We start from the raw sequence: 288,358 nt of genomic DNA on the forward strand, positions 1-288,358 counted from the left end.
CTGTAGAGATAATTCGGATGTCAGAAGCAATGGCCATTAATTTGAGAGGAGGAGGGCAATGATTATTCAGAAACAAGTCTCCTCTCATCATGCAAATACCCCTAATTAAGAAATCCAGAGTCAGATTCTGTGTCATGGAAACATAATTTCCTTTGACTCAGAGAGTTCCAGGAATTGCTGCAGGCTATGAACCTTTCTTAGCTTCCTGGGTTAAATGACTTCACCCTCTGCCCTGAGTTTTCTTGGACAAAAGTGAATTCAATGTGACATGGATGAAGCATCTTCCACGTGCCAGTCACTATTATTTAAAACATGGGAGTGAACAACAACAGAGTTCCTGCCCTCAAGGAACTGAGTAAAGGAATCTTTAAGTGACAAACCCTGAATAATCTGTGGATCGTGATAGAAAGGTGAAAACTTTGTTTGGATACTGTTATGGGTTTAATTATGCCCCTCCAAAAATTAGTATGTTGATGTCTTAATCCCCAGTACCTCAGAACGTGACTTCACTTGGAGACAGGGTCTTTACAGAGATAATCAAGTTAAAGTAGGTCATTAGTGTGGTTCTGTATTAGTCCATTCTCACACTGCTATAAACAATACCCCAAACTGGGTAATTTATAAACAAAGGAGGTTTAATTGATTCACAGTTCTGCATGGCTGGGGAGCCCTCAGGAAACTTGGGCTGAGGCAGTTTCATGGCAGAAGGGGAAACAGGCATGTCTTACATGGCAGCAGGCAAGAGAGAGAGACAGAGAGAGAGAGAGAGAGAGAGAGAGAATCTAAAGGAGAAACTGTCAAACACTTATAAAACAACCAGATCCCTTGAGAACTCACTCACTATCACAAGAACGGCACAGGGTAAACAGCCCCCATGATCCAATCACCTCCTACCAGGTCCCTACCTCAACACATGGGGATTATGGGGATTACAACTCAAGATGAGGTTTGGGTGGGGACACAGGTGGGGACACAGAGCCAAACCATATCATTCTGCCCCTGGTCCCTCCCAAATCTCATGTCCTTTTTACATTTCAAAACCAATCATGTCTTCCCAACAGTCCCCCAGAGTCTTAACTCATTCTGGCATTAACCCAAAAGTCCAAGTCCAAAGTCTCATCTGAGACAAGGCAAGTCCCTTCTGCCTATGAGCCTGTAAAATCAAAAGCAAGTTAGTTACTGCCTAGATACAATGGGAGTACAGGTGTTGAATAAATGCTCCCATCCCCAATGGGAGAAATGGGCTAAAAACAAAGGGGCTACAGGCCCCGTGCAAGTCCAAAACCCAGTGGGGCAGCCATTAAATCTTAAAGCTTCAAAATGATCCCCTTTAATTCCATGTCTCACATCTGGGATTTGCTAATGCAAGGAGTGGGCTTCCATGGTCTTGGGCAGCTCCTTCATGGGCTAGCTTTGCAGAGTACAGCCCCCCAGCCTGGCTGCTTTCATGGCTGGTATTGAGTGCCTGTAGCTTTTCCAGGCACATGATGCGAGCTGTTGGTAGACCTCCCATTCTGGGATCTGGAGGACCATGTCCCTCTTCTCACATTCCACCAGGCAATGCCCCAGTGGGGACTGTGTGGGGGCTCCAACCCCACATTTCTCTTTTGCACTGCCCTAGCAGAGGTTCTCCATGAGGGCTCTGCCCCTGCAGCAAACTTCTGCCTGGACATCCAGGCATTTCCCTAAATCCTCTGAAATCTAAGCAGAGGTTCCCAAGCCTTAATTCTTGACTTCTGTGCACCCACAGACCCAACACTATGTGGAAGCCAAGGCTTGAGGCTTGCACCCTCTGAAGCCACAGCCTGAGCTGTACCTTGGCCCTTTTTAGCCACAGCTGGAGCTGGAGTGGCTGGGATGCAGGGCACCAAGTCCCAAGGCTCCACAAAGCAGCAGGGCCCTGGGCCAGGCCCATAAAACCATTTCTTCCTCCTAGGCCTCTGGGCCTGTGATGAGAGCGGCTGGTGCAGAGGCCTCTGGCATGCCCTGGAGACATTCTCCCCATTGTCTTGGTAATTAATATTTGCTTCCTCATTATATATGCAAATTTCTGCAGCTGGCTTGAACTTCTCAGAAAATGGGTTTTTTTCTATCTCATCGTCAGGCTGCAAAATTTCCAAACTTTCATGCTCTGGTTCTCTTTTAAACATACGTTCCAATTTCAGATCATCTCACTTAAATTCAAAGTTCCACAGATCTCTAGCACAGGGGCAAAATGCTGCCAGTCTCTTTGCTAAAGCATAGCAAGAGTGACATTTGCTCCAGTTCCCAAGAAGTTTCTCATAACCATCTGAGACCACCTCAGCCTGGACTTCATTGTCCACATCGTTATCAGCATTTTGGTCAAAGTCATTCAACAAATCTCTAGGAAGTTCCAAACTTCCCCACATCTTTCTGCCTTCTTCTGAGTCCTCCAAACTGTTCCAACTTCTGCCTGTTACCCAGTTCCAAAGTTGCTTCTACATTTTCAGGTTATCTTTATAGCAGTGCCCCACTCCTGGTACCAATTTACTGTATTAGTCCAGTCTCACACTACTATAAAGAAATACCTGAGACTAGGCAATTTTTAAACAAAGGAGGTTTAATTGACTCACAGTTCTATGTGGTTGGGGAGGTCTCAGGAAACTTACAGTCATGGCAGAAGAGGAAGCAGGCATGTCTTACATGGCAGCAGGTGTGTGTGTGAGAGAGAAAGCGAATCTGAAGGAGGAACTGTCAAACACTTACAAAATCATCGATCTCATGAGAACTCACTCACTATCATGAGAACAGCATGGGGGAAACCACCCCCATGATCCAATCACCTCCCACCAGGTCCCTCTCTCAACACATGGGGATTATGGGGATTACAATTGGGGATGAGATTTAAGTGGGGACACAGAGCCAAGGCATATCAGAGCCCTAATCCAATATGACTGGTATCCTTAAAAAAAAGGGGAAATTTGAATACAGAGACACAAATAGAGGGGAGACAATGTAAAAAGACAGGGAAGAGGCCAGGCACGGTGGCTCATGCCTGTAATCCCAGCACTTTGGGAGGCTGAGGCAGGTGGATCACGAGGTCAGGATATCGAGACCATCCTGGCTAACATGGTGAAACCCCGTCTCTACTAAAAATACAAAAAATTAGCCAGGTGTGGTGGCGGGTGCCTGTAGTCCCAGCTACTTGGGAGGCTGAGGCAGGAGAATGGCATGAACCCGGGAGGTGGAGCTTGCAGTGAGCTGAGATTGCACCACTGCACTCCAGCCTGGGAGACAGAGCGAGACTCCATCTCAAAAAAATAAAAGACAGGGAAGAGATGGACATCTACAAGCCAAGAAGAGAGATCTGGAACAAATACTTCCCTCAATCCTTGGAAGGAAGCAACACTGCTGACAGTTTGATATCAGAATTCTAGCCTCCTGAACTGTAAGACAGCAAATTTCTGTTGTTTAAACCACCCAGTCTGTGGTATTTTGTTATGACAGCCCTCACAAACTAATTTAAACATTTAGTGGCTCCCTCTAGCTCTATACATCTGGTGGGAAAAATCCTGGGTGGGCATAACTTAAATATTTGTGTTGTTTGCATTTACCAGAAATTTGGTAAGTTCATACATTCATTTATTTATTCATCCATTGCCCATCTCCTTATGCTGATTTATTAATTTTTAAATTACACATACCACTCTCTGGAAACTATTTTATCTTTTACTTACTTGTTCATTGTTTCACCACAAGCTTCATGAGAGATGCTGAATAAGAATTTATCCTTCCTTGTTTCCTTCCCTCTCTTCCTCCCGTCAATATTTAAGCGCCTCTTATGTCTATTGTGTGCATAGCATTCCATGCTCGTCACCGTTAAAGCATAAAGAGGTACAAGGAATGTTTCTTGTCCCCAAGGAGTCTGTGATTTCTGGGAGGAGACAAAGCATGACCATGTGAGTCGCTGTATTCCACCACCAGGTAGTGGGTGAGTATGTGCTGGCCAGGTGCTAGATCATAACTGTTGCCAAGAGGGAAGGTGCAGGGGACTGAGGGTGTGCAGGAAAAGGCTCCTGGAGAGGAGGGGCCCACACTTCAGATAAAAGAGGGGAACAGGAAAGAGTATAGTGGAGCAGAATGTTAGTAATCCATTGCCTTCCTTGGTGCCTGGGGGCTATGTTTAGGGAGGAGTGGGGTTGCCTCAGGCCAGGGTTGATCAAGGCTTGGGGATAGGGTGATGCACAGAACCCAGAATCTTCATTCTGGCATCCCAGGAGGTCAGAAACAAAGCTCAGAGGCAAAAACTCTGGCCACACATTAAAATCATCTTGGGAACTTAAAAAAGGCTAATGTTAAAACCCTACCTTGACCGGGTACATCCCGGGATCTGCAGGCAAGACCTGAGAGAGAAGAAATCCTTTTAGGATGTGGATTGACAGCAGTGGCTCCTGACCGCAAGGCCCAGGCCACCCTGGCCCAGTCATGGGACACCCGCAGTTCTGGAGTGATGAGGGTAACTGCTGGAAGGAAATAAGGCACCAGGCTGCATTCCATTGGTATGGCCTCCTTGTCCTGAGCGTAAAAGTGCCTACTTGTGACATCAGAAGAATGTGTTGACAGATCTGTATCCCACTTCCAATTTTTACTATATTTTATGGTGGGAGCAGCAGCAACAGCAGCAGGATTAATTAAGCTGGTTTCCCTCTTTTTTTTGGTCCCCATCAGCTTTCTGCAGCTGTTCATGGATAGAAACCATCCAGAAAGGTGTTTTGTTATTTTTGTTTTTTGAGGATATTGGAGACATTGGGTCCAGGGTTTTAGGGATTGTTATGGTTTGAATGTGACCGCCCCAAAATTCAGGTGATAGTATTAAGAGGTGATTTAGGTCACCTAAATTTAGGTGATTTAGGCCTTTAAGAGGTGATTAGGTCATGAGGGCTTCTCCCAGCTGAATGGGACTAAGACCCTTACAAAAGAGGCTTCATATAGCATTTGTCTGATTGACCCTTCTGCCTTCCACCATGTGAAGACTCTATGTTCCTCCTCTCTGGAGGACGCAGCCCTCACCAGGCAACTGAACCAGCCAGTGCCTTGATCTTGGAGTTCCCAGCCTCTGGAACTGTGAGAAATACATTTCTGTTCTTTGTAAATTTCCCAGTCTGTGGTATTGTGTTACAGCAGCAGAAAATGGGCTGAGACAGGAACCTTCCTCCTCAGGTCTTGTTGGCTCAATTTCTTCTAGCTGTATATGTAAGCTCCTATCACAGTGCCTGGCACATAGTGGGCCCTCAGCAAATGTTTGTTTCCTTCATTTCCAATGAGACAGCAGAGATTCTCAGAAATGTTAAATTTCAAATATGTTCTGACAGAAAATTGCTACCAAATTACTTTTTGTCTGTTCAGGACACTCTTGGTAAAAACAGAAAGATGGGAGCATAGAGAGAGTTGGCCCATCTTCAAAATAAACCTAGAAATGTTGGTTGACACCTAGGTGTCAGGCACTGCAGAGGCTAACATGAAAATGCAGTGATAGATTATACAGGGCACTTGCCCTCCAGTATCTGATAATCTATTTGAACAGGTAAGATGTGAGCATGTGAAACCTTAACAATAAAGGATTTATAGAACAGCCCAAGACAACAGTAGAATTGCTGTCAGGGGGCATATCAGGAGTATGCGATTTATTGCCTAATAAATCTGAGGACAGCTGGAACTGGTCAGAAAGAGGAAAAGCTACTTCAGGTTGGGGTAGTTAGAATGAAGGAGAAAGCAGCTGGTGTGAACAAAAGTGTTGAGCCTGATCTGGGCCTAGGTATGCCCCAGATACAGACAGCAAACCCAGCTGGCAGGAACAAGGAGAGTTTTAGGTAACTTTAGTGGGAGGGTGAGCTGTGCCTCACTGGGGTCCCCCTTAAGACAGTTCTGGTGAGACCAGTCTTCCTCCCTTGATTAATTCTTCTTTGACAAGCATTTGCTGGGCACTGATCATGTGCCAGGCACAGTGCTAGGTGTGGGGGATTCCAAGATATTTATAACAAGTTCTAGGCTCAAAGAGCTCACAGTCTAGTGGGGAAAATGAGATTTCAAGCCCCAAACCAAGGTGAGATTTCATCCTGCAGGAAGTAGGGAGGAATGAAGATTTTTCTAGCAAAGTGGGTTTGAATTGAAAAGGGATTGTGGGCCGGGCTCAGTGGCTCACGCCTGTAATCCCAGCACTTTGGGAGGCCAAGGCGGGTGGATCACCTGAGTTAAAGAGTTCAAGACCAGTCTGGCCAACATGGCAAAACCCCATCTCTACTAAAAATGCAAAAATTAGCCAGGCGTGGTGGTGGGCACCTGTAATCCCAGCTACTCGGGAGGCTGAGGCAGGAGAATCACTTGAACCTAAGAGGCAGAGGTTGCAGTGAGCCAAGATTGCGCCACTGCACTCCAGCCTAGGTGACATAGTGAGACTCCATCTCCAAAATAAAAAATAAAAAAGAAAAAGAAAAAGAAAAAAAAGAGATATTGTGGTTCTTCCCTCAGCTCAGTAGAAGATCTGAGAGTGGCACTGTTTCCATTTGCCACAGGGTCTTCTGGGTCTCTTGCGCAGAATCATCTTTTTGTGCCACTTACAAAGCACAATCCTTGAGAAAAGTTTTTCAGTTTGCAGGACTGACCGTGGTCTTTTTAAACAGGGAGACTGCTTGCTGTCAGTATCACCTGTATTTTGCATTGAGCTTTCTGAAACTGAGGAGGACCAGGTAGCTTTAGGGAGCTCCCTTCCAGCCTCCAGGACGCTGATGCAATGACTCAGCAATGGAGAGTTTTGCAATATGCTTACAGAACCAGACCAGCTTGCTTTTCCTAAGGAAACCTTGGTGTCCTAAGAAAACCTCAGGCTGGGTCCCTGCCCTGCCGGGTTGAAATTCCTTCTGTCTTCTGGTAGCATGCCTGTAGCACATGCTCTGTAACCAGCTTTAGGGAGTCCACAAAACGCTTTGGAATGAAGCCAAATTTCAGTGCAAACTCAGTCTCTGCCTCTAACCAGTTGTGTGATTTTTGGCAAGTGACCTAACCTCTCCCAGTTAAAGTTTCCTCATCTGTGAAACAGAGTCAATAACTACTTTGCTAGGTGGTTATAAATATTAAATAAGATGAGTATTAAGTGGTGCATAGCAGATATCTTACATATATTTTCTTCTATTACAAAGTGCATAATATTTCTTTTTCTTTCTGTTTTTGTTTTTTTGAGACAGAGTCTTGCTCTGTCGCCTAGGCTGGAGTGCAGTGGTGCGATCTCAGCTCTCTGCGAACTCCACCTCCTGGGTTCAAGTGATTCTTCTGCCTCAGCCTCCTGAATAGCTGGGATTACAGGCACAAGCCACCACGCCTGGCTAATTTTTGTATTTTTAGTAGAGACGGGGTTTCACCATATTGGCCAGGCTGGTCTCAAACTCCTGACCTGAGGTGATGCACCCTCTTCGGACTCTCACATTGCTGGGATAACAGGCATGAGCCACTGCACCCAGCCAAAGTGCATAATATTTCTACTAACGAAATTAGTGTCTCTTGGCTCCATCTTAAAAAAAAAAATCGAATTTCCTGGCTTTCCAACTACACCTTTCCTTCTGGCCTCACCCTGATATTTGAGTTCTGCAGATGGATATGCTCCCTATAGTAAATGCACCTGGCTCAGATGGGTTCACGCAGAAAATTCTATTTCCCCAAAAGTGGGCTGAGCCAAAAGGCTATCCTTGCTTTTCCACATCTCTTCCCTCAGGAACAAATTGAAGACCAAGATGAGGAATTTTGGTGTAACACAAGAAAACATAAAGAGGATTTCTGCATATAAATCTGTGTTTTCCTTTCTAAGATTTTTTATCTACTTATTTTTATTCAACAAACATATGAAACTTGCTGCGTGCCAGGCACAGTTCAAACCATTTTACAAATATTAATTCATTTAGCCCTCATAACCTCATGAGGTAGGTGTTGTTACCCCAGGTGGCAGTTGGGAGCCTTTGAGCCATAAAGAGGTTCTGAACTTGCTGAAAGCAACATGGTCATGCAGGTGACTTAAAGCCCAGGCATTGCAGTGGGGATAGAAAATTATTGTACAAAAATTAATGAAGAGAGCCCATCTAAAATGCCTTCTTTCCACAAAGGGTTCAAGATATTATCACGGGGGATTTAAATTTAGGTGAAGCAGCAACACTGCCATCCATCACATAAGTTGAAGAGATACCTAAGCCTGGCTTCCCACTTGAACTTTTGTGAGCTGTGCTTCCCTGGGGTGCCCCTTAAGACAGTTCTGGTGAGGTCATTCTTCCTCCCTTGATTGATTTTTCTTTTGACAAGCATTTGCTGGGCATTGACCATGTGCCAGGCACAGTGCTAGGTACTGGATTCCAAGATAATTATAACAAGTTCTAAGCTCAAAGACCTCACAGTCTTAACGGGAAAAGTGGAGAAATGTAGAAATGTAGAAATTCCAAGATTTTCAACAGCAGAGGACATATGCTGGGGTTAGAATCAGGCCTGGCTCCATGCTATGCCTTAGGACCAACAGAGACATGTATAGCTCAGATGACAGCAGCAGAGGCAATGTTTACTTCTCCAGGATTCCTTTGCACAATTTACTGCCCTTTCTTCAAGAGCAGAACAACCAAGAGCATGCCAAAAGTCATGGCACATTCAGCCCTTTAAGGATTTCATCACTGGATTAGCTGATCTTAGGTAAAAGATTTAGGAAAGCAGGTGGGGAAGGGTAGGGGTGATGCACAGAGTAAATGATACATTTGGTGGCAACATTTTGTTGAGCACAGTTATGGTGTTTGCACATTGCTTTTGAAGAAAATGATAAATTTCAATCAGGTCTGGCAAGCGTTACAAAGTCATTCTAGGTCAAATGGATAACAGAAGCCTCTATATAGTTGAGTCCAAAATACAGACCCTAAGACAGCCTTCCTTCTTTCTTTTTTTCTCTCTCTCTTTCTTCTTTCTTTCTTTCTTCTCGAAACGGAGTCTTGCTCTGTCACCCAGGCTTGAGTACAGTGGCACCATCTAGGCTTAGTACAACCTCTGTCTCCCGGTTCAAGCAATTTTCCTGCCTCAGGCTCCTGAGTAGCTGGGATTACAGGCATGTGCCACCACGCCCGGCTAATTTTTGTATTTTTAGTAGAGACGGGGTTTCACCATGTTGGCCAGGCTGGTCTTGAAATCCTGACCTCGTCATCCGGCCGCCTCGGCCTCCCAAAGTGCTGGGATTACAGACGTGAGCCACTGCGTCCAGCCCATCCTTCCTTATTTAATTAGGGAATCAATCAACTTTCTTTGGGGATGGCTGGAAAAGGTTGAAGAAAGAATGTATGCTCCACCTGAGCCTTGAAGGATGAATAATTCACAAGGGCACAAAGTGGGAAAAAAAATTCTAAACAGAAGGATGGAGATGTAGAAGGGCGGGGATGCTGGGACTAAGGTTCTAGAAGCAGACAGAGTGAGAAGGCTAGAAGGATTGCCAGATTTAGAGTCCACATGAATGAATGGTGGGCTGCTAGTGGTGGCATGCTGGGAGGAAGGGAGCTGCAGGAGGGGGAGCCCAGCCACAGGACCCCCAGGGGCAGGAAGAGTCCAGGGTCTTCAGGGTTTCCTATGTCCATTGAGGGAGTGTTTCTGGGATAAGAGACTTCTTAGGGAGAACACAGAAGAATCTATTCAAATGGAACTTTGGTAGAAGGTACCCTGGGACCCAGGGTAGCCCGGCAGCAGCTCTGATGGCTTCTCTGGTTCCCCTTCTTTGGGTGGGTCAGCCTTCTCCGGGCCCCTCCTGGCCAGCCCCAGATTACAATTTCTGAAAAGACTCCTCTTGGGAGTCATTTCTTTTATTATGGTACCACTTGGACAGCACACACACAGCACAAGAAGAAACTGCAAACCCATGCACAGAATAAATTAGGAAATTCCTATTTAAAAGTAGATGATAGAAGAAGCTGTGCTTCCAAGAGGGCCTCATGGTTCAGTGCCTGGAGAGTCCAGGGGTGTCAGCAGCCCCCAAGATTCCATGATAAATTGATGATACATTTAGAGCCAGATGCCCCCCTCTGAGCATATTTAATAAGGCCTGAACTCCTTCATGCAAACATGTGCACACCCACAGATGTATACACAGGACTCGGGGCAGGGGACAGCCTGGACATGACAGCCAGCTCAGCAATAAGCACAGTGGACCCAGGTGTGCTCTCCCTGTGGCTCTGGTGGTGGCTGAGTTCCTCGCACTCATCCTTCACCAGCTCCCCAGCTCCCTTGGGAGGTGCCAGTGTGGCCTTTGGCAGTGAGGAAGTGGAGGCCCGTTTCCCGAGGTGAGGAACCAGGTCTATTATTCTGGACTATAGGGGAGCACATCCCAGCTTTCTTACATGAGCCTTGCTTTGTTGTCTCGTCTGCCAAGCGTCACCTGCCATTCCCAGAAGAACACATGAAGCCATGTTTCCCCGGGAAAACCCACCTACTTGAGTCCCAGGAGCTGTGCGTACATCTCTGTCCAGCAGTGTGATGTTGGGGGAAACTACCTCATTTCTCTAAGCCTCATAATCCCTGTCCGTAAAAATGAAAGTGTCTACTTCACAGGGTTATCAAAAGGAATCACAAAAATATGATATTGCCAAGTACTATGCTGGACTCAAGTGAAATATTCAAATCCTGTTTTCTTTCCTGTCTTCGTGTCCCTCATGTCTTCCTTTTTATTTCTCCATTTGGCTTCCAGGTTTATGTGTCTGTTGGTAGTCATGTAACCCCAATGGAACCAAAAGCACTCTTGACCAACAGGTTCTCCCATACCCCAACAGAAATTGCTGGTGTGTGCCTCCCCGCAGTACAAAACTGCATCACTGGGTGAATCAAGAGGATGAGCCACAGGACAAGGGGACAGTGGGGATAGTCAGGACCTCAGGTACATCTGATCCCAGGGGAGAGATCTGGGAAGCCTGTGGGCACATGGAGATCTGTCTCAGAGAGGAGGGTAAAGTGCCATAATGGTGGAAAGATACAAACAAGAAATAGTGGTGTAGGGGTGGCTCTGAGCTGGGTCTGGCCAGAAGCTGGAATCTAGGGAGGTGCTGTTCACAACATTCAGAAGAAATAAAACCACTGCCTTCCAGGAGTGGGAGGCCCAAGGATGTAGGAGACTTATCTTCCTGGTAGGTCTGTCCACCAAAAGGCCAGTTTGATGGGTCACAATCCACACCTCAAGTTCTACAGAAATTTCCCATGCATCTCTCCATCTGTCTGTCCATTCAGCCATCCATCTGAATATATTAAGAGTTTTACAGAATGTAGGCTGACCTGGACAGAAAATCCTATGTGTTCATTCAACCTTTTATCCAAGGAGTCAGTGTCTTTCATAGTCACTCAACTGGAGTCTTTTATAGTAAGGCTGCGAGGTAGTAACAGGACAGGCAATGCCCCTCTTTTTATAGATCAAGAAGTGCTCAAAGTAACACAGTGAGCCTAGCTGAAACATGGTATGGGCTGGTCAAATGCAGGGCACTAATCCATTCCCCAAAGACCAGAAATTGGCTCTTCTCCTGTGGGCCTTGGTACAGCTTCTCTTGGACTGACCTCTGTGTCTAGACCAGCTCTGTTGCTTTTCACACCAGCGTGGGTTTCAAGTCATCTTTGAAGTTCACAATAGGCTTGGAGCAGGCCCACAGCTTTTCCCAGGAAGCCAGCCCCCCAGTAGGCTCAGGGTCAGTGTCTGATGTGCCACTGTCACTAGAGTCAGAAGAGCTCTGGAAGCAGATTTCACAGTAGGGCCGGTGGCAGCGGCAGAAGAACTCATCTGAGCTGCTGGACTCAGTATCAAAATAGCTGTGTTCAGAAGACAGGGAGGGACAGCCTGAGGGCACTGGGGGCCACAGCTGCCACTGTTCAGGCAAGTCAGGTGAGGCTTTGGAGAGGCATGGGGCAGCAGGACTTGGGGCCCGGCCAGAACCAGAAGGCTGGGGAAGAAAGGCTGCTTTGCTCCCTCTAGCCCCCTCGGGCTCTGTCTGGCTTTGTTTGCTGCCCTCCAGGGTACCTGGTCTGTCTTGAGGATCTGAAGGTAGTGAAGGCTTCCTGGAAGAAGGGCTTCGTACTCTGGAATCAGTAGTTTGTGGGGCCAGGCTGGGGCTGTCCCCATTCTGCACATGTAGCCTGCTGTGTGCCCCAGGAACAGTCCTGTTTGCCCGATGCCCCACAGATGAGGATGCAGAGCCAGGAAAGTGTGAGCGGGCCCGCTGAGCTGCCCTCCTTCTCACCATGTAAGGGCTAAAGCCCAGCTCCTTGGAGAGGGGCATCTTTTGGGGGCTGAAGGCAGCACTGTTCTTCCAGGTTTGCTGATGACAAGAGGGGGCGGTGGAGAGGGAAGCCTCAGGGCCCAGGCCCAGATCTTGTAAGACCTCCTGAAGTTTCTCCCTGATTACTGAACTAACCTGTGACCGCCGCTCTGGGGGCTCCTCTGAGTTCTCCAGATGCCTCTGTCTCTGGGGATCTGAGCCTCCTCTATCTGGTAGAAGACTCTGGCTGGGATCCATGGGGACTTGGTCTCCTCTTTCTGCACCCAGGCTTTGCTCAGTCCATGGCTTCTGGCTACAACCTGAGTCTAAATGATCAGAAAAGTCTTTTGAGTCAGATATCTTCTCCTCCTTCCCTGGGGAGAAGCTGGAGTCCTTCCCAGGCCCCTCAAGGCTTTGTGCATATGAGGAGGGCCCTGAAGTGCACTGGGAATCCCGGGCAGCCATGCCAGGATCATTCTGAAAGTCAGAGAGGTGACCCGAAGGCCCCTGAGCAGCGGCCAGGGTGTGGACCGAGGCTACCGCCTGGACGTCCTTGCTCAGGGAAGAGGCAGGTGGGGCAGCCCCCTCTGGGAGGTCATAGGTGCACTCAGCTGACATCAGCCTCACAATCTTCTCTTTGGCGTTGTTTACTTGTTCCTGCAGGCTTTCAATCACAGCATTTTTCTGTAAAATAAAAGCAAAACCATCAACAAAAGACGCCGCCAAGGGTTCCATAGTGCCCACCATGGTGGAGAAGGTGTGGCTTTCAAAGAACCTTGGCTGAAATCTCAGTTCTTCCAATGTATTGGCTGGTGACCTCAGGTTCTAAGGAGGTGCCTCCCTCCAGTGAAATGAGTTGATGCATGTAAAGTGCTAGCACAATAACTGACATAAACGGTGCTCAATAAAGGCCAACCATGATTTATTGTCATTATCTTGGTCTTCTCCTTACATCCCCACACTGTGCGGCATTGCTTATGAAGAGCAAGGAGGCCCAGTCTGAGTGCCTGCTGGCCACTGCAGCACCCTCTCACCTTTCCCAGAACTGAGAGGGTCAGGCCACTCCGCAGGTATGAGCTGAATAATGTTTGGAATGGTCCCACTTGGAGTTTATCACACTTTTGCAAAAATTTAGATAAATGTGAAGCATATCTCCAGGGGATGAAGAAGTAGGAGAACAAGTATTTTGCCTCTTACTAAACAGCCTAGAAAATGGGAAGAACAAGGAGAAGGGTGGAGATTCCTGTGACAATCAAATAAGATTGGAGCTGAGAGGGGCCAAAGAGAATCTCAGGTTGGTGTTATCACCTCCCTAGGCTGGACTTCTGGGAGTGAGTGGCCAAAGCTACCATGTGGCAATATCAGCTGTTGATTTCACCTAAAGTAGGGGTCCCCAACTCCTGGGCCATGGACCGGTACTAGTCCATGGACTGTTAGGAACCAGGCAGCACAGCAGGAGGTGAGCGGTGGGTGAGGAAGCATTACCACCTGAGCTTCCATCAGATCAGCTGAGACATTAGATTCTCACAGAAGCGCAAACCCTATTGTGAACTGCACATGTGAGGGGTCTAGGCTGCACACTCCTTATGAGAAGCTAATGTCGGATGATCTGAGGTGGAACAGTTTCATCCTGAAACCATCCCCCCACCACTATCTGTGGAAAAACTGTCTTCCACGGAACTGGTCCCTGGTGCCAAAAATGTTGGGAACCACTCACCCAAAGGAGTGCAAGCATCAGAACTATTGAAGAAGCACAAAGAAATGAAAGGACTGTTGGGCTTAAGCCCCTGCTAGCTTGATTCAGCAGCCCTAGAATGGAGCCCAGGAGACGAAGGAGCCTGGGGCAGTTCTGCTACTGACCTGCCTACTCGCTGGATGTTAGCTGGTAAACAAGTTGTGCTGGAGAGGGCTGGCAGGTGAGAGCTGCAGAGGTGTGCCTGTCCTAACTGCGAGATTGTGGGGCATGAAGTAGGAGTAGGAGTGTTGGCAGTGGGTTGCAGGGAGCGACTACAGCCCAGACATCTTTCTGTGGTGCAGCAGCTGATTCTCTAGTTCAGACTGTGTGTCCATCTCTGGAAACTTCTGATCCTCAAAGGCAGAGCAGGGAGGAGACATTCACAGGGAACGTCTGGACTTGGGGCAGATGACATGGGGTCGAGGGTTCTGGGAAGGCAATAATGTAAGCAAATGTTCTAGAAAGTGCTTGTCTGAACACCAAAATGCTACCTCTTTGTTACTATCATCTTTAGGAGCTGGGCATGAGCATTTGGACCTCCATTTATTATGCCCTAGAAACAAAAGGATGTTCCCCGTGTTAGGATAACCAATACAAATTGCCTAGTTATACCAGTCCGTAACAGCTAACTAGGACTACTAGTTATAGAGTGAACCTGTGGTTTCATCTCAGGTTTACATGGGAGAGTTGCCTAGAAATGATCCTTTAAGGGAGCAGTAGCTTAAGCAAAATAGTCCAATATTCTGACTAGCAACTCTCCAAGCAGATGCACTGCTCCCCTTGTAGAATTGGGAAGGTGATTTTTCTGATAGTTGGTATTGCTAGTTTCACCCTGGTTGAGTATATTTCTTTTACCATCAGAAGAGAGTCCAGGGCCAGTGAAGGACTGGTGAGTAAGGTAGAAGAGACTTTCAGCTGAGCACATGCGTGCCTGTCCTCCCTCCCTTCCCTCTGCCCGCAGAGTGGTGAGGTCTGGGTGTTGCTGGGTGAGTGCAGATGACTCAAGGACTTGTCAGGGGCAGAATGGATGAGCAACAGGGAAACACTCAGGTGTTTGTGATCCTGGGCTGTGCCAGGCATCTCTCTGAGGATCTCATGGGGGGACCTCAACTCTCTTCCTCCTCCACCAGCCTCTCCTCCCGAAGCCCATCGTGCACATTCTCATGTGGGCTTCTGGAGGCCTCTATAGCCTCACAGAGTTAGGAAGGACCCATCGGCAGATGGCAACTACTCCCGTGGGTGAAATCTGAGTGCTGTCTTTTTGTGCCTTATCCATAAACTCCTTTGAGTATAGAAAGATACTATAAACATGGAGTTGGGAAGAAGCTGGCTGGTGACAGATTTAGAAACATCAACCTAAACAGAAAATTTCCTTCTTCCAGAAAAAGAAGTGGGACTCTGTTTTTACCATGGCTGCATACTAATTAGAGGTGTGGTGTGAGGCACTGCCATTATGAGACTGAAATCTGACCTACCACGGCAGCTGCACTTCAATAAGCTTATTAATTATTATTTTTGGCACATTGAGGGAAGCAAAACATCCACCTGCATGTTTCACAGGGGGCAGGCCATAAGGAGACATGGAATCAGCCTCTTGTTTCTATGGTTCAGGTAAGAAAAGTAATAGGTTTGTTTACTTGGCTGCAGAGTGTATGAGGAAAGCACTTCAGCCTTGTGGAAGGTTCTGTCTGCTGGCCTTCTCTTAGACAGGGAAGTCAGTGATAGATGTGATAGATGCTGTCCGAAACAGCTTCTGGGGGGACCCCTGGCTATAGAGGCAAGAGGGGAAAGTGTGAGAAGATGGGGCTGCCCAGATCACGGGAAAGTAAGAGGAAGGCCTGAGTGGGGGAGTGGGGCCTGCACAGGAAGGCACTGCACACCGTGGGCCAGAGTCAAGGTCTGTGTATATGTTGAGCCAGGAGAGATACTCATGTTTCTCTAACGGGCAATGCTGGAGCTGGGGATGCAGATGCTGGAACCTCTTGACACCTGCCACCGGGCCCTAGGACTGGCTGCTTGTTCTCTGGCCTGTTCTGGGAAAGAGATTCCAGGTGTAGCGTGCGCTGGGGAGGCCAGCTTACCACTTGTGCACCTGTGCCCATTGAAGGGCTTCCTCTGCAGACTCAAAGCATCTTTTTGGATATAGCAGATTGAGTCCCTGCGTGGGAAACAGGGTAGCATGGCAGAAGTACAAACAGCACGTTGCAAATTACCATAAGGCTAAAGAGTCAGTCCACTTGGCTGTTCCAGCATCAGCTGACTGTGAATGAAAACTATCCTGGCTGTTCTAGCCAAGTTTCTGGCCTTCTGTGTAGCCAGGAAAAAAAAAATGCTTATTTGAAGACTTCACAGAGTATCAAAGGCAATATTACTCCCTTGCCAGGTGGAAAGAAATCTGGCTTTGAAATACTTAATAGTAAAGAAATGGAGAGGTGTTACTCTGATGGACAAAAATGGTCCAGAACCATAGAGGGGCATGAACGGTGGGTGCCCGGGTGTGCTGAGTCCCTTCATCTGTTGTGTTTTTTAGGTCCCCACCACACTATCCTCTCATCAGGGACTATTAATACCTAGGCAGCAGTCCTAAAAAAAGAGCCCAGTTTCCCAAATAACACCTCCTGAGATAGGTTCTAAACTGAAAAAAATATGGAATGTAATTCAGTTAGTGTCAAAATACTGACTAATTCCCCTGGGCCCTGTGCCTTCTTCCTGAGTCAACGAAGCCTTCAAACCTTTCCACGTGCTTTCTTCATGCCTGCACCACACTGCCCAAGTCTGGGAGAGGGGCCAACTCTGGCTCAAATACAGAAGAAAGAAGCCCAGGGGAGCTGCCTCATTCTCCCTTGGTGCTACAATCACATTCAGAAGCCCTTGTTTAGTCCCCTTCTCCATCTGTAGACATGCCTGGACTTTCTGGGATGATGGGCTGATTGAGATCTGTAGCCAGTACCTGGGAAAGACAGTAAGGACCCCAGGAGATCTTGGACATGAAGACACTACTCTATGTAAAAAGAGAAAATGAGGCCAGGCGCAGCGGCTCACACCTGTGATCCCAGCACCCTGGGAGGCCAGGGCAGGTGGATCACTTGAGGTCAGGAGTTTGAGACTAACCTGGGTAACATGGTGAAACCCCATCTCTACTAAAAATACAAAAGTTAGCTGAGCATGGTGGTGGATGCCTGTAGTCCCAGCTACTTGGGAGGCTGAGGCAGGAGAATTGCTTGAACCTAGGAGGTGGAGGTTTCAGTGAGCCACGATGGTACCAGTGCACTCCAGCCTGGGAAACAGAGTGAGGCCTCATCTCAAACAAAAAAAAAAAAAAAAAAAAAAAAGAGAGAGAAAATGTATCACAGGGAAGCTAGTGTCCACCACATTTCAGGGCCTTTACAATGCTGTTCCCGCAGCTTGGAATACTTTTCCCTGTACTCTTTGCCTGGCTAATTTGTAGTTAACCTTCAGCCCTCAGCTCAATGAGTCTTTTCTGACTGGTCTAAGTTATGTTTTCTTGCCCTTACCACACATTATTCTGTCTTACCACTCTGATTTTTCTTTCATAATTCTTATGACAATGTATAATTACATGTTTGCTTGATGAATGAATCTCTATTTCTTCCACTAGACTGTGAGCTCTGTGAGGGTAGGAACCATGCTTTTGTTCATTGGCACAATGCCTGGCACATAGGAGTGACTCGTTATACATCTGTCCACTGAATGAATGAAGTAGATGCGTGTCACGGTGGAAATGGTGAGGTTTTGCTTGCTGTTAAGAGAAGTGGGAGAATGAGAGGGAAAGAGAACATCAGCAATAAGAGCCTTGGGGGCCACCGATGCATGATTGGATCCTTTACAGGGAATCTTCCAGGCAGGGGCAGAGCTTACTTCTGTGAGGAGCCTCTCCATGGAGCTTTTCTCTCCCCTCGGGTGGCAGTTCTCCTCCTCACCATACTGGGTATGGAAGCTTTTGCTGGGAGTGCTGAAATATTTGGCCATGCGTCTGATTGTTTGGTTTTCCTCTTCAAATGCCTTCCATTGCTTCAGCTGTTAGATAAAAGAACACATGTTATTTATTTAATTACACATCCAGAAACACATTCTCTCACTCTTTCTCATAAACACCAAGGAATGACACTATCATAGATACACACATGCGCGAGCTATTCTCTCCTTAAAATGTACTTTGCTCTGGAGGGCTCAAAGATGGTAATGACAAAAGGTATAGAGAATGTTAAGGTTATATAATTTTTAAAATGCCAAAGGGCTGGGTGCAATGGCTCACTCCTGTACTCCCAGCTACTCAGGAGGCTGAAGTGGGAGGATCACTTGAGCTCAAGAGTTTCAGGCTACTGTGAGCTATTGTTGTGATACTGTACTCTAGCCTGGGTGGCAGAGTGAGACCCAATCTTAAAAAAAAAAACAAACAAACCCAAAACACCCTAAAAACAAACACAAATTTCCAAAGGAAGAATAGGACAGGTAGATAAAATAGAACAGCCTTAGCCCATCTGCCTACCCATTGCCAAACTGGTCAAAGAAAACCAGAGCTGAAGTATCTTCTACTGCCACATTCTAAAGCCAGAGTTAGGAGCTATCCTGGGGTTAAGCAACCTGAACACTATAAGTTTCAAATGACACTTTCTCGTTGCATGCAGCTATTTAATTATTTTTCATTTGTTCAGTAACAATGTGCTTGCTGCTATTGAAAATTCAGTTCCTTTGGGTGAACTTCTAACCCAAGTCAATAATCAAGGCTCAGAGAGCCTTTGAGGGCAGCCCCCTAGCCACATCAGGATGCTCTAGCTCATCACCCAGTTTCTTTGACAAACTAGGAAAGGCTCAGGAGTGTTGTGTCTAAGCTTACACAGCCACTTAGCAGCAGAACAACAGCTGTAAGCAGGACACTGTGCCATGTCTGTGTCCTCACTCAGTTGATGAAGAGAGAGACTGTTAACGGTGGCAGTCCAGGGAAAGCTCTTCAGGAGAAACTGGTCTTGAGGAACACTCTGCAGAAGCATGGGCTGGTTTAGTTTAACAGGAATGAAGCTGAACATAGAAACAGGAGCCTCTGCCTGAGTCTGTGGGGTACTGCTGACCCACCGAATGACAGTAATGTGAGTGACGCAGGAAGCCACAGTGGGGAAGGCCTCTGTTTTCCTCTCAGGAATCCCCATAACTAAGTGTCCTAGTGATGGACACTGGGGACCCTGGGACCTTGATTCTAGAAATGATGCTGCAGTGTCTATGGGTAGCCTCAAAGGGAACCTGGGATTTCTTTACTCATCCATCAAACATCTGTTAAGCTCCGACCATGGAGTGTAAACCAAACTTTGGAAATCTTAGATAGGATTCTGAATCCTGCCATCAATTTCAATGCCATTGAAATTGATATTATCACCCAAGTCCTCTTGGGTCCTCTGCTGACTCATCATGAGTCCATCATGGCACCAGGAGTCTGTGTGACCTGTGTTGGGTCAGGCCTGGTACCTCCCCTCTCAGATGCCCTTCTTGAAGGCCCCCTCCCCACGAAAGGATGCTCTCAGCTCACCATCCTACTTGGGAGCTACTGGAGCCAACACCACAAGGTCATCTGTGGCCTTGGGTGGATGAATCAGACCTCCTAGGGTTATTCTCCTCACACTGACCCTGGCCGTGCTGCAGTACAGCTTTTCCTTCATCTCCCCCAGCACTCCTAGACTGAGGCCTCTCTGCAGGGCTCGCAGAGGAGCAGCTCAGCACTGGTGTAAGGGCCCTCCCAGGGCTTTTGGTCTTCCTGTCTCTAAATTGGCCAAGTGGAGCCAAGATACCCCTTGATTACTCTAGCCCTTCATTCCTCATTTGTGAAGATACTCCTTAAGGCTCAACCCTTCAGGGTTTCTGGAATCCAGCTATGAATTTCACAATTCAGGGCCTCTCCTCTGCCTTCCTCCAGAAGGACAGGCAGATTCTGGTTTTCTGAGCCTCTGGGCTATGGGGGTGTGGCAGACTGAACAGTGGCTTCTCAAAGATGTTCTCTCTCATCCTAATTCCTGGAGCCTGTGAATATGCGACCTTATGTGGCAAAAGGGACTTTGCAAATGTAATTAAGGATTTCAAGAGGGGTGATTATTCTGGATTATCCAAGTGGGCCCAATGTAATCACAAGAATCCTTATAGGAGGGAGGGAGGAGAGCCAGAGTTGGAGAAGGAGATGTGACAATGGAAACAGGGGCGAGAGAGAGAAAGATTTGAATCTCTTCTGGCAGATTTGAACCTGGCTGGCTCAGAAGGTGGAGGAGGGGACAATAAGCACAAGAATGCAGACGGCCTCTAGAAGCTGAAAAAGACAAGGAAACAGATTCTCCCCTTGCATCTCTGGAAGGAATACAGACTTCCTGACACCTTAAGTTTAGCCAAATAAGACCTATTTCAGATTTCTGACCTCCAAAATTTTAAGATAATAAATTTGTATTATTTTAAGCCACTAAGCTTGTGGGAATTTGTTATAGCAGCAGTGGGAAACTAATATGGTGGGACTAAATGTCAACTCTTTAACAGGGTCCAGCAGGGCCTCAGAAGCTCCCCAGGTGTGTCTCTCCCCAGTCCTGTCATTCTCCCCCTGGTTTCCATTTGTGCTTCAAAAATAACAAAGACCGTGGTGCTCCAAACATACCCTACTCTCTTTCTAGCCTCCCTGCCTCTGGTCATGATGTTATTCCATCAGAAATGCCACCTACTTTCCCCCACCTCTTTTTTTTTTTTTTTTTAATTATACTTTAAGTTTTAGGGTACATGTGCACATTGCGCAGGTTAGTTACATATGTATACATGTGCCATGCTGGTGCGCTGCACCCACTAACTCATCATCTAGCATTAGGTATATCTCCCGATGCTATCCCTCCCCCCTCCCCCCACCCCACAACAGTCCCCAGAGTGCGATATTCCCCTTCCTGTGTCCATGTGATCTCATTGTTCAATTCCCACCTATAAGTGAGAATATGTGGTGTTTGGTTTTTTGTTCTTGTGATAGTTTACTGAGAATGATGATTTCCAATTTCATCCATGTCCCTACAAAGGACATGAACTCATCATTTTTTATGGCTGCATAGTATTCCATGGTGTATATGTGCCACATTTTCTTAATCCAGTCTATCATTGATGGACATTTGGGTTGGTTCCAAGTCTTTGCTATTATGAATAATGCCGCAATAAACATACGTGTGCATGTGCCTTTATAGCAGCATGATTTATAGTCATTTGGGTATATACCCAGTAATGGGATGGCTGGGTCAAATGGTATTTCTAGTTCTAGATCCCTGAGGAATCGCCACACTGACTTCCACAATGGTTGAACTAGTTTACAGTCCCACCAACAGTGTAAAAGTGTTCCTATTTCTCCACATCCTCTCCAGCACCTGTTGTTTCCTGACTTTTTAATGATTGCCATTCTAACTGGTGTGAGATGGTATCTCATAGTGGTTTTGATTTGCATTTCTCTGATGGCCAGTGATGATGAGCATTTTTTCATGTGTTTTTTGGCTGCATAAATGTCTTCTTTTGGGAAGTGTCTGTTCATGTCCTTCGCCCACTTTTTGATGGGGTTGTTTGTTTTTTTCTTGTAAATTTGTTTGAGTTCATTGTAGATTCTGGATATTAGCCCTTTGTCAGATGAGTAGGTTGCAAAAATTTTCTCCCATGTTGTAGGTTGCCTGTTCACTCTGATGGTAGTTTCTTTTGCTGTGCAGAAGCTCTTTAGTTTAATTAGATCCCATTTGTCAATTTTGTCTTTTGTTGCCATTGCTTTTGGTGTTTTGGACATGAAGTCCTTGCCCATGCCTATGTCCTGGATGGTAATCCCTAGGTTTTCTTCTAGGGTTTTTATGGTTTTAGGTCTAACGTTTAAATCTTTAATCCATCTTGAATTGATTTTTGTATAAGGTGTAAGGAAGGGATCCAGTTTCAGCTTTCTACATATGGCTAGCCAGTTTTCCCAGCACCATTTATTAAATAGGGAATCCTTTCCCCATTGCTTGTTTTTCTCAGGTTTGTCAAAGATCAGATAGTTGTAGGTATGCGGCGTTATTTCTGAGGGCTCTGTTCTGTTCCATTGATCTATATCTCTGTTTTGGTACCAGTACCATGCTGTTTTGGTTACTGTAGCCTTGTAGTATAGTTTGAAGTCAGGTAGTGTGATGCCTCCAGCTTTGTTCTTTTGGCTTAGGATTGACTTGGCGATGCGGGCTCTTTTTTGGTTCCATATAAACTTTAAAGTAGTTTTTTCCAATTCTGTGAAGAAAGTCATTGGTAGCTTGATGGGGATGGCATTGAATCTGTAAATTACCTTGGGCAGTATGGCTATTTTCACGATATTGATTCTTCCTACCCATGAGCATGGAATGTTCTTCCATTTGTTTGTATCCTCTTTTATTTCCTTGAGCAGTGGTTTGTAGTTCTGCTTGAAGAGGTCCTTTACATCCCTTGTAAGTTGGATTCCTAGGTATTTTATTCTCTTTGAAGCAATTGTGAATGGGAGTTCACTCATGATTTGGCTCTCTGTTTGTCTGTTGTTGGTGTATAAGAATGCTTGTGATTTTTGTACATTGATTTTGTATCCTGAGACTTTGCTGAAGTTGCTTATCAGCTTAAGGAGATTTTGGGCTGAGACAATGGGGTTTTCTAGATATACAATCATGTCGTCTGCAAACAGGGACAATTTGACTTCCTCTTTTCCTAATTGAATACCCTTTATTTCCTTCTCCTGCCTAATTGCCCTGGCTAGAACTTCCAACACTATGTTGAATAGGAGTGGTGAGAGAGGGCATCCCTGTCTTGTGCCAGTTTTCAAAGGGAATGCTTCCAGTTTTTGCCCATTCAGTATGATATTGGCTGTGGGTTTGTCATAGATAGCTCTTATTATTTTGAAATATGTCCCATCAATACCTAATTTATTGAGAGTTTTTAGCATGAAGGGTTGTTGAATTTTGTCAAAGGCTTTTTCTGCATCTATTGAGATAATCATGTGGTTTTTGTCTTTGGCTCTGTTTATATGCTGGATTACATTTATTGATTTGCGTATATTGAACCAGCCTTGCATCCCAGGGATGAAGCCCACTTGATCATGGTGGATAAGCTTTTTGATGTGCTGCTGGATTCGGTTTGCCAGTATTTTATTGAGGATTTTTGCATCAATGTTCATCAAGGATATTGGTCTAAAATTCTCTTTTTTGGTTGTGTCTCTGCCTGGCTTTGGTATCAGAATGATGCTGGCCTCATAAAATGAGTTAGGGAGGATTCCCTCTTTTTCTATTGATTGGAATAGTTTCAGAAGGAATGGTACCAGTTCCTCCTTGTAACTCTGGTAGAATTCGGCTGTGAATCCATCTGGTCCTGGACTCTTTTTGGTTGGTAAACTATTGATTATTGCCACAATTTCAGCTCCTGTTATTGGTCTATTCAGAGATTCAACTTCTTCCTGGTTTAGTCTTGGGAGAGTGTATGTGTCGAGGAATTTATCCATTTCTTCTAGATTTTCTAGTTTATTTGCGTAGAGGTGTTTGTAGTATTCTCTGATGGTAGTTTGTATTTCTGTGGGATCGGTGGTGATATCCCCTTTATCATTTTTTATTGTGTCTATTTGATTCTTCTCTCTTTTTTCTTTATTAGTCTTGCTAGCGGTCTATCAATTTTGTTGATCCTTTCAAAAAACCAGCTCCTGGATTCACTAATTTTTTGAAGGGTTTTTTGTGTCTCTATTTCCTTCAGTTCTGCTCTGATTTTAGTTATTTCTTGCCTTCTGCTAGCTTTTGAATGTGTTTGCTCTTGCTTTTCTAGTTCTTTTAATTGTGATGTTAGGGTGTCAATTTTGGATCTTTCCTGCTTTCTCTTGTGGGCATTTAGTGCTATAAATTTCCCTCTACACACTGCTTTGAATGCGTCCCAGAGATTCTGGTATGTTGTGTCTTTGTTCTCATTGGTTTCAAAGAACATCTTTACTTCTGCCTTCATTTCGTTATGTACCCAGTAGTCGTTCAGGAGCAGGTTGTTCAGTTTCCATGTAGTTGAGCGGCTTTGAGTGAGATTCTTAATCCTGAGTTCTAGTTTGATTGCACTGTGGTCTAAGAGATAGTTTGTTTTAATTTCTGTTCTTTTACATTTGCTGAGGAGAGCTTTACTTCCAACTATGTGGTCAATTTTGGAATAGGTGTGGTGTGGTGCTGAAAAAAATGTATATTCTGTTGATTTGGGGTGGAGAGTTCTGTAGATGTCTATTAGGTCCGCTTGGTGCAGAGCTGAGTTCAATTCCTGGGTATCCTTGTTGACTTTCTGTCTCGTTGATCTGTCTAATGTTGACAGTGGGGTGTTAAAGTCTCCCATTATTAATGTGTGGGAGTCTAAGTCTCTTTGCAGGTCACTCAGGACTTGCTTTATGAATCTGGGTGCTCCTGTATTGGGTGCATATATATTTAGGATAGTTAGCTCTTCTTGTTGAATTGATCCCTTTACCATTATGTAATGGCCTTCTTTGTCTCTTTTGATCTTTGTTGGTTTAAAGTCTGTTTTATCAGAGACTAGGATTGCAACCCCTGCCTTTTTTTGTTTTCCATTTGCTTGGTAGATCTTCCTCCATCCTTTTATTTTGAGCCTATGTGTGTCTCTGCACATGAGATGGGTTTCCTGAATACAGCACACTGATGGGTGTTGACTCTTTATCCAACTTGCCAGTCTGTGTCTTTTAATTGGAGAATTTAGTCCATTTACATTTAAAGTTAATATTGTTATGTGTGAATTTGATCCTGTCATTATGATGTTAGCTGGTGATTTTGCTCGTTAGTTGATGCAGTTTCTTCCTAGTCTCGACGGTCTTTACATTTCGGCATGATTTTGCAGCGGCTGGTACTGGTTGTTCCTTTCCATGTTTAGTGCTTCCTTCAGGAGCTCTTTTAGGGCAGGCCTGGTGGTGACAAAATCTCTCAGCATTTGCTTGTCTGTAAAGGATTTTATTTCTCCTTCACTTATGAAGCTTAGTTTGGCTGGATATGAAATTCTGGGTTGAAAATTGTTTTCTTTAAGAATGTTGAATATCGGCCCCCACTCTCTTCTGACTTGTAGGGTTTCTGCCGAGAGATCCGCTGTTAGTCTGATGGGCTTCCCTTTGAGGGTAACCCGACCTTTCTCTCTGGCTGCCCTTAACATTTTTTCCTTCATTTCAACTTTGGTGAATCTGACAATTATGTGTCTTGGAGTTGCTCTTCTCGAGGAGTATCTTTGTGGCGTTCTCTGTATTTCCTGAATCTGAACGTTGGCCTGCCTTGCTAGATTGGGGAAGTTCTCCTGGATAATATCCTGCAGAGTGTTTTCCAACTTGGTCCCATTCTCCCCGTCACTTTCACGTACACCAATCAGACGTAGATTTGGTCTTTTCACATAGTCCCATATTTCTTGGAGGCTTTGCTCATTTCTTTTTATTCTTTTTTCTCTAAACTTCCCTTCTCGCTTCATTTCATTCATTTCATCTTCCATTGCTGATACCCTTTCTTCCAGTTGATCACATCGGCTCCTGAGGCTTCTGCATTCTTCACATAGTTCTCAAGCCTTGGTTTTCAGCTCCATCAGCTCCTTTAAGCACTTCTCTGTATTGGTTATTCTAGTTATACATTCTTCTAAATTTTTTTCAAAGTTTTCAACTTCTTTGCCTTTGGTTTGAATGTCTTCCCGTAGCTCAGAGTAATTTGATCATCTGAAGCCTTCTTCTCTCAGCTCGTCAAAGTCATTCTCCATCCAGCTTTGTTCCGTTGCTGGTGAGGAACTGCGTTCCTTTGGAGGAGGAGAGACGCTCTGCATTTTAGAGTTTCCAGTTTTTCTGTTCTGTTTTTTCCCCCATCTTTGTGGTTTTATCTACTTTTGGTCTTTGATGATGGTGATGTACAGATGGGTTTTCGGTGTGGATGTCCTTTCTGTTTGTTAGTTTTCCTTCTAACAGACAGGACCCTCAGCTGCAGGTCTGTTGGAATACCCTGCCGTGTGAGGTGTCAGTGTGCCCCTGCTGGGGGTTGCCTCCCAGTTAGGCTGCTCGGGGGTCAGGGGTCAGGGACCCACTTGAGGAGGCAGTCTGCCCCTTCTCAGATCTCCAGCTGCGTGCTGGGAGAACCACTGCTCTCTTCAAAGCTGTCAGGCAGGGACATTTAAGTCTGCAGAGGTTACTGCTGTCTTTTTGTTTGTCTGTGCCCTGCCCCCAGAGGTGGAGCCTACAGTGGCAGGCAGGCGTCGTGGAGCTGTGGTGGGCTCCACCCAGTTCGAGCTTCCCGGCTGCTTTGTTTACCTAAGCAAGCCTGGGCAATGGCGGGCGCCCCTCCCCCAGCCTTGCTGCCGCCTTGCAGTTTGATCTCAGACTGCTGTGCTAGCAATCAGCGAGACTCCGTGGGCGTAGGACCCTCTGAGCCATGTGTGGGATATAATCTCATGGTGCGCCGTTTTTTAAGCCGGTCAGAAAAGTGCAATATTCGGGTGGGAGTCACCCGATTTTCCAGGTGCGTCCGTCATCCCTTTCTTTGACTCGGAAAGGGAACTCCCTGACCCCTTGCGCTTCCCAGGTGAGGCAATGCCTCGCCCTGCTTCGGCTCACGCACGGTGCGTGCACCCACTGGCCTGCGCCCACTGTCTGGCACTCCCTAGTGAGATGAACCCGGTACCTCAGATGGAAATGCAGAAATCACCCGTCTTCTGCGTCGCTCACGCTGGGAGCTGTAGACCGGAGCTGTTCCTATTCGGCCATCTTGGCTCCTCCCCCCTTCCCCCGTCTCTACAATGAACTCTTATGTTTCCTTCAAGACTGAGCTCGAACACCTCATCTTCCTTCCTTCCTTCCTTCCTTCCTCCCTCCTTCCCTCCCTCCCTCTCTCCCTCTCTCCCTTCCTTCCTTCTTTTTTTTTTTTTTTTTTGAGACAGGGTCTTACTCTGTCTGGAGTGCAGTGACACAATCACAGCTCACTGCAGCCTCAACCTCCTGGGCTCAGGTGATCCTCCTACTTCAGCCTCCTGGGTAGCTGGGACCAGAGGCATGCACCACCATGCCTGACTAATTTTTGCTTTATATTTTTTGAGACAGTCTCACTCTGTCTCTGGCTGGAGTGCAATGGCACAATCTCGGCTCACTGCAACCCTTGTCTCCCGGTTTAAGCAACTCTCCTGCCTCAGCCTCCCAAGTAGCTGGATCACAGGCGCCCGCCACCACACCCAGCTAATTTTTTGTATTTTTAGTAGAGACGGGGTTTTACCATGTTGGCCAGGCTGGTCTCAAACTCCTGACTTCAGGTGATCTACCCGCCTTGGCCTCCCAAACTGCTGGAATTACAGGCGTGAGCCACCACGTCTAGCCAATTTTTGCATTTTTTGCAGAGACCAGGTTTCACCATGTTGACCAGGTTGCTCTCGAACTCTTGGGCTCAAGCGATCCACCCGCCTCAGCCTTGAAAAGTGCTGGGATTATAAGCATGAGCCACCATGCCCAGCCTCATTTTCTGAGAAGGTGCCACCGAGTTCTCAGATGGGCTGGGGAAGGCCTTTCTCAAAGCTCTTAACACATGTATGATAATTCCTTTCATGTTTGCTCCCCACTAGACCTAGAGGCGGACCCTGTGTTTAAGTGCATGTACCCAGCAGTTAATAAGTGGATGGATGGATGCATGCATGAACAAATGAAGGAAGCTTTCTTTAAAATGCTCACTGGTCTAGCAGGGGTGCTGGGACATACACGTATAATTATAAGGCAGATTAGAAAGGCCTGCACATCTTCAGGGAGGAGCAGATGAAATGCTTTCGGGGTTAGAGGAGAGAGAAAACAATGTCCTACCTTAGGACCTGCCCGCCTCTCTGAGGGAGCAGAGGGCTGGGGGATGGGTCATATTCAGGTCAGAACAGCAGCGGCTGGCTGACTTCTAGTGATGACCTCAGTGCTTGGCATAAACACTCAGGCATTTCCTGAGTGCCTGTGTAAAGAAGGCTTCTTGGGCCCCTTGTCTCCTTAGTAATGTCATCCATTTCACCGGCTCTCTGGCGCTGCCTCGCTGCCCTGGGGGTATCTGTGCCTTTGCTTTCACAAACCCCTCCCATCACAGTCATGTCTGAAAGCTCACTGGCAAGAAGGAACCCCGTTTTGCTGCAACCCCCAACCCCTACCCAGATAGTTCCCCTCACGCACTTTCCCAAATTTACTCAAATTACTTTCCCAAATTCTCTTCTAGGAATACACAGTGCAAGTATCACAGGGAGAATCGTTCTTCTACCAAAGACCTCTAAGCCAGAGGGGAACACACAGAAACCTAACAAACCTCAGTTTCTTTTATATTTTGAAAAAGAACTACTTACCATCTAAACCTAAAATACAACAGACTACAAAATATATTTTTTAGTTTCACATCATGGTCAGTTAGTTCCAGAGGAGAAAAAAAAAAAACACAAGGGAGAAAATGGAAGAGGAAAGACAGAGTAAGAGAAAGGAAGCTTAAGAAAGCTAGGAGGGAAAGAGGGAGTGAGACAGAAGGAAAGCAAGGCCAGTGCAGTCCATCCACCCAATTCCTGTACCTCATAATCATTCCATTTCCATTCCCAATTCAACAAATCAGTGTTTGTTGCTTAGTGAAAACCTGGAAGGCAGATTTCCAGCAGCACTTCATCCTGCATTTTTGTGTGTAGAGTACCCAGATGTCACAATTGTCCTAGCTGCTGAGGACTCAAACACCAGGCAAAGGGGAAGTGATGTGGCTGAGGCTTACGATGCAAGGGGGCAGTGGTGAGAGGTGAGGATGGAGAGAGGAGCAGTAAGCAGGGCGCCATCATGGAGATTGCCAATTCATTCAGTTTTCTGACCAAGGCTTTGTTTGTTCAGAAATGCTTTCCTCTGATAGCTCTTTGATAATGACTTCTGTCCCAAATTATTTTGTTCTCTTTCAGAGACTCCTATCAGCTCTCAATTGTATTCCTAGATGTTTTCCATATTTTATTTTTTTCTTTTTCTTTTATTTTTTGAGACAGATTTTCGCTCTTGTTGCCCAGGCTGGAGTGCAATGGCGTGATCTTGGCTCACTGCAACCTCTGCCTCCTGGGTTCAGGCGATTCTCCTGCCTCAGTCTCCCAAGTAGCTGGGATTACAGACGGATGCCACAACGCCCAGCTAATTTTTGTATTTTTAGTAGAGATGGGGTTTCACCATGTTGGTCAGGCTGGTTTCAAACTCCTGACCTCAGGTGATCCGCCCACATCGGCCTCCCAAAATGCTGGGATTACAGGCATGAGGTACTGCATCTGGCCATTTTCCATATTTTCTTATCTAGTCTCTCATTTGTTTCCTTATTTTCTGTTTCCTTAAAGTAATTCACTAATTCAATATTTTGTAGTGTCTAATTGCCCAGTCAATGCTTCTATTGGGATTTTAAATTTAATACCATATTTCTAATCCTTATTCAATATTTTATTAAGATTAGCTTTTTTTCATGATAGTTTGCTTTAGTTGAAAAGAGACAATATCCTTTGAATTCTATTGACAAGTCCGGTATCTTCTAAACACTTCTACTTCAGAGGAAGGTAGCTTCTCTAAATCTTTAGACATTTGTAGTCCTCTTCTTGTGAACTGCAGATTCCCTTCATAGATCATTTCCTCCAGAATTTATAGTCTTACATGGAAAGAGCTGTAACTTCCTAGTATTATAACTATATTCTCTTAGTCTTTTCCTCATGTTCACAAGAGAACTGCCATAGCTCTAGGAATCACATACATTCAAGGTAGGAAGTGGGTAAAAAGGGTGATGTTAGCCATGCTTATAACCTTTTTCAGGAAAGCAAAAGCTTTCTCAAAAGCTTCTCAGAAAACCTCTAGTGTTCAAAATGGTGTCATATAGGCACTCCTATCTCTATGGGAAGCTGGCAAAAGAAGAGTCTAGCTGTTGCTGTCTCTATAGTGCAGGCAAGCAAGGAAGAAAGGGGTTAGCAGCTCTGTTGCCCAGGCTGGAGGGCAGTGGCGCAATCTCGGCTCACTGCAACCTCTGCCTCCCGGGTTCCAGTGATTCTCCTGCCTCAGCCTCCCGAGTAGCTGGGATTATAGGTGTGCACCACCATGCCCAGCTAATTTTCATATTTTTAGTAGAGACAGAGTTTCACCATGTTGGCCAGGCTGGTCTCGAACTCCTAACCTCAAGTGATACGCCTACCTCAGCCTCACCAAGTGCTGGGATTACAGGTGTGAGCCACTGTGCCTGGTCAGAGTGTACCCTTAAAGGGTACTTATTTCTACAAAAACTCCTCCTTTTCCTCTGCCAGTAATCAGTCAACCAGGCCTCTCCGCCCTGACAGTCAACAGGTAGGCTGCTGTCAGGCAGGGCTTGCTTGTTTATGGAATCAGGACTGCCTTGTACCCTTCAGCACCAGTTCTCTGCATTGTTGATCGCTACCAATCCAACAATGTTGGCTGCAGGGCCTAAGGGGTGGGCTTCCCAAAAGGCACCTGCCTACCCTTCCCTCCGCCCCCTCCCCCGGTCTCCCAGGGAGAAACAGTCCTTGCTTCTCAGAGCCCATTTCTGCCTCATCCCAGACAAACAAGCCTCAGCTCTAAATGGCTTCCTTCATTCCAGTTTTTACAGCATTAAGATTTGGCAAAAATTCCTCCCGTTTCTGGCACAGAGGCAATAGCCATCCATCGTTTCTAGTGCTGCTGCTGCAGATTTTTCCATATTTATGTATTCTGTTGAGTACTGTAATGAGGATTTGTGATAGAGAAGAATCATAACAGGGCTATGCCCATGTCATACCATCATGACCCAAAGTGCACTCTTCCCTTTCACAAATACACTGTAACATGCCATCAGCCAACACTTACATTATCAGTTAGCTCCATCATGAGGAATTAGTTTACAGTCAACTGGAAGCTGCAATGGGAATCAGGACAGGGTCTTGAAGGAGGAGTGGGATGAGGGAGGCCTCAGAGGGAAGAAAAGGAGAACTAGGAGGGAAACAAGAAAGTACCTAGTGCCAAGTTCATTAACCTAGATATATGTGGCTCGATGGTCCCCAGGGTGTAGCATGAACAATCCCACATCCCTTTGCTTTCTGAGCCTAGGATTCCTTCTCTGTTCCCTCTGACTCCCTTTCTTCTTTGCTATCTGGCTATTTCTGCTTCTGTCTTCCTCCCTCATTTGATTTTTTAAAATCCCCATAATATGAAACATATTTTTATTTAGTTTCTACCTCTCCTTATTGTAAAAAGCAGAGAAATGTTCTGTATTTTCCTCCAATAAAAAGAAAGGAAAAGCATTTTAAATCATAAAGTTCCATCCAAATGGATTTTTTCCTGTGGGTCTGCAATCCCCAATTGGAAAAATATAAAGGTTCCTTGCTCCCAGGCTAGTGAAAGAAATATTAATAACATGATGGAAATGAGGGGAGGATGGGGAACGAGTGCAGCAGACCAGAGGGTGGATGGAAAAGCAGGACTGCGAGGCAGCCCCCGCAAGGGACAGGCACCACAGGTGTGAAGAGTGCAAACAGGGGCTGCCACCACTGCTTGGACCACTCTGGCTTGTCCCCCTTGCTGACCAGGACAGTGAGAAAGGACAAAGGCAACCAGCTCACTAGGATCCCCTGTCTGCTTTCTGACTCTCCAATAAGTGGCATGGAAAGGTATCAGTAGAAAACAAAATGAGCAATTTGTCAGTGAAAAACTCTAGAGTGACTAAGAGGACCAGCCCTGCAAAATCCATACCTGGGGAATGAAGATGAAGCAGTTGATTGTAGTTGTACAAACAAAGATCCCTCCAGATGTGAGTCCAAAGACCAGGTTGGGCCAGGAATGCAAGTATCTGGTGACTACAAAAAGCAGCCCAGCAGCCAGTACAAGGAGGTTGACCCCCACCATGATGGTTAAGGACTGATTCACAGGAGGGGAGCTGACATGGCCAGTCAGGCCAGCCAGGTAGGCACCATACAGCAGGAGCAGGCCCTGGCGGGTGAAGAGGTGACGGAGGCTCAGAGAAGTGTAACAAGAGGTCAACGAGCAGTAGGTTTGCAACCAATTTCCTCATCTGTAAAATTAGGACACTAATACCTACCTTAAGGACTACTATGAGGATTTGCTAAGATATCACATAAGAAAACCCTCAGGGCAGCCCCTTATACCTACTAGGTACTTAATAAATGTTATTTTCCTCTCCTTTGCTGAGAATTAGTTTATCAGAAGTCAGCAAGTCAGCCATTAAATAAGACTCTTCTGAGACAAGGCATAGGACAGGATCATGTGGGTGGGTTAGTATCCCTACAGAAAGAGCTGTTGGGCACTTGGAGGACAGTGGGCCCACAGAACCTCTGATAGTGAGTGCTACCACAGCCATTGTCTGGTGTTGCCCTGCTCAAAGCTGAAGGTGCACAGGGAAGCTGAAAGTGACCTCTGATCTGCTTGTCAAGTCACGTGCCACAGCCGGGGCAGCCCAGAGGAAGGGGCTCTTTTCTCTAATTTGCCCAAAGGCACCATCTGCTTGCCAAGCCTTGCACCTGCAAGACTGCATCTCACTAGAAGGGATGGGCCTTTAAAAAATTTACACAAAGGATCTCTACAGGCTAGCAGCGGCTCCATGCCAGCGAGTGTTTATGGGAGATGAAGAGTTAAAAAAGGGGAGAACAAAGGCAGGCTGGGACCCAGGCAAGACTGTGGGGCAGGCACACACAGCAAAAGCTCCATCTATAGTTCTCACCCTTTTTGTGACATTTCTTGCTCCCCTACAAGGAACCCAGGGCCCTATTCTGTTCTCTTTCCTATGAATATAAACCTGCTCTCAGAGTTGTCATTTGTACTAAGGAGAAAATAACTCATAGCACCTTAAAGTGCTGCCCCCTCCATAGGAGCTGCATTCATACAGAAATCAAAGCTTTAGTCAATAATACATAATACATAGATTCAATTAGGTTCACCTTTCTGACTATGTGCGCAGTGCCATAGTACGTGTAGGGCAGAAAATAGTGACACAAAGAAGTCAGGGTCCTGGCTTTTAACACTTGGTCTGGTAGGTAGATTTAAGGTAAGCACAAAAATCTTCTTCTTCTTTTTTTTTTTTTTTTTTTGAGATGGAGTTTCGCTCTTGTTGCCCAGGCTGACGTGCAATGGCATGATCTCTGCTCACTGCAACCTCCGTCTCCCGGGTTCAAGCGATTCTCCTGTCTCAGCCCCCGAGTAGCTGGGATTACAGGCTTGTGCCACCATGCTGGGCTAATTTTGTATTTTTAGTAGAGATGGGGTTTCACCATGTTGGTCAGGCTGGTCTCAAACTCCTGACCTCAGGTGATCCAACCGCCTTAGCCTCCCAAAGTGCTGGGATTACCGGCGTGAGCCACTGCGCCCAGCCTAAAAATGTTCATGTTGATGACTCAGAACGTGAAGATGCCATGGGAGACGAGGTGGGGGTGGGACTGTGGGATTCAGAGGGAGAACTAATAATGAAAATAAAGTCAGGTATCAGCAGGACACCTGCTGGTGACCCTCAAATCATATGACGTGGTCAACTCCACCTTCATGGGTGACACTAAAGAACGTATTTTGGAGAACTGGCTGTGCCAGAAGGGAAGGAGTCAGCATGGAAGAGATACCTTCCAGGTTCCCCTAATGTCCAGTGTCCCAAATGGGGCCTGAGGGCCAAATGTGGCCACTCTGAGATCTTCAATGACTAGAAGACACATAAGTCAGGAGACCAGGGAAGCCCAACTTTTGGGTAACTGACGCCATCAGGTGGTATTCAGCAGAGTTGGATCATTGCTAATTTAATAAAAGGCAAATGAAATTAATTCTGTGATTTTGAAATGTTCAGATATGATTCCACTAAAAGATTTTAATTCCATTAAAATTCTTGTTAAAGGGGAAATGGGTGTGAATCAAGTGTCTATACATTCCTGGCTGGTGTCTGAGTGAGTCATATTTGATCCTTGCATATCACTGGCCTTAACTGCTGAGAAGTGTGGGGTAGGGGGCAGTTGACAGACAGCGGGGGTCCTAGAACTCAATGTGGAGATTGGGGTCCTCCTGAGGAGCTTCTCACTGACCAGGGAGTCTATGGGGTCTGGCTCAGTAAGTTTCCTGATGCTCCATCCTTTTCCTTGTTTTTCCTACAGAAAGATATTACAGTAAAATAAAATGGAAATGAGAGTATATAAAAGGCAATGGAGAAAATAAATCAAATTGAGTCACAAAGTAAGTAGCTATGGGGGAAGTGCTGGCTTTCTGGGCTAGGGAGGACACACTCTTCTACAGGGACTCAAGGAACCAACAGAGGCAATGTATTTTCCAGAAGTGTCTAGGGGGCAGTGGAAGAATAGTAATAATAATATCTAACATTTATTGAGCTCTTGCTATGGACCAGGAGCGGCTGAAAACTCTTAACATGCATTAACTCTTTAGAGACAGAACAGTTATGAGGGGATATTATCATCATCCACATTTTAAAATTTGGAAACTGAGGCTCAGAGAGGTTAAATGAGGCTCAGGGTCGGCTAGCCAGGGGCGGAGTCAGATTCAAACCCTGATCTGTCACAACTGAAGCTCATTTTTTAACCATTAGCAAGATTCTGGAGATCAAGAGCTGTTCACTTCCTAGAGTCTTCTTTTAAAAAATATTTCTGTCAAAGTAATATTTGCACATAGTTAAAAAGGAATGTTTCCCTGCCCTAGTCTGGCCCACCCCTAAACCTGTTCCTCACAAGCAACAACTTCTAATACTTTCTTAGTGGTGGAGTGGGTAAAGTTTACCCCCCCCTTTTTTTTTATTGAGATAGAGTCTCGCTCTGTTGCCCAGGATGGAGTGCAGTGGCACAATCTTGGCTCACTGTAACCTCTGCCTCCCAGGTTCAAGTGATTCTCCTGCCTCAGCCTCCCGAGTAGCTGGGATTATAGGTGCATACCACCACACCCAGCTAATTTCTGTATTTTTAGTAGAGGCAGAGTTTCACCATGTTTGGCCAGGCTGGTCTCGAACTCCTGACCTTAAGTGATCCACCCACCTCAGCCTCCCAAAGTGCTGGGATTACAGGTGTGAGCCACTGTGCCCGGCCAGAGTTTACCCTTAAAGGGTACTTATTTCTACAAAAACTCCTCCTTTTCCTCTGCCAGTAATCAGTCAACCAGACCTCTCTGCCCTGATAGTCAACAGGTAGTCTGCTGTCAGGCAGGACTTGCTTGTTTATGGAATCAGGACTGCCCTGTACCCCTCAGCACCAGTTCTCTGTCTCCCTAAGCTGAAAACCAGCTGTCCTGTTCTGAGGACCATCCTCAGTGCTCCATGCAGGTATCCTCTACCTTCTGGAAATAATATTCTACTTTTGCCCATCTAACAGAGACAAATGAGTCTAATGGTGAGAGATTTGGGGCAGTATGGGAGACACTGTGAGACAGGTGGAACCCCTCAAAGGGCCCTGTGAATGCTGCCATCTGTCTCAGAGCCAGTCTTGCTTCCAACCAGAGGGACAAAGTCAGGTGGGTGAAAGGCACCAGGACACCTTGGCCCAAATCTTGAAAAAACACACAAGAGACATAATAAGGGCACTTAGGAGAACAAATAAAGCTGGGTCAAATTTCTCCTCATAATTCCTCTTTCAGGGAAGATGAAGGGAAAACTGGTATTGTCAAATCAATTAAGAAACCAGACCAATAAATAGGAGAAACAGTGGGTGAATTCCAGATGATTTGGGGGAGGACTGAATGAGGGAGTCTAAAGAGTTGGAGGGTCTCCCCCAAACAAATACAAATAGAAAAGTAAAAACAGTCATGGCTTTGAAGTTTATGCATCAACAGAGGTCTCCTCTGAGTTCAAGATTCTTTGCAGACATCACCTCGTTAATTCCTGTAATTCCCTCTTCATATCCATTTTCTTGGTGACAGAGACCATATCAGATGTGGTTACCAACCTTGCATCCCCAAACGAGAGCAATCCAAACATCGGAATACCGGGAAGCACAGAAGTGGGTGCTGGTCGAAGTGCAGGACACATCTTTCCCTGTCACCTAGAAGGGACACAGAGTCAGAACTGGAGGTGCCCACAATTACCAGGAACACAAAGCAGATCTTTGTGAACATCCTGGAGCATGAATTCTTCTACAGTACATGATACCCCCTCAGTATGTAAAAACTGCAGCATTTAGGTGACTCCACTAGAACCTAAATGAGAGTGACTACGTGTTAGGAGAAGAGATGATAAAGTTGGGCTAACAGCTGTGTGCTTGGTGACACTAGGGCTTACCCCTCATTTATGTGCTTTGCTACCCCAATCAAATTAGTGCCTCAACAAAACTATAAACTATTTCATTATGCACCTGCTTTTTGCAAATCATCGAATCCTTAAACATTAATCTTGCAATGTCACGATTCCATGATTCCACTGTATTCCTCAGCCCCTCGTGAGGCTGGAGATACATAATAATTTTTTTTTTTTTTTTTTTTTGTGGCAGGGTCTCACTCTGTCACCCAGGCTGGAGTGCAGTGGTGCAATCTCAGCTCACTGCAACCTCTGCTTCCTGGGTTCAAGAGATTCTCCTGCCTCAGCTTCCCAAGTAGCTGGGATTACAGGCATGTGCCACCACGCCTGGCTAATTTTTGTATTTTTGGTAGAGACATGGTTTCATCATGTTGGCCAGGCTGGTCTCAAACTCCTCACCTCAAGTGAGCTGCCTGCCTCAGCCTCCCAAAATGCTGGGATTACAGGCGTGAGCCACCGTGCCCGGCCATACTTCTTGTTAGTTGAATAGTATGTACTGGACATGGTTAAGTCTTTTACCTACATTGTTTCATTTAATCTTTGCCACAACCCTATGAGATAGGTAGTATTATTATCTCAATTTTACCAATTAGGAAACAGACTTAGAGAGGTTACATAACTTTCCCAAGGTCACACTACTGGTGAGCTTGGTAGGGCTGGGATTTGAACCAGGGTTGACTGACTCCAAAGGCCACCTTAAACTACTACCTCCACCTCTACAATTAGGGAAAGGTAACTGCCGATAGCTGAAAGTTTTAATTATTGATAATGTGGAAGTGGCAGAACTGCCAGGCAGATTCCAGCATGCTGATATCTCATTGTATGCCCACAAAGAGACACTCGGGCAGGAGGAGCAGTGGGAGTGGCAGCAGACTAGGGCAAGAATTACATGGAAGCCACAACTCCTGACTCTCCCTCCTCTTGGAGTCCTTTATCTTCTTGTTGCAAGGATGACTCCTGTGTATCCACAGAGGTCAGTCCAGTTTGGGGATGAGATTCCCTAGGGATTTGGCCCCTCACCGTCATACTGACACTGAGAATCTGGAGGCACTGGATGGGATCAGTCAGCACCCATGTCATGAGCAGGATCACATCAGCCATCAACAGGGCTGCCACCAACCCCAGCAACTGCAGGTCTTTGATAATCTGCAAAAGAGTCAAGGTCAAAACTTCTCCTTGTTGACTGGCTAAATGACACAGGGGCTAGAGTATCCCATGTGCTCTCAGCTATATGCTCCAAGGTCAGCCGTCCCAAGGAGCTTCAAATGTAGCTATCAAAAATGAAACAGACACCAAACATTTACAATGACTTCTATGCTGATATCATTATTAGCATTACACATTTCCATTTGTTTAACTTCTTCATATCCTACCTTTTCCCACAAAGGACTCAAGGTGTTTTATAAAATAAATAAACTATTATTTCTATATGTTTATATAAGCACATAGATATGAATGTCACACCACAATGTTAATAACTATTAACTGAGAGGGTGGGAATCAGAGATGCAGGAAGAATCATTAGCATTTTCATTATATACATATGAATTACAGATTGACTTATGATCTTGACTTATGATGGGGTTATGTCTGGATAAACCCATCATAAGTTGAAAATATCATAAGTCAAAAATGCATTTAATACACCTAGGCTACCAAACATTGCAGCTTAACCTAGCCTACCTTTAATGTGCTCAGAACACTTATATTAGCCTACACCTGGGCAAAATCATCTAAAACAAAGCTTAATTTAATTTATAATGAAGTGTTGAATATCTCATAAAATGTATTGACTACTGTGCTGAAAGTGAAAAACAGAGTGGTTGTATGGGTATTTTAAGTATGGTTTCTACTGAATGTGGATTGCTTTCACACCATTGTAAAATAGAAAAACTGTAAGTTGAACTGTTTTATGTCAGGGACCATCCGTATTTGACTTAGGATGAAGAGAATGTGTTAGTTTGTGACTACAAAAATAAAATTGAGAAAAATATATACTGTGATAGGATTAAAATATTTAACAACAGGGAAGAGAGAAAATAAAGGGAATTATGATGAAGGCTCAGATGAAGAGTGTATATATAATAGCATTTACTAATTGGAGCAGAAGAAATGTGGATCTGAGCTTTTGACAACCAGTGAAAAGAAGCACAACCAGTTACATGATTCAAGGTGTCTGTAAAATTAAAAACAAACCAATTGCCTAATCAAACTGTTCAAAACCAGTGATAAAGGGAAACTACTCAAAGCAAGCAGTGAAGAAAGACACATTTTGTGTAGACATAAAATAAACATGACACTTCTCATCAGATACAAGGCCAAGTGAGAAGACAGTGCAGGAACATCTTGAAAGTACTAGAAGAAGAAAAGGAAATTTCAGTCTAGAATTCTATACTCAGTAATATATCTTTCAGAAATGAAGGCAAAATAAAGACTTTTTCAGATAATCAAAAGCTGAAAGAATTCAGTAGTAGCACACCCACACTGGAATGTTAGATATCCTTCAGGCAAAGGAAAATAATATGAGATAAAAATGTGGATCTATACAGGAAATTAAGAACACTGGAAATGGTAACTAAACAGAAAAATACATGATTAGTTTTCATTACTTAAATATCATTAAAGAAAATAACAAAATTCAGCATGTTGTCCTGGGTCTTAAAAATAAAAAAATAAAATATTTTTAAAGATAATTGATTTATTAAACAAAAGAATTGTATGGGGCCTATAACATGTAACAGCAAAGATAGGAATGGGGATAAAAGGAAGCATACTATTGTAAGGTACTTATACATGAGTGCCAATTATGCTATTCTATAGAAATTCTTCCTGAAATTGAAAAGAAGGGAATAGTTCCCAACTCATTTTATAAAGCCAACATTACCCTGATACCAAAACTAGAAAAATATATTACAAGGCAACCACAGAGCAATATGTATTAAAAACGTGAATGTACAAATTCTAAACAAAGTTTTTATAAAACTGAGTCCAACAATATATGAAGAGGATAATGTATCATGACCAAGTGAAGCTAATCCCAGGGATGGAAGGTTGGTTTGACACCCTAAATCATTTAACATATGGGGAGAGAAAGAGATAATGAGCAGAAGCATAGAGGATTTTTAGGGCAGTAAAACTACTCTGTATGATACTGTAATGGTAGATACATGTCATTGCACATTTGTCCAGACCCATAAAATGTACAACACCAAAAGTGAACCCTAATGTCAAGTACAGACTCTGGGTGATAATGATGTATTAATGTAGTTCCATCAATTGTAATAAGTATATACTCTGATGGGGAATATTGATAATGGGAGAGGCTATGCATGTGTGGGGAAAGACTGTATATGTAAAACCTCTGTACCTTCTGCTCAATTTTTATGTTTACTTAAAACTACTGTAAAAAATAAAGTCTATTGTGTAAGGGTTTAAAAAAAAACCATTTAACATAATCCACCACGTGAATAAACTAAGAAAAGAAAAACTGTATGATCATCTCAATAGACCCAGAAAAAGCTTTTGACAAAACCCAACATCAGTTCTTGATTAAAACTCTCAGCAAAATAAGAATAGAATAGTACTGCCCCAACTGGATAAATGGGATTTACAATAAAACTACTACTAATATCATTCTTAGTTTTGACTGTTTTCCCTATAGGATAAAGAATAACAAATATATCTGCTCTCACCACTTCTATTCAGATTGTACTATTGTATCTAGCCAGTGCAATCAGACAAGAGATTGGAAATAAATTATCTTTATTCACTGCTGATATGATCATCTTTGTAGAAAATCTGATAGACTCTATAAAAAAGCTGCTAGAACTAACATGTAGTTTAGCAAGGTTGCAGTATACAAGCTAAGCATATAAAAATTAATTATATTTCTGTGGCCAGGCATGGTGGCTAATGCCTGTAATCCCAGAACTTCGGGAGGCCGAGGAAGGCGGATCATCTGAGGTTGCGAGTTTGAGACCAACCCGGCCAAAATGGTAAAACCTCATCTCTACTAAAAATACAAAAACTAACCAGGTGTGGTAGCAGGCACCTGTAATCCTAGCTACTTGGGAGGCTGAGGTAGGAGAATTGCTTGAACCCGGGAGGCGGAGGTTGCGGTAAGCCGAGATCGCACCACTGCACTCCAGCCTAAGCGACAGAGTGAGACTCCATCTCAAAAAAAAAAAAAAAATTATATTTCTATATATTAGCAACAAACAACTGGAAAGTGAAATTTAAAAAAATAGTAACATATAAAATAGCATAAAAATATAAAATCCCTAGAAATAAGTTTGATGAAAGATGTGAAAGAGCAATATTGAAAAGTACAAAAAAATGATGGGAAAAATTAAAGACCTAAATAAATGGGTTCATGGGTCAAAGGACACAACATTAGTAAGAAGCCAATTCTCCATAATTTGATCTATTAGATTCAACATAATCCCAAAAGAATTTTTGTAGAAATCAGTAAACTGATTCAAAAATTCACATGGGCATTCAAAAGACCCAGATTAGCCAAAACAGCATTGAAAGAGAAGAAGAAAGTCAAAGAACTAATACTACCTGATTTCAAGATTTAGTATAAAGCTACAGTAATCAGGGTAATATGGCATTGCTGTTGAGATAGACACATCAGTGAGACAGAATGGAGGGTCCAGAAATAGATCTACACACTTATGGACAACTGATTTAACGAAGGCACAAAGGTAATTCAGTGAAGAAAGGACAATCTTTTCAACAAATGGTGTTGGAATAATCAAATGTCTATATGTAAAAAACTAAAATTCAATCAATACATCATACCATATACCAAAATTAACTCAAAATGGATCATAGGCCTAAATGTCAAAGCTAAAACTCTAAAATTTCTGGAAGTAAACACATGAGAAAACCTTTTGGGGCCTTAAGTTAGGCAAAAATTTCTTAAATATAATACCAAAAACATGATCCATAAAAGAACACAATGGGGCCGGGTGTGGTGGCTCATGCCTGTAATCCTGGAACTTTGGGAGGCTGAGGCTGGTGAATCACTTGAGGCCAGGAGTTTGAGACCAGCCTGGCCAACATGGTAAAGCCCCGTCTCTACTAAAAATACAAAAACAAACAAACAAATAAACAAGAAACCTAAAAACAAAGAACACATTGGTAAATTCAACTTCATCAGAATGAGAAATGTCTTATCTTTGAAAGACATTCTGAAGTAAATGAAAGTAAAAGGAACAAAATAACAAACTGGAAGAAAATATTTGCAAATCATACATCTGATAAAGGGTTTGTATCCAGAATATAAAAAGAACTCACAAAACTCAATAATAAGACAACAAAAAATCCAATTTAAAAATGAGTGAGGCTGGGCGTGGTGGCTCACACCTGTAATCCCAGCACTTTGGGAGGCCAAGGCAGGCGGATCACAAGGTCAGAAGTTCGAGACCAGCCTGGTCAACATGATGAAACCCCATCTCTACTAAAAATACAAAAATTAGCCGGGTGTGCTGGTGGGTGCCTGTAATCCCAGCTACTTAGGAGGCTGAGGCAGGAGAATTGCTGGAAACCAGAAGGCAGAGGTTGCAGTGAGCCAAGATCACACCACTGCACTCCGGCCTGGGCGAAAGAATGAAACTCTGTCTCAGAAAAAAAAAAAATGGGTGGAAAATTTGAACAGACAGTTTGCCAAAGAAGGTGTATGGGTGGCAAATAAGCAAGTGAAGAAATGCTCAATACTGCATTAGAGAAATGCAAATTTGAAAGCATAATGAGATACTACCACACATACCTATTAGAATGCCTAAAATGAAAAAGACTGATCAAATCAAATGTTGCCAAGAATGTGGAGGAAATGGACTCTCATACATTGCTGGTGGAAATGCAGAATGGTACAACCACTTCGAAAAACAGTCTGACCATTACTCAAAAAGTTAAATATACACTTACCATATGATCCAACCATACTCTTAGGTTTTCACCCAAGAGAAATAAAAGCCTATGTCTAAACAAAGACTTTGTACATGAATGTTCATAGCAGCTTTAATTTTAATTGCCACAACTGGCGATAACCCAAACATCCATCTACAGATAAGCAAATTGTGTCTATGCATTGTAATACTACTCAGCAATAACAAAGAAATAACTATTGATGCACACAACATAGATAAATAACTATAATATTCATAAAAACAATTATGTGAGTAAAATAAGCCAGAGAAAACAGAGTCCATACTGCATGGTTCCATTTATGTAAAACTCTGGAAAATGCAAACTCATCTACAGTGACAGAAAGCAAATCAATGATTTCCTGAGGATAGGAACAAGGGATATAAGGATTGGACAGGGGAGGGAGATAACAAAGGGTTGCAAGGAAGCTTTTGAAGATGAGGGATATGTTCATTATGCACCATGTTTCTTGGTTGTATATCCATGTCACAATTTATCAAATCATATGCTTTAAATATGTGCAGTTCACTGCATGTCAGTTATACTTCAGTAAAGCTGTTTAAAAAAGAAATTGGTGTTCTTGAGGGATGAATGCAGTTTTTGTCCTTTTAGGCAATCTTCTTCATAGGTATGGTTGCTCACAGCTGAGCTTTTGGTAAGTATGCACCCTGATTCAATAACATTTGCTAAAATAAATTCCCATCATTCCAGAGAAGTAAACACCAACTGAATGATATATTGGGTCTGGGCAGGGCCTATACCCAATGAGGATAATGGTCAGGAATTGAGGTTTGAGCAGTGTCATCAGACAACCTGATAAAATGGGGAAATGTGGTTAAGTTGATGACTGATATCAGGGACATGTCGGTGATCTGGCTGCTACATAACTTAGAGTTGATTCTATCTGCTCTTCCTTGCTCACTGCTCTGGGCACATCCTTCTCAGTACAGAGAACTGCCTTCTACATAGAAAAGAACTGGACTCCAGGGAAGGAAATAACTACTTACTTGCTATAGTTTCTCTGTAATCACTCTTCCTCCCTTCACTTCCAGCTCGCACCTGTGCCAAACAACAGTCTCTGGGTATCTTGTTCTGCCTCACACTGGTGCCAGGTATTGGCCAGCTCACATGTCCCCACAGGGCCTGGGGTACATAGGAACCAGAGCCCACGTTTGAAGCCCTATCTTCAACAGCACTGATCCACAGCCTTCCAGGCCTGAGGCCTTATGAGGTTTCATGATTCCAGGGTTTGGAATGAGAAACAAGAACTTTGGATGTCCTGAAAGGGGCTAGGCTCAGTAATGTGCATGAGCTTCTCTAGCTGTTAACCAATGCTGAAGCTGCCATCTACAGTCAAGCATTGTGTACTTGCTGCCTACTCACCACTCTCTTGTCCGGGACCCTTTGGGTAAACACCTTGTAGAGTCGCCAGCTCTTTCCCAGAATGGGGCCAAACACAAGGGAGGTCCCAATGCACAGCATGGACAGTCTTGTCTATGGGTGGAAGGGGACAGAAGAGTCACAAGAGGAACCTTTATCAGTTCTCCACACACTCTGATCTGGGTCTGGGTCCCACAGAGGGCACGAGGTACAGAGTGAACCTCACCAAGTGTTCTGGGATTCCCTCGAAAAGTGCCCACTCCAAGGATAAAGGAAACCACCACCCACGGGAGCAGCTGGTTTAAAAAAATAATCAAAACATTATAGTCAAAACCAAATTTTAAAACTTCACCTACCTGAATGAGAGTTTCCATTGAGCTCCCCACTAAAACATCCTGAATCCCAAAGAGGTAAGCGCTACTGTAAGTGAGACAACTGCCCAGTAAGGTCACAATGTTCAGATTGGGACTGGACATCTTCACAATCCTAGAGGGGATCAGGAAGAAAGACACTTATAGCCATGACCTTTTGCCTTGGGGCCAAAGACCTACGAGACCAAAGCTTCCTCACCAGCATAATCTCCAATGCAGCCTTGGAGTGAAGGACCACTGGGAAGAAACCTCTTTACAGCCCTGTGAAAACTTATGATTTCTTTAAATTTATTTTCAAAAAGAACTAAACTCTGGCACTTATTCCTTGTATAACTCCCAAATCTTTTAAAAGAAGGATGACTACCTACAAACAGGTGGTATTGGAGAAGAGTTGGGATTTTATCCATGAAGTTTATGGTTGCTAGGGTATTGCCATGTGCAGCTTAGTGAATAAATAACCAGCAGGTAGATATCCACAGAGTTTGGAGCCCTTAGAAAGAGGTTTTTTTTTTTCACATACTATTTACTTTATTTGATATGTAAACCATTTTCCTCTACTTTTCCAAGAAAGAAAGAGGATAAAGGGATTAGAAGCAGGAAATTGGGGAAAGGCCTTTTCTCAAGTATTAATAGTTTTAGATGAGATTGGAGACAAATTTGAAAGTTAGAGGGAGATGTAAATAATCAGGGTTTCAGACAAATACCCTGGGCACCAACAGAAGTTCAGGATGTGAACTGGTTAACCTAAGGGCAATGCCAGGCTCACACTGGACAGTGACTGATACTAATTAATTACAAGTAACAAGAAGGAAAGACATTGTATTTAAGAATTGTAATCTAAATAGTGTATATAAATGCAACATTTCTACTAATAGTCATTTGATAATTATACTGTTATACTTTTATTTTTAAATCATAACTAAGGAGGAGAGCATTCTTACCTATGTCTCTTGATGACATGGCAGACTGCCTTAAAGGCAGGGCCAAGGCAAAACTATCCACTTAGTGAAGCTTGTTCTAACCACAGGCAAAGCACCTAGGAGGCACTAAACAGTTTGGCAGTGCTGGATTTGCAAGCGTCATAACTGCCAGGAGCACGGCTTAGTTACTTTGTGTCTGACATTGTAATACATCCATACACACAAGAACACCAAACCACTGTCCCAGGCCCCAGGTACTGTCAGCATAGGCCAGTGAGTCCAGTTGAGCTTAGCCTTGTTTTGGAGGGAAGATTTTTTTCTTTTTCTAAAAGTGAGAGCAACTTTCATGCACACCCTTTTCTAAAATGAGAATAATAATTATACGATCTACCTTCAAAGAGTTGTAAGGATTTAATAAGGCAATATGGCAAAATGCTTGGCACACGGCCTGGCACATAGTAGGCATGTTGCCAACATCAGCTGCTTATATTATAATCTCACTGTCCTCCTCTTCCAGGTTTTAGAAACCTAGGAATCACCTTTTCCTTCTTCTGTTTCTTTATCAGAAACACCCAATCAATTGCCAAGTTTCTTTCATTTCTTCTTCTTTTTTTAATTTTTTTGAGACAGAGTCTTGCTCTGTTGCCCAGGCTGAAGTGCAATGGCATGATCTTGGCTCACCACAACCTCTGCCTCTCTGGTTCAAGTGATTCTCCTGCCTCCCGAGTAGCTGGGATTACAGGTGCCCGCCACCATGCCCAGCTAATTTTTGTATTTTTAGTAGAGACAGGTTTCACCATGTTGGCCAGGCTGGTCTCGCACTCCTGACCTCAAATGATCTGCCTGCCCCGGTCTCCCAAGGTGCTGGGATTACAGGTGTGAGCCACTGTGCCCGGCCTCTTTCACTTCTTATTTCAAAGTCTGAGTTTTCTCTCACTCTCCATCCTTTTTTTTTTTTTTTTTTTTTTTTTGAGACAGAGTCTCTCTCTGTTGCTCAGGTTGGAGTGTAGTGGTATGATCTTGGCTCACTGCAACCTCTGCCTCCTAGGTTCAAGCAATTCTTCTGCTTCAGCCCCCTGAGCAGCTGGGATTACAGGTGCCCACCACCACGCCAGGCTGATTTTTGTATTTTTAGTAGAGAGAGGCTTTTGCCATGATGGCCAGGCTGGTCTCAAACTCCTGACCTCAAGTGATCTGCCTGCCTCAGCCTCCCAAATTTCACTCTCCATTTTTTTTTTTTTTTTGAGACAGTGTCTTGTTCTGTTGTGCAGGATGGAGTGCAGTGGGGCAATCTCGGCTCACTGCAACCTCCACCTCCTAGGTTCAAGTGATTCTCACACCTCAGTCTCCCCAGTAGCTGGGTTTACAGGCACGCACCACCACACCCATCTAATTTTTGCATTTTTAGTAGAGATGGGGTTTCACCATGTTGGCCAGGCTGGTCTCGAACTCCTGACCTCAGGTGATCCGCCCACCTCGGCCTCCCACAGTGTTGGGATAAAGGTGTGAGCCACCGCGCTTGGCCTCTCCATTCTTGGTACCATGTTTATCCATGATACAATCATGTTAGGAGCAATGGAACTGGGGTTGAGGGTAACAGGTGGGAATACCAGCTCTGCCACTCACAGCTGACTAAGCCCGTCTGACCGGGAAACAGGCTCCTATTTCCTCATCTGGAAAATGAAAATAACATCATCTTCTGTATCTACCCCACAGTTTATTGCAAAGATGAGATGATGTATGTGCCAAAACTGTTTGCAAACTTTAAGATGATGCAAAAATATTACTTTTTAGATTTTTGATGTAACCTTCAGCTCTCAGTAAACACCAAATTTTTCCTGTTCTAGTACATTCTGTACATTACATTCAGATTTATTAATCTTAACATGCCACATTTATATTTGGCAAAAGAGCTACATGTATAAACAACAATCTTCTATGGTTTACCTTAAGTCTCCTGTATCCAAATTTAAGATCTAGCCCTATCGTATGATCCACTTATTCATTCAGGTCTGCCTCCTCAGCCTCCATGTCTTCAGATTGTGGACTTATGGAGAGTGATTTTCCTTAATTTCTTTATCTCTCCACAAAAGAAGGGGACTATGTGGTGAATATTAACTACAGAAGTAAGAACAGTGCTAACCAGCAGCTTCACAAAGCATTTTTTAAAGAAAGGTACTACATTAGAGAGACCAGTGCTGACACTGATTCAGAGCAGAGAGTACTGCTGACCTGGCACCGGCTGCACAGGGCAGTCAGAAGTTTGAGCAATGGCACAAGCAGTGGGTGGACTCCTGCAAGACCCATAACCCAGGCCATTCCTCCCCATGGCCATTCTCACATTCCTGCACATAAGCCATGACTATCTGATGGTGACCTCGTCACCAAGCAACTGCCTGGATTTCACAGCCACATGTCTGTTTGGTCCAGATCACTGATCGGTACGTTTCTCTCATAATTTTTCTTTGGACCCATTTTATTTGAGTATCACTATACAATCAGTTTTCCTTTGAGTGATACAGTACTACATGAAATCCTGATTGAGGATTCCTTCTCTTTCTGATTTAGTTAAGAGGAACTCAATTTAGTTATTTTCCAGAAAATATACATTGAATAGTTTTCACCTGTCAGACAGTGGTGCTAATTCATTATTCAAATAGACATACTATGGACTTATATATGTATATTGTGATATTTTTCCTGAGCAATCTTACTGAAAACTTGCCTCAGGGAACAAAAGATGAATACAAGATGATTTCCCTTTTTTGTTTGGCCAAGTTAACACCTGTGAAGTCACTGAAAGGTGAATCATCTCCAATTCAGCAGGTGAATTATGTATGTCTGGGGAATGTCTTTGCCACGTTGGTAGGAATTCAGCCACCAATGTCATTTATATTTTTCTATTGAGCTAAAAGATGAAGCCTACATAGCTGAATATTTTAATCAGCCACAAACACATAATTTCCACAAAGCAAATAGATTTCAATATTGTATATTTAATTATAGATAGCCAGTACTATCTAGATTACTTGTCTTCCATTTATGAAGAGTAAAAAGCCTGAATTGGGTTACTGTCAGTCAGAAACAAGGTGAATTTTTTTTTTAAAGGATTATATAGCTTTCTCATTATCTCTTCCTCTTCATTTATTGAGTGGAAATGTAAGACAAAAACTTGCTTGATTTTTCTATCCTCAAGTGAGGTTTCAATACATATAGATAAATATTGAACTACATCTGCAAAACCTGTATAATTCTGCATTATCATTTCAATAGTCTCTAATGAATTCAGATGCTTAAGTGACATCCACCAGCTCAATGGTATGATGTTGCAAAAACTTTATCAAATGTTAATTTCTGAACTTGGCAGTTTATTTTATTTGGAGTTACTGAGTCTGAAAACATGGCCAGAGAATGGAGCACAAGGTACTTGTTGGCATGCTGTGACTAACAGAAAACTTTCCTAAGATGTCACAAGACCATGCTCTCTAAAATGCTATAAAAATTGATGTAAATGGTATCACTGAGCTTTAACCTATCCAAAACCAAATATGAATGTCTTTCCAAAATGCTTTTTAATAAAACAATTAAAATTTAAATTGTGAAAATGTATCTGATTTCTTTATCAACTTACTGTTTTTGATCCATGCTACAATGGGATTGTAAATCTATCTCAAATAAAACTCCAAACACTTTTATCATAATGTTATCTGATGTGTTTCAGCAAATTTGATCTTTTAATATCTTGCTTATTTCTAATGTATACACTAATCTGCACCCAATTAAAATTCTGCACACCTCAAGCTAATATTAGTGTGACCTCTAACCATTTGTATTTAAAGTATCCATCATAAGGCCTGACCCCGTTCCTTACTCTCGTGCCTGGGCCACCATCCTCGTAGAACATCCTAGGAGATTTCATTAGCTTTTCAGCCTCCAGAGTTCTAAATTATTCAATCATAATGATTTCACTTTATTCCTCTTCAGACACCCATCCCCAGGTTACACTCTGGGTCTTAGGGTCACTCAGAATGGTTCCCCTTCAGGAATTGTAAACACCAATATCCCAACACCAATTTGACTACAATCTGTTCAAAATTTAACTCCAAGTCTCCCTCTCAATTGCTCACCTTCTTCCCCATTTCAGATAATGGCAACTCCACCTTTCAATTTGCCTGGACCAAAAACCTTGGAGTCATCCTGACTCTTGCTCACCACCCACATCCAATCTGTCATAAATCTTCTTGGCTCTATCCTCGAAATATATCCAGAATCTAACTCCTTCTCATCACCTCTGCTGCCACCACCTGATCAAAGTCTTACTTTGCATTTCTTATTTGGATTATTGCAATAGCCTCCTAACTGGTCTCCCTGCTTCTACCCCGGCACTTCCCTCAAGTCTATTTTCAACATAGCAGCTAGAGTAATCCATTAAAGAGAAATAAGATGACATCACTTCTCTGCTCAAAACCCCACAATGACTCTCTATTTCCCAGAGGGAAAGCCAGTCTTTACCAGAGTCTACAAAGCCTACACACTTGATCCCTGTTGTTTCTTGACCTCATTTCTTACATCTTCTCCAGGCCCACTCCACTCCAGCCACACAGCCTCCTTGCTTTTCCTTGAAAACACCAGGCACTCACACACTGTGAGGCTTTGAATTGGCTGTTCTCTCTGCCTGGAATATTTCAATACATGTATCTGCATAGCTCATCCTCTTTCTCTCCTGATTGCGTGTTCATATGTTACCTTCTCAACCAGAGCTATGATGACAACCCTATTTAAAATTATACCTTATCCTCGGAATTCTGAATCCTTATTCTGCTCTATTCTCTTCCCCTGCCCCCATCCAACCATAGTACTTATTACCTTTTAACATATTACATAATTTACTTGTTTATTATTATGATTTTATTTATTGTTTTCTCCTCCCAATAGCATTGTGCATGATGTACTCTCAGAACTAGAATACTACCTGGACATTGAAGGCACTCAATAAACATTTGAGGAATAAATGAGTGAGCATCCTATCCTCCAGCCCTCTCATGTGCTTACTCCTACCACATTTGTACATTGACAGCGTAGGCTGTCACTTGGAGGTCACAAGACCTCCAGTCACTTGGTTCTTTTGCTTCCTCATAGTTTATCAGTCTCTCTTCCTATCTCTACCTAATTTCAGATCCCCGGTTGGTCATCTGAACTGTTCTCTCAATAACATCCGATTCCCTTTTCAAACAAGCCCTTCTGCAGCATCTGCCCAATAAAACTCCGATCAGAGCCACAATCCATTGTCTGCTTTTGCATCCGGGCAGCTGAGTGGTGCAGGAGAAAATTAGACAACCTTGCAGATTGTTGCCACCAAAACTGACGTTCTCCAACATCAATCTGCCAAGCTTACTGTGCCATCTATCTTTTTATTTATTCTGAGTTATTTCTTTACATTTTCTTTGTGAGTGACTCACCTCACAGGACTCACAGAAACAAGAGCATGTATCTGTCTGGATGATGCCCTCAGTCTAGGTTTGGTGCCATCCTCTATGTCCCTAAAACACCCCAGGGTCTATGTGCATCAGTACAATTGTCATGTTATATTACCACCTTTTAATGTTAGTTCCACCAGACAGTTTCTACTCCTCAAAAGCCAGGCTGTTTCTTATTCTATAACCCACACCATAGTACGGTCTTTGGAAAATGGTAAGTGTTCCATAACCATCTGTTGAATGAATTCATTAATGGATATGGAAACTCCTTCTCTTCTTCTTTGTCCTCTTCCCTAATCTTATTTTTCCCTGGCAAAGCACTCCCCTATTAGGAAGAAGGCTGAGGGCTAAGCATGTGTGCCATATGGCTCTTAAAGTACTACAGATCTGTGAGAGTTGGGGGAGAGTTAGGAACTGGTTCAATGCCTATGTGTTAGGAGGGGCACATTCTGGGTAATTGTGGTGGTTTCAGGGGGATCCCCACAGTCCCCTGGAATGGCTGAGAATTCCTTGGAATCAGTGAACACAAGGGCCAGAGATATTTGGGGGGCTCTGAGTGCTGTGGATGCTGTGAACTTCCATAGACACTGGGTTTTCACCACTTTAACAAATTTGCACACCCCAAACCCTCACTAAAAAGCTTTGCATTCTGGGTAAGCCCTTCCTTTGCTTCCCCTCTTAGCACAGAGCTGAAAAGAGCCTAAAAATAAACGAGAGAAAGCATCCTAACAGGATGCCTGTAAAGCTTTTTCCTCTCATTCTTTTTGTTTCTAGGAAAGTGCAGCACCTTGAAGGAGTGTATATTCACATATGCACTGCGTATATGTTTACTTGTCTCCAGTGAGATAGGGCCACTTGAAAGATTCTTTGCCAATGGCTGAATTCTTGCTGGAGAATTCTCCCAGGAAATGCTTTTGTCCAATATGTTTCTTACATCGTGTGTTGAGAGCCACGCAGGCCCAGAGATACGATGATAGCCCTTGTCAAGCAATTGATGGATGAAATCTCATCTTCACGACCACACAGATTACAGACTCTCAGCAGACATCTGCATTAGAGGTTAACAACATGCATCCCACACCCAGGCTTCAGAAAATCTGCTGATCATGGACTGAGTTGCTGCTTGCAGCTAGGCTAGGAAGCAGGCCTTTTTACACCCTTGAAGCCAGTAAATTATAACTTTTTACATCCTTGAAGCCAGTAAATTTGTAAATTATGTTTTGTCATGAGCCAAACACTCAGCACTGCCTCTTGTCCTGGGTGGGCTTGGCCTTTCCAAATCAGCCTGCTTTCCTGTAGTCCTGCTTTGTTTCACATGGAGAGAGTGAGCTCCTTACCCCGCACTGTCAGTTCAGGCCCACAGCTGCTGAAGTTGCACCTGGAAGAACAAAGACATTCTGCCCACAGAATAGCTGAATGGTTAGCAGTGCTTGGACCTGATGAAACCAAAGGTCTCTTCTAGCTTCTCCCTTCTCAAGTTATGCCAGAGACAGTTTTGTTTTTTTTTTTTTTTTAGACAAAGTCTCACTCTGTTGCCCAGGCTAGAGTGCAGCCAGGCTGGAGTGCAGTGAGGCGATCTCAGCTCACTGCAACCTCCACCTCCCGGGTTCAAGCGATTCTCATGTCTCAGCCACCCCAAGTAGCTGGGATTACAGGCACATGCCACTATCCCTGCCTAATATTTGTAATTTTAGTAGAGATGGGGTTTCACCATGTTGGCCAGGCTGATCTCAAACTCCTGGGCTCAAGTGACCCGCCTGCCTCGGCCTCACAAAGTGCTAGGATTACAGGCATGAGCCACTGCTCCCAGCCCAGAGACAAATTTCTTTTCTCTATCCTTGGCTTATTAATAAGCTGGTTACACTTTGCATTTCTGTCTCTCTTTCTTAACCAGGAAGGGCAGGCTGACTTGGTTTACCAGAGGTGCAATAGAATTTACACCCAAATCAATCAAATAATCAAATAAATAAAATATTTAGCTATAAGTGTGAAAGAAGACTTGCTAAATATCGTGCCCCCAAATTCCCCTTTGGCAAATGACCTTGTTTTCCCCATGCTTTATGAGTTATTGCTTTAATGATCTTCATGTGCCAAACATTAATTCAACAATTCCTAAATACTAACTTGCCAAGGTATTAAGAACCAGTGATAGGAAGGCAAAGGAGATATAATCTCTGCTATCAGCATATTAGGACACCATATCCTTGGTTTCTGACCTTTTCATTGCAAAGACGATTTTGTTATTTGTTCTATTTATTTATTTATTTATTTATTTATTTATTTATTTATTTTGTAAGTAGACAGTTTATTTGGGTGAAGTTTAAGGATTATAACCTGGGAGCAAAGACTCAAGTTGCCTAGAATCTACACTTTCATTAACAGCAGTTGCAAGAGGAGTTGTGAAGACAAAAACAAAGGGACAGAGAGTGGGCTGATAGAGTTGTCAGAAATTTTTATTTAAAGAGGTAACATTGGTTATTGATTAGACATATATCATTATGGTTTAGGGTATGAGATATAGTGTCCAATGAGGTATTATCAGTTTAATATACATCTACTTGTGGCAATAGTGAACAGTTTCAAGAGATGAATACATATTTCAAAGGAGGAGAAAGGCATAACTGCACTTTCATTTCAATGTCTGAGTTTGATAACCAAAAGGACTTTTATTTCCCAAATCTCAAGACCTGGATACAAAATGTAGAGCTGCAGATTTAGGGCCCGAATGGCTGGAGTAGCAGCAGGTGTTACCTGCACATTTGTGAACATTTTACCAAGAGAAAAAAGGGGAAAGTGAAGATTCCCATGTCTGAATGTGTACTCAATGAACACGTTACTGTGATTAGGTTTGTGGGCCCCATGGTCTCTGAATCAGTTTCAGGTCTGAAGATACAAGAGTCATTGAGATAAAACGATTGATTGTTGCCCTGTGAAGTTGGTAGAAATTTGGTTTAGTCTCTCTAGAAGTGACTGTAGAGGACTATAGATACCAAGTAGGCAGAAACACAGTTCTGCCTGCATATTTAGGGGACAGCAGGCACTTTGTTGCACAAGTGTGAGTTGACTGGAAGTCTGAGAGGGAAAGTCCCCTCTAGAGTAAATTCCAGTTGGCACCTTATGTGTTTATATCATGTCTTTTTCTTTAAAATAGAATAAAATTTTAATTTAATATTAGAAGTTGTTTTATCAGTATCCACTAGGCCATTTGACAAAAATCTACATTCCTGAATCTATGTGTACTATAGATATTAATATGTGAATATACATATAAATTGACAGTGTACAAATTTCAGCATTCACAGCTCCCTTGGACTATAAACAGACCTAAGGATCAACTTTTTTTTTTTCTTTCTTTTTTAATTTTTCTTTAAGTTCTGGGATACATAGGCAGAATGTCCAGGTTTGTTACATAGTTATACATGTGCCAGGGCGGTTTGCTGCACCTATCAACCCGTCATCTAGGTTTTAAGCCCCACATGCATTAAGTATTTGTCCTAATGCTCTCCCTCCCCTTGCCCCCCAACCCCCAACAGGCCTCGGTGTGTGATGTTCCCCTCTCTGTGACCATGTGTTCTCATTGTTCAACTCCCACTTAGGAGTGAGAACATGCGGTGTTGGGTTTTCTGTTCCGGTGTTAGTTTGCTAGGATCAACTTTTTAATTTAATTTAATTTTTGAGACAGAGTTTCACTCTCTCATCTAGGCTGGAGTGTACTGGCATGATCTTGGCTTACTGCAACATTTATCTACTGGGCTCAAGCGATCCTCCCACCTCAGCTTCCCAAGTAGCTGGCACTACAAGTGCATGCCATCACACCCAGTTAATTTTTATTTTTTTGCAGAGACCTGGTCTCATTGTTACCCAGGCTGGTCTCAAACTCCTGGACTCAAGCAATCCTCCCATCTTGGCCTCCCAAAGAGTTGGGATTACAGGAGTGAGCCACCTCTCCTGGCCAGGATCAACTTTAAAAGCATCCTTGCAACTATTTTAAAAGCTGAAATATGGAAATTTGGATATAAGACTAAATGCCCACTATCTCATTATATAACGGCTGAAGTTTAGGAACAGTAGTGAAAAAGCAGTGATAAATTCAACATAAGTTGGTGACGAGGAGGGGGAAAAAGCCCCAAAGGATACCCTTACTGGAAAGGAAGTTTGTGTGGCTTTACTTAGGAATATTATGGGCACATTCTGCTTTGTTTGTTTATCTTCAAAAAATTAGTTTCTGAATGTATTTTTGCCATATCTCATGCAATTATAATATATTTTAGATGAGCTTTTAAATGCTGTGGGGAAAACACTAGACACACACACAAAATCCTCTTTTCGCCTAGAACCTCAGACTCTAGGTTACAACCCCGGCATGTGTTGTAATTTATGAGGCAATGATTTCAACTTCCTTTCTCCGTTTAGCTGCAGGAAAAGGCCTTGAGCAATTCCCGGCAGGAAACTTGTAGCTCTTCCAAAAGGGCAGAGCAGATGTCCTGATTTTAAGTAGGGCATGAAGCACAAGCACAATTGGCCATAGGAAACATCCAATCACAAGGAGTCACTGCTAAAGCAGAATATTATGGGCTTCCAGGTGACATGTAAATTGATCTCTTTGAGGCAGGAAAGATTGCCTGCCATACTGGGGAAGATTCCTCTTTCCTCTTTTTTTTTTTTTTTTTTTTTTGAGACGGAGTTTCGCTCTTGTTGCCCAGGCTGGAGTGCAGTGGCGCGATCTCGGCTCGCCGCAACCTCCACCTCCCAGGTTCAAGCGATTCTCCTGCCTCAGTCTCCCGAGTAGCTGAGATTACAGGTGTGCACCACTATGCCCAATTTATTTTGTATTTTTAGTAGAGATAGGGTTTCTCCATGTTGGTCAGGCTGGTCTCAAACTCCTGACCCCAGGTGATCCGCCTGCCTCGGCCTCCGAAAGTGGTGAGATTACAGGCATGAGCCACTGCACTCGGCCACTTTCCTCTCTTTCCTATCTTCAATTCTGTGGCAGAACTCCGGGCCTTGGTGTATCTTGGAATCTGAGAGGAATCCTGAACAGTGACAGCTGCTGGAATGGTTCCCCATTAAGCCAGAATCTAGGAATTCATGATGTTGGGACTGGGTTTTACTCAGCTTTGTCCCCATCAGCACCTTCTACAAGGCCCCGAGCCTAGTAGAAACTTATTAAATGCCTGTTACACTGCATAAATCATTAGAATTGGAAGGTTCAGTACTTGGAAGAGATGAAAGGAAGCGTGCTGTACAGGAAGGCCTTGCTTGCTCCCACCTATCTCTCCACAGCAGGACTGGAGTCCTTGGGTTCTGAGGAACACAGTTTGAAAATCAGTGATCTGACCTGATTCCTTCATTTTTAGATGAAGAAATTTGCATGCTGTTTTATCGCCAGATAGGGACCATGTTGGGACAGCAAATCCAGATGTCCTGACTCCTGGTTTCCTTCAGTGTTCTTTCACTTCCCACTAGTGGACCCAACTGCCTGGGGCCTGTTTTCATCACACTGATTAATGAAGACCCAGGGTCTTCCTGCCCTAGTTTCTAACGTCCTGTAGTAGTGCTGGTAGGCCAAGAATTTTCACCTGCCTCCTCAACTGAGGATCCACAAAGCCCCCATTTATAGCCGGCAGTGTCAACAAGAGGAGACAGAGAGGAAGCCATGAATCTCCCGGGGGGCACAGAGCCTGCAGAGCCTCCTGCTGGGTTTTGCCTGCCCCTTTAGATTCTGACTGCTGGCTTGGACCTTGGACCTTGGCACAATTTCCATGATGCCTCTCGGATTTATCTACTCACTGAACTCCAGACTGAATTCTTGCTACAATCAGCTTTGGGTTCTTGGTTTCTGTCATCGTCTGGTGTCTCCACTGGCTTCAGCAATGGCCTGGAAGTGTCTGCGCCAGGCTGTGGCAGGAGTTGTAGAGTCTGCCCATGTAATGTGATGTAAAAAGAACAACTAATAGACAATATGTATGTGTTTAAGCATCTTTTATGGATTACTACTGAGGTAACAGTGTAGTGGAAAGAGCTTGGGCTTTGCCATCAGATTGCCTAGGTTTACTGTGTTGTTTATAGATGTTGGAGATTTGCCTAACCACTCTGAAGCAGTTTCCTCATCTGAAAATGGGGAAAATAGTATTTATCCTGCATGCTATAAAGGTTAGAAATAGTGTATTTAAAGTGCAAAGCACATAAAAGACATGTAATAGAAAGTAACAACTATTTTAATTTAAATTGTATTTACATATATAGGGACTGAGGGCTGATATAATTTATGAGTTGGAAGCATTGAAGGATCCTGAAGAAACTTTAATCCAAAATTACATTATGGTCAGAATCATCTGAGTGTATTATTGTTACGTCTTAGAAAATTGGTAATGGCATAGAATAGTATTAAAAAGAGTAGCCAACACTGATTATCTATGTGCTAGGTGGTTGCTAAGCCCTCTACATAGACAATCTAATGTAATCAGCTTTCAGAGTTAAGTAGTATCATTACCCCTGTTTTTAAATAGAGAAACAGGGTATAGCAAAGTTCAATAGAACAATCAAGCCACTGGATTTGAGGCTGGGTTTGATTCCAGAGCCTGAGTTCTTATGCCATTTAATCTTTCACTGCACACATAACCTTTTGTGACCATTGTTAAAGAGGAACCCTTTTCCCCTTCTCTCCGTTTTCCCTATTGAGAAAATGGAGGCCTATTGAGGAGAGATTCCGGCCCCCTTCCCCATATGGGAAGCTGATGAGAAGGAAGCTTTCATTTCCCTTTCCACCTTAGTATTAGCTCCTCCCCAAGCCAGGAGTGACCTGTTTGAGAGGCCTGGCCCACGTTCTACCAAATGTTCTTCAAGGCAAGAATCTCCACTTCCCTTTACCCCTTTCCCACCTCCACCAGGCAGTGAGCTCTCCACTTCCTGGGTCCTGTTTTAGCATTATGTCAAGCAGTGCTTTCTAATTTAGCTTTCGTCAGAAATCCCTGTGCTTTATTTTTCTCAAAAGCTTTTCATTTTGAAATTATTTAAGACTCACAAGAGGTTGCAAAAACAGTACAGAGAGTTCCTGTGTATCCTTCGCCCAGCTTTCCCCAATAACATCGTACATAACCAGAGTTCATGATCAAAATCAGGAAATTGACATTAGTGCAATACTATTATATAAACTACAGGCTCTATTTAAATTTCACCAGTTTTTATGTGCACTGTGTGTGTGTGTGTGTGTATGTAGTCCTATGAAATTTATCACATATATAGATTTCTATGAAATTCACCACACGAAACCACCATCATAATCAGGATAGTGAACTGTTCCATCACACATACACACTTAATAAACACAACTCTCTCACGCTATCCTTTATAGTGACACGCTTCCCCAGCCTAACTCCTAGGAACCACTAACCCATTCTCCATCACTATAAATTTGTCTTTTAAGAATGTTGTATAGAACTGGACTCTTAGAGTGTGTAAGCTTGTGAGACTGACATCTGTCACGCAGCATATGCCCTTGAGCTCCATCCAAGTTGTTGCATGTATCAATACTTTGTCCCATGTTTATTGCTAGATAGTATTCCATTGTATGGATGTCCCACAGTTTATCCATTCACCTGTTGAAGGATATTTGGGTTTCCAGTTTTTTTCTCCCAGCTTTATTAAGGCAGAATTGACAAATATTATATATTTATGGTATACAACATGGTATTTTGATATTTGTATACATTGTGAAATAATTAAAATTATGAAATCAATTTAATCAACATCCATCACTGCACGTACTTATCTTTTTTTATGGTGAGAACATTTAAGACATACTCTCTTGGAATTCTTCAAGTATACAACACGTTATTACTAATTATAGACACTATACTGTATAGCTCTCCACAACTTATCTGTCCTACCTGGAACTTTGTGCTCTTTGATCTGACCAACATCTCTCTATTCCTGTCAACCACCTCCACCCTAGTCTGTGGCAACTACCATTCTACTCTCTGCTTCTACTGAGTTCAACTTTTTTAGATTCCACATGTAAGTGAGATCATGTAGTATTTGTTTTTCTATGTCTTGCTTATTTCACTTAGCATAATGTCTTCCAGGTTCATCCATGTTTTTGCAAATGCCAGGATTTCCTTCTTTAAGACTAAATAGTACTCCATCGTGTGTGTGTATGTGTATATATATATCTCATATTTTCTTTATCCATTCATTAGTAAATGAACACTTAGGTTGGTTCCATATCTTGGCTATTGGGAATAATGTTGCAGTGAACATGGGAGTGCAGGTATCTCTTTCATACACTGATTTCATTTCCTTTAGATATACACCCAGAAGTAGAATTGCTTGATTATATGATAGTTCTATTTTTAATTTTTTGAGGAACCTCCATACCGTTTTCCATAATAGTTGTACTAATTTACATCCTCACAAATAGTGTATAGGGTTCCCTTTTCTCCAAATCCTCCCCAACTCTTGCTATCTCTCTTTTTCATAAGAGCCATTCTAACAGGTATGAGCTAATAACTCATGGTTTTAATTTGCATTTCTTGATGATCAGTGATGTGAGAATTTTTTCATATACCTGCTGGACATTTGTATGTTTTCTTTTGAGAAGTGTCTATTCAGGTCCTTTGTCCACTTTTTACTGGATTATTTGTTTTCTTGCTATTGATTTGAGTTCCTTATAGTCTTTGAATATTTACCCCTTACCAGATGTATGGTTTGCAAATATTTTCTCCCATTCTGTAGGTTGTCTCTTCACTCTGTTTATTGTTTCCATTGCTGTGCAAAAACTTTTTAGTTTAATCCCATTTGTCTATTTTTTGTTTTGTTGCCCGTGCTTTTGGGGCCATAACCAAAAAATCATTGCCCGGACCAATGGCAGGAGCTTTTCTCCTATGTTTTCTTCTGATAGTTTTTACAGCATCAGGTCATACATTTAAGCTTTTAATTCATTTTCGAGTGGATTTTTTGTATATGGTATAAGGGTCCAATGTCCAATTTCTTTTTTTTTTTTTTTAAGACTGGGTCTTGCTCTGTTGCCCAGGCTGGAGTGCAGTGGTGCGATCTCAGCTCACTGCAACCTCTGCTTCCTGGGTCCAAGTGATTCTCCTGCCTCAGCCTCCCAAGTAGCTGGAATTACAGGTGCATGCCACCATACCTGGCTAATTTTTGTATTTTTAATAGAGACAGGGTTTCACCATGTTGGCCAGGCTGGTCTCCACTCTTGACCTCAAGTGATCGGCCCACCTTGGCCTTCCAAAGTGCTGGGGTTACAGGTGTAATTTCATTCTTTTGCATGTGGATACATAGTTGTCCCAACACCATTTATTGAAGAGGCTGTCCTTTCTCTTTTGTGTTTTCTTGGTACTTTTGTCAAAAATCAACTGACTGTAAGTGGATGGATTTATTTTTGGGCTCTCTATTCTGTTCCATTGGTTTGTCTGTTTTTATGCCAGCATCATGCTGTTTTGATTACTATAGCTTTGTAGTAGATTTTGAAATTAAATAGGCTAGGGTGATACCTCCAGCTTTGTTCTTATTGGTGAAGATTGTTTTGGCTATTTGGGGTCTTTTGTGGTTCCATAAGAATTTTAGTTTTTTTCATATTTCTGTGAAAAACACCATCAGAATTTTGGTAAGATTGCATTGCATTTGTAGATTGCTTTGGTAGTATGGCTGTTTTAAAAATATAAATTTTTTCAATCCATGAATATGGGATATCTTTCCATTGATTTGTGCCTTCCTCATTTATTTCATCAGTGTTTTATAGTTTTCAGTGTATAGATCTTTCATCTTTTAGGTAAAATTTTTCCCAAGTTTTCATTTTTTGATGCGATTACAAATGGAATTGTTTTCTTGATTTCTTTTTTGATTGTTAATGTTTCCAGTTTTTGACTATTACAAACAAAGCTGCTAAAAACATTTGCATACAGCTTTTTTGTGTGAACATACATAGTTACTTCTCTAGGGTAAATACACAGGAGTGAAACTGCTGAATCGCACAGTGATGGAATAATTTTATAAGAAACTTCTAAAGTGTTTTCCAGAGTAGGTACATCAGCAATGTATGAGAGATTCAGCTTCTCTGCATCCTTGCTGACATTTGCTTTATTTGTTTTTTTTAAAAACTTTTATTTTAAGCTCAGGGGTACAAGTGTATATTTGTTACATAGGTAAATTAGTATCATTGGAGTTTACTGTACAGATTATTTTATCACCCAGGTAGTAAGCCTAGTACCCGTTGGTTATTACTTTGCTGACATTTGTTATTGTCAGTGTGTAAGCTGTTGGTTTGTGTGGTGTATATCGACCTTTAAGAGTAGATGCCTTGGACACCATTTGATCTTAGCCCTCTCTATTTACTCTAGCTAGACTGAATCCTGGAGGGAAGGGGGTATATTTTAGTATGCTGAATTCTTATCAAGCACCTGTTATGTGCTAGACACTATGGCAGGTGTCAGAACACAGCACCATTGTATTTGACTCTGGGGACTCACAACTTAGCAGACCAGATAAATAAGTGAATAAGTAAACATGGTTATTAAATAATGCAGTAAGTAATACAGGTATGTGTAAAGTGCTATGGCCATTGATAAAAAAATTGTTCCCTAGAACAGTGGTTCTTAAATTTTAGAATGCATCAGAATCACCTGGTGAGCTTGCTAAAATTCACATTGCTGGTCCTTATCACACAAAGTTTTGGATTAAACAGAGTCTAAAGTGGGGCCCCAAGAAATTGTATTCTAACAAGTTCCCAGGTGATACTGCTGCTCTGGCCCAGTGCCCACATTTTGAGAGATAGAAATTTGTCTTAAAGGATAGATAGGAGTTTGTCAGGTGATAAATGAGAAGAGTTATGAAACAAGGAAGAGCATGAACAAAGACATGGTGAGGAATGTGCATGGTGTGCTCAAGGAATGGCCATTCTCATGTATGACCAGGGCACAACTTAATTTCAAGGGGAAAAGTGGATATTTTATGTTAGAGCCAGACTACAAAAGACCTTAAATACTTACCTAAGGAGTTATGTAGGCAGTAGAAGTCTGTATTTTAAAACTAGATTGTGTTTGGGGAAAAAAAAATGCTGGCAAGAGATCAGTAGCTGAAAATGTCGGCAAGATGAGTTAGGGGACTATTGCAATAGTCCAGATGAAAAACAAATGAAGACTATGGTTGGGCAATGGAGATGGACAATAGAAAGATTTGAAAGACATTTCAGAGGTTAAATATCTAAAACCTGGTAACTAGCTGGATGTGTAGGGAGACAAAGGAATCCAGAATGAGAACGGGTGGATGGTAGTGCTATTAACCACGACAGGAATTACACAAAGGAAGAGCAAGTTTGCTGGTAAGATAGTAATCTGGTTTTGGTTACTGGATCAGAATAAACTGTGAAACATCTATATGACTATATCAACCATGAAGTTAGAAAATGGGAAGAGAGGCAGCACTCGGATATGTCACAGGAGAGGTTAAAACAAGGTGAAGGATATAGTGTAAGAAGTGAATCGAGACTGGAACCCAGAGTGTTACCAAAATTAAATAGGTAAGGCTTGTCTGAAGTCAGTAGTGTCTACAATTAATTGATCACAACCAGTTACAGATTTCTGTGTTCCTTCTCCATTCCCACTGCTTCACTTCACTAGCCTTAAAAAAAAACAAAAAAGAGAAATACCTAAGTAATTCTGGAGCCAGTGAAGGTAGATAGTAAGAAGTAGACAGGTAAAACCAGGACATTCACATATAATAAATGTTAAGAAAAGAGGTTTCAGAAAGGAAGAACAGAAGAGACAGTTAACGGTGTTATATATCAAAAGGCTAGAAAGAATTTAGTCTAAAAAGAGATCTGTTGATTTAATGACTTTGGCAATGAGTCAGATTTAATGACCTTTCAATGGAGTTAGAAGAATGGGTTGAAGAATGAATTGGAGATGAGAAAGTGAGGTGACTAGGGTAGACTATACACTTAGGAGCCTTGGTGGTAATAGGAGAGGGAGGACAAGGGCAGTGGCTTTAGGGAGAGGCAAGACGAGAAAAATTTCTTCTGGAGGCCTTCAGAAATCTCAAGATAAACACCAAGAGTTTCCAGTGATTAATCAGTATTTATTCTGCCTACCTGACTTGAAATATGCAAAACACAGAAAACCATTTAATTAACTACTACTGATCCATTCGTAGTAGGCAATTTGAATGTGCTATCACTCTGGTATCTTTCTCAATACATTCAGAGGCATATAATTAGTTTGTCTATCGTCTTTTGGTGCCTCAGCACTCCCTGTGCCCCCTTATTCTCAGCAAAAGATCCCACTGTTATTCTAGCTTCTTCCTTTTAATAGATTTTAAATAATCCCTTTATGTGTTTTGGACTCTCTTCGAAAGTGTTTCTTAAAGTCTTTTTTCCTATTTTGTACTTAACCTAATACACTCTGTGGGCTCCCTGCTCTCCCTTGGGTAGCTTTTTACATTCTTTGAGAGATGTCATTTTCCCTCCACAATAACCACTGTGACTGTCACATTTTTATGTGATTGGATTTTTAAAAATTCTCAGATACTCTTTTTCTATGCTTCCAATAAAGTCTCTTAAAATAGCCTCCAATCTTTTTATGCCTTTCAAAAGCCTCCCTTTCCATTTTCTACTAGCTAATACTCATTTTTTTTCACTTTCCTTAATGAACATTGAATAATTGACATAAACTATCTGGGCTTAAAGATTTAATTGTCATGATCACTCACATTTATTGGCTCTCCCATGGTTACCTCATAAAACCAATTCCTGCTCACTAGGCAAGAACCACAGCCAGACATTTTCTGTAGCTATAGGTGGTTTGAAACTTCCTATTATAGGGAAGTTCATCAATCTTTATTACAAATCTCAACTCTATCTTTTGACCTGATTAGGCATTTTACGATTCACATTTGAGTTAAGTCTCCCATTTTTAATACCTGGCATAATTTCTAAATTATCAAATCTTTAACATTTTTATATTGGTATCATCAGTTTAGTCATGTAATCTATAGCAATGGCTCTCAAACATTAGAATCAACTGGAGATTTGTTTCTAAAACTGTTGCCTGGGTCCTACCCCAAGATATTATCATTTAACTGGCCTAGGGTAAAGCCTGAGCATCAGGATTTTAGGAAACTTTAATGTGAACCAAGTTTGAGAACTATTGATTTAAGAGCATTTCTTCTTCTCCTTCTCCTCCTCCTCTTTTTCCTCCTCCTCCTTCTTCTTTCTCCTCCTCCTTCTCTCCTTCTCCTCCTCTTCCTTCTTCTTCTTCCTCCTCCCTCCTCCTCCCTCCTCCTCCTCTTCTTCCTCTTCCTCTTTCTTCCTTTTTTTTTTTTTTTCAGAGATGGGGGCTCACTCTGTCACCCAGGCTGGAGAGCAGTGACATAATCATAGCTCACTGAAACATCAAATTCCTGGGCTCAGGCAATCCTCCCACCTCAGCCTCCTGAGTAGCTGGGACTATAGGCCAATTAATTTAAGTATATTTCCAAGACAATATTTATTTATTTATTTATTTATTTATTTATTATTTTTCTGAGACAGAGTCTCAATCTGTCGCCCAGGCTGGAGTGCAGTGGCACAATCTCGGCTGACTGAAACCTCCGTCTTCTGGGTTCAAGTGATTCTCCTGCCTCAGCCTCCAGAGTAGCTGGGATTACAGGCATGTGCCACCAATACCCAGCTAATTTTTGTATTTTTAGTAGAGATGGGGTTTCGGCATGTGGCCAGGCTGGTCTCAAACTCCTGACCTCAGGTGATCTGCCTGCCTCAGCCTCCCAAAGTGCTGGGATGACAGGCATGAGCCACCGGACCCGGCCCCAAGACAATCTAATTTTTTTAAATGTCAAAGGATTTGAATAGACAGTTCTCCAGGGAAGATAAGCAAATGGATAATAAGTACATAAAAAGACACTCAGCATCATTGGTCACAAGGGAAATACGACTCAAAACCACAATGAGATACCCACTAGGATGGCTAGAATTAAAAAGGCAGATAATAAAACAAGTGTTAGTGATGATGTAGGGAAACTAGAACCCTCATACATTGTTGGTGGGATTGTGAAATGGTATAGTCACTTTGAAAAACAGTTCTACACTTACGTTACACAGTCACCATATAACCCAGGAACTCCACTCCTAGGTATATACCCAGATAAGTAAAAACATATGTTCATGAAAAAACTTGTACACAAATGTTCACAGCAGCATATTATTCTTAAGAGCCTCAAAGTGGAAACAACAGATAGCATCAACTGATGAATGGATAAACAAAATGTGGAATATCCATATAATGGGATGTTCAGCCATGAAAAGGAATGAAGTAACGCTTTATGCTACAACACAGGGAAACCTTATAAATATTATGCTAAGATTATGCTAAATGAGAAAAGCCAGACACAAAGGGCCCCATGTTCAATAATTCCATTTATATGAAATGTCCAGAATAGGCAAATCTATAGAGATAGAAAGTAGACTAGTGGTTTCCAGGTGTGGGAGGAAGAGAGAAATGAGGAGAGACTGCTAACAGGTACAAGGTTTTGTTTGCAGGTGATAAAAATGTTCTGGAATTAGATAGTGATGGTGGTTACCCAAGCTTGTGAATATACTAAAAACTATTAAATTGCAAACTTTAGAAAGGAAAACTTCATGGTATGTAAAGAATATCTCAAAAGGAAAACAGAGTAAGTATATTCCTCTTGTTATCTTATGTGTCCAAGGAATTCTTACTCATGGATATTGGAGAAAAACTCCTCTTGCCAATAACATTTCTATTTTACTATTGTTCATTGTATATCTCATACAAAACTATGAGATTTTCTCTTTTGAGAGCTTAAAGCCCACGTCTCACAAAGTGCCAGAATGAAACATTTGGCTTTAGTCACCTTTGCTCAAGAAGGATATGGGAAAACAAATTCCAGCGATAAAACTAGAATGGCAGGGTCTCTACTGAATGAAGACAGATCGTTCTGTGGCTTGGAAAGAAGGCTAGTGAGGATATGATCAAAACCTATCAAATCACAAAGAGATCCCAACCATGGCAAATGAAATCCTAGAACACTTGAAAGAGAAGCTACAATTTAAAGATTCAGATACGCATATTTAGGACACAAAAAGTAAAGCACCAACTTCACAAAACACATAGTAATTTAAGGATGATTATTATCCTCCAGGAAATAGTTACAGGCAATAAAATATAGTTTTAAGAAAATGGTCCAAAAATTGATTATTTGATCAAAATGAATCATTACTAATTAGGAGTTTTCATTTCTCTTTCTTGGGAGATAGGCCTAACTGTTAAGTTGACATTCAGAGGATTAATCTGCCTTCTTACACTAAGGTATGTGGCTTTTAGAGACAAAAGTGTTCACAGAATTGAGGCTCAAATGGTGGTGGAAGAGTTTAGACCAGAAGAGTTTAAATTCATGAGTCTGGGTGGACCCATGGGATTAAGACACATATGCCAGATGTTGGGAACATGAAAGTAATAACAAGCAGTGGTGATTTAGGGACTGAACATGCAAAGATGTCTAAAAGCAGCAGCAGAAGAGAAATTCTGAAGAAGAGAAATACAGAAAGAGTCAATGAAAGAGTAAGCTGTGAGTCACTCTATCAAGCAGCGTCGGGAAGTGCAGAAAATTCTCAGAGCTCCTAGAGAGTGAAGGGTGGTACCAGAAAGGCCCAGGCTAGCCAAGATATCTAAGGCCAAGGTCTTGGATTTCGGGGAGGGGATGGGCCATCAGAAAGGAATAAGCCAACTCTGAATAGGCACTGGCGGCTCTTTAGTCTCTGCCCCAGGGCATGCTGACTGATTTGGGGGTGGGGTGGAATGAAAATACACAGCCCAGGCCCAGGAAATTTATACTGAATTGTTTGGCAGATTTCCAACATTGAAAGGGGTGTGGCTACTCTGATTTCCATCCAGGACGGTATCAATATCCCCACGGGTTGGATTTGATGAGGCTGCAGGGATATCTCCGTAGTGGGGTTGCTTGGAGCCTAGAAAGTGTTAGTTACAGTCTCAAGGTTGTAGTGACGCCTACTATAAAATAAATTTAGCACTAAGTAACCGAGACCACTTATTTTCTTGTGCCTAGAGCCAAAGTATGCCAAAATTCTGGCTGATAGTTGGCAGTTAAGTGGGGGAGGGGGTGGGCAGTTGCAAAAAGAAATACAGAGGTTAGAAAACAATTGGTTCTCTGCAATCCTAAGGTGGATGGCCATGACACTGTTCCAGTATGAACATTCTCAGCTGGGAAATAATCGTTCTGATGTTACAGAAACAATATTACCTGTTTGTTTTCCTTTTCTTTCTTTGCTCTCTTCCTCCTTTTTTTTAAAGAGCTCAGAGTATATAGGTACAGATGTGTAGAAAAAACCGTGTTTCCAAAAAATTATACTCACAGATAAGCTTCTCTAATTTGCCAGTTCTTCTGTGCTGAGGCATGCTTTTCAGCAAACAAAACACACTAATAAATCTATCAGGGGCAGAAAGGCAGTGGGGGACAGCTGCAGCAGCACCATCCAGGAGTGACAATGATTAATTCCTACATCTGCTCAGCCAGATAGAAACAAAGGTCACTGTGCATAGATTAGCATCCCGATCACCACCCCCTCCTAATACACACACACACACACACACACACACACACACAGAGAGAGAGAGAGAGAGAGAGAGAGAGAGAGAGAATCTTTCACCATTTACAATGGCAAAATTCAAAATGCCTGAAAAATGTTTACTATCTGGCTAAAAGAAACAAAAAATGCAAGCTCTTTAGTGGGATGGTGATGGAAGAAGACACAGAATAGAATCAGGCACTGATTACTGTCAGATAACTGTCTAATCTTGTTAGCATCCAAACTGAGTGAAATTTGGATGCTCAGCTACATTTACAAAAGCAAAGGAAACATGAAATTTAAGATCAAATCCTGATGCAGTAATTTGATCAAAATAAGAAAGGCTATTATGGTGAAACAGTTGGATACAGTGAATGTCTGGTGTATCAGTCTGCTTGGGCTGCCATAACAAAACACCACAGGCTGGGTGGCTTAAACAACAGAAATTTATTTTCTCACAGTTGTGGAGGCAAAAAGTCCAAGATCCAGGTTTTATCAAGGGCTGATTTCTGGCGAGGCCTCTTCCTGGTTTGTAGACAGCTGTCCTTTTGCTGTATCCTCACATAGTCTCTTTGTGCATGCAGGGAGAGCAAACTTCAATGCCTCTTCCTCTTATAGGGACACCAGCCCTATTGAATTAGGGCCCCATCATTATGACCTATTTTTTGTTAACATTTTAGGCAAATTTAATATTGTTTTTTGACAAAATTATAGGTTTAGGATATAGAAAACAAGAATGCCTTCCTCCCTCCCTTCCTCCTTTCCTTTCTTTCTTCCTTCACCTTCCTCTTTATTGAGAGACAAAAATGTGCCAGGAAATATTCAAAGAATAGTCCCTGCCCAAATGATCATATAATCTAAGGACTAAAGCAAACAAATAAGCAATTTCTTTAAAGTAAGTTGTCTTAGATGTAAATTGAAGTTGTGTATGTGTCCAAAAGAGGGCCTTAATAGCTCCTCATAGAAAGAAGTCTCTCTTGATGTAACTTGAATGATAACAGTCATCAATATGCCAAAAAGAATTTCTAAGATCATGTAACTGCAACAGTTGAGTAGGAGAAATGAAATACCACAGGCACTAATCTTGATCCAGAGCAGTTTAAAACTTTTCCCATGACATTCAGGATAGACCAAAAAAAAAAAAAAACGCTCAGTAACACTGTAGCCATCTATGTAGAAAGTTCTTTCAAGGTAGGGGCTGACTTCTGCCTTAAAAAACACACAAACTTTTATTTGAAGTTCATGGGTACATGTGCAGGTTTGTTATACAGGTAAACTCGTGTCGGGGGGTTTGTTGTTCAGAATACTTTGTCACCCAGGTTCTAAGCCTAGGACTTAACAGTTATTTTTTCTAATTATCTCCCTCCTCCCATCTTCCACCCTCAGGTAGTGTGTAGTGTGTGTTTTTCCTCTCTTTGTGTCCATGTGTTCTCATCATTTAGTTCCTACTTATAAGTGAGAACATGCAGTATTTGGTTTTCTGTTCCTGTGTTGGTTTGCTAAGGATAATGGCCGCTAGCTCCAACCATGTTCAAACAAAAGACATCATCTCATTCTTTTTTATGGCTGCATAGTATTCCGTGGTGTAAATGTACCAAATTTTCTTTATCCAATCTGCCATTGATGGGCATTTAGGTTGATTCCATGCCTTTACTATTGTGAATAGTGCTGCAATGAACATTCATGTGCCTGTGTCTTTATGGTAGAATGATTTATACTCCTTTGGGTATACAACCACAAATGGAATTGCTGGTGAATGGTAGTTCTGTTTTTAGCTCTTTGAGGAGTTGCCACACTGCTTTCCACAATGTTGAACTAATTTACACTCCTACCAACAGTGTATAAGTGTTCATTTTTCTCTGCAATCTTGCCAGCATGTTATTTTTTGACTTTTTAATAGTAGCCATTCCAATTGGTGTGGTATCTCATTGTGGTTTTGATTTGCATTTCTCTAATGATCAGTGATACTAAGCTTTTTTTCATATGCCTGTTGGCTGCATGTATGTCTTCTTCTGAAAAGTGTCTGTTCATGTTCTTTGCCTGCTTTCAGACTTTTTAATTTTTTTCCATTGCTGATGAAAAAATTAACTCTGCCCACTTTTTCATAGGGTTGTTAGTTTTTTCTTGTAAATTTAAGTTCCTTATAGATGCTGGGTATTAGACCATTGTCAGATGCACAGTTTGCAAATATTTTCTCCAATTCTGTAGGTTGTATGACCTAATTTAACTTTAATTACTTCCCCAAAGACCCTATCTCCAAATACAGACACACTGGGAGTTAGAGCTTCAACATATGAATTTGGGGGGAACACATTCATTCCATAATGTCTGGTTGTATGTAAAGAAGGTATTTGCAGTCGACCCTTGGTTTTTATGTTCAAGAGTTCACTGAAGATATTGTCACTCCTTATTTATAACTCATACAATTGTAGACCCCTCACAGACTGCCTTAAAAAAAACTATAATCTTGGGCCAGAATACACACACACACACACACACACATATATATATATATATATTTTTTTTTTTTTTTTTTTTTTTTTGAAAGAGTCTTGCTCTGTCACCCAGGCTGAAGTGCAGTGGTGCAATCTCGGCTCACTGCAAGCTCCGCCTCCTAGGTTCACGCCATTCTCCTGCCTCAGCCTCCTGAGTAGCTGGGACTACTGGTGCCCGCCACCACGCCTGGCTAATTTTTGTTTTGTATTTTTAGTAGAGACAGGGTTTCACTGTGTTAGCCAGGATGGTCTCAATCTCCTGATCTGCCTGCCTCAGCCTCCCAAAGTGCTGGGATTACAGGCACGAGCCACCACGCCTGGCCAGAAAATATATTTTTAAGTGTACAAATTAAAAATGTATAGCTCAGTAAATTGTAACAAAGAAAACATCATATAGAAAACTATAACCCAAGTCAAGAAAGAGAACATTACAATACCTCAAAATTCTACCTCATATTATACTTTTTACTCTTTCCCTTCTCCCTTAAGGTGAACTACTATATTGACTTTTAATACTATAGTTGAGTTATGCCTGTTTTTTAACTTTATAAATGGGAATCATAGTGGATGCTACTTTGTGGTTGGCTTTTTTGTTTGATGTTGTTTGTGAGATTTATACATGTTGCTGGGTGTAACTGTAGCTGCTATATAATATCCCATTGCAGGAATATACCACAATTTATTTATTCCTTCTACTTCTGATGAACATTTGGGTGATTACAATAATGCTACTATGAATATTTTTATACACCTATTGATATAAATATGCACATAGTTCTACTGAGTAGAATTTAGAAATGGATTTGCTGGCTCTCAAGGTATATGTGTTGTTAATCTTAAAAGATACGCCAATTTCTTTTCTAATGTGGTTGTACTAATTTATACCCTCCCAGTGAGTAAATGAGAGTTTCATAGTTTCACATCTTCATCTTATTATCTTAAAAAATTTAAAGATAATTTAAAGATAAGCATACATACCATTGGTATGTATCTCCTAGTAGTTTTAATTTGCATTTCCCCAGCCACATATAACCACGAATCTCCTTTCTGTCCCTATAGATTTGTCTATTTTGGTCATTTCATATAAACGGAATCAAATGTGATCTTTTGCGACTAGCTTCTTTCACCTAACATCATGTTTTCAAGTTTCATCCATGTCCTAGCATGAGTCAGTGTGTCACTTTAATTGCTGAATAATATTTCACTGTATGGATATAACACATTTCACTTATCCATTCAACAGTTGATACATGTTTGGGTTGTTTCCTTTTAGGGATATTATAAACAATGCTGCTATCAACATTCATGTACAAGTTTTTACATGGACATATGTTTTGATTTTCTTGAGTATATACCTAGGAGCTTAATCACTGAGTCATATGGTAACCCTATGTTTAACATTTTGGGAAATTGCCAAACTATTTCCCTAGCTCAGGCACTGTTTTACATCCCTAGGAGGAGTGGATGAGGGTTCTAATCTCTCCACAGCCTCACAAACACTTGTTAATTTTTATATTATAGCCATCTTAGGGGATGCAAAGTGGTAACTCATTGTGATTTTGATTTCCCTTAGGGGTAATGATGTGCCTATTGGCCATTCATATATCTTTTTTGAGATACTTCTATTCAGATTCTTTGCCCACTTAAAAACTGTTTGATTTGTCTTTGTATTATTGAGTTGTAAGCATTCTTTATATATCTAGATGTGAGTCCCTTATCAGGTCTATTATATAATTTGAAAACATTTTCTTCATTCTGTAGGTTCTTTTTACTTTCTTAATGGTGTTATCTGAAGCACAGAATTTTTTTTTTTTTTTTTGAGGTGGAGTCTTGCTCTGTCACCCAGGCTGGAGTGCAGTGGCGAGATCTCGCTCACTACAACCTCCACCTCCTGGGTTCGAGCGATTCTCTTGCCTCAGCCTCCCAAGTAGCTGGGATTACAGGTGCGCACCACAATGCCTGGCTAATTTGTTGTATTTTTAGTAGAGACGGGGTTTCACCGTGTTGGTCAGGCTGGTCTCAAACTCCTGACCTCGTGATCTGCCTGCCTCGGCCTCCCGAAGTACTGGGATTACAGGCGTGAGCCACGGTGCCTGGCCAGAAATTTTTAATTTTGATGATATTAAACACATTTTTCTTTTGTTACTTGTGCTTTTGGTGTCATTTAATAGTGTCTTTTGATAAACACAAGTTCTGATTTTTAAAAACTATTCCTAATGGTGCCATAAACAAGTCTTATAAAATTTACTTCTGCATTTACAGTAAAACTATTCATTATATCCTTCAATATTAATAATAAATATAAAGCTGTGAGGGAGAATTTTTTTCAGAAAATAGTATTTAAAAATTTTGTCTCTGCTAAAAAATTGACATGTATCCTTTAAATGTTTCCTTTTTGTCTTTTCAGGAAGCCCAAAGATTATTTTTTAAACTTTTGCTGAAGAAAAATATGCATAAACAAAAATGCATATATATAAATGTATAATTCACTGAATTTTCAAAAACTGACACACCTGGGCAACCAGCATGCAAGTCAAAAAACATATATTATTAGTGCTTCAGAAGTCTTCCTCTTGCTCTATTCTCCCTTTTCTCCACCCACCCAATCTGACTTCTAACATCTTAGATTAGCTCTGCCTGTTTTTGTGCATCATGTAAAAAGAGTAACATAGGGTATAATCTCTTTTTCTGGCTTCCTTTGCTCAACACTATTTATTATTTTTGTGAGAGCCATCTATATTGTGGCATGGAGTATACTGTGATATATTAGACATTATAAATAGATATAACTGTTGATGGACATTCAAACAGTTTACAATTTGGGCCTATTACAAATAGTTTTGCTATGAATATTCTAGTGCATTATTTTGGTGAATATATGTATGCAATTTTGCTGGAATTGCTAGGACACAGGGTATGAATATGTTCAAGTTTAGTAGATACTGCTAAACAGTTTTCAAAAGTGATTGTATCAATGCACACTTCCACACTATGCATGAGAATTCCAGTTGTTCTACATCCTTCTCAACACTTGGTTTTGTCAGTCTTTTTTTTTTTAATTGCAGACATTCAAGTGAGTATGTAGTATTATCACACTGTGGCTTTAATTTGCATTTCTCTGATGACTAATGAAGTTGAGCCCTTTTTCATTTGTTTATTGGCTATCTGGATATGTTCTTTTGTGATGTACCTGTTCATATCTTTTGAACATTTTTTATTTTTTGAAATTAAATTTTTTTATTTTTATGGATTTAGGGATACAAATGCAGTTCTGTTACATGGATATATTACACAGTGGTGAAATCTGGGCTTTAAGTGTACCAATCACCTGAACTGTACTTGAAAGGTGGTATTTCATCCCTCACCCACTCCCATCCTCCCACCATTTGGAGTCTCCAGTGTCTATTATGCCCCTTGTATGTCCGTGTATACCCACTGTTTAGCTCCCACTTATCAATCAGAACATGTGGTTTTTGATTTTCTGTTTCTGAGTCATTTCAGTAAGCATAATGGCTTCCAGTTCCATCCACATTGCTGCAAAAGACATAATTTCATTTACTTTTATAGGTGTATAGTATTCCATGGCAAAATATACCACATTTTAATCCAATCATCTGTTGATGGACACTTAGATGGATTCTATGACTTTACTACTGTGAACAGTGCTGTGATAAACATAAGACTGCACATTTTTTAAAAAGTGGATTTTCTACGTTTTCATATAGATTCCCACTTTTTTATTCTGAATAAAGATTCTTTGATGATATATGCATTGTGAATACACTGTCCCAGTCTATGGCTTGCCTTTTTCCTTAGTGATGTCCTTAATGAACACAAGTTCTCAATTTCTAATGTAGAGCTTTTTTTTTTTTTTTTTTTTTTCAATTTAGACAGGGTGTTCCTCTGTCACCCAGGCTGGAGTGCAATGGCGTGATCTCAGCTCACTGTGACCTCTGCCTCCCGGGCTCCAGTGATCCTCCCACCTCAGCCTCTAGAGTAGCTGGGACCACAGGCATGCACCACCATGCCTGGCTGTGTTTTTGTATTTTTAGCAGAGACGGCATTTTGCCATGTTGCCCAGGCTGGTCCTAAACGAATGTAGAGCAATTTAACAATATTTTCCCTTACGAATAATACTTGTTGTGTTCTGTTTAACATGTTTTCATGTCCCTAGTTCATAAAGATACTCTATTCTATGACCTTCCTGAAGTTTTTTTGTTTTCCATTTCAGTAGTTCACCTGGAAGTAATTTTGTTGAGGTGGATTCAGGTTGCACTTTTTTCTCCATGTGGATAGCCAACTGACCCTGCACCATTTATTGAAAAGCATCTATATATCCTTGACTCTTTCTGGATTCTCTCTATTCCATTCTATTGATCTATTTGTCTCTCCTTGCTCCAATACCATATTTAGCAGGTTTTAATTACTAGCTTTATAGTAAATATTGAGATCCAGAAGAATAAATCCTCTCACTTTGTCCTATTTTTTTTAGACAGAGTTTCACTCTTATCATCCAGGCTGGAGTGCAATGGTGCCATCTCGGCTTACTGCAACCTCTGCCTCCTGGGTTCAAGTGATTCTCCTGCCTCAGCCTCCTAAGTAGCTAGGATTACAAGCGCCCCCCACCATGCCCGGCAAATTTTTATATTTTTAGTAGAGAGGGTGTTTTGCCATGTTGGCCAGGCTGGTCTCGAACTCCCGACCTCATGTGATCTGCCCGCCTTGGCCTCCAAAAGTGCTGGGATTACAGGCGTGAGCCGCCGCGCCCAGCTTGTCCTTTTCTTTCCAGCCTATTTTTAGCCCTTTGAATTTCCATATAAATTTGAGATTTAGCTTGTCAAGTTTCACACACACATATGCAAGTTGTTGGAATTTCTATTGCATTGAACCTATATATCAATCTGGGGAGAAATGATATTTTTACAATATTAAGTCTTCTGATCAATGAATATAGAATTTAATTCCTCTCAAAATATTTTATAATTTTCTATATAGAGATAATGCATATCTTTTCCTACTGTATTAGCCAGGATTCAAAAAGAGATATATGGATGTGTCACAGGCAGTTGAGTTATGCAATTTTGGGAGCTGTTTAAGCAGTCTCTGTAAGGCTGTTGTCTCCACATCTGATGCTAGAGCTTGAAGTCTACAAGGCAGGCAGTCAGGAGGGAAAATCAAGAGATTACAGCATGCTCACACCCCTGTGAAGAGACTGAAACCCATGTCAGTTATTGTTGCCTCTGATCTAGGTAATGAGAATATCCTGCAGAAGCTGTGGCCCTTTGTCGTGGAGCTAATCACACACACCTGGCCCAGGGGCCTGACAAGTTAATGGAGGGTCCAGGGGAAGGTAGAGCAATTACATGTCCAGCTCTGCTTCACCCCAGTAGGTGGATCAGCAGGTTCGCAACAATGTGTGTGCTATAAGATGGCTGGAACTTCCCTTAGCTTTCCAAATCTAGAAAGAATCTCCTTTGTGGTCAGAAAACATACAAGAAAGAGAATTCTAGGAAATGTAGTTTGGCCTAGTCAAGTTGACACACTAGAAAGCCGTCACAAATAGGATTTTATATTTTTTATGCTGTTTTAAATGAAGTAAAAAATTTGTTTAAATGTTACATAAAATGGTGTTTACACATAGACCTTTCATCCAACAACTCTGCTGAACTTAGTCATTATGATATACTCAAGTACACAGTGTGTTCTTTCCATACGTAGTTTCAAATGTTCAGTTTTCTTAAATTAGAGGGTTTTGTTTGTTTGATACTTGTTTTCTTTCCTTGCTTTTATTTTCTTTTTCAGGAACTCATTATTGATAAATTGATCTTCTTTGCCTATTTTCAATATTTGTTGTTTTCTTTCAAAACTTTTTAAAAATCTTTTTTCATTCCATTTAAAAAATTTTCTTCCTTTCTACCTTTTATTTATGTTAAAGAATTATGTTGTATTCATTTGTTGTTGAGTTCCTTCTAGATCAGCCTTCATTTTTAGATGTTTATTTCTAATTTTTTCTTGAATTGTCTCATTTCTGAGCTTCCTAATTTGATTTACGTTGCTTTCTATGTCTTATATGACTTCTTCAATGTCTTTGAATGCACCTGAAATAGTACATTAGGGTTTCAATCTATTTTCAATCATATCTTTTTGGCATGCTTTCATTGTCTGCAGATATTCCCCTTATTCTCTTTCTTAGGTTAATAATGTTGTGTTGGATTTGGCCTTGATATTTTCCTGCTGTAGATTTTTGTGGGTGTGAATTTAGTTTTTATGTGATTTTAAAAAGACATTTGGTTCAGATAGCTTTTCTAACTTCACATGGTTCTTTTGCTATATTGTATTAATATGGTGTTAAAAAATACTCTGGCTTGCTTTCCAAGAAGATTTCCTGACTCTGATATGCTTTCATTTGGATATTCCTCTTGCTTCTTCATCTGTATTGTCTTCATTCTGCTCAATTTTGAGCTCAATACTCTCCACAGTTTCTCTTCTTCATGAGATCCTATCTTGGAAGGGAGCCCCACCAGATCAGTCTAGAAATTTCACAGCAGCTAGACTGCTGCATTCCTTTTAGACCTTCCAGAGGTGGATCCCTTGCACTCACCCCTTATTAAGTTTCAGCTGCTGATCTCAAATTGCCCCACCCATGCTTTCCAGTGAATACCTTTGGGCTATTTTGAGTTCTCTGTTCTCAGGTCTGTCAGATGTCCATTGCCTCTCTCTTATTTCTCCTACGTAGACACAAATAACACAGCTCTTGTGGCTGTGGGTGGTCTTTCCCCAACTGGTTATATTTTGAGGCTCATAAGAATACCTCATCATCTAATTTTCTTGTAAATGGATTTTATTTTGTTGCCCATGAGTTTTGTGTCTTCTATCTAGTTGCTCTGTTTTTATGTGGAGATTCAGGAATATCTAAAACCTATGCTACTACTGCCACTATCACCTTCCCAAAATTATTTGTCTCTTTTTAAGTCTAAATAATTTATCTGAACACTTTTGAATTCTCTACACATATAATCAAGTGTACAACGTACATACACATAAGTTGTGTTCTCTACTCATAAAATCAAGTGTTGTATGTGTAAATAATGTGTTTTCCTCCTTTCCAATCTTTAATCTGGATTACCTGATAGTCCCTTTTTGCTCCAGTTTTTATTTTGCAGTCCACACTCTCTTCAAGTGTGTACAAGGAGTGTCATCAGCAGTAATTACTTGTTACTTGCAGAACCAAATTTCTCTTGGCTTAGATAAAGAAGGGAACTGCCCCTTGAGGCAGTCTCTACTGCATATTGCCAAATTATGGCATCCCTGTGGCAAAGAATGCAGAGCATAGGAAGAATCCATGTGCACGGTGCTCTGCTAGGGAGCCCTCGCTTAGGAAGAGATGGTGTTAGTGCTCACCCACCAGACATGAGCAGAGGAGAAACAAAGAGGACTCCCCCACACATTTCCAGGGTTTCTTGAATTCCACTTTTACCCATTAATGTACATGAATTGAGGCACTCCAAGGAGCATGACTATTTAAGGTAGTGCCATAGGTATCTCTTTTAAAATTTAAAGGTCTATTCTCAATGCAGCAGCAGATTTCCTATTAGATGTAAGCAAGGTGTGCCATTTCACAGCTCCCAATCCTGCAATGGCTCCCCATAACAGAGTAAAAGCCAAAGTCATTACACTGTCCTATGTGACCTTATGTGATGTGGCACCCATTACCTTGCTGATCTTATCTACTCCTGTTCTCTGCCTAATCTACTCTGCTCCAGTCACACTGGCCTCCTTGCTTTCCCTTGAACACTACAGATGTTTCCATCCCTGGCCCTTTGCATTATTTGTTCCTTCTGCCTGGAATGGTTTTTACCTAATGACTTGTTTTTTTATGCCTTTCAAGTCTATTCTCAAATGTTACTTCCTCAGTGAGGCCTTCGTTGGTCAAATGATCTTGAATAGCAACTACCACTCTGACAGACCCCATTCACTGTCCCTGTTTTACTTTTCTTCTCTGATCACTAACATCCCAAATAGTTTACAATTTATTTTATGTCCTGCCTATTCCCCCTCCAGGAAAGCAAAGTCCACGAGGGTAGTGATTTTGCCTACCTTGTTCTTTGATGTAACCCCAGCACCTAGAACAGTATCTGAAACATTGCTGGCCAATTCAATAAATATTTATTGAAACAATAGGTATATTTGTGAGAATCTGACTATGAGATGGCCTTCTAAAAGTACAGAACTCTGTGGCTGATAGTGCTTCAAAAGCAGACGGCTTTTCATGGCATACTAAGATTGAAATGAAAGTTGAGAATGAAGGGTCACAACCAGGATGGCTGGGAATCCGGGGCTCCGGACGTCATGCTTTGGGCCCCTAGAGGGAGTAACCATCAAGAAAGAGAGAGAATAATAATAAAAAGCAACTGCTTACCTAGGGCACAATTTTTACATAGAGTTGACATTATTTTAAACAGTTAAAGAATGAAAACAATAATCTTCTAAGAACTGACCTTTATCATCATAGTCTACTATATTCTAGGCCAGTTAATTTGTTCATTCGGGAAACAGTGTGCAGTCCAGGCACAATGGAAACACAAAGATGAATAAACTCAAGGAGCTCACTGTATGGTAAGGGAGACAGAGTCCCGCTTCTCTCAACCTAGTAAGTGCCATCAGCTGTGATGGAGTAATGACAGCCATGACTATTTGTAACAGTAGGTGCACAAAGGAGGGTGTGACCACTTCATCTAGGGCTGATATTGATATAGGCCTGACTGCAGGATGAACAGACAGCATCAGAAGACTGTGCAGAAACTATTCCTATGCATTAACTTTTAACCTACCTCATTAACTTCTGCTGACCCACTCGTACTCCATCTGGCAGCCAGTACTCAAGAAAGACCTCAATCCTGTTCATAGTTCTATATATTTTCACCTCATTTCTGCTTTGCACTTTTTTCCTGCACCATTCCTACATACCAGTGGCTTTTTTTTTTTCTGAGACAGGGTCTCACTCTGTCACTCAGGTTGGAGTACAGTGGCATGATCTCGGCTCACTGCAACCTCCGCCTCCCAGGTTCAAGTGATTCTCCTGCCTCAGCCTCCTGAGTAGCTGGGATTACATGCATGTGCCACCATGACCAGCTAATTTTTATATTTTTGGTAGAGACAGGGTTTTGCCATGTTGGCCAGGCTGGTCTTGAACTCCTGGCCTCAAGTGATCTGCTCGCCTTGCCCTCCCAAAGTGCTGGGATTATAGGTGTGAGCCATCGCACTTGGCCACCAGTGGCTTTTGATCTCATGATACACCTCCTATTTTTGGCTCTATGACCAATCCTCTGGAATTGATGATCAATACAATATTTTCCTTCTATGAACCTTAGCTTCCTTTTTGGTCAAGGCCTTGCAGGATCTGCTCCTGGTCACTCTGCCTCATTCAGTCCTTGGCCCTGCAACACTAGCCCCAGATTATGCTGTATGGCTGGTAATTATTCTAGGCCTGACTAGCTCCCCTTCTTCCTTCTTGGCCAATAACTATCAAACCAGGGATTATAAAGAAGATCCCAGAAATTCTAATAGTGCATGACAGTGTGCAAACTTTCTTTTAGCCAAAAAAATCAGTACTGCTTTCTTTTATTCCCAATCACCTTCCCTTCAGCTCCAATTTCTCAAACCACAAAGAGAATAGAATCGATACGAAAGCAGCACAGCTCCTATCCCTGCAGCAAGGCATTATTTTTTAAATGCTATTAAAAAAACCACCAGAATGTACTTTTTGGTTTCCTCATGTTTTTGCACCCAGGTGATGCATTTGAAGCTCCCAGGAACCCTTAAATCATATTTTATACATTATGCTGAGCATAGTAGGTGTTTAGTTCACTGACTATTTACTGTTGATATTGATAGAGAAACCTCACTTGGATGCTAATGTAAGGCTTTCAGGAATGCAAGAATAAAGAAAAGATGAGTATAACTCTTCTCCATAGCATGGAGACCTTGAGGCCTTTTACAAAAATGGAAAACGATGTGAAATCTGGGGAGTCAGAGAGATTCTGAGAAGGGTATAACAATAATACCAAGAACCATGACTCATGTAGTATGTTGGAATTTCTGAAGGCAAAGAAGACAAACTCAGCAGGGTACATGAAAGTATGTAACTCAACTCTGCCAGGTGCAGCTCAAAGGGCCTGCATGAGGACCCTAACTGGGAAGGAAGTTGTAGTGGAGTGAGAAGACCACAGGGACATATTTCAGCCATTCACTGGTGTCTGTGTCTCTGTCACGCTAGCCCAGGATGCAGGCAGAAGTGGCAGGTGCCTCCATGCACAGTCCCTAGTGTTGAAGGCAAACGTACCAGGGGCCCTGAGCAGCTCTGTGCATTCTTGTCAGGTATGCCAAGAAGCAAGGCTCTGACTGCTCTTTATCCAGGCCATTTCTCAGGGTTGTGTTTGTAATGAGCAACCTTGAGGCATCAGGTAACATCTTCCCCTAGACAAAGAACAGGCTTGTTACAACTCACTGTAAAAGCAGTGGACTTACCAGGCTCAGGATTCCTCTCCTTAAATGGTAGCCCACTGTGTGTGTGCAAACATCCATAAACATCCATTATGGGACTTTCATTCCCCTCATGGCACGTGGGGCATGGAAACCAGTAAAAGCTCAATATTAAGTTCTGATTACTGCTTTTGCCATGAGTAATCAAGTGTTTTTTCTCTGACCCAAGAGTCTCATGTCTTTAGCTAACATCCATCAAACATTACCAGGCTAACTTGTTAACTTGCATGTAAGGTAAAAGCTCATACCCTACACAATTCTTGTTACTCTACCTTCTTGATTTCATAGGCAGTAAAATCCCAGATACTGCTGTGGAAATGCCACCTTTAAGCCTGAGAAGTAGCAATATGTAAATAACAGCTACCATCTATAATCATTATCACACGTGATATTGAAATAAGGTCTCAGAATAAAAGGTAGTCCTTTTATTTACTTTTGAACTTATAAACTTTGAACAAGTTTAGCTTCATGCAGAACTTACAACAACGCCCTTATTTTGTGAATTTCAGAGGAGGCACCAGACGTGCTTCCCTTTGGGCCTGAAATATCTCCTTTGTTCTAAGAGTTAAGTTATTATGGTCCTTATTAAGCTGCATGAGGAATCTAGGAAAAACAAAACATTCTCCCATATCAATTATTAGTATTGGCCGAGCATGGTGGCTCACTCCTGTAATCCCAGCACTTTGGGAGGCTGAGGTGGGCAGATCACTTGAGGTCAGGAGTTCGAGACCAGCCTGCCCAACATGGCGAAAACCTGTCTCTACTAAAAATATTTTTTTAAATCATAATAAAATCATCAGTATCAGGCAAAGTCATCAGATAGGTTTTAGGACACCTAGCAAGGTCCTTTGAAATGAACACTAATAAAAATCAATTAATTAATTAATTAAAAAAAAGAAAACGAACACTAGGTATGGTGTATTTTGTTCTCCATGAGAACCTGCTCAGAAAAATAAGGATGTATAATAGTTTTACTAGCTTTATTAAGGTATAACTGGCACACAATTTAAAGTGCATGACATACATATTTAAAGTACATGATTTGATAAGTTTTGATATATGTATGCACCTGTGAAATACCATAATCAAGGTACAAACATATCCATCACCCCAAAAAGCTTCCACATGCCCCTTTGTCATCCTCCTTTCCTGACTCTTTGCCAACCCTACTCATCCACAGGCAACGACTGATCTGCTTCTGTCACTACAGATTAGTTAGCAATAGATTAGTTTAGTTTTTCAGAACTTTGTGGAATTGGATTTACATAGCATGTAGTCATTTTGCCTGGCTTCTTTCATTCAGTGTAATTATTTTGAGATTCATCTTTGTTCTTCCAAGTATCAATAATTCATGTTTTAAATTGCTGAGCAGGATTCCATTGTATGGATATACTACAATTTGTTTAGCCATTCACTTGCTAATGGGTATTTGTGCTATTTCCAGTTTTTGGCTATTACAAAGAAAGTTGCTATGAACATTGGCGTACAAGTCTTTGTATGGACATGCAGTTTCATTTCTCTTGGGTAAAAACCTAAGAGTGGCATAGCTAGATCATATCATAGGTGTATGCTGAACTTTTAAAGAAACTGCCATGGCCGGGCGCGGTGGCTCATGCCTGCAATGCTAGCACTTTGAAAGGCCAAGACAGGCAGATTGCTTGAGCCCAGGAGTTTGAGACCAACCTGAGGAACATAGCGAAACTATTTCTATAAAAAAAATCAGCCAGGAATGGAATAAATAAATAAATAATCTCCCAGACTGCCTTCCAAAGTGAAGTGGTTGGACCAAATTATGTTCTCATCAGCAGTGTGTGCCAACATGGGATTTACTCAGTCTTTTTAATTTTAGCCATTCTAATGAGTGTATAGTGGTATTTTAATGTAGTTTTAATTTGCATTTCCTTAATGAGTAGTGGTATTGGACATCTTTTCATATGCTTATTTGTCATCCATATATCTTCTTTGGTGAAGTATCTGTTGAAATCTTTTACCCATTTTAAAATATTGAATTGTTTGTTTTCTTATTACAATAGTCCCCCTTATCTGAGGGGGGATACATTCCAAGACCCCCAGTGGATGCCTGAAACCATGGATAGTACTGAGCTCCATATATACTGATTTTTCCTATACATATATACCTATAATAAAGTTTAATTTATAAATTAGGCACAGTAAGGGACTGGCAACCATAACTAATAATAAAACAATTATGTATTAGTCTGTTCTCACACTGCTATAAAGGTACTACATGAGACTGAATATAAAGAAAAACAGGTGTAATTGACTCACAGTTCTGCATGGCTGGGGAGGCCTCAGGAAACTTACAATAATGGCGGAAGGCAAAGGGGAAGCAAGACACATTTTCACAAGGTGGCAGGAGAGAGAGACTGTGCAGGGGAAAGGGCCACTTAACAAACAACCAGATCTTGTGAGAACTCCCTCACTATCATGAGAACAGCATGAGGGAAACTGCCCCCATCACCCAATCACCTTCCACCAGGTCCCTCCCTTGACATGTGAGGATTACAATTTGAGATGAGATTTGGGTGGGGACACAGAGCCAAACCATACCAAATTATAACAATATGTCAGCATCACTACTCTTGAACTTTGGGACCACCGCAAAATAAGGGTTACTTGAACACAAAGCACTTCAATACCATGACAGGCAATCTGATAACCAAGATGGCTACTAAGAGACTAACAGGCAGGTAGCGTATATGGCATGGATATGTTGGACAAAAGGAGTATTTGTGTCCTGGGTGGGCCAGAGTGGAACAGCATGAGATTTCACCATGCTCCTCAGAAAGGTGTACAATTTAAAACCTATGAATTGGTTATTTCTGGAATATTCCATTTAATATTTTCAGGCCATGGTTGACCACAGGTAACTGAAACCATGGAAAGCAAAACCACAGATAAGGGAGCACCACTGTATTGCATTTTTAGAGTTTTTTTTTTTCTTTTTTTTTTTGAGATGGAGTTTCACTGTTGTCACCCAGGCTGGAGTGCAATGGAGCAATCTTGGCTCACTGCGACCTCTGCTTCCTGAATTCAAGCAATTCTCCTGCCTCAGCCTCCTGAGTAGCTACGATTACAGGTGCCTCCACCACGCATGGCTCATTTTTTTTTGTATTTTTAGTAGAGACGGGGTTTCACCATGTTGGCCAGGCTGGTCTTGAACTCCTGACCTCAGGTGATCCACCCACCTCAACCTCCTAAAGTGCTGGGATACAGGCGTGAGCCACCACACCCAGCCAGATATATGATTTCAAATATTTTATTCTAGTCTGTGGCTTTTTCTCATTCTCTTAAGACTCTCTTTGAAAGAGAAGATGTTCTTAATGATTAAAAAGTCTAATTCATCAGTGTTTTCTTTCATGGACCATGCTTTTGGTATTGTACCTAAGAAATATTTGCTTATTCCAAGGTCACAAAATTTTTCTTATATGTTTTCTTTTATAAACTTTACAGGTTTAGGTTTTATAAATAGGTCTGTGATCCATTTTGAGTTAATTTCTTAATATGGTGTAACATGTAGCTAGATCAAAGTTCATTTTTGCATATGGATATACATTTGTTCCAGCAGTATTTGCTGAAAAGACTGTCCCTTCTCCACTGAATTGCCTTTGTACCTTTGTTGAAAATCAGTTGACCATATACATGTGGATTTATTTCTGTAGTCTATTCTGTTCTGTTGATGAATATGTCTATCTTTGCCCAGTACCAAACTGTCTGCATTACTGTTAGTTTTGTAATATGTCTTGAAATCAGGTGGTCCTAGTCTTCCGACTTCATTCTTTTTAAAAGTTGTTTTGTCTATTCTAGGTCCTTCATATTTTCACATGAATTTTATAATCAGTTTGTCAATTTATACAAAAAAAGGAAATGTGACTGTTATTGGATTAAGTCTATAAATCAACTAGGGAAGAACTGACATTTAAACAATATTGAGTCTTCCAACTCAGCAACACAATGTATCTCCATTTATTTAGATTGTTTAAAATTCTCTTAGCAATGTTTTAAAGTTTTCAGTGTACAGGCATTTCACATTGTTTGTTAGGTTATCCCTAAATATTTCATCTATTTGATGCTGTTGTAAATGGTATTGCTTTTAATTTCACTTTTTCAATTATTTGTTGTTAGTATATGGAAATACAGTTGAGTGATGTACATTGATCTTGTATCCTGCAACCTTGCTAAACTCATGTATTAGTTCTAGTAGTTTTGTTTTGTTTAGAGATAGGGTCTGGCTCTGTCACCCAGTTTGGAGTGTAGTGGCACAATCTTAGCTCACTGTAGCCTCAAACTCCTGGATTCAAGCAATCCTCCCACCTCAGCCTTCTAAGTGTCTGGGTCTAAAGCTATGCACCACCATGCCCAGCTAATTTTTTAATTTTTTATAGAGACAAGGTCTCACTCTGTGCCCAGGCTGGTTTTGAACTCCTGACCTCAAGTGATCCTTCTTTCTCAGCTTCCCAAAGTGGTGGGATTACACTTTGGGTGGGTGAGCTACCATGCCTGCCCTGTTTCTTCCTTTTAAATGTTTCACTGGATTTTCTACATAGGTGATAAGGTCATCTGAGGGTAAAAATATTTTCATTCTTACTTTTTTTAAAAAGTAGGTGACTTTTGTTTATTTTTCTTACCTTATTGCACTGGCTAAAACCTCCAGTGTTGAATAGAAGTCGTGAGAGTGGATATCTTGTCTTCTTTCTGATCCTAATGGGAAAGGATTCGGTCTTTTACCATTAAAATGATGTTAGGTATAGGTTTTTTTATAGATGCACATTATCAGGTTGAGGAAGTTCTCTTCTTTTTAAAATTTTTTTAACTTTTAAGTTCCAGGGTACCTGTGCAGGTTTGTTACATAGGTAAACATGTGCCAGGTGGTTTGCTGCACAGATCAACCCATCACCTAGGTATTAAGCCCAGCATCCATTAGTTGTTCTTCCTTATGCTCTCCCTCCCCCAACCTTCCCCAACAGGCCCCAGTGTGTGTTGTTCTCCCCATATGTGTCTATATGTTCTCATAGTTCAGCTCCCACTTATAAGTGAGAACATGCAGTGTTTGGTTTTCTGTTCCTGCATTAGTTTGCTCCATCCAGGCCCCTGCAAAGGACATGATCTTATTCCTTTTTATGGCTGCATAGTATTCCATGGTATATATGTACCACATTTTCTTTATCCAGTCTATCACTGATGGGCATTTGGGTTGATTCCATGTCTCTGTTATTGTGAATAGTCCTGCAGTGAAGTTATGCATGCATGTATCTTTATAATAGAATGATTTATATTCCTGGGTATATACCCCATAATAAGACTGCTGGGTCAAATGGTATTTCTGATTCTAGATCTTTGAGGAATTGCCACACTGCCTTCCACAATGGTTGAACTAATTTACATTCCCATCAACAGTGTAAAAGCATTCCTTTTTCTCCACAACCTCACCAGCATCTGTTGTTTCTTGACTTTTTAATAATCACCATTCTGACTGGCAAGAGATGGTATCTCATCATGGGTTATTTCATTTTATTTTATTTTTATTTTTGAGACATTGTCTCACTCTGTCACCCAGGCTGGAGTGCAGATCTTGGCTCATTGCAACCTCTGCCTCCTGGGTTCAAGCAATACCTGGGTCCAAGCAATTCTTGTGCCTCAGCCTCCTGAGTAGCTGGAATTACAGGTGCTCACCACCATGCTTAGCTAATTTTTGTATTTTTAGTAGAGAAAAGGTTTGCCATGTTGGCCAGGCTAGTCTTGAACTCCTGACCTCAAGTGACCCACCCACCTCTTATTGTGGTTTTGATTTGCATTTCTCTTATGATCTGTGATGTTGAGCTTTTTTTCATGTTTGTTGGCTGCATGTATGTCTTCTTTTGAGAAGTGACTGTTCATGCCCTTTGCCCACTTTTTAATGGGGTTATTTTTTTCTTGTAAATTTGTTGAAGTTCCTTGTAGATTCTGGATATTATACCTTTGTCAAATGGATTGCAAAAATTTTCTCCCATTCTGCAGGTTGTCTGTTCACTCTGATGACAGTTTCTTTTGCTGTGCAGAAGCTCTTTAATTAGATCCCATTTGCCAATTTTTGGTTTTGTTGCAATTGCTTTTGGCATTTTTGTCATGAAATGTCTATGTCCTGAATGGTATTGCCTAGATTTTCGTCTAGGGATTTTACAGTTTTGGGTTTTACATTTAAGTCTTTAATTCATCTTGAGTTAATTTTTGTATACGGTGTAAGGAAGGGGTCCACTTTCAATTTTCTACATATGGCTAGCCAGTTTTTGCAGCACCATTTATTAAATAGGGAGTCCTTTCCCCATTGCTCATTTTTGTCAGATTTGTTGAATATCAGATGTTTGTAGGTGTGTGGTCTTATTTCTGAGTTCTCTATTCTGTTCCATTGGTCTATGTATCTGTTTTTGTACCAGTACCATAAGGTTTTGTTTACCGTAGCCTTGTACTATAGTTTGATGTCAGGTAGCATGATGCCTCCAGCTTTATTCTTTTTGCTTAGAATCTTAAGCAAAAAGATATTGGGGCTATTGGGGCTCTTTTTTGGTTCCATATGAATTTTATAATAGTTTTTTCTAATTCTGTGAAGAATGTCAATGGTAGTTTAATGGGAATAGCATTCAATCTATAAATTTCTTTGGGCCATATGGCCATTTTCACAATATTGATTCTACCTATCCATGAGCATGAAATGTTTTTCCATTTGCTTGTGTCCTCTCTGATTTCCTTGAGCAGTGGTTTGCAGTTCTCCTTGTAGAGGCCCTGCACTTCCCTTGTTAGCTGTATTCCTAGGTATTTTATTCTTTGTAGCAACTGTGAATGGGAGTTCATTCATGATTTGGCTCTCTGCTTGCCTGTTGTTGGTTTATAGGAATGCTAGCAATTTTTGCACATTGATTTTGTATCCTGAGACTTTGCTGAAGTTGCTTATCAGCTTAAGAAGCTTTTGGGCTGAGACGATGGGGTTTTCTAGACATAGGATCATGTCATCCGCAAACAAAGACAGTTTGACTTCTTCTCTTCCTATTTAAATACACTTTATTTCTTTCTCTTGCCTGATTGCCCTGGCCAGAACTTCCAATACTAGGTTGAATAAAAGTGGTGAGAGACGCCATCCTTGTCTTGTGCCAGTTTTCAGGGGGAATGCTTCCAGCTTTTGCCTACTTAGTATGATACTGGCTGTGGGTTTGTCATAGATGGTTCTTGTTATTTTTAGGTATATTCCTCAATACTTAGTTTATTGAGAGTTTATTGAAGAGACGTTGAACTTTATCAAAGGCCTTTTCTGTGTCTATCGAGATAATCATATGGTTTATGTGATGAGTTACATTTATTGATTTGCATATGTTGAACCAACCTTGAATCTCAGGGATGAAGTCAACTTGATCGTGGTGGATAAGCTTTTTGATGTGCTGCTGGATTTGGTTTGCCAGTATTTTATTGAGGATTTTTGTATTGATGTTCATCACGGATATTTGTCCGAGGTTTTGTTTTTTTATTGTGTCTCTGCCAGGTTTTGGTATCAGGATGACGCTGGTCTCACAGAATGAGTTAGAGAGGAGTCCCTCCTTTTCAATTGTTTGAAATAGTGTCAGAAGAAATGGTACCAGCTCCTCTTTGTACCTCTGGTAGAATTTAGCTGTAAATTCGTCTGTTCCTGGGCTTTTTTTGGTTGCTAGGCTATTTGTTACTGCCTGAATTTCAGAACTCATTATTGGTCTATTCAGGGATTCAATTTCTTCCTGGTTCAGTCTTGGGCAAGTGTTTGTGCCCAGGAATTTACCCATTCCTTCTAGATTTTCTAGTTTATGTGCATAGAGGTGTTTATAGCATTCTCTGATGGTTGTTTGTATCTGTGAGGTCAGTGGTGATATCCCCCCTATCATTTGTCATTGTGTCTATTTGATTCTTCTCTTTCTTCTTTATTAGTTTAGGTAACAGTCTATTTTATTAACTTTTTTTTTCAAAAAAAATCAGTTCCTGGATTTGTTGGTTTTTTGGAATTTTTTTTTTGTGTCTCTATCTCCTTCAGTTCCACTTCAATCTTGGTTATTTCTTGTCTTCTGCTAGCTTTGGGATTTGTTTGCTCTTGGTTGTCTAGTTTTTTAAGTTGTGATGTTAGGTTGTTGATTTGAGATCTTTCTAGCTTTTTGATGTGGGCATTTAGTGCTATAAATTTCTCTCAACACAGCTTTAGCTGTGTCCCAGAGATTCTGGTACACTGTCCCTTTGTTGTCATTAGTTTCAAGGAACTTCTTGATTTCTGCCTTAATTTCATTATTTACCCAGGAGTCATTCAGGAGCAGGTTGTTCATTTCCATGTAGTTGTATGGTTTTGAGTGAATTTCTTAATCTTGAGTTCTAATTTGATTGTGCTGTGGTTGGAGAGACTGTTTGTTATGATTTCAGTTCTTTTGCATTTGCTGAGGAGTGTTTTACTTCTGATTATATGATCAATTTTAGAGTGCCATGTGGCTATGAGAAGAATGTATATTCTGTTGTTTTTGGGTGGAGAGTTCTGTAGATAACTATCAGGTCCATTCGATCTAGAGTTTAGTTCAGGTCCTGAACATCTTTGTTAATTTTCTGTCTCAATGATCTGTCTAATATTGTCAGTGGAGTGTTAAAGTCTTTCACTATTATTGCATGGGAGTCTAAGTCTCTTTGTAGGGCTCTAAGAACTTGCTTTATGAGTCTGGTTGTTCCTATATTAGGTGCATATGTATTGAGGATACTTAGCGCTACTTGTTGAATTGAGCCTTTTACCATTATGGAATGCCCTTGTCTATTTTATCTTTGTTGGTTTAAAGTCTGTTTTGTCAGAAACTAGGACTGCAACCCTTGCTTTTTTCTGTTTTCTGTTTGCTTGGTAAATTTTCCTCCATTCCTTTATTTTGAACCTATGTGTGTCTCTGCACTTGAGATGGGTCTCTGGAAGACAGCATCTGGGTGTTTGCTGATGCTGACGGGTCTTTGCTCTTTAGCCAGCTTGCCATTCTCTGTCTTTTAATTGGGGCATTTAGCCCATTTACATTTAAGGTTAGTGTTGTTATGTGTGAATTTGATCCTGTCATCATGACGCTAGCTGTTTATTTTGCCAACTTGTTTATGTGGTTCCTTCATAGTGTCACTGGTCTGTGTACTTCAGTGTGTTTTTGTAGTGGCTGGTAAGTTTTTTCTTTCCATATTTAGTGCTTCCTGCAGGAGCACTTGCAGGGCAGTCCTGGTTGTAACAATTCCCTCAGCATTTGCTTGTCTGAAAAGGATCTTATTTCTTCTTCACTTATGAAGCTTAATTTGGCCTGATATGAAATTCTGGGTTGGAAATTCTTTTCTTTAAGAATGTTGAGGCCAGGCGCAGTGGCTCCCACCTGTAATCCCAGCACTTTGGGAGGCCGAGGTGGGCAGATCATGAGGTCAGGAGATCGAGACCATCCTAGCTAACACAGTGAAACCTTGTCTCTACTAAAAATACAAAAAATTAGCTGGGCGCGGTGGCGGGCGCCTGTAGTCCCAGCTACTCGGGAGGCTGAGGCAGGAGAATGGCATGAACCCGGGAGGCGGAGCTTGCAGTGAGCTGAGATTGCGCCACTGCACTCCAGCCTGGGTGACAGAGCGAGACTCAGTCTCAAAAAAACAAAAAATAAAAAAAATGTTGAATATTGGCCTCCAGTTTCTTTGGCTTCTAGGATTTCTGCTGAGAGGTCCACTGTTAGTCTGATGGGCTTCCCTTTGTAGATGACCTGGCCTTTCTCTCTGGCTGCCCTTAACATTTTTTCTTTCATTTTGACCTTGGATAATCTGACGATTATGTGTTTTGGGGTTGATCTTCTTGTGGAGTATCTTACTGGGGTTCTCCACATTTCCTGAATTTGAATGTTGGCCTGTCTTGCTAGATTGGCGAGGTTCTCCTTGATGACATTATGAAGTATGTTTTCCAACTTGGTTCCATTCTCCCCGTCTCTTTCAGGTACTCCAATCAGTTGTAGGTTTGGTCTTTTTACATAATCCCATACTTCTTGGAGGTTTTGTTTGTTTGTTTTCATTCTTTTTTCTCTATTCTTGTCTGCCTGTCTTATTTCAGAAAGACAGTTTTCAAGCTCTGAGATTCTTTCTGCTGCTTGGTCTACTCAGCTATAGACACTAGTGATTGGATTGTGAAGTTCTCACGTTGTGTTTCTCAGCTCCATTAGGTGTTTTATGTTCCTCTCTAAACTGGCTATTCTGGTTATCAGCTCCTGTAATGTTTTATCACGATTCTTAGCTTCTTTGCATTGGGTTAGAACATGCTCCTTTAGCTCAGCAAAGTTCGTTATTACCCTCATTCTGAAGGCTACTTCTGTCAATTCAGCCATCTCAGTCTCAGCCCAGTTCTGTGCCCTTGCTGGAGAGGTATTACAATCATTTGGAGAAGAGGCACTCTGGCTTTTTGAGTTTTCAGCATTTTTGCATTGATTCTTTCTTATCTTTGTGGGCTTATCTACCTTCAGTCTTTGAGGTTGCTGACCTTTCAATGGGTTTTTTTGGGGGTCTTTTTTGTTTATGTTGTTTCTGCTTTCTGTTTTTCTTTTAACAGTCAGGCTCCTCTTCTGCAGGGCTACTGTGGTTTGCTAGGGGTCCACCCCAGACCCTAATCACCTGGGTCCCTTCTGCACCTGGAGGTATCACTATCACCAGCAAAGGGTGCAAAACAGCAAAGATGGCTGCCTGCTGCAAACTGACGCTAGCCCAAACACTCCTGTAAGAGGTGTCTGGGGATCCCTTTGGGAGTTCTCACCCAGTCAGGAGGAATGGGATCAGGGACCTGCCTCAAGAAGCAGTCTGGCTGCCCCTTGGGGGACTGGGTGCACTGCACTGGGGGGGATCCCCTTTTGTCCAGACTGCTCAGACTCTCCAGAGCCAGCAGGCAGGAAAGGCTCAGTTGGCTGAACCACAGAGACTGTGGCCACCCCTCCCCTGAGGGGCTCTGTCCCAGAGAGATCAGAGTTCTGTCCATAAAACCCTGGCTGGAGTTGCTGAAATTCTCACAAGGAGGTCCTGCCCAGTGAGGGGGGATGGATCGGGGTCCCACTTAAAGAAGCAGTCTGGCCACAATCTGCCACAGCAGCTGTGCTGCGCAATGGGGAGGAAGTTCTGTTCTATGCTGTTTGTTGAGACTTTATCAGAAATTGATGTTGAAGTTTGTCAAAAAATTTTTCTGTATCTACTGAGATGATCATATAGTTCTCTTTTTTAGTTGGTAAATGTCATGAGTTATTGATCAATCTTTAGATATTAAACAAAGCTTCCATTCCAGGGATAAACCTCACATTGTCACGATGATGTATTCTCTTTTTAACATTTGGTGATACTCAATTTGTTAAAATTTTGTTTAAAATTTTGAATCTATGTTTACAGGACATATTAGCCTATAGCTTTCCTCCTCTCTTCTTCTTCTTCTTCTTCTTTTCTTCTTCTTCCTCTTCTTCTTCTTCTCCTCCTTCTCCTTCTTCTCCTCCTCCTCCTCCTCCTTCTCCTCCTCCTCCTTCTCCTTCTTCTCCTTCTCCTTCTTCTCCTTCTCCTTCTCCTTCTTCCTATTCAATTTTGAAATCAGGGTAATGCTGTCCTCATAGAATGAGTTGGGAATTACTTCTTTATTTTCAGTTTTTTTAGAAGAGTTTGAAGTTGAACTGGTAATATTTCTAAGTCACAGCTTAGTTGGGTGCCTGTGGCTCAGGTTTTCACATAAGAACACAGTCAAGGTGTCACCTGTTTCAAAGTTCACTGACATGGCTGTTAGCAAGCCCCAGGTACTTGCTGGCTGCAGGCTGGAAACATTAGTTCCTTGCCAATGAGGGCCTCTTTACAGGACAGCTTATAACACAACAGCTGGCCTCCCACAGAGTGGGAGTTAGTGGGACAATGAGAGAGATCTAAGGTGGAAGCCACAGTTTTTGTGAACTAATGCCAAAAGCGACATCTCACTAAAAAGCAAGTTAGTAAGTTCACCTCATACTCAAGGAGAGAGGACTTCATAGGAGTGTGACTACAAGGAGGTGGGAATCATCGAAGAACATCTTAGAGGCTATCTACCATAGTTGTTTACAACATTACCTTATCCCTCATATCTACAGAATCTATAGTGATGTCACCTCTCCCATTCCTTATTTGGGTAATTGTATCTTATTTCTTTTTTTTCTGATCACTTTGGCTAGAGGTTGATCAGTTTTACTTATCTTCATAGCTTTTGGCTTTACTGACTTTTTTTTCCTATTGTTTTCTGTTTCCTATTTTATTTTCTAACCTGATCTTTATTATTTCCTTTCTTCTACTTACTTTGGGTCTCATTTGCTCTTTTTTTCTGTTTGTAAGGTGGAAGATGAGGTCATGGATTTGAGACATTTCTTCTTTTCTAATATGGGGTTTAGTGCTCTAGATTTCCCCCTAATACTGCTTTAGTGGCATCCAACAAATCTAGGTTGTATTTTCATTTTAATTCTGGTCAATATTTTCTAGTTTTCCTTTTGATTTCTTTTTTTACCATGGATTAAAGTGTTCTATGTAGTTTCTAAATATTTCAGGATTTTCCAGAGATCTTTCTGTTATTGATTTCCATTTTAATTTCATTGTCAGAAAACATAGTTTATATGACTTGAATCCTTTAATTTTTTTTTTTTTTTGAGACAGAGTCTTGCTCTGTTACCCAGGCTGGAGTGCAGTGGCATGATCTCAGCTCACTGCAACCTCTCTGCCTCCCGGGTTCTCCTGCCTCAGCCTCCCAAGTAGCTGGGACTACAGGTGCATGCCACCACACCCATCTAATTTTCGTATTTTTAGTAGAGATGGGTTTTCACCATGTTGGCTAGGCTGGTCTCAAACTCCTGACCTCTGGTGATCTATCCGCCTCAGCTTCTCAAAGTGCTGGGATCACAGGCATGAGCCACTGCACCCGGCTTGAATCCTTTTAAATTTAATGAGACTTTTTCTATGGCCCAGAATATGATATATCTTGGTAAATGTTCCATGTGTACTTCAAAAGAATATGTATTCTGCTGTTGTTGGGTGAAAGGTAATATAAATGTCAATTGGGTCAAGTTGGTTGATAGTGTTTAAGTTTTCTTTATCTTTACTGGTTTTTGAAATTTTTATAAAAATTCAATATCTGCAACTGGATTTAAACATTTTTGTATTATTTTTATTGTGTTAAAATATTTTTCTTCCTCTCCTTTCTTGCATGTACACACACATGAATACTCACACACACAGTCCCAAATTTAGAGACCACAGAATTGTAACGAAATAAAGCATCTGATTGTGATGCTGCATCTTTTAACAAATGTATTGTTCAATAAAACACTTTTGAAACTGGGTTATTTTATCTTTCCTTGTCTGACCTTGTAAGCCACTTAATTGTAAAATGTGTTTCTATTCACAATACCTCTTAATATTTTATTCTTTATGCCAAGTCATGCTCCCACTGCAAACAAAACAGGCAGCAAAATATTTAATAGAGTGAAAGAAATATAAGGGTTTCTAGTATAATGCTGTTTACAGGTGTTCCTGTTTTAACAGGATATATAAATACTTGATAAACCTTGTATTCTGCAAAATTATATGTAAAAATAATAGACTGTGGGGAAAATAGGATGGGGTCATAACACTCAAAACAGTTAACTTTGTAACAAGAGTATTAATAAAATATTAATTGTTCCAACTAAAACACTACCACCCAGTAAATGTCCACTAGCATTTGTACCCAGGATCAAAGTCAACTTCTACAGTCTTAAATCTCAAGACACAGGTCCTCAGGGGCATTCATCTCCAATAGATAACATTGTCAAAAAATTAAAAATCTGCTCTGGATCTGTGCTTTAACAATCAACTGAAGTTTTTACACATAAGGCAAATGTCTTCTCCACTTCTTCATCTACTCCTACAGCCTCATCTTGTAGGGAAGACACAAGTTCTTAAGCCATTAAGCCAGACACTACTTGCCCCAAGGGAAGGAACTGCCAAGCTTAAAGCTTCCTTTACTAGCTGTGAGAAAGCTTGCCACTGAATGTTTAAATTATTGATTTGCTGGGGGAAAAGTAACATATGAATCAATGACATAATTTTCTTATTACCAACTGGGTAATACCAATTGAGTATTACTTTGCATTATAGAAACATGTTACAGCTGAAAAGACTGTACTCCATAGTTCTCTAACCTTGAAATGCATGATTTTCCCAGTCATTTTGTTGGCAGCAGCCACCGTTGGGATTTAAATCTCTTTCCTCCCAGGATCACTGGATGCATATTTACTGAGCACCTATTATATCCCAGAGTCTGTTCTAAATGCTGCAGACACAGTGGTGGGCACAAGAGGACAGGCAAAGTCCCTGTGTTCACATAATTCCATTCTGGTAGGGGATACAGACAATCAACAGGTAAATCAACAAATATGGTAATAGCAGACTATGCTTGCTATAAGGAACATAAAACAGGCTGATAGGATATGGAATGAGATGAGGGGGTGATCATGGGTAGGGATGCTACTTTAGATAGGATGATCAGGGAAGGCATCTCTGAAGAGGTGACACTGGAGCCAAGACCTATAAGATGAGAAGGAACTAGTCATGGGACTATCTGAGGAGGACTTCCAGGCAGAGGGAACAGTACAGGAACAGTAAGTACAAAAGCCTTGAGATGGGAGTCAGCGTAGTGTGCTTGAGGAACAGAATGAAAAGTGGCTGAGGCAGTCTCTGGGGTATACTCTAGTTGGAGTGCCACATATCACCACCATGCTGAGGCTGACCCAACAACCAATCACTGCTGCTTAACAATTCCATGTCCTCCATGCCTAACATGGTAAAACAGCATCCCAAAATGCAACCGACCAATTCTCATCTGAGTGTCAAATCCACAGGCAATGGAGCACGACATGCTTGGTCACCACACAGTGTAAGGCTGGAGTGGGGCTGGACGAGTTTGGCTGGTTTGAGGAAGTTGTTAATTTCTGATTGTGGGCTCCATCTAGAAGTCAGCTGTGGGCTAAGGAGAGGGCTGGAGCAGGGCTTCTCATGAGGCACCCTGGGACAGCTGTGGTAGGATGAGGGTGCAGTGTTGGGGTGGGAGAGATGGGATGGGCCCTGAGGAAGGATGAAATTGCATCCAAGGCAAGGTGCTATAAACCCCTTCAGAAAAAAGTCACCATTTTGCTTCTTTTGCGAATCCTGGGAGCCATACTTACCCTGATGAGCTGGTGACTTTCTAGTCAGCCAGAATTATCTAGCAAATAGCCAGGTAGCAGTGCTTCACTGCTTTTGCAGAAACCCTAACTCACCCAGACTGGTTCTGCTGTGCTGTCCTCAAGTTTTTGTGTTGTTTTGGAATCCTCTACATGGTCTTCATTTTAAATACAGATACCTCATCTTCTCAGGATTGTACCTCCATTATAGAGACTCTTCATTCTCTTCTTTGGATACCCTTGCAGTAGTTAGCACAATACCGACCTAGATCTTTCCCCTTCTCAACAGGTAGACTATTTCAGAGGGAATGTCTCATGTGGTTTAATCCTGTAGTGGGAGACCAGATAGTGGCTTGTGCTGCCAAAAGATACTAACATTTGGGGTTTCATGATTGAGCTATGTGTGATGAGAAACTGGGCTGCTTACCTGTTCTTCCTGCAGCGAATTGTAAAGGCAAGAAAGAAAAGTATCAGCAGAAGTCCACAGCTGAGAAAAGTCCAAACAATACCCAAGAGGACAGGAGATAATGAAGAGATGGTCTTACTGCTGTGGTGGGAAGATGTCTGAGGACAGAATAAGGAGGAGCTGTTAGGAATGAAGGATCTTCTATAGGTCAAAAACAAACTGCCCCATCGTCACCAAGTGCTGGGAAATATGTATCCTGCATGAGCAGTTTCTCCTCCCACTCCTCCCCTTCCTCATCCCCCTTTCCCTCCACCTCCTCCTCCCCAACACCACCACCACCACATACATCTGAGCAGCCCTGGCATCCTGTGGCTGCTCACTTACAATTGTTGTCTTGCAGAGATCATGAAGGGGTCTCCGATCCAGCTCCTGGCCAGGAAAGCTGTCACACAATTCAGAGCAGTTTATTTCAGGCTCCATGTCACCACATGCCCCTGTTGGTGTGTGCTTATTCACAGTCTTGGTTACCCACTGGTAGGGATGTAGATCTTTGACTAAGACACAAGAGCAACTCAAATCTTTTCTTCAGAGGCCCCATTTTGGAGCTGGCTGCAGGCTCAGAATCCAGAGTGAACAACCCATTCAGGTAGAAGCAAAGGGTTATTTCGCTAGGCTCCTTCATCAGACATCCTTCAACTGGTCACCCTCCAAAATCAGACATCCTTCAACTGGTCCCCTGCTGCGAGTGCATGCCATGTGAGTCAAGAGTGGACATCTTAGTAACCATCAGGCTACACAAGGTGATGATTCTGGTTAACCACCAGATGGCAGTCACTGTTCGAGTACCCTCACTCTGGTTCCTGAAGAAAGGAAAGCAATTAAACCTGTTAAACAAAGGCATGTACACACACACACACACACACACATACACACACGTAAACGGTTTATTACAGAGGTTTTAAAATATCATCTATTTTACTTATATAGTTATATTTTATACACTATTATATATATTACAAAGGTATCAAATATCATATATTTAAATCAACATATTTTAAGCCATTATAGTAAATAATATTTTTAAAACAAAGATAAAGCATATCTAACATTTTCTGCAGTTTCTTTTCAGATCCTTTTTATGGCCCAGTACTGTAAAGACCTTAGCTTAGACTTGTGAGCCACATTTTTCTTTTTTCCATACTGGGAAACCCAGTGCCCTCCCAAGATCTTTCTATGCAGCTCATGGCTTAAGTTCTGTCTGATCCTGGATGGTGCTGGGCTCAGGTGCCCCACGCTGTCTCCACACATGATCTGTGGGTCACTCTAGCTCTTGTTCTCTCTAGCTCTTGTTCTCTATGTCCAGTCGGCTGGGGTCAAAGAAAGGTACCCAAGCTGCCTGCAAGAGTCTTTGTGTGTTTGTATTTAAACTGTGAGACTAACAGGCGTGAGATAGACTACTCAGGCAATAGGGAAAGAAACTGGGGAGCTCTAGGAACTCCTGCAGAGTGAGTAGCTGGCCAGAGGATGGTGTTATTTCTCTCAGAAGATCCTTGCAATATGAATAATGTGATCTAAAGAGAAGCTCAGCCTTGTGGAACAAAGACAGAAAGGCAAAAAGGCTCAAATTAGCACCAGTAGAAAAGATAGCCATATCCCTAATTCTTTAAAGCAATCAATCCCTTAATAGAGAAAATAGATTTGAAATTTTACCAGTGGTAATCTAAAAGAGGCTGCCACTTCTGCTTTGTGTTTTTTAAAGAGCTTAGCACAGTTTTCTTTGATTGTGGAGGAAAATTGGACAAGGCAAAAATATCCATTACTATTATTTCAATAGCCACTGAACACAGGGCCCATGTTTAAGCCAGAACAACAGTGACAGGTGGAGAGTGACATCTTTGGAGTCTGTGTGCTTAGGCACAAACAATATAGCACCAGGTGCTGACCATTCATTGGCCTCTCATATGTTCCTGAATTATTTACCAGGTTTATTACAATGAAATCCCAAGAGAACTAAAAGCCACTATCTCCCATCAAGGCATTTAAATTATTGCATATTCTAGTCAGATTATTGAATGCAAAATTAAGAAGCAAATATAAAAACCTATTTGCATTCTAATTTAGTTGAGATTTTAATTGCTAGAAAGATATTTTTTCTTTTCTTTTTTTTTAAAGTTAGAGATTTCCTATTGTGCCTTCTAGCACAGAACCATACTGCAAACCACAGGGAGGACTATTACAACATGATGGATTAGAAGAAAATGTATTTTTCCTATATTGCCCTTTTAATCATAGCGGCAAATAAGTACACTTATATTTGAACCATTATTCATTCAATGTTTATATATTATTATATCATTTGGAAGAAGTGTATATGTATATGTATGGGTGTATATATACATAAAACCTCATTTTGTCCTCACTACAGTGTTTTGTGATGTAAACACCATTCCTCATTTTCAAATAAGTAAACTGAAAAGCAGAGAAGAAGAAAACCCTGCTCCAAATCTGCAGAGGCAAGAATCCCAAGAGTTTACATTCCAAGGTCAATGTCATCCCAGTATACACTCCACATGGTGCAGACACTCTGGACTAACTTCTTCCAAGAAGATACCAAGGGGCCTCTTGGGTTTCTTCAGCTTTAGTTCCCAGAGGTGCACTTCTGTGGGCTCCCTAGAGCTTGGCATGCCATAGTGCCTCTTTACCAGTAGTTCTCAACTATGCAATTTTGCACCTTTAGGGGACATTTGGCAATTCTGGAGACATCTGTGGTTGTCAAAATTAAGAGAAGGATGCTATTCACATCTAGTAGGTAGATGCCAAGGATGCTGCTAAACATACTATAATTCACAGGATGGTCTGAACAACAAAGAATTATCTGGCCCCAAATGTCAACAGTGCTAAGGTTGAGAAACCCTGGTCAACACTGTGCACCCCAGGTGGGCTGACAATCTTAAACTTAAATTATCTTTGAGGGATTCTGTAAATATGATGGGGTTGTCCATCTGAGCCTAAAGTCCTGGGGGATGCAACTCTGACTTGGAATAAATTTCTGAGCACATTCTAGAGGTACCCTTGGATAAGCTAAACTCACTGGCGTGGAACCCTGAATGCTAGGCCCCTCTTCAGTCCATGGATATCCAGTGTAGAAACTTTATATACTGTGATATTGGGCTCCTACATGGGACAGGCATTAAACTGCAAACTTGGCACACATTCACAGAGATTCACACAAGAGGAGCTGATGAAACAATGAAGGGCTCAATCATTGAAAGGAAAGAGTTGAATGGTTTCAAAAAGTGTTTAGTGATTGGGAAAGTGGGTGGGGAGTTATCAGAGAGGGTAATGGTAAGACATCTGACCACAAGATATATACAGAATCGAAGGCACAAAGGGAAGGGTCTTCCAGGCCCCTCCAAAAGCTACCTTCCCCCTGTACCCTCACAACTAAGTCTCTAGGGAGAAACTGTTTATGTCATAGACAGTAGTAGACCCAAGGCCATGTGTGGTAGTGTTTGCAATTTATTTGACAGAGATTACAGAATCCCTCCCAGTGATTAGGATAAGGAAAACAGACACTATCCCCAAGTGCAAGACGGTCATTTGCAAGTTCACCCCTCTGTACAGGCCCATATCTTTCTCACAAAATCTCTATTCTTCTATACATAATTTATGACCAGTCATACAAATACTGTCTTTTAACAAGTTGTTTTGGTTGTTTTGCAGTTGGTAGAACTTCTGCTTCTGTCTGTGAAGAATTAACTGCTGTGTGAATTGCTTTTTTCTGTGAACAAGTTGAAAACCAGACAAAACACATGAAACAATCATTTTCAGGCATTGTACAACAGATGCCACACAACTGGGGTTCCTAAGAGATACTGCCTGGAGGTCATTTCCAGGTCACAGCATGTGGAGGGAAAACCAATCAGAACCTAGAATTCTACCTGAGGTAAGGGGAATGGATTGGAATTTGAGGATGTTGAGGTGGTTAGAATTTGTGGGACAGAGTAATGAAGAAGAGGGAGATACAGAGAGTGGGGAGAGCACTTTGGAAATCTGCAGAGGATCCCCCCCAGTCTTCTTCTAAGTATGATTTGGATATGAGCTGGAAGAAACTACTTGGAGTTGAAGAAAAAAAACTGATAGGCAATAGCTGAGTAATTCCTAGAGCTCACACAGGGCTGAGACTACCCTGTGTTTCCATCAGCCAGTGTGGAGAGACCCCAAAATACACAGGACATTGGATAAAATCCTCAGAAAAGCTACATCTTAGTAGTAAAAACAAATTAACTCTAAACTAGATGTTACTCTGGATATACCCTAAAGGAAAGTCTCAAATGGATCAAAGTGATCTGTAAAAACTCAATTGCATTCCAGAACACAACTCAATGCTCTTAAAAGGAATATAACAAGATCCAGTGCTCAACAATGTAAAATTCAAAATAATCACCAGGCATTCAAAGAAATGAAAAAATATGACCTATAACCATAAAGTTTTAAAAAATAAATAATATCAGACACAGAAATAACAGAAATGATATAACTATCACACAAGAACCTTAAAACAACTATTATAAATATGCTCTAGGATATAAAGCAAAATATGAACAAAATGAGGAGAGAATTGAAAGATAAAAAGGAGATCTAAATGGAACTTCTAGAGATAACAATATAATATCTGAAATAAAAATGCAACAGATCAGACATTGCAAAAATAAACATTGGTTAACTTAAAAACATAGCAATAGAAATTATCCAAAAATCTGACCTCATTTAAAATTGCTTCACACTCCCTCTGGCTTTTGTAAATGTTCTTTCTCTGATCTGCCTTTTCCTCCATTGTCCTCAACAGCTTTTATTTTTATTTATTTATTTTTTTTGAGACAGAGTCTCACTCTGTTGTCCAGGCTGGAGTGTAGTGGCGGGATCTCAGCTCACTGCAACCTCTGCCTCCCAGCTTCAAGCGATTCCCCTGCCTCAGCCTCCCTAGTAGCTAGAATTACAGGCACCTGCCACCATACCCAGCTAATTTTTGTATTTTTAGTAGAGACAGGGTTTCACCATGTTGGCCAGCCTTGTCTCAAACTCCTGACCTCAAGTGATTCTCCCGCCTCGGCCTCCCAAAGTGCTGGGATTACAAGTATGAGCCACCATGCCCAGCATGTCCTCAACACCTTTTAATGTGTTATTTAATTTATATATGTATTGGTGTCCACCGATTATTGTTTGACTTCCCCCATTAGAATACAAATTCTGTGAAAGTAAGGATCTTAATTTTGTATACCAGTGTATTTTCAGGTGCATAAACAGAAAATGATTGATAAGAATGATATATGGCAGCGGATCAAGATGGCAAAATAGAAGGCTCCACTGATCATTCCCTCTGCAAGGACACCAAGTTAACAGCTATCTACACAGAAAAAAACACCTTCATAAGAACCAGAAATCAGAGCAGAAAGGAAAACTAGATCAAACTCAGCTGAAATGTGCAAACGGAGGGAGGATTTAAAACAGCCCTAGCCAGAGAAGAATCACCAATCCCAGTGGTCTAAACTTGAGTGCCTATAAACCTCACCAGTGAGGTCCACAGTGCTCTTTGTCTCCAAGTAAACTTCAAAAGCAGTCTAGGCCATAAGGACTGCAACTCTTAGGTGAGTCCTGGTGCTGAACTAGGCCCAGAGACAGCAGACTGGGAGTGCACGCAACCTACTGAGACACCAGCTGGGGCAGCCAAGAGAGTATTGGCATCACCCCTCCCCTTACCCCAGGCTACACAGCTTACAGCTCCAAAAGAGACCCCTTCCTTCCACTTGAGAATAGGAGAGGGAGAAGTGGGGAGACCTTTGTCTTGCGTCTAGGATACCAGCACAACCACAGCAGGATAGGGCACTGGTCAGAGTCATGAGGCCTCCATTCTAGGCCCTAGAAACCAGGTGACATTACTAGACACACCCTGGGCCAGAGGGAACCCACTGCATTGAAGGAAAGGACCCAGCCCTGCCAGCATTTATCACCTGCTAAGTGAAGAGCCCTTGGTTCTGAATAACCAGCAGCAATAACCAGGGACTATGTTGAGGGCCTTGGGTGAGCCTCTGAGACTTGCTGGCTTCAGGTGGAACTCAGTACATTACCAGCTGTGGTGGCTGCAGGACAAAACTTCTGCCTGATAAAAGCAGAAGGAAATGTAAAAGGAACTTTGTCTTGCACCTTAGGTACCACCACAGATACAGGGGGTTAGAATACCAAGAGGGCTCTTGGAGTCTCTGATTACAGGACTTGACCCTTGGGCAGCATTTATTACAGGACTTGACCCTTGGGCAGCATTTCTGGACTTTCCCTGGGCCAGAGGGGAGCCCACTGTCCTAAAGTGTGAGTCTCAGGCTAGGTAACATTCAGGACAAGCTGATTTAAGAGAACTTGGGCCTTAAGGGAACATCAGCAGTAGTCTGGCAGTCCTCCTCATGGCCTGGGTTGGCAGTGGCCAACATGGCGAAACCCTGTCTCTACTAAAGGCAGTTCCTCTGCCTTTGGAAAGGGGAGAGAAGAGTGGGAAGGCCTGTGTCTTGTGGTCTGAGGGCCAGCTCAGCCACAGTATAATAGAATACCAGGTAGACTTCTAAGGTTTTGGACTCTAGTCCTTGACTCCTGGACCTACCTGGGGCATAGGGGAAGGATAAAACCTTTCCTCTAAAATCTGGAACACAACAAGGATGCCCACTGCCATCACTGTTATTCAACATACTACTGGAAGTCCTAGCTAGAGCAATTAGATAAGAGAAAGATATAAAAAGCATCCAAATTGGAAAGGAATAACTCAAATTATCATTGTTTGCAGACAATATGATCTTATATTTGGAAAAACCTAAAGACTCCACAAGAAAAATGATTAGAACTGATAAATTCAATAAAACTGCAGGATACAAAATCAACACACATTTACCCAAATAAACATGAATCATTCTAGTATGTTCATTGCAGCACTATTCACAATAACAAAGACATAGAATCAACCTAAATGCCCATCAATGGTAGACTGGATAAAGATAAAAAAAATAAAGTTCTTGTAATACACAAGAACTTCACAATGCAATCACAAGTATCCATAGGATGGACCAAGCAGTGGAAAGAATTTCAGAGGTTGAACACTATCTTTCTGCATATAGACAGGCAGACAAGAATACAGAAACAAAGAAAAAGAGAAGAAATGAACAAAACCTCAGAGAAATATGAGATTATGTAAAGAGACCAAACCTATGACTTGACTGCGGTACCTGAAAGAGAGGGGCAGAATGGAACTGAGTTGGAAAACATACATCAGGATAGCATAAAGGAGAACTTCTCCAAGCTAGCAAGATGGGCCAAAGTTCAAATTCAGGAAATGCAGAGAACCCCAGTAAGATACTCCACAAGAAGATCAACTCCAAGATACATAATCATCAGATTCTCCAAGGTGAAAATGAAAAAAAAAATGCTAAGGGTAGCCAGAGAGAAAGTCCAGGTCACCTACAAAGGGAAGCCCAACAGAAAACAGTGGACTCCTCAGCAGAAACTCTACAAGCCAGAAGAGACTGGAAACCAATATTCAACACTCTTAAAGAAAAATATTTCCAATCCAGAATTTCACATCGGGCCAAACTAAGCTTCATAAGTGAAGGAGAAATAAGATCCTTTTCAGACAAGCAAATGCTGAGGGAATTTGTCACAACCAGGCTGCCCTGCAAGCACTCCTGAAGGAAGCACTAAATATGGAAAGGAAAAACTGTTACAGCTACTACAAAAACATACTAAAGTACACAGACCAGTGACACTATGAAGCAACCACAAAAACAAGTCAGCAAAATAACCAGCTAGCATCATGATGACAGGATCAAATTCATACATAACAATACTAACCTTAAATATAAATGGGCTAAATGCCCCCAATTAAAAGTCAAAGAATGGCAAGCTGGATAAACAGCCAAGGGCCATCAGTACGCTGTCTTCAAGACACCCATCTCAAGTGCAAAGACACACATAGGCTCAAAATAAGGGAATGGAGAAAAATTTATGAAGCAAATGGAAAACAGAAAAAAGCAAGGGTTGCAGTCCTAGTTTCTGACAAAACAGACTTTACACCAACAAAGATTAAAAAAAAAAGACAAAGAAGGGCATTCCATAATGGTAAAGCATTCAATTCAACAAGCAGAGCTAACTATCCTAAATATATATGCACCCAATACAGGAGCACCCAGATTCATAAAGCAAGTTCTTAGAGACCTACAAAGAGACTTAGACTCCCACACAATAATAGTGAAATACTTTGACACTCCACTGAAAATATTAGACATATCACTGAGACAGAAAATTAACAAAGATATTCAGGACCTGAACTAAGCTCTGGATCAAGAGGACCTGATAGATATCTACAGAACTCTCCACCCAAAAACAACAGAATATACATTCTTCTCATCACCACATGGCACTTTTTCAGCAAAGGCAAAAGAATTGAAATCATAACAGTCTTTCTGAAAACAGCACAATCAAATTAGAACTCAAGATTAAGAAATTCACTCAAAACCACACAACTGCATGGAAATTGAACAACCTGCTCCTGAATGACTCCTGGGTAAATAACAAAATTAAGGCAGAAATCAAGAAATTCCTTGAAACTAATGAGAACAAAGAGACAACATACCAGAATCTCTGGGGTGCAGCTGAAGCAGTGTTAAGAGGAAAATTTATAGCACTAAATGCCCACATCAAAAAGCTAGAAAGATCTCAAGTTAACAACCTAATATCACAACTAAAAGAATGACAGAACCAAAAGCGAACAAATTTCAAAGCTAGAAGAAGACAAGACATAACCAAGATCAGATCAGAGTTGAAATGAAAATATAGACACAAAAAGCCTTTCAAAAAATCAATGAATCCAGGAGCTGTTTTATTTAAAATTAATAAAAAGATAGGCAACTAACTAGACTAATAAAGAACAAAAGAGAGAAGAATCAAACAGACACAATCAGAAATGTTAAGTGGGATATCATCACTGATCCCACAGAAATACAAACAACCATCAGAGAATACTACACACACCTGTATGCACATAAACTAGAGAATCTAGAAGAAATGGATAAATTCCTGGACACATACACCTTCTCAAGACTGAAGCAGAAAGAAATTGAATCCCTGAATACACCAATGACACGTTCTGAAATTGAAATTGAGGCAGTAACAAATAGCCTACCAACCAAAAAAAGGTCAAGATCAGACAGATTCACAGCTGAATTCTACCAGCGGTACAAAGAAAAGCTGGTACCATTTCTACTGAAACTTTTCCAAAAAATTGAAAAGGAAGGACTTCTCCCTAACTCATTCTTGAGGCCAGTATCATCCTCATACCAAACCTGCCAGAGATACAACAACAAAAAAAGAAAATTTCAGGCCAATATCCTTGATGAACATTGAGGCAAAAATCCTCAATAAAATACTGGCAAACCAAATCCAGCAGCACATCAAAAAGCGTATCCACTACGATCAAGTTGGCTTCATCCCTGAGATTCAAGTTTGGTTCAACATATGCAAATCAATAAATGTGATTCATCACATAAACAGAATAAAAGACAAAAACCACATGATTATCTCAATAGGCCCAGAAAAGGCCTTCGATAAAATTCAACATCCCTTCATGTTAAAAACTCTCAATAAACTAGGTACTGAAGGAACATACTTCAAAATAATAAGAGCCATCTATGACAGTCCCTCAGCCAGTATCATACTGAATGGGCAAAAGTTGGAAGCATTCCCCTTGAAAACTGGCACAAGACAAGGATGCCCTATCTCACTATTTCTATCCAACATAGTATTGGAAGTTCTGGCCAGGGCAATCAGGCAAGAGAAAGAAATAAATGGTATTCAAATAGGAAGAGAAGAAGTCAAAGAACAAATTATCTTTGTTTGCAGATGACACGATCCTATATCTAGAAAACCCCATTGTCCCAGCCCAAAAGCTTCTTAAGCTGATAAGCAACTTCAGCAAACACTAAGGATATAAACATCAATGTGCAAAAATTGCTAGCATTCCTATACACCAACAACAGGCAAGCAGAGAGCCAAATCGTGAATGAACTCCCATTCATAATTGCTACAAAAAGAATAAAATACCTAAGAATACAGCTAATAAGGGAAGTGAAGGACCTCTTCAAGGAGAACTACAAACCACTGCTCAAAGAAATCAGAGAAGACACAAACAAACTGAAAAACATTTCATCCTCATGGATAGGAAGAATCAATATCGTGAAAATGGCCATATTGCCCAAAGTAATTTATAGATTCAATGCTATTCCCATTAAACTACCATTGACATCCTTCACAGAATTAGAAGAAAACCATTTTAAAATTCATATGGAACCAAAAAAGAGCCCTAATAGCCAAGGCAATATTAAGCAAAAAGAACAAAGCTTGAGGCATCACACTATCCAACTTCAAACTATAGTACAAGGCTACAGTAGCCCAAATAGCATGGTAGTTGTAGAGAAGCAGACACATAAACCAATGAAACAAAATAGAGAGCTCAGAAATCAGACCACATACCTACCACCATCTGACTGTTGACAAGCTTGACAAAAGCAAGCAATAGGGAAAGGATTCCCTATTTAATAAATGGCGCTAGGGGAACTGGCTAGCCAAATGCAGAAAATTAACACTGGACCCCTTCCTTACACCACATACAAAAATTAACTGAAGATGGATTAAAGACTTAAATGTAAAACCCAAAACTATAAAAAAAAAACTCTAGAAGAAAGTCTAGGCAAAACCATTCAGGACATAAGCACAGGAAAAGATTTCATGACAAAAATGCCGAAAGTGATTGCAATGAAAGCAAAAATGACAAATGGAATCTAATTAAACTTAAGAGCTTGTGCACAGCAAAAGAAGCTATTATTAGAGCAAACAGACAACCTAAAGAATGGGAGAAAAATTTCTGCAATCTATCTATCTGACAAAGGTTTAATAACCAGAGTCTACAAGGAACTTAAACCAATTTACAAGAAAAACAAACAACACCATTAAAAAGTGGGCAAAGGACATGAACAGACACTTCTCAAAAGAAGATATACATCTGGCCAACAAACATGTGAAAAAAAAAGCTCAACATTACTGATCATTAGAGAAATGCAAATCAAAACCACAATGAGATACCATCTCATGCCAGTCAGAATGGCTATTATTAAAAAGTCAAAAAAAAACAACAGAAGCTGCCAATGTTGTGGAGAAAAAGGAACTACTGGTGTGAGTATGAATTAGTTCAATCATTGTGGAAGATAGTGTGGCAATTCCTCAAAGACCTAGAAGCAGAAATACCATTTGACCCAGCAATCCCATTACTGGGTCTATATCCAAAGGAATATAAATCATTCTGTTACAAAGATACATGCACACATATGTTCACTGCAGCACTATTCACAATAGCAAAGACATGGAATCAACCTAAATGCTCATCAATGATATACTAGATAAAGAAAATGTGTTACATATACACCATGGAATACTATGCAGCCATAAAAAGGAATGAGATCATGCTCCTTGCAGGGACATGAATGGAGCTGGAAGCCATTATCCTCAGCAAACTGATGCAGGAATAGAAACCCAAACACTTCATGTTCTCACTTATAAGTGGGAGCTGAATGATGAGAACATATGGACACATGTGAGGGGGCAACAACATATACTGGGTCTTGTCGGAGGGGGTGTGGTGAGGGAGGGAGAGCATCAGGAAGAATAGCTAATGGATGCTGGCCTTAATACCTAGGCGATGTGATGATCTGTGCAGTAAACTACCACGGCACACATTTACCTATGTAACAAACTTGCACATCTTGTACATGTACTCTTGAACTTAAAATAAAAGTTGAAGGAAAAAAAAAGAAAATGTGGTACATATACATCATGGAATACTATGCAGCCATAAAAAGAATGAGATTATATCCTTTGCAGGAACATGGATGGAGATGGAGGCCATTATCCTTAGAAAAGTAACGCAGGAACAGAAAACCAAATACTGCATGTTCTCACTTACAAGTGGGATCTAAATGATTAGAACACATGGACACACAGAGGGGAACAACAGACACTGGGGCCTACTGAGGGTGAAGAGTGGGAAGAGGGAGAGGATCAGAAAAAATAACTAATGGGTACTAGCTTAGTACCTGGGTGATGAAATAATCTGTACAACAAACCCCATGACATGAGTTTACCTATATAACAAACCTGTACCTATACACCTGAACATAACATAAAAGTTTATAAAAAATCAGTAGCATTTCTACATGCCAACAGTGAACTATGTGAAAAAGAAATAAAAATGTAATCCTATTTATAATAGCCACACATAAAATTAAATATCTAGGAATTAACCTGACCAAAGAAGTGAAAGATCTGTATAATGAAAACTATAAAACACGGATTACAAAAATTGAAGAAGACACCAAAAATGGAAAAATATCCCATATACATGGATTAGAAGAATCAATGTTGTTAAAATGTCCATACTACCCAAAGCAATCTACAGATTCAATGCAATCCCTATCAAAATACCAGTGACATTCTTCACAGAAATAGAAAATACAATCCTAAAATTTATGTGGAACCACAAAAGACCCAGAATAGTTAAAGGTATCCTGAGTGAAAAGAACAAAACTGGAGGAATCACATTACCTGACTTCAAATTATGCTACAGAATGATTGTAACTAAAACAGAATAGTACTGGCATAAAAACAGACTCAGACCAATAGAACAGAAGAGAGAACCCAGAAACTACAGTGAACTCATTTTTGGCAAAGGTGCCAAGAACATACACTGGGAAAAAGAGGGTATCTTCAATAAATGGTACTGGGAAAACTGGATATCCACATGCATAAGAATGAAACTGGACACCCATCTCTCACCATATACAAAAATCAAATGAAAATGGATTAAAGACTTAAATCTAAGACCTCAAACTATGAAAATACTACAGGAAAACATTGAAGAAAGTCTCTAGACATTGGTCTGGGCAAACATTTCTTGAGCAATACGCCACAAGCACAGGCGACCAAAGCAAAAATGGAAAAATAGGATCACATCAAGTTACAAAGCCTCTGTACATCAAAGGATACAATCAACAAAGTCAAGAGACAACTCACAGAATGACAGAAAATATTTGCCAACTACCCATCTGACAAAGGATTAATCACCAGAATATATAAGGCGCTCAAACAACTCTATAGGAAAAAATTTAATAATCCGATTAAAAAAATGGGCAAAAGAGCTAACAGAAAATTTTCCAACAAAGACAGACAAATGGCAAACAGGTATATGAAAAGATGCTCAACGTCATTTATCATCAGGGAAATGCAGACGAAAACTAAAATATCTTCTCACCCCAGTTAAAATGGCTTATATCCAAAAGACAGGCAATAACAAATGCTGGTGAGGATGTGGAGAAAAAGGGACCCTTGTACACTGTTGGTGGGAATGTACATTAGTGCAACCATTATGGAGAACAGTTTGGAGGTTCCTCAAAAAACTAAAAATTGAGCTACTGTATGATCTGGCAATCCCATTGCTGGGTATATACCCAAAAGAAAGAAAAGCAGTATATTAAAGAGATGTCTGCACTCCTGTTTGTTGCAGCATTGCTTACTATAGCTAAGATTTGGAAGCAATCTAAGTCTCCATCAACAGATGAATGAATAAAGAAAATGTGGTACATCTACACAATGATGTACTATTCATCCATGTATAAGAATTAGGTCCAGTAATTAGCAACAACATGGATGGCACTGGAGATCATTACGTTAAGTGAAATAAGCCAAGCACAGAAAGACAAACATCACATCTTCTCATTTATTTGTGGGATCTAAAAATCAAAACAAGTGAACTCATGAACAGAGTATAGAAGGATGGTTACCATAGGTTGGAAAGGGAGTGGGAGGTGGGAGGAGAAGTGGGTATAGTTAAAGTTTATAAAAAATTAGTTAGAATGAGTAAGACTTACTATTTGATAGTACAACAGGGTGACTATAGTCAATAATAACTTAATTGTACATTTTAAAATGAAGAGTGTAAGTAGATTGTTTTTACACATGATCTTATCCCAAAAGGCTGAGAAGCGATAAGAGTGTAAGTGGATTGTTTTTAATTCAAAGAATAAATGCTTAAGGGAATAGATACCCCATTCTCCATGATGTGCTTATTTTACATTGCATGCCTATATCAAAACATCTCATGAACCCCTAAATATATTCACCTATTTACCCACAAAAATTAAAAATAAAAAAGAATGAACATTGTCTCAATGACTTATAGAATAATAGCAAGTTGTCTAACATACATGTAATTGCTGTTTGAGGGGGAAAAAGTGAGGAGGGAGGAGTAGAAAAAATATTTGAAAAATAATGACCAAAATTTTTCGCATTTGATGAAAAGTATAAACCTACAGATCCAAGCTCAACCAATCCCAAGCAGAACAAACACTAAATAACAAAAACAAAACAAGGCACAGAAATGGCTAAAAACCAGCAATAAAGATAAAATTTTAGAAGGAGCAGTCAGATTATGTACAAAGGAACAAGAGTAAGACTTACAACTGATTTTTCATCAAAAATAATGAAAGCCAGAAGAGAATGGAATGGCAGCTCTAAAGCACTGGGGAAAAAAAAAAGTCAGCCCAGAATACAATACCCACTGAAAAGGTATTTCAGAAATGGAGTTAAAATAAAGTAATTTTCAGACAAAGAAAATCTGAGAGACATGCACTATAAAAAAATGTTAGAGTTAGTTCTTTAGGCAGAAGTAAAATGATGCCAGATACAAATTTGGATCTATACAAAGGAATGAAGAGTGCTGGAAATGGTAAGTGTGTGAGTAAATGTAAAAAATTATTTTTGTTATTTTGTAAGGCTATGCTCATAAGCATGTACTTATTGGAAAAATACACAAATACTGAATTCTTTAAACCCATATCACCTATATTCTTTCATTTTTCAAAAACAGTTGCCTCAGTTCATATTCTCATTGCCAGTTGAGTTGGAGCCTGCATTACCAGAAAAAAAAATAATGAGAGTTCCAGGGCTAGGGGGTGATGGGACAAATGTATAAGAGGATGATATATATACATTAATGGAGACCCCCACAGTTACACCTTTGCTTTCTCCTCAAAATGCTCTTGCTGCTGATATTCATTCATTTAACTTTTTTCTTTTTGAGCACCAACAATGTGAAAGGAACTGTTCTAGGCACTTGGAATACAGTGGTAAACAAAATAAAGATCCCTACTTTTATAGAATCTGTGTTCCAATAGGGGAAGGCAAACAATAATCAGTGGACACCAACACATACATAAATTAAATAATATACTAAAAAATGTTGAGGACAGTGGTGGAAACAGTAGATCAGCCAAAGAGCATTTGCAAAAGCCAGAGGAGATATGAAGTGATTTTAAATGAAGGTGTCCTAAAAAATAAAAAATAAAAAAACCCTAAAAAATAAAAGGCTGATTCTACAGTGAAAATGATTGCAGCTTTCCAGATTAATATCTCCTTTGTTAATGCAGAGAACAACAGTGGTGGCACTGATGATAAAAGACTGACTCTACTGGGAGTCAACTAATGATTATCAACTAAGTGAACTAAATTTGGAGAGGATTTGCTTCTTCCCTCTTCTTCAGGAATTTCTCACATTTCTGGTAACCTTCATGATGTATTTAGAGCTCTCTCTGTTTGGGCCTCAATCTGTCTTCTACAGAACCTTCCCATACACATCCTCATTTGCTCTAATTCACTTGATTTTCATATTTCAGTGCTTCCTGAGAGTTTTCCTTTGTTGTCTTCATATGCAGTTGTGTTTAAAATTATTTTTAATTCATAGAAATTATTTTTAAAATTTTTTATTGTTTGTTTTTCTTTAGAGATAAGGTCTCACTCTGTTGCCCAGGCTAAAGTGCAGTGGCATGATGACAGCTCACTGTAATCTTGAACTCTGGCCTGCTACCTTTTGTGTAAGAAAGGAGATAGGATACATATAGGTCATTGGCTTATTTTCAAAAAGTAATAGAGGCTGGGCACGGTGGCTCACACCTGTAATCCCGGCACTTTGGGAGGCCAAGGCGGGCGGATAACTTGAGGTCAGGAGTTTGAGACCAGCCTGATCAACACGGTGAAACCCTGTCTCTACTAAAAATACAAAAATTAGCCAGGCATGGTGGTCAATGTCTGTAGTCCCAGCTACTTAGGAGGCTGAGGCAGGATAATTGCTTGAACCTGGGAGGTGGAGGTTACAGTGAGCCGAGATCACACCACTGTACTCCTGCCTGGGTGACAGAACGAGACTCCTGTCTCCAAAAAAAAAAAAAAAAAAAAGGAATGGAAAAATAAAAGCATTATCTATAAGGGGAGTAAAATAATAAGGGGGAGGGGACAGAGAGGCAAAATAGACCTCTCAATGTTCATAGATTTGACTCTGAAACCAAGAAAATATTTTACATAATTTAAAAACAAAATTAAATCAGAAGAAGAAAACCATCCTTAAAAATCGAAGACAAATTGAAATAAAATAATTGTATATGAAGTTGATGGCATAACCACATAGAGAAACATTATTTTAAGTAACAGTAATTTGATTAAATACCCTAAGGACAAAAAATACTCATAAAGAAATCTTAAGCTCCATTAGGTGGGTATTTTTCCTGTTTTATAGATAGAAACATACACACATACATACCTACATACATACATACATAGACATATACACATATACGTACCTATTAGGATAAAGGAAGTAATTATGTTCATGTTATTGGAAACCAAGATTTCAAAGTAAGAGAAAAGACATACACATATAAAATAAGTTATATGAAAACCCTTTAATCTTTAAATTGGAAATAACAATATGAACTCAGGATTTATTTTCTTTCTAAATCAATCTTTTTCCTAATTTGTTAACTGAGTCTTGTAAGTAATGACAACCCAGTAACAATAAACACTTCAAGTGCCCAGATTGTGTTCTATAAAACCACTTTTCACTGAAAAAAATCAAGTTTCATTAACAAAATGGTCAATTTGAGTTATGGAACAAGAAATATATGACACAAGCCTGGAACATCTCATCATGCTAGGAAAAAAAGTATCAAAAACTACAGAATAATGTCAAAAGGACATGAGTCAACGGGCTCCTACTGACCCACAATAGGATAATCTGAGCATCAAAAAGAATAATTACTGCAATACACTGAAACATATACAGCACAAAGTAAGTAATCAATAAATGCTTATTGAATGAATGAATTTATCATCATGGGTATTAATACGATATCGTTGAATGTGTGGTCTACAACACTGACTTAGTGGCTCCTTCATGAGGACCCATAGTACAAATTTCTCTTCCTCTTGAACACAGAGAAATACAAATACATTTTTATGTCGTGGAATAAATACTATTATGTTTACCTTTTTGGGACCACTGGAAAGCTCAGAATCAAATTTATGGCTCATTTATAGCAACTATGCAGTTTCAGGTATCTGTGGCTCATTTTAGTATCCTATGACTATTTTTCTTTTCCCTGATTTCCTTATCTCTGCATCTTTCATTTCACTATATGTTTTAAGCAGGAAAAGGGAAAATTGGAATAATAGGGATGTTTCTACCCAATATGAGCAAATAGATACATTACTTGAAGTATTTCAGCCTCAGGTTATGCAATAAGAGAAATAAAAGAGACCTACACGCAAATTCACGCGAAAATGCATATGTTCAAACCAACAACAAGGATAGCATTGTATGAGATGTTCACTATGATTCCTTCTGGCTCTCCTTTTACTACCTGACTGTAGGCAGCAGATCCATGAATAATTATAAATAGCAGGAAGTATAAAATGCATTTTTAATTGTCTTTGAATGACTGTGTTGTTCTGGTAGCAGATTTACAAACATTTTCAATATGGGTCACCTATACTAATAGTAAAATTCACTTCTATTCTCTGAGCATACACTGCTCCTTGTGGAGGCACCAGGCAGACGTAGACAGAGCCTACGTCTATCTCCTTCTGCCACAAACATCCTCAACACAGAAGACAGTTCACAGATGCAAATACTTTCTTTTTTTTTTTTTTTTTTTTTTTTTTGAGATGGAGTTTCACTCTTGTTGCCCAGGCTGGAGTGCAATAGTACGATCTCAGCTCACTGCAACCTCCACCTCCCGGGTTCGGTTCAAGTGATTCTCCTTCCTCAGCCTCCTGAGTAGCTGGAATTATAGGTGCCCACCACCATGCCCGGCTAATTTTTGTATTTTTAGTAGAGACAGAGTTTCTTCATGCTGGCCAGGCTGGTCTCGAACCCCTGACCTCAGATGATCCACCTGCCTCGGCCTCCCAAAGTGCTGGGATTGCAGGTGTAAGCCACCGCGCCCCGCCGCTTTCTTTCTTTTTTTTTTTTTTAAATTGAGACAGGGTCTCTCTCTGTCACCCAGGCTGGAATGCAATGACATGATCTCAGCTCACTGCAACCTCTGCCTCCTGGGTTCAAGTGATCCTCCCATTTCAGCCTCCTGAGTAGCTGGGACCACAGGCAAACACCACCACATCTGGCTTTTTTTTTTTTTTTGTATTTTTAGTAAAGACGGGGTTTCACCATGTTGTGCAGGCTGGTCCCAAACTCCTGAGCTCAAGCAATCTGCCCACTCTGGCCTCCCAAAGTACTGGGATTACAGGCATGAGCCACTGCACCCTCAACAGTTGTAAAGACTTTCTAAGAGGGCATGAGCATGAGATTAAGGTGGGAAGGTGTTGACTATATAGGAACAGAATGTTGAGTCAGGGAAAGATGAAGAGTCACAGAATGTTGGACATGGAAAATGACCTTAAGATATCATGAACTCCATCTCTTTATTTTGTAAGTGCCCTACAAGGTTAAGTGAGGGGCTCAGGATCACATAATGAGTATAGAAAGAGAATCCAGGTCTTCCAAGTTCAGCACTCTTTCCATACTGCTCTAAAGGACCTTTAAAGGAAGAGTTATGGTTGGCCTTTCACACATTTGGGACAGCTGTGGTAAAGGCCTGCACATGGAGGAAAGAAGAGAAAGATTGTGTGTGCAAGGAGGGTGCTGGGTGGACATAGTAACAGGGAGAAAGGCAGGTTTGATTTGAATCCACAGCGTGGGTCTGAAACCAGTGTAGGCAATCGAAGCACACAGGGTCATGGGGTACCAATTTAGGACTGTGGTTAGAAGTCTGTGGAGCAGGCCCAAGAAAGAAAAGGAGCACAGTGGAAGGGAAAAGAATTTTCTGTTAGTGTGTAAATGTTGGAACTTGCAAGCTTTTGCCCCAACACTGTAAAGTGGACTCAATTAATTTGCTTCTCAAACACTCAGACTGCCTTATAAAAGAGGGAAAGATGGTTTTTAAAATTCCCTTTTAAAACCTTTAAGTGCCTCCGATTAAGTTTTCTACATACTTCTCTGGTTTCTGAATAACCATCCCAAGGACCCTGGAGCACGGTTGTGCAGGGAATCCTGACATACCAGAGGGAAGAGCAGGGGGAGGAGTGGTGGCTGTTCCAGACATATACTCCTTAGGGGATTTGACAAGCAGAATGGAATTGCTGGGTGGCCCTTGGCAGGTGTGGAAGGTGAGCAGGGTGGGGTGCAGGGGAGCAGACCTGATTCACTCCTTTAGTCTAGTATGGATCTGAGAGCAAACAAAGCTTTCACGTCCATGGGTTCTGGGTGAGTTATTGGACTACATCACCACTCCTTCCTATTCTCTGTGTTTCAAACTCTCTCCTCTCCTACCCTTCCCAGCCAACAGTTAGTGATCTTTCCACAATCTGGAGAACATTTATGCTCAACATTATTGAAAACTATATTCAACCTTTTAGTTCCACATTACTTATAAAGCTTTTCTTCTACTAAACCTTGATTTATCCCTTTGCTGTACAGCGTTTATACTTTTCTGGCTGCTTGGTGGAATTATAGGTGAGCCAGACTGGCTCTTGGTTTGGGTTCCCCACAAGATCTAGAAAATAGTGTTGTAAACAGTAGGTATATTGTAAACAGTAGGTCAACTGAATGCAGGGCACACACCAAGACCCCTGGACCAATTCATCCCTCCATCCTAGTGTTACAGGAGTTATTAAGAAATTATTTTAGGCAGATAGAGAGGAAAAGGGGTCCTTGGGGAGTTTTTATTTCTTTTAAAGCAGCTCCAGAAACGTTTCTTGTCTAGCAGGAAAGCCCCGGCTCTGAGCCGGGCCAGCAAGCTTTGATATGCAAATGCCAGCCATTAGAAACTGGGTCCATCCAAACATGGTGATTCCTGCCATCTTCTTGCCCTTGCCCCTACATGTGCCTGGCAACATGGCCACCCCCACATGTCCCCATGTGTGTAAAACATAATGGCGCCCTGCATTTGCATATTAAAAAGCTAGAGTGGGAGGGTCAGTTTTTTCACAGGCTGCAGGAATGACATGACTGGTCAAACCAATCCCCTGAGCCCTATGCAAATCAGACACCACCTCCTCCTGCATCCTCATATAAGCAGCCACTTTTCTGCCGCACACGAGGTTTTCTCTTTGTTTGAATCCCCCCACGTCTCTCCCCGTACCGGGGAGCTGTTTTCTTCTTCCTTCCTGCTTTCCTGCCTATTAAACTTTTCCCTCCCTAAAACCACTCCACGTGTGTCCATGTCATTTTATCCAAACCAGCATGAGACCAAGAACCCCAGTGTTCCTCCAGTCATCAGAGCCGTATCACTAGTACAATACTTCAGAGTTTGGCTTTGCTTAACATATCCTAGGATCATTTAATGTAATAAGCGGCAGTGCAACAGACACAGCCTAGGCTAAATTTAAGTCCCAGTTCCACAATTTTCTATCTGTGATGCCTTAGGTTAGTCACTTCTCCAGTTCTTAGCTGCTTGCTCAATTAAACACAGATAATACTATCTACACCTCATAGGTTTTGTTGATGCTTAAATCATAGGATGTATAGGATGTGTGCAAAAGTAACTGATACATACTAGATCTTCAGTAAATATTGGCTTCTTTCATTTTCACAAAATTTAAAAGGGTCATTTGATATACAGAAAACTTGGGGCACATAAAACCAAGATTATCTTGTTTCTCTAAATTTCCTAACAGAATTCCAAGTTCTGAATAATTAATATTTATAACATGAAGAGCAACAAATTTTATACTGTATTTAACGTCAGATTTTGTAAGAATAATGAATCCTCAGATCCCTGAGGGCAGACAGCATGTTCATTAATTCAATAAACATTGATGGATAACTGTTGCCTCGTGCTAAGAGATAGGGATGCAGCAGGCAGCAAGCCAACATGGGCTTACTCTGGCATCTAGCACAGTGCCTGGCACATAGTAGGTGATCAATCCATGTTTGTTGATATCAACCAAGTGATGTTTAGAAAACATTTTACGGTGTAGGAGTCCTTGGAACAATCCTCAGCACTGTCTAGATACTCATGACTTAGGAGAAGCAGGAGGGTTGACACATGAAGGTAGAGGGAGGGCTGGAACATCCTCCCTGGCTACTGTGGGAGCGCTTCCTGCTTTTAGAGACCTGCCCTGATGCATTTTCTGACTCTCAGGTACAAGCTGGTACAACTACAGGAACTGAGTCACTACTACTGCCTTATATTTGGATCCCAGAGACCTGTTAATATTCTATACTATTCTCGGGGCTGGGGTTTGGGAACTTTTTTAATAAGCACCATACAAAAACCTTCACCAACTTCCCAGAGTTGCACTGTTACCTAAAAGCACTTAGGTACTATTATGCAAATTATACATGCATGATTTCCATAAAAACCAGTCACAAATGTCAATTAGTGCTCATTAATATGCAATAAAATTCTCATTTGAAAACTATTAAGAGCCAAGAATGAATTCCACTTGGCTGCCCTCCTTTAATGAGAACCACTGAGAAGTACCCTGTGCTATTTCTCATCAGCAAAACAGTAAGGTGTAACAACAAATCAAGCTTCAAGCAACAGCAGGAGTAGACAGAATAAACACTTGAAGGTTTCAGAGACTGGTTTTGGATGGTTCAAGTTTTATGCTGCTACAGCTGAGATCCCTACCACTGGGTACTAAGAATATAGGCTGAGTGAATTCATTAAGTTACTTTGCAAACGAAGCATGGTGATACTGAGCACTCTGTTAAAGGATGTTTGTGAGGGTGCCACATGGCTGGAAGAGGGTAATGAAACCTCATTACTGAGGGTCAGTCTGTTCAAAAGACTGTGTTATATGCCTCAAAGGAGGCTGAGAGCCAAGGCCCTTGGAATTACTGGGCTCATCCCAAAAAGCCTCCTGGTAAAAATTTTTGTGAGTGAACTCACATGCTGTGTCTCTAAATTCCAATTTCAGCTGGACATTGGATTACTCTAAACTGTTGTTTGGTGTTGCTGTGCAACCCAAGACACTTATGTGAGGGTGATTTGGGTTTTTGAGGCTTTACGATTTTTCCATAAAGATGGAAAATAGAAGCTGTCAACATTAGACTGGTCTTTCTGCAGATACTTGCTTAACAAACTGTTCTAAACCTGGCTTGGGAGCAGGGGCGGAGAACAGGATTTTCTAATTATAGCCTAACCCAGTGGTTATCAAACTTCAGTGCACACCAGAATCACCTGGAAAGCTCCTTAGAAAACATCGATTCCTGGTCCCATCTCCAATTTGTAACTCAGTAGGTATGGCCTGGGGCCGGCCTGAGAATTTGTATTTCTAACAAGTTCCTAGGTGATGCTGATGCTGCTGCTGATCTGGGAATCATACTATGAGAAACCCAGTCCAGGATAAGAAATATAGGGCTTTCATCAGAATTTGAACCAGACAAACCCTTGGGATAACTTTTAATATGTTACTCCAGGCTGCTTTGATGACTCATGCACACATATTTAGATCAAGTCATTTGAATTATTCTCTAGAAATTAGTTTCAGGGAAGTATTATTGAGAAATTAGATACTTAACATGGCACTCGATTCTTTCATTCTGCAAGCCATGATTCTTAAATAGTTTTTGGTCATGAGAGACTGATGAAAGCTACGGACTCTCTCCTGAAAAACTGTATACAAACATGTAATATCTTACATACAATATTGGGGGGAATTATAGGCCACCCACCAACCCTCCTGCAAAGCCCAATCACCCCAAATAAAGAGCCTCATTTCAAACTAAACTCAGCTGAAGTCAGGGATAAAAGAATGTTTTAGGCCAGGCGTGGTCACTCACACCTGTAATCCCAACACTTTGGGAGGCCAAGGCAGGTGGATCACCTGAGGTCAGGAGTTCAAGACAGGCCTGGCCAACATGGTGAAACCCCATCTCTACTAAAAATACAAAAAATTAGCCAGGTGTAGTGGTCCACGCCTGTAATCTCAGCTACTAGGGAGGCTGAGGCAGGAGAATCACTTGAGCCCAGGAGGTAGAGGTTGCAGTGAGCCAAGATCTTGCCACTGCACTCTAGCCTGGGTGACAAAGCAAGACTCTGTCTCAAAAAAAAAAAAAAAAAAAAGAACATTTTAATTATTCTTCATGGTGTTCTTATAAATGTAGCTGTTTCTCTGTGGCTACCTACAAATAAAACATGATGCACTGAGATGATAAAAGGCTATGAAAAACTCTGTCACCAATTAAAACATTTAATAATCATTTTGAATATGTTTATTCTTCATCTAGTTTCACAATCTTTGTGTTAAATTGGAGTAATCTATACTTGAAGTAATTACACAAATAAGTTTAAAGTCTAGGCCGGGCACAGTGGCTCACGCCTGTAATCCCAACACTTGGTGATCCCAAGGTGGGCGGATCACCTGAGGCCAGGAGTTCAAGACCAGCCTGGTCCAACATGGTGAAACCCATTCTCTACTAAAAATAAAAAAATTAGCCGGGCCTGGTGGTGGGCACCTGTAATCCCAGCTACTCAGGAGGCTGAGGCAGGAGAATTGCTTGAACCAGGAGTTGGAGGTTGCAGTGAGCCAAGATCACGCCACAGCACTCTAGCTTGGGCGACAGAGCAAGACTCCATCTCAAAAAAAAAAAAAAAAAAAAAAAAAAGCTGGGCGCAGTGGCTTATGCCTGTAATCCCAGCACTTTGGGAGGCCAAGGTGGGTGGATCACGACGTCAGGAGTTCAAGACCAGCCTGACCAACATGGTGAAACCCTGTCTCTACTAAAAATACAAAAATTAGCAGGGTGTGGTGGCATGTGCCTGTAATCCCAGCTACTGAGGAGGCTGGGGCAGGAAGATCGCCTGGACCCGGGAGGTGGAGGTTGCAGTGGGCCAAGATCGCGCCCCTGCACTCCAGCCTGGGTGAAAGAGCAAGACTCTGTCTCAAAAAAAAAAAAAAATCGATTATATTACTATTTGCTTTACCACTAAATATGATGTTAGGTGCACGTTTTGCATAGATTCCCTTTATCAGGCTAGGGAAGTTCTCTTCTAACTTTTGAGACTGTCTATAATAGATCTGGGCTTTTACATTCTCTACCACCTCTTCAGTGAACTTTGGTAGCTTGTGTCTTTCAAGGAATTTGTTCATTTCATCTATTAATAAGTTGATGGAATTATTGGAGAAAAGCTATAATGTTTCCTTATTATCCATTAATATCTGTAGGATTTGTAGTGATGTCACCTCTCTCATTCCGATATTGGTAAATTGTATCTCCTCTCTTTTTCCTCCTCTTCTTTGTTTTCTGTCAAGAGGTTAATCAATTTTATTAATATTCTCAATGAAACAGCATTTTCTTTCATTGATTTTCTCTACTTTTCAAAATCTAGTTTATTGATTTCTGCTTTAATATTTCTTATTTTCTTTCTTCTGCTTATTTTGAATTTCATTTGCTCTTTTTCTGTTTTGGTTTCTTAAGATGAAAGCTGAGGACACTAATCTGAGACCTTTCTTCTTATAAGCTTTTTTTTTGCGGGGGTGTGGGGGGACAGGGTCTCACTTTGTCCCAGGCTGGAGTGGAGTGCAGTGGTGTGATCTCGGCTCACTGCAGCCTTGAAATCCTGGGCTCAAGTGATCCTCCTGCCTCAGCCCCCATCAAGTAGCTGGGACTACAGGCACGTGCCACCATACTCAGCTAATTTTCTGTATTTTTTATAGAAACAGGGTTTTGCCATGTTGTCAAAGCTGGTCCCGAACTCCTGATTTCAAGCAATCCACCTGTCTCGACTTCCTACAGTGTTGGCATTACCAGCGTGAGCCACTGTGCCCCACCTTATAAGATTATAATACTATAAAATTCCACCTAAGTACTGCTTTTGATACATGAGCTTTTACTTTCAGCCCCAAATATTTTCTCATTTCCCTTTATTTTTTATTAAAAATAATTTTTTTAGAGACAGGGTCTCACTCTGCTGCCCAGGCTGGAATGCAGTGGCATGATCATAGCTCACTGCAACCTCAAACTCTTAGGCTAAAGCAATCCTCCAGCTGAGTAGCTGGGATTATGAGTGCACACCACCATGCCTAGCTAATTTTTTTTTCTATTTTTTGTAAAGACAGGCTCTTACTCTGTTGCCCAGGCTGATCTTCAACTCCTGGCCTCAAGCAATCCTCCTGCCTCAACTTCCCAAAGTGTTAGGAATACAAATGTGAGTCACTCCACTCGGCCCTAATTTTCCTTTTGATTTCTCCTTTGACTAATGAGTTATTCTGAAGGATGTTATTTAGTTACCAAATATTTGAGAATTTTTGTTACTGATTTCTTAATTCCATTGTGATCACGAACACACCTTATATAACTAAAATCCTTTTAAATTTATTGAGACTTGTTTTATGGTTCAGAATATGGTCTAACTGGATAAATGTTCCATGTACACTTGAGAGGAATATGTATTTGCTGTAGCTGGGTAGAGTATCTTATAAAGATCAATGAGGTCAAGCTAGTTGATTGTATTTTTATCTTCTTTTATATACCTAATTATTTTCTGTTATTTTATCAATTACTGAGAGAAGGTTAATGAAACTTTGGACTACAGTTATGGATTTGTCTATTCCTCCTTGGAACACTATCAATTTCTCATTTATGTATTTTGAAGTTCTGTTATTAGATGCATAAATGTTTAGTACTGTTATGTCTTTCTGATGAATCAACTCCTTTATCATTATGAAATGATTTTCTTTATCCCTGGCAATATTCTTCCCTCTGCAATATTACTAATACTGCTATTCCAAATACCTCTAAATAGTTTTGAGCTTTGTTCTGGGATGCAGTCAAATTAACTGGAACAATTTGTTCCTTTCGGGTCTTTTTAAAAGATTTGTTAGACAGGATCAGTGCAGTGCTCAATCTAGGGCTACTTCCCACTACTAAGGCATGGTCTTTCAAAGTATACTACCCAACCCTCCATGAATTATGAGCTTTTCAAGTCTAGCTGGTGGGAATAGGCACAATTCCCAGCCCTGTGTGAACAATGAGCACTATTTCTTCTAATCCTTTTGGGTAGTTCTTTCTTTATCCCAGGTAGTTTCCTTACAAACATGTGCTGCTCAGTACTCAGCTTTATACTTGAGGTGTACCCTGTGAGGAACTCTGGGGTTCTCTCTGCAGCTCTCTCCTCTCCAATACTCTGTCCTACAAACTCTAGTTGCCCTGGTCTCCCCAGACGTGGGAGCTCTGTCTTCTCAACTCAGGAAGTCTGGGTTCTCTCTGTACCATATTCTGGAAACTATATCTTGGTATGCCTGTTTTTGTTTTGTTTTGTTTTGCTTTGCTGAATACCAGAAACCACGTATGAAAAATACCCAGGTTCTGGATCATTTTTTCTTCTCCAAAGAATATGGAGAAGACTTCTGCTAGGGTGTTAAAATAAGAACAGATTACTTTAATCTAATCAGTGACTAAGTTGATCGGGAAATGGACTTCAATATTTTATTTGACCGGGTCTATTTCTGGTTTCCTTTAACTGGTCAGGCATAATCCGTCAGCAGTCCCAACTGAAAGCTTAGAGTGTTTTTCAGGCCACACCACATTGGTGGGCTTTACATTCTATAATAATTTTTATCTTCCTAGTGTAATAAGATTGCAAGTAGCTCTGATTAGCTTCTCAGCTTTTTAGCACCTTCTTTGTGTTTGGATTTTTGCAATCTCTTGGTCTGTGCTACTTATAAATCAGTGAATGACTTGGAAGGAAAATTGCTTAGACTATTGAGTTGATTTTTCTGGGCCTCTTTTCTGTCCATGATCATGGTTTCTCATGTCCTGAATCATTTGGTTTACTTGAATTCAATTTTTTTTTCCTCCCCAGCCCTATCAGACTGTGGAATAATCTGCCTGGCTTCTCTGATTTTAGCAGCTGCTTATTGTTTGGGTTCTCCTCTTGTGCTACTTAAAAATGGTAAGTGTCTAGAGGGAAAAAGTAGCCTAGAATATGGAACACTCAATGAGTTTCTCTCCTTTCTGAGGTCTTAGCTCTCAAGTCCTAGCTGCCTTATTAGGTCTTCTATGCCTTCAAATAGATTTTGAAAACTCAGCTTTTCTAGATGTCCTGTATAGGAGTAAAAATCTACTCACAGATAGTCCATTATAGCCAAAATCAGATGCTTAATATCTTATAATAGGTTTAGCCTTAAAATTTTTCTGACAGGAACAAACTGTTTAAAGACAATCTTTACTCAGACGACAGTGCAAACTGTATAAGATATTACTATCCTTACTATTAACTATGACACCAACTAAGATACATTATAGAATCCCTAAGTTATAAAACATAAACCTACTATAGAGTCTAATTTTACCATCATTATTACTGGTCAGTGCATATTTGAAAATTAAACGTTCATGTGAAGTTTGTATTAACATAAAGGGTAATGCTTATTTTGCAGGCATATACATGCACAAACTAAAGTTAAAATTTTCTCCTTAGAAACTAAGTGCAGTAACTTCTATTCTGTTTTTCTTTTAGTTTAGTTTTCAACCTAGAACATAGAAATCCATTCCAAAGCTGCTGAGTAAAAATTGCAGCATATGTTATAGAAGTCAATAGCAAAATATCTGCCAACAGGACTTATCATTTCTTTGTCTTGCTTAGCTAATGGTTGTATTCTGAACACAGATTCACACTGGGGTATCTAATATGTTTTAGACATCACAGATTCTTATAAAGTGTCCACTAGCTCACAGGACCACTGGTTACACAATAATCTTCAGCTGAGGATTTTCAAATTTCATTCACTTTTTGCCATTTTGTCAGTTCACTGTTTATATTTATTTCACTTATTTGTACTTACCAGCTTCCCTTAACGCTTCTCTGACATTTTCTCCTCTCCAGCCCTGGTGTGGTGGAGAATCCAGCTCCTCTCTAGTCTGGTAGACTAGACTGAAGTTTTACATCCCAGCAAGGGCAAAATTAAAAATGAAAGCTTAGTACTCCTGGCAAGCTTGCTCCTAATACCGGGTTTGTTAAAACCATTTGTTTAAAAATGTTCACGTCTGTTGCTTGGCACTGATCCTTAAGCTCCAAGACCCCTACCTTCTTAACTAATTATCCTCATGTCAAATAATCAGTTACAGTTGATTGATTATATACTCATAAAACTCCCTAAATCCCAAGTCCTCAAAATGAAGACAGAAGACCAGGATGGGAATTGAAGAACCTTTTTCAATCCAACTATTAAAGAAAGGGCATAACAAAAAAACATAACAGATATAGCTTTGTGAGAAAGTACAGTAACTGAGCCTATTCTTTCTGAAAGGACACCCCTCCCAAAAAGCCACCCCTCAGATGCTCCTGCCACAGATGAAGACCATGTATAATTCCACAGCATGGAATAAATCAGCAAGGGGAATTGTGAACAGTCTGGCCAACCAAAAGCAAGAGAGACACAATGTAACTGAGACACTGCAGACTCCGTTCCCCACTGAGCTGATATAATCCACACTTGGCACAGAGGAGTTCTCACTGCAGGCTTTCCTTCTTAAATACACAGGCCCTGCTGGCAAAATGTGGTGGGAGAGGGGAGAGAAAGACAAAAGGAGGAGAGAAACAACTGCTGTAAAGGAGACCTACAGTGAGAATTAAAATTGTGTATTCCCTTTGACCCAAAAATGACAATTTTGGGAATCTCTCCTATGGAAATAAAACCCAAAGTATAGGAATAAATGTAGAGTGTTTATTGTGGCATAAGTTGTTGTGTAAAAAAAGTTGGAAGAAAAACATGAATATCTATCAATGGGGAAGTAATGAATGGGAAGAAATTATGGAATCTCCTATAATGGAATATTAGGTAGCTATTAAAAATAATAAATTGGATCAATTATATGTGTTAATCTAGAATAATGTACATAATATGTACTAAATAAAATGAAAGAAATAATAACATGTATGATTCCATTTTCACATACAATAGAAAATAAGTCTACACACTCATATGTTTGTTTGAACATAGAAAAGGAGTGAAGGGGCTGAGTGCAGTGGCTCATGCCTATAATCCCAGCACTTTGGGAGGCTGAGGTGGGAGGATCACTTGAGCCTAGGAATTCAAGATCAGCCTGGGCAACACAGTGAGACCTCGTTTCTACAAAAATGTTTAAAAATTAGACGGGTGTGGTGGCATATGCCTGTGGTCCCAGTTACTTGGCAGGCTGAGGTGGGAGGATCCCTTGAGCTGGAGATGTTGAGGCTGCAGTGAGCTGTGATCGTGACATGTGAATACACATGAAACTTTTTTTTTTTGAGACAGGGTCTCACTCTGTTACTCAAGCTGGAGTGCAACGTCATGATCACAGCTCACTGCAGCCTCAACCTCCTGGGTTCAAGCGATCCTCCCACTTCACCCTCTCAAGTAGCTAGGATGACATACCACCCACTTGGCTATTTTTTTTTTTTTTCATAGAGACGGAGTTTCACTATGTTGTCCAGGCTGTTTTGAACTCCTGGACCCAAGCTATCCTCCTGCCTCTGCCTCCTAAAGTGCTCAGATTACAGATGTCAGCCCACACGCCCAGCCTGGGCGCTTTAAATAGTGGTTTTGTCAGAAAGATGGGAGTGAGAGAAGGTGGAGATTACTTATATTTTCTTTCTTTTTTTTTTTTTCTTTGAGATGGAGTCTCCCTCGGTAGCCCAAGCTGGAGTGCAGTGGCACAATCTTGGCTCACTGCAACCTCTGCCTCCTGGGTTCAAGCTATTTCGAGCTATTCTCCCGCCTCACCTTCTCAAGTAACTGGGATTACAGGCACACGCCACCACACTTGACTAATTTTTTTTTTTTTGAGACAGAGTCTCGCTCCATCGCTCAGGTTGTAGTGCAGTGGTGCGATCTCGGCTCACTGCAACCTCCGCCTCCCTGGTTCAAGCAATTCTCCTGTCTCAGCCTCCCGAGTAGCTGGGACTACAGGCGCCTGCCACCACGTCCAGCTAATTTTTGTATTTTTGGTAGAGATGGGATTTCACCTTGTTGGTCAGGCTTGTCTCGAACTCCTGACCTCAGGTGATCCACCCACCTCGGCCTCCCAAAGTGCCAGGATTACAGGCATGAGCCACCTTACCTGGCCAATTTTTTTTTTTTTTTTTTGAGACAGAGTCTCATGCTGTCGCCCGGGCTGGAGTGCAGTGGCAGGATCTCGGCTCACTGGAACCTCTGCCCCCCGGGTTCAAGTGATTCTCTGGCCTCAGCCTCCCAAGTAGCTGGGATTACAGGTGCCTCCCACTGCACTCAGCTAATTTTTGTATTTTTAGTAGAGGCAGGGTTTCACCATCTTGGCCAGGCTGGTCTTGAACTCCTGACCTTGTGATCCACCCGCCTCAGCTTCCCAAAGTGCTGGGATTACAGGAGTGAGCCACCGCACCCGGCCTAATTTTTAGTAGAGATGGGGTTTCACCATGTTGGCCAGGCTGGTCTTGAATTCCTGACCTCAAGTGATCCACCCATCTCGGCCTCCCAAAGTACTGGGACTATGGGGTGAGCCACTGCGCCTGGCCATATTTTCTTTATATACTGCTGTCTTACTAGACTTGTTACCATGAGTGTGTATAGCTTTTATAACTTAAAAATGTAAAAGTTAAAATATAAAAAGTATTTATTGAGACTTATAACTACAAGTAACCCCAGTCCCCAGAGTTCAGTGAGGTATGTGGTCCTCTGGCATTTGCTTTGAATTGATGCTGGTGGTTAACAGCAGATAGGAGCTTCTGCTCTTGAAGAGAGGGTTCACCTTGTGTCACTCAACAGAAGCCAATTAAAGCCCAGAATCAACAGTGCCTCCAGAAAAGGTCAGTGGTTGTGAAACAAAAACTACATCTATTTATCTAAAGCCTCAGCCACAGAGCTTCCCAAGGGGCTGCCTGAGCCAGTGAGCAGCCAGCAAACACGTGGACGAGAATAACTCACGCTTTTGTCTTGGAAAATCCCACTACTCCAACTATTGACAGCCTTTGTTGGCTCCTGTTCCATACTTCAGAGATGAGAAGCACAAAGCCAGCCACGTGGCTACAGGTATAAATATTAAACCCTGTGGGAGAGATGCTGCTGCCCAGGTTTGAAGTGTTCTCTATTAGCCTTTGGTGGAAAATACTTTGAGCATCACTGGAAGCCACATGTCACACACAGAATGGCACTGGCCAAGGCAATGGTCTTGGAGGTGTGATACTTAGCTCAGTATTTGCAATTCAGTTTCATGCCAATTGGTACTTCCAGATCTTCTGAGGGTGATAAACATATGATATTCAATAATAAAGAAAAATATGCACAAGCTAGCAGTCTGTGAAACATAAAGTTTTAAAATTGTTCGTTCATCTTCCAACATATTTTTCTTTTCTACAATCCTCTCTCCCCACCCCATGCCTCTTTCTCTATCTCCCTACTTAACCCCCTTTCTCCTTAATGTTTTTCTGATTATCAAAGAAATTCACACTTCTTAAAACAATCATGGAAAACATAGATAAGTTGAAAAAATAAAAATAATCATTTATAATCTCACCACTAATATTTTAGGATAGTTTACCCTTTTAAGTACTCTGCATTTGTGTATCTTTGCAAGTGCAAATGAATGTCTTGCAAAATACCTAATACTATGAATGAATATAAGGAAATGTGAAAGAGGGGTTTGAATAGACATCCTTGCTGGGACCCAGGCTGTTGTGATATGGCCATGTGTTTTCGTGTGTCAAGTTTTTATTAATATTCCTCGGATTGACTGTGACAGCTGCCTTTGTGTCTCCTCCCTTCCTTTCTCCTCACAGCTGCCTTGGAAGTCAGCAATATTTGCACGTAAAATTCCCATGGGTAGTTATTTGATCTTCTTTTATCCCTGTTTCTCACTTGTAGATAACTGGGTACCCACAACCTCTGCGATTTCAGCACGTCACTACTCTCTTCCCTTTTCCTTTCTGCTGCTGTTATGCTTCCCTCTCCCTCTTCACTCTGATCTTCTGCATTTATCCTAGCAGCATCCAAAAGCAGGCAGCCATCACTGGCTCATGAACAATCACAGAATCATTGAAATATCTGTTCAGAAAAGGCACTCGGGTAGTGTGATGCTCCGGCTTTGTTTTTTTTGCTCAGGCTTGCTTTGGCTATTCAGGCTCTTTTTGGATTCCATATGAGTTTTAGAATAGTTTTTTCTAATTCTGTAAAGACTGATGTTAGTAGTTTGATAGGAATAGCATTGAATGTATACATTGCTTTGGGCAGTATGACCATTTTAATGATATTGATCCTTCTAATCCATGAGCATAGGATATTTTTTCATTTATTTGTGTTGTTTCTAACTTTTTTTCAGCAGTGTATTGTAGTTCTCCTTGCAGAGCTCTTTCACCTTTTTGGTTTGCTATATTCCTAGGTATTTCATTTTCTTTGCAGCTGTCGTAAATGGGATCATGTTCTTGATTTGACTCTCAGCCTGGACGTTATTGGTGTTTAGAAATGCTACTGATTTTCGTACATTGATTTTGTATCCTGAAACCTTGCTAAAATCATTTTTCAATTCTAGTAACCTTTTGGAACAGTCTTTGGGGTGTTCTAAGTATAGAATTATATCGTCAGCAAAGGGAGATAGTTCAACTTCTTTTCTTATTTGAATGCCTTTTATTTCTTTCTCTTGCCAGACTGTGCTGGCTGGGACTTCTAGCACTACCTTGAATAGCAGTGGTGAGAGTGGGCATCCTTGCCTTGTTCCAGTTCTCAAGGGGAATGGTTCCAGCTTTTGCCCATTCAGTATGATGTTAGCTGTAGGTTTATCAGGGATGGCCCTTATTCATTTTGAGGTATGTTCCTTCGATGCCTAGTTTGTTGAGAGTTTTTATCATGAAGAGATGTTGGATTTTATCAAAAGCTTTTTCTGTGTCTATTGAGATGACACAGATGATCATACGGTTTTTGCTTTTAATTCTGTTTATATGGTGACTCACTATTGATTTGTGTATGTTGAACCAACCATGCATCCCAGGAATAATGCCTGCTTGATCATGGTGAATTAACTTTTTGATGTTCTGCTAAATTTGGTTTGCTAGTATTTTGTTGAGGATTTTTGTGTCTATGTTCATCAGGGATATTGGTCTGAACATAGACAAAAAAATCATATCTCTTCATCATATCTCTGCCAGATTTGGGTATTAGGCTGATGCCGGCTTCATGGGATGAATTAGGGAGGAGTCCCTGCTCCTCTATTTTCTGTAAGTTTTAGTAGGATTGGTACTAGTTCTTCTTTGTATGTCTCATAGAATGTGGCTGTGAATCTATCTGGTCCAGGGCTTTTTATGGTTGGTAGCGTTTCTTTTGTTTGTTTGTTTGTTTGCTTGTTTTACTGATGCAATTTCAGAGTTTGATGTTGGTCTATTCAGGACTTCAATCTCTTTGATTCAATCTCAGGATATTGTTTCCAGGAATTGATTGATTTCTTCTAGATTTTCTAATTTGTGTGCATAGAGTTGTTCATAGTTTTCTCCACGGATCTTTTGTATTTCTGTAGGATCAGTTGTAATGTCATCTTCGTTATTTCTGTTGTACTTATTTGGATCCTCTCTCTCTCTCTCTCTCTCTCTCTCTCACTGTCTCCTCCTGCTTTGTTAACCTAGCTGGCAGTCTATCAATCTTATTTATTTTTTCAAATAGCCTATTCTTGGTTTCACTGATCTTTCATATGGATTTTTGCATCTCAATTTCATTAAGTTTTTTTTTAATTTTAGTTATTTCTTTTCTTCTGCTAGAGTTGGGGTTGGTTTGTCCTTTTTTCATAGTTCCTTTAAATGCAAAGTTACATTGTTAATGTGAGATCTTTCTAGCTTCTTGATGAAGGCATTTATGGCTATAAACTTTCCTCTTAACATTGCTTTGGCTACATCCCAGAGGTCTTCATAAATTGTGTCCCTATTTTCATTAATTCCAAAGAATTTGCCAGAGTAGCCAAAACAGGGTGGTACTGGTACAAAAACAGACACATAGACTAATGGAACATAATAGAAAATTCAGAAATAAGGCTGCACGCTTACAACCATCTGATCTTCAACATGGCTGACAAAAACAAGCAATGGAGAAAGGACTCCCTATTCAATAAATGGTGCTGGGATAACTGGTAGCCATATGCAGAAGAATGAAACTAGACCCTTACCTTTCACCATATACAAAAACTAACTAAAAATGGATTAAAGATTTAAACATAAGACCTCAAACTATAAAAATCATAGAAGAAAACCTAGGAAATACCCTTATCAACACTGGCCTTGGCAAAGAATTTATGGCCAAGTCCCCAGAAAGAACTGCAACAAAAACAAAAATTGACAAGTGGGACCTAATTAAACTAAAGATCTTCTGCACAGCAAGAGAAACCATCAAAAGAGTAAACAACCTACAGAATGGGAGAAAATATTCACAAACTATGCATCTGACAAAGGTCTAATATCCAGAATATATAAGAAACTTAAATCAACAGGCAAAAATCAAATAACTCCAATAAAAAGTGGGCAGAAGACATGAAAAGACACTTCTTAAAAGAAGGCATACAAGTGTGGCCAATAGACATGAAAACATGCTCAGCATCACTAATCATCAGAGAAATGCAAATAAAACCACAATAAGATACCATCTCACACCAGTAAGAATGGCTATTATTAAAAAGTCAAAAAACAACAGATGCTGGCAAGGCTGTGAAGAAAAGGGAACATTTATACATTGTTGGTGGGAATGTAAATTAGTTCAACCACTGTGGAAAGCAGTTTGGAGATTTCTCAAAAAACTTAAATACAGAGCTACCTTTGACCCAGCAATCCCATTACTGAGTATATATTCAAAGAAATATAAATCATTCCACCATAAATACACATGCTTGCATATGTGCATCACAGCACTATTCACAATAGCAAAGATGTGGAATCAACCTAGGCACTCATCAACAGTGTATTGGATGAAGAAAATGTGCTACATAAACACCATAGGATAAAAAATAATGAAATCATGTCCTTCGCAGCAATGTGGATGCAGCTGGAGGCCTATCCTAAGTGAATTAATGCAGGAACAGAAAACAAAATGCCATATGTTCTCACTTATAAGTGGGAGCTAAACACTGAGCACACATGGACATAAACGCAGGAAAGATAGACACTGCAGACTACTACAGGGGGAAGGGAGGGAGGGGGCATGGGTTGAAAAACTACCTATTGAGTACTGTGCTTATGCCTGGGTCCAATTTACCCATGTAACAATCCTACACATGTATCCTCTTAATGTAAAATAAAAGCTGAAACTTTAAAAAAAGAAAAGGCACTCAATTAAGCATGCACCCTATTTACCTGTTCAGCCAAAAGACTGATTAATGCAGCACTTGAGAGATTCCACCTCACACAGAAAATCAGGAATATTTTAGATAAGAGCCAAGAAAGACTTTATTGGTCTGAAGTACTGCCAGACCAATGACTTCAGGCCCTTACCACACCTTCAACCTAGACCACACCTTTAGGACCTTGGCATTTCCCTAGTTAAGACATCCACTTCTGCCTTCCCTTTCAAGGTTTTCTCAATAACTCTTAGAAAATCAAGATGGAGAGCTGGCAGTGCTGACTGATGGTCTGACATTCCAGTGTAGGCAGATGGCAACATGAAGACCCAGAGCATACTTTCCTGTGTGTTTTCAGTCACTGAAACCCCATGCCACCCATGGCAGCAGAAGAGCAATTCCAACCAGCAAAGCCCTGGGCAGAATCATGAAGGTCCTCCCTTGCCCTTTCCTATCCTTGACCCAAGAAATCCCTTCTCACCATCAGAACTCCAGAGCTTTCTAGCTAATCTCCACATATGCAAAGCTCCTCACTGCAAGACTGAAGACTGACTTTCCTGGGACAATCGTTTCCACAGTTATTTCTTCCCAATGACAACATAAGGTATAGATGACTGACATGTTTAACACTCCTCCCTACTTCACTATTTTTATTATGGGTTAAAAAATCAACATCCTGAGGCATTTTTGAATAGGAATCTGCAACCCAAAGGAAGAAGACATATGGAAGGGGCCTGGCAGTTGTGTCTACAAGTCATCAGTCTGCATGACCTCAACCCCCCAAGTTGCTTCTCTGGTCACAGCCCAATGGCCTGGTCAAAGCAGACCTGGGCTTTGTGGGGATGATTGGCCAGCTGCATCACTTAGCCCTCTGTTGCCTGGCAACCCATGTCTGAGGTATACTGGCCCAGATTTGGGTTCAGGTGATAAGGGGATACTTAGATCACTGCAACTCCCCCAGCTGAGGCAAAGTGGTCATGAAGAAGTCTAGAGAATGCTGTGGATTCAATCTGACTCAGAATATTCTGAGTGTTTGTGTGCTGGGGGCAGAAAGGTGCCTGGTGAGGCCTGTTTCTGGTCAGTCCCAGGAGTATACTGAGTGTATCTGACCTCCTCTGGTTTACCTCTCTTAGAGTAGACCATGTAGAGTCTTCATAGTGTTCTGGACACAGCAGAATATTCTGGAAATGCCTTGGACATAAACATACCTCAAGGCCTTGCCTAGGGTGGATATACTTCCCAAGAACTCCTCAAAATGTAACCCAATCTCTGGCCAAAAGTTACACGGCCCTCCAGCAAACAGACTGAAGTCTATCCTCCTGTGGCCTTCATAAGCTGGCCTTTAGCTCTCCTGCTTTATGTCTTGCTGCAACCCTGCCCTGACCCCCATCCACCCACCTTCTCTCCTTACTCACACCACACCGGCACTTTGGCCCTCACTCTATCATGCTATTCTGTCTCTCTGGAAAGGCCCTTCCACACCACAGCTGCCAGTCAAAGAGGCACACCTCCTTCAGAACCTGACTCAAAGCCACTTCTTCCTTGAAGAGAAATGTTGACTCCTCTTGGAATAGCTCTCTGGCTCTACTTGGAAACCCTGCCTAGCCTCCACTTCTACTCTCATCCTCTCATAGCAGGTTGTGATAATTACAGCACTCAGCACAGTTGTCTCATATGAACCTCGTCCACATGGGTGTCAAAGGAACTGTGCATTTTACAATGCTGATTCCCCCATTCTTCCACTTGGAATGACTGCATCCCAGCATTCCTCTCATTTTAACAAGTTCTTTTCACTCTCCTCTATGGATTCATACCTTTGTTGGTACTATATTAACAGGCCCCTCTTTACTCAAGCCATTTTTATCAGTACATGTAGTCTTTCTCTTGATCTAGACATGATTAATGTCAGTTTTTCTGTGTGCTCATTCTTCTCCATCCCTAAGAAGGAAAGGTGCTCTGTGTGGTAGGGTTTAATAACACAGGGCCGTATCATCCATCACTGTCTGAGTTCTTCACAATTACGACATGCATCTCAGAAAAATGCCTTGAGAAGTCTAGATGGAAACCAATGCCCCATGGAAACACATGAATATTTTATCAGGCTCTGAACGAGACTCTTGCTCATGAATGTTTAAACCCCTCAGTAGCATAATGCTCAGAAGCTGATTAGAGTCAACTTGTGCTGGGATGGGGAAGCTGAGAGGAGGAGGGAAATACAACAGTGATGGCAGCAGGCATTCCACAGTGTCTCTTTCAAGGATTTAAAGCACTTAAGAGTGCACTGGAGGGCTCGCTAATTTGTTAGACACTCATTTTCCAAGTGCTTTCCCTCTAAAGTGGGAAGCAGGTCAGCTCCCAGCAGAGCTGTCTAAAGAGAGTACTGGCTGGGGTGCATGCAAGCTGCTATATCAGTCACAGCCCCCATAACCTTGCCATACTTCTCTCTGCATTGGTGGCACAAGGAAGATTTTCATATAAAGTAGAGAAGACTCAAGATGAGGCAGACCCTTTATAGGTTCACAGCAGCTTTGTTCAAAATTGCCACAAACTGGCAACAACCAAGTATCTATCAACAAGAGAACGGATAAACACATGGTCAATATTCATACAATGAATACTACCTTGGAAAAAAAAGAAATGAACTACTGATACACACAATGGCACAGATGAATATCACAGACATTGTGTAGGGCAAAAAGAAGCCAAACACAAGAGTGCATACTGTGTAACTGCAGTTATATGAAGTTCAGGAACCAGCAACACTAATCTATGATATTAGAAATCAGAACAAGGTTTGCTGCTTCTGTGGGGTGGAGGTGACTAGAAAGAGACATGAGGAAAAGTTCTGTGACTGAAATATTTTATGTCTTGTTTGGGATGTGGGTTTGTCAAAACTGGCCCAGCTATTAGCATAGGATTCAGCTGAGAAGTGCTGTGAGGATAAAAGAAGCCACTGATCTCCAGGGTCATCATTTACCTATCAAATATTGATTAACTTGAATTATGAATTACCTCAAAGGACTTCTAGTATTTTACCAAGGGTTCTGCCACCCTTATGGGAGTCAATGCCTTATTTGTGTAATTTAATTACCTAATTAATCCAACAGTTATTTATTAATTGCTCATAATATACCAAATAGGAACACAGCCATAAATAAGACAAAAAAATTCCTTGTCTTGATGGAGTTTACATTAGAGTGGGGAACATGCCCAATTAACAAGGAAACACATATACTATATAGTGTCAGGGAGTGCTAAGTGCCATGAAGAAGGATAAAGCAGGGTCAGAAGACAGGGAGTGACCACAGGCTGTTTTAGATCAGGTGGCCATCATTCTGGAGAGTATGAAAAGAAACTGGAATGAGCTGAGAAAAGAAGCAGTGGCAGTGTCTGAAGGAAGAGTGTTCAGGCAGAGGGAAGAGCAAGGACGATGGTAAGCAAGAGGACGGCCATAGAATATGAGGGCACCAGACCAAATCACAAGCCCTGGTGGAGAGTTGAATGTTATTCACAGTGTGAGGGGAAGCCATTGGAGGGTGTTAAGCAGGAGAGTAATATCATCCAACTGACCGACATTTTAAGAATGGGAAAAAGAAGGCAGTTAAGGGGTCTGCTCAAGATTCTTATGGGAAAGTCAGAAGAATAAGATCCATATTTTTTTCTTAAAATGTTAATATCCTTCACACATCTATATTTGAAACACCTTCTGATTCAAGCTCTGTCCAGGACCAGATCACATATGTCTGGATTCTAAACACGGATTTTTATTAACAAGTTTGTTTTAAGATAATAAGTTTATAAAATGAGAGGTAGATAACATCTCTGTATGTCTAAAATTTTTCATAATAAAGTACTGGAGAAAAAAGGTGAGATAGTGATTTGCATCCTTTATCAGGCAAAATTCATCAGCAACTAAACATGAATGTTCTGATTCTCAAGACCTTTGCAAAATAAAGGCTCTGATTTTTTTTTTTAACTAAACGTAGAACATTCCTTTCAACCCCCAAATCCACCTTTGCAGCCCAAGTCAGTCCATGTTGCACTGTTTCTGCAGCATGTCAGAGCCTCTGGCTTCTTTCCTCTCTCCCCCTTCCCCCAATTAATCTCTGAAACCTACATAAGAATGGAATAAAATGCAAATTCAGGGAGAAGGATGCAGTTTTCAGAGAAGGACTCATCCTCCTCCTACCCTATATGGAAATTCCCTTATGGTTAAACAACAAAAATGGAAATATTAAAACCCTCAGCTGAAAACAAACACTTAAGCACCTATTCTCCTTTCCAGAGAATCTGTTTCCCTCAATCATTATTTTTCCACTCTTTTGAGAGCCTTCTAGGCTGGAAGTTGTTTCATCTCACCCATCTTGGGTCTCTCCTAGGTCTCATTTCTGCCTTCACCAGGCTTGAAGTTCTATATCTCCAGGCTATCAGAACTTTGACTCTGACCAGGCTCAATTCTAGACTTTACTGGGGAATGGGGAGAAGCTAAAAGCTGGGGGTGGAAGAGAAGGGGAAACAGAGGGAACATTCCAGAGACAGTAGTGTCCCTGAAGGGGAATTAGGCTGGCAAAATGGGGACCAGAAAGCCACCTCTATTCCTCACAAGGGACACCTAACTCAAGCACAGCCTGCTAAAGCACTTTATTCTCCAGACTCAAATTGCCTTAACCTGTAAGCAAACGCTTCCTCAGCCATTTATCCGCAAGCGCATTTGCCCCACCTGCAGCAATGAAAGAAGCACTGTTTTTGCAAGCCGGGCTGCTACCCAGACTGCGAGGAGACATTCTGTGCAGAATTCAGCCACTGGTGGAGAAAAAGAAGTTTTTCTTTGCAGGCCTTGCTGCCTAATACAACTATATCAACAATTTCTCCCGCTGTGTAACCCCCATCTGAAAATCTTTCCCTTTTATCTAGGATGCAAAAATGTAATGTTATCCTCCATATTCTGGTTTAAAGAACTACACCAGGAAAGACATTTTATGATAGGCTAGGTCATCATTTACCTCTAATTCAAGCATGCATGTACCTAGAAAACTAACAAAGGGGTAAGTTATGCCATGCCATGACTTCTCTTCCCAGATTTCTATCCTGAAATCTTAACAAAATTCGATTTTAAAAACCTCAAGGTTTGTATTCTTCACGAGTACATGGATACCTTGAGTTCTACCTAGAGGCCTCTAGTTTCTGACAGAGCTAACTTGGAAAGGGCTGCTTGCCAGGGTACAAGGATGTTGCAGCTTCCAGGTGACTCCCTCATGCCCAGAAGCAAAGCAGTTCAACAGACGCAGTGCAATACAATTGTCCCTTTTCAGGACTTTGCAATCTCCATGGGGAAGCCCATCGTGCCCGCCACTCTACACCCTGGGGGTGAACATGCCCTGCAAAGCAGATTCGGCGTGAGGAGACTCTGGAAAGTCTACAGGCGGTGGGAAACTGTTTCGGCATCTCTCATTTTCAGCACAGCCGGTCGCTTATTCAGCAGAAAACCCACGGCCCCATCTTCACACCAAATTACAGTACTCTCCCGTCTCTTCCACTGAAATTGCCACTCGCATCCCTGATGCGTGACCCCTGCTCACCTCAAGTTCCTATGAGAGTTTCTTTGCCGGTTCCAAACAAACTGCCCAGATTCTGGAAAGGAGAGAAAGCACCTCCCCCTTTCCACTTTCACTTAATAATTAAGTGTTTGAAGTTTTGTGGATCCTTAAGGTCGCTGTGCTCACCTCATCAGCGTCGGACCGCCGAGAAGCGCCAAGCCCGCTGCTATGTGCAGGACGCCCACGGTCCCCCGGCGTCTCGCGCGTTCGCGGGGCTGGAAGGGGCGGGAAGGGGCGGGCCGGGGCAGAGACAGGGGCCCGCGCCCATCGCCGCGCCGGGAGCCTGGCGTGGAGGCGGCGGGACGGCGGCGCAGGCCTCTGAGGTGTGCGCGGGGCGCCGGGCGCCTCTGGCCGGGGCACTGGCTGAGCCACGCCTGCCAGCCCCTCCCTGGCGCCGCCCGCGTGGCGCGCCTCGACCCTGCTCTCCCGCGAGGGCCGGGAGGGCTCCGGGACCTTGCAGACTCCACGCGCCTCACGGCTCCTCCAGCTCCTCGGATCTTTCTCCTTGCTTCGCCGCCGAGTCCCCTGGGGCGGCCCCGCCTCCGGCCGTCTCCTCAGAGACCTTCCCTGGGGGGCGCCTTCCCCTCAGCGCCCCTTCCCGGGCCTCGAGCCAGCGGCTGCCGCAGGAGCTGGCCCCGGGGCGAAGAGCTTCAGATTCAGGTCCCTAGCCGGCCTCGGTAAGGAGACTGGAAGGATTCTCCGCGAATGCTCATTTTTATTTCTGGAGTGGGGTCGGAGTTACCAATTAGTTTTCTTATTTTATACTCTCTGGAGTTGCCAAATTCTTTACGTTGAGTTTTTGCTTATTTTATAATCAGAAAGACAAGTACGTTTCTTTTTCCAAGAATGCTTACAGGAGGCCACAAACAAGATGTTCGCACCCAGCCCACTGTCTTCCGCTTAAAAATATGTGTGAGATGTTGTGTTTAAGACACCCTCAAGGAGAAACATAGAGGGGAGACCTGGAAATGGTCTTGGGAATCCACTTAGACTTTCCATATTATATTTGTTTCATTTATTTTAAAATCTCAGACCTATTTATGTGCATTAGGACATTCCACATTTTTACAACTGCGCAGAGGAAATCTTTGGTTGTAGAGGACGGGAAGAGAGAGGCCAGGTCCGCAGACCCCACTGTGACAAGACAGTGGCTACATTCTTAACTGTTTTACACATTGTGATACCCAAAGACTTCTTTTCACAGGATTCTACTGAGGGGGAAAACAAGAGGAAGAAAGAAAGATAGACAAGGTTTTCCTCAAGGCAGTAAGCAAAAAGCTGGTTTCTCAGAAGAAAGAATTATGTCTGAGATTTTACCCAGGACTCTCCAGATCTCTCATTCTACACAGAAGGACCCTTTCATTTGGAACGTGCAGAAACTGAGGAGGACCATCTCTCTCCTCCCTAGGGGCTGCCTGAGTTAAAAAGACCTGGGTCCATCTTTTTTCTGTAGGAGAGCTGACTTCAGAGTCTAGAGCCAAATCTTCACTTCTGTGGCTCTAGATTGAGGATTTGCCCTTCTGATCTCTGTGGGGCTTTTTTTTTTTTTTTTTTTTAATAACCTGGGAATTCCCCTGGGCTCTTCGGCTGTTATTCTCATCAACCCCTCTCTGTATTCTGCAAGACATTGAAATCTTTCTCCCAGCTTGGCCCCCACCTCCAATCCCAGTATTCTCTTTTCTCAGATTGGAGTATTTCCAACCCCTCAGTTGCCAGGCACTGAAGGTTTTCATCTTCCAGGCCTGCCATGTTTACCTCTGAGATGTTTCTGGCAACTGTCCACTTCTCTGCATTCTCACACTGCTGCTCTTGATAAGCTTCGATTATCTGGGGCTGAATTGTTTCAATAATTTCCTAACTGATTTTCTTGCCTCCTATCTGTCCCCACTACCAACATAGACTTAAGAATGTCACTCTCTTGACAAAACAAGCCAACATCCTCTATCCTTTGTCCCACTCCCAAACCTGCAGTAACTTTCCTGTGCAATTGGAATACAGTGTAAACTTTCATAAGGATGGGGAGTGGCCAAGATGGCTGACCAGAAGCAGGTAATGTACATGGCTCTCACGGAGAGGAACAGAAGGGACGAGTAGATACAACACCTTCAACTGAAACATCCGGGTACTCGCATTGGGATTAATCAAGGAAACAACCTGACCCACAGAGAACAAGGAAAAGCAAGACAGGACAATAGCCCACCTGGGAGCAACAGGGAACCAGGGGATCTTCCCCTGCCCAGGGAAGTGGTAAGTGAATGAGTGACCCCAGAAACCATGCTTCTCCCACAGATCTTTGCAACCCTCCTGTCAGGAGATCTCCTTGTGAATCCACTCCACTAGCAGCAGGGCCTTCAGTCTTCAGTCTGGCAGACAGGGCTACATGGAGTCTCAGCAAAGCAGCCACTCAGGCATGCGTGGAGACCCTGGAGCCTTAGATACTTGGGCGTTCTGGCAAAAGTAGCTGCATCTCCCACAAAGAGGGAGTTTAGACTCACATTCATACCCCTAGGAAAGAGGCTGAATCCAGAGGGCTGAGCAGCAACAGCCCGCAGGGCCCACTTCCACAACACCTCACACAAGACAGGACCCACTGGCTTGGAATTCCACCCAGCTACCAGTAGCAACATAGCACCTGCCTAAGTAGGAGCTCCCAGGGGAGGGGTAGGCCAACATCTTTGCTGTTCAGGAGCTTTAGCTGTTCCAGCCTTCAGGGTTTGGAGAGTCTGAGACGACCTGGGTCGGTAAGGATGTCCCAGCACAGCACAGCTGCTCTACCAAAATGTGGCCAGACTGCTGCTTTAAGTGGGTGCCCAATCCCATTCCTACTCACTGGGTGTGACCTCCCAACCAGGGCCTCCAGCCACCCTGCCTGAGCTCTTCAGCTGTGACAGAGATCTGAATTCCCCCTGGGATGGCACTCTTAGAGGGAGGGATGGGCTGCCATCTTTGCTGTTTGGCTGACTTAGCTCTTCCAGCCTTTGGGTTGTGGAGTGTCTGAGGTGACCAGGAGCTGAAGTGGACCCCCAGCACAGCACAGCTGCTATACAGAAATGTGGCCAGACTGCTTTTTTAAGTGTGCCCCATCCTGTTCCTCTTCATTAGGTGGGACCTCCCAACCAGGGTCTTCAGCCACTTCCTACAGGTGCCTTTGGGCCAGCAACAGGTCCATACCTCCCTGGGACAAAGCTCCCAGGGGGAGGGACAGGCTGCCATATTTGCTGTATCACAACCTTCACTGGTGACACCTCCAGGTTCTGGAAAATCTGAGGTGACTAGGGACTGGAGCAGGCCCTAAGCATACCAGAGCAGCCCTGTAGAAAAGTGGCCAGACTGTTTCGTGGGTGCCCATTCCCATATCTCCTCACTGGCAGGTCCTCCAGGCCTCAGCCTCCAGCCACTCCCCACCAGAGATATCCAGCCAATACCAACTCAGTGACTTCCAGGACAGTGCCTCCAGGGGCGACTGAAAGCGTCTTAGCCACTGCCTCTGCTGTGGAACTCCCCTTGCCACCCTTGGACTAAAGAAGGAGCAAAGACCCTAAATGCCTTTTCCATACCAACAAACTGTAGTAGACCCAAGGAAAGGAGGCCAGTCCATCTCCCATGTGTTCCACACTGCTCACCAGACAGGCAACCCCTGGCTTGGGTCCAAAGCACGAACCCTCCATCTTGGGCTGATTGCACTGAATAATTGGTAACCTGCATTTTTCTGGGGGTAGAGCCCCCAGGAGTCAAGCAAACAACTCTCGGCCACAACACCTACTAAGATGAGCCTCTGCTACTTGTAAGCTGGGGAAGGAACATAAACACTGAGATCACTCCAGAGCTGCAGTGGGCAGTCCAGGGGTGCTAAGTCCTGAACTATAGCCAGCACTCAAGGGGGAGAGGAACCCACACTTTCGGAGCACTGAGAGGGAACACAGCTGCAACTGTGAAGAAACATACAGGAGCAGGAGTCTACCAATTGACCAATAAGCCTAAGTGTCACCTGCAGGATCACACCCCAAAGCTTCAACACGAAAAATATTTCACTAACATACATACCTCTGAAACCAGAGACAAGAAGTCAGCTTCAAATAAAGACCCTATAGAAAGCCTCAGCACAGTGAAAACATCCAAAAAAGAAGTCTATTGACTGTAGTCAATCTACGTTGCAGTCAAATGAACACCCACACACAGAGATGAGAAAGAACCAATGCAAGAACTCCGGTTACTCACATGGCCAGAGTATCATACGTCCTCCAAACGATCACACCAGTTCTCCAGCAAGAGTTCTTAACCAGGCTGAACTGGCTGGAATAACAGAAATAGAATTCAAAATATGGATAGGAACAAAGAGATCATCAAGATTCAGGAAGATGGCAAAACCCAATCCAAGGAAAATAAGAATTACAATAAAGTAATACAGGTGCTGAAGGATGAAATAGCCAGTGTGAAAAAGAACCTAATGGGTCTGACAGAGCCGAATAACACAATACAAGAATTTCACAATGTGGGCCAGGTGCAGTGACTCACGCCTGTAATCCCAGCATTTTGGGAGGCTGAGGTGGGCAGATCACCTGAGGTCAGGAGTTCGAGACCAGACTGGCTAATATGGTGAAACCCCATCCCTACTAAAAATACAAAAATTAACCAGGTGTGGTGGTGAGAGGTGACAGCATGCTGGCAACCGTCACAGCCCTCGCTCGCTCTCGGAGCCTCCTCGGCCTTGGTTCCCACTCTGGCTGTGCTTGAGAAGCCCTTCAGCCTGCCTCTGCACTGTGGGAGCCCCTTTCTGGAATGGCCAAGGCCAGAGCCAGCTCCCTCAGCTTGCGGGGAGGTGTGGAGGGAGAGGCGCAGGCGGGAACTGGGGCTGGCCCCCGTGGTGCTTGCGTGCCAGCGTGAGTTCCAGGTGGGCGTGGGCTCTGCAGCCCCGCACTCAGAGCAGCCAGCCGGCCGGCCCCACTGGCCCCAGGCAGTGAGGGGCTCAGCACCTGGGCCAGCAGCTGCTGTGCTCGATTTCTCACCAGGCCTTAGCTGCCCCACCGCAGGGCAGGGCTCAGGACCTGCAGCCTGCCATGCCTGAGCCTTCCCCCCCGCCCACCCCTGCCGTGGGCTGCTCAATGAGCACCACCCCCTGCTCCACGACACCCGGTCCCATTGACCGCCCAAGGGCTGAGGAGTGCGGGCACACAGCACAGGACTGGCAGGCAGCTCCACCTGTGGCCCCGGTGTGGGATCCACTGGGTGAAGCCAGCTGGGCTCCTGAGTCTGGTGGGGTCTTGGAGAATCTTTATGTCTAGCTAAGGGATTGTAAATACACCAATCAGCACTCTGTATCTAGCTCAAGGTTTGTAAACACACCAATCAGCACCCTGTGTCTAGCTCAGGGTTTGTGGATGCACCAATCGGCACTCTGTATCTAGCTAATCTGGTGGGGACTTGGAGAATCTTTATGTCTAGCTAAGGGATTGTGAATGCACCAATCGGCATTCTGTATCTAGCTCAAGGTTTGTAAATGCACCAGTCAGCACTCTGTGTCTAGCTCAGCATTTGTAAATACACCAATCGACACTCTGTATCTAGCTGACCTAGTGGGGACATGGAGAACTTTTGTGTCTAGCTCAGGGATTGTAAACGCACCAATCAGCACCCTGTCAAAATGGACCAATCAGCTGTCTGTAAAACAGACCAATTGGCTGTCTGTAAAATGGACCAATCAGCAGGATGTGGGTGGGGCCAGATAAGGGAATAAAAGCAGGCTGCCCGAGCCAGCAGTGGCAATCCACTCGGGTCCCCTTCCACACTGTGGAAGCTTTGTTCTTTCACTTATTGCAATAAATCTTGCTGCTGCTCACTCTTTGGGTCCACACTGCCTTTATGAGCTGTAACACTCATGGCGAAGGTCTGCAGCTTCACTCCTGAAGCCATCGAGACCATGAACCCACTGGGAGGAACAAACAACTCCAGACACACCACCTTAAGAGCTGTAACACTCACCGTGAAGGTCTGCAGCTTCGCTCCTGAGCCAGTGAGACCACGAACCCACCAGAAGGAAGAAACTCCAAACACATCCGAACATCAGAAGGAACAAACTCAAGACATGCCGCCTTTAAGAACTGTAACGCTCACTGCGAGGGTCTGCAGCTTCATTCTTGAAGTCAGTGAGACCAAGAACCCACCAATTCCAGACACAGTGGCAGGTGCCTGTAGTCCTAGCTACTACGCTGAGACAGGAGAATCACTTGAACCCGGGAGGTGGAGGTTGCAGTGAGCCATTGCACTTCAGCCTGGGTGACAGAGAAAGACTCCGTCTCAAAACAAAAAAATAAACAAACAAAAAAAATAGGCTGGGTGTGGTGGCTCATGCCTATAATCCCAGAACTTTGGGAGGCCGAGGTGGGTGGATCACCTGAGGTCAGGAGTTCGATACCAGCCTGGACAACATGGTGAAACCCTATCTCTACTAAAAATACAAAAATTAGCTAAAACATTAGCTGGGCTTGGTGGTGCACACCTGTAATCCCAGCTGCATGGGAGGCTGAGGCAGGAGAATCGCTTGAATCCAGGAGGTGGAGGTTGCAGTGAGTCAATATTGCACCATTGCACTCCAGCCTGGGTGACAGAGTAGGACTCCGTCTCAAAACAAAACAAAACTAAAACAACAACAACAAAGAATTTCACAATGCAATTACAAATATTAACAGCAGAATAAACCAAGCTGAGGAAAGAATCTCAGAACTTGAAGACTGGTTCTCTGAAATAAGACAGTCAGACAAAAATCAAGAAAAAAAGAATAAAAAGGAATGAACAAAACCTCTGAGAAGTATGGGATTATGTGGAGTCCAAATCTATGAATCACTGGCCTGCTTGAAAGGGAGGGGGAGAAAGCAAACAACCTGGAAAATATGTTTCAAGATATCGTCCATGAAAACTTGTCCAACCGTTGCTAGAGAGGCCAACAGTCAAATTCAGGAAATACAGAGAACTTCTGCAAGATTCTACACAAGAAGAACATCCTCAAGACACATAATCATCAGATTTTCCAAGGTTGAAATGAAAGAAAGAATGTTAAAGGCAGCTAGAGAGAAAGGGCAGTTTATCTACAAAGGGATCCCAATCAGGCTAACAGTGGGCCTTTCAGCTGAAGCCCTATAAGCAAGAAGAAATTAGGGGGTCTATATTCAACAATTTTTTTTTTTTTTTGAGATGGAGTATTGCTGTGTCGCCCAGGCTGGAGTGCAGTGGTGCAATCCCAGCTCACTGCAACCTCCGCCTCCCAGATTCAAGTGATGTGCCTGCCTCAGCCTCCCAAATAGCTGGGATTACAGACACCTGCCACCATGCCCAGCTAATTTTTGTATTTTTAATAGAGATGGGGTTTCAGCATGTTTGCCAGGCTGGGATATTTAACATCCTTAAAGAAAAAACTTCCATCAAGAATTTCATATCCAGCCAAACTAAGCTTCCTAAGTGAAGGAGAAATAAGATCCTTTTTAGATAAGCAAATGTTGAGGGACTTCATTACCACTAGACCTGCATTACAAGAGATCTTGAAAGGAGCACTAAATATAGAAAGGAAAAACCACTACCAGCTTATACAAAAACACACTTACACAGACCAGGGTCACTGTAAAGCAACCACACACACAAGCCAACATAGTAACCAGCTAACAGCACAATGACAGGATCAAATCCACACATGTCAATACTAACCTTGAATATAAACTTAAATGCCCCACTTAAAAATGCACAGAGTGGCAAGCTGGATAAAAGCAAAACCCAATGGTCTCTGTCTTCAAGAGATCCATCTCATATGTAATGACACTCATGGGCTCATAATAAACGGATGGAGAAAAATCTACCAAACAAATGGAAAACAGAAATCAGCAGGGGTTGTAGTCCTAATTTCAGACAAAACAAATTTCAAACCAACAGAGATTTAAAAAGACAAGGAAGAGCATTCCATAATGGTAAAGGGTTCAATTCAACAAGAAAACCTAACTATCCTAAATATATATGCACCCAACACAGGAGCACCCAGATTCATAAAGCAAGCTCGTAAAGACCTACAAAGAGATACACTGTCACACAGTAATAGTGGGAGACTTCAACACCCCACTGACAGTATTAGATCATTGAGGCAGAAAATTAACAAAGATATTCAAGACCTAAACTCAGCATTGGACCAAATGGATCTGATAGATCTTTACAGAAGTCTCCACCCCAAAACAACAGAACATACATTCTTCTCATTGCCACATGGCACATACTCTCAAATTGACCACATAATTGGACATAAAACATCCTCAACATATGTAAAAGAACTGAAATCATATCAAACACACTCTAGGTTCACAGCACAATAAAAGTAGAAGTCGGTCAGGTGTGGTGACTCATGCCTGTAATCCCAGCACTTTGGGAGGCCAAGGCAGGCAGATCATGAGGTCAGGAGATTGAGACCAGCCTGACCAACATAGTGAAACCTCGTCTCTACTAAAAATACAAAAATTAGCCAGGCGTGGTAGCACACCCCTGTAATCCCAGCTACTCAGGAGACTGAGGCAGGAAAATTGCTTGAACCCAGGAGGCAGAGATTGCAGTGAGCCGAGATTGCACCACTGCACTCCAGCCTGGGTGACAGAGCAAGACTCCATCTCAAAGAAAAATAAAATAGAAGTCAACACAATGAAAACTGCTAAAAACCATACAATCCCATAAAAATTAAACTATATGCTCCTGAATGACTTTTGAATAAATAATTAAATTAAGGCAGAAATCAGGAAGTTTTTTGAAAATAATGAAAACAAAGATACAATATACCAGAACCTCTGGGACACAGCTAAGACAGTATTAAGAGGGAAATTCATAGCACCCACATCAAAAAGTTAGAAAGATATCTAAATTAACAACTTAAATTCATGACAGAATTAGAGAAGCAAGAACAAATCAGCCCCAAATCTAGCAGAAAACAAGAAATAAAAAAATCAGGCACAGCTTGGTGGCTCATGCCTGTAATCCCAGCACTTTAGGAAGCCGGGAAAGGTGGATCATTTGAGGTAAAGAGTTTGAAACCATTCCTACAGAAACTATTCCAAAAAAGTGAGGAAGAGGGGCTTCTCCCCAGCTCATTCTATGAGGCTGGCATCATCTTGCTACCAAAATCTGTCAGAGATACAACAAAAAAGAAAACCTGAGGCCAATATCCCTGATGAACATTAATGCAAAAATCCTCAATACAATACTGGCAAACTGAATCCAGCAGCACATCAAAAAGCTAATCCACCATGACCAAATATGCTTCATCCCCAGCATGTGACGTTGGTTCAACACAAGAAAATCCATAAATGTGATTCATCTCATAAACAGAACTAAAGACAAAAACCTCATGATCATCTCAATAGATGCAGAAAAAGCTTTCAAAAAAATTCAACATCCCTTCGTGTTAAAAACTCTCAACAAATTAGGTATTGAAGGAACATACCTCAAAATGCAGCCATCAATGACAAACCCACAGCCAACATCATACTGAAGGGCAAAAGCTGGAAGCATTTCCTTTGAAAAGCGGCATAAAACAAGGATGCCCTCTCTCACCACTCCTGTTCAACATAATATTGGAAGTCCCAGCCAAGAGCAATCAGGCAAGAAAAAGAAATAAAGGGCATCCAAATAGGAAGAGAGAAAGTCAAACTATCTGCAGATGACATGATTCTATATCTAGAAAACCCCATAGTCTTGGCCCAAAAGCTCCTTCAGCTGATAAACAGCTTCAGAAAAGTTGCAGGATGTAAAATCAATGTACAAAAATTACTGGCACTCCTATACACCATCAACAACCAAACTGAGAACCAAATCAGAAAGGCAGTTCCATTCACAATTGCCGCACACACAAAAATAAAATACCTAGGAATATGGCTAACCAGAGAGGTGAAAGATCTCTACAATGAGAATTATAAAACACTGCTCAAAGATGACACGAACAAATAGAAAAACATTCCATGCTCAGGCATAGGGAGAATCAGTATCACTAAAATGGCTATAATGCCCAAAGCAACTTATAGATTCAATGCTATCTCTATTAAACTACCAATGACATTCTTCATATAACTAGAAAAATTTATTTTAAAATTAATATGGAACCAAAACAGAGCCCAAATAGCCAAGGCAATCCTAAGCAAAAAGAGCAAAGCTGGAGGAATCATACTACCCAACTTCAAACTATACTGCAAGGCTACAGTGACCAAAACAGCATGGTACTGGTACAAAAACGGCCACATAGACCAATGGACAGAAAAGAGAACCCAGAAATAAGGCTGACCATCTGATCTTTTACAAAGCTGACAAAAACCACAATGGGGAAAAGAGTCCCTATTTAATAAATGGTGCTGGGATAACTGACTAGCCATATGTAGAAGACTGAAGCTGGACCCCTTCCTTAAACCATATACAAAAATCAACTCAAGATGGATTAAATGATGAGTTAATGGGTGCAGCAAACCAATTGGTACATGTATACATATGTAACAAACCTGCATGTTATGCACATGTACCCTAGAACTTAAAGTATAATAATAATTTTAAAAAGATGGATTAAAGACTTAAATGTAAAGCCCAAAACTATAAAAGTCCTGGAAGAAAACCTAGGGATCATCCTGGACCTAGGGATGGATAAAGATACCATAACAAAGACACCAAAGCAACTGCAACAAAAGCAAAAATTGACGTGGGATCTAATTAAACTTAAGAGCTTCTGCACAGTAAAAGAAACTATAATCAGAGTGAACAACCTACAGACTGGGAGAACATTTTTGCAATCTATCCATCTGACAAAGGTCTAATATCCAGCATCTCCATGGAACTTAAACTTACAAGAAAAATACAAGCAACTCCATTAAAAAGTGGGCAAAGGACATGAACAGACACTTCTCAAAAGAAGACATTTATGTGGCCAAAAAACGTGAAAAAAAGATCAACATCACTGATCATTAGAGAAATGCAAATCAAAACTGCAATGAGACACCATCTCACACGATTATTAAAAAGTCAAGAAAAAGATGCTGGTGAGGCTGTGGAGAAATAGGAACACTTTACACTATTGGTGGGAATGTAAATTAGTTCAATCATTGTGGAAAGGAGTATGGAGATTCCTCAAAGAGCTAAAAGCAGGACTACCATTCAACCCAGCAATCCCATTACTGGGTATATACCCAGAGGAATATAAAGCATTCTACCGTAAAGACACATGTATGCGAATGTTCACTGCAGCACTATTCACAATAGCAAAGACATAGAATGAACCTAAGTGTCCATCAATGACAGACTGGATAAAGAAAATGTAGTACATATACACTATGGAATCTTATGCAGCCATAAGAAAGCAGGAGATCATGTCTTTTGCAGGAACGTGATGGAGCTGGGGTCTATCATCCTTAGCAAACTAACACAGGAACAGAAAACCAAATAGCACATGTTCTCACTTATAAGTGGGGGCTAAATGATAAGAATTTATGAACACAAAGAAGGAAACAACAGACACTGGAGTTTACTTCAACAGGGCGGATGGGAGGAGGGAGAGGAGCAGAAATGATAACTATTGGGTACTGAGCTTAATACCTGGGTGATGTACAACAGATCCCCATGACAGGTTTATCTATGTAACAAACCTTCACATGTACCCCCAAAACTAAAATAAAAATTCAAAAAATAACTTAAAATTTAAAAAAAAAAAACCTTTCACAATTGGGAATCAGCTTACCTTTCCAATCTTCTGTCCGCTCAACACCTGTGTTCCACTTGTACCAAGCGGGGCCAATTCCCAATCTTTGTATACACCCTGTGTTTTTAACGCCTCTGATGATTTTGCTCACCCTGTCCTGGATTTCTCTTTATTTCCATCTTTACCCGTTGAATTGCTCCCAAGCCTCCAAGATCCAGCTCCAGTACCTTCTCCTATAATGATGTTCTTCCAGATCTTTGCAGTCAGATCTGTGGTATCAATTCATGTTTCCTTCCCAGCACTGCGCCTCAGTTCTAGCCCTCACTAACTACAGATATATGTTACAGCTGGCTGTGTCCTCCTATCTCCCCACAGGGTCTGCAAGGCAGGGTGTGTTTCTGTTTTATCATCAACCCCCAAGGCAATTGGCCACACATACCTTTAAAAATAAATAACATCCAGCTGGGCACAGTAGCGCAGGCCTGTAATCCCAGCACTTTGGGAGGCCGAGGCGGGCAGATCACGAGATCAAGAGATCAAGACCATTCTGGCCAACACGGTGAAACCCCGTTTCTACTAAAAATACAAAAATTAGCTGGGTGTGGTGGCACGCACCTGTAGTCCCAGCTACTCGGGAGGCTGAGGCAGGAGGATCGCTTGAACCCGGGAGGTGGAGGTTGCAGTGAGCCGAGATCGCACCCCTGCACTCCAGCCTGGCAAAAGAGCAAGACTCCACCTCAAAAAACAAAACAACAACAAAATAAAACAAATAAATAACATGCTTTGATTGTATATAAACCATGTACTTATTGTAAAAATTCAAATACATAGACATATAAGAAAGGGAATAAACCTCCACCTCCTGCATTAATCACGGCTAATGTTTCAGCAAACATATTTTCATGCATCTCTTTATGCACACATCCATGCATATATGCACAAATGGAATCATTTTGTGCATGCTTGGTTTTCTTTTGGACACCCTCTTTTCTAGTCTTTTCTTACCTGACTCTCCCTCTCACTGCTTTCCCCTACTCCCAGCTATTTAACAAGTTAAGCAATGTATAGCTTTTCTTAATTTTTCCATGCTAATATATCTATATCAGTTTTTTGTTCTTGTTTATTTTACAAAATGGATTATCATGGTATATACACTTCTCTGCTTCTTGCTTTTCTAATTAAAAAAAGTCAGAACAATTCTTCCAATTCAACTGGTATAAGTTCTAATTCATTCTTTTATTTTAGACCTCATGCAATGTTCCATGCTGTGGATGTACCAAAATTTATTCAAGAGATCCCCTAGCTATGACATTCAACTTCCTTTTTTAAAAAAATAGCTATTGCCATCAATGTTTCAATAATCGTTCTTACATGTATATCCAAATTCCCTGGTACTTTAATTTCTGAGGGATTGATGACCAGATATGAGACTGGACTACTTAAAATGTTGATAGATTGTCATCTAAAAGGCTGTAACAGGCCAGGCACAGTGGCTCCTGCCTGTAATCCGAACACTTTGGAAGGCTGAGGCGGGTTGATCATCTGAGGTCTGGAGTTCAAGACCAACCTGTCCTACATGGTGAAACCCCGTCTCTACTAAAAATTTTAAAAAATTACCCGAGTGTGGTGGCAGGCACCTGTAATCTCAGCTGCTCAGGAGGCTGAGCCAAGAGAATCACTTGAACTTGGGAGGCAGAGGTTGCAGTGAACCGAGATTATGCCACTGCACTCCAGCCTGGACAACAGAGCGAGACTCCATCTCAAAAAAAATAAATACATAAAGTAAAAATAAATACATAAATAAATTAATTAATAAAATAAAAGGCTGTAACAATGTGCTCTGCATAATTTTAGCCATTCTTATAAGTGAATAGTGATAGTTTGTTGTTCCTTTAATTTGTATTTCACTGACTACTACTGAAGTTGCTCATGTTTTGTCTTTTTCCCTCTAAGGACTTTTTGTTCTGTAAATTGCTTATTCGTATATTTAGCTCATTTTTCTTTTGAGCTACTGGTCTTTTTCTTTTCAACCTGCAGGAATTTTTTGCATATTATAGATAGTAACTCTTTAATATGTTGTTATGTATGGAAGCACTTTCCCCAATCTATCGTTTATCTTTTAACTACGCTTGTAATTTTTTAAGCCATTACAACTTTTATAGGTTGACATGAAGCTCATGTAACATTTATTTTGTAACTAGAATCAATATAGCACTTAGGAAATGAAAATAGTTTGCAGTTTCAAACTTCCTAGGGAAACCAATCTTCTATTTCAGTATTTCACAGCTTATTCTGGAATATGACACACCATCTGATGCCCTAATTCCATGCTCAGTTAATATTAGTTCACATTGCCCCATCCACAAACACAGTTGTGTCTATAATATAGTACAAATTTTTTGTATATTATTATCTGGCATGATCACATTATATAAACCATTTTGATTAAACAAAATTCTAGTTAACAAATATATTATGACCACTAAATGGTAACCACATTTAGTGGTCATCATGTATTTTTTTTCTGCCCCAAATTCACTCCTTTGGAAAATGTCTGCTTCCCACTGTCACTCCCATGCAATTCTAGTGGTCTGCCAATCTTGAAACGCCACTCTCCTGACCACAATAGTGGGCACAAGCCACACTAAAACAAATACACTTCCTGTCCCAGGAATTTGAATCTTGAATTTTAGGATGCCAGTGTCTTAAAAGGATTGAATTTAATTTCAGCCACTAAAATCCTCAGATCAACCCTGCCTGTCTTAATATACATAGTTAGTTATTTTCTTAGTGGATGATGGTGATGGTTGCATAACAATGTGAATGTACTTAATGCCACAGAACTGTAGACTTAAAAATGGTCAAAATGGTAATATATATATTTACCACAATTTACCAAAAAACAAGACATTATAAAGAGGCCTTTGGAAAGATTGTTTGTAGCCCATCTCCATGGGCTTACACTTAACAGTCACAGCAGCAGTATAGAATGGGCATACACTGCCAAGGCAGACAAGCTTCTTGCCTCCACTTGTGAGTCATGCCACCAACACCCTCTACTCTACTTCTCTCTACCCTCTGTTTCCTCATCTGGAAAATACGAATAATAAAGCAGCATGACTCTGATGCTGTGGAGCTTTCTTGAAATCTAAAATTCTGTTAAATCGCTGTAGCATATACTTGCCAATATAAAATGGCATAAAGCATAAAAGGAAATAAGTTTTTATTTGTTTGTTTGTTTTTTTGTTTTTTTGTTTTTTTTTAAGATGGAGTCTTGCTCTGTCACCCAGGCTGGAGAGCAGTGGCACAATCTCGGCTCAATGCAACTTCCGGCTCCCTGGTTCAAGCAATTCTCCTGCCTTAGCCTCAGCCTCCTGAGTAGCTGGAACTGTGTCCAGCTAATTTTTGTTTGTTTGTCTCCTCATTTGTTTTTTGAGACGGAGTCTCACACTGTTGCCTGGGCTAGAGTGCAATGGCGCAATCTCGGCTCACTGCAACCTCCGGCTCCCATGTTCAAGCAATTCTATCTCAGCCTCCCTTGTAGCTGGGATTACGGGCATGCGTCACCGTGCCCGGCTAATTTTTGTATTTTTAGTAGAGACAGGGTTTCGCCATGTTGGTCAGGCTGGTCTTGAACCTCTGACCTCAGGTAATCTGCCCGCCTTGGCCTCCCAAAGAGCTGAGATTACAGGTGCCCTGCCCAGTTTTTATATTTTTAGTAGAGACCGGGTTTCACCATGTTGGCCAGGCTGGTCTCGGACTCCTTACCTCAGGTGATCTGCCCACCTCGGCCTCCCAAAGTGCTGGGATTACAGGCGTAAAGGAAATAAGTTTTTAAAAGGAAAAATAAGAAATCCCACACCATTTAGCTATCAACTTCTAGTCCCCATCTTTCCCCCCACCCACCAAGCTCCCACCTCAGACTCAGACCTAAGCAATCTCTAATCTACTTTCTATCTCTATAGATTTCCCTGTTCATATGAATGGGATCATAAAATATGTGGTGTTTTGTGACTGGGCTTCTTTGTCTGTTTTGCTTTTCACTAAGTTGCCTCTGCCTGTGAGAAGCTGTGGAAACCCAGGAGCTCTAAACAAGACTATAGGCTTAGAAATTTTAAAGTTTTTCCATTTATAGCAGTTTTAAGTTTTCTTGTTATAAAAGTAATATATGTATTGCAAAAATCTCAAAGGATATAGAATTAACAAAAATAATAAAATAAAAATCAGTTCTAATCCCACCACCCAGAAATAACCACTGTCAACATTTTGGTAAATATTCTTTCAGAGCTAGGCATATTATAAACACACACACGTACATACATCATACTACATATATTTAACATTTTTTCCTGATTTTAAAAGGTATAGATGCTTGTGAATAGCTATTAAAATGGTATAGAAATGTAAAATTTAGGATAGAATGTACTTCACAATCCTTCTATATATCTTCACTTAAGAATATATCAAAACATTTTCCATGTTCGCTCATAGAGATCTATTTCATTCTTTCCAACAGTTGTTAGTAGTCCACTATAGGAATCTGCCATTGTTTGTTTTGGCATTCTCCATTGATAAAATTTGTGTAGCTTTTATTTTTTGTCACTGAAATGACACAATCAAGATTGTGTCACTTGATTCTTTGTGTTAGTATTTCGTAGAAGTGGAATTTGCTGGGTCAAAGGGTATGAAAATACAGTGTTGTGTAACCTGTTTGTTTTGTTTAACCTATTAAGATATTATGAACATTTTCAAGATCATTAAATATTTAATTTAGCTACCTAGTTTTATAATCTATGAATATATTAAAATTTATTTTCCCAATCCCCTAACACTAGAAATTGAGTTATTTCTAAAATTTTCACTATTAGAAACAACCTTGCAATAAACATTACTATAGCTAAATCTTGCAGGCATGCTTACAGTTTTTTCCTTAAGATGAATTCCTAGATATAAAATTGCCCCTTCAAGGAGTATGTATATTAAAAATAATAACTTTTATCAGTTTTTTTCTTATTACAGAAATAATACATGGTTGGGTAATCCTAGATTAGAAAATATAGATAGGCAAGAAAATGAAACGTGCATTACTTTACCACCCAGAGGTAACAACTGGTAATATTGTGGAGGTGATCATTCATACCTATACTGTTTGCATACTTTTTTTTACATGACTGCAAATACAGAGCACATGTTGCTTTAAACTGCCTGTAATCAATCTTTTTATGTCATTATCATTTAAAATATCTGCATAGTCTTATATCTTATAAACGTACCAAAATTTATTTGCACAATCCTTATTGCTGAGCATTTAGGTTGTTAATGTACGTACTTTGAAAACTTTTCAGATGAGTGCTGTACACATGGAGGGAATCGTCTCACTGTTAAAGAGCCCAGAACAAAAGACTCCTGCCTCTTTATAGACCTGAGAGACAGGGGGAGAGAGAGAGAGTGGGAAGGTCTAGGAGTAGAAAGGTACTGAGTCAAAGTGGAAAAAAGTGCCTCAGCAAGGCCCCCAGTAAGAAGGCCAGTGAGTGAAGGGACCAGGGCCAGGATTGTGAATATGCATGGCTGGTTGGGGTAGGGAGAAGAAGGGCTGAGTTCTTGACCGCGACTCCCTTCAGAAAAGTACAACGCACTGCCAGTGCAAGTGTGGTATGGGGAGGCAGCTTCTCCTCAATTAGGCCTGCCAGGAAAAGCCCAGTAATTGCTTATGATCAGTCCTGAAAGATCACACATAGGATTTTGACCTGGAGCTGGACTCCTTAATAAATAGTAACAAATTGCCAAGACTTATTTGGTATCCCTCCCTACCAGAGTACACAACGGTGCCAGTAGAACTGGAAATGTGTCAGGGACCCCAGAGAAGAGACTAAAATGATTTCTTTTGGGGTGCATAAACTGACAACTGAGGGCAGGTCAAAGAGTACCAACATGACTGGGCAACTGAATGAGCCTCAGCGAATCCTAAGCAGGCTGAGCCAAGTCTGATGTAATTGGGTCCCCTCCTTTTAGGGGATGAGACTGAGTCATTGCCATTTATCTCCTTTGAGGCCTCTACTTCTGGAGCGAATCCTAAGCACATATTGTACAAATGCTTGATTCTGCTCCATGACCTCAGAAAGTTATGATAAATTTCCTGAATCTTTATTTTTCCTTAATAAATTATCTATTTTAGTTTGTATTTCTTGAGTTTCCTTTAAACCCTTTTGAAATTTGCAGTTTGCACTATTTCACAGTCTGTTAGACACTGTGTATATGCTTGTGTTAAATTTTCTTGCTTCAATATTTAAATAATTGGGAATTTAAGCATTCTCTGGGTTGCCTCAGTTACACTTTTCATGATTTCATAAACTGTCATCACATTTCCTTTCCATATTTATTGTTTTGGCTTGACCTTTTCTTTTTTAACCCATAAGATAAGTGATTCTCAAGGCCTTTGACCATATGTGGACCTTCCTGAGTTCTATTAAATTATTATTACTGGCCAGGTGTGGTGGCTTACGCTTGTAATCTCAACACTTTGGGAGGCCAAGGAGGGCAGATTGCCTGAGCGCAGGAGTTTGAGACCAGCCTGGGCAACATGGCAAAACCCCATCTCTACAAAAAACAGAAAACAAAAAAGAGCTGGGTGTGGTGGTGCATGCCTGTAGTCCCAGCTACTTGGGGGGCTGAGGCAGGAGGATAACTTGAGCCTGGGGGGTCATAGCTGTAGAGAGCCGAGACTGCACCACTGTACTCCAAGCTAGGTGACAAAGCGAGACATCAACTCTAAGAAAAATAAAAGTAAAATAAAATAAAATAATTACTACTACTATTACTACTATTATTATTTTAATTATCTATCATAGGGAAGCACTCTTGTAGGTTCTCAGAGAGGGACAAAATGTTGAATAACTTACAGCCCTCGATGAAATTATTATCTTCCCTTGGGCTGTAGAAGTAGCCTATCAGGCCAAGTCTTTAGAACAGACATATGAAAGAACATTCCAGATGGACAGTCCATTTGCTAATTCACAGAGTTGCTCAACTTTTTAGTAATGAGCATGAATGGAAGTTAATTTTCTTAATCCTTTGTGTCATAGAACTAGACTCTCCCCAAAGGTAGGGGTGACTGGACCTCACAGTCCTGACTTCTGCCTAGAGATTCTCCTTCCCTATGAGTTCTAACACCAACTACCAGAGTTAGGCCAAACTGCCCTCACTTCCGGCAGTATCTGCAAGTTCAACTTCCCCAGGTCACCCTCACCTCTGACCAGCTGGCTACAAAGAATTCAGGAAAGCACTCTACTTACAATTACAGTTGTATTATAGCAAAAGGACACAAATGCATATCTCATTTATTCTTGCAATTCCACAGTTAAGAATTGAGACTACAGATATAATACATAATGTATGACAAATTATATTTTCAAGGATGGTATTTGTAATAGCAAAATCAAATGTAACAAAAAAATAGCCACAGAAAAACTGGAAACAATGTAACATCAGTAGGATACCTGTTAAATTATCTCATAATCACGCATTTAAAAACAATGAAAAGAATGAGATAGAGCCATGTGTGTTAACATAGAAACAGCTCCAAAATATTTTATTAAATATAAAAGCAAGGGGCAACACAATGTGTATAAATCTTTAAAAATAAAAACTGCCTGTATAAATACGAAATAGTACACACATGTATATTAATTGCTAGAAGGATCCACAAGAAACTCAAGTAATTTCCTTAGGAAAGAATGACTGGGAGACCTTCAGTTTTCATTTTTTACCTTTAGAAGATATTTGCATTTGTTAGTAAGGGCATATAATTTTTTTAATGGAAAAAGTAAATAGGTTGCACACCAATGTGAATGTGCTTAATGCCACCGAACTGGACACTTAAAAATGGTTAAATTGGTAAATTTGAGGTTATGTATATTTTTCAATTTAATTTTTTTAGTAAACAATATATGTAAATTTATTTTAAATAAAAGAAATATCAAGAGGGGAATTAAGAAGTCACGGGAAGAGAGTGTCTGAGTGCGTGAGAAGCTGCAGGGTGGCAGTAGAAACAGGCTCAAGGCTCTGCCTGTTGACGCTGCCTGAAGGCGATTTGCGTAGGAGGCCTACCTAGGCTTGGGTTCAGAAAGGAGCCAGGACGTGCTTATTTGTCTGAAATAAGTTGGGGAGGGGAATCTGGTAATATTTTATTTCTATTCGAGCTGTTGATTAGACTCTGCACTGGGTGAAATTAGAGAGCAGGAGGATTTATTGGGCAGTGTGACCAGTTTTCTACCTGAGTAACCAAGGTTTAACTTGTACAGATCCTATATAAAACCTGAGCTGGATTCCTGGTAGATGAGAAACTGTCCTGGACTCATGGACTCCTTGAATATCAGAGCTGAAAAGAACCTTAGGGAAGCTCTCCTTTTACTTGGAGACACAGGACCAAGGAATGACTTCTGTTGGTCCAAGTCACATGGATGGTACATGACTAAGCCAGGATTGTAACTTGGGTCTCCAGGCAAATACTGTTTTTCTAAAAAAAAAAAAAAAAAAAAAAAAAAAGTTACACCAGCAGCAATAACGTTCTGGGCATGACTTCATTATCTTCACTCAATTTCTCTTCCTGTTAACTGCCCAACTGCTTCTCAAAATAAAGGTCTGGGTATTTGGTCGTTATTCTGTAGATACATTGCAGGGTTCCAGTTGCTAATATCTAGGATGATTGTGCCTGTATTCCATGTGTGAGGTTAAAAATTTTCTGGTTGTGTACTACTACATTTCATTGATTCCATGATGCATATTTTTTCACATTTTAACATCTCTGAAATCAGGATAAGGCTGATGATTGCTGTTGGCCAGGGCTGTCATGACAGTTATCATCACCTGTGCCTGTGCCTGTGCCTGTGTGAACTTGCCTGAAACCTTCCATTGACACCTGCTGGCAAGAACAAGAAAGCTACGGCATCAAAACTTGCCAACGAAACGTCAGAAGTTTGGAAAAAATCACAGAGACGATAATGGATGCTTCTTTTGGAAAAGGTCTTATTACTCTTGCTTTTTGGTACAGAGGACAGTATTACATAGAGAAATGCTGACATCAGCAGCTTTGACTTGGAAAGTGATCCAAAAGAGCAAAACTCTGAGCATGAAGCTATTTCCTTTTTTATAAACGCAGAAGAATAAGGCCAGGCGCGGTGGCTTAGGCCTGTAATCCCAGCACTTTGGGAGGCCAAGGCGGGCGCATCACCTGAGGCCAGGAGTTCGAGACCAGCCTGGCCAACATGGTGAAACCCCATCTCTACTTTAAAAAAAAAAAAAAAAAAAAAAAAATTAGCCAGACGTGGTGGCACATGCCTGTAATCCCAGCTGAGGCAAGAGAATTGCTTGAACCAGGAGGCAGAGGTTGCAGTGAGCCGAGAACGTGCCACTGCACTCCAGCCTGGATGACCAGAGTGAGACTGTCTCAAAAAAAAAAAAAAAAAAAAAGCTGAAGAATGATAGATGTTCAAAAATCTCTTAAAATAAGCCCAAAGCAGGCCAGGCGCGGTGGCTGATGCCTGTAATCCCAAGTGGGCGGATCACGAGGTCAGGAGATCCAGACCATCCTGGCTAACACAGTGAAACCCCATCTCTACTAAAAATACAAAAAAATTAGCTGGGCGTGGTGGCGGGCGCCTGTAGTCCCAGCTACTCCGGAGGCTGAGCCAGGAGAATGGCATGAACCCGGGAGGCGGAGTTTGCAGTGAGCCGAGATCTCGCCACTGCACTCCAGCCTAGGCTACCGAGGGAGACTCCGTCTCAGAAAAAAAAAAAAAGAAAGAAAGAAAAACCCAAAGCAGTGCTTTCAGTGAACTTAAAATAAAAATTCTAAGTGCTAAGAAGCGTAATGGTACATAACGTGAGTTTTATAATCATTGGCAGATTAGATGAACTATATTAACTATATTAATATTAAACTATGAAATGAATCGAGGAAAGTCCCTTTTTCTTTTCTAGGCCTTGACCATTTAAAATAACATTATAATTCAGTAAAAGTTGCAGTGGTTCGGCCGCGGCTACCTCTCTGCGGCGGCGCGTCCCCTATGCTTGGTACGGCTCAGCCAGTCTCCCCCGAAGCCGCGAGCCCGCGCCCCTCAGTCGATAAAGCCCGCAGCCCCCCATGTGGCCCGTAGCAGCTCCCTGACCGCTAGGCCCGCGCCCGCCATGGTCCGTCCGCGCCGGGCCCCGTACCGCTCCGGCGTCGGGGACCCCCTCGGGGGTCACGGCCGCCCCGCGCGGCCCCTCATAGTGCGCGCTGTCCGCTCGCGCTCCTGGCCAGCCAGCCCCCGAGGCCCGCAGTCTATGCAGATCCGGGCCTGCTCGGCCCCTCCCGTGGAAGGTGCTCTTGTCTTCGGGGCGCTGGGTCCCATCGGTCCCTCCTCACCTGCGCTCACCCTCGGGGGCCTGGCCGTGAGCGAGCACCGGCTCAGCAACACGCTGCTGGCCTGGAGCGGCGTCCTCGAGTGACAGGAGAAGCGCAGACCCTACTGTGACTCCACTGTAAAGTTGAGGCGGACCCTGCCCTGCCAAGCCTACGTGAACCAAGGCGAGAACCTGGAGACCAACCAGTGGCAGCAGAAGCTGATCATGCAGCTGATCCCGCAGCAGCTGATGACCACCCTGAGACCCCTGTTCCGCAACTCCCAGCTGGCACAGTTCCACTTCACTAACCGAGACTGCTGCTTGCGCAGTGGGCTCTGCCGCATCATGGGCAACGGCTTCGCGGGCTGCACGCTGTTTCCCCACATCTCCCCCTGCGAGATGTGCGTGCGCATGCTCCTGTACTCTTCCAAGAGGAAGATCTTCATGGGCTTCATCCCCTACGACCAGAGCGGCTTCGTCAGCGCCATCCGGCAGGTCATCACTACCCGCAAGCAAGCAGTGGGACCTGGTAGTGTCAACTCAGGCCCAGTCCAGATCGTCAACAAAAAGTTCCTGGCGTGGAGAGGCGTCATGGAGTGGCAGGAACCCAGGCCTGAGGCCAAAAGTCGATCCAAGAGGTGGCTGCCGTCCCACGTCTACGTGAACCAGGGGGAGATCATGAGGACCGACCAGTGGCCGAGGAAGCTGTAAATGCAGCTCATCCCGCAGCAGCTGCTGACCACCTTGTGCTGCTGTTGCGGAACTCGCGCCTGGTGCAGTTCCACTTCACCAAGGACCTGGAGACGCTGAAGAGCCTGTGCCAGATCATGGACAATGGCTTCGCCGGCTGAGTGCATTTTTCCTACAAAGTGTTGTGCGAGATCCGCGTGCTCATGCTCCTGTACTCCTCTGAGAAGAAAATCTTCATCGGCCTCATCCTCCGTGACCAGGGCAACTTCCTCAACGGCATACGGCAAGTCATTGCCAACCAGCAGCAGGTCCTGCAGTGGAACCTGGAGCAGGAGCAGCAGCAGCAAGGAATGGAGGGTAGTGGCTACCCAGGGCTGGGCCCCTCCAGGAGTCACAGACGAGGCCCCCGCAGAGACTGGTGACACGCTTCTGAGCAGGGGCCCCTGGGGACTTCGATTGCCCAGCAACATGGAGGATGGCGTCCTGAGGCTTCCAAGGACGGTCCTCACCCCTGTACGTTTCCCCAATAAAGCCTTTTAAAAACCAAAAAAAAAAAAAAAAACATTCGTAAAAAGTCAACTAACACTCAGCTGTGAACCCATGTAATCGTGGGATCTTTCCCAATGCAAGACTTTTAAGGACAATTTAAAATTTTTCTGTGCTACTTGTTCTATTTATACTATCCTTATTTCAGAGTCAATTTTGGTAATTTGTATTTTTACTAGGAAATCAGCTATTTTCTTTAGGATTCCAGTTTGTTGCTATGGGTTTCTCTTATTAAACTTTTAATTTCTCCTAATTTGTAGTTTTCTACAGAATTTTTAATTTTATTACGTTTGCTCAGTCTTTTTTCTTAATCAGACCAGATCTTTTTCATCTTTTGCAAAGGATTTTGTATTTATTTGTACATTCTACTGTTTTCTATTAAAATAATTTTAGCTTTTGTCTTTATACATTCTTTCTTTTTTTTTTTTTTTTTTTTTAAGGCAAAGTCTCACTGTCGCCCAGGCTGGAGTACAGTTGCGCGATCTCGGCTCACTGCAACCTGCGCCTCCGGGATCAAGCGATTCTTCTGCCTCAGCCTCCCGAGTAGCTGGGACTACAGTAGCTGGGACTACAGGCGCCCGCCACCACGCCGGGCTAATTTTTGTATTTTTTTTTTAGTAGAGACGGGGTTTCACCATGTTGGCCAGGGTGGACTGAAACTCTTGACCTCGTAATCTGCCCACCTCGGCCTCCCAAAGTGCTGGGATTACAGGCATGAGCCACTGTGCCTGGCTCTCTTTCTAATTTTTAAAAATTGACTTTGTTGCTCTTTTTTTCTAATTTCTTGAAATGAAATCTAATATTATTTTTATATTATTTTATAAAAACTTCAATGTACACATTTTCTTCTGAGTAATTTCCACTGTGTCATTTGGATTTTGGTAAAAAGTGTTCTCTTTTTCATTGCTTTATAGATATTTTATAATTTTAAAAAAAATTTTCTGTGTGTGGTTTCTTACTATCTTTACATTATTTGTTTTCAATCTGTTGGCTTGAAATAAAGGAATGTGGTTTTTAGAGTCTGTTAAGGTTTTCTTCTTGGTCAAATATGACTGACTTTTGTAAATATTCTATCGGTACGAAAACATGTTTTCTTGTAGTTCGAGGGATGTTAGAGCTTACACATAGATACCACATCATTTATTAATTGTATTATTTAATTCCTATGCCATCCCACATTTGCTATATACCAAATTTATCCAATTCTGAAAAAAAAATTTAAGTTTTCCAATATCATTTTATTTAATCAAATTCTTCTTTTATTTATTACAGGTTTTGCTTCATATATTTAGCTATTATGTTGTTTTATATCTGCACTTACACATTCTCCATCTGTAATTATCTAGATATCTTTTGTCTATATATGTCTTTATATTGATTTATTTGTTCTACATTTTGTTGCTCACTACTGAAGCAGTGTTGTTTGTCTGGGGTAATACCCCAGGTTCATTGCCTCACACCAAGGAAATCAAGGAAACGGACTAAGAAGGAGTGAGTTTAAGAGTGAAAGTTTAATAGGCAAAAGAGAAAAGCTCCCTTGTGCAGAGGGAGGGGGTTCCAAACGGATCTCCCGGAACCTGGCAAGATGCGGCTGGTTTTACGGATGGGCTTGAGGAGGTGGTGTCTGATTTGCATAGGGTGCAGAGAATTGGCTGGACCAGGTGTGTCATTTGTATAGCATCTGAAGAGGCTGGCCACTGCACCCTAATCTTTTATTATGCAAATGAATTTTCTACCTGGCTGGCACCATGTTCCCTGTTTCTTTACTGCACACATGGTGACAAAGAAAATGGAAGATGGAGCTTCCATGTTGAACATGCCTGGCCCCAGACAGCCTTTTCCTATTGGCACAGCTGCCGGCATTCACCTGCGCAAGCTTCCAGCTTGCTTATCTATGTCTGCAGCTCGATTTTACTGGCTGCTGTTTGTTAGAAAAGAAATGGTTTTGGGGCTGTTTTTTGTTAAAAGTGAAGCCTCACCGAGGACTCTCTTACCCTCACTAACTGCCTAAATAATTTCTTTTCAGCTCCTATATCTCTACCATTTCTTCCCTTCTTTATCATCTTGTAGTTTCTCTTATGGTTAGTCTATCATCTGGCTAGAGTCACTTCTTAAGTATCTTCTTAGGGTGGGAAAATGTAGGCATTAGTCTTTGACTTCATACATACCTACAAATAATTTATTCCTATCACTCTGACAACTAAATGATTCTTTGGCTGGTCAAGAAATTCTTGAGTTGGAGTCCTTGCATTTCAGAAGTCTGCAGATATTCCACTAACTTCTAGCTGCTGCTGATGCACAAGAAGTCTGATTCTGTTTGCATTATAATTAATAAGGCAATTTATTTTTTCTGAGTGGAAAAGTTTGTAAAGATTTCTTTTTTTCCTTAGAGTTCCAGAATCTTTCCAGAATATTGCTAAGGGTGTGTGTGTGTGTGTGTGTGTGTGTGTGTGTGTGTGTGTGTGTGTGAATTTATCAATCAAGCCTGGACTTGTTGAATCCATTTAATCTGTACATTCAGGTATTTCTTGGTCCAAAAATTTTTCTCCTTTCTTATGTTGCTTTTCCTTCTATGTGCCTTTTTCCCCATCTGGATCTCCCAATATAATATGCTAAACTTCTTGGATCTATCCTCAAAATGTCACATATCCCTTCTCTCATGATTTTAATTGCTTTTGTGAACCCAGAAAATCTGAAACAGGTCTCAATTAATTTAGAAAGTTTATTTTGCCAAGGTTGAGGATGCGTCATGACACAGCTTCAGGAAGTCCTGACGACATGTGCCCACGGTGGTCAGGGCAAAGCTTGGTTTTATACATTTGGGGAGACATGAGACATTAATCAATGTATGTAAGAAGTACATTGGTTCAGTCTGGAAAGGCAGGACAACTTGAACTAAAGGCAGGAAGCAGGGAGGGAGCTTCCAGGTCACAGATAGGTGATACACAAATGGTTACATTTTTTTGAGTTTCTGATTAGCCTTTCCAAAGGAGGGTAAGTCAGATATGTATCTATGCTGGTGAGCAGAGGAGTGACTTTGAATAAAACAGGAGGCATGTTTGCCCTAAGCAGTTTCCAGCTTGAGTTTTCCGTAGTGATTCTGGGGGCCTAAGATATTTTCCTTTTATACTTTATATCTTTCCTCCTTGTTCTAAGCTATTTTCCCCATTTGATCATCTAGCCCACTAATTTGGGTCTCAACAGTGATCATCTCCTTTCATTCATGTAAGGAATTTGAAGTTGGAAAATCTTTTATTTCTTTTTTTTTCCTTTAGATATTAATATATTGTTTTTCGCTTTGTTGACTCAGTGGGGCTCATGATTGGTTGTGGAGTATCCTGAGAAGCAGGAGTCATAGTAAGGGAGGAGAACACCCCTCATATTGTCTTATGCCCAATTTCTGTCTCCAAAGAAAAAAGAATTAAAAACTGAATGGCAGAAATGAAATCCACAGGCAGGCAGCCCAGCAACGTGCCTTGGGCCTAGTAGTTAAAAATCAACTCCTGACTTAACTGCTTGTGTTATCTATAGATTCCAGACATTGTATGGAAAAGCATCGTGAAAATCCCTGTCCTGTTCTGTTCCATTCTGATTACCGGTGCATGCAGCCCCCAGTCAGGTACTCCCTGCTTGCTCAATCGATCATGACCCTCTCACTCGACCTCCTTAGAGTTGTAAGCCCTTAAAAGGGACAGGAATTGCTCACTCAGGGAGCTCGGTTTTCTTGAGACATAAGTCTGCTGATGCTCCTGGCCAAATAAAGCCCTTTCCTTCCTCAACTCGGTGTCTGAGGGGTTTTGTCTGTGGCTTGTCCTGCTACATTTCTTGGTTCCCTGACCTGGAAGCAAGGTGATAAGCGGATGGTCGAGGCAGCCCCTTAGGCGGCTTAGGCCTGCCCAGTGGAGCATCCCTGTGGCGGACTCTGGCCAGCTTTAGCGATGCGAATCCTGAGAGCGCTCCCCAGTAGGCAATTGCCCCAGTGGAACGCCTCCAGAGCAGTGCACGGTAGGCCCCCGCGGAGGATTAATGCAGCGGCTGAACACCGGGAAGGAATTGGCGCTTGGAGTCCGGACATCTGGAACACGGTAAGACCAGTCTTCGAACTTGCCCACTCCATCTGAGTGGAAGTGTGGCCTGATCACCCATGACATGCCTTTTTGGCACCTTGGTTTTGGTTTTGATTTTGACTAGATTTGCACTGTTTTGGTTTAGATTTCAGTATTGACTTTTGGTTTTGAACTGTTTTGGCTTTGATTTCCGTTCTGACTTGGCTCAAATTGCTTGATGAATAAGTAACTCCTTATCCATACTTTGGTTTTAGTGTGAATTGCTTGGTGAGTGAGTGACTTTTTGCCCCCTTTTCCCTTCCCTCTTTGTGGTAAGAGTGTTGTTTTGTCTCCTGAGGAAAATGAGTAAAACACAAAGTAAGCCTACCTTGTTAGGAACTATGTTAAAGAATTTCAAGAAAGGATTCAATGGGGTTGATTTTGCCACATATCACCTTGTGAGGTTTATTATAGGAGGGTGTAGGTAGTTTGTTTATGCTTCCCACGACCTCCCACTGTGCGGTCCAGATGGTTTGTAATTGGGGTTTGCTTATTGCAGCAAGGTCTGATAAGTGAAGTCTGCTGGCTTCACCGTGGCGCCTAGACAAGGGCTTAGAAATGTAAAGAGACTTGGGGGAAGTGTGGGCAGCACCAAGAAGCTTTCTTGGGGAAGTCTGTCCCTAACAACTCCTGTGTGCCTTGACGTTTATAGTGGTGGGAAGAACTGTGGATTGGGAGAAAGTGAGAGCAGCAAGATTTTAGAGCCAGACCAAGGTACAAAAATAACATAATGGGTAGTGCACACATCTTAGTGTCACTGTGCTTCTCTGCTGACATAAACAATTTAAAAGTTATCTGCACATCTAATATGGCTAGCACAAATCACAAGAACCTTAGAAAATACTTCCTTTGGCTGGGTGTGGTGGCTCATGCCTGTAATCCCAGCACTTTGGGAGGCCAAGGCGGGTGGATCACCTGAGGTCAGGAGTTCGAGACCAGCTTGACCAACATGGAGAAAACTTGTCTCTACTAAAAATACAAAATTAGCCAGGCTTGGCAGCACATGCCTGTAATCCCAGCTACTTGGGAGGCTGAGGCAGGAGAATCACTTGAACCCAGGAGGTGGAGGTTGCAGTGAGCTGAGATCACACCATTGCACTCCACCATTGCACTCTTGTTTCAAACGTCTCAAAAAAAAGAAAGAAAGAAAGAAAAGAAAGAAAATGCTTCCTTCAGTGACCATTGTTAAGCTTCAGAATTCCTAAAGAAGAAAAATCTTCTGGGAGTTATTTAAACATAGGATATGTTTTTACCCTAATGGATTAATTGTCCTTTTGCAAAAAGTGGTGTGATGATGACTTCTCAAGTTCTTGCTGCTAATCCTTTGATTGTATGTTTTCTTAGAACTAGAAAGAAATTCCTGGCTCTCTCTCTAAGATGGCCAACTACACGCAGCCAGGAGGAACATCTCCCCCCAAGGGACTAGGACATCCGGAAGACTGGCAGACCTTGTCTGACCAGCAGAGTGCTCCAGCAGAGTGGCCCCTATGGACACACACCAGCCTGCCTGTGCCCTCCCTCCACTGCAGCCTCCCCCATGCCACTTTGACTGCATGCACTTGCCCACAGCCACCCCCTGCATCACTGTGCCAGTGTATGTGTATGAAGGCAGACTTTGCCTTACCTTCCCTGCCAGTATGTGTGGGTGTGTGCACCCTGCCATGTCACTGCTGCCAGGGTGACTGCACCCTGCTCCCCTCCCCCGTCACAATGCCATTGTTGTCAGATGGTGGTGAGCATGGAGCTTGCCAGTCCCACCCCTGCAAGTGCCCTGCCTCTGTGCCAACACTGCCACTGGCACACAACTAGTCATGGAGAATAGTGAACCCACCCTTGCTCTGACCAGCCACTGCTGTGGGTGTGAATGTGCACAGAGACCTCACACAGTCCTGTACCCTCCAGTGCCCCAACCCTGTACTAATACCACCACCAGAGGAACATGCACACAGCCCCATGAAGGCTGCCACCCTAGTACCCACTAGTACCCTGCTGTAGCTGATGAGCATGCAGTATGCATCCCACCATGCTGCTGCTGCTGCTGCAGCTGGCACAGGCAAATTAGGACAGATCACACTGCCACCCTGCTATGATGTGCTCTGGATGGCATCACCCATTAGAGTATTGTGACCAGTAGTCTGGGAACACCTTGGCCCCTCCAGCACAACAGGTTCATAACCTCGAGGAGCCAGAGAACAAAGCTGGGGCTCAATACCAGTCTCCCAGAGTTAGAACATGCAGTCCAGGAGTCCTGAGCTGAAGCTTGGCCCCCTAAAATCTTCCAGAAATGAAGTCAGTCACCTGAACCCAACAATACTATAATCAGGTCCCCAAGGTCACCAAATAGGATAAAGACAAAAAAGACAGCAACTTCAAAGACTGAAAGAATAAAAGCCCACAAAGATAAGAAAAAACCAGCACCATAACTCTGACAACTCAAAAAGCCACAGTGCCTTCATTCCTCCAAACTACTGTACTTGTTCTCCAGCAAGGGTTCTTACCTGGCTGAGATGGCTGAAATGACAGAAATAGAATTCAGAATATGGACAGGAATGATCATTGAGGTTCAGGAGAATGTTGAAACCCAATCTAAGGAAGCTAAGAATCACAATTAAATGATACAGAGCTGGCAGACAAAGTACCCAGTATAGAAAGAATATAACCAACCTGAAAGAACTGAAAAACACTCTACAAGAACTTCATAATGCAATTGTAATTAATAGCACAATAAACCAAGCTAAGGAAAGAATCTCAGAGCTTAAAGACTGACATTCTGAAGACAGACAAGAATAAAGAAAAAAATATTGAAAAGGAATAAACAAAACCTCCAAGAAATGAGGGATTATGCAAAGAGACCAAATCTATGACTCACTGATGTCCCTGAAAGAGAGACTGGTACCAATTTGGAGAATGGTACCAATTTGGAACATATATTTCAGGATATCATCCAAGAGAATTTCCCCACCCTAGCTAGAGAGGCCAACATTCAAATTCAGGAAATGCAAAGAAACACAGTAAGATACTTCACAAGAAGATCATCCCCTAGACACGTAATCATCAGATTCTCCAAGGTCGAAATGAAAGAAAAAAATTTAAAGGCAGCTAGAGAGAAAGGCCATGTCACCTACAAAGGGAAGCCCATCCAACTAACAGCAGACCTCTTGGCAGAGACCCTATAAGCCAGAAGAGATTGGGGGCCTATATTCAACATTCTTAGAGAAAATAAATTCCAACTAAGAATTTCTTGTCTGCCCAAACTAAACTTCATAAGCAAAGGAGAAATAAGAAATTGTAAATGCTGAGGGAATTTGTTACCACCAGACCTCCCTCAAAAGAGCTCCTGAAAGAGGCACTAAATATGGAAAGACCATTACAAGCTACTATAAAAACACTCTTAAGTACACAGACCAGTGACACTATAAAGCAACCACACAAAGAAGTCAGCATAATAAACAGGTAATGACATGAAGACAGGATCAAATCCACACATATCAATACTAACTTTGAATGTAAATCGACTAAATGCTCCAAGTTAAAGAGACAGAGTGGCAAGCTGGATAAAGAAGCAAGACACAATAGTATGCTGTCGTCAAGAAACCCATATTATATGTAATGACACCCATAGGCTCAAAATTAAGGGATGGAGAAAAATTTACCAAGCAAACAAGAACAAAAATTAAAAAAAATAGGAATTGTAATCCTAACTTCATACAAAACAGACTTTAAACCAACAAAGATCAAAAAAGACAAAGAGGACATTCCATAATGGTAAAGGGTTCAATTCAACAAGAAGACCTAGCTCTCCTGAATATATATGCACCCAACACAGGAGCACCCAGATTCATACAGCAAGTTCCTAGAGACCTTCAAAGAAACTTAGACCCCCACACAATAATAGGGGGAGGCTTCAATGCCCCATTAACAGTATTAGACAGATCACTGAAGCAGAAAATGAACAAAGATAATCAGGACCTGAACTCAACACTGGACCAAATGGACCTCATGGACATCTACAGAACTGTCCATACAAAAACAACAGAAAATACATTCTTCTCATCAACACACATTCTATATCAACCACACACTTGGACATAAAACAACTCTCACCAAATGCAAAAACCCCAAAATTACACCAACCACTCTCTCAGACCACAATGCAATAAAAATAGAACTCAAGACTAAGAAAATTGCTCAAAACCATATGATTACTTTGAAATCAAACAACATGCTCCTGAATGACTTTTGGGTAAACAATTAAATTAAGGCAGAAATCAAGAAGTTCTTTGAAACTAATGAGAACAAAAAAACAACATACCAGAATCTCTGGGACACAGCTAAGGCAGTATTAAGAGGGAAATTTATAGCACTAAATGCCCACATCAAAAAGTTAGAAAGATGGCAGGGTGCAGTGGCTCATACTTGTAATCCCAGCATTTTGGGAGGCTAAGACAGCAGATCACTTGAGGTCATGAGTTTGAGACCAGCCTGGCCAACATGGTGAAACTGTCTCTACTAAAAATACAAAAATTAGCCAGGCGTGGTGGTGCATGCCTGTGATCCCAGTTACTCAGGAGGCTGAGGCAGGAGAATTGCTTGAACCCAGGAAACAGAGGTTCTAGTGAGCTGAGATCACACCACTGTATTCCAGCCTATCATAACTAAATAACTAGAGAAGCAAGAGAAAACCAACCCCAAGCTTAGCAGAAGACAATAAATAAGCAAAATCAGAGCTGAACTGAAGACAATTGAGACACAAAAAATTCAAAAGATCAGTGAATCTAAGAGCTGACTTTTTGAAAAAGTTAATAAGATAGACTGCTAGCTAGACTAATAAAGAAGAAAATAAAGAAGATCCAACTAAACAAAATTAGAAAGGACAAGGGGGATATTACTACTGACCCTACAGAAGTACAAATAACTATCAGAGACTACTGTGAACACCTCTATTCCTCCAGACTAGAAGAAATGGACAAATTCCTAGATACATACAGCCTCATAAGACTGAACTAGGAAGAAACTGAATCCCTGAACAGACTAATAACAAGCTCTGAAATTGAATCTGTAACAAATAGCCAACCAATCAAAAAAGGCCCAGGACCAGATGGATTCACAGCCAATTTTTACCAAATATACAAAGAAGAGCCGATACCACTTCTACTGAAACTATTCCCAAAAACTGAGGAGGAGAGACTCCTCCTCAACTCATTCTATGAAGCCAGCATCATCTTCATACCAAAACATGGCAGAGACACACACAAAAAAGAAAACTTCAGGCCAATATTCTTGTTGAACATGGATGGAAAAATCCGCAACAAAATACCAGCAAACCAAATCCAGCAGCAAAAGCTAATCCACCACTATCAAGTAGGCTCTATCCCTGGGATGCAAGGTTAGTTTAACATATACAAACCAATAAATGTGATTCATCACATAAACATAACTAGACAAAAACCACATGATCATCTCAATAGATGCAGAAAAGGCTTTCCATAAAATTCAACATCCCTTCATGTTAAAAACTCTCAACGAACTAGGTATTGAAGGAACATACCTCAAAATAAGAGCCATCTATGACAAACCCACAGCCAACATCATACTGAAGGGCAAAAGCTGGAAGCATTCCCTTTGAAAAGTGGCACAAAACAAAGATGCCCTCTCTCACCACTCCTATTAAACATAATATTGAAATTCCTGGCCAGAGCAATCAGGCAAAAGAAAGAAATAAACGGCATCCAAATAGGAAGAGAGGAAGTCAAACTATCCCTAGTTGAAAGATGACATGACTTTATATCTAGAAAACTCCATAGTCTTGGCCCCAAAATTCCTTTGACAAACAACTTTGGCAAAGTTTCAGGATACAAAATCAATGTGCAAAAATCACCAGCATTGCAATATACTAATAACAGCCAAGCTGAGAACAAAATGAGGAACACAATCCAATTCACAATTGCCACAAAAAGAATAAAATACCTAGGAATACAACTAACCAGGGAAGTGAAAGTGAAAGATCTCTACAATGAGCACTACAAAACACTGCTCAAAGAAATCAGAGATGACACAAACAAATGAAAAAACATTCCATGCTCATGGATAGGAAGAATCAGTATCATTAAAATGGCTATACTGTCCAAAACAATTTACAGATTCAGCACTATTCCTATCAAACTACCAATGACATTCTTCACAGAATTAGAAAAAAATTATTTTAAAATTCATATGGAACCAGAAAAGAGCCTAAATAGCCAAGGGAATCCTAAACAAAAAGAACAAAGCAAGAGGCATCATGCTACCTGACTACACATGGTTTTGTACCAGCATAGTACTGGTTCAAAAACAGACACATAGACCAATGGAACAGAATAGAGAGTTCAGAAACAGGGCCACACACCTACAACCATCTGATCTTCAACAAAGCTGACAAAAGCAAGCAATGGGGAAAGGACTTCCTATTCAATAAATAGTGATGGAGTAACTGGCTAGCCATAGGCAGAAGACTGAAACTGGACCCCTTCCTTACACCATATACAAAAATCAACCCAAGATGGATTAAAGACTTAAATGTAAAGCCCAAAACTATAAAAACTCTGGAAGACAATATAAGCAATATCATTCTGGACCTAGGAATGGGCAGAGATTTTACAACGAAGATGCAAAAGCAAGAGCAGCAAAAGCAAAAATTGACAAATGGGCTCTAACTAAACTTAAGAGCTTCTGCACAGTAAAAGAAACTATCAACAGAGTAAATAAACAACCTACAGAATGGGAGAAAATATCTGAAAACTATGCATCTGACAAAGATCTAATATCCAGCATCTATAAAGAAATTAAATAAGTTTACAAGGAAAAAAACCCCAAACAACCCCATTTAAAAATGGGCAAAGGACATGAACAGACACTTTTCAAAAGAAGACATACACATAGCCAACAAGCATATGGAAAAAAAGCTCAATAGTATAGATCATTAGTGAAATGCAAATCAAAACCACAATGAGATACCATATGACACCAGTTAGAATGGATATTAAAGTCCAAAAATAACAGATGTTGGTGAGGTTGTGGAGAAAAAAAGAACACTTATACATCATTGGTGGTAGTGTAAATTAGTTCAACCATTGTGGAAAGCAGTGTGGCAATTCCTCAAATAGCTAAAAACAAAACTGCTCTCCAACTCAGCAATCCCATTGCTGGGTACATACTCAGAGGAACATAAAGCATTCTACCATAAAGACACATGTATGCAAATGTACATTGCAGCACTATTCGCAATAGCAAAGACATGAAATCAACCTAAATGCCCACCAATGAAAGACTGGATAAAGAAAATATGATACATATACACCATGGAATACTATGCAGCCATAAAAATGAATGAGATCATGTCCTTTGCAGGCATATGGATGGAGTTGGAGGCCATTATCCTTTGCAAACTAAGGCAGGAACAGAAAGCCAAATACTGATGTTCTCACCTATAACTTAGTGCTAAACGATGAGAGCACATGGACACAAAGGAGAAGAACAGACACTGGGGCCTATCTGAGGGTGGAATAAGGGAGGAGGAAGAAGATCAGAAAAAATAACTATTGGGTACTAAACTTAGTACCTGGGTGATGAAATAATCTGTACAACAAACCCCTGTGACACGAGTTTATGTATATAACAAACCTGCTCACATATCCCTGAACTTAAAAGTTTAAAAAAAGATTTTAGCTGCTCTTATCACAAAAAAGTAACTATGTAAGATGATAGATATGTTAATCTGCTTCGTTATAGTATCCATTTTACAATCTATATGTATCCCATAACATCATGTTGTAAACCTCAAATATACACACTAAAATTTATTTTAAAATAAAAAAAAAGAAATTCCTATAGCAGACCAGCGCTTAAAATGTAATTACAGTTATGCCACATCTTAAGCCACAGGTATCTAGTAATTATCTGATTCATTCTTATCCATTGGTCAATTACACACACATCTTTCATGAGATACTGCCCCAGCAGAAATAAAACACTAAGATTATTTGTTTCAAAACCACCGATTGACATCTGTCATCCACTACCACAACCCTTGGAAGTGTTATAAAGTGTGGAATTTTAATTGCAGATTAGGGGTAAAATTCTCATTACCCTACTAACTCTGCCCTTAGCATCATGTGCATTGGCTTAGGAGGAAAGATGAAAAGACCTAAATAGAGATGGCTAAAAGAGGTGCAGTGAATGATACAAGAATTTACAAATATTTGAGACCTACACAAATAGAAAGGAGCTTTTCAGCAAGATCATTGTAGACTCTTAAAGTTAGAAAGAACTTGTGAAATCATTGTCAGGTTTACAAAGGGGTTAAAATTAACACAAAATACTAAAATTTTGGAAGCTTTCTAGTATAAAATAAGCTTAATTTTCAAGAAGAAAAACTTATTTCACATCTTTCTTTAGTTCAACTTTTAAAGTTTCCAAAGCTACATTTTAAACTCAGTCATTATTTATAGGGAGAAAATACCCATAATAATTATCTTGATAATATGTTCTTTTCCATAGAGTTCCCATGGCATCATGAACAAGTTTTCTTTTCCATTTAAACTTTCCATATATTTACAGAGGTCTTAAGACTGCATTATTATCCAGATTTAAGCAGGAAAATAATTACATAGCCTCATAACTAAATCTGAAAGAAACTAGGGTAGAACTTATGCATAGTGTTTATTTGTAGTTGAGTTGAACTTTTCTATAGAATCATGGGAATCTATGCTTATGGATTAACTATAGTGTCATCTTCTAGGCAGATGTTTACATCTTATCGTTCTTAGGAATGTCTTGCTGTTTACTGTTGTTTATGATGTTAGCTATGTGTTTATCTGTGATCAATAAAACCAGTGTACAACTTGACAAGGGTTTCCTCATAGATGGAAAGGTTGTCTCCTGCCTGTGGCCATAACCTGAAATATTTGACCAAGTCATTCTTTCATGATGTTTCTGGTCAAGTTGATCTGTTTGCTGCTTTTGTTTTCCACAATTTGGTGAACACTCTGCCTTAGTTGCAACTGGCTTCAAAATGGCCAATCCATTTGAATATAACATCATATACCCTCAAAACACTTCCAGTTCAGAAGAAAAGTGACTGACAGGGAGAAGCAAAAAACACCGGATTAGCAGTCAGTGCCTGGTCTGAAGTATGCATTCAATTTAAAAAAATTGGGGGTACAGATGAATAAATTTTAGCCACAGCACCATCTAAGAGAACTTGAGCAAGTCACTTCATCACTTTGGTCCCATTTCTTTATCTATTAAGAAAAACTCTACTCCATTGACCTCAAGTTACCATAAAGGGACTTTCACTAAAACACTGATTATCACCCTCACTGGGAAACCAAGTCACCTACAAGAGCTTCTACAACTATGGATGCCAAGACTCTTATCTTTAGAGATCAAGTTTCAATTGGTCTGGGGATGGTGTCTTTGTATCTGTATATTTTGAAAGCTTTTCTGGTGATTCTACTGTTCAGCAAGGTTTGAAAATAGCTGCCCAGAGGAAACACTTTCCAACATCTTTTTCCTCCCTGTGGGATAAAGACTTAATTCATCTGCTTAGATGGCCGAAGACTGAAGATAATTGGTCTAGTTTCTCTACTGGGCAGCACTAAGGGGTTTAAGAATTTACCTGTGCTCCTTTGGATCTGTCTGCCCAAAGTGGTATGTTCTGGTCAGTAGTATAGAATACTATCCAGGGGTAGACTCAGTCCTCGCAGGGGAAGCCTGTGATTTTGGTTGGTTACATTCAATTTAATTAAGGGAAAGAATATAAGAAGCTCAATTCTGATTTGATAGAGCTGGTATTTTGTTCCCTATCTCAGGTCAATGTCAATTTCTTAGTTGATTTCAAATGGCGGAAGGAAGGGGGAAGGCTTTGATAAACCACATGAACGTACTTCACCAAATCTACCTCAGCAGTTTCATAACGATTAAATAAGATAGCCTCTTGAATGTGCTTGAAAGAGGTACCCAGCTGTTTACTCTTAAAGTCGTCACCAGATCTAAAATTCTGAATACATTGAGATATAGTGCAGACCGCATCACTTCAATACTAGTAGGCCTGTTATTGTGGAGTACCAATACTGTTACTGATTTCCTGTTACAGCATATTAAACAAAGGAAGCAGCATCCTATAGCAGAATCAAGTCTTTTTTTTTTTTTTTTTTTTTTTTTGAGATGGAGTCTTGCTCTGTCACCCAGGCTGGAGTGCAGTGGCTTGATACAAGCTCACTGCAACCTCTGCCCCCTCGGTTAAAGCAATTCTCCTGCCTCAGCCTTCTGAGTAGCTGGGATTATGGGCACCTGCCACCATGCCCGGCTAATTTTTTTGTAGTTTTAGTAGAGCAAGGGTTTCACCATGTTGGCCAGGCTGGTCTCGAAATCCTGACCTCGTGATCTACTCACCTTGGCCTCCCAAAGTGGTGGGATTACAGGCGTGAGCCACCACGCCTGGCCAGAAACAAGTCTTGAAGCCGTAATCTGAAAGCCTGGATTCAAGATTCAGCCATATGGATTCTAGGAAAAGTTTCTTTGGATTTGAATTTTTTTCATTTTTCAAACAAGTGTGTCAATTTCAGATTTCTAAAGTTTCTTCTAGCTCTAATATTCTATGGGATTCTGACAGATTGTTCATGAAGCTGGAAGTGACTGGTGTGATGGATGGAACATGCCCATCATACATATCCCCAGAAATGTTCTGGCTTTATATTTGGTATCTGCAAAGAATTAGACAAGTCATTTAAGAGTAAAATGTTCTTGTGGCACTAATGCTATGGAGACTAGGTGGATTAGAGAACGGTTTTACCTTTAAGAAAGGAGGCGGGGCACAGTGGCTCACGCCTGTAATCCCAGCACTTTGGGAGGCAGAGGTGGGCAGATCACGAGGTCAGGAATCGAGACCATCCTGACCAACGTGATGAAACCCCGTTTCTATTAAAAATACAAAAATTAGCTGGGCACGGTGGCACGCGCCTGCAGTCCCAGCTACTTGGGAAGCTGAGGCAGGAGAATCGCTTGAACCTGGGAGGCGGAGGTTGCAGTGAGCCGAGATTGCACCACTGTACTCAGCCTGGTGACAGAGCGAGACTCCATTTCAAAAAAAAAAACAAAAAAACGAAAGAGGCCAGGTGCGGTGGCTCACACCTGTAATCCTAGCACTTTGGGAGGCCGAGGTGGGCGGATCACCTGAGGTCGGGAGCTCGAGACCAGCCTGACCATGAAGAAACCCCGTCTCTACTAAAAATACAAAATTAGCTGGGCATGGTGGTGCACGCCTGTAATCCCAGCTACTCAGGAGGCTGAGGCAGGAGAATCACTTGAACCTGGGAGGCGGAGGTTGCAGTGAGCCAAGATTGCACCATTGCACTCCAGCCTGGACAACAAGAGTGAAACTCCATCTCAAAAAAAAGGGAAGAGATCAGACAAACACATAGAGAGTATCAAACACATACACTCTATGTGTTTTCTCTTCTCCCTCAAATTTTTTGGGCCTGTCTTCGCCAAGCAGTCATCTGTATTAGCCCATTTTCATACTGCTATGAAGAAATATCCGAGACTGGGTAATTTATAAAGAAAAAGTTTTAATGGACTCACAATTCCACATGGCTGGGGAGGCCTCACGATCACGGTGGAGGGCAAAGGAGGAAAGGCACATCTTAAGTGGCAGCAGGCTCGTGCAGGAGAACTGCCCTAGTGAGTAAATCTCCTGAGACTTACTCACTATCACAAGAATAGCATGGGAAAACCCGCCCCATGATTCAATTACCTCCCACTGGGTCCCTCCCACGACACGTGGGGATTATGGGTGCTACAATTCAAGAAGAGATTTGGGTGGCAACACAGCCAAACCATATCACCATCCTATATATTAACCAGGGAAGTGCTGAGTTTCTTCCATCTTAGCACATTTGAAACATTAGCTGTTTTGCAAAGTACATGTCCTTCCTATCCACTCTGTTTACCCCAACTTAAAACCACAATATTTTTCCATATCCTGGAATCTAGAAAAATGTCAGGTGTTTTAATGTCACCAAAATAATGGCACTATAAAATATTGGTATGAAGTGCTATGTCAATGAGCTCAGTTAGAACTATATTACTGTGGGTTAAGACTGTGTGATTCTGTACTAAATACAAGAAGTAACTGGCCTTAGTCAGCAAGATGATGTCACCAATTTCTTATTAGAGCATGCACCCGTAAGTCTATTGAGACTGTGGAAGCAGAAGGAAGACTAGAAGACAAGTCCAATTTATCTTTTATCCATTGCATCTAGAACAGAGTCAATGTTAGTACATATTTAATGTATGTATTCAATGATGTAACAAGTAATCAGGCAAATATCAACATTATAGAGACTTTAATATAGAACTGGATTCCAACAAAACAGTTTTATTAAAATAAGGCACAATGTTTGATATGGCAAAATTCACAGAGGATTGGTTAATATAAGATCTTTTGTATGTCCTGGGGGAGGGGGAAGAAGGTGGTAGAATTGAAGTAGCCCATATATTCTTTTAAGAGCATTTAGCATTACAAGGCAATATATAAATTTGGTATTAATATAATAAACAATAACTTATCCTAAAAATAAAATTGTTGAATCATGTTGCTGAATTACTTATTTCTACCATTAAGTTTTATTTATCTATTTATCTATAGATGTAGATATTCCTAATTTGCAAGATTTCAAATACAGAAAATTAAGAAATGAGATCATAAAAAGTAATTTGACCCAAGTAAAAGTATGTTTTCAGTATCCTTCGTTAATACTTTGACATCCCAAACTTTAAAAAAACTTACAATGCTGGTTATCTAAAACTTTTCTCCCATTATGTTTTTGTTTCTCATGAATACAAAGCAGGCTCAGAAATGCAAAAAACCTCAACTGCAGGTACACGTCTTTACACGATTGTTGTAAAGTGACTGTTTAGGTTAATATTCTTTTTCAATATCACAACAATGTTAACAATTTAAGTTAGTGAAAGGATTCTCTTAAACATAAGCGGTAGACATAATTAACCAATTTAGTCATGTTTTTGCAATACTGCAACAGCAATGTCAATCTTATCCCCGTATCTTCCAACAGCTGGAACTTACAATAAAAAAGTCTTATCCAATTTATTCACAGCCAAAGGAACAAGTACATTCTGGTGAATGCAGATGTTCTTTCCACCATAGCTTTGTGGTATGACAGTATATAAATAACCTTCATTAAACTAATACACTTTAATATTTACTGGATTGAATACTATCCTTTACAACAACTATTGAGAAAGACTAATGTTAGGTAAAAGTCTAGTAGCACCCAAATCAATATTGTCCTGTGAGTGTTCAATAATATGCAGAGTTCATTAGTGAACTGTTTTTTAAATATCAATTCTTAGTAAATATAGACCAAGAAGAGACAGAAAAAGAATGGGAGATATTTACATACAAAAGTATTCAAACATGTCTCACTTTCAACCTATATTACAAAGAAAACCAGTGGCAAAATATGCTAAGCCTTACAATATCTTCATAAGATACTATAAATATGAAGTTGGTTAGAAACTGCTGTCATTCTTTGGTGGCACCAGATCAATTTTTAAAATAATATATAAGAGAACATATCTTTTCAGTGATTTTATTTCAGGGGACCCTGATTCTTATGACTTTGACATCCTGGGACAGAATGCATGGTAGAGGTTCCCTCCCCAGAAGTCCTAGACTGATACACATTAGGCCATTTTATGAGAAGGAATCTGTCAGGATCACAGTCTTTCTCCCTCAAATCAAATGAAAAAGGTAACAAGGCTGTCACAAACAACTTATTAAATAATTTAGCTCTCCAAACTTTGGGTCTAGAGTAGAGGATTTAAGGCACATACTTCCTGACCACAACTGAAATCACTGATACCTTTAAAAAGATACGACTATGAAAATACAAAATTGCACGCAATTCTTTATTTTTATTTTTATTTTTGAGATAGAGTCTTGCTCTGTCTCCCAGGCTGGAGTGCAATGGCGTGATCTCGGCTCACTGCAACCTCTGCCTCCTGGGTTCAAGCGATTCTCCTGCCTCAGCCTCCTGAGTAGCTGGGACTACAGGCATGCACCACCACGCCTGGCTAATTTTTGTATTTTTAGTAGAGATGTGATTTTGCCATGTTGGCCAGGCTGATCTCGAACTCCTGACCTCAGGTGATCTGCCTGCCTCTGCCTCCCAAAGTGCCAGGATTACAGGCGTGAGCCACCACGCCTGGCCCAAAATTGTACACTATTAAATTCATTAATGTTATACAGGGCATAGCACTTAATATGGAAACTGGGACATTCAATACAGAAGGAATCAGAACTATGTATTATAGGTCACATTGAATAAAAATCTATACAATAGCTTTTACTATTGTTAAGTACCTGGCACAACTTAAAAGCTCACTATTTTGGACTAAATGGGGATAACATTCATAATGACAAGAAAATCTCTACTTTTGGATGAAAAAAGGATCATTTAGGTAAAAATTAAATGTTCCTAACTAAATGTAGCTTAACTAACCTTATATATACATAATATAACTGATAGTTTTGTCTACCAAGGGTCTTATGAAAATTCAGGAATAATAACCATTAACTTTTTTTACATAAATAGCTACTGCTAAAATGCTTTAAAAGACCAAATTTTATTTGCACTATTTGCTGTGTGTTTTTTCTTTTTTACATAGTGAAAAGGTAAACATTAACCAAGGCTACCTGTTATATCACAAATTCCAGGTTAATGATGTATTACTTTCTCCCTTTGGGAAGATCAAGGTTGGCTGTGAGAAGATCGTATTACTTGCTGGCCCTTAATTATGGAGGGATATGGACAATCTCCCAATAGCAAACACTGAACAAATTTGGTGATAAAGGTTTTTGGATGGTAGTCAGTAGGCCACTCAATAACTTAGTTTTAAAACAATTCACTATTACTTTAAAGGGCTTTCTAGGCCTAGGACTGTCCCTAGGTGTCTGGTGACTTCTCTTCTAGCCCTGTGGCTTCTAAAGATTTCTTTAACACTCCAGCAATCAGCCTCTTCCTTCTCTTTTTTCATTTAAATCTGATAGTTACAAAATCTGGTAGAACTGGTGTGCAGTATTACAAAACATTATCGTGGACTGCTTTTTACTTTAATTTACACAAACAGAAAAACTGCTCAAATTTGAGGTACAATTTACAATGCAAATTTTTTTGTTTGTTTTTTGTTTGTTTGTTTGAGACACAGTCTCACTCTCACCCAGGCTGGAGTGCAGCGGAGTGATCTCAGATCACTGCAACTTCTGTCTCCCAAGTTCAAGTGATTCTCTTGTCTTAGCCTCCGGAGTTAGCTGGGACTATGGGTGTGCGTCACCACGCCCGGCTAATTTTTGTATTTTTAGTAAAGATGAGGTTTCACCATGTTGGCCAGGCTGGTCTCAAATTCCTGACTGCATATGATCCATCCACTTCGGCCTCCCAAAGTGCTAAGATTATAGGTGTGTGCCACCGTGCCAAGTCTTTACTTTTAAATGTGGTAACTTGAAGCTCTAAATATCAAGAATTTTTGAACAAGAGACACTTCAGCACACATTTAGAAGTAAAATATAACCAGTCGCCTTTGGATTTACCTCCACTACTCAAATACTAGAATACTGAGGACCGTAGCCAGCTGGTCCTTAATGTCAGCCAATCCCTGGAACCCTGGAATCAATGTATCATATTCACTAATCTTCCTATTGCCCAGAATCTTAGCACTATTTCACCAACTCAGTTTGGTGATGCTGAGAGAACTGATTCTAAGGATAAAGACTACTAAGAATGCACAATGTACTAATTCCAATTTCAAATACTAGCACTGAAGAATGCCATTCTAAATATATTAATGTTATGCTTAGGCAGTTTTATCCATAGTTTTGGTCACTAAAATCATCCAAGTAGAGCAATATCAAAAACTTATTTCATTATAAAAATTAGACTTCGCTAATTCTGTCTTCTAAAACCCCCAATTAAAGTTCATTTACTGTAATTAACAAACACAAATATATGACTTAAGAACTAAAGAGACAGACTGTTATTTTAAATGCATAGTTAGCTACATGACTTGGGAGCTGATTATCTGGTTTCTAGATTATGAAGTCCCTTGTATTTGACTTCTGATTAATTTCTCCAATCAGTTATGAGAAAAGGAAAGGTAGGAAAAAGAAACAGGGAAAATCTTAGAAATTATTAGCTGCTCTTACAAAAGTTTAGGTCAAAGATTTAAGAAAGATAAAACCGACGGCTAAATGTAGACTTCATTAAAAATTACCAAAAGACAGTTGTATGCTGATCATAGAGTTTTCAACTATACATAGAACCATAACATTTTGTTGAAATAATACTGTGGTATACATCTATATTCTTATATGCAAAGGCCAGAAACTGTCTCTGGTTGGACCTATTTACATCTGTAAAAGATGAAGCAGTAGACCTTTCTAGGAAGCTGGAAAGGGTATGTAAGATTATATATTTACATACCTATCCATTTATTTTACAAAGACTAACTCTTAGAAGACTACTCAAGCAGTTACTTAAGTCAAGCTGGTAATTGATTAGGAAGTAGGCATAAGCATTTAGGCCAGAAAAAATTGGTCCTATCAATTTGAGTATTTTACTATGAATACATTATTTTCTATGAAAATATCTTATGTATCTTAGGTAAGTCACTTATTTACAAAACATTTTACATTTGTCACTTAGGCACAGCCTAAGTCATCTTTACCTTTCATAACTGTACAGTCTGCAGCTTGCTGTGGCCCACATGGAGAAGTAAGCAAAGACTTTATACCTCTATTTTATGATATAATCACCCATGTATTACTCTTCTAGGCAGTAGGAACATATTAGATTACTTCTATAGACATACAAAATTTATGAGTCAAAAGGAAAACAAAATCTTACTACATTATAACAAGGTAAAGGTGAAGGGATTCATTCTATAGCAGCGTTTCTCATCTGCAGTTCATGAAACTCTCATGTTTCATGAATTAATATACAAATAAACACATAAACCCTGAATTATGCTAGTTTCTTCTAAAATAAAAAATATATATGAAAAAAACCCTAATACATGTATATGTTATTATACAACAATCTGCTTTTAAGAAATGGTGTGCCATGAATGCCAGAAATCAGAAAAGGTATCACCTGATGTTCTAATGCCTATCTGATCTGTATATTTAACATTTCTTACTGTACGTTTAACATTAACCAACAAGTCATGTTATTAGTTATTTAATGATTACCAGTAAGCACTTACTTTATATCAACTTATAGTTGTACTATTATTCAATTTGTATTGCATATTAAAGTACTTAATAAAAATTTGGTAATTTCTAATAGCAATTAATTTGTGAAACTATTTTCCTGCTATACATTAAGGATACAATATATTTAATAATTTTTTTCTATTTTATTAATACTTTATTTTCAAAAATGCTTCCATAGTTAAAGTAGTTCTGGAAACTGTTCCATTAGGTATAAGGACAATGACTCCTTTTCTCCATTTTTATTTGGCTTGTTGTGATGTTTTTCTAGTTGTATTAGTTTTTCTTTAAAAAGTAGAGAAAGATGGTCCACTACGTGACATGGGTGAGAGTCATATTTTTTCCCTACCCATTTAATGCAAGATATAAAGAAGCTTTCCTAGCTTCTATCTCTTTTAGAATTTTCTGTTAAAAATTCTTACTCTGTCTTATGATGAACAGATTGATCAAGATTGTGGCCTACCATTAAGTGTAAAAGTAATGTGCTTATAAGGGATGAGTGCACATTTAAACAAAAAAATGTTAAGAGGGCCATGAGATCAGATATTAGATACACAGTTATTTACCTAGTTCTGTTAAAGAATATTTTACAATGTTCTGCATGGTATGTCAGGTTATAGGTTGCTCTGGCATTATTTCTTGAATACATTTTTATATCCTTGCTGGATTAAGGCACTATAACAGTCATTGCTAGATTACATAAGGTTAATAGCAATCATACAGAACAAAGGAAAATAATGAAAAAGTTTTAATATCTCACGTAAACGTTATATGCCTTACTTTACCAGTTAGTTTGTCAGAAAGGTTTATGTCCCATGTAACCATCTGTGAGCTTCTCTGAATAGTTCTGTAATCTAGACATACAGGCAATTAAAAAAGGGAGGGTTAATCCTGTTTATGGCATATAATATATATGGTATATATAGTATATATGGTATATAGTATATATGGTATACAGTGTTCTACCTAAACCCAAGGGCAACTCTGGCAATTATAGCTTTGATAATTTCTCACTTTCTCCATCTCAACGTCCAAAAGTTATACTACTCATGACTTATTGCAGAACTGCTCTTCAAAAGGTACCATTCTGCTTTGTGATTCATGCAAAACTTGAGTGAAAACTACAAACCATCAGCCAAATGTGGAACTATCATTCACAAATTATGTTAAAATAATCTAAACATGGGACTGGACTCATTCTTGCTAAATGGGTAGATGAAACACAAAATGTTTTATATCATCCCAGACTCTTTGATGAACACTTAAGATGAAGGTAAGATTTCTAGTGAACTTCAAGCTCTATTTTCTTGTCTAACCATTTTGCTGTTTTTTAAGTATTTCACAACACTGTGCACTCCTGTTCAACCAAGAAGAACTTTCTGCATTCTGCGTGCAGCAACACTAGCTTCATCTTCTGAGTCAGATTCACTCTGGGAAGTGGAGCTGTGAGAGGCAGAACTGCAAGGGGAAGAGCATTCTGGTGAACACAAGTAGTGCATCAGTGGGAGGCGATACTTCCCACAGAAGTCCACGAATTTAATTTGTCTGACACAGCAGTCAAAGTAGACTCCTAAAGAGAAGAAGGAATACAAAGTAATCATTACAAAGCAAGGAATCAATTTCTTTTTCAGCCCTTTCTCCAGTGTTCTGGAGAAATGTCATATACCATCTTCTGTTATGAATCTTAAGCAGAAGTAGTACTTGCTTGTATAGCTGTCTATAAGCCTACTGGAAGGTCTTAAAGGTAGAATCTGGGTACAAAGAGGTAACCAGGACATTTATCTTAAAGGGAGCAGGCACAGAAAGGACACTGTGTACCTAGCTTCTTTTCTCTGGGAGACTTGGGGCAATGGCTGATGGAGATTTTAGGACACCTGAGGTGCCCTTTCTCTATTACCCAAGCCACCCCCTTGGTACTACCCTACAGTCACAGACTAAAACAAAACAACATAAAAACTCCTTTAATAATTATCTTAAAGAATTAGTATACGAAAAATTTTCAGAAAGGGGATGACTTTTGGCACTCCTGTTCTTATGTACTGGGAAGGCAAAATTTAAAGAAATAAATGCCATTTTACATTTCCAAAGACTGTAAATCTACAGGCCTCAAATCTGTTTCACTGACGATCTCACTTGATTCTCATACAATTACACATCGTCAGGTAAACTGAAAGTAATATCTGGCCCTTTTGATTCCTAGGTTAGTGCTCCTCGACTGTGGCCCTTCAGTTAAGTAAAAACAGAGCTAGAGCTGAGAGGAAAGCAGATGTTGCTGTGCCTCTGGATTCTAGCTGGTCCTTAAAATGATACTGCAAATCTCTAAGACAAAGACTGTCACAATGGTTGCAGTATAACCAGAACATCTAGAATTTTGGTCCAATCACCTCTCTGGAGAGGAATCTCAAGCTCTATACTCTGCCTAAGTTTCTTCTGGCACCAAATACTGTGTGTTTATCACATAAGGGACGAAAATTAAAAGATGTGGTCCAAGCAAAGGAAAAACAATGAATTCTACTTCTATTTTTTTCCTGATATCTCAACTAACCATGTAGTTTTTTTTTTGATCTTGTAGTAAGTATAAAAAAGGGGAAATTTGTGGTACATTACTCTGAATGATTTAGGAAAGTAAATACATTCAATAAGTTGGCCAGTCATAGACCGATAATAAATCCCCTAAAATGTGTTAGCTTCTTGAAAACAGATGAAAGAAATAAAATAAAGCATTATGGGAGTTACTACGAACTAAAGCAGTATAACACTATCTTGTGATTTATAAGATTTCAGATTATACAAAGAAAAGTATCTCTGAAAATATAAAAGTACTTTTGTTTAAGTTACAGTTTAATAACTAACGAATTTGAGGGGGAAAATGTCTAATGGTTCATTTCATAGATTATCTCAAATTTTAAACTGATACTTTTTTTTTTTTAAGAGACAGGGTTTCACCGTGTCACCCAGGCTGGAGTGCAGTGACATGATCACAACTCATGGGACCCTTGAACTCCTGGACCCAAGCCATCCTCTTACCTCAGCCTCCTGAGCAGCTGGGACGACAGGCACAGGCCACTATGCCCAACTAATGTTTATATTTTTTGTAGAGATGGGGTCTTGCTATGTTGCCTAGGCTGGTCTCAAACTCCTGGGCTTAAGAGATCCTCTTGCCTCGAATGGCGTGAACCCCGGAGGCGGAGCTTGCAGTGAGCCGAGATTGTGCCACTGCACTCCAGCCTGGGCAATACAGCGAGACTCCGTCTCAAAAAAAAAAAAAAAAAAAGAAAAAAAAAGAGATCCTTCTGCCTCAGCCTCCCAAAGTGATAGAATTACAGACAGGCATGAGCCACCACACTCGGCCTTAAGCTGGTAATTTTTAAAGCATTTTTGTTCCTAAGATAAATGGCACATCAGTATACTAAAGAAGTTATTAAGGAAATATTTAAGAGAGAAAAGAGAATTCCTGTAGAGGTCCATTTCCAGAAAAGCATGAATTCAAAGAAGAGATTTAGACTTTCAGGCCTGAGGGCCTGGTGTGAATGCTGCCTTATGTGTTTTCCTCTGTCACTGTGAAAGCTAATTTAGGAATGGAGAATCAGAGAAAAGCACAGTGCTGCAATCTCTACTTCTAAGAGTGGGTGGCCAGAAATGATCCAGAGCATTATCTTTTTTAAACTCAAAGTGTCTTTTTTATCTTTTAACAATCTTTGAAGAATTTGATAATTTTCTCCCTTTTAACCTTGTAATAGCTTCAAGACAAGATCGGACTGCCAGAGAAAGTCTCACCTGGTTTTGATCATCATTATGCAGCATTTCCTCAGTACCTACTGGATTTTTTAAAAGTAGTCTTTTATGAGGGAGCCAAAGTGAAAAATGACCTACTATCAGTCACTAATTCTCACCCACACACCCTGGCCCTTCAGGCTCTTCACAACCAGGACTCAATGTAGCTTTTCACTCTCATTACTCCCCTAACCTTACATTTGGAGCAAATTACTACTCATCCAACAGTCTGCCCCATACTCTTCTGTCTCCACTTTGTACTCGCCATCTGAAAAACTTCCTATCCTCAATTTTATCCTATCAAAATCTAATTCATACCTCAAGAATTAGCTCATTGTTTCCAGATCTAATTAAATATACTCTCCCCCCCTCCTTTGATTTCCAGAAGCATTCTGAATTCCTTGGGATACTTACCTGACTCTGCCTTATATTATTTGCATAATTCTCTTCAAATGCTCTAAACTCAAGACATTTTGAACCATGGACTTAAAAGAATATAAAGTTTTGGGTACATTCTGTAACTGGCACACATTCAGCCCATTCTCATACATCTTGATTAAATCTGATACAGGGAATGGTGAGTCTAAGAAAATATCATTCAAATAAATATAAAAGGTGGGCCAGGCGTGGTGGCTCACGCCTGTAATCCCAGCACTTTGGGAGGCCGAGGCGGGCGGATCACAAGGTCAGGAGATCAAGACCATCCTGGCTAACAAGGTGAAACCCCGTCTCTACTAAAAAAATACAAAAAAAATTAGCCGGGTGTTGTGGTGGGCACCTGTAGTCCCAGCTACTCGGGAGCTGAGGCAGGAGAATGGCGTGAACCTGGGAGGCAGAGTTTGCAGTGAGCCGAGATCGTGCCACTGCACTCCAGCCTGGGCAACAGAGCAAGACTCTGTCTCAAAAATAAATAAATAAATAAATAAATAATAAAAGGTGTCCAAAGATTTTAGAAACAGTTTTTAAACAATTAGAACTGTTTATACTTCCTTGTGTTTCCTCTCATTTTACTATCTTGATTTATTATCGTATGTCGAGACAGGATGAGACTTCCTGGGTATGTTCCTTATGTATGAATCCAAAAATATTATGAAAAAGAATTTTTTAAAAAATCCAGAGTGAAATGTCTTTCTCATAAATGAGTGAAAAAATAAAGGGAACAGAAACAGAGACTGCTTTTGTCTGAAAGAAGATTTAATTCATTTAAAAAATAGCTAAATAAGTGGGAAACATGAATACTGAATTAACTTACCTCCACACTTTGGGTTTGGGCAATTGCTGGCTGAACCCAAGTATCTAAGAAGATTTCCAGGAAGATCATAGGGAGTGTAGGAAATATTTCGAATCTTAATGGTCCGTGCAGCTAATTCCAGGAGAGTTGGAGGATCATAGGTTAAATCTCTAACAAAACGAACAACCAATGGATTTCCTCGTAAACTCAACTCTTCCAAATGAATAAGGTTGAGGATCTCTCGAGGCAGATATGTCAGCAAGTTATTGTGAAGACTTAGGGAACGAAGTGAATGTAACCTAGAATAAATGTAGTAGAAAAATCAATGGCAGTAAACAACGTAACTATCAAAAATATTGAATATATGTGTGTATACAGAACTTGATTTCCCCTTAAGAATGAGCAATTAAGATTAAGGTCAATTGAAGTAAAATAAAAAGGTGCTGAAACTAGATCAAAGTGCAGATTTGTAAATGTCATGAAGGACTTTTGCCCTTGCAATCTTGGCGAATTTAGAATACTTAGAGAGTGTTCTGATGTGCTAACTGCTGTAAAACCTAGATTTGAAGATTTGGGGGTGGGCAGTGGGCATGCTTTCTCATTCAGATATCTAAAAAAAGGAAAGATTTCAAATGCAACAGAAATTAAGATCCTTCATATTATAAAGCCTAATTAGGATAGAAATGTTTCATATCAAATATAAAATCACTAAAAGTCTCATAAAACCTGGGGAAATGTATGCTAATACTCAATTCTTTGATTACAGAAAATAGACTGAACAAATACTTTGAAGAATAAACCAGAGCATTTAAAAGTGAAATTAAAAAAACTCAGCTTGCAGCAAACCTCAGAACTATAATTAACATATCACTTACTTTGAGAATATCTAATTCTTTTCTACATATAAAAACATGTGAGTAAATACAAGACAATAATTACTAAGCATAGATGTCTGTGTATATACAAATGCCTGGAACTACTCACTGTGAAAGTTGAGGAGGTACGCTTTGAATTTTGTTGTCACATAATACCAAATAATTCAGAGAAGGCAGATTTCCTAATTCTGGTGGGATTTCTTTAATGAAATTTCCTCCAAGATATAAACACTCTAAACTGCAAAAATAAATGAACAAAACCAAAAAAGTAAATAAAGTTGAAAAAGATACCCCATTGTGTCTACTACAAAAAAACACGTTTCATCTATTCATTCAGCAAATGTTTTACTTAAGATTTGCTATGTGCTATCCAGTCTCTAGAGAAACAATGCAATTTTCAGGGAGCTTATACTATAGCTAAGCAGACAAGACAGACCAATGTTAGATAACATTATAATGAAACACAAAACAAGGCCAAAAATAGGCAATACAATACCAAAATAAGAGAGACAAACCATAAATGGTATTAGGAGTTGAATGAAAAGGAAGATAAAAGTTTTAAAAAGGCCACAGTAGTTCTGAATGGAACAGGCTTCCCCAAAGGGCTGTGACTTCAGCTGGGCTATGGACTTAGCCCATTTAGACAAGAAGAAAGAGTACACTTCAGGTTGGAGGAGAGGGCTTGTGAAGGCACAATGAATATACCTTTTAATAGAAGAAAATTCATCTTGAGGAATCAAAGATTAAGGTTGTAGAGAGACCAGATTACAAGAACCCTGAATTCTACGCTAGTATGCTTGGATTTGATTGATGTACTGACAGGCAATGGGAAAACCACTAGCTTGTTTTTGAATAGACTGTAAAACTATGAAGTCTCTACATTTCTTCTTCGCTCTTATTATAGCAAATACATTCTTCAGAGGCTGTGTAAATTGTCCACTACTAAAAAATCAAAGTTCCAGGTAATTATACTGTTTTCCAACAATAGGTTAACATTTTAGACATGGCATATATTGCACCAAAATAGAAAAAAAGAGAGTACTCTTTGATGATTACTGTTGAAAGGCTTCCTTCAAAAGATTTTTGCAGGGGGTAGCAGGATCAGTTCTTACTCTCTCTCTCTCTCTCTCTATATATATATATATATTTATTTATTTATATATAAAAATATATATATTATACTATAAATAAATAAATAAAATGTATACAAACACATACAGATTTTTTCTCCCAATACTGTATTACTTTTATCTTCCTGTTAAATCTGCTAACTCAGTAGAACTACTGTTTTTTCAAAACACCTTTAAATGTGGGAGAAAATAGCCTACTAAAGGGTTACTCAAACTTCCATGGTAAGAATTCCCTATGATATTTTTAAAGCTATGAAGTCCTGACCCCATCCAGATGCACTAAATACTGTCTCCCTCCCCTGAATTGCCCGTGAACTGGCAGATTTTAGAATATAAGGTGTAATTTTAACAGATAAAGCCAAGTTACCTTGTGCAGCCATGGCTATTTACAAATCCATAATTAGCATATAAGAGCACTCCTTAACCTACAACTTTGCCAACACCTAGTATTATCACCAGCATTTATTTATTTATTTACTATTTGATGGTATAAAAAATGGTACCATTCTGTGTTTTTAATCTGCAGATCTGTGGGTCCCTAACTATTAGTGAAGTTTAGCATCTTTTTATGGTTTTAGACATTTGTATTTCTTTAGAGAATTACCTGTTCATATCATTTACCTATTTTTCTCATGAATTATGCAGCTTTAATCTCATTAATTTGTTGGGAGTTCTGCTGTTGTTAAATATATATATATTCTGCATAACTTTGTTCCTTTGTGGCCTCAAGCATGGTCTATTTTCATTCATGTATTACATGTACAAAAAGAACATGTAGCTATTATGATTGAGCTCGTTAACTGAGCAAATTTTTTTTCTCTTATTATTTTGCCTTCTTGCTCTGGTGGTTAGTCTCCTACTATAAACATGATTTTCCTTCTTCCCTTCAGAGTCCTGTCAATCTTTGCTTTTTTTCTCATTAATATACAGAAGTTATACTACAGATACATTCAAGCTCATGACTCCTAAAAACTTCCTGAAGTGAGCCTTAATTCATATGAATCATTTCTATTTGTTCTTTTTTTTTTGAGACAGACTCTTACTCTGTCGCCCAGGCTGGAGTGCACTGGCATGATCTCGGCTCACTGCAACCTCCGCCTCACGAGGTAGGTCAAGCAATTCTTCTGCCTCAGCCTCCCAAGGAGCTGGGATTACAGGTCCCTGCCACCATGCCTGACTAATTTTTGTATTTTTAGTAGAGATGGGGTTTCACCATGTTAGCCAAGCTGGTCTCGAATTCCTGACCTCAGGTGATCCGCCCACCTCAGCCTCCCAAAGTGCTGGGATTATGGGTGTGAGCCACGGTGCCTGGCCTCTATTTTTTCTTTTAAATACCTTTTGCCCTGAAATCTATGTCCTCTGATTATCAACACTGCTTACCAGTTTTATTTTTGTTGGTATTTATTTCATTCAATCCCAGCTCTACAACTTACCAGTATACAAATTTGGATCAGTTACTTAATCTTGCAGTTTCTTCCTTTTAAAAATGGAATAATATAATCTATCATATAAAATGCCCAGTTAACAAATATGAACTAACACCTACAATGTGCCAGGCACCATTCTAGGGAATAGAATGTAAATAAGTTCAAGTTCTTGACCTGAATAAGTTTACATTTTAGTGAGAAGACAGACAATAAATCAATAACATGTCCATTATGCCAGATAGTTTTAAATGTCAGAAAGAAAAAGGGGGAGCAATCAGATAGTGATGGAAGTTACACTCTAGAGAGGGTGGTCAGAAAAAGTTTCTCGTAGAAGATGACATCTGAACAGAGATCTAAATGACTGAGTACAAACCCCAATGGAAAAGTGATTGGTGTGTTGTGAAACAGCAACACAGCCAGTTTGACTAGATGAGTAGATCAGAATGACTGAGGTGGGACTGTGGTCATCAAAGAGATCAGAGAGGTAGCCTGGGAAGGCCACATCACAGAATGCCCTTTGGGCCTCTTTAAGAGCGTTTTGAAAAAACAGTTCTGAACAAAGGTTAGTCATTTAACTTGACTTACTCTTTAGAAGGATCACTTTGGCTATTGAGTGGCAAACAACTGGAGAAGTGGTTAGGGGAGCACTGTGGGCAGGAATAGAAGGAGGAAAAGCAGATTGGAGCCTAATCCAATACTTCAGATGAGAAATGACAGATTTGCCTGGTACATCATTTCCTATCCCTTTACTTATAACTTATTGGTGTATTTTTATTTTAAGTGTAACTTTTTATAAATGAAGCATAATTTGATGATTGATATGTTCGGACTTGTGTTTTCTATTATCATGGCGTCTCTCCACATACCTTTTCCCTTTAGTTCTGCTTCTTATTGTGCTCCTTAAGTTTATTTTTGTTCTTTTTCCTCTACTTCTACTGTTTTGAACTGTATATGCTATTTCTATTTTGCCAGGAGTTACCCCCTTCAATTTTCTTTGTACTCTCTCTCAGTCTCAAACACATACCCATGCTCTCTTCTGTCCTTCTCTTCATATCATCTTCTAGAATTAGTTCTACCCTGATTTTCTACCAATTTATTTTATTTCCAATCAGTAAATTGATTCAGATTTATCAATATGTTTTACCAATTTTATCATTTTTTTTGGAGGCTTGTTATTTAAGGTTCATTTTTCTTGGAGTACATCCTTCAGAAGTTCTTTCAGCAAGAACTCATGGTTGTTAATCCTTGAGTCCTTTGTTTCTGGTGTTTTAATTTTTTCCCCTCACTCTTGAGTAATAGTTTAGCTGGGCATAAAATTTTAGATTGGCAGTTACTTTTCCTTGGCACTACGAAGATGCTGCTCCGTTATCTTATTACAGCCAATATTACTATTGTTCCTTTGTAGGTAATCTTTTTTTTCTTTCCTCAATAGGAGTAAAGATTTTTTCTTATTCATCTTTAATGTTCTAAAGTTTTACTATGACATGTTAAGATATCAGTTTAGAGAGCTCCCTTTCTTTAACTGTGGGAAATTTCAGCCACCATTACTTCACACATTGTCTTTCTTTCATTGTCTTTCTAGAATTGCTCTTAACAGTTTATTTTTTAATTTTTTTTAATTTTTATTTTTTGAGATGGAGTCTTGCTCTGTTACCTAGGCTGGAGTGCAGTGGCACGATCTCGGCTCACTGCAACCTCTGCCTCTCTGGTTCAAGCAATTCTCCTACCTCAGCCTCCCGAGTAGTTGGGATTACAGGCACCCACCACCACGCCTGGCTAATTTTTGTATTTTTAGTAAAGACGAGGTTTTACCATGTTGGCCAGGCTGGTCTCAAACTCCTGACCTCATGATCCGCCCACTTTGGCCTCCCAAAGTGCTGGGATTACAGGCAAGAGCCACCGTGCCCAGCTGCTCTTAGCAGTTTTAACTTCAGGATCTATCCTCTATGTCTTAATATTTCTTTCATACTTTTTATTTCTTTATCTCTTTGAGCTGAATTCCAGGAAAATAACTCAGTAAAATCTTTCAGCTTATGGATTCATTCTTCAGCTGACTTCTGTCCACCTTTTAGTCCAGTTAGTTAGTTCATAATTACATCTTTTCATTTCTAGAAACTCCAATTGGGGTTTTCGTAATTGTCAGTTTTAAAACTCCCTATTCTTGCTTCACTGATGAAGTTCCTTCCTTTATCTCTCTGAAATTAAAAATTCTTTGCCGATTGCCTTATTACAGATATTTTCTCAAGTATAATTTTTCTGTCTTTCATAATCTCAGCCTTCCTTGATGTGTGGTTATTCAAAATGCCAACTTGAATCTAACATTTTGTCTTTTTAAAAAATACATTAGGCCAGGTGCAGGGGCTCACACCTAATCCCAGCACTTTGGGAGGCTGAGGCAGGTGGATGACTTGAGGTCAGGAGTTCGAGACCAGCTTGGCTAACTGGTAAAATACCGTCTCTACTAAAAAAACAAAAACAAACAAACAAACAAAAACAAGAATTAGCCAGGCGAGGTGGCAGGCACCTGTAATCCCAGCTACTCAGGAGGCTAAGGCAGGAGAATTGCTTGAACATGGGAGGCAGAGGTTGCAGTGAGCAGAGGTGGCACCACTGCACTCCAGCCTGGGTGACAAAGTGAGACTGTCTCTCAAACAAACAAATATATGTATATATTAATGACACTTTTAAAAAATGTATCTCTGATCGTGTAAAGCTTTTCAAAATTCCATTTCCCTCTTTAGACTTAAAATGTTTAGGAAAAGTAAGCAGATAACTTTAATTTTATGTTATTTTCTTTCTCTTTCAAAGATTACCTTGCAGCAAAAGTCAACTGGTTATAAGATTGAATTCTCCTACTGCAAGTGCTTAAGCATTGGTGAAAACAGTTCCTAGGCAGGGTTTTTAAAATTCTACCAAGTATGGCATAAGTTACTGCCCAGTTACTCAGAAATCCTTATTTTTCAATGATGACAGCTACTTGAATAGAATAGAACAGAACAGAACAGAACAGAATACAATATTTGGAGTCCAAATAACAGAAACTACTAGGTTCCTGGAAAAGGGACTATTTCAATGAGAATACTATCAGGGAAAAAAACTGAACAAACCTCAAAGTCCTTTTTACAAAGGATTTGATAGCTAAATAATAACTTGCAATATAGTCTAGAGAGGGATAAAAAAATAAAGTAAAAAAAGGAAGAGTGAGTCTGAGGGCAAGCGTAAATATCATCCTTTCTATTTGCTTGGGTCAGTGTTATGGATTGAATGCCTGTGCCCTCCCAAAATTCATGTTGAAACCCTAACTCCTTAATGTTAGGGTATTAAGAAGTGGGGTATTTGGGTGGTAATTAGGATTAGATAAGGTCAAGAGGGTGGAGCCCTCGTTAATGGGATTAGTGTTCTTCTAAGATTCCCAAGGCAACTTGCTTCCTCTCTCCATCATGTTGATGCAACAGGGAGGCACGGCTGGGGCTGCACATTCCATGGAGCTGGGGGGAGCCCTGCCCTTCTGTGTTGGGACCGGAGCTCCCCAGGTGCAGCTGTGGTGGCCCAACCTGCAGCTGCAGACCCAGGCCTCCTGCTCTACAGAGCAGGGAGAAGCCCCACCCTCCTGGGTGGGGCTACAGCCACCTAAACTGCAACTGTGGATCTGAGCCTCCCTGTGCTCTAGCGGGAGGGCTGGGAGCAGGCAGGACCTGCCTTCCCGCGAGCGGCTGCAGCCGTCCTCCCAGGTGCAGGAGCTGGGTATCTCTGCAGCCTGCACCCTTGGGGGCCCCAGGAAGGATCCCCCCCACAATCCCTGCAGGCTTGAGGGTGTCTTCTCCCGCTGCCTGGCCTCTCTCCGGCCCCCGCTCCCATCTTGGAGCAGGAGCTGGGGCTGAGCCTTGGGCATCACAAATGGCAGCAGGAGGCAGACTGATTCCTGGGCAGAAGAGGGTGGGTCCCCAGTAAGGCCCCACCTTTGGACCAGGGTGGGCCTGAAGGCTGGGGGCCAAGCTGCCAGTCGGGCAGATGGGAGTGGGGACTCCTGGTGCCTCTCCCCGCCTGCCCATGGTCACCCATGGACCAATCAGCATGCACTTCCTCCCCTCTGAGGTCCATAAAAACCCTGGGCTCAGCCAGAACAGGGCAGAGGAGGAAGAGGACAGAGAGAAGATGGGATGGGGTGACCAGCTGCAGAGAGGAGTATCCTCTAAGCTGAGAGCTACAGAGATGACCTGCCAGGAGAGAGGAACTACCCTCTGCTGAGAGCTTCAGAGACCTCCAAGAGCTTCAGAGACCCGCAGAGATATCCGAATGACTTGCCTGAGGAGAGGGGCCACCCTCTCCAGGGCCTTCTGTCTGCTGAGAGCTGAACACTTGAAGGGACCACCTGCCTACAGAGAGGAGCTACTCACTCATCTCAGCTGTTCTAACAGCAAATAAAACTCTTCTTCTTCACCCTTCACTTGTCTGTGTACCTCATTCTTCCTGGATGCAGGACAAGAACTTGGGCAAAAGTGCCATGGCCACAGAGGTTTCCAGTCAGAAAAATCAACATCCCAGAGATCCCGTAACAATGTGAGGCCACAGTGAGAAGACTGCAGTCTATGAACCAGGAAGAAAGCCCTCACCAGACATCAAATCTGCCAGGACCTTGATCTTGGAATTCCCAGCCTCCAAAACTGTGACACATAAATTTGTGTTGTTTATAAGTCACTCAGTTTATGTCTTGTTATAGTAGACTGAACTTATTAAGACAGTCAGGAACCAAGAAAAACTAGTCTCTGGTGATCATTTGCTACTTGATGTCTTCTTTCAATGCTTTGGAAGTGGACAGGGAAGGTAGACGGAAAGGATGCCAAACATTAGTAGTTACCTTGACTTTGGCAGAAAAGGATCTGACGTTCTAAAATATAACTAAGGCCATGATTTTGCAATTACGTAAATTCTCTTTTGCAACTGATGAATAACACTAATCAAATTACATAACCATCATATTAAATTTACAGTTTCAGGCTTATTTTTTACTTTCTAACTCAAATAATTTCCAAATTTCTAGGGACTTGACATCTTTCGATGATTTGTGGGAATTAAATTTCTATAACACACTCTACTGTTTCCGAATACACTTTTCTTTAAGAAGAAAGGAAACTGTTGTTGAATTTGTAGCAAAACTGTAGGGTTTAAGTTCTTGTGGTTATCAACATTGCAACTCTGTTAATTAGGGTTGGAACAATTCTATTCTTTCAGTATTTGAGGAATACAGAAAACAAGAAAAGTACTCACTAAATTTATGGAACAAATTATTCCTTTCCTGTTTAGCATTAATATATTGACCTTAAAATTGTCTCTTGAAAAATGAATCACGTTTCCAATCCTTAGGGATACTGCAGTGGATGTCTTCTCTCTTACCAAGTACGAATGACCCACTGAAAAAACAGGCTAGCACAAGTAAAAGTAGAAAATGCTTTCTGCTTCTCCAATCAAATAAAACTGACACCGAACATCATAAAAATATACGTTAAGCTGGGCACAGTGGTTCATGTCTCTAATCCCAGCACTTTCGGAAGCTGAGGCAGGCGGATCACTTGAGGTCAGGAGTTCGAGACCAGCCTGGCCAACATGGTGAAACCCCGTCTCTACTGAAAATAAAATTTAAAAGAAAATTAGCCAGGTGTGGTGGCAGGTGCCTGTAATCCCAGCTACTTGGGAGGCTGAGTCAGGAGAATCACCTGAACCTGGGAGGCAGAGGCTGCAGTGAGCTGAGATCGTGCCGCTGCACTCCAGCTTGGTGGACAGGGCGAGACTCTGACTCCAAAAAACAAATAAACAAACAAACAAAAACCAAAAAAAAAAAAACCCCAAACAACAACAACAACAAAAATACATTAATCCTATCTTATATGGTTGGTTAAAAGGAGATGGAATTAAAGTAAGATAGGAATGTACAAAGAGGTAGAAAACAGAAAGGAAAAGAAACAGAAAGATAAGAACATCTGTGGATAAAGAAAGTTTTCTTGAAGTAGCATCTTTGTATTAAATGACAAATACTAACATACACCACAGGATTATAACGTACCTATATGTTCAAAAGTAGACATACAAATAGATGCATCATCTCTTGACACTTGCCCCAAATTAAGGCAATAAAAAAAGTCAGTGGGACGATGTTGAGAGCCAGTGACAAACTCAGTATGTGACTCTAAATGTGGAAAAGCATTTTCATTTAAACTTTACTGCATTCTATCATCTGGTTGAGTCATCTGTCTCCTTTCTAAGATATCAACCTATTGTACACTAACTTCAAAACATTTGAGAGCATTAACTTTTAGCTTTTGTTTTGTCACACCCTCCTATCTCAATCTTTCAAAACCACATCAAACAGATGGTGAGAGGCATCATGAACAGAAAAAGGAAGGCATTACTTAAGAAGAAAAGATTGTAGAAGAGTACCAATGAAACTCAGTTGTGCTCAAACCTACTCTCCAAATATCTAGCATACTGGATTTGCCAAACAATCCTGAAGCTTTTGTTTACTTAAATAAAGTCTATTGGCCATTGAGTGATAAGCTATTAAGCTCTTCCTCAATTAATATCTAACCTAACTGAGAAGAATGAAAGGTATGATTCAGAAAAATAAGTCAGAATATGAATTATACCTACTTTTTCAGCATTATGTAACAAAAAAAAATTTGCCCATATACTATAGCCAAACAATTACATTTATTTGCTGAAGAATAACCACATTTTGATGGAAAGTATCTACATCCACAACCGCATGGTTCACATTGATAACCTAATTTACTCGAGGGGAATGAAGTTAATCATAAAAATAAGTAAGATTTTCAGCATCTACTTATTTGTTATACTTTGAAAGTGATGCTTCAGAAAACGTTAAAAAAAAAAAAAGATTTTGCCACTAGGGGAAAGAATTAATAGGGTATAGAAAACATAGATACCTTGCTAAATCTGGAGAGGTCAATGACACCAATTAAGCCATAAGTATTCATTTGTTATTCCTTCCTTAAATGATGAAGAGTGGAAGGAGTGGGGGAGTTTTCATGGATTATATAGTCTGTACTATTTTAATAATTGCTCTTACAGAGGACACATATCTTCTTAATGTGCCAAAACACTAGATCTGGTTTAAAAAGCAGCATGGCATACATAGTATCAATATAAATCAGGGTAACCAATGAAGTCTAGAGGATCCAGGTATTTTCTAAGAGAAGATGGTGTTCTTGGACAGGTAGTTTAAGAGACTAAACCTCCACCTCTACATTTTTGAAGCTTTAATGCATCATATTAGTAGTGAATAGTTAGCAGTGTTTGAAGGCTGAACCACATAACTCTCACTTGTCACTATCTCACCTCAAGCAAATCTAAGTTTCCTCATCTGTAAATAGAAGGGGACGAATCGGGTCATTGCCAAGGCTTTTTCTAGCTCAGAGTATATTTCTACACAACCCTTTTAACCTACAATCAGAGTTTACATGTGGAGCATAGCCTAAACCTTTACCGATTCTTAGCAGTAACGAGAAATGAGGCACGCAACTGAAAAATGAAAACAGTGACGTTAAAGATATCATACATTATTGGTGTCAAAGACACAATGAACAATAAACACAGATAGCACGGTTGTTAGCCCAGAAAATTGAGTCAGAAGATCAGTCAACTATGTGAATGACTTTGACAAATCCTCCTGATCACAAATCCAACAGTACAGAAGTCACGTTCTAGGCTGGGTGCAGTGCCTCACGCCTGTAATCCCAACACTTTGGGAGGCAGAGGTGGGTGGATCACTTGAGGTCAGAAGTTTGAGACCAGCCTGGCCAACATGGTGAAACTCTATCTCTACTAAAAGTACAAAAATTAGCTGGCGTGATGGCACACTCCTGTGGTCGCAGATACTTGGGAGGCTGAGGCAAGAGCATCACTTGAACCCAGGAGGCGGAGATTGCAGTGAGCCCAGATCATGACACTGCACTCCAGCCTGGGCAACAGAGTGAAACTCCGTCTCAAAAAAACAAAAAACAAAAAACAAAAACAAGCAAAAAACCATGACCCTCCAACCCCCCGACAAAGATTCAGGTTCTAGTACTCTGCCACTGTGCAGAATTCAAGGGTTTGGAGTCACAGACCACAGAGGTCAAATACAGTTCCAATGCTTACTAGCCTTGTAATCTTATGACTTAATTTCTCTGAGCTTCAGTTTCTGCCTCTGAAAAATGGGAGCACATCATCTTATGGCATCATTGTGAGTATTAAAAAGCATAGTTAGCACCTATGACAGGATCTACCATTGTAAGTATTAAATAAATGGGATTTTTGCCTACTTTTCTCCCCATGTGATGGAAATAATACTTTCCCTGGGTTCCTGTTAGTATATTAAGAAAATTCCAAGGCTGGAATTATGCAACATTAAAATTAGAAGGAACCAAGGGCTGTCAATTTTACCTCTAAATCTTTTCTCAAAATCTTCCATTTCTTATCATTTCTCCTAGTATCAAGCTGGTATAAGCTACCATCATCTCTCATCCTATTACAATGACCTCCTTCAAACCAGCCCTCAAAATCTCTATCTCTTCACCTTCTCCTCACTCCATTCTTGCATAGCAACAAGACACATGCTTAAAACTCTCTCATGTGCACTTAGAATAAAATCCAAACTTTATCATAGCCTTCAAGACCTGACACGGGCTGACTTGCCCAAATTTATATTTGCCACTTTCCCTCTGGCTCACTTCCCAGTACAATGTCCTTCTTTCAGAATTTTAGTAGTTACCCTCCTTGCCTCTGGGCTTTCCCATGTGCCTCTGTCATTTTGTCTCAAGGCATTCTGTAGGTCTTCATAGAACTCATAACCACTGTAATTAAATAATGAGGTTCATAGTTAGTTGTTTAATGTCTGTCTCCTGGATCATGTTCACCATTGTATCCCCAATACTTGGGACAGTGCCTGACACAGGGCAGGTATTCAGTAAACATCTATTGAAGAGTAAATGAAGAGACATCTTGCCCAAATGCTTCATTTGTAGATTAGAAAGCTACAGTTAGGATACGCTACAGTTAGGATACAAGTGACTTGCCTAAGGCTGGAGCACCAAGAGTTCTTTTTTCCCAGGCCAATATTCTTTTGCTACACTTAACTCTGAGGTCCCTTCTACCTTTAACGTTCTGTTATCTCTGAAAATACAATAAAGTGTTAAAATATCTTACAGATGGAAGATACCTCTTTTTCGTTTTGTACAATACATTTGGCTCTATTTCCCACTCCCCCACCGGGCACTTTTATTATCCTGTTTCTCTGCTTCCTCCTAAAGTTAAATTTAACATATTTACTGCATAATCTAGTAGGTGAAGCAGATAATTCCTGTAAACAAGGAATTATATCCAATAAGGTAAATGCAACGGCAGGATGAATGAAGCACAGAGAAAGTACAGCATAGGCTGTACTTTTTTGTGCAGGGAGTAGTAACGAAAAAAATTGTTGTGCAGGGAGTAGTAAAAAAGGAATCACAGAGATGATTAACTTGAGATAGCTTTTGAAGGATGATAGGCGTTTGCCAGGTGAAGGAAACATTCCAAGCAAGGGAAACAGCACGTGTACAGAGGCACCGCATCCATTCAACACATACTGAGTGCCTACCAGCAACTCCAAGCTGCTTTCTCTACGTGGGAAAATGCATAGGTCACTGAACTCCACAAATGGTAGTTGGTACTGCCACAGAGAAGAGGAAGCTGCAAATGTAGTGGAAAGCAAGGGTTAGATCAGAGCACCTTGTATGCCATGCTCAAAGGCACGTACTTTGATCTATAGAGATGGAAATCCACGGAAGACTTTTGAGCAAAGAAGTGACAACCTCTCATTTACATCTGTTTTGAGTTTCCACTCAGTTTGGATCACGCCCCAGATTCAATAAGGAAGACAGAAAAAATGCCTCGAGAATCTGCATAGGCCAAACACAACATACCAAACAGTCACACATGCGATCATACTAGGTATTTACAACAACTTGCTGAGATGGTTGGGCAGAACTCACTACCGCACAGTTAAAGAGAAAGCTTGGAAATAGTTACGTGACAAACGTGAGGTGCCCAGGCCCGGCGCCCCAGGGTTCCCGGACACCGCCCGAGGCCTCCCCATCCTCCGGCACACACCCGCTCACCTCTGCAAGTTCTCGATCTCAGCCGGGATGCTCTGCAGTTGGTTGCCGCCCAGGCTCAGGGTCTGCAGCGCGCGCAGCTCTAAGAGCGAGGCAGGCACCTCCTGGAAACAGTTGCCGCTGAAGTTGAGCACCTGGAGGCTGCGGCAGAGCGGCGACTGGGCCAGGCCCTTGGGCAGCGCACTGGGCCCGCCGAGCCGGTTGTTCTTGGCCAGCAGCGTGCGCAAGCCGCGCAGAGCGAGCAGCTCCGGCCCGAGCGCGGTCAACGCGTTGCCGCTCACGTCCAGCAGCTGGAGGTGCGGGAAGCCGCTGCCCAGCGCCCGTGGCAGCGACACCAGACGGTTGTGAGGCAGCAGCAGCCGCAGCAGCGCCTCCCGCGCGCCGCGCCGGTCCTCGCCCCGCGCCTCTAGCTCAGACTCCAGCGTCTCGGTGGACACGCTGAGGCGGGACCAGTTCAGTTCGGCCTCCCCGGCCGTGACCACCGCTGCTCCGGCCTCCTCCATCCTGGCCACCGCAAGGCGCGTGGCGCTGGATTCCCCAGAGCGCCGCGCGCGGTCCACAGGCCGAGAGCTCTGCGGCGCCCCGGAACCTGAACCGAGGGCTGAGTCGGAAGTGGCGCGGGCGGGCGCTAACTCTGCGCGCCTCTGCCGAGTCACGCGACGCGAGGCCCTGGGGTGCGCGCGCCGCTCCGGGGCGGGCTCTGCCTCACGAGGCGCGGGGCGCGGAGTGGCAAGAGCGCAGCATGGGCTGCGCAGAGCTGAGGCAGACGCCCAGAGGCTGCCAAATTGTCATCTGAGCCGGACCGGGTTTCGGCGGCCGCGCTTTATAGTCGCTGGAGCCTGGTGACCTATTCCAGGGCTCCAAGACTGCCTCGGCAAACAGCCCAAGGATGTTCGGTTATCTCGCCTTGAGGGTTCGAGCGTCACGTGCCCCCCCCCGCCCCCCGCTTGTTTTTCAGTTTAAAAGTGGGGCCCGTGTCTGCAGGACTCTGAGCACACAGGAATTTAGTGGTGATTTAGCTCCATGACAGAAAACCGCAGGAATTTAAAGTCCGAGGATTAACAAAGCCGACCTCGAAAGGTGAACGCAGCTGGACTAGGCCGCAGAACCCCCGGATCCTTACTGGAGGTTCCGCTGTTAAACAGCCTAGGGCAGGGATTTGATTTCAGTTACCCCATGCATAAAATATGGGTAATACCCGCACTACTTGCCCCACAGAATTATTTTTTTCTTTTTTAAGGCAGAAATGTGTATCAAGTAAGGACGTTTTGCCCGTTTTAATTATAGAAGCACATACGTGGCTTTTGGTCTAAGTTGTGTCTAGGAGTGAATTTGGGAGATATGGAGGCGGTTGCGTGATTTGAGATAGCTCAAATTAATGAGTTAGTTTAAAAACTCAAAGCATAGAGTTTGTACTGCAGGTCAAAACTACAGTTTGGGAAAATTCTGATCTGGTACTAATTTAGTAATTCTAATTAACGTATTTTTCATCCTTGTCCCAAACTCAATCTTTTCTGAAATTACATTTTATGATTTTGAAAAGTAATGAATAGAAATGAGAAAAAATGCTTAGCTTTTTTTTTTTAACAAAGCTTATACATAAGAAAGTTAAGTGGTCGTGTATAATCAACGACATTAAATTGCTTTCCTCCTTAAAAAAGGAAAGTCGTTTTTCTTGCCAGTCATTTATTTGTATGAGAAACTATGCCTTTACTCTGCAGTCAAACTTTAATTTCTGATTGAGTTGTAGTCATAGAAGGACGTACTTTGTATGTTTAACCTAATGGTGGAATGCTTTTTAAAACTGATGAGTCATCTGTTTTGAAAGAGTCCTTTTAAGAACAGACCTTATTTTGGGTCAAGCCAGCATTCTAACAGTAGTCCTAATATCTGAAAATTACAAATATTTAAAATAATAGTTGTTTTTGCTTTAAAATATTTATCTTGGATTTTAAAAAGTGATAGGAACGTAATGTAAAATGAGAAAAAGAAAGGAATCAAACATAATTCAGAAATAAGAATTGGCCAGGTGCCATGGCTCATGCCTGTAATCCCAGCGCTTTGGCCCAGGCCAGCAGATCGCTGAGGTCAGGAGTTCCAGACCAGCCTGGCCAACATGGGGAAACCCCGTCTCTACAAAAAACACAAAAATTAGCCGGGCCTAGTGGCGCTCGCCTGTGGTCCCAACTACTACACAGGCTACTGGGAGGATTGTTTCAGCCTAAGAGGTAGAGGTTGCAGAGAGCCATGATTATGCCACTGCCCTGCACTTTTTTTTTTTTTTGTCTCAAGAAAAATAAAATAAGAGGTAAGATTACAAATCAGTGGAATTAAAGGGAAAAAGATAACCTCAATAATAGCAAATGAGGCTTCCTAGTAGAAAGTTTGGAAAAAAACTTAGTATGGGAACTCCACATTATATAGAATAAAGGAAAGGAAGTAGAAAAAAAGTGGTATAGGTAAAGTAATGAGTAACCTGACAAATTTTGAAAACCTACTGCTTGCGACGCTGTACTAGGAGCTATTTTAATTTAATAAAGTCTCCAACTATTTGGTTGTTGAATTTAGGATAAATGTAACCAGACCATTGAGCAGCTAAGATAACTGAGAAACTGCTTTCTAAAAGTTGAAAACTGTGTTTCTGCCTCTTTGAAGCTATTGGCAAGGAAACTGTAAATTTCAGTGTAAAATGCACATCTCATGTCCAATTAGAGTAGGTTCCTACTTACATAGAATGACTATCTTTATTCATTTTTGGATTCTCCCTCACACCACCACCATCCCCCATTGCCTAGTATGATTTCTTGCAAATAATTTGGATTGACTGAGTTGGATATATCTCTTAGTTAGTGGACTTATTTTTTGAATAATTAGATTAAATTGTAAAGTCCTTGAAAAGAACTGTCTTATTATTATATACCCATCCCCTAACAGTGCCTGCTCCACAGTAGGTACAAGTACTCTATATCTTTTGAAACACTGAATATATTTGTAAATATTAAGTTTTAGTTGAAAAGGAATTTTTATTTATCAAACACCTTTTATCACAAACCTTAGAAAATGTAATTCTACTTATCGCCACATTTATAAATAAGAATGTTTATCCTCATTTTAGAAATGAGGGAACTCAAGCTCAAAAATGATGAGTAAAGTCTGCTATCACAGAGAGTGAAAGGCTAATTAGAAATTCAGCCTTAGGGCTGTGTGGCTCCAAAGTCTATGTTCTTTCCACTACACTACACTGCTCTCTTGAGCTTAGTTTTTTTTGTTTTTTTTTTTAAATGATTCAAAGCAATAAGATCTTGCAAATAGTGTCAGTATTACAAGTGGCATCTATCCATTGATGGTACTTTGAAATATTGTGATTGTTGGAATTATACGGCACTTGTCTTAAGGATTGGGGGTTTTGTGGGCTTCATACACAAAACTGGAGCAGAGGCACCTGAACCAAACATAATTTGGGGTGCTGTCCTTGTATCATATGACGTCGCTTTAGAACCTATGTTGATTGGAGCCATAGTGGACATCTGACCAAGGTAAGCCCATCAACAGACTTCCTGGTGGCCTGTCACTTATAAGGCACTGCCCAAACAGAAGCAGAGATGATTTTTTTTTCTCACTTGCCCAGGAATTTAATCCAAAGAACCCAGAGGGAAATTCCAGTTGGTGGCAGATCAGAAAGAAATTACAGTTGAATCAGAAAGAAGCAGACATGGGGAATGTCGCTAATTTTTTGTCAATTGTGAAACATAGGTGCGAAGATTCATAAAATATTGCTGCTGAAATCTAGGACTGCCTCATATCCAGAGTAACGCACCAGGTGGAGCTTCACTGAGGCCAACTTGTAAACAGCTGGATTAAATGTGAGCATCTTCTTACTGCCCAGTATAATAACGCTTCTCTATCTTAGCTAACGTGGATGTATCTCTTTTCACTGCAGCCAGATGGGTTTAAATGAAGCAGCATCCCCCAATCCTACAGTGGCCCTTGAAACCATCCAGTCAGCCTGGAGAATACTGAAAACTTTCTGGGAGGTAAAAGAGCTGTGGTGGCTTGTGAACCCCCACAGTGATGGGGTTCATCTGTGGCTAGCTGAAAGAGATGCCTGAGAGGGGAGTGGGGGCACTGGAGAAGGTAAAGGACAGAGGAGACAACAGAATATGTTACATAGGGAAAGGAACATGGGTTACAGGGAACTGGGAAAGTACGTGGCCTGTTTGTCCACTTATCAGAACTTCACCATTATGTCATGCTTGGCCAATTGAATACATTTCAAGATAAGTCTCTTGACTGGAATAGTATTGGACATTTAGGAGACCAAATGAATTCTCCTCCTCCTTCGGCTACCCTTTCTAGGCTTCCTGAAGGCAGGAACTGCATCTGTTTACCATGGTATCCCCCAAGACATCGTAGGCAGCAAATAGTGAGTGAATGCAATAAATGCATGAATAGTTTTTGACATACCTTACTTAAATAGGCCCTATTGACCTACTGACTGCAGAAAAAACAAGAAATAATATAAGTAGAGAATCCTTTCATAAACCATTGTAGTTAGGAGGCAGCATACTGATGCAGTTAAAAGAGTGGGCTTTGGTTTTTATCAGATACAGGTTTCAAAACCCACCTCTGGAAATCAGATTTCTCTTACTTAATCTTGATTTTGTTACTTAATTTCTGTAAGGCTTGATTTCATCATCTGTATTATAAAATATATTATCTGTTCCATAGGGTCATTGTAAGGTGAAAATCTAAAGTGCTTAGCATAGTACCTAGCACAAAGTCAATACTCTGTAAGTAGTGGCAATTATTATTATTAGCTGTAATAGTAGTTATTGTTATAACTATTGCTCTCTGCCACTTGTTATATCATGATCAGGGTAGAAAAACAAAGTTGAGAACAGTCTTTACTCATGATTTCACAATTTCCTACATAAACCATGGTCCTCTGCTCTGGACCATTCTGTGTCTTAGGGATTAGGATTTGGGAGGTTGGTCTGAACTCTCTTGCCCAAGATTTATGCTTATTGTCTTTTTTGTCTTCAAGGTATATCAGGACCTCATGCCTGCTAAACCCACTCCTACCTTTATTTTAGCCACCTCTGATTCAGACTGTCCTTTCTAAAGCACTGCTTTCATGATTTCAACCCATCTCTTTTCCTCCTGCCTTTACCCCATGTTTCCTCATTGCTTATCAGATGAAGGCTAGTTGCTTAGGCTAGCATGCAAGGTTTTGATTTATTTCCACTGCTAAATCCCTCTCAGTCTGGTTTATCCATATTGGCCTAGGATGGTTTAAAGTTCTGCCATCTTCCTGCCAGTTGTCCAAATCTCAAAAACCGGTTACTCTATGTTTAGGGCAGCATTGAAAGTAGAGGGAGCTATAGTCTTTCAATCCATCCTGAGGAGGAGTTGGCTTCTATATTTATAGGGGCCAAGAGTAAGTCTTCAGCCAGTTTTGTGATATAAGGTCTAGTAGTTTGATTTTCAGCAGTTCTTCCTCTGCCACAGTTTGCTATTGCTGTAGAATTGATAGATTAAAATGTCTCCTGAAATATGTCTCCGGGCTTCTTTATTGAAGTTTAGGCCCTTTTATTTTGAAGATTCAAATAATGACATGACATCTTTGGATATCTTTGGAATCTTTGACTAAGCATTTGTTAGAGCTATAAAAGCATCTTCATGGCTACTCCCATTGAATTCACTCCATTTAGGGGTTTATCTTAGACCCGGTGCGGTGTTTTCCTTATTGATTGTTTTGGGAGTTGAAGTGACTATCTTTTAAATTTTATCCACTTGCTCAGCTTATGTTGGTTCCATATTGGCTTGTTTGACCTTTTCATAGATAGCTAGTCATAACTACAACTGTAAATGAGCTAAAATAATTTTAATCCCTAATTCATTCACAGATAGACATTGAGTACCTACTGTGTGTAAGAAACTGTACTATATATTGCAAGGTATAAAAACTAGTAAGAATAATAGGTAGTGTTTATTGGTTATTTTATAAGTGCCAGGCACTGTCCTAGGGGCTCTGTCTAGGGATTATTTTTATTTAATCCTCACATCCCTTCTATAAGGTACATATTATTATCATCATTCTTCAGACAAGAAAACCGAGATGTGGGAAAATTAACTAACTTGCAAAGTCACATATTTATGGTGTGCTGGATAACAACATAGTAAAATGTTCATGATTTTGTTCAAATACAATCACTGCCTTCAAGAGATTTACTGTCTGGTAACAGAGATTAAACATGAACCTATAAAAAAATCCAAGTTAAAAAGGGCAAAAGATCTGAGTAGACATTTCTCCAAAAAAGATATAAAAATCACTGATAAACACATGAAAAGGTGATCAACATCATTAGCCATCAGGGAAATACAAATTAAAATCACAGTGAGCTACTACTCATACCCACTAAGATGGCTAAAATATAAAAGACAGCTAGTAAGTGATGGTGCAGATGTAGAGAAATTGGAACCATTATAGACCAATACTGGGGATGAAAAAGTGGTGCAGCCACTTTGGAAAATAGTCTGGCTGTTCTTCAAAAGGTTAAAAAAAATAGTTACCATATGATCCAGCAGTTCTACTCCCAGGTATATACCCAAGAGAAATGAAAACATACGTCATCACAAAAACTTACACATGAATGTTCATAACAGCATTTTTCATCATAGTCAAAAAATAGAATCAAACCAAATCTCTACCAACTGATGAAGGATAAATAAAATGTGGTATTTACATACAATAGAACATTATTCAGCAACAAAAAGAAATGAAGTGCTGATACATGTTACAACATGGATGAATCTTGGAAACATTATTCTGACACATAAGTGAAAGAAACCAGTCATAAAAGAACACCTACTGTATGATTCTATTTATATGAAATCCTCCAAAATAGGCAAATCTTTAGAGACAGAAAGTAGATTAGTGGTTGCCGAGAGCTAGAGGGAAGGGAGAATGGGCAGTGGTTGCTAATGAGTACAGGGTTTCTTTTTGGCAGGATGAAATTGTTCTAAAATTCATTGTGGTGATGGTTGTACAACTATGAATATACTACTAAAAAATCATTGAACTGTACACTTTAAGTAAGTAAATTGTATGATAGGAAAATATATGAAGTATATATCAATAAAGTTATTTTTAAAAACATGAACCCAAAGTAACTAAAATATAAAATAACATTTGGTAACTCATACAGAAACATAACCAAAAGCTATCAAAGTTCAGAGGAAAAAGACCATTTAGGCTACCACAGTTAGGATAGCTTTCAGAGGACAATGGGATTTGGATAGAGCTGGGATGAAATATACAAAATTGAAGGAAAAAAGAAAAATATTTCTTACAAAGCATAGCAAAAAGAAGGAGAAAATTATAGCATATGTTTGGGAAATGGTAAGGGGTCTGGTTTGGCTGGCATGCTTAGTGCTGGTGGTTAGAATAGACAAATATTGATATGCTTTAGATAATTATGGGAGAAAATATTTAAAATTTTAACTTTGCCCCCCAAAATCTAAGGTGTACTGTTAAGATACATCACAGAGGAAGAGTAGTAGACTTTGAAATGATAGGTGTGTCTAGGCCTTGGAGAAAGAGGTATGAATACTAGGTAGGAGATCACCTCTGATTCTGCCCTCACTGGAAGCTCCAGATCCCATTTCCTTATTAAATTGTGTTCCTTATTAGCCTTGCAGTCTTTTCACGAAGACTGCAAGGCTTGGGAGAGTCTGTGGATTGTGGCACCTGTAGAAATAATCTTATATCTGAGTACAAAATATTCCTCATGGTTTCTCAGTACTGTGCTAGCATCAAGATATTCCTCCTCTGCTTCAGGTGAAAGTCAAATGTAAGTCAAGCCTCAGCCCCCATAGTATGAATTCGAGAAGTGACACAAACTGGTCATAATTATTTCATTCCGTTATATTCCAGTTGTTTTCTTGAGAAAACCAAAACAAAACCAGGGCTAAACAACAAATCCAAAACAAAAATTCTTCAACAGGTTGTGTTAATGGATATAGCTTTATTTTGAAACTGCATAGTTGTTTCCTTCACTCAGCCACTAAAAGTGATTTGAGAAACTGAGAGGTCCTGGAGATGCAAAACCAGGAACTAACTGCTTCATTCATAGTCTGATGGGGTGAGGAACTTAGGGAGAAGCTGCCTCTGGCACCCATTCCCAGCAACAGGCCTCCTATTCTTGTCTTCTTCTTATTTACCCTGTTGTAATAAGTCTCTTTACCAAGGGAAGCGTTCCTTCAAACCCTTCTCTATCATTTACCTAGGCTGTGCTGAGTGTCAGGACTAGGTCAACCCAGCCCAGACCCAGATGTAACCCATGTGCTGTGGGGTTGGAGAGAGAAGGGTTCCCTAATAAAGAATTGGCCACTGCTGAACTTGAGCCTCAAGGGTAACGGAAAAGGCTTCAAACAGGAGATACAAACCATGCTTATCCCTAAGAAGTAGAGAGTAAAGAACAAATCTCACTCTCTCCTTCCTGTACTGTCGCTCACTGTACCACATTATGTGTATAAAGTCAGTCTCTTCATTTCTTAATTTTTTCAGTTACAAAGTATTTGTTGTAATGTAAATGTAAAAGGTCACTTTAGAAAATTCAGAGATATGAAAGGAAAACAACTGAAATCACACACACTCTCGCCATCCAGAAACAACTATGGTTTACATTTTGGCATATTTCTTTCTTTTCCTATGTGTACATATTTCTTCCCACAAAGTTGAAATCATACATATATGTATATGTATATTAAGTTTTATATTTTAATTTTTTTACCAAAAGTTGTATAGTAAGCATTATTCCCATGTTATTTAATTATTCTTCAAATATGTTACTTTGAAAAAATAGGTGCAGAATAATTCCCCAACATTGAAAAATTATGGAGTTCCTTTTGTTCCACTCTTCTCCCATAATACCTTGCAAACACTTTTTTTAGCTAACAAATACAGCCATTGAAATATGAAGTCTCATGGAGCTCTTTGCTGAGCTTTTATAGCAACAGTTTGGTAATAATAGTATCACCAAGCACTTTCCCTGGGGACATCAACAAGTGTCCCTTCAAAGACATGCTGACTCCACCTCACTTGCCTCTCACCTGGTGGATCAGAGGAACCAGCTGTAATACAAGTAAGCTCTTTTGATAAAGAGACTATTTATTGGGGAGAAATTGTTGACTGTGTTTGTAAACTGGAGAGTCAAATGACTGACAATGTAACTGAAGTGTTGAGGTATCTACATTCCCTTTACACTTTGTTGCCACCTAGAGCTGGTTCATTAGAGTTCTCATTGTTTTTCTACAAACCAGAGGTGAAAAGGGTACAATGCAAAATCTGTGTGCACTGCTAGAATTTTCTGTTTTGGGATAGTTTATACTTGTCTTTAGTAGTATGTGATTTTTTTTTTTCAGTCTTTGTTGTTTTTCTTTTTTCTTGTTCCTGGTTTTTGTTTTGTTTGTTTTTTTTTCGGATGGAGTTTAACTCTTGTTGCCCAGGCTGGAGTGCAGTGGTGCAATCTGGATTCACTGCAACCTCCACCTCCCAGGTTCAAGCAATTCTCCTGCCTCAGCCTCCCGAGTAGCTGGGATTACAGGAGCCTGCCACCATGCATGCCTGGCTAATTTTTTGTATTTTTAGTAGAGATGGGGTTTCACCTTGTTGGCCAGGCTGGTCTCAAACTCCTGACCTCAGGTGATCCATCCGCCTCGGCCTCCCAAAGTGCTGTGATTACAGGTGTGAGCCACCACGCCCGGCCTCTTGTTCCTGTTATAAAGTGAAACTTTGTAAGAATCTTACACCAAATTCAATTCAATTCAGTTAATTCAACAAATACTTATTGGGTGCCTACAACTTGTAGAACACCATGATGGATATATGAAAGACAAAGAGGACCTAGCCATGCGCTTAGGGAACTTATAGTCTAGCAGGGCTGATTAGATAGGCATATAAATAACTGCAAGACAAAGTAGACCAGGCTATAAGAATATTTAATGAAGGAGAAATACTCACGAAATAGTGTCATGAGGAAAAAATTAAACTAGTCACTAAACTGTGTATACAAATTGAGTTTTCTGAAAAAGTACACATGTAAAAAGCTGGAATACTCTAAAATGGTAGTAGTGGCTGTCTGGGTGATGAATTAAAAGGGATTTTAATGTTCTTTATTCTTTTCTATTTTTTCAAAAAATTATTTACAGTGAAACTGTGCTACTATTAGGATAAATAAAAGTAAGCTTTATTAAATGAGAGTGTCATGTAACAATAGAAAATGTAGTGCAAGTGCTGAGGAGCAAAGATCATAACTGACTGGGGTGGGGGAATTAGAAAGGCTTTAGGATTTATGTCTTTCAGAATGATGAAAAACTTTTTTTTTTTTTTTTTTTTTTTTTTAGACAGAGTCTCACTCTGTCACCAGGCTGGAGTGCAGTGGCATGATCTCGGCTTACTGCAACCTCTGCCTCCCTGGTTCAAGCGATTCTCCTGCCTCAGCTTCCCAAGTAGCTGGGACTACAGGCGCACGCCACCACTCCCAGCTAATTTTTGTATTTTTAGTAGAGATGAGGTTTCACCATGTTGGCCAGGATGGTCTCAATCTCTTGACCTCGTGATCCACCTGCCTCAAACTCCCAAAGTGCTGGGATTACAGGCGTGGGCCACCATGCATGGCTTGTTTTTTTTTTTTTTTTTTGAGACAGAGTTTTGCTCTTATTGCCCAGGCGGGAGTGCAATGGCACGATCTTGGCTCACTGCAACTTCTACCTCCTGGGTTTAAGTGATTCTTCTGCCTCAGCCTCCTGAGTAGCTGGGATTACAGGCATGCACCACCACGCCCAGCTAATTTTTTTTTTATTTTTAGTAGAGACAGGGTTTCACCCTGTTGGCCAGGCTGGTCTCAAACCTCTGACCTCAGGTGATCCACCCACCTTGACCTCCTGAAATGTTGGGATTACAGGCGTGAGTCACTGCGCCTGGCTGAAAAGCTTCTATATCTTAGAAATAGTAATAAAGTTTTACTGAATTGAAAAGATATTATATTTCTACAATTTTTTTCCCATGACATTTGACTATATAGTCTCTGTCTCTATTAATGATAGGCTGGGCGTGGTGGTTTGTGCCTATAACCCCAGCACTTTGGGAGGCTGAGGCGGGCAGATCACTTGAGCCAGGAGTTCAAAACCAGCTTGGGCAACATGGGGAAACCACATCTCTACTAAAAATTACAAAAATTAGCTGGGCGTGGTGGCATACACCTGTAATCCCAGCTACTGGGGAGGCCAAGGCAGAAGAATCTCTTGAACCCTGGAGATGGAGGTTGCAGTGAGCCGCAATTGCGTCATTGCACTCCAGCCTGGGCAACAGAGCAAGACTCTGTCTCAAAAAAAAAAAAAAAAAAAAAAAAAAAAAAGACCTATAGCTCTAGTAGCTGCTATCTGCCGTATTATCTTTTAAAATTTATATTATTTTAGATATGTCTTTAAAATATTTTACTACATGTACCATGAAGAGATATTTTCTAAATCAGAAGATGATGTCAATCACTAATCAGATTCATAGAGTATATAGACTTGGCAAAGAATCTCACTACTTGTCCCACTGAACGCAGAAATGCTTTATTTGGTCATTGGCTGGAATGGCTACTCGTTTGTCCTTCTTTTCTTCTGAAGATTTCTGTATCTGTTACGGTTCAACCCACAGAGCACATATTTTTCAGTGTCTAATAGGCTCTAGAAAGAGAGTTCCTATAATATTCTGAAAGTCAGCTGCTTCATCAGCCTATGAGCGTCCTGTTTTGGTAGATGACCTGGGTGATGTGGCTTCCCATGGTGTGCGGGTGACATAGCAGAGGTTTGTCAGGTCAGAGTTTAGGTGGAATGTACAGGCTTCAGCTAACCTACAGAGTGAGAGTCTTGTCTCTGTGTAATCTGGATGAATTATTTATTTTCCTTCTGCCTTTGTTTCTCACTTATAAAATGAAGATAATAGTAGTACCTACTTTGTAGGCTCATTTTATAGATTAAATTTGGCATTTGTAAACATTTGATGTAAAGTTGCTATTATTATGATGTACCATAGATAGACTTGACGGACTGTAGCAGATTTTTTTTTAAATCTTAAATAGATAACAGGAAGAAGAGGAGAAACGAACATATGCTGAGAGAGTATGATTATGTTACCTTTGTTTTCTTGGAAATAGTGAGGGGCCAAAGAACAAGTAAAGAAATAATTGTCATGCAGTGTGATTCATGCAGCAATAAAAGTATGTTCAAAATAAAGAAGAAGGAATGATGAACTGCATATGGGTCCGGGAGGGCTTGAGAAGTGCTACTTGGGCAGAGTTGTTTTTTTGTTTTGTTTTGTTTTGTTTTGAGACAGGGTCTCACTGTGTCACCCGTGCTGAAGTGCAGTGGCGCGATCTCGGCTTACTGCAACCTCTGCCTACCGGGTTCAAGCGATTTTCATGCTTCAGCCACCCGAGTAGCTGGGATTACAGGCATGCACCACCACGGCCCAGTTAATTTTTTGTATTTTTATTAGAGACGGGGTTTTGCTATGTTGGCCAGGCTGATCTCAGATTCCTGGCCTCAAGTAATCTGCCTGCTTCAGCTTTCCAAAATGCTGGGATTACAGGCACGAGCCACGGAGCCCAGCCTTGGGCAGAGTTTTGAGTAAGTGAGTAGTTGGGGAATGGATGAAGGCAGTGGTGATAAGGGATGTGCCAGGCACTGAGGATTTGGACAGCACCACAACTTTGGGATGGTAGGTGGGACGTAAAGTGCAGGGGAATAGTGAGAGATGAGGCCAGAGAGGGAGGCTGGATTCTGTGAGAATCAGTGGCTTTACCTATATGTAGATGTGCGTTTGTGTCAGAGTTTCTTCAAAGGGCTGAGAGTTGCTAATTCCTTTCTTCTACCGCTTCCAAAGCTATCCTGAGCTTGTTAATGCCATTCCTATTAAACTATGGCCCTGGCTGGGCAGACTCATTTAGTACTGTCTCTTGGTTATTTTTCTCCATTTGGGAAGCATCGCACCATGACTTCGAAGATACACTTGTATATCTACTAGTTAAATGTCTTCCACTTTAGACTTGCACCAGCAACATCCAGAAAGGCCAGTGAACATGGCTTGGGAAGCATAGGAAACTGTCTTTTGTCCCTCATATATCTTCAGGGCTGACTTCAGATCCAAATGACTTCAACTGTGACTCACTTAGAGAGGCAGATTTTCATATTATAGAAAGAGAGCTCCTGGTTCGTACAGCAAAACAAACAAACATGCACAGGATTAGGCTGTGTGAACTTGACTCAGTAGACATTCCCACATGGGGTACTGAGGTGCTTGGAAGCCTGTCTACTAAAGGTGCACTGGTGGGCATGGAATCTAAAGGGGGTGTCTGTGAGGGCCATCCTGGGTCCCAGCAGCAGGTGGTTCCATGGTTATGCTGCCCCATACTTTCTTGGCTGAAGCAAATTTTCTGCCTTTCATTTTGTTCCTTACAAAATGTCCTTCTTTTTGGTGACTGCTAACATACTTCTTCACAGTGCAGGTGAGTCATTTTTCAAAAAACTTTGTGGGCATTTATGAAATAGCTTTGGGGATAGTGAGGAAAACATTTGTTTGGAGATAAACGACATAATCTCTCTGAATCTCATTCTTTTCATTTGTTATATGAAAATAACAAATTTATTTTTTACAGGAAAAATTGTATTTATTTTAAAAATCTATATTTACTTCATAGGAAATGGTTAAGAGCAGATGGGAGAAAATAACAGACACATATTATAAGTCATTATTGTTTATTCTGCTTTCTTTTTTTAAATGAGAAAAACTTCCACCCCACCCCCCCAATTTGGTTTGTCCATTTGAAGCCATATCTGAATGACTAATCTCAGTCGTATCTATAGTGTGAACCTCCCAACCAAACCAAACAAAACAATACTAGACACCCACTTTCAAGTGACTCTGACAAGTGCCAGTTTATAGTGTAGCATCCAAAATATTTGAAATCAGGTCTGTCCTGAAAAATCTGGATGGGCAGTCAACAAAGGGTTTATGTAAGTCTTTTTGTACTCAAATCTTCAACTCTCTTGGTGACAAACAATATACAGATGTTGGAAATGTTAATATGATTCAGCTAACCAAAAGTCCATAAGCAAAAGTTTTTTTAAAAAACATTGTGTATCCCAAATCTGGCTGTATAACTACTCCATAAAGTGATCAAACACATTTATAGTCTTCAGGCTTATGCCATCTTCCAGAGACCTGCAGCAGTTCTGTCAGTCCCTTAAAGGTGGCAGCAGCTTGAAGGCATCCTCAGGCTCCAGAGTTCAACTCAGGAGTTAGTACAAGGCCTGGTCAACCCAGGTTACATTTGCTGGCTCTTTTCTCTTGATGTTTGATTATTCTGTGTGTGTGTGTGTGTGTGTGTGTGTGTGGCGGGGAGGAGGGCGGGGGGGCTGGGTGTTGGGGGGGTGTGTGTGTGTGCGGGTAGAGGAGAGCAGTAAGAAAAGTAAGGTGGTAATCCACTCATAGTGAGGAAAAACTCAACCAAATAAAGGAATAGGTATGTATGTAGGCAAGAAAGAGAAAGATCTGTTGATTCTAATCTTACATTTTGTAGCAATATTAAGAACTTAATACTATGTGCTAGGTACCATGGCAGATGCGTTAGACAGTATCTTTCTACATTTTTCTAAGTGTTTTCCCACATTATTAACCTTTTTCTGAGCTTTTGCCTCGGCCTCTTAAGGCTTGGGAAGCTAAAGACACATGGTTTAGAAATAACACAGATTGAAATAGACAAAGGAGTTACTCAGATTCAAGCAGGGCCATCTGCAGACATATCAGTTAGAAATTGTCCTTTATACTAGTTACAACAGCAGGAAGTTGTGTTTTATGATGCATTGGCTAGAGCCTTTGGATCCCTGAGTTTGAGACCCCTTCCCTTAGGCCAGAAAGGGTACAGCTGTAGCAAGAACTCCTGAGTACAACTGGAGAAGGTAGAATCAAGGACCACTCATGGGTAAACTACATATTCTTGTGAGAGACATTGGGGTGGGGGAACAGCTTACTAAAGTGTCCACTCATCTACTTTACTCCTGTCCTTCTGGAAAATGACCGAGCCATGTCATATAAAAACAGTCTGTAGGATCCCATGGTATTTCATTAAAACCTCGGACAGGTGTTATCATTCTAATTATACACAAGGAAGCTATAACTCAGAGAGATTAAGTGCCTTTCCTGATGCCAAATGATTAGTAAGGGGGTACTTAGAACTAGAACTTGGATTTACAATTCATCAGACCAGGATTTTACAAAAAAAAACGTCCCACAAAAATTATAAAACACTGCTTTTTGGTGATAACCACTTCAGAAAAATAATTTGAGCAAGAAAGCACTTCAGGTTTTTACTTGCAAATCAATCCTTCTAAAGGTTATGCAAGTTATTTCTCTTTGCCTCCTTTCCAGCCTGTCTTGTAGTCATTAATTCATTTAATTAGTCACTGATTCATTCATCAAACTTCGAACCAGTGCCTACTATTAGGAGACAAAAGAGCACATTTCAGTTGGAGAGCTTTGGAGTCAGACTGCCTAGCATTGAATGACAGCTCTACTGCTCACTAGCTGTGTATCCTTGAGTAACTTACTTCACCCACTGTGCCTTGGTTTTCTCAGTAGTAAATTGGGGATAATTACCTGCCTCAGTGTTAGTATCAGATTAAATGAATTAATGCCAGAAAAGCTCCTAGAATATGTTTAGAACATTGTAAATACTTGATAAATGTTACCAGATATAGTCAGAGTTCTCCAGAGAAACAGAACAAACTGGAAAAGAGAGGAGGGGGTTGGCAGGGGGGTGGAGAGAGAGAGAGAGAGCCTGATTTTTTTTTGAAGAAATTGGGTCATGCAGCTGTGCTTGTGGAGGTTGAGAAGTCCCAAGATCTGCAGTCAGCGAGCTGGAGGTGCAGAACAGTCTATGGTATAGTTCTAGTCTGAGTCTGAAGGCAGGAAAAGCAGGAGTTCCCTCTTACTTGAAGGAAGGTTGGCTTTTTTGTTCTATTTAGAACTTCAACTCATTAGATGAGGGCACCTACATTAGGGAAGACAATCTGTTTTACTCAGTCTGTCCACTCAAATGTTAATTTTATCCAGAAACACCCTCATAGACACATTCAGAATAATGTTTGACCAAATATCTGGGCACCCCCATCAACAGCCACGTGGTTATCACTACTGGAATGAGCAGACTGTATCTGTCATTCATCTGGAATGTTCTCTATTACATGTCTCTTAGGCTGTTCTTTGCTGGGCTGATGGCTTGGAAGCTTCCTTGTCTACTAAGTTACCATTTGAATTTGCTCTTGGTGCATAACCTATTTTGCCTTCTATTTCATCTCACCTTATTTGATATAATGAGGTGAGATGAAATATCAAACAGTAGTCTTATTTAGGCTCACACTGACCAACTCTTCTGCCTTTCCACTGCTTGTTTGTTACCTGCATAGTGTCTCTAGAAGGAAAAAAATTGCCTTCCTATTGGAGTCCATATTTTCATAATGTTTAAGTCTCATTATTCTTTCTTACTCAAGCTGAGAATTTAATTAGTCTTTTATGTTCGAAAGTTTGGTAACCATGACCCTAATGGTTCTTTTTAAACTCTGAGAGGTCTCGTTTCTTTTTGCAGTGGTACTAGTATCTTACTTTGTGATCTTAAGCAATTGTGCTTCCTGGGAATCTGTTTTGTCTTTTAGTAGCAGAGACATTTTACAGAAGAATTCAATTTGGAAGCCTAATTTATAAAGTAAATTAGGGAGGGATTGTTCTGATTGAAGTGTTAAGGGAGTGGAGATCTCATTGACTTGGTCTTCACCTGGTCATCAGTGGCAACCTATGAGGTGGGCTTTGGGGAAAATAGTTCAAAAACATTGAATCACAGGATCTGTAAGCTTTCTTGCAAATATAACACATCAGCATTCTATTCCATGTCATTATTCTATGAATATACATAGTGCATGGCTATATTCCCTATAGCCCTCAGGTCCTGCTATTGATAGCTCTGCCCAGATTGGTAGATATTTGTGGCAGGTAGAATAGACTTACTTACTGAACATCTTTTCCCACCTTTCTGATATGCATTCCTGGATTGCTGAAACTGGAGAGTAAAACATATTTCCAAGATTCCTTTGCAGTTAGGGTTCTGGGAATGACTCAGAGTCTGCCAATCAGATATATTTTCTCAAGAATTAAATGGCAACTGATTGAAGTGGGGAGAAAGGTTATAGTGCATGACGCATCCTTTCGTTGGCCAGTGCAATCTAGCAGGTGCAGATTGGCTATGGAAGCAACACCTGTGGTGATGACTTCCTGCATCACCAGCTTCTTGATAAGGCAGAGGCAACTGTTCTTCCAGAAGACCAGTACTGCAGTGTTGTTGAGCCTAGCATAATGTGGGGGAGGACAGACACAGATATTACACATCTCACCTTCCATGCCCTCCCAATGATTTTGTAAGTGTCTAGTTCTCTGTACTAAATCCCTTATGCATGAAATAGCTAGAGTGATTTCTTTTATCGCTTATTAAATCTTACCTGATGCAGTGCTGATTGGTCTTTATTAACTTCATTTCTTCTTTGACATTCTCGGTGTCTACCGAGGAGCTGCGGGCCCACCCATTCACTGATGTTACCCTCTCCTGTCATTTCTCCTTTGTGAAGGGCACCGAAAATCTTGAGTTTTCTTGGGAAAGAGAAGACATCAAACAGGCATATGAGGTAGAGGATAATAAATAATATTACCTCCTTTTCAAGTACCTTGATTTTTTTGAAGTTTTCTCGAAGTTGGTTTACCAGTTTCACAATAACACAGAGCAACTAGAAGATCAAAATTCCTCGTATGAGGGAAGAGTATCTGTGGACCAGGCTGAAATTTCTGAGGGGACTCTATCACTTTTACTAAGAAATGTGGATTTCATGGATGAAGCTATCTACAAGTGCTCAGCCATCACACCAGATGGAAGAAGTGAAAGTACAATTAAGCTAATAGTAGAAGGTAAGGGAATTTATTGAATGAACTTGATTTCAAGCTCTGTCTCTATTCATAAGTTATAACAGTGACAACTTATCTAGTTCTCTCACTTTTCCCCTTTTACTCAAATTATTATCAGTTCTTCTTATTCCCATCACGTCAATTCATCTTAGCTAAAAATATTGCCCTGAGCAAAAGATGCTGTATCTATACCTGTATACATCATTCATTCACACAGACAAACAAAACATTAACAACAACAACAACAACAAGCACTGGTCTATCAAAAACTCTCCAAACAAGTTGTAACACTGAAAAATCAAAATATGATATAACAGTCTTACATGAAAACGCTGAGAGATGACATGTGGTTTAGTGAGAAGAGCCCCGCATTGGGAGTCAGGAGGCCCATATTCTAATTTTGGATGACTTTGGGTAACTCATTTAGCTTTTCTAGGCTTCACTTTTCTCACTATTAAAATGTAGGTTGGACTGGATCAGTGGGTCTCTATAATGATCCAGGGATCCTTACCCTTCACAGGATTGCATGAAGAGCTTTTCACCCATCAGAGACTTTCAGGGATTGGGGAAGGCATGGCAGAATTCCTCCAGGATAAGAGTTGGAAGACATGAGAAGGTGGTGGTGGTGAGAATAATTCGTTATCTTCTGTGGTTCTCAGCAGGGTATCTGGAGTTCAGTGGTGAATCTGGAATGAATCCACTCAAAGAGGGGAAGATTCCAAAAGATAAAGGCAGTAGTGATAGATGAGAACTGAAAGGCAGGAGCATACATGTATCCTGTTCTTCTTTTACTATGCTTGGATCAAAATTTTAACTACAGTGAATCTCAAGGTATATTGCCTACATAAGGGGTTAATGTAAAAAGCGAGAGCATGTATTCTGCTAGCCTGAGCCTCTTGGGGCTGAAATAAAAAAGGAACTAATTGTTTTGTTATTTTTTCCAATCAGACTCTGAAATGCCCCAGGTGCAATTTGACAGGATTGATGATGAGGATGTGGCCACATGCATCTCAAAGGACTAGTACCTCACGCCCATTGTGACATGGCTGGACCGGACAGAGAGGGACCTGAGCAACCACAGCATCGTGGAAATCCTGGAGGAGCAGATGAATGGCTTCTACAGGGTGTTCTCCATCCTGAAATACCCTGTCAAGTTAAATGAGAAATATATCTGCCACATAACAGAGACAGATGTGAACAACCAGCTCTTCAGAATCATCCACAAGTATCCAAGTAAGTGCAAATCCGAAAGGAACAGTGAAAGTGGGGTGCATTTCACCACAGAAAAGTCATCATTCATTAATATTTACTGAATGTCAAATATATCAGGCATGCCTTGGCACTTTGGGGATTTAAAGAAGCATCAGGAACATACGCTTGGAGCCTTGGGCAAGATAAGGTAGTGAAGTGGAGTCTCTCTGGGCTTGAAAAAAGAACATGTTTCAGAGACTGACAGCTTTCTCCTGATAGATGTGGCTCTTACTATTGATGAGGTTTCTTTTCCTCTGCACAGAACATCAGCTTTATGACGTGGCAGGCTGAGTAGTCATAGTGGCCATTTATTAGCCTCTCACCATGTGCCTGGCACTTTACATATGTCACTTTAATCTTTACCTCTATTTTAATTGTTATTACTGTCCCCCTTCTATATGAGAAAACCAACAAGTTAAATAATTTGACTAAGGACATAGCTAACAAGCACAAGACTCAGGATTCAAACCCATTCTTTCTGAATCTAAAGTTCATGCACTTCATTTTTCTTATGCATATACCACACTGCACTTACAGATCTAAGACTATAGACTGCATGAATAGATCTAAGTCATATATGTTTGGAGAAGGGGATTCCCTGTGTAATAAGCAAGGAGGCAAGAAATAGAGTCACTGCTCCCACTCATAAATTCTGAGCAGTCTTTAAGTTGCCATATCAAAGGCTGTCTACATTCTGGGGAACCTTAATTGAGTCCTCCAGAGAAATTTTGATGGATACTTTTTTGTGTAGCTATTCTATTACTTCTAAACTGTCTAAACTTTTTCAAGTTAGGAATTTGAAAAGCAAAAGCATGTTAGAAAAAAAACAGGTATTTACTGAACACATACCATATGCTAGGGTGGACCCAGGTACTTTTGCATAAGGTATTTAACCCCACAATGACCTCTGAGTTAGATACGAACATTACAGTATTTAGCAGAGGAGGAAACCAAGGCTGAGAGAAGGTAAAGTATTTACCAAAGGCTACACAGCTGACAGTCTTACAACCCAGGACTTGAACTTGGGTCTAATTATTAACAAAGGCCCGAGCACATTCCACTATATGATTGACTCGTGGGCCTTAAGTTCCTTGTGTCAAAGTATCTGTAGCCTCAGGCTGAGGTCATTGATTTATTCTGCCACCTGTGACCTCACCTGCCTCTCCATCAAGAAGGAAGGGATGGTGATGAATACATTTGCACGGTGAGCTAATTCCTTCTACTTTCCTGTATCCCTGACTTAGAGATCTTACTAAGACTTCTTTGGAGGGTTAGCTCTGGCAGGGACTTTGGCCATCATCTACCAATCACAGCATATAGGGGTGACTAAACAGAAGTCCAGAGAGGTGAGATAATTGTCCAAGGTAATACAGCCTCTATACAAGAAGTATTAATGGAGTCTGACTTCGTGCAAAGGTTGGGCAGTTACCTTTCAGGTCTAGTCTGTAGGGGCCTGGCAATTAATCAAAGCATTCAAAACACTATTGCAATCCTGGATCTCCCAGTAACTAGCCGTAAATATTTACAACCGTTAAGAGTATTTATTTAAATTTTTAATGACTTGGGAAAATACCCGCTCTATCATGTTAAAATTTTAAAAAGCAAAATAGTAGCTTGTATGTGTAGCATGAGCCCCAGTTGTTTAACTAGATGGAGACTTAAAAGATAGGATGTATTATTATTATTATTATCATAATATGAACAGTAATTACTGGTAACCTCTGAATGATAGGATTGTAGGCATTTTTTGTTTTCTCTTTTGTACTTGTGTTTTATGCAACATTCTATAATGAACATATATTATTTTTAGTCCAAAAAAGCTATATTTTTTAAATCTTTAAAAAATATCTTTATGAAAAATGGTTTACATGCCATAAAATTCACCCATTTGAAGTGTACAATTTAATTGTTTTAGTATATTCACAAAATTGTGAAATCACCACCACTCTTATCATTTAGAACATTTTAATTACCCTAAAAATAAACCTCATGCTCATTCACAGTCACTCTCCATTCCCTTCACCATATCCCCCAGTCCTAGGCAACCACTAACCTACTTTCTAGCTATATAGATTTGCCTATTTTAGATCTTTCATATAACTGAAATTATACAATATGTGGTCTTTTTAAACTGGCTTCTTTTACTTGGCGTAATGTTTTAAAGGTTCATCCATGTTGTAGCATATGTCAGCACTTCATTTCTTTTTATTTCTGGATAATAGTTTATTCCATTATATGCATATTACCACATTTTATTTATCCATTCATCAGTTGATGAAGATTTGGGTTGATTTCACTTTTTGTCTCTGATGAATGATGTTGCTGTGAACATTCACATATATGTTTTTATGTGGAAATTTATGTTAAATTTCATTTATCTTAGGTATATACCTACGAGTGGAATTGCTGGGTCATATGGTAACTATTTTTTAACCCTTTGAGGAACTGCCAGACTATTTTCCAAAGCAGCTGCACAATTTTACATTCCTACCAGCAATGTATGAGGTTACTGATTTGTCAACATCCTTGCCAGCACTCATGATCTTTTTTATTCTAGTCATTCTAGTAGATGTGAGTGACATTTGTGGTTTTGATTTGCATCTCTCTGGTGGCTAATCTTGGGCATCTTTCAATATGCTTACTGGTTATTTGTACATCTTCTTTGGAGAAATGTCTATTCAAATTCTTTGTCCATTAAAAATGGGTTATTTATCTTTTTATTATTGAGTTGTAAGAGTTGATATATTTTGAATACCAATTCCTTATCAAATATTTGACTTGCAGAAATTTTCTCCCCTTCTGAGTTGTCTTTTCACTTCTTGATGATGTCATTTGAGGCAGTAAATTTTCTGATTTTGATGAAGTACAATTTATCTTTTTTTTTGTCACTTGTGCTTTTGGTGTTATATCTAAAAAATTATTGCCTAATCTAAGTCACAAAGATTTACTCATATGTTTTTTTCTAAGAGTTTTATAATGTTAGCTCCTACCTCCAGGCTTATGATTCCTTTAAATTAATTTTTGTTTTTGGCATGAGATAGGTGTCCAACATCCCAGGACCATTTATTCAAAAGGCTATTCTTTCCCCCATGGAATTGTCTTGATGGCCTTATTGAAAATCAAGTTACTATAAATGTAAAGGTTTATTTCTGGGCTTTCAATTATATTCCATTGATCTATGTGTCTGTACTTATGCCAGTACCACATTGTCTTGACTACTATAGCTTTTTAGTAAGTTTTGTCACAGAGGAGTGTGTTCTTTTAACTTTGTTCTTCTTTTTGAAGATAGCTTTGATTATTCCTATTTCAGCATTTTCATATGAATTTTAGGATGAACTTGTCAATTTCTGCCAAACAGGCACCTGGGGTTTCAATAAGGAATGTATGGAATCTATAGATTCATTTTGGGAGTATTGGCATTTTAATGATACTAAGTCTTCTATCTATGAACACAGATGTCTTTCCATTTGTTTAGGTCTTTTTAAATTATCTTCAATGATGTTTGGCAGTTTTCCATGTATAAGTCTTACAATTCTTTTGTTAAATTTATTCCTAAGTATTTTATTCTTTTTCATGCTTTGGAAATGTAATTGTTTTCTTAATTTCATTTTAGAATGCTTATTGCTAATAGAAAGAAATAACAGTAGATTTTTGTGGATTCCTTAGTATTTTCTATATAGAAGACCACGTTATCTATGAATAGAAATAGTTTTACTTCTTCCTTTCCAATCTTGATTACTTGTATTTAATTTTCTTTCTAATTGCCCTGGCTAGAACCTCCAGTACAATGCTGAATAGAAAAACTAAGAGTAGATCTCTGGGAGAAAGCATTCAATCTTTCATCATTAACTATGATGTTAGCTGTAGGTTGTTATTACTGTAAATGGACAATATCAGGTTGAGAAAGTTCTCTTCCGTTGCTTGTTTTCTGAGTGTTTTTATCATGAATAAATTTAGGATTTTGCCAAATGTATTTTCTGCATCTGTTGAGATGATCATGTGGGCTTTGTCCTTTATTCTATTAATATGATATATTGCACTAATTAATTTTTGTATATTGAGCCAACTTTGTATTCCTGGGATAAACCCTACTTGGTCATGGTATGTAAGTCTTTTTCTATGTTGGTAGATTCAGTTTGGTGGTATTTTGTTGAGGCTTTTTGCATCTGTATTCATTTGTAAGAGATATTGGTCTGTAGTTTTCTTGTGATGTCTTGGTCTGGTTTTGTTATGAGGATAATATTGGCCTCATAGGATAAGTTGAAATGTGTCCCTTATCTTCTGTTTTTTGGAAAAGGTTGTGCAGGATTGGTGTTAATTTTTATTTTAATTCTTTAACTTTTGGTTTTGTTTATTTTCCCTATTTTTCTATTCTCTATTTCATTTACTTCCATTCTAGCCTCTGTTATTTCCTTCCTTCTACTTGCCTTGGGTTTAGTTTTAATTTCTTTTTCTAGTAATTTCATTTAAAAGATTAGGTTATTGCTTTGAGATCTTTCTTTTTTTTTAATATAGGCATTTCCAGCTGTAAATTTCCCCCTGAGCACTAATTTAGTGGTATCCATAAATTTTAGTATGTTGGTATGTTGTGTTTTCATTTTCAATCATTGCAAAATATTTTCTAATTTCTTTTGAGATTTCTTCTTTGACCCATTGGTTACTTAGGAGTGTATTATTTAATTTCCACATATTTGTGTATTTCCTAAATTTCATTCTGTTATTAATTTCAAATTTCATCTCATTATAATATGTTTTGAAAATTGGAAGTGTGAATTCTTCAACTTTGTTATTTCTCAAAAATTTTCTGAATATTCTGTATCTTTTGCATTTTCATATGAATTTTATGGTCAGGATTTTCAACTTCTGGTTAAAAGCAAGCTGGGATTTTAACAGGTATCATGTTGAATTGCAGAACAATTTAGATAGTACTGCCATTGGGTTAGTCTGTTTTGCATTGTTATAAAGGAATACCTGAGGCTGGATAATTTATAAAGAAAAGAGGTTTGTTTGGCTTAAGGTTTTGCAGACTGTACAAGCATGGCACCAGCATTTGCTCAGCTTCTGGTGAGGCCTCAGGAAGCTTTTATTTGTGGCAGAAGGCAAAGGGGGAGCAGGCATGTCACATGGTGAGAGAAGGAGCAAGAGAGAAAGCTCCCTTGCCATGCTCTTTTAAACAACCAGCTCTCACATTAATGAATAGAGCAAGAACTCATTCATTATAGCCATGAGGGCACCAAGCCATTCATGAAACATCTGCCTCCATGATCCAACACCTTCCATTAGGCCCCACTTTCAACATTGGGGGTCACATTTCAACATGAAATTTGGAGAGGACAAACATCCAAACTATATTAGTCATCCTAACAATATTAAGTCTTTTGACCCATGAACATGTGATGTCTTTCTATTTATTTGGTAGGTTGTGTCTTAACTCTGTCTCTGTCACATTTCCATTTATTCAATATTTCATTCATTCACTCATCAAATACTTGTTTTATGATACTCAAACTGTGCTGGATACTCTTTTAGGCACTGGAGATGCAACAGTGAACAAAACAAATTTCTGCTTTCAAGAAACTTACATCCTAGTAATGGGGAGAAATAGGCAACCAATGAAAAGATAATTAAAATACACAGTATGTCACTGTTTACATCCATTCACATGAAATACAAAAACAGAAGAAATTAATCTATGCTGTTAGAAGTCAGGATGGTGGTTACCCTTGGAGTTTGGGAGGAGGACAGAAACTGGAAGACAGCACGAAGAGACTCCTGGGGTGATGGTAATATTCTGTTTCTTGATCTGGATGCTAGTTACATGGTTGTATTCAGTTTGTGAAAATTAATTGGGCTGGACACTTAAATGTACTTTTCTGTATGTATATTATAAAGTAAAACATATTTCATATATCAGATGATGAACAGTCATACAGAGGGAGATAAAGCAGAGAAGGCAGAATAGAAAGAGGGGAGTGGCGTAGGGAGGGTTGTAATTTATTTTATTTTATTTTGTTTTATTTTATTTATTTTATTTTATTTTTGAGACAGAGTCTTGCTCTGCCACCCAGGCTGGAGTGCAGTGGCACGATCTTGGCTTACTGCAACGTCCACCTCCTGGGTTCAAATGATTCTCGTGCCTCAGCCTCCCGAGTAGCTAGGATTACAGGCATCTGCCACCATGCCTGGCTAATTTTTGTATTTTCAGTAGAGACGTGGTTTCACCATGCTGGACGGGCTGTTCTCGAACTCCTGACCTTAAATGATCCACTGCCTTGGCCTCCCAAAGTGCTGGGATTACAGGCATGAGCCACTGTGCCTGGGATGAGAGTTGTAATTTTTAGTAGACTGTGCAGAGAAAGCTCATTGAGGTTAAATTTTAACAAAGATTTGAAGGAGGTGAGGGAGCTGGGCCTTGAAGTGAGCAAGGGCTGGTGGATTTTGGGCAAGGGCTGGTGGATTTGAGGAACAGCCAGGAGGCCAATGGCTGCAATGAAGAGAGTTCATGAGACAGTGTAGGAGTTCAGATCAGAAAGATAACAGGAGGCTAGATTGTGTGGCGTCATAAAGTCCATTGTAAGGGTTTTGACTTTTGCTTATACTGTGGGAAGAGATGGAAGAAAGCCATTGGAGGGTTTTGAACAGAGGAGTGAAATGATGTGACTTATATTTTATAAGGATCTTAATGGGTACTTTTGAGAAGATGGTGTCTTGGTTCAATGTGTTAGTAGTGGAATTAGTGAGAAGAGATTGGATTATGTATATATTTTTGAAGGTAGAGCAAATATGATTTGCTGACAAATTAGATGATGGGTATAAGGGAGAGAAGTCAAGTGATGACTAAAGCTTTTGCCCTGAGCCACTGGAAGAACAGAAACACCATTTATTCTGATTAAGAAGTCCTGGAATTTGGTTTGGGACATATTACATTAGAGATGCCCATTTGAAACATTTGAGGGGAAATGCTGAGTGGGTGGTTGGATATAAAACTGGAGTTTAGGAGAGAGGTCTAAGCTTGAAACATAAACCTGGGAGATGTCAACCTATAGGTGGTTTTTCAAATTATGAGACCAGATGGGCTCATCAAGAAAGTAGACACAGACGAAGAAGAGTAGAGGTTCAGGAACTGAGCCCTGGAACCCTCCAACATTTATAGTCAGAGAGGCAAACAGAAACCAGTGAAGAAGAATGAGGAGTTGACAGTAAAGTAGAAGAAAAACTAGGAGAAGTGTCATGACCTGAAAGCAAATGAAGAAAGCATTTCAGGGAGGAAGGAGTGTTTGACTGTGTTGAAGACTACTGATGGGCCAAGTAAGATGAAGACTGAGAATAGATCATTTGATTGAAGGAATGTAGGCAACTTTTGGGCACTGAGAACAGATCACTGGAATGCTAACACCGAGGACAGTTTGCTTCAAAGAGGGGCAGCACAGAAATGTGTATTAACTGGAGAAGTTATAGTGTGTCATTTTTCATTTTCTTTTAGATGGGATAAATAGTATGATAGCAGACAGACGGAGAGGGTAAACTTGATGCTACACGAGAAGGGGAAGAATTGCTGAGCAATGCCTTTCAGGAGGCAGAAGGATAGGGTCTAATGCACAAGTACAAGGTTTGCCTTAGGTAAGATTATGTACAAGGAGGTAAGATAAAGTATATGGGCATAGATGCAGAAAGGTGGAGACTGTGGTAGGGAAAGCTTCTGGGAATTCTCTTCTGATTGCTTCTAATTTTCTTAGTGAAACCAGAGGCAATTCATCAGCTGAGTGTGAGGCTGGGGATGGCAGTATTAAGGAAAAAGAATGAAAACAGTCATCTAGGAGAGTAGGAGATGCTAACTAAAGAAATATACCAGGCATCCCGGGTAGTGCTAAAGGCACTTTTGAGATTCAAAGTCATGAATTTTAAGTGAGAAAGGCTGGGTGCGGTGGCTTACGCCTGTAATCCCAACATTTTGGGAGGCCAAGGCGGGTGGATCACCTGAGGTCGGGAGTTCGAGACCAGCCTGACCAACATGAAGAAACCCTGTCTCTACTAAAAATACAAAATTAGCTGGGCGTGGTGGCACATGCCTGTAATCCAGCTACTCAGGAGGCTGAGGCAGAAGAATCATTTGAACCCGGGAGGCAGAGGTTGCGGTGAGCCGAGATCGTGCCATTGCACTCCAGCCTGGGCAACCAGAGCAAAACTCTGTATCAAAATAATAATAATAATAATAATAATAATAATAACACAAATTAAAAAATAAAGTGAGAAAACTCAGTGTGGTTGTATATTTTTATCCAGCCTAATTTAGCTTCTTGAGTGCAAACACAGAATGGGAGGAGAGTTGGGTTAATTGAATATTGAGGTTTTGCCGTACAAGAATGACAGAGGAAGACCTGCATGCTAGAAAGTGATTATAATGATCAACCATGGAATCTAAGCTGGGTTTGGGAGGATGAAGGATGCAAAATGGGAGAAGCACAGTGAAAAAGTGGTAGGATCATTGGATTTTAGGCCCTGATGGCAACCAAAACATTGTTAGAGTTGGAGTATCAGAGAAAGCGAGTTGAAAGGATAGAAGGTAGTTGCTGAAGAGTAGGATGCTTGAAATTGAGATAATGGAGAAGTCATGATTATTGCCAGTGATAAGATCTAAGTTCTAACCATGAGGAAAGTGGCTAAAATAAAGTAGAGAAAAAAAATCCTTGGAGGAGAGGAAGTCAAGATCCAAAGGAGGTCATGGGATAGATCATTTATGAGACAGTGACATCAAGAGTTATGACAGAAGCAGTGATGTAGAGCTTGACAAAGTCAGCAGCTAAAATCGAGGAATGGTAGGGGTGGGGAAAGGAACAATAGAAAACTGTAATGAAAGTGTAGTGGATAGCAAAGTCTAATGACATGATGTTTTAAACTGAAGGTTTGTAGAGGAAGGAGCAAGAAGGATCCAGTTTATGAAAGATGTTGTAAAGAAAACCAGCACCACTTGAAAGGGCTATGGAGGAAGTGTCCTCAGAGGGGAGCCAAGTTTCAGTTAGAAAACCAGAAGGTGAGGGAAATGTTAACAGAAGCTGAGAGTAGAAGGGATTTGTTGGTGATTAATAGCAAGTTCTAGAAGGCACAATAGAAGGGTTTCAAATGTTAGGTGTGGGTTTTGGGGTCAGAAAAGGGAAAGTACAGAGCCATATGGCTCAAGAGTCCCTGAGATGAAGGATAAACTGGGGGTCTTGGGCTTCTTGTGGTTAAGTATGAATTGGGGAAAAATGTGATGAGATTAGATTTGGAGGTCTCAATACAAACCATGATGGTAAAGCTGTTGATGTTGTGTGTGGGAGGCAGAGAGAAGGGGCAGGGAGGAGAGGCAAGGATATTGCCAAGATTAGAGTTCTGAGGTACCATTATTCACTCTCAGTTATAGAGGTGTAGAGGCCAGGGTGGAGCAGACTTCTCTAGAATAAGGAAAACTCTGGAAGTCCCTTTGGATTCATATGGATTATGGTGTGGAAGCTGGAGAATGAGAAGCACGACAACATATTACAACTCAAGGGTGCTCTATTCACATAGACTCTAATGTGATGGGCAACCCTGGAGGAGTGCAGTGGGACTCCCCTGGAAAAACACACTCTATAGTGCCTCAGAGTATATTTGCAAACTTATTGCATTGCTGAAATTCATTATTATTTATCTTTTCACAAGATTGTGAGTCTCTCATAAGCAGGGATGAAATTCTCTCTTTTCTGGCTCCTGGCATATATAGTGGGCTCTTGGAATATGCATTAGCTCTTAATTCCCAAGTCTTATTATCATGGCTCCAGAGATACAAAATAACTTAGAACCTTGAAATGGAAATGTGCAGCCCCTTGATTCCTTTTCTTAGGGTACATCAGGAGCATCTTCCTCCCTTCTACTCCTGTGGGCTCACAAACTAACAAGCAAAGTCTACAGTCTTTCATTGGCCTGGGATAACTTCCTTCCAGAGCATACTAGAATGTGGTAGCATTTGCTGACCTAATGACATCAGCTCCTCTTCCATGTGTCTCAGTCCCATAAGCCTAACAGACACAAGAGTGAGTGCTAGGCTACAGCCCAGGGCCTATTTTGCTTGTTTCTCTTCTCTCTCTCTGAAAGTTAGTAAAAATTTCATCCCATTCACTCCCCTTTTCTCTTTTCTCTAATTCTTCCCCAACCAATACTTGTTGAATTAATGAATGGGTAAATTAGAATTTCATCTTACAAATGAAGGAGAACTGCGTAACAGTGAATGAGTTGAGGGCTACCACTCTTAGGGAGAAGAAAGAATTTACTTTGTACAGCTATTCTTTCCTGTGTGACTTCAAGAAATGCACTGTAGATAAATGTAGGATCTGCCTCTAACACAAAACTCAGGCCTATCATGTTTTCTTTCTTTCTTTCTTTGCAGGGAGAAAGTATCCCCATACCTATTAAGAGATTTGAATAACATCTGCCCAAGAGTCTAATCATCTTGCCTTTAGCCACAGGTGCTCCTGGTTTTCTCTTGTGGATATTTTGTCCTAGACCCCTACCTATCATAAACAGAAAAAAGTAAGGTAGTAATAGGTCGAGTATGTTGCATGTTGATAAAAACTATAGAACTTCCACATTTTGCCTCCCTTAGGTTTGTATGTCAGATCTTGTTTCTCTATCTCTATTTCTGTCTTTTATTTATAAGATTTACTTTTATTTTCTCTTATGTATCTCCCATGTTAAATTCTGAGTGAAATTCAAAAATTTTAATTGCAAAAATGAAAGAAGATTAAAAATCTAATGAACTGTCCATTTTGTGTATATTTCATTGGTGTGATGCTTCAGCGATGGATGACTTGTAAGGGAGTTCAGAGCAGAGAAAACCTGCCCTAGGTTTCCTCTAAGCAAGATTTTTTTTTTTAGTTTTTGGTAAAATGTGTCTCAGTCTGTTTCCTGTTGCTATAACTGAATACCTGAAACTGGATAATCTATAAAGAAATAATTTTTTTTTTTGAGACAGAGTCTTGCTTTGCCACCTAGGCTGGAGTGCAGTGGTGCAATCTCAGCTCACTGCAACCTCCGCTTCCTGGGTTCAAGCGATTCTCCTGTCTCTGCCTCCCGAGTAGCTGGGACTACAGGCGTGTGCCACCACATCCAGCTAATATTTGTATTTTTAGTGGAGATGGGGTTTTGCCATGTTGGCCAGGCTGGTCTCGAACTCCTGACCTCAGGTGATCTGCCTGCCTCGGCCTCCCAAAGTGTTAGGATTACAGGCGTGAGCCACTGTGCCTGGCCAAGAAATTTATTCCTTACAGTTCTGGAGGCTGGGAAGTCCAAGACTATGGCACCGGCATCTAGTGAGGGCCTGCTTGCTGCAAATTAACATGGCAGAGTGTATCACATGGTGAGAGGGTAAGAGTGTGTATGTCAGCTCAGGTCTCTCTTCCTTTTTTATAAAGCCACCAGTCCCATCCTGGGAGCCCCACCCTTGTGACATTATCTAATTCTAATTACATCTCAAAGGCCCCACCTCCAAATACAATATGAAATTGGGGATTACATTTCTGACACATGAAATTTGGGGGACACATTCAAACCATAGCATGATGTTACATGGGCACTTTGTTGGCACAAGGAAGAACCTGAGAAAGAGATATCTTTTAAAAAATAATTATGGATAACAGTTCTTATAGTTATTAAAGTCTCTGGCTATTACTGAACAAAGGCAATTAAAATCTTGGAAATTCAAAGAAGGTGAGACTAACCCTTGAACTTTTCTGATTTGCCCAATTGATTTCAGTCTTTATTATTCCTATAACCCACCTTCCAAATCTCTCCTAGTTCTATGCATTGTACATAGATTCTCCTCTGCTGTAGTCTGAATGTTTGTATCTCCCCAGAATTCAAATATTGAAATCCTAACTCCCAAAGTTATAGTATTAGGAGGTGGGGCCTTTGGGAGGTAGTTAGGTCATAAGGGTGGAGCCCTCATGAATGGGATTAGTGCCCTTATAAAAGAGGCCTATGAGAGGTTCCTTGTCCCTTCCACCAAGTGAAGACACAGTGAGGAGATGCTGTCTATGAACCAGAAAGAGGCCCTCACCAGACACAAAATCTATTAGCACCTTGATGTTGGACTTCTCAATTTCCAAAACTGTAAGCAATAAATTTCTGTTATATATAAGCCATGCAGTCTAAGGTATTTTGTTATAGAAGCCAGAATAGACTAAGACATCTTCCTTTGTTTTTTTGGGGGGTTCAGGAGAAGGATGGCAGTATCTTCCCTGGGAGGTTGGGCCATGAAGGAATCAAGCTTAGGTTATAGAAGTGAAGAGAAAAAGATGTGGAACAGTAAGGAAAGAGAAAAGAGAAAAAGTTGTGGAACATTAAGGAAAGAGAAAAGAAAACTGTCCAGGAACTAGAGATTTTAATGGGCTCAAAACCCAATTTTTTTGAATGATCAGATTAATATTAAATAATTTCAATGGGGATAAGACCTATGTCTGCCTCTAAGTCCTCCACATAGTATGTCACAGCAAAAAGGAGGATCATCAGGGAGATTTGTGCAATTGTACAGACATCTACAGTTCTAAGGTAAGTTTTTGCCAGGCCAAACCTTTGAGGTATGTGCTGAGGGCTGCTGGGATACTCACACTCACTGGCATGACTCCTGGATATAGCATCCTTTGGGAGACCAGCTTGGACTGGGGATCACTTTTTAGGAAACTTCAGAGGCATGGGTTGAACTGCACTCACATATGTACTTAAAAGAAACCAAAATGAAAGGACATGCAGACAGTTATTAGAACCACATGAAGGAATATATGGTTAGTTATATGTGCTCAGCAATTACATTATAGAAAACACAAATTAGGAATTAATGGTTCACAATGATGTGATGATCTTTAAAATAAAGGGAAACATTGTGGCAAGGCAAAATGAGCATGACGGGGACCTGGGTCTGAATCCTGACTGTGTTCCCTGTAAGCTGTGTTAGTGTTGAACAAGTTCCTGAAACTTAAACTACATGTTCCTCATTTGTAAAATGTATTTTTCACAGGGTCAGTCTGAGAATTATGAGAATATGTAATAGGTATTGATAACTGGTAATAATGATACCTGACACCTACATAACACTTTCTATGTGCCAGAAACTATTTGAAAAAAAGTTACACAGCATGGGCAACATGGCAAAACTCCATCTCTAAAAAAGGTACAAAAATCAGCCAGGCGTGATGGTGGGCACCTATAGTCCCAGCTGAGATGAGAGCATCACCTGAGCCTGGGGAGGTCGAGGCTGCAGTGAGCTGTGATCGTGCCACTGCACTCCAGCCTGGGCAAAAGAGTGCCCTGTCTCAAAAAAAAAAAAAAATTACATTAACTCATTTAATCCTCAAAGGAAAAAAAAAGAATGAGGTAGGTATTATTATTAAGCTACCTTAAAGAGAAAACTGAGGCACAGAGAGGTTAAATAACTTCCAGAAGCATAAAACGTAGGAGCAGAGCCAGGATTTAAACCCAGGAAACCTGGCTGTTAAACACTACATTGTATTGTCTCAGTGGAATATCAGCCATAATAAGAACCACGTTCTGATATAGGTCAATTAGGAAGGAGTTAAAACACGTAATATGTGATGATATAAAAATTACTGGCTGCCAGATTTGACTATGAAGTCCTGCAGAAGAATTTTGGAGCAAACTTATTTTACTTCGAGTTGTCCCAGCTCCCTGGAAAATGTCAAATTCCGCTAACTTGTGTAATTTAAAACTAGGCCAGGAGACCCCATGTGCGTGCATCTTGATCCTGGAGCTGCTTCCCTGGTGTCCAATGCAAATGGCTTCTGTGGCCTAGCACCCCGCTTCCCACCACTCGAGGTCGCACCAAGGCCTAGGAGGGTCACGTTGAGGTTCCTACCCACTGGCAAGCAAGAGCCTGGCAGCCATCCCCTCCGTGGTTTGCCCGTGGCCACCCATGACTACTACCGGCGCCTCCAGGGTTCCACTCGCAGCAGCAGCACCTGATGATGGGCCTTGCCGAGTACCCTAGAGAAGCCATCCCCCACCCCCTGGTCTCTGGAAGGCTGATCCAGGTGATAGGAGTGTAAGGTAAAATAAAGTTGTAAACATGTTTTGACCATAGGACAAGACATTGTTGAAAAAAAGTTTAAGTTGTGAACGTATTGACCAAAGAGTCAAAGAGTCAGGACATGTAAAACAAGATAAAATAGAAAAACATGTTTATGTGGACTTTGCCAAACATATTTGGACTTTGGTAAGCAACTTTCATGGATGCTACAAAATATGGTAAACAAGTGGACCAAAACAACAATGGAGTTCACCAGGGCATGACCAATCAGACAAAGGTGTTCACCACTACACTGGGATGGAACACAGAAAAGAACGACTTCATTGACCACTTAGGCGCGACGTATCCCCCCAATCAGTCTCCGAGCCCCTTGCTGCATTGTGCCCATATGCCCATTCACTCTCACGTTGGACAAGACCACCACAGGCAGACAAGAGACTATGCCTGGACTATGAATAGAATGCAAACTGAAAGGTTTTTTTTGTTTTTGTTTTTGTGTTTTTGAGACGGAGTCTCACTCTGTCACTCAGGCTGGAGTGCAGTGGAGTGATCTCAGCTAACTGCAACCTCCGCCTCCCGGGTTCAAGCAATTCTCCTGCCTCAGCCTCCTGAGTAGCTGGGATTACAGGCATGTGCCACCATGCTCGGCTAATTTTTGTATTTTTAGTAGAGACGGGGTTTCACCATAATGGTCAGGCTGGTCTCGAACTCCTGACCTCGTGATCCACCCACCTTGACCTCCCAAAGTGCTGGGATTACAGGTGTGAACCACCATGCCCAGCCAACTGAAAGGTTTTAATTGCCTTGGTAAGGCTGCCCCTTGATGATCTCTTTTGAGTGTGTTTTTACATGTGTAGAGAAATGACCATTATTACATACAATCAATAAACCGTGTGATTCGAACATTTAACTTGAGTCATTGATTCTTGTTATTTTCTGCACCATAAAATCCTCAAGAAAGCATGAGTTATGTCCTCGTGACAGCAGGTCACTGGTGGGTGAGCTGCTTTTTCGGGAAGTCCACTGTCCTGTTCATGCCATGGTGTTGGAGTCCCCAGAGCACTTGGAGTCCCCTCAGGCCTCCAGCATGACCACCTTTGGCCTGGTTCAGAGAGTCACCAGGAAGCAGCCTGGCAGCCACCCCAACAAAATCAGTGCCCATCTGGGCCTGTGCAGGCACCACGAGCCCCAGCTACTCGGGAGGCTGAGGCAGGAGAATTGCTTGAACTCAGGAGGCAGAGGTTGCAGTAAGCCAAGATTGCACCACTGCACTCCAGCCTGAGCAACAGGGCGAGACTCCATCTCCAAAAAAAAAAAAGAAAGAAAGAACCCTTTCCCTCAGATGCAGCATAGATGGGAAGGAGAATGACCTAGCAGTAGTAGATAAGTTAGGAGGCTATTTCAGGGGTGAGGCAAGAAATAATGGTGATTTGAACTAGAACAATGGCAGTGGGGATTAACAGGGTAAGGAGGTAGCATTGATAACAGCTGGCTATTGACTAACTGGGGCTCGAGTAGCTGGGACTACAGGCGTGTGCCACCATGCCCAGCTAATTTTTTGTATTTTTAGTAGAGATGCAGTTTCATTGTGTTAGCCAGGATGGTCTCGATCTCCTGAGCTCGTGATCCACCCGCCTCAGCCTCCCAAAGTGCTGGGATTACAGGCGTAAGCCGCCACGCATGGTCTGAGTTCTTTCTTAAACTGAATCTGATCATGCCTTTCTCCTGCCATTATAACTTCATTAGCTCTCTCTTGTTCTCAGGATACAGTCTTTACAAATAGCATTTATAAATATAATCAACATGTTACAAGGCCAACAACAGCTATGTTTTATTGAGCAGTCACTATATGCCAGGGCCTTTACATGTTTATTTCATTTAATCAGCACAGCAACGTTATGAAATAGTGTTATACCTTCATTCTGTAGAAAATAATAACAAAGCATGTCAGGCACTTTCTAACTTTTTGCATATTGTATGTTATTTAATCCTTATAACGATGCTATGAAATACAAATTACTATTTCCATTTTACAGAAGAAGAAATTTAAGCATAGAGAATCTGATTTGCCCAAGGTTGCATGTCAATAACAGATTGGGATTCAGACCCAGGTCTGAATCTAAAGCTTTTATTGACTCTCCCACATCCCTGAATCTCTGCATATGCTACTCTTGAATGGACTTTGACTAGGCTAATTCTACTTGTTCAGATTTCAGCCTAGAAAAACCTTCCACAATTGCTGACGCCACACTATTGATCTTCTTGTTTCCATAATGTGTACTCGTTTCTCATCTTTGTCATAATATGGTTGCAAGATATCAAACAGACTGCTGACCTGCCTGTCTTCCTGAGAGAGGAGACTGAGTTTGATTATATATCCAATCCGAGTGCCTTCCCAGTGCCTGACACATAATACCCAGTAAAAGTTTGTTCAATTCTACTTGTTCACATCGTGTTTGTACTTCCTAGGTCTCACCTATTCATAGAGTACATACTCATTATTTCTTTTTCACAGATTCAAATGGTGTTTACACATCTAAAGCTCTTCCATAACGTGGATTATAGTAAACAACTCCTGGTTTTGCTCATTCTCTACCAGAATCTTGAAAGGACCTACTTGATGGGTAGCTATATACACCAATGCATAAGTGATGGCATAATTCAGGTTTTCATAAAGGTATCAAATGAGGTGTTTGTTTGTTTTGAGACGGAGTCTCGCTCTGTTGTCCAGGCTGGAGTGCAGTGGTGTGATCTCAGCTCACTGCTGATTGCTCAAGCAATTCTCCTGCCTCGGCCTCCCAAGTGGCTGGGATTATGGGTGTGTGCCACCACGCCCAGCTAATTTTTTTATTTTTAGTAGAGATGGGGTTTCACCATGTTGGCCAGGCTGGTCTCAAACTCCTAATCAAATGAGTTTTTGAGAATAATTGGGCACACATGCAGAAACAAGATCACCTGTAGTTTATCCTACTTATTTTCAAATAACAATTTATAAAGCTTCCTATCTCACTGAGTAAAAGCCAGATTCCTTACATGGCCTATTAGGACCACAAGATATACCTTCCTCACCCCTCAGTCCCTTACCCTGCCTTGTCACTTCTTTGCCTCGTATTCTGCTACTCTCTCCCTCATTCACTTCAGCCCTGCCAAGCTGACACTCTTGCACTGGCTCTCTCTTGTCTAGAATGCTCTTGTTCAGACATCACACATCGAATTCCCTTGGCTTAGTCTTTTTCACTTTCTCAATGAGGCCTATCCTGACCACTATATTTAAAATGGGAAACTGAGACAAACTGAGACACTCCCTTACCCTACACTCTCCTAGTCCCCCTCCTCTTGCTATACATAGTCCTTATCACCTTCTAACATACCATAAGCTTTACTTATTTAATGCATCTATTATCTAGCTCTCCCTGCTAGAATTTAAGCTCCACAAAGCCAGAGATCATTATGTCTTTTCACTGGTCACAGGTAAGTCCGAGCACTTAGAACAAACACTTAGAAAATGTCTGTAACGTAGTAATAGACACAACCAATATTTGGTAAATGAACAATAAATGATATTGATCTCCATCTCTACTTTTTCCTTACAAAAGAGTTGAAAATCACCCTTAACCAATCATAGAGTAGAATGGATCAAAGGATAGTTGAGGTACAGTTTGGATCCCCTACTATATTGTTCTTATTCCTTTAATTACAACCTGAGATTTAGCTTATATATTCCATGACTCTGGCAATGACTACATTATGCCACGTTCTGTCCTCCCCAAGTGGACATTTCTGAATGCTTTTTGAGGGCATCAGAGTTCTACTCTGGCCGTTTTCTGTCCTTAAGTTTCAACAATGACACAGATTTTAAAGTTCTTTCGTCTTAAAGACAGAAAGGAAAAGATGTATAAATCGGGTTATATAAACAGTCAAGTTTTCTACAAGGCAAAGCATCTCATAAAGTCAAAAGAAGAAAAACAAACTGAGAAAGTATTTGTCACATTCACGACAAAGGGCTAACGATATACTTATGGAGAACTATGACAAACCAGTAAGAAAAAGACCAGCATCCATTAGAAAAACAAAGAAAATGAAAGAAAATGACAAGAACCAATTATTCATGGGATGATATTTAATCTTACAAAAGGAATAATGAATATAAAAAATAAAACAAGGAGTTACCATTTTTCCTCTATCAGAGGCCAAAAAGTTTGAAGGCACAGTGTTTGCAAGAACGTAGGGAAATGGATATGCTCAGTTTATGTACTTTTGGCAGTCATGCATACGGGTGCAACTTCTTTGACTTTATAGGCAATCATAGGCAAATTTATAAATGTACACACCCTCTTAAGAGGATGGTTTTATTCACTGTATTTTCTGTGATACAGTTTGGATTTTTACCATGTACACATATTATCTTTTCAGTAAAAAAGTTAAATCATTAGAAAAACATTAATTCTCATTGACAGGAAGACCCTCCTTCCTATTCATACAGCAACATTTTACTTCCTGTGTCACACCATGCAACAGCCCCCAGCAGCAGTAGGCCAGAGTTGTTTTCATGTCCCATATCCCAGCCAGGATTATTCCAGGGCTCTGAAGGCATCTGCTTAGATCTATCTATGCATTCATATTTTTTCCCTTCCTTCCTTCCCCTTATTTCAGAAATAATTCAAGAGGACTGATGATAACTTGATAAAGAAGCTCTAAAATGAAGCTGATCAAAGTAACATACTTCTTTGCACAATTCATAATATTAAATTTTGATGAAAGGAAACTTAGCTTCTGAATTATGCTTAGTTTAATAATGTTGCACTTCCTGAATACATACATACAACAGCAGAAAAAGTTTTCCCAGAACATGGTGGAAGGTTGGGAATAGTTAGCCAAAATTTAAAAGTGGTTGTGGACAATGTACCCTTCAAACTGGGTTTAAGATTCCCTTCTGAGAATGAAAATTTGAAGAATCAAACTGTAAGAGTAGTAATCTGTAGCAATCACATAACAAAAAAGATTGCCTTTTAATATTTGATTAGCATTTGGGTAATATCCCAAATCCAATCAAAGTGATCCAGCTATAATTTTAGGAAAGCAAAACTTCCACATGACTGAACTGAAGAAACCTTAAACCTCATTGACTATAATATGCTCTTTTGGGAGGCAGAATTATTGTGGGTGGAGAGTGCATGATACATATGAAAATGGCAGGTTGGAAAGCGTTAGTCATGTGTCCCCAAGCAAAAAGAAGTTTTAACTAGCTAACGTTCAGCCCACTTGGAACTGTTTACCCCCATGGAATGTGTGTATCAAGTAAGTGCCATTAAGGTTATTTAGCCTGTCCCTGGCAATGATTCCATGTTCCCTGTACTACCTTCCCATGTTTATTTGCCTTCTCACAGGCCACTGCAGTCAGCCTCACTGGATGCCATTTAGTCTTCTAAATCATATGGGGGATTTAGGAGTCATTTAATTTAATGTCTTCCCAATACAGGAATGCACCTGCTATGGTTTGAATGTTTATGTCCCCCAAAATTCATGTGTTAAAATTGAATCCCCAAAGCAATGGTATTGAGAGGTGAGGCTCTTGGGAGATGATTAGGTCATCAAAATTTAACCCTCATGAATGGGATAAGTGCCCTTATAAAAGAGGCCTAAGGGAGTTTGTTCACCCTTTTCACCATGTGGGCATGCATCAAAAAGGTGCATTCTTTGAAGCAGGCAAGCTTCAACAAGCCCTTATCAGACACTGAATCTGCTGGTACCTTGATCTTAGGCTTCCCAGCCTTCAGAACTGTGAGCAATACATTTCTGTTACCTATAATTACCCAGTCTGAGGCATTTTGTTATAGCATCTTGAAGGGACTAAGACACTTTCTGACTTGTCATCACCTTCTACTCCAGACCCACTATCCATGATCCTTTCAAAGAAACTTGTTCTAGCAGTCCCCAAGTAAACTTTCCATCCAAGCTGTAGTCCCAGGAGAAACTCTTCAGTCCTTTTTAAGGCTCCTGAAACTCAAATCCACTCTTAGGAAGTAAATGGGTAATGTTCTCATGACTTTATTTGGCCTTAATTGGGGGAAAGGAAACCAATAAAACTATCACTTTAATTTCTTTATTCATCAATAGTATCCGAAAAGAAAGAATCAGGAGTTACAAAAACAAGTTAAATGCAATATGGAAGCCTACTAAATACAAATACAAGTTCACAAACACATATGCAACAGAAACTTGTTTAGATTGTTTCTTGAAGTTTGACTATTTAAAAACATAGGTGTAAAGGAAAGACATTCAGACTGGTCCACGTGGCTTGTTAGCAGGCAGAGGAACCCTGCTTTCCAAAAACTGATATAGTCCAGAGTCACGGCATGTGGGAAGGTTTCCATGGACACTGGATCTTAACAGATGCTATAGTGTTTACAAAACTACACACACAGAGAAAGCCCAAGGAAGCCTGCAGGCTAAGCCCTATGCTTTTAGAGGGCTGAAGGAACCAAACCTAGTTTAATCCTGTTTGTTTGCTCCATGCAAAACTTTATGCAAGACTCCCCAGACTAGGCTATTTAGCAGCTTCCATGAATGGTCCTCAGATCATGTGATTCTACAGCATAGACGACAGCTGCCCTATTTACACAGAAGCAGCAGAACTCAAGAGGAATGTGGATTTGCTCTTGGGAGTTCAATGTTGCAGGGTAGAGTAGTCTTGGATGATAACCACGTTCTAAATGACTAGTGAAGAGACACTGTGGTTTCTTGCTTTTAACAAATTGGTACTCTTGCCCTCCTCCCATAGTGTCCAAGGGCTGGCAAAACCTTTGATTAAGGCGTGCTGCTGTGAGTTCTCCAAGGCACTTGGACAGGGAGCTGCATTTCAGACTGAACAAGTGGAGTTTGAAGAGTTTTTAGATGGGATGGATACATAAAAGTTTGAAATGCTAAACAAAGTGGAATTTTCTCCTTTCAAATGAGAACAAGAAAAACTATTTAGAATGAATTCTATTTTTGGCACAACAGTTTCTCACAGTTGCCTGTGCATTACAACCTAAATAATTTCCTTCTGATGGTCTTTAATCTGCTTTCTGCAAATGAGATCTTATGTCAAGGCTTTAATCTTTGGTATTCCAAATGCATCTGAAACAGGGTAGTGAGTGGGGTTAATAATCACAGAAGTCGAAAGACACAGGACTAACTGTAAACGACTGACCTCCCCAAGTCACAGTTTTAGGATTAAATCTCCATTTTCTTCCCCCTGTTGAATCTGAAACTTTCTTTTATGCTCATCTCTAAGGGAATGCTTTCTATTTCCAGCCGGAGGTTAAACATGAAATGCAAATATGAAGACAGAGTGGGGTGGTTCTCTTTCCCACTCTCTTCCTGCTTTACCCATGAGGACTCCATATCATAGCACGACCTGTAGGGTCATCAGGCTGAGATCAAATTTGGTCATCTTGTTTTTGGCCATCTGACATTTCTTGTTCTAATAACAAGATTTCATTTATTCTATAGAGAAGAAGGAAAAATCACAGGAACCTATCTCCCCTCTGGACCAATGATCAGAACCACAGAATTTATAACTTATCAAATCAAAAGGTTAGTGCATTCTTACCAGCTCACTGAGAAAACTGAGGTCCAGAAAAAAGAAGAGACAGGGCCAACTCACCCTCCTAGTTAGTCGTAGGCCAATGAGCATATTGGTAGGCTGGGATATCCTAAGCCCTGCTTGGCTGCCCTTGTCGCCATCCTTGGGAATACTGATTTGCCTCAACTTCTCAGAATAAATAAAAACAAATTAATGTTTGGATCTTGAAAGTTTTTTATGAAGATGCTTCTTCCCCTGGCTTCGGTCTAAGGCACCCTTGCTCCTCTGGCAGATAGTGGACTGCTGGAAGCTAGGGGGGCCAACTATGGGCTGCATCTAGTATGTGGCAGGGTGGGAGCATCTGGGTTATTTCAGCCCCTGCACCAGGAAGAACCCCAAACTCCTTCCACCTATGAAGTGGTGGGACTACTGAAAAATAATTACAAAAGCTTAATACCTAGTCAAGAAAATAAAATATTAAAAAACAATAATATAATGATAATAATTGAAGAATAAAGTCAACTTGCCAAAAAAAAGTGTTTTACAGAGAAATAGCACCTTTGGTAAAAAGTATTTTTAAAATTTGGTTAGGTCGCTAAGGGGCTCAAAGTATACAAGTATCTGCATCATTTGGGTGTACCCTCCCAGAAACTCCATCCAAGTCTGAGGGACACTGGGTTAACTAGCAGGATGGCTATGTATCTAGAGGCAGTTATTGGGACCAAGAGATGCGTGGATGCTGGAGGTCTGTCATGCTGACGGCAATGGAAAGAGGCTGGAAGCAGAGAGCGTTCCTCTCCGTGGAGCTTCCCAAACCTCTCCTCCAGGGACACCCTGCTAAGTTATCTCTGGCATCGTGTGCACTCCCTGCAGCCTGCTGACAGATGCAGTAAACTCAAAAGAGGTTCAGATTTGGGTCTGTTCCTCTTTCAATCGTGATGCAGTTTCCTTACTAGCCTCCAGCCCCAGAGCACCATTTACAGTTTCTCTTAAAGCACTCCTAGAAATGAAGGCTGTGGCCCTTCCCCTCCTAGCCAGCCACCTTCATATCCTTTATTGCAAAACAAATAAACAAAATAAAACTCATTGCTATATAAGCAAATACTGGTGATTTGGCGACTGTAGCAGACACTTGTGTATACTGAACTCAGCGCTGAAGTGGAGGAGAAGATGCTGGGATCCAGACACTGTCCTGTGCCTCCTCATTAGATCTCTTTGGTGCTCACTCTCTTGGTCTTTTCAGCTGTTTCCTTTGAGATGCAAGAGAAAATAGGTGTCATGGAAATATTAAACAACTGTTGGAATTTATCTGTTCCTCAAGACTATATAGCATTGGCATTTACAGGCTTATGCTGAATTTTAGTTGTTTACTTGTCGGGCTCCTCCACGGACAATGAACAATTTGAGAACAAGAACTATGGCCTATTCATGACATGGTCATGCAGGGGCTGTTTACTGAATTAAGCTGACTCCATTTGGACTCTTATGAAACAAGCAGATCAGACATTATGGTTCCCATTTTAAGGATGAAGAAAATGATGTTAAATGGAAATGCTACAAGATGTTCTGAATCCAACAAGTCCAAAGAAGTGTTAAGTACAACAGGTTCTGGAGGCAGACTGCCTGAGCTTCAACCATGGCTGTGCTACTTTTTGGGTGACCTTGGGCATATTATGAAATCTTCTGTGTCTCAATGTCTTCAACTGCAAAACCACAGTAATAAAGTACCATCTCTTACAACAGTGCCTGGCACAAAATGGCCAATAAGGACATAAGAAGATGCTCAACATCATTAATCACACGGGAAATGCAAACCAAAACCACTTGACACCCGCTAGGACAGCTAAAATAAAAAATAACAATAACAAAACCGTTGGTGAGTATGTGAAGAAATTAGAACTCTATGGTGAAGATGTACAATGGTGCAGTAGCTTTGGAAACCAGTTTGGCCATTTCTCCAAAGGTTAAACCTGGAGTCACCGTATGACCCAGCAATTCCACTTCTAGGTAAATACCCAAGAGAGCTGACAACATGTGTCCACACAAAAACTTGTGCGAAAATGTTCATAACAGCTTTATTTATCAGAGCCCCCAAATTGAAACAACCTAAATATCCATTAAATGATGAATGGATAACACAACATGTGGTATATCCATATCATGGAATATTACTCAGCCATAAATAGGAAAGAAGTACTGATTCATGCTGTAAGAATGAACCTTGAAAACATTATGCTAAGTCAAAGACAGAAAAGGCTATACTGTTGTATGATACCACTGTAATATGTCCAGAACAGGCAAATTTATAGTTAGAAAGTAGATTAGTGGTTGCAAAGGGCTGGAGGAAGATGAGAATGGAGGGTTACTTCTAATGGGTATGGGATTTCTTTCTGGGATAATGAAAATGTTCTGGAATTAAGAGAGTAGTGAGATGATTGACAATCTTAGGAATATACACTTTAAAGGGGTGAATTTTATGGTATATGAATCATATCTCAATTAAAGAAATAAATTTTTAAAACCTGACAACATTGCCTGATATCTAGCAGACACTGGTGTTCCATCCATAGCCCCTTTGTGTTTAATGTCTTGGTGTACACTGGCATGACTTCCTACCTACTGCCAGCACCTGCATCTCTGCCTGAGGCCTTTCTCTGGCTGCTGGAGCCCACTCTGTCCACACACACTGATAGGCCACAAATGCCAGGGAATTAACGTTTCCCAGTAGCAGCCCTCAGCCAATGGCTAATGGGAGTTCTTGTAGAAACAGCCCAGCTTCATCCCCACTCAGGCACTGTTATTCCATTCCCAGAGATCCCCAATAGGATTAAGAGTCATTTGTTAACAGTGGTAACATGCCTGAATACACACTCTTCATTACTTCCTTCTCTTTCTGGACTCATTTCCCAAATCTCCCTCTGGTGTTTCCTGGCATTGCTTCCCAAATAAACTATGTGTACTTGCATCCTTGCCTCAGCATCTGCTCTGAGGGGACTCACATCAAACACAGAAACTTAAGCATATTAGCTATTATAATTCACTCTGTACTGTCTGATAACTGTACTGTCTGATATTCTAGACGAAAGTAATTCCTATGAAGTTTTTTTCTCTTTCATGGGATTGAACTCATTTGGAGACTCAAGACTGGTGAAATTTGAAAAGCAAAAGACTAGAAGCTTTTGCTTCTGCTTAAACAACCGACATGAGATTTCTATACTATCAGTGACAATGATGACAAAATGCACATTGAGAATGATCAATAAATGAGCAATTACTATTAATAGTAATAGTTCTGTTTACTCATGTCAAATATTTCATATCAATAGTTTAGCAGTTCTTGTGACCATTATATTCCTTAAAAACTTCTATGTCAGAGAGAAGGCTAATACTACTACATTTGGTCTACGGACAGGTAATGGAAGGTGCAATATCCTGTATTAAGACTACATAATAAGCCAGTAGGAGGATGGGCCAGGAGTTCAACAGTTCCACAATATGTCAGAGCATCACTATTCTGCTAAGAACCCTTTCCCCAAGGAAGCCTTTAACTTAATGACATAGAACCTGAACAAAATTCTTATTATCTTCTTGAGTCTCTGGGAAGGAGACTCTTTGTTAACCCCAGGCTATTTTCTAGCCAGACTGATGTTGAACTTAAATTCTTTCTGCTGTAGCCCAAATCCACTGCTTCCATGCTCACTGAGTGCTGACTACATACCAGGCCCTGTGAGACTGCAAGGGTACAATGATGAGCAAGTTACAGAGCCTGCTTTCAGGAGCTCACAGTCTTTGGGTCTGGACACTGGTCATGACAGGATACACACTTCCTTAAACCATGCTCATTTGCAAACCACTTCCACCTCATTTGCAAATCACCACCTGCCTGATTTTGCCTTATGCAGCCATTCACCGAGCTGTAACCTATATGTGTTGAGACCTACTGGGCCCTGTGAGGACTTTATCAGGGAACTGTCTGTATCACAGTTTGATAGTACAGGTGATGGGGTATCACTCAAGATCTACTGTATTGAGCAGAGAGAGCCTCCTTGGTCTCCTGGGGCACTGGGCAGTATTTGAATGGTATAGGGCCTGATGGCAACAGCAACACCTGAACCAGCACGGAGGCTGCCACTCACCTGATGCTTTTGGAGCTCCTGGACATATCTGGTCATCTCCTCCTCTGTCTGGGTCTGGGCCCCCTTCTGATTCTTTCCTGCAAGAAGAACCAAAGCTCAGAGCAGTAGCAGCTGTGGTAAGACAGTGAAGAATCCGCCAAGATCTACCTAGAGGCTCTCAATTCATCTCCCATTTAACTTGTGGAAGGAGAGGTGAATTACCCACATTTTCTGAGTATGAAGGCATGAAGGGGCCCTGTGTAATTGATACCTCCAAGGTAACACACTGTAACAAAGCAATCTACCCCAACTCCTCTCTGGCCTTTGTTCCTTTAACTGCTTAGCACATCCCAGCCAGAAGTTGGCCCTACAAAAAAAGTTATGGTGAAAACCTGGATCCTGACACTGGAGATTTCTCTGAGACAATGACTCTCAAGTCATTCATATACCATCAAAATGTTCTGGAGAACATTTGAAAAGATAGCTGTCTAGTTCCACCTTCAGAGATTCCAATTTAATTGATGTGAGGTGAGACCTGGACACCAGTATTTTTTTTACAAGTCTTTCTAGTTGGTTCTAATGTGCAGCCAGGGTTGACAACCATTTCATCTAGCAATGTTTCTGAAACTTGCACAGCGATAAACAAAAACAAAAACTACACAGGTTCCCAAGCTGCTCTTTTACAAATTCTGATTCACTAGGTTTAGGATGAAATCTCTAGGCTTATCAAGTAGAATGTTGACCATTAGGAAACACTTCTAGGACATATCTTCCAAACATTGCTATCAACCTTCCCTTCACAGCAGTTTCCCTTGGCTCTGCCTCCTCCTGGCTTCAAATTTTGATGCCCCTTCTTGCTTGTCCCATTTTGATTTGTGATCTAAGATCAGACTGCTAACTCTCAGGTATTAACCTGAAAATGCCCCAGAATACTGGCTCCACAAACTCCTCTTAGATCCACGGCCTACACATCCATATGTGCTCAGGCCCCTGGGGCACCACCATCTAACATGGATTGCTCCATGTTATATCCACATAGAGTTCTGGACTTGGTCATCCAGGGAGGATGAGCAGCCCATAGCTGAGTGGCTGTGGAAATGGGCAACATCGCATGAAGCTGATCATTTGAATTTTGTCTGATGCATGTGATAGAGATTATTATCCAAATGACCATGCTTGTTCTATAAGCCAACTGCATACCAACTGCCTGCACCTTAGAAATGGAGGGCTACCTTTACAAAGCCAGAACAGCAGCAGTCAGAAGCGGAGAGGTACTGAAGGGAGTTTAGGGAAGACAAGTATAGGATGCTTCATGGTTGAGGCAGGCTAGGCCACTGACTGTTTTGAGATGTGTTTTGTTGGTTTCAGTAGCAACTCTGTGTTTGGTCTGGAGATCCTGGCTTGGTCTTGACTTCTAGGAACTTGTAGGAATTTCTAGTCTCTAAACAGCCTCTTCCTGTTCCTTCACCTGTCCCTGTAGTTACATTGGTTTGCTGTCGTTCCACACTGAAAACAGACTTGGTCCTGGGCAGCGGTAGACCAGTGATACCTTAGATAGTACTGGGCCATTTATACTGTTGGTGTTCTCTAGGATCCTTGTCTAGAAGAGCCTCATCCTGGGTTTCTGACCTCTGTCTCCTAGTTACCATTTAACCTGATCTTCCTGAACATTATCCTAGGTTCCAGCCAGCTCTTCCTTGACACAGTTAACTTCTTAAAATAAACTTTTTTTTTTTTTTAAGACAAGGTCTTGCTCTGTTGTCCAGGCTAGAATGCAGTGGCGTGACTATGGCTCATGGCAGCCTCAACCTCCCAGGCTCAGGTGATCCTCCCATTTCAGCCTCCCAAGTAGCTGGGACTACAGGCACGTGCCATCACGCCTGCCTAATTTTCACATTTTTGTAGGGACATGGTCTCGCTATGTTGGCAAGGCTGGTCTTGAACTCCTGGGCTTCCCACTTTGGCCTCCCCAAGTGTTGGGATTATAGGCATAAGCCACTGCGCCTGGCTGATATAACTTTAGGTTCACCCTAGCTGGTGAAACTTTTCGGCCTGGTTCCAAATGACCTTAAGGCAATTCTCCGTTGCAGACATGGCTTCAACACCCTTCTCTGTCTTGCCTCCACTCTGAATGTCCCTGGTTCTTTGCTAGGGCTCGGCTTTAAGAGTCCCTCTTGATCTTTGGCATCATTGTAGCCCAGGACCCAGATGGGACTCCAGTGGTTCCAACATACCCTGTAGCCTCACACTGCCCCACAAACTCTCAGATTTCTCTGTCTCCCCACACCACCCTGCACATATCTCAATAGCTCAACTTTCTCTTTTTAAAAAAGATTACCCATCTCTGTTAGTTGAAAGAGGGTCTACAAACATATTTTCTTTTTCTGCTGGGTATGGCAAGGAGAAGTCATTTTGTCTTCCAACCACTAGTCTTTTACCATTTCCTAAGGTGTTATAAGGATCAATGGGTTAATATGTAAAGTGCTTAGAAGAGAGCCTGGCACATGGTTTTTGCTGAGTATTTGCTTTGACTGTTACTATTCCATTATTATTTTTGATTATTATTAAATAATAATAATTATTATTTTTAATGTTTTAATTATTAAATAATTACTATTTTTAATTATTATTCCATTATTACTACTTCCACTATTAGTATTTCCATAATGTTACTATTCCATTATCATTTACTTTTGCCAGGGGTCTTGGTCCTCTCTTATTCCAAGCCTCTGGAGTGATTTTCAAACTGAATGCCTATGGGATAAATGTTCTGCCCTCAAAGCTCCCCACTTGGGGCTCCAGCCTTTCAGGTGTGGGTCTGCTGGGTTCCTTGCTCCCAGCCACCGCCCTCTTCTCCATCATCCCCACCCCAACTTCTCTCATGCTGATTTCATGAAGCTCTCTCCTTGCTGTTTTTTCTTTCTGCTTGAAGCACAGCTCACCGTCACAGGTCATGGCTGTACAGACCCAATTTCCACAGGCACAGACACAGCGGTTACAGTCCACCTCGGTCTCAGCTCCATCTGCATACGTTTCATCCTCCAGGGCACACTCTGTTGGGCCAGAAATACGGGGCAACAGTTTAGCTGTGAGGGTGGAACAGGGCATCTTTGCTACAGTCTGTGCACCTTACCCTTTTTTCCCAGACAAGACCTGCCTGTCCCTCAGAAGCACTATATCTGAGCAAACACTACCATCAACCTAAAGAATGTGGGGCCCTAACTTCACCATGGGGAGAATGGGCTGGGGCCCAGTTTAGAATCATGGAAGGGGATTTTCTCAGCTAGCTCTGGAGAGTTCCACCAATCCTCTCTATCTTGGCTCCTACAAAATGCCTCCATTCACTACAGCTCTCTATTTCTTAGGTTAGGCATACTCTTCTCAGGAGGGTTGAAAGATGGGTTGAGGCACTTGAGAAACTCTTGGAAGCTGAGTTTCCAATCAGCATTTTCATCAGACAGTTCAATGAGAGCATCGACACAGAGTCCCCTGAAACAAAGCACAGGAGAAATGTGTTAGCAAGACCTCAGCTTCGCTCAGAAGAAAGGAAGTAAGCATCAGGACCACATACACCCAGGGCCTCCACAGGAGGCCAAGAAGATGACTGCTAACTAAAACAGCCTCTCTCTACACTGACCCAACACAACTATTATCCATCCTGACCAAGGCAGGCATCTAACCTTTAGTTTGTTATACTGAATGTCAGATCACTCAGGCTGTCCAAATGTTCCCCCCCTTAAGATGACTAAAGTTTCGTGAATGGTTTTGTCTAATGTTTTCACTGCCTGCATACCTTCCACTAGCAATTGCCTTTCCCCATGGTATATACACGTCAAGTCAACCAAACTAGGAAAATCAAAACAGAAGAGATATGACAGATGACATGAAAGGAATATAGGATTTGAAAGAATACGAAGTTCAAGCAAGAATCACCATTATCATCCTTCTAGAAAGAGATTTTCAGAAAAGCTTTTAGAACTCAGCTCCATCACTTCTTTCTTGGGCTGTATTTGAGCCCTGGCTCAATCACTTACTACACAAATGGACTTGAGCTAGTTATTCAACTTTTCTGAGCCTGTCTTCCCATCCGTAAAAGGAGGACAAGAAGCCCTCCTTCACTGGGATATCATGAGGCTCAAACGTTGAAATTATAAAACATATAATTTCAGATTATCAAAATATGAAGGATTTACAGAACCTATACTTTAAGGTCATAGACTATTATTAGAGAATAATCCTTCTAGAAACTGTGCAATGCACTTCTTTTGAAAAAAAGACATGCTTTTCCTATTTTTAATTCTTACCGATGTGCTGAAACCACATCAAAAGTTTCTTAGCGATTAGTTTTTATTAATATTGATTCTGGAATAATGCCATAAAAGTAGACGGGCATATATCTGTAACAGTTAGGGCAATCGACATGAAATAGCACTAATTATCTAAAAATCAGAACAAAGCTATTTTAGACCTACAGTTAAATAATACATTAATGTAATTCCTTCAGAAAATTAATCAGTAAAACATCACCCACAACATTCAGAAATAACTTGCTCTGACGTGCCCTTGGCAATTTATTTTAAAATTATATTCTTCTAGTCCTTGCAAGTTCTGACCAAAAACAATAACTATTTGATTAGATATCAGTGGTACTCAATATATTAATTCATACTTTCATAGAATAGAATAGGACAGAATTCCCATTTTTCTTTTTACATGACATTCTCTCACTGGTGGCTCTTTTGCAGGTGGGAAAGGGTTTAAGTCCCCTCTCTCAGTTAGTCTTCCCTTGTGGATCATTCTCTGACCTCTCGGTTCCTCTCACCTAAGCAACTTGTTGTTCTCCTGGTCTGGATACGTGGTAATATTGATGGCAGTTTCATTCTGTTCCACAAACTTCAGGAATTCACTGGAGTCCAGGCGAGAGTCACCATTATCAAAGTTCTAGAAAGGGCATGACGAGATCGTTCAGGGATGTTTTGCAGAACCCCTGTTCCATCATTACTCCACTCAGCTGACCTGCCTCTGATTCATCTTGTTCTTGATACATTCCAACCCTGCCCTGACCTCAGAGGGCCATGGCAACAAATGCTCTAATCCCTGGGACATGCAGAGAAGGTACCTGTGCCCACAATGAGAAAGGAAAAGTGCCTGGGCAGAGGAGGCAACCTGAACTGAGGCCTCTGGGGTCCCTAAGCATGCTGTGTGGCCCCATCTCTGACACTGCCCTGTAGACACTTTTGACTATACCTTTGGGTTCAGACCAACCTCCACATCATGTTCTCAAGCCCTGATGAACATGTAACAAGAGTTTAAAGTTGCACGCTGTGAATCAGAATCTCTGTAGCAGGTCCCAGAATATGTTTCTAATGAGCTGCTCAGGAACAGCAGCAATGCAGATAACCCTCTGAGCTCACTTTGGAATTATAGGATTCCAAATCTTGTTGCTTGATTCCAGCCTCCTTGTCCTGTTCTCAGCGCTTAACTTTCACTTTGGTGCCCGTAACTGATCACATCAGTGAGAACTCAGGCAAAGGCCTCAAAGCAATAAGCTACAGACAGGGGTCATCATGCAAAGTTCCCGCTCCTCTGCCCTGTGGGCCCCACTGCAGATGTGTGCACAGGTCCTCAGATCATCCAGCTCAGGCTGTCCTCATGACCCAGCTGGCATCCCACAAGCACAAAGTGAGGAGTGCAGTAAGCTCACACACTGTTCTCTATGGCAAGATGCTAAACTGAGACCTCAGCCATCTGGGACCATTCAAGACACCCAGGCACTAGCTGCAGGAGGAGGGTGTCGAAATCAAGACTGATCAAATTCCAAGTTGCATATGGCTGCTCTCCTAACAAATTTCAATAGCATTTTCCCCCTTCCTCCCAAATCCTTTCCCTAGGCTCCCTCATGCTGCTGCCCTGGTAAAGGATCAGCTCCCCCATGTTACTTTCAAGATGGCTCCCCAGATGGTGCAAGGGATTCTGGAAGAAACATCTATCCAAATTTCTAGATAGAAGGGGAAGATGTAGCTAACAACTCTCCTCTCCTGCTTGCCATGTGTCACAGTGTTCCACTCTAATGTTGTATAATGAAGGTGTGCATGAAACAACTATTAGGCCTTTGCTTAGTATGTACTTATCATTCTTGTCCTAATTCCTAGGAACAGGTCTCTGATGTCCTTTATTCACTATACAATTTTCCCTGACAAAACTTCCCTGTTTACCTTGTGAAGTCTTGATTAATTAATGGAAAATAATTAAATAAGTTTGGCTGGGGGCCATTGTTAGTAGCACAGGGCTTTCTTGAGTTCAAATGTTGCATGTGCTGGGTAAATGAGAGCAACCCTCAAAGACCCCAGTGTCATCAGGGCCTGATGATGGAATGAGTGTAGGGAGGGGAAACGTCCAGCACTAGCTACAGACCCAGTGCCACATGGCCCAAGTGGGCACCATGAACCTGGCAACCACAGTCCAGGCAGCTCTCAAAAGGCAGTGCTGTGTACACACACTTCAGTAGGACTAGAATAAGGCCTGCAGCTGGGGGAAGGTCCAGCCCATGTGTGCTTTCTCAACTCATGAGGGTCCAGTTGGGCCTCCCCAGGCCAGAGCTGTATGTAGAATCCACAGGAACACAGAATTCTGGTACCTGCCCCAGAAATAGCCTGGAATGCCTGGGGGGTCTGCCTGTGAGGTCCTAATCATGGACCATGAACCAACCTAATTCATTGAGCCTCTCTTCAGCCAGTCAGTTACAAAGACATAATATCTCTCTGTGCCTCTTTCCCCAGCTCTATACAGGTTGATTATCCCTTATCTGAAATGCTTGGGACCAGAAGTGTTTCAGATTTCAGATTTTGGAAAGTTTAAATATGTATAATGAGATATCTTGGGGATGGGATCCAAATGTAAACATGAAATTCATTCCTGTTTCCTATATACCTTACACACATAGCCTGAAGATAATTTTATACAATAGTTTAAATCATTTTGTGCATGAAACAAAGTTTTGACTGTGTTTTGAATGCTACCCATCACATGAATTCAGGTGTGAAAATTTCCACTTATGGCATCATGTTGGTGCTCAAAAAGTTTCAGATTTCAGCATTTGAGGTAACAAAACTTTTCTTCTATCTAACTGTAGGGTTGTGTAAAGGCAGAAAAGATGTATGTCATGAGATCTGTTCTTGGGGCTCATCAATGTAAGTTTGGAGACTCTTCAGAGGAGATGGGCTGAGACAGGCACTTGCTTGTGCACAGCAGCTGGGGCTGTGTGGGCTGTGGTGCCAGGGTAAAGGAGATAAGAAGTCTGGCTCAAGTGTCAGCCCTGGCCATCAGGAGCCACAGGGATTGAGATCACACCCAGATGAAATTAGGAATGGATTAGACTCCAAATTCCAAGAGCATGGAAGGCTCTTTCTACCTGGGTCTTTCTTTCTTCATTCTGTTATGCTTTCACCTAAGAAATAGTGACTACATCACTGGTTATGGTGAAAGTCAGATTTTGGCCTTATTCAAATTCTAATTCAATTTGGTTTTTGACCAGTTTTGATGTAAGAAATGCCAGCTGGGCTGGGGAGCATTTCATTGGTTCAGAACAGTCTCTTTGAGATATCAGACCTCTCACCAACAGGCAGCTGCTGACCTAGGAGGAGGCAGTCTCCCTTTGAAGACAGCAGCATGTAAGACTCTGATAATCATCAAAAAGTAGAAAATTAAACCTGTTTTCTCCTGTTAGACACTGACAGTGTCTGGGAAGAGGGGATTTTGTGTCTGTCAGTCATGATCAAGCTTTCTTAGATGCCTGGTTGTGAGAATGCCCTAGAGAAGAGCTACTTTCCCAAAGGGCCTTATAGCTTTCAGAAGGGAGCCTGTAAAAGTGAGTTACTGCTAGAGGAGATGGAGATGTGTTGAGGGGAATGTGGCCTAGGTTCTTGGGAATCAAATCTAATAGCAGGTGTCAGTGATGCCTGAGGCAGAGTGCCATCAAAGGGCCACTAAAAAATGGTTACAACGTCCTAAGTGGCCCCTGGGAAGGAGTGTCCTGGGCCCCACACCTCCTATGCTGTAATTGCAGGGCAAAGTCACTGCTCACAGCAGGCCCTGCAGGTACCTTTACCATTCGCTCAGCTTTTGAACAGTCACCTTCTTTACATTACTTTCTGTTCCTGTCCAAGTCTCCTGGCTCAGCACTATGATGTGTTTTTCTGTAGAAGAGGAACCATTCTTCCTCTAAGGGCTCTGTAATGTGGGAGTGATTGAGAGAGAGGACAGAGCAAGAAAGGCTGTGCTTTTTCATCTGGGTATGATCTCAAAAACTTGGAATCCAGAGATTTAGTATCTGCCATAGAGTAGAGAAATCTCTATGTAAAAATGACACAAGTGAAGTCTTAAATGACCAAATATCCATTTGAAGCCAACCCAGTATTTCTTCATCTGCGGGTTCTATAGTGTCAGAAAGAGAAATCCACAGACTAGACTGGCATTGGCCACATTAGATGGCCTCAGAGCTGCCAAGAAAAGTCCTTCATGTGTCTGAAGTTGCTCCTGAGTCCTGGCTGGGTTGGGCCCTGGAAGCATGTGAGGGAGTAGATGGCTGGGGCATCTACCTAGTGAAGAGGGCTTTGGTGCTTGCATGGAAATGTGGGTATCTGAATGTGTCTGCATGTAGGATGTGTCTCTGTGTGGCATGTGAGTCTCTGTATGTGGTGTGTGTGTGCGTGTCTGGCATGTTTTGAGTTTAAGTGTGTCTTTCTCTGTGCTTCTGAGTGTGATATTCTGAGTGTGATGTACCTGTGTGTGTGTCTGTTCTTGTCAATCAGCTGTAAGAATGCCCTTAATTGCTTCTTCTAACTCTCAAGTTCTGTGAAAGATCTGCATGGCATGATAACCCGAGCCATCGCTAAATATTATAGCTTCCTTCATTTCTCTTTGTGAAAATAGCATCTCTCCTGCTCCCAAGTGGAACACTCTCTCTCTTCAACTAATTATGATTGGGAACAGCAATATCTAAGTTCCGGAACAATCTCTGGACCCATGAAATGCCAGTCCATTGATTCTTCTCATATGAAGACTCTCTCCAGGCCATTGGCAGTCAAGTTAATGACTTAGAGAAATGTCAAACTAGGCAGGAAAGAGGCCAAAGTGGTCCAGGTCTGGGTGCAATCAGAGGGAATTTTGTATTAACAGCCAGCTCCATAAGGTGTCATGGCGAGTAGGGGACAGAGCTTGGCCCTAACTGACAGGTTCTCCAAGACCTTTGTGGCTTTCACTGCCTGAAGGCAGCAGCACATGTGTGTTAGATCCCAAAGACTCCACTGCTTACTCCCACTGATCAAGCTGGTCAGAAGGCAACTTTCACAGCTTCATGAATGATCTATGATGAGGAAACTCAGGGTGTCTGTGCAGGTTTACATTTCCTGTGGTCTGGGAAGATGTGATCGGGCAATGGGAGGAGGAAGCTTCCCTTTCTATGGGCCTGAGTAGTCTTCCTCCTACCTCTGGATTACCTTAAAATACTTGTCTAGGATTTCACTGTAGTTGCTGCCTTTAGAGAACCAGCCATCTGGAATGATCTCAGCTTCCAGCCACTGGATGATGCGACGTCGGAGCTCATCACGGTTGGACTGATAGCAAACAACTGCAGGAAAGTGGAGGATATCAGCTGGAGCAGTCAGGGGAGGACCCCAATGAATCTGGCACCCACTGTGTGGGAGCATCCGTGCCCATGGTTCTGCATATGTCATCCCAGCAACACAGGGAGATAGGATTAGCACATCCAGGGTACACAACTGGAAAAAGTCTAGCCCAGGATTCAAGCACCCATCTCTAAAATATTTGTAAAGATTGAGAATATTGAAACAGAGAGATTTTGATGCTTATGTGAGAAATAACTAGAGCAGAAAAATAATAAAGGATACTTTCATTAACTTTAGGAAGCTGAAGGGGAAAAAAATCAATAAAGCAGCTCTCTTGACTCAAAGATGAGCTGAAATAATACATGAATAAATGAGAATATTACAGTTTTTATGCTACTAGATTTCAGATTTTCTCCAGTTTCTCCCTTTCTCACCAACTAAGTCCATCCAAACTTCCCCGCACTTACAACTGTATACCACCTGCATCATCCTTTATTATGAACAACAGAATGTGAAGGCCAGTGAGGGCTACGTCGAAGCCCTGCTCTGGACAGCTGTTGTCCACTGGAAATAACAGGGGGTGCTGAGAGTTGAGTGGATGGGGAAGCAGAGGAGAGAAAGCTTTGGCAAAAGAGAATTCCTGGAAGACAACACATGCTGTGGTTGAAAAGGGCACTGGGCCAGGGGAATGAAAATCTGGGAGTTCTTCCCCAGTCTGCCAATTACTAGCTGTGTTATATAGAAAACTCACTTAGCCTCTTTGAGCCTCAATTTCCTCATCTATATGGTAATTACAATAAGATCTACTTCACAAAGGCTACCGTGAGAATCTAAGGAAAGTATGTGCAAAAAAGCTCTGTAACTATAAATCATGATAAAATTTTAGTGATCACTAATAGAAAACCACAGAAGTCTTACTGGCATTTCCAGTTATCCCCTTTCAAAAAGAGTTGTGCCTTCTATTTGCTGGTCCCATGACATGAGCATGTCTTATAGGATGTTGAAAAATGAACTCAGTGGCTTTCCTGTTTATGCAGTTCAATCACTACTCAGGAAAAATGGGAAAACACAGCCAACATTCTGACCCAACCAGCTGCTTCAATTGGCAAACACATACACAAATGTAGTTTTGCAGCTTTTCTGAGCTGTGTTGAGGAGTGGCCAGTTCTGGGACACAATTCTGATGCATAGAAGATCTTATGAGCTTGGCAGGGATTGTGGAACACAAAATTTCTATCATGAAAAGAATGTCCTCCCTGAGATGCACACAGTAGAAAAAATAGGCACTCACCTGGGCTGGCAGATGGACTTACGGATTTCTTCTCTGCAAGACAAAAAGAGAAAACGTGTAATGTGAAGTGAAGGAAAAAAGAAAATTTTTCTGTATTTCTAGGATTACAACTGCTCTACATGTAGAGGAATGTTTGTAACCTTTTCATCATTTTGTCTTGAATCCTTTCCCTTCCTTTCCTTCTTCTAGGGCCCAGGTATGAGGATCTTCTGTCTCCTGCTTTGTCTGACAATTTAGGGCCACTGAGTTACCCTTCTGGCCTCACACCTCCTCCTGTTGCATTGAGGGGTCACTGGGATTTTGAGAATTCAAATGGAGAATCATTCTGGACAGGGAATGGAGTGGAGACAATCACCTGGGAAACAGCTTCTTGTTTCTTCAAGGAAGGGCAAGGTTGAGAGGGGCTGGGCAGGGCTATGGCTTGGCAAGGGGCTGGTATCTAATTAGCAACAAGTGTGAGACTTCTTCCTTCTTATTCTAATGGCAGTGGTTTCAGTGCAAAATAGAGGAAACAATAATGAGAGGTGCCCAAATTAAAAAGCATGGGAAAAGTGAAACTTACCTACTTTCTAAAAAGGTACATACTTCATTTAAGGAACTTTCTTATTGTTACTGATTTACTGATGGGGTCCACCTTATCTACTATCCAGCTGCAGACAGTGCTGAAAACCCCCCTGGGGATCTGATATACAAACCCTGGGCAGAGGCCTGGGCCATCCAGGGCAAACCCAGCAGGCTCATAAGTGACAAGAGGATGCAACTCCAACCAACTGGGCGCTTTCCACAGCTTTGAGAAGCTGTGGTCATGGAGGAAAGACCATGTGGTCAGCCAGGCCACACTGCTCTGTTCCTTGGCTCCCCGTGGCTAAAGCTGCCTTGCAGTGGTGAGAGCACACCTTACCTTTGCAGTGTCCATCGTAATCAACCTGGATTTTGGATCCAGTGAGGCAGGCATCTCGATGCAGTTCACAGTGGTTGAGGTAGGTCTTGCCATTACTGCCACACACAGGCCTCTTGTGAGGTTTGCATTGCTGAAACAGACCCAAAAGAGAATGTTTCTGCAGTTATGGATATCGACACACAGACACACACACACACACATGCACACACACACACAGAGCCATTTTGTAAGGGGACTCTCCACCACCAGAGATGGTGCTTCTACTCCACCAGGGCACAGGCAGTCACAGTTCTGGCCAACTGACCCTGTCTCAGTTGCCTATGGCCCTTCATGCGTATCCTGGTCCAGGGTCATCTCTTCTATTCAGTGAAGAAAGAGACACCCTCTATAGTTTCAATGTTTGTGATCCCTCCAAAATTCATGTTGATACTTAATCCACAATGCAAAAGTATTAAGAGGTGAGGCCTTTAGGAGGTGATTAGGTCATGAGGACTCCTCCCTTGTGGATGAGGTTAAGAAGTGAATAAAACAGTCTTCCTACAGCATTTGGCCCTTTGGCCCTTCTGCCTTCTGCCATGTGAGGATGCCACATGCAAGGTGCCATCTTGGAAGCTAGAGACCAGGCCCTCACCAGACATCAAATCTGCTTGCACCTCAATCTTGTACTTCCCAGCCTCCAGAACTGTGAGAATTAAATTCTTATTATTTATTAATTACCCAATCTCAGATATTTTGTTATAGCAGCCCAAACAAACAAAGACACCCCCCACATCAAATTAGCAGAAAGGGCGTTTCATTAAAAGCCAGAAATTTGAATTCTCTGTCACTTTGGAAAAAGTAATTTAATGTCTCAGAAGATCTAAGATCCCTTAATATTCCAACATTCAATGACACAAAACAGCCAGAGCTGAGAGCTGGGAATGTGGAGAGGCTGATAGGCAGGCAGGCAAACACACACACATACACACGCGTGCGCGCGCGCGTGCACACACATACACACACACACACTCCAATTCTTCTGCAGCCTAACTGTAAGGATCTCTTGCTTTATATACTATTGGGGAGCCACTTTGTTTTCCTCCTGATCTCAAGCCTTTGTTGTGAAGCTAGGAGTAGGGTTGCCTGGGTCTTTGTGAAGTACTACAGAGAATCATTATGGACAGGGAAATGGAACAAAGTTCATATGGCAACTAGGTTATGCTTTGGCTGCTGAAGGTGCCAAGATCACAGGCAAGCTCAGCTTCTTTTGACTTCTTTGGTTTTTAAAGGGGAGAAGCGGGAAGTAAGTTTAGCTCAGATCCAATAAAGAAAGGAACTGAAACAAGAAAGAGCAGATGGTAAAAAGAAGCACAGAGCACTGGAAGTGGATGGCAGCCCAACCTCTCCAGTTTTAGTTGAGGATACCAAAAACACAAATTTCAGTGAACCAATATTTATTATGGAGTGCTCACTATGTGCTGGGCAATGGGCAAAACCAAATGTGGGCACTGTCTTCACAGCATCTCCTGAGACCTCAGGTTTGGTCTCAGCTCAACCAAATCTGGTTGTACAATTTTTAGGATCAGGTTTCTAGATCCTAAGTCCAGGCTTATGCCACCACACTGTGGCCAGGTACACTGCCAGTGAGGACCTCCCAGAGCTAATGGATCCCCAGTAGGATCTGGCTTTTAGGTTTCTGAGTTAGAAAACTTCCTTTCTGGGGCAACAAATCAGGATCCTTAACCTGGGGACTAAATTGGTTGTATTTAATTTGCAGAAAGACATGTTTCCAGGCTATGGGTTGTTTTGACAGAAAAGAGAATGTCCAAGGTATTTATGTTCACTTTAGCGGCAGAACTTGTCAGAATCCAGCCTACAAAAGAAGTATTTATCAAAGGTTCTCTTTGTTTTTTAAACATTAAAAAAAAAAACCTGCATCTCATCTACTGTTTTTAAAAATTTGCATATCCTCTGACCTAGCAAGCCCTGGTGTCAATCAATGCTACAGAAATAAAGGCAGGGGCATATAAGGGTATTTGCACAAGGATGTTATTGGTTATAGTGGTAAACAACCCAAAGAACCAACTGAATGTCCATCTATGGGAAAATGATTGAATAAATCTAGTTCTTTTATATTACTAAATATTATGCCACTACAATGAGTTAAATGAGTTAAAAGTATATGTGCTGATCTAGAGGGTTGTCCCTGATAAATTAATGAGTAAAGAATACAAACTGTATATATCTATATCCATATCATGATCCCATTTTTGCATAAAATAGGGGGAACCATTATGTCTACAGTAGCATATAAACCCTTACGCTTACAGTAACATAGAAAAGAAAAACATGTGGAACATGTACCAAATTGTTAACGCTGGTTACTTCAGACTAAGGGATTGAAGGGTTATGGGGGAAGATTATAATTTTATGCTTGTGTAAATGTCTGTACTATTTGACTTATATAAAACAATTCTTATTTTTTAATTAAAAAATCTTATAAAGCTAAATTTTTTTAAAAGAAAAAATACCCATGCTTTAAAAATCAGGAATCTGGAATAAGAATTCCACGTTTTTCAGGGGGATGAAGAATGCTTTTATAAAGAGAATGAAATCATTGGCACTGCCTGCTGATGGGTGGCTCCGCAAGGTAGCCACATTGGCCTTGGCCACTGTCCTCTGGCTCCCGACATCAGGACTTACCTCAATGCAGAGACAGGTGGGTTCCCCTTTCTCTGTGACTGCACATTCCCGGCCGGCTCCACAAAACACATTGGCACAGATCTTGGATTTGCTCCTTAGCTCTTCCTAAAATACACAATCATAAAGGAAACCATGTGACTGAGATGAACCCATTACGGAATGAGCCCATAATGAGATTATCTTTCAGGCTTGGGCTTTGCTCTGGAGTCATGGCTCATGGTCTTAAACAGCTAGATGTTGGGTCTTAAACAGCTGTTGGAGACGTTGCCTCCAACAGCTAGTGCCCTACTCCCAGATACTGCTTCAGCCCAGGTTCAGGTACTTCTGAGTCCCTAATATGTTTCTCAAAGAGCAAGAGTTCCTTTCTTGCATGCTTCCTTTCTTCTAAAAATGCTTGTTGAGCACCAATTTTATGCCAACACTATGCTAAGGGATGGAGATACAAAGGACAGACCCTGTCCTCAGGAAGCTCCATGACTCTCAGAGGAAACTCACAAAGAAAGAGACATTTGGAAAACAACACAGGAAGTGCAAGAACAGGATCACCAGGGAGCTGGAGGGGAGGAAGAGGGTGAGAATTTTTCAAAGGATACTTTCTGAAGATACTAGGTCTTAACTGATTCTTAAAGGATGAGAGGAGTAAGTCAGGCAGAAATGGAAACATTGTACAGAACTATGACTATCTGAAGGACCCAAACCTGACTGAATGGTGTTCAAGGCATTATCATCTCAAAAGGCAAAAGAAGGATGGCTAAACCATTGGAAACGTGGATTTGCTATTTTTGCTATGGTCCCATTTAGCCCCTACCCATGTCTGCCACTGTCTTCAAGATTAAGAGGGCGAAGCTGCCTGAAAGTAGAACTATTCTCAAATCATTTGCTAGTCAGGCATTCCCGTTCAGATGTGTGCAGCAGAACGGACAAGGCAGGGAATGGTCTCAGTGTATGCCACCTGAGAATGTGGGGGTATTGACAGGCACTGATCTGTTGGTGGCTCATCCCTTCCCTCCCATTCACTGGTGGCAGAAAGCCAGCCCCACCTCATTCACCACTCAACCCAGGGGTAGTGGTGGTTACATGAAGGAGAATGTGATTTCCCCAGCTTCTCATCCTGACTGGCTGGGCAGGCAAAATCACAAAAGACCTCCAGACTCAAGGCTACTGGGCTAGATGCTGTGACAAAACCAACAAAGACTGCAGGAGGCACGATGGGGTCATGGGGCTGGCTGTGGTATGGCAGGGATGGAACCAGACAGTCCACCCTCCAGGCCATGTCTACCACATTATGCAGAGAACTCACACCCACAAGTCTTGTAACAGTACAATTCTTATAGTTGGTGAATGTTTTATACTCAAGATTAGGGAAAAAAAAGCAAAAAGAAAGAAGAGGCTTTCGAGCTGAGGTGCTGTATCCAATACAGCTAGTCTGCTGCCACCCAGAGGCTGCTCTGCAAACTCCAGGTTATTATTTTCTGTCCCAAGCCAGCTTGCTGGTCATGCAGGGCTCCCATTGGTCTAGAAGCCGTTCTCAGCTCACATTTCATTGGTTCACATGCTGTTGATAAACCAATTCTTTTTTGAATGTTGCTAAGGCGAATTCAAGAAAGCTAGCAGGCGGGGAAGAAAGAGGAAGTAATTCCCAGAAGTCTGCGGGGATTGGAGAGCTGTTGTTTTCCTAAACAGAGAGTGGAGATAAAAATCAAGGATATTCTCCAGGCAGGGCCCTCTTGTGGAAACTGTGCCTGACAATGTAAGGCAACACGAAAAAGGAAGAGGAAAAGGTTTTTGCTGACGAGTTGTAAAAAACCTCAGATATGTTTACCTTCTCCTCTCCCAAAAAACGACACCCTAGCCAAGGGATTCAGACAAATATGCACCCTCCTGTTGGTGTGTCCCATGAGTTATGGACACACAAATGCATAAAAAAGCATGCTCAGACACATGCCTGCACTCAAAGACACCCGCACACAGCTCCACAGGCAAACACCCACAAACCTCCACTCACTAGTCTCTGTCCTTAACTAGTAATTTTCATTCTTTAAGGCTCACATGTCCTCATCTATAAAGTAGGGGTAAATGCCAACCCTGCCCTGCGGAGATTCAGTGAGATACATGTGGAAGTACCAACTGTAAAACAAGCTGCATATGAAACCTGTTATTCATGGGAATGCCTTATAGAGCTACTTGCAGAAAAGCCTGTGGCATGTATGGAACCTCCTTTTAACTTACATTGTTGTTTTTAGTAAGTATTAAAAATGGATTGAATTAAACCAAGTCATTTTTCAGGAATAGTTCTCAAAAATCCATTTGAAGAAACAGATAACTTTTGAGTTATAACAACTAATATTTGAATAGTACAATTTTCAAAATGTTTTCATACACATGATTTCGTCTTATAGGGAAACCCTGCAAGAATAGGTATATTATTATTAACCCTATTCCATAGATGAGGAAATTGAAGACCAGAAAGGTCAGATAACTTGCCCAAGTTTCCAAAGCTAGAAATGAGAGGAGCTAGGATTCCAACTCGTATCTTCAACCACTGATAACTAAACTCCCATTTATAAATATCCGGCATCCTACTAAGTTATTTCTATTATATGTGATTTAAGCTCTTCAATAACTCCCTAAGTTAGACATCATTACTAGCCCTATTTCACAGGTGAGAGAGCGGAGGCTTAAATAACTAGAAAGTGGCAGAGCTAGAATTCTGCCCAATCAAAGGGAAAGCAGTTTATATTTGATTTATTTTCATATCCAGATGACGTAAGGAAATTATGATGGGGGTGTGAGTTGCATAATTAGCAAGTGTCGGGAGAATGTGCGTTAAGAGTGCGTCAGAGATTTAGGTTTAAATTACCCACATCCCACCTCTATTCCTTACTTGCTGGTCGTGGGCCAGGTGCTCTCTTTAAACCTCAGCTTCCTCCTGTGAAAACTGGGAGTACTGATTCTTAGAGGGTTGTTGTGAGGATTAAACGGGATGTACTGCAGGCAGCACAGTGCCTGCCACACAACTGAAAGTGGCTATTACTACAGTGGGCAATTTATTTTCAGACAACTTTCCCACTGAGATGCTGCCACTACCACCTTGGGCTGTCATGTCCCCGTTTTTCCCTGTCCTCCCTTGCACTGCAGTGATAATAGAGAACAGAAGGACTCACTGAATGGAAAAAACAAAAGGCCCATTTGAAGAGCACACAGAGAAGGGGGGAGCCACTAGTTACACAATCATTCCTCTTTGCAGGTGACACGTCTGTCAATAGGTGGCAATCTCTCTCTGTCTTGCACAGCCCAGCACTGCAATGCAGAAGCGCAGTGTTGGCTCCTGCAGCTCCACCCAGCTCTGTCCTCAGAACAAGAAGTGGTGCAGGAGGTGGAAGAATAGGGTGGCTGCCCCAAAAACATGGGTAGGGGGATCTACCAATGCGGGGGAGGTCTCACCTGCAGCCTCATAGCCCTCCCCAGTGATCCCCATTCACAGGCATGCTTTGATGCAGAAATCAACAATGAAGAAAATTTTCTCCAGAGAGATAGCTTTTGTGCCATTGAAAGCCCTTCTCCAAGCCTCATCTTCTCTGGGAGTGGGAGTGTCAGGTGCATCCCTGAGGTGCCTAGAAAGTTGCTTAGGGTGGTGGGTAGTCTTACCCATCTACTGAGAAACTGATTCTGAGTGGGGGAAAAGAACACCTTGAGAGGGGTTGAACATGCTCATGGGTTCAACCCCTCTCGTGGTGAGGAAGAGGGAGATGAAGCAGGGTGGCAGGTGATGATGGGGAGAGGGGTGGCGCTCGATGGCTGACCTGAGGGGCTCTCCACAGCGACTATGAGAAGTGAGAACCTTAGAAGGTTTGGGATTGGGTAGGTAACATGATGGATATGGTGCTTTGGAATGTTAATTTGTGTTGGGTCCTTTCTGAAATTCTGATTCAAAGTGCAAGGCAGCCTGGATGGAGAGAGGCTGCAAGCAGGAAAACCGGCCAGGTTTCAGACTGTAATCTAGTCGGGGATGACAAGGGCCTAGGACCCAAGGCCAATGTTAATTTTAGCACCTTCAGCTGAGTGAGGCTCTGCAGATATCTCTGTCCTCACAACCTCTGTGCAGGTCTCTGTATTTTTAGTCCCATGTAACAGATGCAGAGGCATCGGAGAGTCAGGAGAGCTCTGTGACGCATGGAGGCCACATAACTAGTGAGAGCTGACTCAGGAACAGAACAAAGGCCAGTCTGACTCCAGAGCCTCAAGGTTCCCTCTTGGGGTACAATCAAGGCAGTGAGCTTTGGGGAGTGGGGACAGTTCCAAGGGCTGGCACAGGGTGAGGTCACAAGGTACAATGCAGTTCTTGCAAATAGAAGTGTTTGTTCTACCACTGTAATGATTTTAGGAATGAGGTCCCAAAGCAGTATGAGGACTTCGTGTATGCGTAGATAACCACATTGGCACATGGATGTTTTCTAGGAGTATGAGGTCACGGGCAGGTCCAATATCACAAAAGTGTGAACCTATAAGTCTAAATGTACCTGTGAGAATGTAATTGATTTGAGTGGGGGTAGAGGGTGTGTTTTGGAAGTGTGGACACTCAGATATATTGATAAAAATCAGCAAAATATCTGCCTGCAATGGAGAAACATCAGATTTCTAGCTTTATCCTTCTGCATCATCCTCCTGACCAGTCTCCATGTTGTTTTCATTTCGTGTGTTGCAAGCCAAGCTCTGGAGATTTGGTCTCATTAATTTTCACATTGCAAACTCCCTTTGGTAGAAGACAGACTGGGAACATTCCTGACTTTTTACTAGGTAGAAAGTATCTGAGCAACGGTCAGCCATTGAATGGCAATATTCATACTTGCACAGCAATTTTGGTTGATCTGTAATTTTTACTGTCATTTTTGATTCTTTTTAGATAGGCAGGCAGGGGATACCTCTGAGGCCTTTCTAGATTTAAGATCCTATGGTGAAAATAAAACTGAGGCTCACAGCTACATGTGACTGGTCCAAGATCTCACAGTTGTAGAATTGAGGCCTGGCCCTAGGTCTCCAGACTTTAATCCCAGCCTCTTTCCACTAAACCACTCTACCTCTTTACAAATCAAAGCCAGGAAATGTCTTGAATCCAAGGTCTTAAAAAATGGAAATGATTTTTGCAATCAAAAAAGATCTTTGCAAGCAAATGGAGAAGCAAGTTATTTGCAAAACCACCAGTAGAGGTGATCGTGCATCTGAGTCTCTGGGCCAACCAGAATTAAGTCTGAACATAAAATACACGTTGAATGTTAAAAAAAAAGTCTTCTGAAGTAAAATAATTTCTGGAAGAACAGTGTGCTTTGGCAGGAAAGGAAGCTTATAAGCAAAGCCATAAAACTGTCAGTTTAATATACCATCATTTCACTAACATGAAGTGGGCCGGCTCTGTCCCCTCCATTCTTTTCCTCCTTCCAACTCTTTTAAAAAAGAACAGCTCTACTTATGCCAAGGTGGAATTTTGGCTCTACTTGCCACTATTCTGCAACAGAGTGGCTTTGTTGACGTGAGAAAGGCTCTCTTTGCTTTGCCAGAATTAGTCATGGAAACTTCACAGGAACACCAGGGCCCCTCAGATATACACAGAATACCATGGAGCTGGGGACAAAGGAATTCACAGAACTGGGGAGAGCAGGGGGAGGTCTGCAGTGGGGCGTATGGGGTGAGATGCTGGTTGCTCCCAGGCAGCTCTTCTGGAACCCAGTAGCAAAGGCCTGAGAAAAGCAGAGAGAAAGAGCAAAACCGCTTCAGGACCTTGAAACCTTGCTGGAATATCTCATGACCTTGTTCAAGTCTCTCTTTTTTTCTGGAAAGAAATGTGTTGGTACATCCTGCATATGCTATGGACACAGGAGGAGGGACTGGTGATTTCTAGCAGTGGTTCTGATGTGTGTGGCAGGGGGCACTGCATGTGTGCAGTCCCTGCTATAAGTTTCCCTTCCTTATATGTGCTCACAATCAGTCCCTCATCTCAAGGTTAATGCACTAGGGCCAAACCCTGGTTTTGTGGGGCCTGAAGCTTAAATGGTTTAGGGAGGGCTCTATAAGAAAAAAGAATATACAATTATAAATGCAAATTGGGTAAATGGCCTTGCAAGACCCTTGCAAATAAAAGGTCTGAAATCAAAGTTTAATTAGCTTCATGGTAATCCAACTCCCCACTTGCCCTATTATTTTCTTCATAAACAAAATCTTTCCAATAATGGCTTTTGGGTCCTTAGTCTATTAGAGAGAGTCCTATTCAATATTTGATGCACATATGGCTTATCTCAAGTAGACTCTAAGAGCCTTGCACACTTCAGCTTCCCACAGACCCACCACAGTGTACTGCCTGAGAAAATGTTCAACAAATGGTTTGTATATTAAATGTCATTTGGGGGTGCAAAGTTTCGGTTATGCAAGATGAGTAATTTTTGGAGATCTAATGTACAGCATGGCAATGATAGTTAATAATACTGTTTGTATACTTTTAATTTGCTAAGAGGATAGATCATAAATTAAATTTTCTCAACATGCACACACACAAAATGGTAACTATGTAGAGGTAGTGAATATGTTAATTAGCTTGATTATGGTGAACATTTCACCATATATATGAATATTAAAACATTAAAACATTTGTACACCTTAAATATATGCAATTTTTATATGTCAGTGATATCTCAATAAAGCTGCTTAAAAATAAACAAAAATTATTTTAAAATGTCATTTACAGTCTCTTCAGGTTAGTGCAGCAGCCAACAGTGGCACTTGGGATGTTTTTGGGTCGGTATGGCTGGGCTCCATGACATCCAGATAAGAGATATATCGCCTGACGAAGATTAGCTTTAAGATTTAAAAAAATCTATTATGAAGCTGTCAATCAATAATTTTTTTTTTTTTTTTTGAGATGGAGTCTCGCTCTGGTGCCAAGGCTGGAGTGCAGTGGCACAATCTCAGCTCACTGTAACTTCCGCTTCCCAGGTTCAAGCGATTCTCCTGCCTCAGCCTCCCCAGTAGCTGAGATTACAGGCACACGCCCCCATGCCTGGCCAATTTTTGTATTTTTAGTAGAGATGGGGTTTCACCATGTTGGCCAGGCTGGTCTCGAATTCCTGATTGCAAGTGATCCACCTGCCTCGGCCTTCCGAAGTGGTGGGATTACAAGCCTAAGCCACTGTGCCCAATCAAGAATTATTTAATTACCCTTTGATTAATTTCTATGTTTAGCCTCTATCACAGCTTATGGGATATAACATGTTCCTTTTACTACTCATTGCGTATTGTGTGCCTGGAAATTACTATATTCAAATTTCAAATGGGACAGTGACGTTTACCTCCACCATTTTCTTTATTATTTTACAGATTCTGTCACATTCTCTATGTGTCTTTTCAGACTGAATAATCTAGGTTGGCTCAGGCCACCTTCACACGGAAGCCTCTCTCCTTCACTGCTGCTCACATGTCATCTCTGGAATGCCTCATGCTGCCTATGCTTAGAGCTTTCTTGAGGTGGCCCAGACACAGCATAGCACACTAGATGCTTGGTTTCTATAGAATGATTGGTTCCTGTGTTCTGCAATGGTCTTGTCTAGTCATAGCAGAAGTATAGCAGTATAGTAAGCACTTACAGAGTTAGAAACATGTTAGGCCTGTTCATATAGGGCTGAAAATCATCTCACAAAGATCTGTGAGGCTCAGGGATTCATCCCTGTTTGCACTGAGGAGACTGTGGCTTCAAGAGCTGGGCCATGACTGAGGTAAGAGTCAGACCCAGGTGGCTCCAACTCCGGTACTTGAGAGAGGTGCTTCTGTTCTCATGGTCCACAGTGACGAGTTGGAGAGTCTCCCCTGTGACATACCACACCGCCTTCTCAACACAGGAACACCCAGTGACTCCACTGCTACTGACAGGGTCTTTCGGGCTCCCCATTACGAAAGCAACACTCCTCAGAGTGATTCCTAGGAGTTCCCAAGGTATCTTGTCACTCTTCCTAAAAAATGTTTTTGTAAGGCTGCCACTAGTTTCATAATTTCACCCTTCGGTTTCTTAGGAAAGTCCAAGTGGAAGTTTCTAATACAGACCATTTATCTGCCCTGAATTAGCTTGTTAGGTTTGAATATGGTTCTTATTTTCTCCTCTCCAATTGTCTACCTAAGACTTGTCCACTTTGAAGGCCAATGTAGAGAGTATAAATCCTCCAGTCTTCTTCAGTAATGGCCAAGGAAAATGATTTAAACCCATCAAAATGCTATTTGATGAATGCCTGTAACAGCAAAACAAAAAAAGAGAACGGTCTGTAATGAGCCTGGCGCAAGCTCCGTGGCATAAACCCAAAAGGGAGGCCTGGGTGCAGTGGCTCAAGCCTGTCATTCTAGCACTTTGGGAGGTCGAGGTGGGAGGATTACTTGAGCCCAGGAGTTCCAGACCAGCCTGGGCAACATGGCAAAACCCCGTCTCTACAAAAAATAAGATTAGTTGGGTGTGGTGGCATGGGCATATAGTCGCAGCTACTCAGGAGGCTGAGGTGGGAAGATTGCTTGAGCCCAGGAGTTTGAGGCTGCAGTGAGCTAGGATCATGCCACTGCACTCCAGCCTGGGTGACAGAGTGAGACCCTGTCTCTAAAAATAACAACAAAAAACCCAAAAAGGAGCAGAGGATGTGGCTGCCCCCACCACAGGAGTGTCTAACCTAGTTGAGCTGATGAAACAAGAATACAGGCCAATGCAGTCCTAAGTAATGGGGCCGACTCCAGGAGATGGGACTTCGTAGAAGAGATGGGACTTGAGCCGAGCTCTTAAGAAAGGTAGGATGTGGATGGAAAATCTATAGGTTTTTGAGCAGGAGAGTGTTAAGAAAAACACTTGAACAGTGGCACATGGCAAGAAATGGGTAAGGCGGAATTGGGGGCAGGCAGAAGGATATCAGTTGGAACAGGCCTGGGGTGATGACAGTTGCATCTACACTAGTGGTGGCATGGTTGTAGAAGGAAGGGGTCCAAGAGAAATCTCTACAGAATAACGAGGTCTGGCAACATCCTGAATAGAGAGAGGAAGGAGAGAGTCTGGGGGGCTGCCAGATCTTTGGCTTCTAGGGCCTGGAGGGTTGGTTGTGTGTCTCTGTCAGAGATGAAGCCTGGGAAAGGTGTCCCGTGAGGGTGGGGTGGGCAATGATGAGTCAGTTATGGACATGTGTCTCAAGGGACAGTGAAACATCCCACCGACAGCTGCCAATATTGGCTAAAGATGCATATCTGGGCGTCACCTGTGTAGGGGTGAGAAATGGAGGCAGAGGAACAAATGAGCTCAGGAGGAAAAGGTGGGCATGGAAGGCTGAGGGCGGCTAGGGCGTGGAAGGAAAAGGGGGAGCACAGACAGCAGGAAGAACAGCCCACAAGGGGTCTCTGTGCAAATCAGAAAAGGCACCTTTCTCTCCAGGAGATGCAGCACATGGCCAGGGTATGGGGCTTGGCTAGCAGAGCGTAGTTTGGATTTCAGCCCCTGTCAGCTCCTCATGCAGTCAACAGCCTGCACAATGGTATGAGAACTCTGACAGCAAAGCAGCCGAGAGTAGAGTAGGAGCATTCAGAGAACTGGGAGGAAAACCAGGAAGCCTAGAGAGCTCCCAGAAATGGATGATGAATGCCATGTAAGAGAAATCATTTGGCAAATGTCGGGATAAAACAGCCAAAAAAAAAAAAAAGCTTTTAAACTTCTGCTGAAACCTGAACTAGTAACCTGGAGTGTAAGCCAGGCAGAGGCAGTGATGTCCTATGTAAGAAGAATTAATGCAGGAGGACTGAAATGGGCCCTGGATATATCTCTGCCTCTAACATATGGTGTGACATGGGGCAAGGTGCTTGACCTCTCTGGGCCTCAGTTTCCTCAGCTATAAAATGCAGAGGTTATAGATGATGCCTAAGTCCCTTAAGCTGTAAGAATTCTATTAATTAGAAAGCTCAGGAATTTACCACTTCAGATGTTCCTGAATATCAAACTTCACTCTCCCAAGGAAGCTAACCTAAATGGCCAAACTAAAGAAAGTGGTTATGTATACAGTCACATGAGGGTGTTGCTAGGTTCTGAAGGGGGGATTAAAGTTGGCTCTCATAGTCAAAGGATTCTCATAAGCAATGCCTTTTCATTCCCTCCCAGATCATGGCAGAGGGAATCAGGGAAGCAGTAATGGAACCCCAACTGAGTGTCCTGATTTTGTTTCTAGTGAACTGGGTGGAACCCTCTACTCCCCTAGAATACTATGAATAAATTTTTTATTCTACTTGCATTTGCCTTGCAAGGAGAAAAGGGAAGAAAAGAAAGGAGAGAAAGGCTAAAGGAAATTCACATGCGATTCACAATTCTTCATTCCTGCCAAGAACCTGTCACTGAAGTATGTCTGGGGCTGCCAGGGCTCACATTTACTCAGCATTCATGCTCTAATTATTTCCACATGTAGTTCAAGGAAAATGGTTGATCAAAAGTTTAAAAAAAAAAAATCCCACACACCTAAATCCCAGTACCTTCAAATGAAAGAAGGGAGAAAGCTCTAGGGCAGCTGTGGGAAAATTCTCAAGACAGGCAGTTTTAGAAGCATCCCCTGCAGTGCCTGCCACATCTGGGCCAACATCCCTACACATTCCCATCCCTCCATCCCGTGCAAGCCCACCCTCCACCCACCCCCAGCTTCCCAAGCCCTGAACCCATTAGGATTTGCATTCTTTGGAGTTCCAAGTGGAATGTAGGATTTATTCCCCTGATATGGTGGAAGGCAGATGAGATGGATATCGCCTAAGAGGTATCTAGTTCTCCACTCCACCCATTTTTGCCTTGGGTGCCACTGAATTTAAGTAGTCCCTGGGTGGTTCCTGATACCACAGACCTGCTGGGAATAGAATCCACTGTGGCAGAGAGCTTGCTTGCTTCCCTGAGCTGGAACAGTACCCCCATCACTTCTGTGGCTGCTTTCCATTACCCCAATTTGCACATGATTCCCCCTAAACCTGCAAGCCAAGCCACTATTCTCGACGGTGGTCCACATGCCCTGGCACTGAGTTGGATGCCCGACACTGTCACCTACTGCCTTCTACCTGGGCACTGTTAACAAAGTCTTTGGCATATGGCACAGGGCGTTTTTCCTCTCTCCTGGGTGACTTCATTGTTCATGTAGCCTCGAGATCTGTGGGCTCCTCACTTCAAGCAACCCTCCACTTCTTAGGGACCCTGGATACTGAGAGCTTTGGGAAGTGTCTGTGAGCAGAGCAGGTAGCCACAGCAGATTTAAGCTGTAAGTGGACTAAAATTAAAAAAAAAGGGTCTAGGGCTCCCAAGGCTCTATGTTTTGAAATGAGAACTCATTAGCCTTTGAAAATGTCAGCATGATGAGGAATTGTCAGATGCTTCTTTAACCTTCAGATGGGCAGAGAATGTCCCACAAGACCACCTAAAAAAATAATGTCACCATCTGGGAAGTCTGATTTGTTGTCTGGCTTGCCCAAATTCTCCCTGTCCTTCAAGGCTTTGGTCAAGTTACACCACTCCATCCTCAGTGACCTTTTACTTTCTACTGGTATGAATTCCCCCTTCCTTCTCTGAACTTTGATTCCTCTTTGTATGAACTCATTTTGATCATTTATTTTTTTAAAAACAGAACCGATTGTGTGGATTTTGTCTTTCTGGCTGAACTACAAGCTCCTAGAGGACAAAGATTCTGTTTGTCCATCCTTTTGTAGGACCTAGCATACCTTGTGCCACTCCATTAACCTTTGTTGAAAGCAAAAAAAGGTGGATTGAACCACACTGCCCTGGGGACTTGGGATAGGGACAGAGAGGAACAACACCTGTGCCAACTCTTTTCCTGGGGCTGCTCCCTCCCAGAACTGGTCTTCTTTGAGGAAATACCCTAAAGACCCTGCCCTCCGCCACCAGGCCATATATGTTCAGCCTGGAATTTCACTAATTAGAGATTGTCTTAGGCCCACAGAAAGACATTGAAGAGTGTGTTTGTGCATGTGTGTGCATGCATATGTGTGTTAATGAGGTAGAAGAGCAACGGAGGACTAAAATGGCTTTCAGTCATTTCCTTTGTCCACAGTTTAAATATATAACCTAACTGAGACATGCTGAGAGAATGAGAATTTGGTGAAGAGGAAGATAAGGTAATGTGGGAATGTGGGGTATCTCAGAGCAAAGCAAAATTGGGTGAGATTTCTGAGTATAGGGTAGGGGCAGCCAAAGAGCTGCCTGATACCTTGGGGGCCTATACTAGGGGGAAGTAGAGATGAAGAGAAGCAAGTGAGAAGGCAGGAGAAACTGTGGAAATGGGCTTATTATCTGAGGCCAGTGCTTTGCGTGAACTCTTCTGAGGAACCCCGCCCTTACACTGTCTTCTGAGGTAGAGGGAGACAGGCTGGCCAACATTTCTAGACCAGGAAAAAAGCTTCTTGCCTTGCTCTACCCCTCCTCCACTCCCAAAATATTCTGGGGATCTCTAACTACTCCCCTCTGTCTCATCCACTAGGCTGACCTTGCAGTGGGCTGGAATACACTGAAACACGAGTTGCCGGGACAGCAAAGCCTTAGGTGTGCCCACGTGGTTTATCTCCCCTTGGATTGGGCACATTAATAAGAACTGGTGATGCCAACCAAGAGGTGAGACCATCTGATACAATGGTGGAGGATGGGGGGATAGTAGGGATGTCAGGGTTGACTGAAACAAAATGGATCTGGGAGACCCAGCATAGCAAAGTAGCACCAGTCTCCACTTTAAAAACAAGGACAGGCCAGGCACAGTGGCTCACACCTGTAATCCCAGCCTTTTGGGAGGCCTAGGCAGGTGGATCACTTGAGGACAGAAGTTTGAGACCAGCCTGGCCAACATGGTGAAACCCCCCTCTCCATTAAAAATACAAAAATTAGCTGGATGTGGTGACTTGCACCTGTAATTCCAGCTACTCTGGAGGCTGAGGCACGAGAATCGCTTGAACCTGGAAGGCGGAGGTTGCAATGAGCCTAGATCGCACCACTGTCCTCCAGCCTGGGTAATGGAGTGAGACTCTGTCTCAGACAAAAAACAAACAGCAACAACAACAACAACAACAACAAAAAAAACAGGGACAAAGTCCTGGGAATCTGTGGGGGTAGTGTGGCTGCAAAGCAGTTAAGGTTCCAGCATCCTGGCAATTATTCTCTAGCCTAAGGATGCAGACAGGGTTAAAACCCAGCAAGAAACTCAAAGCTAAATGAAGTCTCCATATGTGTGGCTCAGTAGGGTTCTAGGAGAAGCAACAGATGTAATTAGAAGTTCTCAGACATTGTGTTGCCACAGCAACTGCTGGCCAGGAAGAAAGTGGGGAAAACCTGGAGTCCGAGGAATACAGTCCTCCAAGGAAATGCCAGTGGTGTTCATCATGCTTGGGCTTCATGGCTGGCTCCTCCAGCTTGCCCACGCCCAGGCTCTAGAAGGCCCTCTCCCTCAAATTCCTCCTAATCCCCATTCCCACAAATTCCTCCTAATCCCCATTCCCACCCCTGGAGCAATTTCAAATGCACATCAAGGGCTCCCTTCAGAGGGCATCCAAAGGAAGGAATGAGGAACTCTCAGAGGAGAGTTTGTGCTGAAGAGTAATCTCTGGTCTCTGGGGCTTTCTGGAGCTGAGTGAGGATCAGTGAAGGAGGCTGCAAGTTTAATTTATGCATCACTCTGGAGCACCCAGGAGTGTGGCCTTCAGCCATATATTTTATCATCCAAATGGGGACATTTGAGAGTTAAAGGAAACCTTTTAAACAGACACACTTGGACAATAGGCCTAAACTGTGACACATGGTCACCTTAATTACTAGGCTGCCTATGGGATGGGAAAATTTGTGGTTTTTATTTTAGAGAGTGAGGATGCTAACCTGGTATCTATGGGCCTCCAGAAACCCACCCATAAATTTTGGGACTGGATTTTCAAGGGGGCATGAATTTTTCAATACTCAAAAGACCCAAACCCAAACCCAATAACCTAGGAAAGACAAACCCTAATTTACTGCTCTGGGCATGAACTGCCTTTTGTAGCCTTAATCTCCCTTGATTCAACAGCCACAGGAGGATTTTCGAGGGTTCTGCTGCTGGGAAGCTGGGGAGCCTCAGCAGATGGGACCATCTTGGCTTCTAAGTCTTGATCATTACAAATCCTTCCAACTACTCCTCTTAAGAGACAATCATTCATTTCACACTTTGTCACCTAAGGGAGATAGTTCCCTATTCACTGTTTACAGCAATAAAGTGGTCAGTGGAGTGGGATCATTCCACAGCAGTGAGACCTAATATATCTGCCCCTGAAGGGGAGTGGTTTCCAGGAGTGCATTCTTACACATTCTTTAACATCTGAACTGAAAACAGTGGCACAGGGATCCTGTAGTCATGAAATCAGGGAAAGATCAGGCTCTCCCAGAGCACCAGCAGAAATGACTATGTTTTAGGCATAAGCTAGCCAGCCTAGATATTATGAGCATGTGGTTCAGCCACAGGCTCAGTTACAAAATTGTAGGATGTTTAAAGGGTAAGGCCCACCCAGAGTGTGTCTCCTAGAATTTTCTCAGAGACTTTGGGAATCACAGCCATCTGGCAGGAGTTCCTGACAGTTACTCATTGACTCAGGCTGGTGGTGGCCCTCTTCTCAACCCTGGTTTAAGGCTGGGAGTCCCTGGGCCAACATGCCTCATTTATTGCACCTATTACTCAGACAGGTCCTGAAAAGTAGAGCACAAGTTTCTGAGCTGAGTTTGGAACTTCTCAAGATTTCTGGGGTGGTCAGGAGGGGCTCCTTAAAACCTGTAAGCATCAATTTTAACACCATTGTTCTCTACTAGGCATGGGTGTCAGGAAGTTCTGGCACCCTCTACAGGTCCTCTGGATTTTAACAGTCCAGTTTAGAGGAATGTTAATCTTTGGGGAACAAACTAAGAACTACATAAAATCAGTTCCTTTGAAAAGAAAAGCAACAATCCAAACACAAATTAATCTGCATTTCCTTATCAATATCTAACATGGAAATAGATGAAATCTATAAGTAATATACAGGACAATCAAAAAAATACCAAACATCATGCCAAGTGCCAGGGGCTCAAGGAAGAGTAAAGCACAGTCTGTGTCTCTAAGGAGCTTGTAGCTTAGGTGAGAAGCTAGGGGAATGAATATATGCAATTTTAAATAACAGAACAACACAATCTAATAAGAGATAACTCAAGACAATGTGTGGCTATGGTTAAGTGACAACTGTCTAGAGCAGTGCTGTCCAACAGAAATAGAACACCCATCTCATACAGAATTTAAAATTTTCTAGTAGGTACATTTTTTTTTGAGACGAAGTCTCAATCTATTGCCCATGCTGGAGTGCAGTGGCATGATCTCAGCTCACTGCAAACTCCGCCTCCTGGGTTCAAGCAATTCTCCTTCCTCAATCTGTTGAGTACCTGGGATTACAGGTGCCTGCCACCATGCCCGGACAATTTTTGTGTTTTTAGTAGAGACAGGGTTTCACCATGTTGGCCAGGCTGTTCTTGAACTCCGGACCTCAAGTGATCCACCACCTCGGTCTCCCAAAGTGCTGGGATTACAGTTGTGAGCCACCGCACCCGGCCTCTGGAAGGTACCTTTTAAAAACTCAAAAGAAATAAGGTGAAATTAAGTGTAATCACTTATTTTAAGAAAATATATCCAGAATATTACCATCTCAACATGTAATCAATAATATGGAGATATTTTAGACTTTTTTCGTACTAAGTCTTTGGAATCTGATATGTCTTTTACACTTACAGTACATCTAAATTGGACTAGCCACGTTTCAAGTGCTCAGTAGCCACTGCAGCTAGTAGCTATCGGCATTGAACAGCACAGTTCTAAACAGTTATGGCTGGATGCGGTGGCTCACGCCTGTTATCCCAACACTTTGGGAGGCCAAGGCGAGGCGATTCCTTGAGGCCAGGAGTTTGAGACCAGCTTGGGCAATATAGCAAGACCCTGTCTCTTAAAAAAAAAAGAAAAAGAGAAAAAAGGAAATAAAAATAGTTCTGAGTTCTGACCTCACTGCATCGGAGGAGGAGGGTTTGAGGAGAAAGAGGACGACCTTCTTTAACTTGGAATACTTTTCAAGTGGTGTATAACTGAAGTCAATAGAGATTATCTGAACATACAGGCAAGGCAGCATGTCAGGCTGCATCTGGGACCAGGATACTGAGTAATGAGGACCTAGTCCTTCAAAAATGGGCAGGCGTCATGGGCACTTAGGCTGAATTCTGGCTGTTTTCAATGCCTGTGGACAAGTCATTTCACCCTTCTGGTCTCCTCTATAAGAAAGGTAAAATGTTTGGTACTTCCTCTCTGTAAGACTTTTTATGGCCTAGCTCAGAAACAATGACAAAAGGGCTAATTAAGCTGTACATATTTGGAGGCTTCTCTTAGCTAAATATGCTTTTTTGGGGGCATACAAATCCATGGACAAATTTGGCAATGAGATAGATATATCTTTTCAAAACCTTTTTTAAAAATTTTCTTGGCTTGACTGCTACACTCTCTTACTGCCAACTTTCAGTATTACACACACACAAACACAGTTTCAGTGCCTTGAGATTAAAGTCAATGAAAACATGCACATTCTATTCTTCTTGAGACATTCCTGCCTTGCATTCTTTCCTTGAAGCAGTTGGGATGTCACAGCTGGGGGGAAGGAGCTGTAAAACCTACTTATGCCGGCCAATCAGGCCTTGGCTGACAGGAGGCCCACCAATGAGGGACTGCCAGGTATTCCGTTCCACTGCAACAAATTCCCCCCTATTTTTTCAGAAATTAAAACCCTCTGAGACCCTCAAGCTGTACACAATGCACAAAGACCTCCTTTTTTGTTCATTCTGTTTTTCCCCAAGGACTGCATTAGAAACTCTACACAAAAATGTACTAGCTTAGTTGCTATGGATAGATTATCATTTGTGGTAAAAACACTTCCAAGTATCATGTAACAATATTGTTCTCACAGCTCTGGTATCCTTCATTTTAACTGTGTAAACACTGGAGAAATGCCACATATTTAACTGTTTGGGGTCACCCTGAGGAACTCCCAACTCCACTGAAAAATGAAGTAGTATGCTATGGTAAGTCCGGGAACTCTGACTTAAGGCCACAGGTAAGTGGAGGTGGTTGGCCCCCGGGGACTTCACTCAGTGCTGACCACTGTGTTAGCGGTGGAACGTTCCCCAGAATGAGACTTCGCCTCTGAGATCTTAATGTGCAAATCCAGTGACACTGAATGCCTTTTGCTTTGTTTTATCCATACTGGAAACATCACAGTTGCCATTCAAATGAAACCAGAGAGAGAGAGTAACAGCAGGAAGGATCCAAAAAAGTAAAGGTTTCAGCAAAAGGTGAGGTCCAAAGACAAAGGTGACTAGTGACTATGGGCAAAGAATTACCAACAACAGAATTTAATGCTTTATTTCATATTCTTTGGGACATTAGCTTCCTCTGGGAATGGTGCCAAGTTATATTAAAATTGCTGATCATGGAAGGAAAGAATAAAAATATTTACTATTCAGCTAGCCTCTGCTTAACTTCCAACTTCACCTGGGACTGAGAGACTTAGAATCCAGGTGTCTGATTAAGCAAGCCCAGCACTACTATCATGTCCAAGATTAAGCAAACTGTTGATGGGCAAGTGCTGTCAACCATCTTCCCAGATGCACAATATTCTTGCAAAATACGGCACAGAGATGACTATCATTAAGATACAAAGATTGTAGGCACCTCTCTGTATTACATATGAGACATTTGGCCTTATTAATCCATTTAGCTAGTGGATTAATTCAACAAATATTTACTAAGCATCTACTATACACTAAGCACAACTGGTTCTAGGTATTAGAGATCCATTGCAGAATGAGAGAGACAAAGCCCTATTCTAAAGGGGTACATGCTCTAGAGGGAGGAAGGTGAATAAACAAACAAAAATAAGTTCATTTCAGCCTGTGATCAGTAAGTTTAGAGGAAAATAGAGTATGTATGACAGAACTCTGGGAGAGAGGGCACCACTTAGATTGAGTGGTCAGGGAATGCTTTCTTGAGCTGGGACCTGAAGGATGAGAGCAATTCAGACGAGAGTAGAAAAGTGCAAAGGCTCTGAAGCAGGGTGGAATTTGTTACATTCCTGGAACAGAGAAAAGGCCAGTGTAGCCATAGCACTGGGTCCAAAAGCCAGAGCAGCAAGAGGTAAGCTGGGAAAAGCTGGCAAGGGGTAGAGCATGTAGGGTCTTAAAGGTACTGATCATAAGTCTGTATTTTATTCTTAATGCAATGGATGTCACTGGGGGTTTTGCTCAGGGAGTGACATGATCAGATATTGTTTTACAAAGATTACTCAGGCTGTCCTGTACAGAAAGAGCAAGGTCGCAGGAAAGAGAAAGCGGAGAGCAGCTAGGTGCTATTGCAATAGTCCAGGCACAATGATGGCAGCTTGGCTAGGATGGTGGCGGTGGGGACAGAGGACAGTCAGTGGAGAGGTGATACATTCTGACAGTACAGAAGGCAGGACTTGCTGATAGACTGGGTATGAACAGAGAAAGTGAAAAATAAAAGAGAAAATTCCTGGGTACATAAGTTGATATCCAAAAGCCCAGCCAGTTCTAGGCAGGTGTGCACATGGCCATGCTGATGGTCCATTCTAGAGTCACTACCAAGAGGATCTTCTCTGAGACAGGCTCTGGGTCCAGACAAGTCCCTTGCCTTCCTGAGGAAACTTAGTTTATGAGGTGAGTTCAGCAAGGCCACTAAGACCTGGGTTCACATATAAATAGATCCTGTTCATGGGAAGTCTGTCCGTGGAACACTAGCCTTGAAATATTTATGGCCTTTTTTGAAATGGTGTTCTGTGGTAAAATGTTTGGGAAACATTACTTATTATACTTCCTTCTAGAGTCATAAACGCACACGAACTTTGTAAAACTCTGGAACATCCTCTAACTAAAAAACCATTTAACCCAGCACATATATGGACTTCACTCACTACACACTTTGGGTCTAGGCTCTTCATGTCTCTCCCTATGGTGTTATTACCGTTCCTTGGAATTCAAGCCATAACAACAAGGAGAACAATAGCAACTACTATTTATTGAGTACTTACCTTGTGGGAGGCACCTTTGTAGACATCATCTCCCTTGCCACACACTATGTACAGGTGCCATTTTAATTTACAGCTTTAATTATCATTTGTGAGTTGTGCTTACAGAGCATACATTTACTTACAAAAAACAGCCAGGCACGGTGGCTCATGCCTATAATCCCAGCACATTGGGAGGTTGAGGCAGGGGGCTCACATGAGGTCAGGAGTTCAAGACCAGCCTGGCCAACATGGTGAAACCCCGTCTCTACCAAAAATACAAAAATTAGCCGGGCGTGGTTGCAGGCACCTGTAATCCCAGCTACTTGGGAGGCTGAGGCACGAGAATTGCTTTAATCCAGGAGGCAGAGGTTGCAGTGAGCCGAGATCCTGCCACTGCACTCCAGTCTGGGCGACAGAGCGAGACTCTGTCTCAAAACAAAAACAAACAAACAAAAAACAGTGATATATCTTTTCTGATCATATATATCTGCAGTGTTCACTCACAGTATTTTCTCATGAAGCACTTAACAGAAATTCTTCACTCAATCGCCTCATCTGCATTTGCTTAACCCACTAAAATTAACAGTTTCCCACGTGCATCACCACCTCCCTTCTTCCAGTCTTCCTCATCACTATTTTCCTCCTTCTTATTTGTTCTACCCACTTCTAGGACAAGAACCATTTGGGGGCAGTTCATTACATGCTTTGAACACTCTTAGGCTTAGAATTCCTAACTTTTGTCTCTTTCTCAGAGACTGTCATGACTTTCTGAATATGGCTACTGTCACATCTGAGCCCATAGACTGTCAGTCTAGAGCCTCAGCTATCTATCTGAGCCCCAAATACATGCACACACTTCAGCCTAGGCAGAGAAAAGACTTTTTCCTGGAGTCAGAGTCAAACAACAAATCACTGGAGAATGAGGAAGTCTTTACATTCCAGGCCACTGTAACATGAGTAATTCCAGTCATTACACGACAATGCCATTTACACTGGGCAAAATAATTATAGCATTACCTGGAAAATAACCCAATCAACCAACGGAAACACAGCCACTGGGGAGGAACCCAGCTTGCTCTCTAATCCACACAGCAATTCCATGGAGCAACTTAAAACAGGAAATGAAGAGACTTCTATTTGATCAAATGTGTATGGGGAATTTGGAGGAAAAACTCAATTACCTAAGCTGTAAAATGACCAATATAGTGGGGTAGTCATCCTCAAGCGCTGGTTGTTTTTACAGGATTTCATATCCCTATCACAGTTTATTTTTGTCAAAAAAAAAGTATCTAAAATAGGACACGTAATAAACAAAAACAACCCCAACATGGTTTCTTATTATCTAGCTTATGTATGTTCCTTTGTAGAAAATGAAAAAACACAAAGACTCTTCTCCAATTGTATCTGTAAGAGGAAGCGGTTAACTTTGTAACTATCCTTTAAAACAACATGGTCCACAAGTAGCTTGGGGAGTTTTATTAAGAAAGAAGTCTGCAGTGAGTACTGAAATTATTATACCCAACATTTAGCCAAGACTTGAATGTCTGGCCTCTACTCAAAACATTTCCCAGTCCCATTCTCCCTTCTAGTTTCATCTCCCAAGAAAGGAGATTGAGAAACCCAAAATGGACTCACACCTGAAGTGTGTTCCTACTGGGAACTGGGGTTTTCTTTGATCACTATCAAGCCCTTGGTGCCACACAGAAAATTACCCTTCTGTGGAACAGGAGGCAGACACCAATTAATGCATAAAGTGAATGTCTTTCTCCTTAAAATAAATAGCTAAACCAGAAAATCTGCATCTCTGCATGTGGCTGTCAGCAAGACCAAGGCCACACAGGATAAGAAAGGAAAGAAAATAGAAAATGTCAAGGAGGGAAAACTAGAGGAAGGGGAACAAAGCACAAACAGACACATTCCTGAAAGATTGTTGGGACTCTAGGGAGAAGCCAGGTGAATTTCCTGCTTCTGATGTAGGCCTCAGCCTGTCCCTGTAGCACCATAATTATAGCACATAGTGCAAAACCAGGGATGGTGGTGCCCTGGGAGAAGCGAAGCTGCGTGCTCCGAGTATTTGTGAATGACTGGCAAGCATACATCTGCCTCCATCCCAAAGCAAGTTTTGTGAGCTCGGCTGGGCCACCAAGAAGCCATGCTGGGCCCTCCTGGTAGGGACCCTGACAGTAAAGGGAACTCAGTATGTCTGAGTCTTTGCTCAGGGTGAGCATCTGTATTTCTGTTTCAATAGTGCTTAGCCTCTCTGATAGAAATTCCACTGTATCAATTTCACACTACAGTTTAGGTGAACCAGGTATATGTGTGAAGGGGATCAGAAATTTCTCGGACCATCTTTGAGGTCCCGTCCATTTTCTTTTTCTCTGTCACAAATGTTATGCCACAAACTACAAACTTGGGCCCTCTCAATAGCTAAAAATACATGTAATTAGCCCAACCCTTACAGAAGCTAATAGGGTATGTTGGCTGTGGGATTAGGGAGGGAAAACCTATGTCTTATTTTTGGAATATGGTAGGGAATGAGTGAATGAATGACATGCACTTATTAAATTCATTGACAGGCAAACTTCACACCATAAAAATAAGTACTGGTTTATGTGCCTAGGCTTAGAAAGAAATCAGGGCAGTATAACATAAGTCAAACACTAAACTAAATTAAAACAAAACAAATTCCACAGGAATTTTTGTGAGAAAAGTCTCACTATTAGAGCTATAGGGAGATGGCCATGTTCTCCTAGTGGTGAAATTTAAGTCAGTGTCTATTTGTGTGTGTGTGTGCATGTCTCCTTGTGTATTCTGTATGTACACAGACACATATCCATGCACGCACGCACACACACACACACACACACACACACAGTCTACCCTGGGGCACAGCCAATTTTAATTCAATTCTAACCTGTACTGTACCCTTACTAGAAAAGCCACCTCCAATATTGAGCTGGCTGGCTCCCCAGTCAGGATCAATAGCACGATTTAGCACATTGGGATTTTCTAGTGAGATTTGGGAACTGGAGTACAGGCAAGGTACCAAGCATTTCAGCAGGACTAAAACATCTGCATTGGCCTCTGCTTCCTTACTGTGTTCACCCTAACAAGTCACTTGATTTAACCATTGGGTCAAAGCCAAAGACCAGTGCCCATGGGCTGTAGTAAGAGCCTGATCTGACCAGAGATCAGGGCCAGGGGAGCAGGGCAGGCAATTCATTAATACTTGTTCAGGAGCTCCTGGATCCTGATCATGGGCCAGGCAACATGATGCAAAGGTAAAAAGAAGCATTCCAGAAAACAAAATTAGGGTCCATGCAATAGTTTCAGACAACTATTTCTGTAAGCCATTTGCAATACTGCATCATTATTTTTAAAAGAAAATGTGAACATTTACCGAAGTGAGAAAAAGTTTTGTTTGCTTTTGTTTTTCAAGTAAGTTCAATAAATCCCAAATTGCACACTCTGAATTAGGGGTTGTCTTCCCTTTTTCCCCCCAAAATTTCTTGATCGACTACAAGGAGACCCAGGATTCTTCATTTCTTCCCCAGTGTTGTTGAGCGGTTGGCTTCTGAAGTGGAAAATCAAGTGATTCCTTTCTGTAGAGTAAACAGCATTTGGGATTCCTGGGCATGAAGACTGTTCAGGTGCCACATGCTGTACTGTTTATATTCCACTCACTACATGGCGAGAGAAAGTAAAGGACACAAGATGCCTCCTGTTTTTATTCACTCTGTTTTCTCATCCTTGAGCCAGCCTATCTTTCAAACTGTTCTTCACTAGGCTGTAAATCACCATAAGAGTTAATCAAATATCCCAATTCCATTAAGTAGAATATTTTGACAATCTAGCCTAGAATATCCACCTCCTTTTATATGAATAGGATTTCAAAGCTGCATTTTAGAGCCCACCTACTCTAACCCCCATATTTGGCAGACGAGGAGTCAGGTGGCTGCTCATTACCTGGGGTGCCACTGTCTGTCCTGAGTTATTCATCCCAGCCCATCTCTGGCCAGTAAATGGAGGTTCGTTTGAAGCCAGCTCACACCAGGGATGTCTGTAAACTCAGCCACAGTTTCAGCCAGCACTGCTGCTATCTTCACTCTGAACCTTTCAAGGCAGCTGAATCCTGACAGGCTCATAAATTCACTCACTTGTTTCCTATGTGTGCGACTCGTTGCCACTCCCCCGGGACAGTTTAAGCCTAACTAAGAAAACTGGGGAAACGAGTGAGGACGGACAACCAAAGTAAGAGCTGCAGAACCACGCAGATTGTGCTAAAAAGGCACAGAGCCAAGCAGACAGTGTCTAGACTTTAACTGGCCTCTCCCAGCGGAGAGGCGTGCAGGGAGGAGGGGAGAGCAAGGCCGGAAAGCCTGCTCGGGTTTTGTTCAGCTAATGCAAACACATGACACAACCTCTGACAGGCTCCAGGCTGGGGGTTTACTCTAAGACATTTCTTCCCAGGGGCTGGAATTCAGCTGGAGGCTGAGGAAATTCTGCTAATCCAGCAATCAGAAGGAAGCTGGGAATACTTGTTTTAATTCCTGGGGAATCACAGTTCCCAAACTAGACTGACTTGTGCAACAGCCCAAAGTGGCACACTGTGGGTACAAGAAACCAGATATTTAAGATTTCCATGTCTGTCATCTCTGCTTATCTATGAGGAAAATCCACAAAAACACAGAATTGGCTTTTGATGGAGGCCTAGTACAAAAACTTTGCAAGAGTCTAAATGAAATCAATTTATAAGATGCACAAATGTAGAAATGACCGCCATAGTCTAATAAACATCACATGACTCAGAGATAACGTTGGGTTTGGGGAGCTTTGCACATCAGTTAGAAAAAAATGTGCTCCTTCCTGTGGGTGGGCAGAGAAGCCCTGTGCCACACACAGGTACATGACACACTTGTGCAGTGAACAGTCTGTACAACCCTACCTAGCAACTCTGCTGGCGTTTTAGAGCTGTCTTGCCATTTGGCCTTATTTAATGCGGAACAGTTGTGAATACATCTGAAGAACAAAGAAATTGCCTTAAAACATCCCCCAAGGCTGGGCACTGTGGCTCACGACTGTAATGCTAGCACTTTGGGAGGCTGAGGAGGGAGGACCGCCTAAGCCCAGGAGTTAGAGACCAGCATGGGCAACAAGGTGAAACCCTGTCTCCACTAAAAACACAAAAATTAGCTGGGCCTGATGGCACATGCCTGTAGTCCCAGCTACTCTGGAGGCCGAGGTGGAAGGATTGCTTAAGCCAGGATGTAGAGGCTGCAGTGAGCTAAGATTGTGTCACTGCTCTCCAGCCTGGGCAACAGAGCAAGATCCTGTGTCAAAAAACAAAACAAAACAACTGCTACAAAAAAACCCCCAAAACTCCTAAGTCACTGATCATTAGGCTGCAAATGCTCCACTGTAAAAACTGCATTCCAATGTGACTCAGAAGTAACTGGACCTAATTCCAAATGGAGGTCATGCCTGCCATGTCTATGTGGCCAGAATGGCCAAGCCTGAAGTGTCATTCCAGGCATATAGCCATATAACAACTGATGTTACCTGGAAAGTTAAATGACTGGGTCTCTACAATGCTGAGTGGATGTTACCTAGCAGAAGCGTCTTTGGTTTTCAAACTTCCACAAGACACAGTGACTATCAGTCATTTTTCAGAGCTCAGCTGGTGGGTCACTTCCTCCTGGAAGCGCTCCTGAGCCCTTCGTGCTGGGTTAGGTTTTCAGCCCTGTCCCAATACTTCTCACATTGCATCACTTTGAGCCTGTGTTCCTGTCTGCCTCCCCCCTGGACTGCAAGCTCTTTGGGCACAAGGTCTCTTATCCACCAGCACTAACTCAGTGCCTGACAGAGAACAGATCTGCAATACCTTTTGCTTTCCTCTTTTGAGCTGACTTTGAAAAATTTTACTTTGTCCCAGATGAGTGACGCAAAAGTGTATTGAGACTTTGTGCAGTTTTATCTCTGCATCTAATGTGAACGTGGTGGTTCGTGAATGTTTGGCAGCTCCTACTGCGGCCCAGACACTTCAGGATGACCTCTCTGTAATGGTGAGAGAAGGAAAATAGAGGAGAAAGATGAAGGGAAGAGCAAAGAGCAACATAAGGAGTGGTACAGAGAGCTGGCTCCAGGGCCAGGAAGGGGTGGGCATGTGAGGCTGGCATCGGCCTGGCTGCAGACACAGCAGCCCCTCCCTAGTGGGACTGCAGGTCTGTGTGCAAAGTACCAGAAGCTGTGGCCTTGGCTCCCAAAGGGACAAATTCCAGCTTGCTCCAGGAATACTTCTTACCCTGTCTTTGAGAGTAATTGGCACTTATTTTTGAAATAATGAAAGCAAAGGATCCTATTCCTTTGCATTATCACATTTTCCACACCAACAATTTGAAATTTATTGCCTGGTAACAGGCCATGCTATGAAGACCACAGCAAAATGGAAATGACCACCCAAGATATCTGTTTGCCCCCTCCATACATACCTCTTTTTTTGCCTTTTCTTTCTGTTTTCTTCCCAGTTATTTCCATTCACTCACTCTACCTTTAGGGAGAACTTATGCTGGCTTCCCATCCTACTGCCTCTGCACAGGAGATACTCCATGAGTACTTCAATCTCTCCTGGAGGAATGATAGAACTGTGGCTTCACAGAAGAAACACTACACAGAAGTTTAAGGGCAAGATTAGCTCAGTAGAAGCAAGGGTTCTGATATAAATTCTGGGCCTTAAAGCATCCACTGAAGTAAATATCCTAGTTTTCTCTTTAAAAAAGAAGGTGATAATTAAATCTCTGGAGAGAGAAAAAGAAGCAAGGAGACTTCTGTATGCCATAAGCACACATATACACGTGCGTGAATGTGCAAACACACGTGTGTACACACATGTACACACACGCACACACACACCCATGGCTTTTGGAGTTCGTCCCCTAGAGATGCCCTGAGGATGATAAAACCAACTAACACTGCACACCGTGTGCCAAAACACTCTGCTTTACATGTAAGAGCTTATTTAATTCTCACAACTAACCTATGGGGTAGATACTCTGGATTAAGCCCATTTTAGAGATGGGGAAACAGGCTCATAGAGGTTTTAAGTAGTTTTCCCAAGATCACATGGCTAGTAAGGGCAGTGCTAGGATTTAATATAGCTTCCAGGTCTGAGCGCTAAGCCATTATGTTATACCTCCTCTCAAGGAAAAATCAGTAATCAGAGTAACAACCTGAGCCAGCACAAAGGCTGTGCAAATAAAGACCATGCCTAGTGGATGTTTACTTGTATACTGAGGATTCTCCTGGTGAAATCATTACAGAGTCAAAAACATAAGCGACCCTTCATCTCTTGCAGGTATTTGTTTTTGGCGTTGACTATACACCATGAGTAGAGGAGACCTTTTCCAAGATCTAATCGAGTAGACAGGTAGAGACACAGGAATGATTCCCATTCTACTGGTAAGGAAAGTGACTTCGGGGAGGTTAAGTAACTTGCACAAGGCCTCACAGCTGGACAAGGCCAGAATTCAAACTCAGTCCACTGCCCCAAAGCCCTCGCTCTTAACTGAAGATACAAGTTAGAGACATTATGTGACTTTAAAAAGGTGCCCAGGAAAGGGCACAGCAGGACTTCTAAGTCAGACTCTTTCATTGTTCTACAGCGTTGCTCTTAATAACAAAATGGGTTTTTTACAGAGTCTATGAAAAAGATAGATTTAGGCCTGGCATCGTGGCTCACGCCTCTAATCCCAGCACTTTGGGAGGCTGAGGCGGGTGGATCACTTGAGGGTGGGAGTTCCAGACCAGCCTGGCCAACTAGGTGAAACCCCATCTCTACTAAAAACACAAAAATTAGCCAGGTGTGGTGGCAGGCGCTTGTAATCCCAGCTACTCAGGAGGCTGAGGCAGGAGAATCACTTGAACCCAGGAGGCGGAGGAGGTTGCAGTGAGCCGAGATCGCACCACTGTGCTCCAGCCTGGGTGACAGAGCGGACTCCATCTCAAAAAAGAAAAAAAAAAAAAAAAGCAGACTTGGAGACACCCAGAAATGAGAACAAGAAAAGACAAAGAAAAATGGGAAGAGAAAAAGAGCAGACCCCCAGAACGGTCACAAGGTGAGATAAAGTGAAGGGGAACATCACACTCTGGGGACTGTTGTGGGGTGGGGGGAGGAGGGAGGGATAGCATTGGGAGATATACCTAATGCTAGATGACGAGTTAGTGGGTGCAGCGCACCAGCATGGCACATGTATACATATGTAACTAACCTGCACATTGTGCACATGTACCCTAAAACTTAAAGTATAATAAATTAAAAAAAAAAAAGTTCCACACAAAAAGCTGCCATCTACTGGACATACTGATTAGGTGGACAGGCTGAAAAGGGGTCCAGCTGCCCAAGTGGAGTCTTTCAAATTCTGAGAAGGCAGAGGCCGTCTATCCCACTGCCATGTTTCAGGATTTTCTGAAGTAGTGCCAAGAGGTGAGGAAGGGGAATTTCTGCTAAAGCCTTACATCTGACCCCTAATGGCCAAGCAGCGATGGTGGTAGCAGCTCCTTCAGAACAGGGATCTGTATGGTAAGGCTTTTTAGTCCCACACTCTTCCTAATAGTAGCTTATGTGCAAACTGACTAGCATAATGCCTGACACTTCTGTAGATCCATAAATTACACTTATTAACTGTCATTGAAGGATAAGAGGAAAGACAGGGGAAAAGACAAATTTTGCCTCAGACATAGGATTTTAAATCTTGAAACAACAAAAAGTATAGAAAGACAGAGAGACATTTTCCTTACATCAATTCAAGCCAATATCCCATGACACACACACACACATGCACACATGCATGCACATATAAATCTGGGCCTGCAACATGTGATAGCTTTTGTCATGTATCACATGACCTGTTTGTCAACAGCTTAGTTGGTCACAAATGGTGTCCAGGATTATTCAAGGGACATATGGGCGTCACACATTCAGACTTAATCCTGGGAATAGTTTATTGGTGATGGCTTCCAAATGAGCATCTAAAGTCTATGAAAAGATTAAATGGAAATCCTCCAACCAAAGCAAGAAATGAAGATTTATGGGAATTATTTTGTACTCCAACTACCCAAAGAGCATCCTATTAGCAACTTATTGCCAGGCTAATGCAAAAGCTGTTATCTATGACAGCAGCAGCTCTTAGAACTTTAGCAAGAGCAACTGTTTACTTCATCAGAATAGCCAAGAAAATTCTCGTTATATTTTTGTTGACTGGGCCAATGTTAGAAGGTCTGGCTTACTTTAAGGTGTTCAGATTCATCCAAACAGCTTAGAAGCTTGGGCCAAAATCTGGCGTAAGTGCTATTTTCCTGACATTTCATCCATTTGCTAACCCAGTTCTATCATCTATTACCCCATGTTGTTTTT

General features: G+C 41.4%; 3 protein-coding genes, 2 long non-coding RNA genes, 1 other non-coding gene and 1 pseudogene across 14 annotated transcripts in view; 3 read left to right on the forward strand and 4 right to left on the reverse strand.

Moving 5' to 3' along the window:
• Positions 1-7,861: 7,861 nt before the first annotated feature.
• On the reverse strand, positions 7,862-137,452 carry GPR156 (G protein-coupled receptor 156). 6 transcript variants are annotated; one of them, XM_019024080.4, is made up of 10 exons: positions 137,070-137,452; positions 95,988-96,463; positions 95,625-95,761; positions 43,910-44,039; positions 43,557-43,667; positions 37,275-37,388; positions 35,896-35,991; positions 31,715-31,951; positions 17,872-18,030; positions 7,862-12,941 (listed from the first exon to the last, which is right to left on the reverse strand). In XM_019024080.4, exons 2-10 carry the CDS (start codon positions 96,081-96,083, stop codon positions 11,592-11,594), a joined length of 2,430 nt encoding a protein of 809 aa, XP_018879625.2. In that variant the 5' UTR covers positions 96,084-96,463; positions 137,070-137,452; the 3' UTR covers positions 7,862-11,591. The 6 variants fall into 6 exon arrangements, with proteins under 6 accessions (XP_018879625.2, XP_018879624.2, XP_055239721.1 ...); XM_019024079.4 differs by having other exon boundaries at positions 37,263-37,388; XM_055383746.2 differs by having other exon boundaries at positions 37,263-37,388; positions 136,926-137,452.
• A 199-nt stretch (positions 137,453-137,651) lies between these two features.
• LOC134758084 (uncharacterized) lies at positions 137,652-141,580 on the forward strand. The gene is made up of 2 exons (XR_010132904.1): positions 137,652-139,190; positions 140,315-141,580. It is a non-coding gene; the product is annotated as an uncharacterized lncRNA (long non-coding RNA).
• A 17,096-nt stretch (positions 141,581-158,676) lies between these two features.
• LOC101126248 (prostate tumor-overexpressed gene 1 protein-like) lies at positions 158,677-160,273 on the forward strand (annotated as a pseudogene).
• Positions 160,274-176,729: 16,456 nt separating this feature from the next.
• LRRC58 (leucine rich repeat containing 58) lies at positions 176,730-203,162 on the reverse strand. Its single transcript, XM_019023788.3, has 4 exons — positions 200,278-203,162; positions 187,679-187,807; positions 186,716-186,993; positions 176,730-183,259 (listed from the first exon to the last, which is right to left on the reverse strand). Exons 1-4 carry the CDS (start codon positions 200,775-200,777, stop codon positions 183,051-183,053), a joined length of 1,116 nt encoding a protein of 371 aa, XP_018879333.1. The 5' UTR covers positions 200,778-203,162; the 3' UTR covers positions 176,730-183,050.
• Positions 203,163-203,830: 668 nt separating this feature from the next.
• The window catches only part of LOC129532760 (uncharacterized), a 90,208-nt gene continuing 5,680 nt past the window's right edge, over positions 203,831-288,358 (forward strand). The window contains exons 1-6 of one of the 4 annotated variants that reach the window (XR_010132907.1): positions 203,831-204,137; positions 218,002-218,058; positions 218,153-218,335; positions 218,992-219,163; positions 219,281-219,565; positions 229,986-230,192. This is a non-coding gene — a long non-coding RNA (uncharacterized lncRNA). Of the gene's footprint in view, positions 204,138-204,214; positions 204,309-218,001; positions 218,336-218,991; positions 219,164-219,280; positions 219,566-229,985; positions 230,193-272,336 lie in introns of those variants that run through there. The other 3 variants (XR_010132906.1, XR_010132905.1, XR_008678673.2) reach the window with 3 other exon arrangements.
• Positions 239,724-288,358, reverse strand: part of FSTL1 (follistatin like 1) — a 55,568-nt gene continuing 6,933 nt past the window's right edge. The window contains exons 3-11 of the mRNA XM_055383750.2: positions 259,819-259,923; positions 257,137-257,266; positions 256,236-256,268; positions 254,816-254,946; positions 250,141-250,259; positions 248,695-248,807; positions 248,261-248,371; positions 245,340-245,416; positions 239,724-242,453 (exon numbers count right to left, since the gene is read on the reverse strand). Coding sequence (XP_055239725.2) covers positions 242,409-242,453; positions 245,340-245,416; positions 248,261-248,371; positions 248,695-248,807; positions 250,141-250,259; positions 254,816-254,946; positions 256,236-256,268; positions 257,137-257,266; positions 259,819-259,923 — 864 coding nt within the window. The 3' untranslated portion in view covers positions 239,724-242,408. The remainder of the gene's footprint in view (positions 242,454-245,339; positions 245,417-248,260; positions 248,372-248,694; positions 248,808-250,140; positions 250,260-254,815; positions 254,947-256,235; positions 256,269-257,136; positions 257,267-259,818; positions 259,924-288,358) is intronic.
• On the reverse strand, positions 241,116-241,177 carry MIR198 (microRNA mir-198). The gene has a single exon (NR_106261.1). It is a non-coding gene; the product is annotated as a microRNA mir-198 (primary transcript).

The sequence above is a fragment of the Gorilla gorilla genome, chromosome 2 (assembly GCF_029281585.2).
Source record: "Gorilla gorilla gorilla isolate KB3781 chromosome 2, NHGRI_mGorGor1-v2.1_pri, whole genome shotgun sequence".
Classification (NCBI taxonomy): Eukaryota; Metazoa; Chordata; class Mammalia; order Primates; family Hominidae; genus Gorilla; species Gorilla gorilla.

Bases quoted from the DNA above. Each gene is read 5' to 3' on its own strand.
- LRRC58 (XM_019023788.3), bottom strand. From the start codon at position 200,777: ATGGAGGAGGCCGGAGCAGCGGTGGTCACGGCCGGGGAGGCCGAACTG. The intron at 187,808-200,277 runs GTGAGCGGGTGT...TTATTTTTGCAG, and splicing joins GAGATCGAGAACTTGCAGAG to TTTAGAGTGTTTATATCTTG. The intron at 183,260-186,715 runs GTAAGTTAATTC...TCTTCTCTTTAG, and splicing joins CCCAAACCCAAAGTGTGGAG to GAGTCTACTTTGACTGCTGT.
- GPR156 (XM_019024079.4), bottom strand. From the start codon at position 96,083: ATGGAGCCTGAAATAAACTGCTCTGAATTGTGTGACAGCTTTCCTGGC. The intron at 44,040-95,624 runs GTAAGCAGCCCA...GATCCCCTCTAG, and splicing joins ATTCGCTGCAGGAAGAACAG to GATTGTGAAGATGTCCAGTC. The intron at 18,031-31,714 runs GTATGGATTTTG...TTTATCTAACAG, and splicing joins GCTTCATCTTCATTCCCCAG to CTGAAGCAATGGAAGGCATT.